The sequence below is a fragment of the Poecilia mexicana genome, unplaced genomic scaffold (assembly GCF_051168715.1).
Source record: "Poecilia mexicana isolate PSO_F unplaced genomic scaffold, ASM5116871v1 scaffold_2, whole genome shotgun sequence".
Classification (NCBI taxonomy): Eukaryota; Metazoa; Chordata; class Actinopteri; order Cyprinodontiformes; family Poeciliidae; genus Poecilia; species Poecilia mexicana.
The window spans coordinates 18,244,793-18,479,660 of record NW_028263371.1 but is presented as its reverse complement, the minus strand read 5'-3'; the positions used below and the strand labels follow the sequence as shown (position 1 = coordinate 18,479,660).

The window sequence follows — 234,868 nt, the reverse complement described above, 5'->3', positions numbered from 1 at the left end:
GAAAGAGAAAAAAAAAGCAAGACAGAAGTAAGAAGAGACGCAGCGTTTTTGAAAGGGCAAGCTAATATGCAGCCTTGGTAACTGTGAACAAAAATGAAGGTAGAACAGAAAAGATCAGAACAGAAGGTGTGAGTTTACTACATGCTGTGTCTCCAGTGGAGGACAAAATTAGAACTGAACACTGACCACTTCACATTCTTACCAAAACCTTTTCAGAAAAGCATACACACATCAAAACCTACCGAGTCCAAACGTCATTTCTCATCATGTCCATATAGGACACTTTCTGTCCGTCCTGTGGGGACGTGAAGCAGGCTAAAGCCCTGACGCTCGTCTTGCACCATGCAGCTCACAGTGCTGAGTCCCTTTCCTTCCTACATGCTGATTTGTTTGGTTCGTTGTATTGATGACCTGAATCAGCAGCGACAAACATGCGGTGCAGTCGGCTGGTGACGCCTCATCTGGCTTCACTCTTCACCTGAAAAGCCTCCTGACCGCCCAGCGGTCCAGACCACGACCCGTTCTGCCGCACGCGGATTGTTGGATTTCACACAGAGATCGATGAGAAACCTTTATCTTTTTTTTTTCTTTTTATTTGAAAGCACATTCCTATGGAGTTCCTAGTACTAAGCAGTTGTAGATGTTAATGTTTGAATACAAATAGGACTTAAAGACATGAAATGTAATCACTGTCTGTAGCATCAGAATTGTCTGAGGATTATTAATATGTCTCAAACAATAGGGACACCTTATTGTTCTTTGCATTTGGTGATCTGTGCTTTCAAACACTTTTTTCTTAGACCTGGTCTATAAACTCAGCCGGTTTTGTTGTTACCTGCAATGAAGAATTAGACTTTTGTGTTTTGAACACATGATGCAGATTCCTCCCAGATGTTTCTACGGTCACACTGCGCCTGGGTAATAGCTTCGTTTTTGTCACAGACCTGTGTGTTGTTCCTTCGACCTGTTCAGAGAAAAACCCTGCAGATGGCTTTAATTGTACTGCAGCACGATGATGCATGCATGCCAAAATAAACATTGGTTTATGACGAGGAAGGGGGTGAGGAGAACTGCAGTATGTCCAGGACACACACGCACACACACACACACACACACACGCAAACATGTCGCTGGCTCTCTCAGTGTTAGCAGCGCCGTACGAGGGGGATCCTGGGAGGCAGCTATTTTTAGCCCTGGTTTCATCATTCCTTCCTCTCCACTCTGCCTGCTGCTGGAGGCTGCTGCTGCATTCTAATGAAGACATCAAACAATGGCAGAAAAACACAGCACAGCGCACTCGCTTGCACACGAGCAGGGGAAATGCCCAGATGTCCACAGCGGGCTTCAAGTCAAACAGCTTCAGGTTAATTGTGACTGCGTTTCACTCCTCGGTTTTGTGCTTCAAGAGGACTTTATTTGTGGGATGTTACCTGGCAACACAGCCATGTCAAATGGCCTGAGGACCGGGGCGGTGAGCAGGTTTCACCGTTAGGCACGCTGTTCATGTGACTGGGCTCTGAGCTCATCAGCCTGTGATGTAGTGATGCTGCTTGGGAATGTTAACTGTCAGAGCCAGCCACTGTTTCTTCACTGGGTTGCCACAGCAGAGCAACAACCCCCTCCCCTTTACCCCGTCCCCCCCCCCAGATCCCAAACTGCCTCACGTTTAACTTCAGGGACAGGAAGGGCTCTGGGACAGATATGGACAAGTGGCAGTATTATGCATTTTCCAGAGACATTGTGACATTTTAATAAAGAATCAAGTAACTGTTACCTTCAGTTAAGGTAAAGGTCATTTTATTTATATAGCACGTTTTCAGCAACAAAGCAATACAAAGCGCTTTACAGGGTTTAAAAAGAAATACAAACAAAATAACAAACCAAAGGAAAGAGCAAAAGAAGAAAAAGCTAATAACCTGCTGTCAGTCCAGGTCTTTTGTTCAGCATTTCAACCTCCTCAGTGTTTAAGCCTCTCATTCTCACTCACTTCCTGCCGGATTCTAACATCATCTCCCGTCTTCCCCACGTTCTCCTCGTGCCTCCGTCTAGTTACTTTTCCCAGCATTTTCTGCTTTGTATTTCTGCTCTAGCTCCATCAATTTTTGTATGTTTTTGTTTTCTCATTTTTTTCCCCCCTGCATTTTGGTCCACCACCAACAAACTCACACTTCATGACACTAATACCTCTTTAAAAACTCCTGCTCCTTTGGAAACTCCACCTTCAGGAAGCTACTGCAACGTAACTCCTCTACTAACCTTTCAACAACGTTTTTAACAGCATTTCGATAATCCTTCCTGCCGGCAGCCGTCACCACCTACAACTCTTTGAAGAATTTGAATGTTACAACATTAAATTTCCCTTTGGGATCAATAAAGTGCTTTTGAATTGAATGAAAACAAAAGTCTTCCAGAGAGGGTTTGTCAGATTAAAATATCTTTTTGAAAATATCTACCTGTAAGCAGGTGCCAAACATACTTTTCATTAAACCCACAATTCTGTACTAAATCAGGATGCAACCAGGTGTGGCACCTGTCAAAATAACCCAGTGGTTGTATAAGTGACCTGTCAACAACCATTGGGGACAAAGACACAATGCACCTTAGTGCAGCCAGGCACTTGGAGCACATTGGATCTGAGCTTCTGTTCTTCATCTTGGTGGTCAGTGATGTCCAGGGAATCTGTCTTCCCTGAGATCCTGATCAGAAATGTGGAAATCCTCAGGAAATGAGGTTGGAACTAGAGAACGAATAAGCTGCCAGGTCATGTCGCTTCACTTTGTGTATATTTATGGAAGTCAGTCTGAGGAGCTATTCTCTTTAAAGGGGAATTGTCAAGGAGACAAAACGACTAAACAAGCTGATGAATGATATGCGGAGGTTCCCAAAGCGAGTGCTATTGATAGCAGTGGAAAACATACATATCTGGGACAAACTGGAATGTTTTCATTTCCTCAACCTTTCATCTCTGACCCTGGATCCCCTGTGGTTTTACGTAACTGGAGGCTTCAGAGTTGCTCAAGTGTTCCTAAAACATTACTCACATTCGCAGTACATGACTGTTACTGTATCTGTTCCTGGTGACATAAGCAGAACTCTGTGGTTTAGTTTTGGAGCTTAGTTGCGTCATCCTCTCCGAGCCTCCGGCGAGAGCATTTGACCTCACCAGAGGAAGACACACACAGTTAAACCTGCAGTGAAACCAGAAGACCCTCCATGCTTTCAGGATGAATCACAGCCGTCCTGCTGGATGGGGTCAGCAGATGCATGATCAGTTTTAGCTTGATTTCCCCATCAGTTTCAACCTTGTGGCCGATGTTCACAAACAAAGATCTTAATGCATGGAGTTTTTTTTTTTTTCCTGGCACGTGGAGAGTAGCCTCAGCTGCTTGGCGACAATTGAGTTCAGCAAGACAGGAGACCAGGCACAATTTCCATAGCAACCACGCTACCAACGGAGTTGTGAGAACTTATTTTGACCTCCTCTGGCCTCGTGTTCGTGATGTGGTTGTGGCACTGGTCACTGACGAACAAACGATAAATGCCTGCATGTCAAAGTTAAACAGCCACTACTTCAACTATGCTCCTGTCCTCGTAGCTGACGCTGCAGATTTCACAACGACAATAGCCTCGCTTGCAGTCAAATGTGAGGCCTTCTTAAAACTACAAGGGTTTTCTGACATCATGAGCTGCAGAAGTCCTTACTGACCTCACTGACCTCTGGGTTTTTTCTGTTTCCTGTCACGTTTCATGCAGCCCCTCTGTTCTCTGCCCCCTCCTGCCCCGTGGACTGCTTTCACCTGCAGTCCTGCTCATAGAAACACCTGTTCTGCACTCATTCAGAGTAACATCATCTGTTGTCAGCCTCTGGTGCTCTGTCACATGTCTTTGTTTCTAATCTGCCCTCTGACCTGATGCTTGTTCTGGTTCTGCACCTTGTTTCATGTTCCTGTGTACTCTGAATATTCTCTGGAGCCAGTTCGCCGTCTCTGTCTGCCTGCTTATCGATCTAGAGATTGTCCCACCGACTATTGAGTACTGGATTGTGAACACTTTTATCTGCTTTTTTCCATTGTTTCTCCAGATTCGTGTATTGGAGCAACTCGCACCGCTAGTGAGTATCCAAACTCTGTGACATCGTCCCTGGTTTGCATGTAGTCACCTTCTCCACACCTTCGTACCACTGAAACTATCCTCCTGTTCAGGTAACTCTACAAGGATACGAGACATTTTTTGGAAACCTTTTTTTTTTTTTTACCAGGTAATACTTACCTTTCTGTTTCAGGAACTTTCTCAGCAACTTGTCTGTTTTGCTGAGAAAGCAGTTGCAGAGAAGAAGCTGTCCATCATCTTGCACATTTTCTTTACTTTAAACTGTTTCTGGGATGTAGTATGAATTTTGCTGTTAAGGTTTAAGCTCTTCTAACTTTTTCCTCAGCTGTATTTTGCTATTTGTTTATTAAGTCAAACAATGTTAGGTCTTTTATGTGCATGTTAAGTCACTTTCCTTTTCCACAGATAAAATATGTGCAGTCATCAGCTGTATTTCCATTAATCATGAAATTGCACAAACTGGAATTAGGAAAATTAATTTATCTGATAAAAACACGCCAATTTAAAAAAAAACAAAACAAAACACTCATACTTTGATTAAAAGTTTTTGTGCTGGGATGAGGTGATGTTTCTCGAAATTAGTGTATTTTGCCAAACTGAAATGGAAACCCTTTTCTGGAATCACACGAGTCATGAATCATGTGATCAACAGAAGAATAAAAACCCTAACAACAAGAAGACGACAGGCGGATGATGGAGAGCTCTCACAGGCCACACACTTCATGCAAAGTTGTGTGTCATTCAGACGTGTTGAATCCATAAACCTTCTGTAAAATCGCAGAATACAATTTTTCCAATACATCTCCTCTCCCAGGTGTAAGGGGCTTCTTTCCCTGACACGCCGACGTCTCCTCTGATTGGCTGATAGATGACGAGCGCTACCACCATGATTGAATTATGAATATATCTCATGTAGCTGCCATGTTTGCTGTGACTTTGAAGGACGTATCTGGTGATCAGACGTGTTTGCATGTGTTTTTTTGTTTGTTTGTTTGTTTGTTTGATTGAAACACTGCAATTTTGAAATTGTAGTTCTTTGACATTAGCAGAATATAAAGACAAAGATTTGCGCACTTTTGCAATAGAAACAACATCAGCTAATGACAGATGAACATTTCCAAAGGACTAAATATTTACTAGGGTGTCCTAAATTTTCCAAGTCATATCATTTACATTCATGTACAAATGTGACCCTGAGTGTATTAGAGAAAATCCACAACGTCCTCAGATCTGCGCAGCTGCAAACATGCAGTTCTTGCCTTGAAAGATCATTGAAATTATTTACTGTTTAATTATTCCAGACTGGAAAATGAACGCTTCAAAAGCCCTAAATGTATCAGACAATGTGTCACATATTTACTTTTATACTTTCCTCTCAGGTGTAAGTGCAGTTTCAGTAAGACACAACTAGCAAGCCCAGTCCTCACACAGGGGAACCTGCAGATCTCCTACATGTGTTCAGGCCTTTAGTCAATGTGTTGAGAGGTGAAAAAAACAGATCACATTAGATTGTTATAAAGCCACATTGGGAACACAGACGTTAGCATCTTGCGCCAATCGCGTTGATAATTTATTTATTTTTGCTTATTGTTTAGGTGCCTCTGTCTTTTGAACGCGGTTCTATGAAGATGAATGCCAACGTGTCGTCGGTCGTCTCACTGCTGGGCAGAGATTCTGCTTCTCGTCACTGTGACACTGGGTTTAAATCTGAGCTCTCTTCTTGTTTGAATGTACGTGCATCTGATTTACGGGCTGTGACGATGAGCTCGCTTGCTCGGGGCAAATGACTCAGCCGAAGCTAAAGGGGAAGCTTGCTGTTTTTGTTTAACGTCACCAGGAAGATGAATGAGAGGGTTTCCACAGAGTTCAGCCGCTCAGACGCTTCCTCTTAATGAAGTCGAGGCTTCGCAGCGAATTAACAGGCCTGCTGCACAGATCAGCAAGGCTTGCCCAGATAGGTAAATAACACGCTGATCAAACCGTCCTGTTCATGACGTGTTCCACCGAGGAGTTTCTGTGGGGTTGGAAATAATCTGAAAAATGTCCTAAATCTGATTCCCTCAGTTTTAGGCCTTACTTGATTTACACGTCAGCGTTTTGAGGGTGGCAGTTAAAAAATGGATCACTCTCACTGTTTGTTGTTTTTTTTTTATTTGCAGCCAAACTTTTTAATGTTATTTAAAATAAAAATTAAAATGGGTTTCATGTACTTTTGTGCTTTTTTTTTTTTTTTTTGGTATTTATCTGTACCGTTGGTTATATGGATGGATTCTGTAATCAGCAAGACAAGACAAAGCTCCAGAGTTCAGACATTCGCCCTCCAACACAAACTCTCCTGTTCAGCTGCTTCTCAATAATAATAACTGGAATATTGTTCCTCATATTTGAAGATGGCATTTGCTTATTTCATAATTGGTTACTGTACTATTTTTTATGTCATGTAAAACACATTGAAGTGCTTCGTTGCAGAAATGTCCTGTATAAATAAACTAAATAGACAAAGGGCAACCTCCGATATCCATAATGTAAACGTGAATTATTTCATAACTTTCTTTGAAATGCCTTTTTTTTTTCAAATCCTCTTGTAGAACCAAGAAAGCAAGTCAATACAGACTATGATGATCGCCCTCTCTGGAGGCGCCAACACTTCAGCTCCCGGCATTTAACTATTTTTTTTTTTTTTTCCAAACTATGGAGTGTTAAAAAGCTTCGTTCTTTTTCCCCATCTGTCCTTTCAGAAGGTGAGAAAACGAGCTGTGTCGGTGTAAAAAGAAGTAAATGACCTGTCAGCAGCTGATCTTTGAGCTTTATGTGTAAGATTAGCAGATGTTGGTCACCCAGGCAGACTGGAGGGTCACCCAGAGGTCACGAGCTGCGTTTCCATTACAAATGTGTGCTCATCTTTGACCATATTCTGCTCACATTGAAGAAACACAGTTTAGCAGTTGTGGTGTTTCCATTAAATAAGAAATGACAAGAGACAAGCCGCTTATAGGTGGGAGCAGCTACATATGCAGCATTTTGGAGAAATGACGGCGAATGACACCATTCTTTACCAAAAACCATCATCATTCCTACCACTTCCTGTTGTCTTCTTCATCATTTCTGCCAGTAGTAACATCAGGCTGCTGATCACATGTGATGAGAAAAAGGCGTTTTTGTGAAATATATCTATTTCGAAACAGCCGATAAACCTCCTCATCTTAGCGCAGAAACTTTTGATTAAAAAATATGTTGCTTTTTTTTCTTAGAGCATGTTTATGTTAATTATTCTCGTAATTTCAATTTGTGCATTGTTTTTTATGGTTAGTGGAAACGCAGCCACTGCTGTGAAACACAAATGCCACAAACACACGTTTTCTGGAAAATCACTTTTTTTTTTTAAACTGATCTTTAACTGAGTCAGAAAACTTGTTTCCTTAAACATGCAGCGTGACAAAATGATGCATTTCTGTTTTCTGGGCAGCTTTCATTATGAGTTTGTAAGAAGAAGTTAAAATTAAGAGTGTTGCTTACCTTTGCATATCTGAGATAATCGGGGTAAATAATTTCTTCAAGGCACGAGAGACAGAAGAAAACTGTGGCTGGAGAGCAAGACATTAGTGAAAACAGTCTAATCAGAACCATCCATGCTGCGTCGTGAGAGGAAAGATGAACGAGCAATAAGCAAATTAGTGAGTCCCCAACTGAACGGTCATCTGATTAGTTTACCCCTTAAGCCTCATGTGATCTCTCTGGGTCTTTGTCTTTCATTTCCGCTGCTGGTCATCTGCTGGCAGTGAACACTGCATCCCCCCCCACAAAACTGGTGCTCGTAACGTGATTAGTATGCAAAGCTCAATGTGGAAGTTCAGATAACATATTACAGAGCAGCAGAAAATAAAAGCCTGCTGCACCGAAGACAACGGGAGGATCTACGTCCTCCTGTGTATGGAAAAGTCGATTTCGCTATAATACTTCACCGTTCATCGTCTGGCAGTGAGACACATTGAATCAAGAAGATTTAGAGTGAGGCTGAATGATTGCCTCAGGAGCTTGAGTTAGACTGGTAATAAAAATGTTCGCGTCTAATGTTCAAACTTCATTTAATCAGGAATTTATCTCAGAGCCAGTGGACGGCCTTTACTGCCGTGAAAATAATTGAAGCTGAGCCAGAAACTCTCTCCTCCCTGACTAATGGCCTGAGAGACGACCACTGCTGTGGACTTTATCCCTGCCCCTGATTCACAGAGCAAATACCTCCAAAGAACTGAAGTAGCGATGATGTCACGTCCTGTCTCAATCTGCCTATAGGTTCACCCAAATTAAGCACATTGGATTTGTGAGAAATAAATCTGTTTAACGTAAACCCGCCAATAAAAAACCCCAAAAAGACAATTATTTTTTTTCAAGCAGTTGTTTTTGCGTCAGCATGACGTGGTTTTTCGGCTGCATTGAACTGCAGTGGAAATGTGATCAACCACCGGATGTTACTACTGGCAGAAAACACAAAGAAGACGACAGGAAGTGGTGGGAGGATGACAGGAACACTGCGTGTTTTTAATGACTTATCATATGAACAAGTTCATTTACGTGGAATTTAATTACGTGTCATGCTTATGTAAATTTTGCTTTTCTGACATTAGCAGAATATTGAGAAAGTTTTGTGCACATTGGAATGTTTATTAAAAGCATTAAAGGGTTAACTCTCCTGACAGGCTGCTCAAGCTTTAATGTGTTATGTAGAAAACTGAAGTGTTAACATCTTCAGTCTGTGTTTCTGCATTCATAATCAATTGTATTTTGGTTCACAATTTTTAACATAACAGAAGATTATAAAAAGAGTTTTTAATAATGGATACTGCTGGTGTTTTATTATTTTTTTTTCTTTTAATGCAGCACTTTGGAGAAAACACTGCAAAACTGTCACAGCAACTATGGTTTAGCTTCTGCAGCATCACTCCAAAATTCACATAAAGTTGCAGCAACTCAAGAGACGCAGACATCTGTGGTCTCTTGCTTTAAGCAACCGGAGGGCAGAGGAGAGCAGGCCAAGCAGAGCCCAGTGTTCTAACCTTACACCATCGTTTACACTGCAAAATTAAATTAGAATTCCAGATATTTCATAAGTAAAGCCAGACACGCGTCTCAAAGAAGCAGATGCTGCCCACATGCAGGTTAGTAGCATTACCTTCATTCTTAAAAATCTTACTGGTCATGTGGGACAACACAAAATGTTCAATGCATGTTAAAAATGTAGAAAATAGTCCGAAAGCCTGGAAGACCTTCCCAAACACGGCGTCTTTACATTCCTACATGCTAATCTGGTTTAATCCTGATAAATGTAGTGAAACTATCCGGCCCTGCTTCCTGGAAAAGTTTCCTTTAGTTCACCTTCAAAATATTTAGCAAGACCATTTTTTTCCTTTTTTTTTTTTATGACAAAAAGTAAATTTCTTGAAATGTCACCGGACAATCGGTCCATATAATGGATTAGCTGTGGAAATGACCCACTCAGCAATGGTTAGAGTTAACTCTAAAGCTAAACCAGTGGCAAGAATGAATCTTGGATTAATACAAACTTTATCATTCCTATCTAAAGAAAGAAAATAAATAAACATGCTGTCATTAATGTAACATCATTTTGAGTAAATGTTAGGAGACAACATTAAGTGTTCATCACCTGGCGATCATGTCCTCATTTCTTCTTCTTCTCCTGAATTATTTGCTCCGTGGCATGGTGCTTCTGACTCGCCTCAGGAATAATAAGACTTGTTAGTTGCTGGTTTCCAGAATAGCTGTGTGTCAGCAGTCGTTAATTAAAAATGCTCCATTTTGGGCCACCTACCCCAGCAGCCGGCGAGAGAAACTACTCTGAATGAATTAGCACACCGAGCCCTGCTGTTTCACTGCCACTCATCAGGACTCACAAGGAGCTCTTAAAACAACATCTGCAGGTCTGGGTAAAGTTAGCATCGAAATGCATGTTTAAGGATCACACAAACACTCGTTGATAGCATTTGAGAATTTCGTTGCTCAGAAACCCCCCACCCCAAAAGAAACAAAAAAACAACACATGGCTGATCTGTGACTTGATTTAAAACGACTTTGTCCTCAGTTCCCCTGTCATCTGAAATTCTAATGTCATATCTCTGTGTCACAGACTTTCGTACGCAGCCACAGAGAGCACACAACTTCTGCTGTTTAACGGTCTTAACACCAGTGTGGCTGTTGTTCACACTCAGGCTCACAGGAAGTGGGTGAAAGTCACGACCATCTGCCTCTGTGCAGAGCAGCAGAGATTGCTGGACTGTTATTTCAGACAGCATGGCCTTGGAAAGGACCAGCAGAGCCTTCACTTTCACCAACATGGCCGACATGATATATTAGCCATTTATCTCTGGTGCGCTTCCAACTCTTTGAGGTTGGAAGGTGTTCGTTCGTTCGCTCCCTCCGCAGATTCTTTATTGGACTCAAGATGAAACTCTGGCTGAGTCACCCTAAAAATATTAACACTGTTTCCAGACAGAAGACAAAAAACGAAACTATAAACGGACAAGTCTGGAACTGGTCATAGAGGCAACAGGAACATTAGCTGCATTTCCATTGACCATAAAATTGGGCAAATTGAAATTAGGAGCATAAATTTGTTTAATGGAAACGCGCCAGATTGAAAAGAGCTGCATTGTTTAATCAAAACTTCTTGCGTCAGGATGAAGTGGTTTTTCAGCCGTAGTGAAGCTACTTGCAACACAAGTTCTGTCTGAGCAAACGCGCAAAAAATAACAGTCAGGAGTTGTAGCATTATTATTTTCCAATACAGTTGCTGAGCTTTAGCTCATTGATATATTTGCTAACCATCTTTGTTGTTGCCAATAGGGTGTAATGCTAACCAGCCAATAGTCAGATGTTGAAGTCTTTAGACTCCGCCCTCCTCATTTGCATAATGAGGGAGAAGTGCATAGTGGAAAGTAAAAGGAGGAGGAAAAGTAAAACAAGGAGACGAGGCAATGTAAGAGGAACAAACACTAGTACAAGGAAAAACTAAATATAGATATATTTCTGCTTCTATTTGGTCCTCCATATCCGACAGCAGCTAACTGTAAATCTAGTCATGCTGGCTGGTGCAATACCTCAAGGCAGCACATTTTAATGTGCAGGGTGTTTTGTTTAAACCATGTAGTAAAAGTGTTGACCGACATTACCAAGAAGCAAGAACCGAAAGGTCAGAAGTAGTTAGCACTTGCAGAGTGCAGAAAAATAAAAGCAACAGACATGAAACGGATCAAATATCAGCTCTGCAGCTCTGACCATTTTTGATGCATCCACAGGGAAGCTGCGCCTGTGGTAGTGTGAATATTTTAAACCAATTTTATGCATCTTCTTTTGATTAAAATTGAAATAACTGAAGTCAACCTTTTGAATAATATCAAAGGTAAACAGCGATGCTGGAGTCTTCATGACGGGAACTCTGGTCTTTTACACGGACATGATATTAAAATCCTCTACATGCAGCTTTCCAGTGGGACGCAGGCAGTTCTAATTCCTGTTTAGCTAACAATCTAACACAGCGACGTGGTTGGAAGCAACTTTTATCCTTCGTCTAAGCAAAAATGTTTCGGTTGCAATAGTTGCATGAAACAGGAGGACATGTTACCGACAGCTCTGATAGCAAACTGCTACGTCTCACATAGCAGAGGTACATCATCATGTAACAGCCGAATTCAAACCTACAGCCTTATGACGGTAAAACATCTGTTCTACCCACAGTCTGGACCACAGTCCACCCAGAATGGCTTTTGTTTTTCAACGTTTATTTTTAAGTTGATTTAAAAATCCTTTTCAGCTGTATTTTCTGCAAGTTCTGAAGTCGATGATATGTTGGGAGGTCACAAATGGTCACAGTGTGAAAGGTGATGTACAAACGGACACGCATGACTCGGGTGAAATCCATATCAGCAGTTAAAAGTGACCTGCTGTGTTAAAAATCATGGCTAAACAAAGTTGTGTCATGACTGGCGGTAATTGAGGCTGCAAATTCAGAGCGTGGCACCATGTCAATAAATTGATCGCTGTTGATTAACCTTTAACTCTGTTGCTCATGGGTGTCAGAGGCGCAGACTGGCTTTAAAGAGAATTGTTTTACTGCTGCAGCTAAAAAGCAGCTTCATAATTGTGACTGATGGAAATATTTATTGAAGTGAATCTATTCTTGGCAGCGTGGTCTTTCTGGAAAATATTGGTGAACTGTTTGAGCAAAGACAATGTATAAATTAATCTCTTGCTTTAATTCGATCTCAGCTGATGCATGGCGTGCATTAATTTAGCTATTTCAGGCAGATTTACGCACGTGGAGAAAAGTTCACAGTGTTTGGTGTCGGCTCATTCGAAGGATGCTTTCGTCCTCGGGATACGCAGAGAGATCAGTGTCCTATCAATGAGTCCCACTTGGGCTTTCTGTTGTAGCTATGCTGGATTTGAACGTAGCTCAGATCAGACAGTAGAGAAAGAAAAAGCAGAACAGAGTTAAAATCTGAGGATATTTTTTAAAAAATGATCCACTTTAACATATTAAAGGGGCAATATTATGTGTTTTTTCAGGCACAGAGAAAACTTTTTTTTAGCACAATCAAAACACTGTTATTTTCTGTTGTAATAAAAATCATATATATATATATATATATATATATATATATATGACTTAAAAGAAATTTGACTTTGTAATTTACTACCTTGAAATTGGGCCTCTATCTCTTTAAAAACCCTTTAACAAATTTTCCCAGCATTGATCCGAGAAGTAGCTCCTATAATGAGCTCACCAGATGTTCCACCAGGTCTTTGCTAATTGCTGCCGACTAGTCTGAAGGAGCTGAGTGGGGGAGTCGCAGGGGAGGACTGCGCTGTGAGGCAGAAACTTAGAATCTTGTAAGCTGCAGCTCCGAGGAGGAGCTGTGCCTTGAAGGCGGGGCTAGGTCCACCCAGGTATTTTACACAGCTTAATGGTTGCCAAGGGAGATTAAAGGATTTCTCAAATCAAGGCAACACTCCAGGTATGGTTTTGATGAGGGCATAAAAATTAAAACATGATGTAAAGCTCAAAAAGTCAATTTACCTACATTGGCAATTTAATGTGACAATACAGGAAATTAAGATTAAAAAATAAAATCTCGTCTCTCTCATAGAATAGACATGAAATGTGGATTTATGTAGCTGTGTGCAATAACTACAGCTAAAAACTACTTTGACTTGACTGAGGATAACATAATGTGTCAGTGAACTGAAACATCGAGTTAATACAATGGGGTTTAAATTTTGACGTGCCTGTTTTGTTGCTGTTTTGTTTTTTTGTTGTTTGTTTTTAATTAGATTTTATTTCTACAAAATAATTCCCTGCCTCCAGCCGTTTCATGTCGTCCTCACCTTGGTTCCTATTGTAACGGTGTTAAACCTAGCAACTTCTCCATGCCTATGATTTATCCTAAATTTCTCCCAGTGTGAGTCAGGGGTTGCATTTGCCTTCTCAGAAACGACTGGCACCACAGGAACCAAAGTCTGATGCCAAAGCCAGACGAAGGCAGGAAAACACGAACCCAACCCACTCCTTTTAGTCAATGAGTTGACAGCCTGGTCCCAGGCATGTGCTCCGGCCTGAAATGCTACCAAAGCTTCTGGAGAGCCTGACTGACTTCTCTCAGCCCCTTTGATTCACACACTGTGGAGGAGGTGTGGAACCAGATGAATGGTGCCTGAATGAGTGGGTGGGGCAGACGGGGAGGTGAATGACTCCTGCAGCATCATTTCCATGGCAAAAAAATTACTCATGTTTTATTCTCGACAAACGGCCAAAACATGCAGCCAAGAGGCGGGGGAGGGGAGGTGGGTAGGAAAAAGTTCTCCACTGTCGCCGTCGCATGGAGGCCAGTGTGTAAACGGAGAGCTGCATTAGTGGTTTCAACTGCCGGTGTGCACTCAGTGATGTGTGCACATTTTATCTCTCCACCTGCGTGGAGTCTCACAACAAAGACAAGGCACATCTAGAGGAAGTGAGCCAACCGTCAGTTGGGGGCAGATCCATTTGAAGTCGGCCGTCACGGTTAGAAGTTCTCCAAAAGTCAAACAAAGAACATTCTCGGTGTGATAGTTGCGCTGCGCTGCGCTGCGCTGCAGGTGTTCGCCTCATGGCCTTCGCAGTAACCAACGGTGAAGTCCGTTCCAAGCAGCAGCTGCTGCTGCTGCTGCTGCCGAGGACAGCAGTTCATGTCATCTCTGTCTGAGCCGGAGACACTTTGAGTCACGAGGTTTGATTTTAAAAGAAACAAAACCTGCTCAGGTGTGCAAACATTTAAAGGCACAGTTCCCTATTCGCGTTTCACGTCCGCGATCCCTTCCCTGACCAAACTGACCAAACTGTGTTCGCGTTGAACGTGTTGAGCGACTGGAGCTGCTTTTTTCCTATCAGCTCTCTACTCTGGATAGTAATGCAAAAAGTCAGATATGTATGACAGACAATTAACCGTCGTGGCCGCAGCACATTTACAAAGCAGCAAATTCTCAAAACAAACAAACAAAAAAAAAACAAAACAACTAACTATATTTGTATATCCAGACTCCAGGGCTGGTTAAAAAAAGCTCCCAGTATTTGATTCTCCTCAGGCTGAGCTGGATCTGCTGATCACAAACGAAACAACACTGGGCTGCTCACATCGCGCTCACCTGCATTTTAATTGAAGTTAAAGTCATTTCTCTTTACCGCCGCCTCCAAAGACCACTCTTTTCTTTCTGCCTATAGCTGATATTATATTAGCATCACGTCACATGACATCTGGTGTGCTGACGTCATCACAGCTGACATCCAACGGGCCGTGCGTTGCTGCGTCCCCAAATCCACGCTGCAGGGCTTAAGAGTTATCAGTGGATGTCAGGCTCTCTTTAGAAAAGAAATCGGGCTTCTTTTTCTTTCTTTCTTTCTTTCTTTCTTTCTTTCTTTCTTTCTTTCTTTCTTTTTCTTTCTTTTTTTTTTAAGAAAACAAACATTCTTAGCTGCTGTGGGGACAGAGGCAGCTTAAATGTTGATTTCCTGTTTGTGCCATGTTTGTTGTTCTTCTGTAAAGTTTCAGATCTTTGCTCGGTGGCTCCCACTGCTCACTGCTCCGCTTTGGTACAAACTTTGCTCGTGTGACGTGGAGAAGTAGAAACCTCCAGGCAGCAGAAAGAACCATGTGTGTGGACATCACTCAGACTCTTAAGACATCAGGAAACACACAGATGTGTCTTTAAAAAAAAAAAAAATGAAAGAGGGAGCGAAAACCGACTGGAGAAGCTGTGAGACAGCAGCAGACTGACATGTCTCTGCAGTGACATTCTGAGAGTTTGTGACCCAAAGTGCAGGATGTACTTTGTGTGGGTGTGAGTCAGACACACAGGAAGGTTACACTACAGCGAAAACCCGAAGAAAACAAAATGCACACATTTAAAAGGAAAGCAGAAAAGTAGACGTAGAATTCTGCCTGAAAATAGTTATTGCTTCCAGGTCTTCAGGGCAACTTCTGCCATCTTCCTGGATATTCGGTTAAATTAAATTAAAAAATATATATTTTATTAATCTTGAAGGGATATGTTGTAACTCGTATTTTTTCAGTTATTGGAGATGGTGATGGCTGTGGGCAGGACGGATCTCCTCTGGCCGTCTGTGTTACTGTGGTTCTGCAGAAACCTCTAACTAAAGACATTCTGTTTTCCCAAGACAGTCTCAAGAAGAGGATGGTCAGGGTTGTCCATAATTTGATGTAAGATCCTGCTTTTTTTTTTTTTGCATTATCATCTCCAGAGTTTCCACAGTCGTCACCAGAACAGAACCAGAACAGAACTGGCCTTCTTTATCAGGTTGTTGAGCCTTTATAAATGCCTGTATCTGATGCTGCTGCCCCAACAGACGACAGCAGCTACAGCATCTTGGTGATATGATAAGATCATTCAGGGTTTGTAAACCCTGAATGATCTCATCATCCTCAACAAGTCCAGTCTGCTCTGTTCCTTCTTATAGTTGCTTCACTGCTGCATCTCCAGTCCAGTCTGTTGTCCAGATGAACACCGAGGTATTTATATTCCTCGATCTCCTCCACTTCTTCTCCCATGATGGAAATATGCTTTGATCTAACTCTGTTTCTCCTGAAATCGACAATCATCTCCTTTGTTTTGTTCACATTTAAGATGAGATGATTGTTCCCTCCATGACACAAAGCGCTCCACCAGCTCTCTGTACTCAGCCTCTTGTTCATCTCTGATAAACCCGACAGCTGCAGAGTCATCTGAGTGTTTCTGTAGATGGCAGAAGTCAGACTTGTGCTGGACGTCTGAGGTGTAGAGAGAGAAAAGGAGTGATGAGAGTACAGAGCCCTGTGACGCTCCTGTGTTGCTGATCACCTGGTTAGACACTCAGTCCTTCAGTCTGCCATCTGTTTGTGAGACGCTCATAGATCCAGGTGACTGTCGGCCTCCACCTGTGTCTTCTGGAGTTCCTGACAAAGCAGATCAGGCTGAATTGTATTAAATGCTCTGGAGAAAACTTGGAAATTTCTGAGTTTCAAAAATAAAAGAAAAAAAGTGATTTCCAAGTTTGTTTGATGTTTCCCCACCCCAAGAACATTTCTGAGATTAATCTCAACATTTCTGAGTTGTTGTTTTTTTTCTGGTGGAAATTTTGTCTTCTGTTTTTTCTAGAATAGCTCTTATATGGCATCGTAAAACTCTAACTCAAAGGAGTGTTTCAGTGATTTTAGATTTGAAACTCTTTGAAATTCTGACTACATATGTAGAAATCAGAAATAATTCCCAGAATGTCTGCCTTATTTATTTCCTCTGTTAAAACCTGTTGGACTTTCATGTTTTCCTTCTGTTGAAAATCAAATAAATAAATCTTTATTTGCTTTTTGGTGGATGAGAGACAGAATTAGAGAAGCAAAGAAAAGCTTGCTGATCACTGAGAGAGCGAGAGAGAGAGAGAGAGAGAGAGACAGAGGGAAGAGAGCATGAGAGGAAACTGCATGCGAGAAAGCAGCAGCACACACACATACACACACCCGGAGCATTAACCATGCTCACGAGAATCTGAAAGAAAGACAGAGAAGTGAAGGAAGAAGGCAGAGGGAGGGGGGAAAGGCAGGTTTAATGAATTCAGGCGAGAGGGGAGGGATGGCGCGTCTGCTGAGGATCCAGTGGCCGCTGCTGCCGCTGCTTGTAGCTGAGCGTTTGCAGTGAGGGACGTCTCTGTGGCTCGCTGGGAACCAGACACCAGTCCTGCACAGCCACGACTCCACGTCTGTGAGCCACGGGCTGGAGGTCTGCCTGAGCCGGCGGGGCAGAGAGACCGGGGATGGTGGACGGTCTGGGCTGGGATCAGCAGAGCCCACAGGTAGGACAGACTCCTCTCTCTTTCTGTCTCTCTCTCTGGTTTCTCTCTCCGTCTGCGTGTGTGTCATCTGATGCTTGTTGCTGTTTCACTCTCGTCCGGTTTGGGCTTGCTTTGACGCATGCCACATGCTTATCTGAATTTCTCGCTCGTGCTTCTTAAACTTGCATTTTATGCTCCCTCACTGTGTCGCTTTGTGAAGTCGACGGGTTGCTGGCTGAGCCAAGCAGCATTTCAGCACATGACGGGATCAATACTGTAGTCTGATCAGCTGGTGTTTAATGAAAGCCGCAGACATCCCCTCCCTGGGTCAGGTCACACTTTTCCAGAGGGAAACACAAAGACATCCTTCAGTCAGAGCTCCCCACGTTGAGAGGAGGTTCATTATTAAGAAATGATCATTAACGAGTGCAGACCACACGATCAGTTCCGAACTCATTTCTGAACATTTTGCATCCAATTTATGCTAATTCTGACTCTATGTGTTTGGAGCAAGAGCTGCACAGCCTGACACCCTTTAATCCCAGCCTGCTTGGTTCAGAGCGACGGTTTAGTCGGAGACAGCTGATTAATTTCCTGTCACACACCTAATCACACCTCATAAAGCAGTCACCAAATGTCACGGTTGCTGTTTCCCTGGACGGAGCCCGCTCGGCTTGGATGGCGACCTGTGAGCCTGGAGAGGGCAGAGCTGAGCGAATCAGGGCGGGCGCAGGGTGGATGTGAGCAGCAGGGCGTGTTGGGAGGATCATTTAACTGCCCTCTGAAAATGTGGCTCACGTTCTGAGTGTCAGGATGGGACGCATGCGCCGATGTGCACTGCATGGGCCACGCACCTGCTTTAGGTGAGAGGACTGGACCAGAACACGCTGCTGGACCCCTCTGATGATGAGCCACCAATCAGGATGAGGCTCGAGTAAGGAAAAGCAGTCTGTCCGGATGAATACTCACTCCGCTTCCACAGGATGAAACATGCAAGGCTCTGTCAGAAGACCAGAAACTCGTTGACTACTGATCCACTCTCTAAGCAGAGATGGTTGCCTTCCGGGGCTGTTTGAGCCCGTGTGTATCGTATTCTGTGTGGATTCAGGACAAAAACTCCAGTTTGTTTTTGTTCTCGCTGTGATTCAAACAGAACCAACACACTTATTAAATGGCTGCACCCAACCACTATCCTGGAGGAACACAAATGGTTTTTACTGTCATCATTCAAGTGGCCAAGAAAACAAAACAAAACAAAAAAATTGCCAGGAAGTAAACTTAGTGTTTGTGTTGGGACAAAAAGCCCAAGGCAGGAGGGAAACCCAGTTTGGTCCCTTTACTCCCTCATCAAAAACCTACCTGGAGTTTTGCCTTAATTGTTTCATGCATGTTTGAGAAATCCTATAATCTCCCATGGCAACCATTCAAGCTGTGGAAAACGCCTGGGTGGACCTAGCCCCGCCTTCACAGCACAGTTCTTCATCAGAGCTGCAGCGTCCAAGCCTCCGCCTCACACGCCCCAAACCCCTCCCCCCCCCCCCACTCGGCTCCTTCAGACTAGCCAGCAGCAATTAGCAAACACCTGGTGGAGCATCTGCTGAGCTCATTACAGGAGCTACTTCTCAATGCAGCGCTGGTAAAATTTATGAAAGGGTTAATGGAGGAGTCATGTTGTCATGACTTCCTGGAGGTGGAGTGTCAGAAAGAGCAGGAGCTTTTAAAAAGACAGTGGCCCAATTTCAAGGCTTTGAATTAGGAAGTCAAATTTCTTTTAACCCACGTTTGATCTGTAGCAGTTTTGTAACACCTGAAGTTAACATGCAACACTGACAGCGATGTTTTTGGTGAAGATACGTCTGATTTTGATTTTAATCACAAGATGCCAGGTCAGGTGTCCAGGCAAAGAGTTTGGGTTAACATTCGTTTCACATGGCAAAGATAATTAATCATAGTCTTGTTATCTTAAAGGATTTAAAGCAAAGTACAATATGTGGACCCAAAAACACAGAGTGAGCATGGCGGACAGGCACTGTGCCTCCCAGAAGTATTCACACATTTTAAACATTTGTCCCTTTCCAGCACCAAGCCTCAGCACATTTTTATGTGACATAAAGGAGCACAGCTTTGGGACATGGAAGGAAAATATGAATTATTTTACAAACAAAAATCACATGGCATTGCAGGCAGTACTTTGTAAAAGCAGCTGTGATCACAGAGACAGCTGAGTGCAGCACAATGGCTCCACAGTGTGAAGCTTTAGAACAGAAATGTCATGTGATGATCTGATTACATTAATCTAAAAACAAAACTGCTGAAATAGTTTAATATCATCTATTTATAACACTATGTCACAATGTTAAATTATCGTACAGTGTATTATTATTGCTATTATAGTTGCTATCGGTAACCTTATTTTAATATACGTTTGGAACGTTTGTGTGAGCCTATGAGTATCAGACGCTGGTGGTACGCCTGAATATCCCCTCCGTGGGACAATAAAGGCTATTTATGTTCCGATTTGATTTCTATTTTTATGTCCATAAAAATAGAGAGAGAACACACCTCAGTCATTTCAGAGTTACTCTTTTCCAAATCAGCTGCTAACAGATTTTTTAATGAGTTTCAGGACCAGATAAAGGCTGAACTTCCTGTTCGGTGTCAAGTGGTGAGATTAAATCTAAAGTGAAAACACACAGAGACACAGTAATGTGTGATGAGCTGAGGTGCTCAGAATACACAAACACAGAATTGAAGGATTTTCTTCCTTTCCCTGCCTGCATGTTGGATCCGTTTCACACAGAGCTGGTCATTCTGCATGTGTCGCCGTCACACTGGGATTCGGACAAACCTCATGTCTGGACGGCAGATTAATAAAACTCTGGCTCATGAAAAATACCTCAATGTATTTGCATCACCTTCATAATTCTATTTCTCTGACTGTGCGAACATTGATCACTGGATCTCTGCTGTCAGAGAATGTTGATGCTGCTCATCCATTCAGTCTACAGAATATTTCTATAATTTTAGCAGAATGTTTTTAGCAACTCTTATTTGTCTTACTTCTTTCAGGAGATTGATTATATATATATATATATATATATATATATATATATATATATATATAGGATAGTACAGTGAAAAAAAAAATGGGATGTCTCTTGTCCAGAGAATTTGATTACCTCTCTCAGGACACACTGGAGGCGTTTCTATAGTAACAAATTGCTGGACTGGTTAGCTAGACAGAAGGATGCTAGCTACTAGCGTGGTCAACATATTGAAGTGGTTAAAAACAAACATACAGCAGTGAACATTAGCAGGAAAAAGAAGCAGTCTGTCTCAAGCGGAACACGTTCTGTATGTCCTCAATGGGCTGCCGTCTGTAAAGTTACACAGGAAGAAATGAACAGAAATGATCTGGTTTATTCAGCCTGTTGGGGAAAAAAATGTGGATGTTAATTTTTAAAAAAAATAATATTTTCATACATTTAGAAACATGAGCGTTCAAAACTAAATATTTCATTCACAGGCTAAATATTTAGTTAACACACTAAATATTTAACCTTCAAATTAAATATTTAGTAAAGAATCTAAATATTTAGCTCCTGACTGAAGGTTTACATCTGAGCTCGATATTTAGTTCCCAACAAAGATATTTATTTTCCAAACTTAACATTTACTTTTCATACTAAATATTTGGGTCAGACCTGAATAGTTGCAAGCTGAATATTTTTGCTCATATATATATATATTACTTTTAAAATTAAAAATTTAGTTTGCAAGTGAAATATTTAGCTTCCTGACTATATATTTAATATAAAAGTTAAGCCTTTAGTTTATAAACTAAATATTTATTTTTGGAAGTCTGATACTTATAAATGTGTCAATAACATGGTGAAACTATTTCACCCACATTTGGTTCTGTATGATAAATCATTGCTGTTCATTTTGTACTGTGTAACTTTAAAGCGACAGCCCGGAGTCCTGCTTCACTGACTACGTCCAGCACAGTTTGTCAAGCAGCTCATCTGCCAAAGGACACTGACACCGATTCTTCACTCCATCAAAAACTGTGAAAAAAACAACAAAAACTGATTCATATCACATGGAGCCAAAAATAAGCACAGGGAGGATCCATGGACAGCTGTGTGTTCACATGACGGATCCTAGCGCTTCCTGAAAATGTAGCAGAGTCTGTTCTCACAGGGACTCGTTTTGTGGAGACGCTGTGATGGAGATGACGTAAAAAACCAACAACACTTTAATCTTCAAACACATTTACATCTGCGGCGTTCAGTCTGCCCTGCCTCTGCTGCTGAACAGGCTTCGTCTTGTAGTTTAATAACATTCGGTTTACCTGAAGGTTTCTTCAGGTGGGCCTGACTCAGATCCTCCCAGCTGCCCTGAGCACAGACCGAGCTTTCTGTTGGCGGTAATGCTGCTCTAATGGAGCTTGATGACTGGTGGGGTGAAAAAGGAAACGGCAGAAGAACAGCAGAACGCTCTCAGCTCCGAACTCAAGCAGCGTTTTACGACCCAGCAGATGTGCTCAGAATAAAGTTGTTGTTTGAACACATTAAGCCTTGATGAGTCAGTAGCTCTAGTGAGGCTTTTAGCCCTCCAGTCTGAGGAGATATTAATTACATGAACCTTCTGTGTTGATGTCTGATGACGCCACTGAAGTTTGGCGTCACTATTTAATGCTGTGATGTTCAAGCTGAATGTTGCTTTTCTTAATGATCTGGAGCTGTAGAAAAGTTCTGCTCACATTTCAGCACAGACATCAGGTCTGAATGGACGGGATCCGGCTGACAGGATCCCGATCCCTCCACTCTGAACCGGATCACTGAGGGCTGGTGGCTGGATAAAATGATGCCAGAATAAGTCTGCTGAGAGGACTCTGTGATTCCAGTTTGGGACATTTAAAAGCTCGATTTGGTTGAAGAAAATTATACTGCATTTCCAGTTAACTCCTACAGCAATAAATAAATAAATAAATAAATCTCCTTCAAAATTATTTCGTTTTCAATCAATCAAGTATATTTGTATAGCACATTTCAGCATCAAAGCAGTTCAAGGTGCTTCACATCACAAATAACAAAGAATTACAAAGTTGTGAAGAAACAAATGAACAAAAGAGTCACATTTATGCAAATGTTATTTTAATTTTACTATTAATTTTACTTTTGAAAACAAGCAGCTCAGTAGCTGGTTAGCTAATAATGGTAAAAAGTAAAGCATCAGGAAACTTCAAGTATTCATAGAACAAGAAGAAAAAAAAGTTTTTATTTTTCTTGCTTCATTTCCTTCTCTGAGTCCATGTGTCCTTCTGTGCTCCACATGTGACTTTATTACACCTTATTAATGATAATAATAATTAAAAAAAAACAAGATTGCTATGGAAATATGATGTCACGTTTTTTTTTTTCTTCTTGTTTTATGTAAGCCATTAACCATCAACATTAGTTTGAGCTATTTGAATGGTAAAATCAAGAATTGATTTTGACTTCAAAGTGCAGCAGTGCTGCATTTAAAAAGAAAAAAAAACTGAATTGGTGTCAGATTGTTCTATTCAGTTTATGTGGAAACAAATTGATCAAAGAATTCAATTTACTTCAACAATAAAATACAAATGATCTATAAAGTTGACACATTTCTGTTAGAATACCAAGTTTTTATAATGCAAAAAAAAACAGTTTTAAATAATCTTTAAAAAAAAAAAAAAACATTCATTAATTTCAATTCAAGTTTATTCACAGTGTTGATTCACAATAAATCTTCAGCCATTCCATAAAGCAAATAAAACCAGTTTCTGTGCAGAAATATAAACTAGGGCTGCACCGATTGCACTTCTTTGGCCAATCGCCGATTACCGATCTTTAGAAGGCCTGACCTGCAGATTCCGATTTTGACCAATGCCAATTGTTTTTGTCTGAAATATTGCTAAATGTAGCGAGAGAGCCGATCACTGATCCCAAAATAAATCGGCCGGCTGATAAATTGGTACACCCCAAATATAATGTCAAGTCAGCTCATTCCAAACAGACAGACTCACAGTGAGCTACATTTGTTCTTAAACAAGTTCAGCTCATTATCTGTTGTTAAAAAGTTTCCCTTCCAGGAAACCCTTGCCGATTCCACCCCTCCTCCTGAATGAGCATGTGGAGATGGTGGAAAGTCACTTGAACTGACTCGTTATCTTTGCCACAGTCCCTTCTGCTGAGCATGTGTGCAGCTGCAGTGGGAGGGAAAACAGGAAGAAACTTTCAGCAGAAGCAGACTTGGTTGTCTGCCACAACAGGATTAGAGAACAAACCCAGACACATAAAACTGAACACCACTGACCCAGGAGAACTTTCCATCTCTCCTTTACTGCGTAGGACTGGTCTGCATTAGCAAAGACAAGAAGGGAAGATGGAGAGGCTCCAGTCGTGTCTTCTTGGGTTTATCCAGGAGAGAAATACAGCCCAGTAAAATCTACAGAATGAAACAGCACATACAGTTTGTCAAGGCGTATTATTATCTGTAGGAAAAGAAACACAACGTTATTGGTATCAATAGCTCAGCCGATTCTCCCTCCAGTCACAGCGGAGCAAAACAGCTGGGCCAGCTGCATCTCCTCTGGAGAGGAAAACAGAGTGAACATAAAGGAAATGGCAGCAATACGTTCAGATGAAGGACAATTAGAGTAGAAGGAAAAGGAGCAGGAACAGTTATCAGTGATCGGACATCAAGTTCAGCTAAAAGACAAACCAACCAGAGAAGGAAAAAGAGCCAAACAAAGCAGCAACCGCCCAGGCACAGGAATGGGTTTATTAGCATCCCATATTTTGACTTGGTACTGCTGGTTCTAGAGAGTTCTCCACATGGATCAGACTGCAGAACATCTCCTGAACACGGCCTTAACAAGGATTCACTTTTCCTCTCATTAACTCAGTCTTTTTTTTTTTTTACTTTGAATGCATGTTTAGACTCAGTGTGATGCTGACAAATAAATTCCTCCTGATATTTTTTAGGACACAATTGTGTCATCTTTGAAACAGTTCATAATTTCATCCAACGCCAATTCCCAGAAATACAGTAATCCCAGATTATGATGCTGCCCCTACCCTACTTTTGTCAAGGTCTTTATTTATTTATTTATTGCAAAAATATGAATGGATTTAAGGCCTAAAGTGTGTTTTCATCAGACCGTCATCCTTAAAGGCTTTGAAAGTTCTAAACAGTCGTGGATGTTTTCTCTAGCATGAGAGGCCAATGTTTCCATAATCCAGGCATCTAGTGAACTTTTGAACAATTTTGATTGCTTTTTTTCATTAGCTTTTGAGAAACAGTCAGGTTCTGTTGAGTCAGCGAAGACGTGCACGAAAAGACATGAGCAAAACCGAGAATCAAACCTTGCAGTGGAAGGAAAAAACAGATCTGAATGTCAAAGGACTAAAACCATCCAATTCTACTTTATTCTCCATCTCCTGAGTTTTTTTCAGATCAGATTTTCTCCGTGCGCCCGCCGTCCTCTGTTATTCCTGCTGTTTTCTAGTTTCTCTGTCATTTTCAAAGGCATCACCTCCCTCTGGATCCTGCTCCGTGACACCCACCGCAAGATTCTCGGTTTGAGCAGGAGGCATGTAAACGTCACACCGTCTGTCACTCTTCTTCTAATACAGTGGAATTAGTTGTTGTGGAGAGTCTGGCCTTTCCATCACCCCCCCCACCCCACTTGAATTTTACACACAATCACCCAGTTGCCATGACAGCCATTCCTTCCATAAATGCTCGTGGTATTTGTGAGTCTCCATCCTCGGTGGGGTGGAGAACAGAAGGCCTCGTGTGAGGCAGCAGAGTTAATCACAGGTCAATCGGCAGCGTTCTCATGGTCGGAGGGTTTCTGGTGCCGCTCAGCGTGGCGTCCGTCACACAACAGAGAGTTCCTTTGGATCTTCTTCTCCTTGTAAACTCCACGGTGTACACCTGCTGCAGGCGAATGGCTGGTGCAGGACCACAGGATGACTAATCGCTTCCATCAAGCGACAGGACGAGAAAACACCTGAGTAGTTATAGAGAAAGCATTTGGAGAGAAAAAAAATGTGTAAGTGGTTAACGAAGGAGTGAGCTAGTTGGTGCCACGAACCTAGATTAGCTCGCTGTGAGAGCCTACGTCCTCTGCCTACATCCCCCAGAATGCTGTGCGGTTCTGGATTGGGTTTCGGTGATTATTCTACTTATTGAATGTTGCATATTCTATCAGATCTATTATCTATTGATATTGATCATGTGTCTATCGCTATATATATTGTTATTGATTTATTATCCAGCCCTAGTGATCATTTAAATGTCTGCTAAAACACATTTTCCTTCTCAGGTCTGTGATTGACTCTGTTTGAGATACTTCATAGTTCTTAGAAATCTTCATTTACTTTCATTACTGTTTTACTCTGTTTGCTGTTTTATGACTGTTATTGTAATTGTTAAGCACTTTGATCAAGTGTTGTTGCTTTTAATGTCAATTCGACATCAGATTGTCGTCCTGTCGGGACTTTGGATGTAAAATATTCCCTCACTTTAAATGTATTTATCTGGCATATTCAAAGAAAAATAAAAGTCTAATTGACCAAATATGCAAATTTAGTTCATTTTCATCAAGATCTTGTGTGTTCTGTGGTCGGCACTGTGCAGTATGACATTACATGACTGTACTGGGCTGAAAACGGCCTGCTTAGCATAACCAAACGTGGTCAAAACAATCATAAAGAAGTTCTAACTGGGTTGTAAATTTAGAACCTGGTGGAGTCTAATCTGCTGAACTCAGTTAAAAGCCATTTGCTTCTTCTGGATTTTACAGGACAACAAAACACCTGAGTAGTCAGAGAAAGCATTTACAGAGAAAAAATATTTTTTTGCATTTATGTGCCTCACTTCAAATTTTATATCTAGGCAAAACCAAACCGTTGTTACACTTTGTTACACTCCCCTTGGCAACTGGAATGACTTCATCAATTTTTCTCGACTGTTGATTCCATAAGAGCATCAATAAATATGTGAAAGTTAAAAAATATGATTAAATATGATTACTGTGAGCAGTTAAGCTGTTAGAGCCCTACTTTGTTACCTGCTGGTGATCTGAAGAGGCCTTTTCAAAAACGGGTTGGTTCCTTTAAGAGCGGTATTTATGCTTCTTCAGCCTAAAAAGGAACTACATTTTTTTATTGCTACTTTTATCGTTTTCACAATAAATCCCATATAATATTGTGATAAAATTTTAAGATCACATCCACCGCCGTTATCCTAAGATGGATAACAACGTCTGACACGGAAATGGGATATTTTATTCATTCATATGGTAAGAAACCATTAAGAAAGCCAGAGTGAAAAGGTTCACTGTGGCTTCACACACATTAAGACCAGAAACAGGAAGATGCAAATCCATCCTGAAGTCGCCGCTGCAGGGCAGCAGGTGTGTCGCGTTTTTAAAGCCGTTGCCTCCATGTGACGGACGCGTGTGACGTGGTCATTATCACTGAAGCTTATTCAGCTTATCACACACTGAACAAAACCTAAGACATTTGGTTGAGGACAATAAGTGTGAAACTGGACATGAGTCATTCTTGTTTGATGGAAGGTTGCATGTGTGTGCTGCGTTGTTTGGTCTGGTCATAAGGTTTGCCATAATGTTTTCCAATCTGTATTTCTTCCTTTAACCTCAGTATATTTGCTGAGGGGCAGCAGCGCTTTCTCTTATTTGTGTAAAACAGAATATGTGAACTTCCCAATTATAAACACATGCATGCATTAGAGCTTCTGAGGCCCAGAGGCAGCCTGAGGTGTTTGGGCTGAAATGGGATCGGAGTGTTTCTGGAACAATCCAGCAGCTTCAGACTGACGTTTCTGAAACTGGATCGTTCTCTCGCAAACAGACCCATTAAAGACCAACCACCAAACACTGAATCACATCAGAAGCAGGCCGCTGCTGGAGTTGTTCAGCGCGCTCAGACACAGTCATAGCAGCATGTCTATATTTAGAATTGCTTGAGACTTGAAGATTATCCCTGTGGTGTAAGTGACTGATGTTTGACACAGGAAAACTGCAGCATGCTTCCATTTAATCATTCGGCTGCAAAGTCCTCCAGCTTCCTGCAGCAGATATCTGCATGCTTGTCCTGTTCTGAAGTCCTGCTGGGCCCATTCTGCTGCCAGCTGAAGCTTATAGCAGTTGATATAATAAGTTGTATTATTACCCAACAAGAGGAATATTAATACCACCTGAACGTTTTTTGTTTTTTTTTCTATTACAACCATAAACTTTAGTTAGCTTTATTGCTCGTTTATTGTCTAAATTGGTGTATGGCTGTATAGTGGAAAGAAAAAAAAAACTTGTTTTCAAACATTTTATGAAAAATAAGGAAAACACGAGTGCTGCACTTTTATAATAAATCTCAGGGCAAACATTTACCAAAACACAAGTGAACAAACCACATAATGAAGTCTACAAATAGCACAGAGATGAGGGAAAAAAAATATCCACAGAGCCCAGCATTTCAACATACACTGTAAGCCCCCACCCCCAAAATAAACAGGTGATCCAACTATAAAAAAATCGAGTTAATTTTTCATAGTAACAATCAGTAACTTGATTGTAATAAGTAATCAAGTTACGTTTATCTAAGTAAATATGTTGTCATGCTAAACAAACTTAAATAAAGTAAATTTGACAAATTCAGTTTGATTACATATAACAGTTACCTCAGTTTTTTTTTTTTTAAAGTTGCGGCTCCATTCTCTTTCTTCAGTGTAAAAGATGATGGCACAGCTGCAGACATGGCCACTAACAGACATGTTGGGGAAAAAAATTTAAAAAAGCAGCCAAGAAGCCCAGAGTGACTGGAGGAGCTGCAAACATCTGCTGCTCAGGTGGGCGTGTTCAAAAATTTGCAGAAGACTTTGTTGAAAACAAAACATACATACTTTTCTTTCAGCTTTGCAACTCTGCACTGAATGGGTATGGATAAAATACCAATTAACCACGCTTGTGGTTTTGCCTGGCGCTGTAGACGCATGACTTTCATGAAAGCTGGGTTCCTGTCTCTAACTGAAAGTCCAATTCCTCTTTCAGTCTTCTTTCTGTATGATCAGTATTTTCATTCAGCCGTGCAGCTTTCTGCAGCAGCCGGGCTGCGATGAACTAAGCTGTAATAAAGCAGTCCATAACCATCTCCCTGGTTCTGTCTGACTCAGGAGATTGTTCTTGATGCTGTCCCAAGAACCATGAAAACTGACCCAAAATCACCAAAAACTGACCCAAATCCGCTTTTTTTTTTTTTACTGGGCCAGAAATACATAAACTTTTATTGGCACAACGGCTTTTACAAGCATGGAGAACAAAGCAGACAGAGTGAATAAAATGTGACACAGAGGCATAAAAAAAAACATTCTCTTCCTCCCTGTCTCCTTCTCTCCTGGTTCCGTCGGGCTCTGGGAGTCAGAGTGGCTCGTTAAGCAGCACAGAGACAGCGCTTCCACTGGGTCCTGGTCACTTCCTGCTGGATCTTTATGATCAATTAAAGACAGAGGAATAGCTGTAGAGATGTGCATTTGTGTTTTTATCAGCACAGAGAGAAATGCTGAGCTAAAGTGGATTCAAAATATTAAAAAAAAGTTAGGCCCAATGCAAAGATCTTACATCTACACATCAGTAACATGTTTTAATGACTATTAAACTCACTAAAACCACAACAACATCCAACAAACTTGTCTGCTGTCCACGTTTAAATCCCATTGACAAAATATGATCAGTGTTTGTATGATCACAAGTCAGCTGGTATGTCGCTGTTCTGCAGTATCACAAAGTTGCATTTTCAAAACCCCTGAATTTACTTTCCTTCCGGCGGTGGATTTTAAAATTCCCAATGTAAGACGAAGTAGCAGAGTGACTCTGGCTGTGCTGACCGTGGACAAACACAGCCAACTTCTTCTCCCACGCTTACAAGAGTGATAAATGGGGCCCTTAATTAACTTCCAGTCATTAAAAGCATGGTCGCTGCGTTTCCATTAACCACAGAATTGCGCAAATTGAAAATGCGAAGATAAATTTGTATTAAATTTCGGCCGTATCAAAGTAGATGTAAATTGCAACGGTAACACTGTTATCTTATCACGCGAGCCTCATGAGCAGCAGCCCGACGTAACCACTGGTGAAAACGACAAGGAAGACGACAGGAAGTGGCAGGAGGACGAAGGTATAAAAAGTTGCGTCGTACTCCTGTGTTAAATCCATATCTCTCCTGTAAAACTGCCACTACGATTTTCCCAAATTCATAGCCGCTCCCAAGTCTAAAGGGCTTGTCACTCTAATGCCTGAATAAAATTTCAGCAGAGACATTTAAAAATGCCTCCACTGAAACTTTAGGACATCTTCGTTTTTCTCTCCTTGAGCAGTTTGTCCTGCAAATGCTAAACTGCTTCTGTTTTCACGTGTGACATGTAAGAGCTGCTCTGTCATCATTCTTTCACCCAAAAATGTAGCAGCGGTGTCTGTGTACTGTCAGAAAGCTTCAGCTGTTTCCCATCAGGCAGTCAGGATAAGAGCCTTATCCTTACAAACCACTGCTGCTCAGACAGGGACAGGTCAGTGGAGTGGAGGTAGAAGTACTCAGTAATGGCTGAATAATACACACACTCTGTTTACCTGCGCATTCCCTGCTCTACACCACTGGAAGCTGTGATTTTATAGGCTCATGAAGCCACTGCCGATGCAGAAGGCCAAAGGGCTTAAAAAGTCTGTTCCCTTGTTTCTCTAAAGCACTTGAGAGAAGACAGTAATGGTTATGTTCCTGTATGGATTAATTAATTAAAATCTAGACCTCTCATTGGGAGAGACCTTATTTATTATTAACATAATTACTTTTCTTCATGATCCTGTTTTTTCATGTCAACATTGACACCAATGTCGTAAAAACGACTATGTTCATTGATAGATACATTTCAATAGATTGACAATGGATGTATGTATGTATGTATGTATGTATGTATGTATGTATGTATGTATGTATGTATGTATGGATGGATGGATGGATGGATGGATGGATGGATGGATGGATGGATGGATGTGGGGTTTAAGTTCAGTGTTAGTCTGTTTTCTTGTTCTCTGATGCTCCCAAACATATTTCTTTGCATCATCTGATCATATCATCTTACACCAGATTGATCAGGGTGTTCCTCTGCTTCAGGCTAAATGTAAAGACAATGTAAGACTGCGGTGGAATATTTCCTTGAGCTCAGTATTTTGAACCAAGGTTCTTAAAGTCTCTTGAATCTTCCCTGAGGACCTTAAGTTTTGCTATTGTTCTAAGTATATGCTGCTCTTGGAAAAAGTTATTTTTTATGCTTGCAGTCAGAAACTGCCAGCTGCAGCCAACCACGATCACTAATGAGAAGTTAATTATGACTATTGGAGAGGAAAAATAAAGCTACATCATGTTTTTATCTCAGTTAATTTGACACGTGTGGGTAATGATCATCCGTTCCTACTACTTCTCCACCTTTTCAGTTTCACATTTTCGTCCTTCACTGCTTCTTGTTGTCCACGGCCTCAAGTAGAAAGTGAACTTCTACTTTCTGTAAACATATTTCAGAGAACTTCCTTATCACCTAATCCTTTTTTTACACTCCTGCTTGTTTTGCAACGCCAACTGAGAAGCAGCCACGTTGAAGCGAACATAACCGAAGCAATTCCCCGCTGCCTGGAAATCGCTCCCCGTGCTTTATACCTTCAGAGGAAACAGACGCAGCATAAATCTTTATCAGTGCACAGTAGTGATCTCTCTTGTTCACTCTGCTTCCCGTTGTGGTGAGCTGTGGTGACGTCACGGTTGCCCGGGCAACCCAGTGAGCAAAACAGAATCCCTGTCCTCTCAAAGGGGTGGCCCCAGTCGCTGGACGGGTGCGTGCCTCCTCTCTGACCGTCAGGCTCTCACCCAGTGTACGAACAGACCTTCCCTTTTGTTCTCTTTGCATGAGTACATCACTAAACATGTGCAGCCCATTAGTGCCTGTTTCCATGCAGCCCGGCAGCAAAGAGAGCAGCTGATGAAGGAGAGAGCACATGAAAGGGAGAAGTGGGACACTTTTTTCACGTTTAGAGCCTGCTTCACAGTAAAAAGGAGTGACTGGAGGTAACGTCTTCTGCTTTTGTTCTCTAGAATAAACACTGGAACAAAAAAAAACAAACAAACAAACAAAAAAAAAAACATGATCAGCTACGGGCAGGACATAAACCAGTCCAGGGAGACACGGGTCATGATTTCTAACTGGACTTTCAGATTAACTGAACTTGAGAAAATATTACAGCACTGATCATTTCCTTGTTACATATGAAAAGAAAAAAATAGCATATTTTATCCCAGTTAAGTTCGGCACAGTTGTCTGAATCAGGAGGGACGGTGATATCTCATAGATAATGCAGAACGATTGCATCACGGCTGCTCCTCATGACTCCACGTGCTAAATTATCAAAGAAAGGGAAGAAATGCTAGCAGGCCTACATCCCACTGCATCGCCTCCTCTTTCAATCTGAATGGGTTCACAGCTTCATGGCAGGACTGTCAAGTGATTTGGTTAGGCAAGTTATAAAGCAACATGTCATGGGAAATTAGCTGAGTTGTGTCTGAAAATAGCTGACCTGCACTGTCCTCACTTCACTTCAAGGAACTTGGGTGAGTTCATTGACCAGCTTTTAGACCAGAAAATGACCATATTTAGTCAAAAGACTTATAAATATAATTTAGAATAGGGGGGCCGGGGGGAGAATATGTATTCTTCTGTTGTGTAACAGAGTGAGCTGGAGTTTCTAGTGACACCTTTTGGACTTAAGGAGTTTTAGACTGAGCTTCTGTCTACAGCAATGTGGATCAGTTTGAAGTTTCCTGCTCCAGTTAGACCTTTTATTCATTCAGTGTTTGATGAGCAAACATGATACTTTCAAAACACAGTTTGTGTTGTGTGTGGACTGGGCTGACAGAGAGGAAAGTTCTTGCTTCCTGTGGTAGAAACTACAACAGTGGAGTCATATTTACGGGTTTTTCCTCGTCTTTCTTGTTCTGAGACAATGCAAGACTCAAGAGTTTGCGGTGAAACTTTAGCCTAGCACTGCTTTAGTCATGCTCAGGACCTTCCTCTATTGAATGTTGATGTTGTTAATAATATAGCAAGCAGATTTAGGCTGCTTTCCACATGGATCCCACAGAGCAATTGGATGCAAAACCAGAAGGAAACATATTGAATATTGGACTCACTCTGTGTTGGTGGATCAGTCTGACTTTTAACTGAAGTTCATGAGCAACCAATTCAATCAAGTTTCAATTAATTGATTCCTTCAAGTTTCAGGTGCCAAAACTCTGACTGGTGTAACTTCCTAATCTGTGGGAAGGCTGCACAAAGTGTTTTTTTGCAGCAATGACAAATAATAATTACCATGGTTGAAGTTTTGTCTTGGTGCTTTTTAAACAGCTTGTTCAAAGAAGCACATCCATAACTAGGAAAAGGGGACAGAATTTATTTTCTTGCATTTTGTTTGAATGTTCCAGAAGGTCAGTTGCTGGTAATTTACACACAATTTAAACACAATCAGGATCCCTGCTCTCAAAAGAGACCCTGATTTCTTATTAAACTTTTACAATATATTAAAGATAAAGAAAGAGCTTACATTTTTAATTGGACCTCAGCAGTTTTCATGTGCTCAATCAGTCCTTCAGTTGCCTTGCTGCAGTGTCAGAAAGGAGCTACGTCTGCTCTGTGATGCTAGCAGAAGAACAATGTTTTATTTGCATAATCTGCCTGACCAGAAGAGAGCGATGTTGAATGAAGCTAAGCTTAGTGCTAACACTTTTACACAGGACATTATTAAGCGATTCATCATTGTAGTGATTCATCTGAAAATGAAATCTGAATTAGCATAATGTTAAATAAGACGTTTTGCTAGCAGCCAGGGTTATTTGCTGCCTTCCCTGACAGCTCATGTCACTGACTGCCCTGACTTCACAACTCATTTTTATCACGTCAAAGAATTCTGGCACTAAACTCCTCCTCGTGTTTTATAGTTTAATAAAATGACTTGAAAGTGTTTATCATGACAGAAGGCTTGTAAGTCAGCTAAGACAGACCTCTTTAAAAAGGCAGGTCACTGTGCATTCATTGCATCCTTTTATGACACCGAGTGTGTCAGACTGAGGGCTGAAGATAATGAAGGTAGAAGCTGACAAAACGTCAGGCGCTGAATGTGCTCAATTCATGTGCAGGAATAATAAAACATGACCGGCAGCTCTGAGCGTAACAGACAAGCAGAATTGCTTGTAAAGTTTCTAAAGTAAAGTTTGAAAGCATTGAGTAGGGCTAGCACTCATACAATCAGTACATAATCGTTCGACCCAAAGAATGATATATATATATATATATATATATATATATATATATATAAAAGTGTCATCTGCATCTGCATGTCAACAGAAATCAAACTGGGGAACGGCAAACATGAAGAATTAATTATGCCTGCTCAGTCTAATCGCACACTTATATCTAATCACCAAGCAACTAATGCCCAACCTTTCTGTCCTGGGATTAATTAAGTGCCTAATGAGAACACATTAGGTCCTACAGGGTAGGCTGGACAAAGGGAGGCTTAGAAATATTTAGATGTATTTTGTTGAAACATTTAAATGATGAACCCTGTTGGTTCAGACATTGAGTTGTTAAAAATAAAAAAAATTAAAAAAATAAGAAACTGTTAAGTGCAACAGCAGGCGCTCCAGCCTCCAGACGTGTCGATCGCTGGAAGGTTTTGAGTGGATCAATAGGAGCCAAACTGAACGTCATCAGGAGGCTGAGACCAGCACGTCCTCTCCTCACGCGCTTATCAAAAAATATTCAGTAAGATCCAAAACGTCTGTCATTTTATTAAAGACTAAATAAAATAAAATAAAATTTAACAAAACGCGTTCGAATTAATGACCCAACAGAAATAATAATCTCAGTTATTATTGTTCAACAAGGGGTTGCGCAATTTTGTGAGTTTCGGTTCCATAAACAAACAAGCAAAAAATAAAAAAATAAAAATAAGTAGCTAAATAAAATAAAATGAAATGGCGACTCAAACACCGACTCTGACGTCACGAGCATGAACAGCAGTTTAAATTAGCCAATCAACCACGGCTGTGTTCAGACGAGGGATTATTAATAATCGCAAAAATAAATGTCAAGCCTGAAAACTTAATATCGTAACGGATTGAATGTTTGAATGTTTTACCAGTGATTCTTGAGAATAGGGACAAAATGGGTTTTAATTTTCCCATTTTTTAAAATTCTTTCTCAACCTTATCTATGCAAATATGACAAATAATGTTTTAGAAATGTAAAGATGCTAAGGTACCGGCTCCCAGTTGCAACATTTTTTTTTAAATTAAATTTTTAATCGACCTGACCCAGAACTTTGTCATCACCATCTGACAAAAATAAATATATTAGTGATATTTTTACCCATTTTACAGACAAATGCTTCTCAAGGAACAAAATAAATATTATTTAAAACAAAAAACAAAAAGTCCATCTGACGGAGTTGACACAGAACTGCAGGTGGTGACAAACTAGTGAGTAAAATGAAAAACTTGATACATGTGAAGTAATTTATGTAAAATGCATTCAAATGAATTAATTGCACAATTAAGTGAGATTTGACAATAATTTCACTGAAAGAATCACAAAAACTCTGATGGAGTTGACATCTGACGGAGTTGACAAAATACCAAACTACTTCAATTTATGTTATTCTGAAGGAGGTCATATTGTAGCTCATTAGGTCCATGAAATCTTTACATTATACCAAAATTAAGCTTTTATTTCGAAAAATTTCATAAAAGTTTTGTAAATGGTCAGATATGGAGTTGACACATCATGGTTGTGACAAGCAACTTAGGAATAAAACAGAAGAAAAACTAAAGAATAACATAAACTAACCAGAGCTAACTAGCCCTCTTAGCAAAGGAAGAGAAAAGACGACGTCATGGGGTCCTCAGAAGTTCTGGTGCCCCCCAATAATGCCTGATTTTTTTTTTTTACATTCTTTTCATGTCTGACGGTGTTGACAAAAACTAGGGACAAATTTCAACGGAGTTGGGAAATATCTAAAAATTATTTTTAATTCAATTTATCGATACTTTTAAAATTATTTATATGACTACTTATACTTAATTGTCTCATTATATAATTTTAGGATTTCTTGTTTTAGACTATTATAATGTGTTGATTTCTGCTCCTGGACAAGGGCTTTTACAGGCATCATCCACCGACTACAATGTTTAAAATAAAAAAAAAATATTCAGCAAACACCAGGAAAATATACATTGTTGTGCTCACATGACCCAAGTTAGTTTAGTCAGATATTTGAAAAAATAATATTTTATTCAAATTTTGTGCTTTATCCATAGGACCTGCTTTGTCCATATCCTCAAGAATCACTGTTACATTTTAACGTATCTCTGCTCAACTTGCGGGGATCAACAGGCGGTTGCCACGGCAACGCTTTAGAGAAGAGAGTGAAAAAGGTAGGAGTGGTTTTGAGTTGGTCACCTGTTCGAGTCGTTTAACTCGTGTTCACCTTTGTCATGGCGCACTGCAACCACTGTAATTTCTGAACTTTCCGTAAAGGACAAAAGTTGGACTAATTACCTCGTTCGTTTGCAAGTATTCGGCATTCAAACATCAAATTGGACGAATATATTTCATGAAGTATTTAACAAACAAATGGCTCCTGCTACCGCGGTAATTATGTGAGCTTAAATTAGTTGTCTGATATTTAAAAAATAATAGTTTTGGTGCTCTCTGGCATCCTGCTTTGAGCACAGAGACACAGAGATACTTTACTTTTCCTCTATCAAAAGTGCTATTGATTTTCGTCTCTTATTTAGTGGAAATATTGATGTTTCAAAATGAAAAGCTTTTTTCAACCTACAAAATGAGGAGCTGACATTCACAAAATAAATTACAGTTCAACATCTGGTTTGAGGTGATTCCTCTCGAACCTGTTGGATGAAAAATATCCCAACTTCAGAAGATGAGCTTTAACCTAACAGAGCTCTGAGGTTCCTCCCATCTGTCTGTAATTTGTCATATTGAGGTCATCAAACCAAATGTCAGATCTACCATAACTGACTGACAACTGCTGGCCTCAGGTTTGCAACCAGTTGCTGACTGAGAAACCAGTAACCTGCTCCCAGTGTCAGAATCTCACTGAGGAAAAAACTGGATTAGTTTTTCTATCCCTTTAATATTTCTGCTTTAGCTGATATATATTCCCATATAAAATAAGTCAATATATTTTTTATTACAAGTTTTATATCTTCGTGTCATGAGGTGTCATGAGGTAGATTTCAGCCAGCTGATGAGAGAAAACGTAGATCTTGTTCTCACAAAGTTTGGGCCCCTGTGCAACACTCATTTTTTTGTTAATTAGTGTTAATGTAGAGGCTGAGTTGACTTAGTGATGATGTTAGGATCTTTGGTTGTTTTGGTATTTTCATTGTTTCATTCTTGATCATTTTTTTATTTCTTAGTTTCAGCCATGTTTCTATTTTACTTTAATCAGTCCTTCCTTAGTGATTCTACTTTCATACGTTTGTTTCTTGTGCCTAATTATTCTTTGTTGCTCTATTTTAATTGTGTCGTAGGTCTAGTTGTTCTTTCATGTTAGATTTATTTCCTAGTCTCCTGTGTACTCTCCCTCACCCCCTGTGCCACTTTCTGCTCTCTCCCCTCACACCTGCAACCCGTTTCAAATCAGTCATCTGTTTCCTGTTCAGTATACTGACCAAACTCCCGCATATACATACAACTCATTCTCAGCTCCTCCTTGCTGGTTCCTCCCATCTAATCCTGTTTAATCCGGTCTAGCCCCTTGTTCCTGTTATTTTTGTTCTGCTCTGGCTCCTTGTGTTCTCCATGGTTGTTAGTGGTAAATTTTTGTCTTTTTCATTCTTCATTAAAACTTCAACATGTACTCTACATCCTAGCACTCACCATGACCGTTTATTATGGAATATAAGTTGTGATATAGAATAATTCAGTGTAGATTTCCAAAACAAGCTCTGTTAGGGAGGAGGAACATGGCTCAAGTTTGACTAGTTTAGGTTTTTAAACTTCTGATCTAAGAGTTTGAAATTATAGTCTGTTTATTCAGTTTGGTGCTGGTCAGCTTAATATGCGGCTGTGATCAGCTGCATATTAAAGTCAGCAATAATTTGTGTATGTTTTTCCTTGTGCTTCCAAATAGTTTGTGCTTGGTCACTCTCCTCCGCCAGACACACAAAATGTTGCCAGGGTCTAAAACCATTTCAGGTTCTCTGGTGTTTATGCTGCAGAGGCTGACGGCCAATCTGCAGCGTTAGCCACCTCCAACAAAACACGGCAACTAAGGAAGGACTTCCTTTCTTTCTTCAATATAAGAAACCCAATTACAACAAAGACACATTGTGTCAAGCTTGTAGTACTTACCTTTAAACCAGGGCTCATAGCCAGATGGAACGGCGCTTATTGAGAAAAATGAGATGTTTCACAGCCTAAATCCTAATTCTGTTACTTGATCTTGTGACCTTCAGTCCCATGAGGTGCATTCAGTCTCTTTTCTCATTACTTAGTTTAAAGGGGCAGTATTATGTAAAATCGACTTTCATGAGGCTTGCATCATATTATTCCCTCATGAAAAACATACCTGGAGTGTTGCCTTGATTCGTTCATGCATGTTTGAGAAATCTTCCAATCTCCCATGGCAACCACTCAGCTGTGCTGAACACCTGAGTGGATCTAGTTCCTCCTCAGAGCTGCAGTTTCCCCAGCTTCTGAGCTTCTGCCCCCGCAACTCCTCCACGCAGCTCCTTCAGACTAGCCAGCAGCAATTAGCAAACACCTGGTGGAACATCTGGTGAGCTAATCGTGGGAGCTACTTCTCAGTGCAATGCTGTTAAAAACGTTGTTAAAGGGTTAACAGAGGAGCTATGTTGTGTTGACTTCCTGAAGGTGGAGCTTCAGACAGAGCAGGAGCTTTTAAAGAGGCAGAGGCCCAATTTCTAGGCGTCAAATTTCTTTTAAGTTGTGTTTGATATTTACAATATTTTTATAACAACTGAAGGTAAAATAGTTACTAGATTGTGCAATAGAATGACAGTATGTACCTGAAAAATACATAATACTGCCCTGTGCCACATAAAAATAGTTTTAAATGTAACTGGAAAAAAAAAAACATGAAAACGGAGAAATAACTGAAGAGCCTTTAACAATATACTGTGTGTAAAATCATCTAGAACTGTTCAGGTATGTTTAATTTCTTTAAATGAAATGTGTTACATGTTCTCATCAGAAGGAATTGGACACATAAAGACTGAGCCTCCGTTTACATTACAAATTCTTGCACTGTATTTATTCCCTTCATTAAATTCACACAATTCTTTTCCTCTCTGCAATTCCAAATGTACTTCTTATTTGTTTGTTTTTTTCTTTTTGGTGACAATCTGCGCTCGGATCAGTTAGAGATAACATTTTTCCGACCATATTTGCCTCAGCTGAGACGTGTTTCTAAAAATAACGTGCTGTTATTCCCCTGGTGGATGCGACTTAGTCACCCATGCTTTTATCTCCTCCCACTTGGAACTGCTCGTACTTTGGCATCGGTCGAAACTCCTCCTACTTCCAATTAAGAGAGAAAACACCGGGCCCAGATGGGTCAGGGCGCTGAGGTCCATCCTGTCGGCCATCTTCTCTCTGGGAACCTGAGGCTCTCACAGGGGGCTGATGGCTTTGGACGTCAGCTCCTTCTATTAATTTGCAGATATTTTTGACTTATCACAGCAGCAGAAACAGAGGAAGAATTAATAACAGTCGTGACAAATCTCTTCTATTAACTTCCCAGTAAATGACTCCTGTGAGGGTGATGTGTGTGCAGCCAGTAAGATTGCGCAGTAACACTTGGGTTTTTCTCCTACTTTTACATGTTCTCAGAAGCAGCCCTGGTTATCTGCCTCTAATAGTTTGGTCTCTCACATTTAAATTCATCTTTTTCCTCTGTTTACTCCTGTATTTTGACTCTGTTTTTGCTGTAGTTGTCATTCTTCCTGCTCTATATTTTTGAAAGCTGCTGAAAAATTGGAGCAGCTGTTTTCTGATTACTTAATGAAAAACGAGCAAAAGGAAACTTAAAATTAAAAATAAACATATCAGAGACACAGGGAACCTAAAACACATAAAACACATTTTTTTCAACATGCTAACAAACACGACAAAGACAAGAAAGTGAGAGCAAGTGACGCACCCGTGCAAAAAAAGCACTTTTATTTTCTTTCGACACATTACTACACGTCCAGTGCTCCAGGAGTCACAGCCCCAATTATTATAATTCATATCTAGGATGTGTGAAGCACCTGTAACGAGACACCAAAGAGCTCTCAATGAACAAATGACAGGCAGCCTGAGGGCATCAAAGAGATGCAAAGTGGGATGCAAAACAACAAAACAACCGCAGGAAGATGTATTACAATGAAAATGAGATAAGAAGCGACTAAAATAGGACAGAGCTGTAATAAAGAGATTCAAAGATACCACAAAGATGAAAATCTCACTAGTAATGCAAATGCAAAACCACCAACTAAGGCGAGTGCAAATACTGAGACTGTCTGTGGTTACAGTATGATGAGGAGGTAGACTTTTACATCTCTGTCTACCATATGTCATGTGCATACAACAGTGTGCGCTTGTTTACGCTGTCATCAGAGTCCATCTGTAAATATGAAATATGTGGAAATGATAAGTTAGACACAATGCTTCATTGTTTGGTCTTTTATCTGTTCTCCTGTTTTTAGATCCTGTCCTCAGTTTGTTTTCCTCTCTTCATCGTCCACATCTATCTGAACTGGGATCAGCTTTTTACAGCCTTCTAGTCTGCTTTTGTCTCTTTCCTGTTTCCTTTTCTAAAATATGAGCAATCTTTACTAAGGAGTGTTTTCTTCATTCTTTTGTGGCCCCTGCTCCAGGTCGGCCCGGCTGGGAACCGTTTATCCTCTGAGCGATGAGGAGTAATTACACACCGATGAATCTGTGGACCTGCGCCTAACTGGACTTTATTATCTCAGCTGCAGTGATACAAGGAACCTGAAGCCAACATATTTTTTATTTTTTTTTTACATTTTGGTAATCGATGCCAACCTAAAAGGAGCGGACCTTCAGCTTCAACCCCCATCTGTCTTTTTGACCTCCTGTGAACTGTAAAACGGCAGGGATGATATCAGAGAACTTCTCATTTGTCTTTTTACCCAACTCGATACAAGGATAACCATCACCCCTCCACCCTCAGACCCATAAAGAGCTGCTGTGAGGAAGCATGGGAGAAATGAACTGGGAGTGTCTGAGCCCGGCAGAGTTCAGCCAGCTGCAGCAGTACACCGAGTGTAAGTCTCAGTCTACTCTTTGATTCATAAAAGCTGCAGGATGTCACTTTTACAAGAAAGATACATATTCGTTAAAACTGTCAGGCCGCACAGTTGCTGCAGTTACCTTGGTTGTTTCTGGTGAGCCCTCCCAGTGCTAACCAGCCTCGATTATAACCTGACTGTGGCTGGTTGTTTTTTGCTCAGGAGCGGCGTGTTTCTTCAGACAGCAACAGTAAGTCAGGGAGGAAATGGAGAACTTTTCACGAATCATCTGTCTCATATTATACTGTCACAACACGGTGACAGTTTTAACATAAAGGTTAAGACATTTTTTAAAATAAAAGTTACATACTGCAGCTTTAAAGAGATTTTATTTCACTGACTTTGATCATTTTTATCATTTAATGTATGTAATCTCATCACCTGTTCTAGTGTCCATGTTTCCCCACATGTAAGTGAAACGTGAAGAGATTATGACGCAGAACAGATTTGATTGGATAGTTTGTTTTTACAGTGAACTGGTAGAGTGAGAAACCCAGCAGTTTATTACTATTATTATTATTATTATTATTATTATTACTACTACTACCATTCAGCACTACTTTTTTGTTGTATCACATGTCATTAAACGTCTGCTTTTGTTTATGTATTTAAAACCTGTTTGAATTGATGCTCAGCCCTGAAAGTCACCACGCTGTTGATAAAAAAAAAAAAAAAAACTTCTTTCTTTCCTTCACTAATCTTAGATTTTCTGATTGGATGTGATTGCTGCACCTGTGTTGACATATGAATTAAGCCCTTTCAGGTTTTGATTACATCCAGGTATTTTGAATTGGAGCGTGCCTCAGGACACCGCTTATCAGCCTGCTGGATGAGTCTGTGGCTTTCACTGTCTATGCTGTCTGCAGCATTTGTTAGTCAAAGCAGCATCTGTCCATGTGCTGCTGTTGGATGATAGACAGAGTCACGCAAGCTTCCTGCTCAAGAAATACATTGTTGTGCGCAAATTGTAGCTTTGCAGACTCAAGAAAACAAAAATATTGGATTAGATGCCTTGGAGAAGTATTCATACAGGTTGAGCTTTTCCACATCTTGTCCAGTTACAACCTGAAACGTTAGTGTGTTTTATTAGGGTTTTTAATGTGACAGACCAACAAAAAGTACAGCATAACATTGAATTTGAAACAAAATGAGACAAAAAAATCTATAATTGTAATTAAAAATCTGAAAAGTGTAACACTAAAAAGTGCAGTCACAAAAAAAATCTGGTGATATCTGAACAGAACAGCTTCTACCACCTCTGATGTCTTATGGCTTTTTGTTAACAATGGCTTTCTTCTGGCCATTGTTTATTGTCTAGGTAGTTTCTGATGGGAATCAGTTTTGCTGTATTTTATTTTATAAGCTGCAGGATGTAACTTGTGTTTTTACATATTTGTTAACACTGTCTCTTTGTGGTAACAGTGTAGTACGAGACAGATAATCTGGGGAAAAATCGAGCTCTTCTGCCTTCTCCCTGTGCTAAGTACACCGATAAGTCAGAAACAACCAATCATAGCCAGGAGGAGAGTCTTCGTGCTGTCAATCAGCTTGTGTATGCACAACTCACTCACTCTCCCTTGCTAAGGCTAGTTAGCAGGGCCACTGATGATGGCAGATTAATAGCTTCCTGGAACGATAAATGGTTTCTCCGTGTACCATTATTGACAACACTAAGACCCTCCTGGCTCTCATCGGCTGTTTTTGACTGCAGATCGCAGCGGTAGATATATCAACACTTTTAATAAATAAGTAAAATAAATAAATAAATAAACATGTAACAAAAATAATAATATATATATTTTAATGACCTTACTGCAGCCAGAATGAGTGGAATTGAATAAATTTGCATGTTTAACTTCTCAGATTTGCAAACGGGTTTTTGTTTATATTATTATTTTACCATCGCATGTATAAAAACTACAAAATGTTGTATGAATGAAGGAAGGAACAAATTAAACCACAAAGACAGCAGAGTCCAAATACCCAGGTCTGGCAACATGTCTATATCTCAGGTTTTTGAAAATGCTGAACAGCTGCAGCTACCCAGATGAATGAGGAGAAGATAGCATGGCTCCTCTGATGTTCCATGTTCTAGATTTCTGTCGCCCTGGTGGTGGCAGAAAAGGCAGACTTTGCTTCCAGCGTGTAAAACGACAGCCAACTAGCAAAGATGCTTAGCTAGTTCTGGTTAGCTAGTTGGTTCTAATGGTGGATAATGGTCTGTTTGTGCTGTGTAATTGTTTGACACATGATCATAGGAGGAGATCATTATGGTTAATGTTCTGGACAGACGCTGTGTGTGTGTGTGTGACTGTAGGATTAGCATATAAAAGTGAGAGGGACACAATGTCCCCTCTGGCTAACCGGGGGGTGACTCAGCAGTTTGCCTCATCTGATGTTCCTGTTTATCAGGGGGACTCATTAAAGAGGATGCATCTTTACTCCGTTTTATTCAGAGACCACTCTGATTGAGATGATAAGCACTCCTCTGCCATGAAGAGAAAAATAATAATTAGCTTCTCTCTGCTCTCATCCTCAGACTCCACAAAGAACCTGAAGGATGTTCTGGAGGAGTTCCGCGAAGGAGGAGTTCTTTCCAAATACAATCCAGCACAGGTGGGTCTCCACAAGTTGTTGCTTCATTTTTTCCCATTCCGACACACAAAAATTGACATTTTACTGCAGAAAACGCAGTTCATTAAAATGCTCAGTCATCCATCCCATATTCAGTTGAAGACAAACCCTCAGAAGCAACTGTTGATGTCAGCAGATCAGCACTGATCTGCTGGACTCTAACTGGAAATCATACTGAGGAAAAAATATTGTCTCATTAGAGTCAGACTTTTTTTTTTGTAGATTGTCATTTTATAAAACAGAAGTTTTATCCTGTACAGTATGTGCATGTGTCTGCAAATATGGTGACCTACTGGTGACTCAAGCCAAAGCAATCATCAAATTATTGTTCCTTTGATCCGTTGACCTCTGGCCCACTCCAATGGATTAGTCTCACAGATAAAAGCTGCTTGACTTGACAGATACCTGGATGAGTCTGCAGCTCCTGGGCTCGAGGTCCGGCTTCTTGAAAGTTTTTGATTGGAGTGTTTTGGAGCAGGAATGCATCCAAAGGTTTTAGGAAAACAGCCTTCAAGGACTGGAGTTGTTGATGACTGGAATACACTCTTAGATCTGCTGTATCTGAATAAAAAAACTCATCAGAATTTGTTTCAATCTGTATGTGATTCATGTCTATTTCCTGTCAAAGCCTTCTCAACATTTCAGTTAAAACCAATAGTCTGACTTGAGATCTGGCACCATAGAGGTTAACTTTCTGAGACCCCACCACTACCTGGCACCACAGTAAGTGGCCTCCATGGGAGACTCAAAACAAAGAAGGAAGATTTTATAGTATCCTGGAGAGAACTGGGCGTGTCATTAGTTGAAAAGATTCATGTTTTAAAAATGATTTTGATCCAACAAGTGAACTATTTTAGATATCGCCCACTTCAATGTCAAAGAAACTCATCGAAGCACTGGATCACTTCCTGTGGACAAATAAAAACAGGACAAAGTTGTACGCCGCAACAGGGCTGGCTTTTCCAAATGTTGAATAGCATCACACTGCTTCTTTGCTAAAACCAATTATCTAAATTACATTCTAAGACAGGGGAAACTCCAAACTGAGTTGAAAATGAGCAAGCACTCCCAAGAAAGACTTTTATATCCCAAACAGGGGGGGGGGGGAATCCACAAAACCCACAATTACTATTTACCAGAGAAAGTTGGGGGTGGGCATCAAGCCTTACCAAAGTCTCCCCTCTGGAGTAATAAGTTAGTGAATGTGGGGCGAAAGACATTATACAGCACAACATACATTTACAGGATGATGAAGAAATGAGTCAAGCTGGTTGATAAATGAGGAATATTTGGTTCAAAATCTGCCCCATGTACAAAGGAAGAGGATGATTGAATTAGAAGGAAACTTTCATGGGGAGGTAGACATGACAGAGAGCTGGACTCTGTTGGTACCTTCAATGTAACCTGCACCTTTCTGCCGGAATATTAAAATCAATATTTTCTGTGTAAAGCTGCATACAAGGAAGAAACTGGGCATCCTGGAGAAGGAGACAGAAATTTAACTCCTGCTTGTGTCTTAATCTGAACCTGTTACTTTCTTCTCTTGTGCTGTTTGCTTTGTTTTCTTTTCTGACATATCAGAAATTTCCATTAAATAAGACGTGAAATTAAAATCACACGTGAATAAGCTTGTTCACGTGATAAGTCATTCAAAATTACAGCAGTAACAGATGTAAACAGTTACATGGTATATATTCATAATTCAGCCGTGGTGCTAGCGCTCGTCCTCTGTCAGCCAATCAGAGGAGACGTCGGCGTCTTATTCAGGCGTTACAGCAACAAGCCCCGCCTACTTGGGAGCGGCTACGTACGTGATGTTTTTTGGCATTTCAATAAAAACTTTTTACCGAAAGATGTGAGTTTTATTTTTAATTGGTGTGTTTCCATCAAGCAAATTTATTTTCAGAATTTCATTTGGCGCAATTCTATGGTTAAGGAAACGCAGTTAGTGAAGTAAAAGACTCGTTACTAGTTGGTGCAAATGCACCAATCAGACTTACCAGACCGTAAGCTTCGGGCGTGATTACTTTTTCCATTTAGGACGCGGTTGATCTGCATTAACGTTCATCACATAAGAACTGAAATAATCATTCAACACAGCTTGTTGCGATAAAAATGCAGAAACATGGCGGCGGCCTTCTAACTGCTCCCGTTGACTTTTTCACACCGAAAAGGTCTGTGCATCTGTGCCAAACTGAAACAGATTAAATGAAGCATGTAAATGCGTCGTAGCGACCCCCTGGGAAATATTTACAGACTGGCAGCCATGTGTAAAAGTCCACTCACACGGAAAAGGTTAGACCCAGACATAAACACATTTTCCAGAGGGACTACGTTTTCACAATTGCATCTGGGTACACTTAGGTTCTAAGACATCTAAGGTAGTTGTGAATGCGTGTGTGTGTGTGTTTGCGGTGGCATGCTGGAGTTATTTCTCTGAACCCACAGTGCTTCTTCATGATGGACAGCACATTACTGCCTCCTGGTTTGCTTGACCAAATAAGGAGAAAGCAGAGATATGAATAACGGCTGGCAGAGCGCTGCAGCTCATGGGGTCAGGTCAGCGGGAGGAGCATCATCACCACTGTGTGTCCTTCTGTGACGGGTGTCACTTACAGCTCGTCCTGAACTTGTTATGTAATAGAGATTTATGTAGGCGCGTGTAAAATGAAAGCAAGAAGTAGAAGTGAGGGTTACTCAGCATGTCATCTTTCACTGAAATCATGCAAATGATCTGTTCATCACCAGGTTATGAAATCATTTTTAATTTAACCTGAAGTATAAAAAACTTTCAACAGATTCCACTATGCACAATGTTGATGAACAACAGGGGAACTGTGTGTGGGAGAAACTAAGTACACCCCCGTGGCTGATTGTTGAACCATATTTAAGGGGCATTTCCAACTTTTCCTAAGATCATTTAACTCCCACTGGAGCTTTGAGGTCAAGGTGAGGTCTAGACTGGTGTGTTTGGGATCGTTTTTCTGTTCATGACAGGATTTTAGCCAAGCTTCTAACTTGGGCTGGACGATACGTCTGTGCAGCCCGATAATTGTTCGTTATTCAGTTACTTGTTTTAAATATCTAAAATACCAAACTGCAAAACTAGTGGCATGATGTATCCACAGTTTTCACTGCACACTGTAGTTTATTCTTCAGCAGTCATGAGGCATGGTGACCTTCCTTAGGTTTGGTGGCGTCATTGTGCAGACATCTTTGTGTAAAGGAAACAAATTGAAGTTCATCTTAATTTTTGTTGTCAGAGCATTCTCTAAATGTTTCTCAACACTTTGGATTAATATATGGCCTGCTTCCTTTTATTGTAGCAGCACATATATTAATATATTGCGATATTTACCAAGACTCTCTCAAATTCTTGATACTTAGCTTTCGAGCTAAGATTAAAAAAAAACATCTTTTTGTCTTAGATATTAAAAGTACAAGCATCACAACTGGAAAACAGTTGGAATTTCATTTCATGCTTTGCTGGTCATGATTTTTGTGGCTCTAACATTTTTTTTGTAGCCTTGAGTTTAGAGCATCACCATGACCATACACACCATCTCCGCCACACACACCATCACCAAATGGAAACTCATAGACAGTAGTGTGGTTGCCAGGATCAGCTGGTTAAGAATGCATCAGTCTACATGAGCTGTCCAAGTCAAGATGCAAATGTCCTCTTTTCATATCTATCAATCTTGGTTAAACATATCTACATTTAGATAGATATGCAACATCTAAAAGCTCAATTTAGAAATCTAAAAACCTTCCACTTTCATACTAAATATTATCCCAGACCTCTTACGCTAACATAAGTTTTGCCACAACGTTTTTCCAACCATAAAAAGCCGACTGTCATTTGCAGTGAATGTTTCACCCAGAATCAGCCATAGCCGTTCTAAATGCAGAGGAAGTGGCATGAAGCTGCCCTGTTTTCTGAGTGCAGTGTGTGATTGGCCTTTCCTGCATGCTCAGCACCACATGCATCGTCACTAAAACTGTCCGCACACACACCAAGTAGCTAACTCCCTTCTCTTGTTCTACTCACTCCTCCCCTCCCCTCCCTCCTGCTGCTCTCCACTGCTAAACAGATGCAAGATGTTCTGAACCAAGTAAGCTCTGTGCTCTCTGCATGTCGTGTTTTGTCTGTGTGGGCAGACTGCATGCACATCCTGTCCACTGACATGACATAGCCCTGTCTTACCCACCAGCGCCTGTCTCTGTAGATGGGGCCGTTCGTTGGGTTTGGTGCTATTGCCCATCTGCCCCCTGGACAGGAGGTTGTTCTCCACCTCAACTCAAATTACATTTTACTGTCTGTGTTATTTATTTATTTATTGTTTTATTTTTTTTCCACAGTAATAATCTTAAATCATACTTTTACCTCATCGAGGTGTCTGAACCAATCACGGGATGACAGCTTGAAGTGAAATCTCCACCACATGCTCTCCCTCATCATTGCCTCCTGTTGCTGGTGTGAGCTTTGTCCATCAGGTTAATTCAGCTAACGTCTCCTCCTCCTCTGTTCCCCTGCAGCCCATTGACTACGAGGGCTTCCAGCTCTTCATGGCCACCTACCTGGAGAACACCATTCCAGAGGAGCTGTGTCAGCATCTGTTCACCTCCTTCAAGAGCAAGACGGGGCGCTGCTCTCCGGACCACCCTCAGCCGGGAACCAGCTTAAAGGGTACGCTGACGTTTACGGACTGGTTTCCAGTCCGACCACTGGAAACCAGCTTGGTACTGTCTCCATGCTGCGTTTGTGTACACTTCTAGGCAAACCGTGAGCAGATCTGTCGGGACTTTTTCTTTGAACCCTGTCCTGTCCAGCAGTGTAACAATTAGAGTTGTTGTCTGAGTGCCAAGGAGAAACTGTTGAAAGCTCCACTTGATATCTGTTGGGATATGCACTGAATGACATTGTAATCTTTTTCAGACTGATAGATGTCAGTGATTTGGTTTTTCATCTGAAAAACAACATTTGGTGTTTGATTCTACAGTTCTGGGAGTAATCAGGGGAAGTGAATGTAGAGGAATTGAGCCAAAGAGACGTGATTAATCACAGGAGGTTAATCAATACAAGGGACACAGTCATATTTTTTTTACACCTGGGTGACGTCCTTTGGATAACGCTTAAAAATGAACTGCATTTTGCAATTGAGCACATTGTGTTTGCCTTTTAAAACTTGTCTGATGTTCTGAAGCATCTAAGTGTGACAAAAACAAAATTGTCTAAATAATGTGTATCATTTCTGCTCCCAAATGATTTATTGAACAGAAAGGGTTTGCAGTGCTTGGCTTAAGGTTTCACCCTCTCTCTCCATATTGGTAACTAGTTGTATGTCTGAGGTAAAGCATCGAGACTTTGTTTCCAGTAAGATCATCTCTGGAGTTATTGGTGCTGAGAAAGCAGAATTATTCCCTCCTGTTTGGGAACAGAGCCAACTGAAGTCCTAATAAATGTCCAGCTCAGCATGTTGACTCAGAGTCGGGGCTGCCAGCGAGAGGGAGATTCCTCCAAACCTGATGAGTTCAATTTATCCTCAAAAGCTCTTCTTCTGCTGCTTCCCCAGGCATGAGACCACACAGCGTGTCTTTAGATGTTATTTTTGTCGTCATAACCGCTGGCTGCAGTGTCGATTTCGATGCTGAATCTACATGTCAGCCTCATTTGGAAATGAGTCTCTTACTTTCACTGGGCTTACGTCGCCTCGTAGCTTCCCAAAAAAAATGTATATGTGCTATCTTATATTTAATCCTCTTAGACTTTGTCATGTCTTGTCACATTACAACAAAGATCAATATGCTTTGTTAGGATTTAATGTGATTGACAAAGTAGTGCATATTGGGGAAGTGGAAGGAACATGAAACGTGGTTTTCAAAAATGTTTACAAATGGAAAGGAAGTGGAGGGAAAAGGGATATTTTCTGCATCCTTTAACATATTTGTCCTCACAGCATGATGCTTCCACCACCTCTTTCACAGTGGAGTCCATGATTTTCTGCCTCATGTCTGATATTAATTCCTCCCAACCACAGCATTTACCACATAGGGCTCTCTGATTAGTTTAGCTGAGTGGCCACATCTTGATAGTTCCCATTTGTACTATCATCTTTCAACGTCTGGTTGTTGATCACCTGGATGTAGTTTCATAATTCCAATTTGCACAATTGTGTGGCCAATAGAAATGCAGCTGATGTGTTATGTTCCTGCCATTTCCACTAAAACACACGTGACGTTTGTGGTTGCAACAAGACAAAATGTGTAAAAGCTCAGATACTTTTGCAAGGCACTAAGGATGAGGAGTGACCTGTGTCTGTGGGTTTTTATCACCAAAAACGGATTAGTCACGGGCTCCGCAGTGACCGGGGCAGAAGCACATATGAGGACAGACATCTCAGCGCTCTGTGTGAACCGTCTGGCTCTGCGTTTCCACATGGGTGCTGCGTGGGCCCGGGCTCCAGTCTGCTGCTCCCTGCAGAGCGGCTGAGGACACAGATGGACTGCTGAATTAGAAACTAGTTCTGTTCAGAAAAATGTTTAGAAAAGTGAGAAACGTGGCTCTCGTCGTGCCCGTGTTAGGGTGGTAGTTAGGGTGGTAGTTAGGGTGGTAGTTATGGTCGTGTGTGAAGTTTCCAGCACACAAAATCTGAAGATCCAAATTTGGCTTGAATACTTTCATGTTTTCCCAGGAGGGTCAAATTGCAGGGAAGCCATTTATTTTCTTCTTTTTTTTTTTTGTTCAGTAAGTGTTCTGCACATCCTGCAGCAGCAGACCATTCTAATCTCTGCCTTTACGTGAAGCTTTCCTTTGGAGCCACGTTGTGATTTGGAACTAAAAATATCCACATACACCATGTTAGGAAAGGACTGAGCAAATGTTTTGTTGATTAAAGTATTTGTTCAGATCAAAACAAAGAAATATGGAGCTCAAAGTATATATATTATCACTAAAATAAGTTTTTGGGGGTTTTTTTGGCTAAAAATGATTTTTGGGGGGAAGAGGAGGAATCACCGCTTATTTATTTTTCTAAAGCTGTCTTAGGCACAAAAGAACTCACTGTTGTCAAAAATATATATATATTTTTAGGCCATTGATTTAGGAAAGTGACAATATGTCAGTTTTAGAAACAACAACAGCTCTAAATCCCCCTCCAGCTCCGAGCTGCTGTAGGAGCAGAAGGATCCCCGTCCCTTCAGAGGAAGTGACGTGAACACGGCATCAGATCTGACTGACCGTTCACGCTGATGTTAGGCTCATGAAAGGAATTTTGAAACTGACTTGAGCAGGTTTCTGCTGCTTCAGTATGAGTTCAGGCTCTCAGAGAAAAACACCTCAGAGTCAATGCTGACACCTGCTGGACGTCTTCTAGAAGTATATTTTCCTTCTTATATACAATTGGTTCTAGATCACACACACAAAAAAATGATGGACATGTTTTCGCATTGCTTTGTTTATTTTATTTTGCCTAATATCAAAACATTTTTCTATATTGCTGTTTTTCCTGATTATATTTTGCCTTTGTTTTGTTGAACTCCTGAGCAAGAGCGTCTCATTGTCTGCTACAAGTAAAATGAATCTAAAAGGATCATAAAAAAAAAAAAAAACATATAATGACGTTCTTTTTAATACCCATCTTTGAGGCAGCTGAGCAGCCCTTAAAAAAAAGAAAAAAAAAGAAAAAAAAAAAAAGCAGTACAAAATGGGGCTTTTATTTTGGTGAGCTCAGCCCAGCCTTTTAGAAACCCCTGCACTCTTTCCTGGCTGTTCGTCACATCTGCTGCTGTTTTTTTTCTTTCCTTGAACCAATGACTGACCACAGACGCCCGTTCCATTGATGCAGGCATCTCTATTCAGACTGAAGTGGCCTGTGCCCCCATTACAGGTACCACAACGGGCCACTGGCTTGTGTCGCCACGGTGACGCCGGCTTAACAGGATAAGAGTCCCGCTGGCTCCCTTGGTGGTTGTGTGTTCTTGTGTTTTTGTGAGCTCTTGGTACAGTGCCTTGCAAATGTATTTCTAGCCAGTGAACTGTTTGTCATGTTGTAGGGTTACAGCCTCACACCGTTTCGTTACATTTTTCCATGATAAACCAACACAAAGCAGTGCACGATTGTGAAATGGAAGAAACGTGTTAACTGGTTTTCAAAATGTTTTACACATAAAGCGTGACGCATGTTTTCAGATTCAGTCCCACTGAGTCGGTCATATGTAGAGCTTCGTTTTGGGGTTTGACTATCAGCCGTGCTCATTTGGACACTGGTCTTCTTTTCAGAATAGCAGAAACTTGGATAGATTGCCTGGTGAGCGTCTGTGAACAGAAAACTTTTTGCCACAGATTCACAGAGTGTGTTCAGCGTAGTCGTAAGGGTTTTGGTTTTCATGAAGGTCAAAGAGTTGATGCCATCATCTGCAAAATAAATCAATCAATAAATAAATAAATAAATAAATGTATTGTTTTTCATTTGAACAGCGAATAGTCTACACCGAATATCAAAGCCCGGACGTCCTAAATCATTCTTTCTGCCAGAAAGCCCAGATATTGTGAAGTACAGGACTGGTAGTTGTCATGTCGACAGGTTCTCTTGGCTGCTTCTCCTACAGATGCTGCTTGCTCTCCGATGTTCTGTAACAAACAGCCTCTGAGGCCTTCACGTGACTTTTGAAGATTTCTAAATGCATCGGATACACTCGGATTAAATTGGTCTTAAAGCATATGTACGTCATGATTAAAATTTTTATTTGTTGAAAGTTTAACAAAATATTTAAGATTTCCCTTCCATTTCACAATTATGCTCTTTATATTGGTCTATCACGTGTATTTAATTCAATTCTATATGTTTATATACCATCTATTAGACAAAATATGTTTCAAAGCATTTTATAAAGAAAACCAAAATCAAATTTACATACATGAAATCCATTCGGTGAACATTCAGCACATTTATTCCACTTTGATCCTAGTTATGAAACAACAGTTTGTTCGTCAGATTTGAAGATTTGAAGGAACCCAGCAGATTGCATTAGTCACTTAGTTTGCACCATTCACCTGTGACAGATAGCTGGTTGCATAGTGTTAGACTGTGCTTTAAAAAGAGAGAGCAGAGACACACACACACACACACACATGCACACACACACAAATAAACACTAATGCAGGAACCCAGGTGCACTTTCTATTTTAAAGAAAAAGTAAAGAGTTAATGACATAAATGTTCCTAAAGTAGTTTTATCTTGGACAGAAACAATGATGCATGTTGTCTGAAACAGCAGTAAAATCTATAGAAAGAGACCATGAATATTTTGGGAGCAATATCTCCACTGATGGGTCCCACCTGAGGAAGGGATCACAGGATATGTGAAATGTTAAAGAGGAAAAAACAACCTTAAGAAGTCTAATGGCAGATTATGCAGAATTTGAGAGTAGTAGGCGAAAGCAGAGGAAGGAAAAGTGGTGCATCATCATAGCCAAAGAAATTTGCCGCAGCGATGTGAGGGAATGGAGAACGGACCATGAATACTTTTGCAAGGCACTACGTTCTGCCTGTGGATCAGTGGGTGGCAGTGTATCAGTGATGCTGTGTAGGCCCTCTGGTCATGATCCAGTATTTTACCTGCTATTCATCAAGTCCCTCCCCCTCCCAGCTCTTGCTTCTTTCATTTTATTTTCCTAGCTGCCGTTGTGAAGTTCAATGTTAGTTTTTACTCCTCAGAACTAACCTGAAACCTGACCTCTTTTATATTTAATCTTATGACTGACCCAATCAGGGATGAACGGGAAGAGCATCCTGACTGCGATGGGCCTACACACTTCGGAGAACTCCACTACAAGGAGTGCAGCGGGCTCCGGAGCCTCTACGTCCTCCTCACAGCGCTCAGGTACAGCGGCCAACGCACCAGGGGGGCCCTATCGATCACCAGGCGCTCAGGTCAAACCTTCAGCCTCCACCAGCAACGCCCTGACCCCCAGCGCTGGTTCCTCCAAAAGTGCTGGAACCCCAAAACTTCAGTCAGGTGAGCATGACTACAAGGTGTTTCCTTTAGTCTGAAAATGTAGCATAAAACAGTTAGCTACACTGCTTTAATCCACAGGAACCTGAGAGACACTCTATTCTTAATTTACAGTGTTTAATATTGTCACCTTCTTAACATAATGGCCTATGTCATCTTTTGCCAAAAGTTCTGAGAGGGTGAGATGGTGGGATGCCGTCCGTCACTGCATCCGCAGCTTTGCATTGACATAAAGCTTAAATGACGACAAAACTCTTTGCGAGGACAATTTCATAAGCGACACGTCACTTCTTAGCATCATAAAATGGCAGCTGACTAACTTGACCTGTTGCATTCAGTAGCAGCCAGTCGTATTGCTGTGTGGCCTTTTCTGCCCCTTCCGGTCCTCTGAAAAGTGTCTTGTCAGCCCACTCTCCACAGCTCTGTTTCGTCTTTACGCTATGCAGAGCTCCCACCTCTCTAAAGCTGTCACACTAATGCCTGAATGTGTGATTTACTGCTACTCTCGCTCTGCGCGCCTCATTAATCGAAGCAGAGGGCCCGCGTAGTAGCGCAGACAGCGACGGATGCCTCGCGTGGCTTTGAAGGTTTGTGTTTTGCGCCAACAGAGAAGAGCAACTCTGAGAAGCAAGTTTCCCTGCTGAAAAGCCCGCTGTCTCAGGAAGGCTCCACGCAGACGTCCCCTCAGGTAGTCTTTCTCAAGGACATCGTCTGCTACCTTTCGCTGCTGGAAAGGGGGACGCCGGAGGACAAGCTGGAGTGTAAGTGGCAGTTCTCTTGCTATCTAAAACACGCCCACAAAATTCCAGCTCATCACTGACCACAGCTCAGTGGGCAGGAGCTCCTGATGAAGAGATGAAGCTCACATCTTAAAGAGTAGCCCAGGGTCCCAGTTCTGGAGAGGGCCCAATGATTTTCCTTTTTGGAAAAAATGTTTTGCGAACATTATCTTTTATATATAACTTATAGACCTAAATCATGTGAATTGTAATATTTTAGTATTTCTGTCAAAGCCAAATAAAGTGGACAGATGATTATTTAATAGAGGATATATTAAACGTACAATCAGTCACGTTCAATCATGTTTATTTGTAAAGTACTGTTCAGCAACAAGGCAGTTCAAAGTTTTTAACAGCCTAAAACACAAAAATACAAAGTCATAAAAACACCATACAGTCAACAATTGGGAAAACCAGCAACAAATGTTATTTTGATGAGTGACATCATCAAAATCAACAATACACATCAAATATGTTGGTCAATGTTTAATTTATTACGGTTCAAAAGCAGCTCTAAACAAGCTGGGTTTTAGTCTGCGTTTAAAGGAACTCAGTGTTTCAGCTGTTTTGCAGTTTTCTGTAAGTTTGTTCCAGATCTGTGGCACATAGAAGCTGAATGCTGCTTCTCCATGTCTGGTTCTGGTTCTGGTTCTGGGGATGTGGAGCGCTTTAGCGAGTTGAGAGCGCAGACAACAAGAGCGGATTTGTCTTCAAGTGTGTTTGATTGTATCTGTTTGTATTTTCAACAGGATTTAGGCTTTTTGTTAATGCGATTATGATTAGAAGTTTTGTCAGTCATATAATACTAAGGTAGGAGAAAAAAGATTCTGTTGGAAAAGTTTCTCTCCACAAAAATAAAGTTGGATTTGTTTGAAAACAGTGCAGTCAAACCAACAGAAATCGGACAGACAGACAGACGGACAGACAGGTAGATGTTAGATTTACATTCAAGCAACAAAAAAAGGTAATCTTTTAAATTTTTACAGGCAGTAATAATTGATTTTTCAGTATAATTAGACGTCTGAAGCTCAGTTCCTTCCTCCCCGGAGCCTCGGCTAACGCCTTCCTCATGGGGCCGGTCGCTGACGTGCTGAAGCCGCTTCTCCAGCAGGTCCCGACTTTTGTCTGAGGCCGTGTGATGGGGCTGATCTCTGCGCGCTGGTCCCTTGGACCTGCTGGAGAAGCGGCGCTCTCCACATCTTCAGAGTCCAAAGGAGAAAGCTCTGGTTTCTAACGGGGTCTCTGTTCTCGTTTTCCCCCAGTCATGTTCCGACTGTACGACACAGACGGCAACGGGCTCCTGGACAGCTCAGTGAGTGGATAATCTTCACCGTCTTTCTGCTCTGTGTCTGATGTGTGCGTGTGTGTGTGTGTGTGTGTCTGCCCCGAGCACCTTGCAGCTCTAGGAATAGAAACCTGAACACCATGTGAACTCTGAATGTTTACATAAGATCTTTCTTAATGGACCTGGCTGGTTTAATGCGAGCCGCTTGCTGAAGCGATCACATAGACGGAGGAAAATGTTACACGCTGCTATAAAACGATCCCAGCAGTGGCAGCGTACGCACTGAAACATGGAGACGAAGGTGAAGGTGCAGGTTTTCACGTGTTTCTGTTTGTCCAGGAGCTGGATCACATCATCAATCAGATGGTCCACGTGGCCGAGTATCTGGAGTGGGACTCAACAGAGCTGCGGCCGGTCAGTAAACACACACTTCACTGAGGCAGAACCAGGCTCTGTTTGTTTCTGATTACCAGCAGAAGCATCAGCTGACGCATTACAAGAAGGTATAGGCCCACATGAGCCTTATGATTGTAAAATATCATGATTTCTTGCACTAATATGATATTGATGCGAGCATTTAATAGTGACACGTATAACACAATCTAATTTATTTTAAAACTAAAAAGCAGCAAGTATTACATTCCTGCTTCTGAAACATTATTGCAAGTCCAACGATGTCTAGAGTGTTGACAGGAAGTTGTTTCAGATATTCATCACTATTGTTGCTGAATTTAGATCTATGTTATCTAGCCTGCACTCTGCTCTGCACTTTTAGAATCACTTTGAAAAAGAATTACCTTAAAGTCACTGTATGTAACTTTCATAAACAATATATATATATATATATATATATATATATATATATATATATATATATATATATATATATATATATATATATATATATATATATATATATATATATATATATATACATACATATATATACACTGCTCAAAAAAAATAAAGGGAACACTCAAATAACACATCCTAGATCTGAATGAATGAAATATTCTCATTGAATACTTTGTTCTGTACAAAGTTGAATGTGCTGACAACAAAATCACACAAAAATCATCAATGGAAATCAAATTTATTAACCAATGGAGGCCTGGATTTGGAGCCATACACAAAATTAAAGTGAAATGTTCCCTTTATTTTTTTGAGCAGTGTATATATATATATATATATATATATATATATATATATATATATATATATATATATATATATATATATATATATTTTTTTTTTTTTTCTTTTGCATAGTTGTTAAAATGGTCATTATCCTAGCATTATAACATCCATCCATCCATCCATGCTTGTTTCAGATCCTAAAGGAGATGATGAAGGAGATCGACCTTAACCGGGACGGCACGGTCACACTGGAGGAGTGGATTAGAGGAGGCCTCACCACCATCCCTTTACTTGTCCTGCTGGGCATGGACGCGGTACGTTCAATAAAAAAGACATAAAACAATACAACATTTACTACAGATTTATCAACCATTGTCAGCCTTTTGCCGTCTGGGATGTAAAACTTCTAAAACGAGTCAACAGTTTTGTCAGCGTCGATTCTCCCAGATTTGCGCTCTGCTAAATGAGAAGAAAATGTTGAAGTGATGACTTGCGTCCTGTTGGCTTTAGAGTCTCTGTTCATCTCGACCAGATGTTACATGATGGTGTTGAATGTCTGGAGAAGGAGCTGAAATGATTCTGTGTTCTGCTGTGATATGGCAGAACGTGCAGGAGGACGGGCAGCATGTTTGGCGTCTGAAGCACTTCAACAAACCAGCCTTCTGTAACTACTGCCACGCCATGCTGCTGGGCGTCCGCAAGCAGGGCCTCTGCTGCTCCAGTGAGCCTCCTCTCTCTCCCCGTCACTGTCTGTCTGCGTCTCCCGCTGCCTCTTATCTTCTTCCTCTCTTTATCTCCTCCTCCATCTTTATCTCCTTCACTTCCTCTAGCCAGCGTAATTCGAAGTATTTTATGCTTTGTGCCTAAATGCTTTTGACTCACTGTTGCTTTCAATTATGCGTCCTTGCAACCGTCATTAGAGAAGGATCAGCAATGTGATTATGTGTATTTTCATTATTGAGTTTCCCAGGCAGTGCCCCTAGGGCCTATGAATGCATGCACTCACTTACTGTCTGAACTGATTGCTAATGTGGTCAGCTGTAAACGAAATTACCTCCCAGCCATGTTGGATCTGTGTTTGTGAAGAGCGATCCCTGGTTAATGCAGCGGCTTCCTGTCGTCCTGCAGCATGCAAGTACACCGTACACGAACGCTGCGTGTCCAAAAACATCGCCGCCTGCATCAGCACCTACGCCAAGTCCCGCAAGCACACCAGTGTAAGTGCAAACACAATGTTCTGATGGTTCAACTCTGACCTCTTTCTCAAGGTCCTGGGTCGCAGACGTTTCTGAATCATGTTGTTTCTGGGACATTAAGTTCAACAGCGTTGCTGTCAGTTGTGGTTGATAGCATAGCCAGTAGCTGAATCTATACCAGTGTGGCCTGGCCACTGCCTTCCTATGCAATTCCACTCGATTCTTATCTCCTTTCAGTCCTCCATCTGGGATTTCTCCCATTGACTTGGATTATGTGTTGGCCACACTTCCAAATATTGAATGTTTTCGCCAGGCTAATGTAAGTGGGCATTGCCACCGAACACTGCCCCTTCAAGTGGTGTATAGGCCTATCACAATAAACAGTAAATCAATTGATCGCAAGATAAATTAAAACGAGTTCAATCATTTTCATTGGCATGATGTACCGTTTTTCTCTTTCTACCAAAAACTGGATGATAAAAGTCTTCAGTCTGGTGTTTTGGTCTCAACTTGTCCCTTTTTTTTTGAAGGGTTCGTAATTCATTAGTTTTTTTCTGTTGTTTATTTTGGATATTTTAAAACGTCTCCATTTCCAGTGTTAAACGTGCATTAAAATTTTAATTTTTAATCCAGTATTCTCTGGACTTTCTAAGTCTGCTCTTAATAATTTGTAAAAGTAATGAGTACTCCACAGTTTCTAAGTAATAATGAAAACTAAATGTTCCTGTTGTGGAAGAAGTTTTTCTGGATTCTAAGTTTGTTCTAATTCCTTTTCTGGATTGCAGTAACAGGAGTCTCTGCATAATAATCTAAATATCAATCTAAGAAGTATAATATTGGTCTAAATAGTGAGTACTCTACAGTTTCCAAAAAATAAGCTACTGAGTGACTAATAAACTAGAGTCTCTGGATTCCAAGTTTGTTCTAATTCTTTTTATGGGTTAAAAGTGAGTACACCACAGTTTCTAACAAGTAATAATCTAAAAAGTAACTGATAAGTAGGATGAACAGAAAACATTGGGTAGGATATGGCACATATAGCAAGACAAAAACATGCTGGCAAAGACGTTGAGGTCAGGGAGTGTTTGTTTGTCTGTAACTATGACGTGTTTGCAGATTAGCCCATGTCTCTCACAGCTTGTTCTCCCAAACAAGTCTCTGATAAAGGTGGAAATATCAAGAGCGAGTCCTTAAGAGTTCAGCCATAAGATTCCACGGGTGACTTTGGGAGGGGTGAGGAGATGGGAAGGAGCAGTTTGTCTACATAAACTCCAGGATATTTGAGGTAGATGCCAAGGCAATGGGGAACCAGATTCAGAATAACAAATTCTTATTAGATCGGGTAGACTTAAAATTTCTGTCTGGCCTAGAGTCTTTAACCGGCATGTCTCTTATAGTTCATCCCAATAATCCAAATTAGTTTGGCCGTTCCACTAAACCGAAACTAGCAACTTCTCCAAGATCGATTCCATCCCGTTGGTGAGTTTTAGAGTCCTCAGCTGAGCTGCAGTCTCAGCAAGACTCGCATTCAACCTGCATCTCTGTCCCTGAGTGTTCACTAGTTCGGCCAAATCCGTAACAAATTTGTCGATAAGCCAGGTATCCACAAGCTCCAAACAGCAGAAATCCTGTTATCATGAATAAATCCAGGGTGAATCCCACCGTGTATGTCCCCCCGCGGGACAAGAGGGCTCTCCTGTGCCCAGTCTTCTCGTTGAGAAAATTTAATCAATTGCATTAACAGACCGGTTGGCCAGATCCAGAATTTGTAGATTCAGAGGATGTGCAAAGAAAGGCTCCAAAAAAAGCAACAAAAAACAGAGCAAGCAGGGAGAGAATGGGAAGGGAGAGGAGCAGAGGAAAAAGCGTCTGCCTTCAACGAGAACTAGAGAGAAAATGTCTTCATCATCAGATGGGTAATTATAGCAGTACTTTGCCAAGTTTGGATTTATTGAAACTGTATAATATCAACTCAGCTTCCATACATAAACAGCTTCCACATGGTTCCAAAAATGCAGTGAGTCCTGAAATCATAAAATTTGCTCTAAAATAGCTTTCAACGAGTCGTCATGTGACTGCCTCTGCTCTCCTCCAGGTCATGCAGCATGTTTGGATAGAGGGGAACTCTCCGTCGAAGTGCGAGCGCTGTTTCAGGAACATCAAGGGCTACCAGACCCTGACGGGCCTGCACTGTGTCTGGTGTCAGGCCACGGTGAGTCGCCCACCATGCCGCACTTCAACCGCCACGTTCTACTCTAACACAGGCGTAAATAGATAAACAGGACCATGACCACTGCCCCCCAGAGGCAGATAGAAGCAACTACAGATGCAATGTAACAGAAATTAGTGGAACTTTTGGAGTATCGTTAACATTAAAGGTATGTGTGTAATACCAAAAGCAAAACTGCTTATTTAGAGTACGGAAAATGAGTTATCCACCTTTAACAATATCATACTTTATCGTGCTACCACCCCAAACAAACTGCCTCACATGATTACAAAGAAAATAAAATAACAAATGAGTAAAAATGATTACATTGCAGTGGAATCGTAAGGATTGAAACACAGGGGATATTTTATCATGTTGTTATTCATCAATCAAAGATGGCTCTAAACAAATGGGGTTTTGTCTTTAATTAGAAAAACTCCCTTGTTTCAGCAGTTTTGCAATTTTCTGGAAGTTTGTGTCAGAGCATAAAAACTGAACGATGTTTCTCCATGTTTGGTTCTGGGAATCCAGAGCAGACCAAACAGTCTACAGACTGATATAACGACAACAAGAGAAGACCCAGAGGCACACACAGGACAGTCTAAACTTTGACTAGGTCATTATAACATATGAATATGCCTTGATCTCATGGCTCTTATAGCAAGTATCATTACACCAACTACCACCATCTGTATTTCTTCCCTAAGAAATACAGAGTACTTCTTAAGTAAAACTCTGTATACAGAGTATTTCTGTATAGTGGAACCAGGATGCAATGACACATACTCTGTATACAGAGTATTTCTTAAGAAAGCAGTACAACAGGTATTGGTCATTTTCAGTTTATGTCAGGGAAAAAATAAATAAATACATACATACATATTGTTTATTGTCAATAAGGAAGGAAATACATTTTTAGTCAAAAATACTAAATATAATTGATAAAATTTTGCACATCACATGTTTCTTATACACCCCTTCAGTTAAAAAAAAAATTCTACGAGGAAAAAAAAAAACGCAAACCATGACATTTTAATCTAGAATTTGTTTCTGTATTTAACATGATAATAATAATAAAAACGGAGAGAAGTCCTTATGGTCAGACTTAGGAGATACCTGGGTCTCCATAGATTTTGCAGATTTTTGGTCTTTCTTCTTCTGTGTGCCCTGTATGGTTTGTAGCAAACTGCAAACAGCGCTACCCCTGCCATTCACTTAGCCGTGGTTCAAATTCAAATTTAAACTTGTTGGTTTCATGAGGAAAACTTCACTAATGTTCTTTAGTGGTGGTTTTTGGTACCAATATTGCCTAATAATTCAAATGAAGATAACGAGGAGTCTGCTTAACTAGTACTGGCAGAGTATTCTTAGCTCATTTGTACATTAATTAAACTGAAAAACTGCTGGAGAGAATTTAGTGCCGAGAGGAGAGTCCACTGAGCCGCAGCGCAGGACCGCGGCTCCACCATGATGTACAGCTGGATGATGTAACAGTGGCAGTAAATTCTGAGGAGCTCAGTTTATGAGCTATTTTCAGAAATAGAGACAGGGTAGCAGAGTCATTGAGCTCATCGTCATTTATAAATTGACTTTATTTAGCTATGTCTAAAACAAACATATGTAAAAAAAACAAAAAAAAAACACCTCCTCCCCTCACACACACGTAGTTAACTCTACCTTCACGTTTCATATGCGTCATTGCGTTCTGGTTCCACTAGGTGACACTGTTGTCTGTGATGTGATGTAAAAGTTTCGACCAAGCGATCCCGACACCTGCTCCTGCTTCAGCGTGGTGCGCAGAGCGTTTCCGTCGACCCTCCATGGCCGATAAACCGAGCAGCCATGCTGTCACTGTATGACTGAATGACTTAACGCAGAGTGTCAGATGGAAGACGCCTACAGTCCTTATGGTTCTCCTTCTCTTGTCCACTGCAGTACCATAACAAGTGTGCGTCTTCTATGAAGGCTGAGTGTGACGGAGGGACCCTGAAGGACCACATCCTGCTGCCATCATACATCTGTCCGGCGGTGCTGGTGAGAACCGTTCCGCCGTACATCATGAAAGGAGGGATAGAAAAACTTTAGTTGTTGCTGCAGAGCCAAACACGGTAAAATATGAGCATGTGTTTATCAGGGGCAGATTCTGGTTTCCTCATGAAAAGTAAATAAATAAATAAATATCTGAACTCAAGTCCAGAAGTCTAAAATAAATAAATAAATAAAATAATAATAAAACAAAAAACAAAACAACAACAACAACAAAAAAAACGTACGAACAGCCTAGAATAATGTGACTGTTTCATATTCTCTCCAGCGGGGGCGCTGTAAAACTAAATTTGCAATTTTGGTCTGTGGTGACTAATTCACAATTCAGGTCATGTTGTTTACCAAAAACAGAGAACAAATATTTGACAAATAGAAAATACTAATAAGAGTTCAAAACTCAGATGATACACTGAAGAAAGAGATCTGAGCTCCAACTTTTAAAAACATGTGGGTCAATTTGTTACATGTAATCAAGTTAGTCAGATTAAATTTATTTACATTTGTTTAACATGACAACTTAATGAACTCATATTTACTTGGATGAACTTGGTTTGATTACTTGTTACAAATTGACTTAATTTTTTAAGTTTGGACCTCCTGTTTTCAGTGTAGAGAAATCAGGAGAGTGTGAGGAGACACTCCAAGCTCCTTTCCAGCTCCCGTCACTATCTCCTACAGGACTTTCTTCCCAGTATAACTCTGATTAGATTAAAGGTCAAATCGGTCAAAGCATAAGCAAAATACGCTTAGTTGTAGCAAATTAGAGTATTTCTTTAAAGTTAGTTCAAAAATCCTTTTTTTTTTTTTTTCAGTTCAGAGTATCTAACTACTCTCGTACTTTAGACCAGTGTGGCCTTTCAGTACATTCATACAAACCAACGGGAAAGGAGTCATAGAAATTAAAATCAGCAGCATGGTCTGTGCCAGTCCGTTCAATGGTGTGAGTTCAAAGTGAATGCCTCAGCAGCGTTAAACAGCTGCAGTTATCACAACTTTCCTCAAACATCTCAGGATGAAACTTGTGACCACCTGCCTGCCATTTCACGCTGGCCGTTGACTCTATATCTGGACTCTGCTGTCAAACCTCCTCCATCCCCTCCAACAGCGACACATTGATTATATGCATGCTGTTTATCTCATCATTGGAGGTTTCATGCCTTAAATCACGACTCGGGCACCTGCTGACCCATTTACTATTTCCTCCTAAATTACTTGCTCTTCTGTTCTCCACAGGATCGTCATTCCACGGCGAAGCGCGGGGAGGGTGAGTACACTCCCAACACCAGCCCTGACGACGCCAGCAAGACATTTAAGTTCCCTCCTGTAGACAGACAGACACTGCAGGTACTGATCTTAACACTGGTGTGCAGCGCTTGGTTTAAGGCGGGTAGCAGGTTAAACAGCAGAGTGTGTGTTTCCTGCTTGCAGATCACCCCTCTCCCAGGAACACACCCCCTCCTGGTCCTGGTCAACCCTAAGAGTGGAGGGAGGCAGGGGGAGCGGTGAGTTTGACCTCATCGCCGGCGGCCATGTTTCCAAATCTAACGTGTCAGTTTATAGGTGACCACTGGCACAGTGCATAACGCTTTCACCACAAAAACACAAAATCTTACCAAGTCATCTTTGTCTAGTTTCTAGTACAAATATCTTATGGCACTTGAAATAAGACCAAACTAACTTACAAGCAACTTTTCAGGAAGATGTAGGAGATTGTTTCAAGCCAATAATTCCTTAATATAGATGAGAAAGCATTTGTTGCACTGGCAGATTACTGAACCTGTAACAAGGCATGTTTTCCATGTTATAAGTGAAATAATCTGCCGATGGAACTAATACTTTTTTATTCTTATTAAGGAATTATTGGCTTAAAACAATGTCCTGTATCTTGCTGAAAAATTGTCAGCTTGTTTTGTTTTATTTGAAGTGTACTAAGATATTTGCACTAGAAACTGAATCATAAATACTCGGTAAGATTTAGTGTTTTTGCAGTGTTGGATGTTTCTTCCATTTCTACTACTACCGTTACAATTATATTCAACAAAATTTGGCTAATTTGACAAAAAAAAGAAGAAGCCTGTAACGTAAATAATAACAATAAAGAATAATAAATAATAAATGTAATAAATAAAATAAAATAAATAAATAATGAATTTCATTAACTTAATTCCACCAAATTATGACAATGAAATAAAAATATGTACCATAAATAAATGACAAAAGCTCCACAAGTGGATTGTTAAAACATGTTAACATGTGAAATATGCAGCACACGTCCTGACAGAGAGAGGCTAGCTAATGGTTACCGTTTGAAGGAAAGTGTGGCTAATTGGTTTGAAATTTGATGGGGGTGGGGGGGTGCTCACTCTGTGGGCGGCTCACTCTGCCCACCCACAGAGTGAGCCGTGCCCCCGCCTCCCCCCCTGACTGGAAACTTTATTAGAATTTTTTATTTTTACGTCAGAGTGGCCAACTTTCTATTCTTCCTATCTTGATTTGATACAGTAGCGGCTCTGTTCCTCGCACTTTTTTCAGCCGTTACAACTATTCAATCCGCTATTAATGTGTCGTAGCGTGTTTTTCCGAGCCGTCTTTAAACACAACACGAGGGCTAAAATGCTCATGCCGGTTTTACCTGTGCGGCAGCGACAGAGACATGCTACTTGGCTATGAGGAGGAGAGCAACTTGTGCCTTTAGAAAGTATTTTCAGAGGTGAAATCAAGCCCAGCTGTTGTTTCACTTTAACAACATTTAAAAAAATATATCTAACAGGTTTCATGTTAGACCTTCCAGCTACGATTAGCCGTTTGGTTTCGCTTGCCAAGTTTGCCATTGCTTGTGCCTCAGATGGATCGATGTCGATGTATTTTGGTCCAGAAAGGTCATGAATCTGTGTGCTACAAGGTCACATCAAAGGTTTTCCTCCCAGACCGCGTCGCAGCCGCTCCGCCCTGCTGCGGCTCTGAATGCCGTCATTTAAAGGTGGAGTGCTGGAAATAAAGGCTTTTATTCTCGCGTCATTTGCCACATAGCTCCCAGCAATCACGACCAATCAGAACCTGCTGCTTTTCTTTCTAGCAGGCGTGTTGCCCGGCAACACACTTTTTCTTACTGTACAACGAGAAAGCCAATTATTCTCTATCAATGGGCAAATAAGAGTAAAAGAGATTTACCAGAACAACAGCTGTTCTATTATTATCTGTGAAATTTTCATGACATTTAAATAAGTGCTTGCCCTTTAGGAAAAAAAAATATGAACAGGAAATCTCAGAAAGAAAGAAAAAAAAAAGAAAACCTACAGAGCAACACACTGAATCATTTGTCACTGGGAGCAGACCATAATAAATAACGGCAGTTTAAGTCATAATAGTTTTCCTGGAAGAAAACCTTTCAGAGCCTGCAGAACACCTGAGAGAGGGGTCAAAGTTCACCTTCCAGCACTCGAATGAATGGCATCTAATTAATGAACTGACATTAATTACAGTCCAGTGCAGTGATACAGCAGGAGTGATAAACGTGTGGCACATTGTACAGCCTGCTGGGCTGGTGAAGGAGGAATGCTTCATTTACCTGAAGTGAAACAGGGAAACACAAATGAGGTTGGCAGCGTTCCGAGCGAAGCACCAGACTTATGAAACAATACCGTTTGGTCAAAAGAGACTAAAGTTACCTTCTGAATGTGTAGGATAATTTAATTAATCACCATGTCACTAACTTAAAAAGATAGATAAAATACTATTACTCTTAGCCTCTTCCCTATCCACCCTTTTTTTCTTCTTTTTCTTCTTTTTCTTCTCTCTGTTCTCGTTTGTATGGTTTTCTACATGTAAAAAAAAAAAGAAAGTCAGCGAAGTTGTGTAACTATGCAAGATGTACATGATGCTAATAACTTTGTGTGATCTCTTGATAAACAAGAAAAGACACCGTAGTTGAGGTGTTCAGTCGTAACGCACACCATCAGGTTTTGCTGGAAACTGAACAACTGTTATGTATAGTGGTGGAGGGGTGAAAAAAGTATTTTGTAAATTGGCTACTTAAGTATCGAGTAACAGAAGTCGTCATCAGATGGAGAAAATGTCACTTTAGTGCACAAATTCTGTTATTTTAGGGACTGTTGGTGAAATAATTCATACATTAAATAACAGTAAAATAAATTCAGGCAGAAGAACTTTTCAAATCTTTTTTTTTTCTTTCTAAATAAAACTTGTGAAACTAATACTATTCCACATGTGATGTGTGTGTGTGTGTGTGTAGGAACAGAGTATTGTACCTCCGGTGACATGTCATGTTTACTGTTTTATTGATCTGCTGCAAATGGAACGAACGGCTCAGCAGACAGAAAACAACGTTAGAGGAACAAAGCTGGTGTAGAAACATTTAGTGATATTAATATTAATTGAGTAAAAGTAAAAACTACTACTGCGATTACTCCTAAAAGTAATCAGCCCCCCTCCAGAAAGTTACCCAAGTAAACATAACTGAGTAAATGTAGCTAGTTACTACGCACTTCTGCTAAGCTATGAATGCATTAATGTCAGTCCTTCACTTCATCATTAAATCTACAATAAAATTCACTGCAGCATCTGATGGCAACGAAATGTTGCACGTCCAACAGTTCGCAAAATGCATCCAACCAGCTTCCTGTAACTGAATATTAACCCAGTCATTTACGTCTGAGCTGATATTTGTGTTCAGAAGTCTTAATCCACCTTCCTTCATGTTGTGGTTTTCTTCCAGTGTCTTCAGAAAGTTCCGGTACCTGCTGAACCCCCGACAGGTGTACACACTGGAGCACGGAGGCCCCATGAACGGGTGAGTCTGCTGCAGTCGACTTTACATTGCTGCCTGTTCATTGCTGGTTTATGTTTACTACAGCGTAGTAAGGCCATTGTGGATAGAAAAAAAAGGAGGAGTCGATTTAAACCTAACGATCTCAGAAATTTTGAGAATAATCTCAGAAGTTTTTCTAGAAAAAAAAAGTTCAACTTTTGAAATTCAGAAATTTCATACTTTTTTTTTCTAGCAAGTGTCTGAGATGAATGTCAAAGTCTCTGAGTTTTTTGGCTGAAATTTCTTTTTTACTTTTTGTTTTCTATTCACAGTGGCCTTACTGCGCCGTCGCAAACCTTTGCTTATAACTCAAATCTGCTGAAGGAACTGATTTTGCTGCCTTGTGGCTCAGATGTGTTTAACGCAAGCAAATCAAGAAATAACTAAAGTCAGCTTTCTAACAATTAGTAGGGAAAAAAGAAACAAAACTCCTTTTCATCTGAAGGTTATATTGTGTATCGAGTGAGACGCAGGAGGCGAGTGCTGAATCTCCAGTTCTGTTCCCTCCTCGCTCCGTCAGGTCAGACTAATCTGCAGTAGGTTGAAGCGGAACGCCGTGTTACCGCCGTCGGATAGATTTTTACCTCTTGGCGCGCACAGAGACGTGTGCATATGCGAGAGCGGAGCACATGGTGTACTTTGAAATGAATTGTGGTGCCGCTCCGCGTAGCAGAGAGGCTGTTAATGCTTCACCTTAAGGGTGTCTCTCTCAGTCACAATGAGCAGAGCTACTGCCCTCTGGAGCCTCGTGTATGAAGAACGGCCCGGTGACGCACGCAGCTCCCCAGGAGAAAGTGCTGGAATGATCCACGTGCCATCAGACATGAGGGCTGTGCTACTCTGATCGGTTATTGGAAGACTGTGAGTGGAATGTCACCGCGGTTCAAGAGAATTATAGTTAATCCGATGTAAGAAACGTATTATGTGGTCACTGAAAAGACATAAAAGACACTTTCAGGATATAAAAGCTTTGCCCGTCATCTGTCGTCATTAGTGAATTTTTAAATCAATGTGGGGTTATTGTTAGATGAGATCAACTAGCAGAGCCAAGATCTGGATGGAAATGATCTTAGAGTGAGGAAAGGCAGGATTCCTTTTCCCATCAAAACGATCTACAAAAACTCAACATCACTGGCGCAGGGCTGTCCAAAGTGTGGCGCGGGGGCCATTTGTGGCCCTTGAAATGGTTTTGCTCAGCCCCTGATCACAAGTCAAGAATGCAAAAAAAAAAAAATTTGGCCAACAAAATTCAAAAGAATTGGTAATGTAAGTGTTGCTGTTGGATCTGAAATTTGGTCAGTCAGACTTGAATTTAACAGTGTAGAATTCAGTTCTAAGCTGCAGCTTTAACCTGGAGTCTCTGTGGTTGTGCCATCGTCTGTAGAGCTGCTCTGCTTCTCCTGGGCATGCGTTCTGTCTTACTGGCCGCTCTCTAGCTGTTGTTACTGTACGAGGGTGAAGTGGTGCTCTGCAACACATAGAAATGGAAATGAGCTGTGCTGTGACAGAGAGCGCTAACCCGTCACCAGCTCAACCCTCCACAACTGTTACCATGGGTTCCCTAGCAACAGGCTCAGCAGACTCTGAGGTGAGAGTTGGCTCATTCTCAGTGATTTGTTTTGGGAGTGCAATTAGCTTTCTGGACTCAGTCGTTATTTTTAATGCTCATAAAATCAGTTTTGATTTTTGTTGACGCTAATGCATCTGGGATTAATAGCTTTCTGGATAGGCCTGTCACAATAGAGCGAGTTGATGCGATTAAACGACAACATTGTTGTCTTTGAGACCGTTTTCAAGTAACAAATTGCTAATGGCATAATAATGCAAGTTTGCTTTCTCGAAGACCAGTAAGCTTTAGTTTTGTAAAGAACACATCACGCTGGAACTGGAAGATGTTTGAAATATCCAAAATTAAACACAAACCACACAAATCCACAAACATAAACGCTAATGCATCTGGGATTATGCATTATAAAATCTTCGTAAACAAAGTTGCCCTTCAAAAAAAATCTTCTCATCCGAATGGAAGTTATGGAGCTCATTTTAACTTGACTGTCTCCTCCGCTCTGCTTCGCTCCAGGTTCTCTGCATGGCCTTGAGAGAGCGCTGTTTGCCTTATGTAGCATTCAGGCAACAGGAACAGCAACGCATGAACACACACAAAACTAAGCTTTTTATGTAAATCCTTAAATGCGACCAGTTGGACATTAAATTTGAACCGAGGGGATCGGTTGGATAACAGACTCATCATAAGGAGCTCATCCTGTCAGGGTAGTTTGGAAACTCCTGAGGTGTCATTGTTGCTGCTGCTTCAGGCTTCGACTGGGAGAAAAACAACAGTGTGTGGTTGCTACACCGCCCCGCTGCAGCTCTGTAAATGTGGCACTGTGTGTGTGTGTGTGTGTGTGTTTTTTTTTACCACGTCTTTCTGTCAGTAACCCTGCTGCTTTGGCAGCTTGCCTCAATTCACATGAATAAGGGCACTTATTCACTCTGCACACATGGCAGGACTCGGCTTCTGAATGCACTCCAACTTCCTGGGCCTCTCTGTAGGACTGAGCACCAAATCACTGCTAAGCTCCTGATAAACATATAGGCTGTTTAAATATGAATAGATGCTCACAGGTCGGACAAGATGAATAAGGGCTGAACATTCATTGGGAATCGTTGGGAACAGAGCATATATAGATGGAAACTTTGGATGTTTACGTACGCTGCAAAAATAATAATAAAAAAAAACCTAACTTTTTTTCACTTTGGATGTTCTATCAATCATTGGATGTTCGCCCTGGACAGGTCACCAGTCGACTGGCCCTTTTCACGCAGCACTCGACTCATTTCCACTCGCAACCTTCATGTGGTACGGGCCCTTTTCGGCTCCGACTTCTCTGGGGTCCCAAATTCTGACTGAGAACACGACGACAGAACACTGCTGGTCACTGATTGGTGGAGTCACTGGTTGGACCACAAGATGATGAAATTTAATCTAAAAAGTGACGATGTTCAACTCCAACAGGAATGTCACCATTTGATGTGCTGCACCAGAGTTAAGCTAATTCACATCTGATTCCCCTGACTCCACAAAAATGGATAGAAGAGAGAAAACACAACACGACAAGTCGCTTTCTAATCACAACACACACACACACGCACACACACACACACACACACACACACACACACACACACACACACAGTCATCTAGTTAATGTTCACATTCCTGAGTAGTTTTTAACAATATCTTAAAAACAAACAAAAATCTGAGAGCTGCAGCGCCTCAAGAAAAACTCTCACAGTAATGCGAGGCTGGCCAATATGACTGAAAACATGCCATGATGGAAGCATTTCTTATCAGCCAATATTGACAATTATTGATTCAGTTTTGGTGTCAAATATCCAAAGTGCTGCCAAATTAGAGACGTGACCTTCCCTCTTTTATCCACAAATCCCACCACAGTGATTTATTAAAATGCCACAATATAGATTCTTTAGATTATTTTCTTAAACTTTACTCAAATACAGACGTTTATGTACATTTTCTTAGTATTTAATCTTTTGAACAGGTTCCTTATGCCATCTATTTGCCTGCTATGACAGGTGATTTTTTGTTGTTTTTGTTTTGGTTTTGTGCACATTGAAAGCATTACGTCGTGGACTAAAAAAGATCTTAGAATCTCCTTAAGGTCAGATTTTTAGTTTGTCCTAATGTGTGAAATCTTAAACTGAAACAGGTGTGTTTTCTTTTTCCTTTTTTTTTTCTATAGATTTTTGTCCACCACCTTTAAGAGTGCTGAGCTAACTGTCATCATTTTACTCTCCACCTTTTATGTTGCTGACGTTTCTTTTTTGCTTCTAACCAGCCCGTCGTCTGTTTTTGCATGTGTAGTGTGGGTCTTTGTCTTTTACAAGGTCAAACGGCAAACAGACAAAGAATCTCAGCTTCAGGATGAGCCTGCTTTATGGGTTTAAAGTTCTGGTTTCAGTGCTAAATGCTCCTGTATGCAGGCTGGTGTAGCGCCACACCTCCCATCCCCAACCCGTTGCTGTGCACAGCCACTCAGCGCTTTGAGAGTTTCCCCACAGTCGTCTTACTCTGTTCAGATCAGAACGGTCTATTTAAAAAAAAGAAAAAAGAAAAAAAGAAAATTACACTAAATACTTGATCTACAGGCTTTAACCTATTTTTATTTTACATATAATAGTTATAACAGTGAATATGTATCATTTTTGCAGCAATAGGAACAGCTGTGGGGTTTGTCTTTTAAATGAAATAAATTACATCTTGTTATAAAGTTTTGCTTTAAACAAACTGTAACCCCTGATATGCGGTTTTGAGTTTAATAAAAATATTTTGGGTTTAGAAGTCGTTCTCACCGCTGACATTAATTTGCTTGAATTTCTATCAGGTTATTCCTCTTCACTTGTCACAACAGCACAACGGAAAACATCAGTGATTCCACTGAACCTGAAAAAGCTCAAAGTTAAATGAATATGAATTATTCTAAGCTGATGCAACAAACGTCATGAGTCCTTTAAGGCTTTCCTTCCTGCTGCGGTTCTGGACAGGACCGGCCGGCCGGACGCAGGGTCCGAAAGGGGCCTGTGGCCCTCTCAAAGCCGGCTGAATAAAGAAGGGAGAAAAGGAGGGAAGCTTCCGCCTGCAGCTGTATCCCCACACACATTAAGGGTCCCTGTGAAGGACACACACTCACACATCAGCCTTTCTTCATTAGATCATCCAGAGCTTAGAAATCCCTCAAGAAACACAATCAACGGATTATTGACCTGTAAACAGCTTTCCTAATCCATCTGGTGGTTAGAATTAGGGAACTTTCCCCTCCTGACTGTATGTTTGTGGACCACCTGTTTCCTGCATTCGCTTAATTCTCCTGGATCTCCTTTCCATCCAGGCTCAACTTTTTCCACGATGTCCCAGATTTCCGGGTGCTGGCCTGCGGAGGTGACGGTACAGTGGGCTGGATCCTCGACTGCATCGGTACTGAACATCTAACCTCTGGACTTAAGATGCCAATGTGTTTTGAGAGGAAACGTTCAGCATTAGGCCTCCTCTGAAGGCAATAATCTCATTTTTGCTGCTGGCATTACAGATGAGATTAAAATAGTTTTGCCACTGTGGAATAATAATCCATCAGGGCAGGAAGCTCCGTCAGTGTTTCGACCTTATCTTTGTGTGCTTTTAGCCTACATCGTTTTTACAGTCCTGGTCGATTCATGGAGGGGTGATTCAATTACAAAATAATTACTGTAACTTTAGTTGTTTTTTTTTAAAGGTTTTACTTTCATCACTCGCAACACAGTTTGACTTGTCTTCATCCTGGTTACAGATAAGGCTAATTTTACCAGATACCCTCCAGTGGCCATCCTCCCTCTGGGCACAGGAAATGACCTGGCACGATGTTTACACTGGGGAGGAGGTGAGAACTTCCTCAGACTCTGTCATTACTGTAATGTAGCGATATCTCCATGTTGGAGTTCGTTTTTAAGTCGTATTTGATATACACATCATTTTCATAACAACTGAAGGTAATGTAGTTACTTGATTGTGCTATAAAATGGCACCATGTGCTGGAAAACACATTACTGCCTCAAGTGCATTGTTTAATAACTAGAATCATTTCTGAATGTGGAACGAAATGGGTTCTTTGGTGAGTCCTTTGAGATGATGCATGCAGTAAATTGGTGTTATACTAAATAAACTGAACTGAATTCAGTCGTATCTACCAGGTTAGGTCTGTCACACACATACTGCACTGTTTTCTCCACTAAAAACTAGCTGCTTATCTTCACATGCTGCTCAGCCTGATCTGCCTTCAACCTTGAAAGCTGCTGAAAGATGATCCATTCAGCTGAGCTCCTCAGTCCCCTGGAACTGTGAAGCTTAATAACAACATTTTCATAAGGCTGAGTAAGAGCTGGGCTCATCTTCCCAGCAGCAACAATAAAGTAGTCACCACCAAGCTTTCATATTTTAACAAGGTCATGGTTCTGTGATTAATCAACACAAGGCAATGAATTTACAGTACAAGTGCTTTGTGTGTGTGTGAAGTTTTTAATTTAGCCATAACAGCTCCCACTTTCAACTTTTTCATTTCCTGGAATCGTGTTCTGAAGCCTTTCTAGAAACTGCTGTCAGTCTGGGAAATGTTTCCCTCATCAGGAACATCAGAAAAATAAGAACAAATATGTGCCCCCATACATAGTTCTTCCATTTTTACTTGTTTCAGATCATCTAGCAAATTCTGCAGCAATAAATCAATTCTACGTTAACCTGGGTTATTTAGGAGAAAATCCTTTCCTCAATGGCTTTGAAGAACAGATATTTACAGACACTGAATAGAAAGACTGTCTGAAGTAAACTCAGGCCAGACATTTCTTGTTTTAGCTTAGATAGAATTAACAAAATAATTTTTATTTGCTAAATGCTAGAAAACCTGGTGAGAGAAGTGATTGGTGCGATTGAAGTGTATGGACTGATGCGCACATATTTTGTCCTCTTTTATCAGTACCCCAGTAAGCTGGCAAAGGTGCCACTGTTTGGTCTTGTTCTTATTTATTTATTTATTTTTTACTCTATTATTTGTTTGCTTTTTGTTGTTTTTTTTGTCTGTCTTGGTTAATTATAAATAAATGTATATAAAAAAAGTTTTTGGATTTTTTTTTTTTTACTTGAACTCGAAAGTTTTCAGACATTGGTCAGTACTGTCTTTTTTGTTAATTTATGGCTTGGGTCAAACCTTTTAGGTTCTCACAATAGTTTGCTGAACTGACTGACTGATGTACTTGCATTGCCCAAATTTTTATTTTATTATTGTACAAGTGTTGCTTTTCTACCGGACTATCATTTAGTTGTGTTTTTCTTTCCCTTTCACCCTGTGTGGCTGTCCTGGCAGGCTATGAAGGCGGCAACCTGATGACAATCTTGAAGAACATTGAACACAGCACCAAGGTGGTACTGGACCGCTGGAACATCAACATCGTTCCTGATGACAAGGAGGAGAAGGGCGACCCCGTCCCTTACAGCATCATCAACAACTACTTCTCTGTGGGAGTGGTAAGGCAGATTTTAGTTCTGCTGCACATTTTCTGTTTGTGCCGTAATCATCCCATGTGTTCATACTTTAGTATGCTGGATAATAAGTTGATGTTTCTGAAAAGCATAAAAAGCAATGGTGATATTCTTGGCTGTGCAACAACACATAAACTAAGTTTCGAACGCAACTTTCTTTTCCTTTTCCAATTAGAAAAGTGAGATCAAATTCACACCCACTGATAACAAGTCAAGTAACCAACGAGTACAAAAAGATCAAGCCAAATTATCTGACATTTCTTTGGGAGAAAAAACTTCTAAAGTACTGGAGACCTGGATGTTCAGTGAGCCAGAGAAATCCAGGAAGTATTTAGAAACAATTCCTGCTGCTGTGTGCAGGTCAACATCAACTAGTCTGATATGAACCCGTGGCCTATTAAAAAAGGGTTATGTTAATAAGATATTGCACACTGGCATAATTGGTAAAAGTAAATAGACCTTCACAGATATTATTCTTACTTTAACAAAAGAAACTGATATAAATGGTTGCAGTTGCATTTGGAACTTGAATGTTTCAGTGTTTGCGTTTCTGTTGCAAAACCTGGAATTATGAAAACAAATTTACTTAATGGAAACAGCAATTTCAAAACAACTCACGTTTTTTGATAAAAAAAAAGATTTTGCGCTAGGATGAGGTGGCTTTTCAGCTGTATGTTTCGAAATTTTCAATTTTCAAATACTGCAAATGAAACACTTTTTTGCATCGCATGGTCAACAGCTGGAGGTTACTGGCAAAAACGACAAAGATGACAGGAAGTGGTAGGAGGACTTAGCGACTTAGCAGGTGAACAAACCTGCATTTATGTGTGATTTTAACTGAATTTGTTTTTTGATGGAAACAGCAATCGCAAAATTAATTTTTTTGCATGAGCAGAATATTGACAAAGTTTTGCTTGTAATGGAAATGCAGCTACTGAGTGCTGCTGGGAGCCATAATCTGGAAGAGTCAACATCGTTTCTACCAAAACCAGCAGCAGCCTGGGGCATGTTGTAAGCTGACTGAGAAAGGAGTCACAAAAAGAATGAAGAACTGTCCAAGAACCAAGGAGCAGTCTAAGAGAGCTTAAGAAAGACACAGCAGATGCTGTTCTTCCTCTGAAATGCAGTCAGCTGCTATGAACGCCAAGCACACTCACTGAACGTCCCTGGATGTTTCTCCAAAGCCCAACTGGACTGGTCAGAATGAGGAAAACTCTTCTGAACTCTGGAAAAGCTTCTGCAGTGATACGACACTTGGCTCAACAGAAATATGTTGTTGGAAACGCTGATTTGAACCCTGGCAAACGTCTCTGGATGCAGTTTGATCTTGTCGTGAAAACTTCAGTAAAAACTTTGTGAGACGGATGATTTGATCTGTGTGGACGCACACAATTAGTTGAATCGTCTGTTGGTTTCTGCTTCCTCTGGGGCATGTTTGATCCCTTAATTGGAGGAAAAGAGCCTGCTGCCAGGTGACAGTTGCTTAGCAACCATTTTATGCCGTCTTAGAGATGCTTTACTGGGGCCTCGGGGACATTTATGCAGGTGACAAACAAGGTGCTTATGAAGTTATCGCAGCACAGCTCTGCTCTTTTAGCCCCACTAGCTGCACAGGCCAGAGGAAGTGACTGGTTACGGTCTTGGTGGGTAGGTTCTAGGTTTTCTTAATCAAACATTTTTCCTTCTTTTGTCTTCATTACTCTTGGCTGTATTTAAGGTGTTGTCTCTGCTTTGTCAGTCAGTTTTCAGAGCTATACCTAACATCAAGTTCTGAAGTTCTGCTGTTCTTTAGCAAACAACATGCTGGACTGATCATTTAAGCTTTACATGCTGTAAGGGGTTTTTAGAGCCCCAGCTTTGGCGCGGTGGCACCTTTCATTCCTTGAGATGTGTCCAAACTGTTCACATGAGGTTCTCCTAAAAGCCTATCTGCTTTTAACATTTACATGCAGTAGAGAGTAACTCTGTCGATGTCTTCATTTAGTATAAATCTTAGGCTGCAGTTGGCTAAAGCGAAGGGGCGCAGTTGGCGGACGTCTACCAAATCACAACAGAACCTGAATTATTTACAAAGGAAATGGAATTAGGAGGCAATGCACCTTCAATGAAACACACTGTGAGAACAGCACATGTAAAGACTTATGCTGAAAAATATTTTTAAAAAATAAAAAACTTTGAAGGTCTTTGCTCACCTCTTTTCTAGGTTCCCCACCTCTTTGTAACCCCAGATCAGGCCCGGGGTTACAGTTCAACTCTTAAGCCCAAGATACAGATGCATCTCAACAAAATTAGATCATCATCAAGAAGTTCATGTGCTTCACCAATTCAGCAAAGTGAAACTCTTATAAGAGTTCACAGCATGCCCTTTGGTAGGTTGCACTTCGTGAGTCGTCGCAGAAAGTGACGTCTCTGCTGGGCTTCCAGGCCGTTTCTGTGTGAGGACCAGCTCAGCTTCAGAGCAAGGTTGATTCCTGTGAACCACAAGCGATCCACAGTGGACACCGTGTTGCTGAGAGTAGTGAGGAGACTCCAGGGTGGGGGGGTCGTTCTCCTGAAGTCCGACATCACGTCTGCAGTCTTGGGCAGGTTAATCCCCAAGAGGTTCTGACCACACAAGTGGACCAGCCAATCCACATGCTGTCTTGGTGCAGACTTGATGTTGTCATGGATCAGACCAATGACCAGTGGTGGACACCACTAGCTAAAAAGTTAGTTGCACTAAAACTGAATCACTATATCAGTATGATATTTAAGGCCGACTTTAAACCATGTTCATACCAACCACATGAGAAAACATGTTTCTACTTAGTATGTCGTCCTCAACAGAACCAGATTAGTGATGGATGCCTACCTGTACGGTTTGTGGAATTCCTGAAGTTACTGGCAATGACAACTGAGTAAACAGGAGGTTGACACGCACGCACGCACGCACGCACACACACACACACACACACACACACACACACACAGGTCTGCAAAGTTGCAGTCTTCTGTGTAGAGAGAGATGAGTTGGGAGAGAACACACCACTGGGGGGCGCTGGTTTGGATGGTTCTGGTGCCTGACCATTACCATTTCTGTTAAATGAGAAATGCAATTAAAATCATACGCGAATAAGCTTGTTCACGCGGTAAATCATTAGAAAACATACGACACTGTGATCCTCCAACTAGTTCCTGTTGTCGTCTTCTTTGTGGTTTGTGTCAGTGGCAACATCCTGTTGTTGATCATGTGACTTGTATAATGCAAATAAAATGTTTGCATTGCAGTTTTGCAAAATAAACCAATTTCCATATGGACAACAAAGCACCTCATCCTAGAGCCAAAGTTTTTTTGTTTTTTTTTTTTATCAAAAAAAAAACTATTTTTTATATATTTTTTTTAAATTAGCAGGCTTCCAGATGAATTTATTTTCAAAATGTCAAATTGTGCAATTATATGATCGATGGAAAGGCAGCTTTAGCACCACCAACTAAGAACTCAGGGAAGTAATCGTGAAAATGAGAAATTAACAAGAAATACCTTTTGATATTTATTAGTTATTGAACTTTAGAGGAAGTGACTGAGCGGTGGCAAACAGCAGAACAAACACCAAAACACGATGCGGAGTCGAGAGCGAGGCACTGCGGCTGGGTGGGACTGACGCTCATTTAGGTCTGTGTGTAACTCTAACCTTGTGTGGATTCGAGAAAAACTTTGTTTATGGAGAATCAGGATTGTTTAATATGACAAGTATTTCCTGTGTAGCCACGTTCTGACACAAAGGAGCTTATGTCATTGTGTGTGAGCATGTTTTGTTTCTACCCAAACCTGATCCAAGGAGCCGGGAGAAGCCGTGCAGTTTGATTTGGGTTTATTCTGACTCAGCCTCACAATCATCTTCCCACTAATCTGCTGCTTAAGCAGTCACAGTGATGTAGGCTCACACAAACAAACAACATATTTGTGTCCCAATTTTTTTATTTTTTATTTTAAATGATCTCAAAATAATGAGAACATGTGAAACAGGGACCAGAGCATTGCTGGATTGGGTCTGTTCAGAGGACAGTTTGACGTGAGGAAGTGCTGACTTGTGGGTTTAATGTAAAGGTTTTCTGCGCGAGGCTGCATGCCCACTTTGACTGTGCCGAACTTGGCGACAGATTGCTGACCCTCCAGGAGCCGCTGTGACAGATGGCTGAGAGTCTGTGTGCACACGGCACCTGAGCAAACCTGACTCTGACTCACATCGCTGATGGCGCCGTTACTAAGACCTCAAATCTGCTTCGCAAACCATACAAGGCCTGTGTTTCCTGCCGTCCCATCCCAGACCTTGCTGCTCGGGCTTTTGGTTGCCACAGCGACGGGAGGCTGGCAAGGCCGAATCTGAAAGCTTCCACAGTCATCTGTCCTTTATCTCGCTGACTTAATTGTGGATGACACAGTGTGGAGCATGTGGCCGGCTCAGCTGAACCACTCAGAGCTGTAAATCAGAAGGTGAAGTATTTTATTTCAACCTATGAATGCATCTTTCCAGAAAAAAAAAAAATCATTTTTTGGATCCTCCATATGTGACTTTCAAGTTTGTTACTACTTAGGAAAAAGCTTCAAGCTTCTCTAAACTTGCTTATGTCATCAATCATGGAGTTCATCTACTGTATTGGCAACCAGCACTGACTTTTCTAACTGGGGTTGCTTAGAGAGGTTATGAGTAGACAGGATCCAACCTTGTACACATCCTCCGTTAACAAGAACAGGTTCTTTGTTGGTGTAAGATGTGTTATCATAGTTAAAGTTGAAGGAATACACCCAGTCCATCAAACCAGATGATACTTACCGGGAATATGTGAACAAATTTAGAATTTAAAACATTTTGTTTGCTTGAAGAGGCAGTGTTATGTATTCACCAGGCACATAGTCATATATTAGCACAATCATGTAACTATGCTCCCTTCAGTGTTATAAAAATGCTGTCAAATGTGACTTAAAAGAAATTTTACTTCATAATTTAAACTCCTGCTCTTTCTGAAACTCCACCTTCAGGAAGTCATTACAACATGGCTCCTCTGTTAACCCTTTAACAACGTTTTTACCAGCATTACTCTGAGAAGTAGTTCAGAAAATGTGCAGTTCCACCAGGTGTTTGCTAGTTGCTTCTGGCTAGTCTGAAGGATCTGAATGGGGAAGGCTGCTCTGGGAAACAGAAGCTTGAAAGCTTGGAAACTGCAATTAAAACACCACTTCATGTTTTTACCTCAAATAAGACTTTCAAATATGCAACAGCATGTCAAGCTTATTTCACTCAAGTTCACATTCTTATAGTAACAACTAAGCTTTCTTTGATGGACAGCTGACAACTTACTGGACTACACTTCACAAAGACAGACCTCACTTTGTAGAGAAATTTTGGCACATTTCAATACCGCATCACCCCATGTTGAACAATAGACCCTGATTCAATACCATTCAAAAGTTCAATTCACAACTCGCATCACAACCTAGGTCAAGTTTTTTAACACCAAAAATATTTCTAAGCATCCAAATTCGTTTTTCTTGTAAGTGCAGGAAAAGTGCAGAAACCATATTTCAGCCAGCTGACCTGCAGCCGGTGGGAAGGGGCCATGATGCTCTACACTACATAGAGCAAAAAGGCTTTACATAATAAAACTGGTGGATTATGATTTTTTTAAAGGGGACCTATTATGCACAATTCACATCTTGCATGTTTTTGTACTTCCACTTGAGTTTCTAAACAGCGTAAGTGGTTAAAAAAATCCCCACTCAGCCTCATTTTGGAAATAAGTTAATGTTTTTTTTTTGGTACTGCTGTCACCTAGCAACCCGAGCTCCAGCACATTTGGTCAGCTGGTTTTACCACTGTATGGGCTGTACAGTGGCTGCAGGAAAAGATAAGAGTCTTGCCCTTGACTTACCATCAACAAACAACTTTCTGCAGTGTTGTTGGTGGTGCAGGAGGCTCCTCTTCTGCTTTTCAAACCTGTGCCATTGAATGATTGCAGACTAAAATGTCATTTTCTAGGAACTACTGGACTACAAAACATGTTCAGTAATAAACATGTTTTGTAGCCAATAGACCTGTTTAGGTTTTCCCCTAATTAGTTCCACTCAACACACTTGTATCACTTCCTAAACACTTTGACTTCACCTTTGGCCTGGAAACTATCTGAGAGGAGGAATCAGGGAGAAGGAAATGACACCATGTCAGCAGCTATGATAGATGGCACCTCATGTTTCAGAGAGGAAGCTGACCCCAGGCTGTCAGTGTGTTTATATATGCCTGTATGTCTCTGCTCCTTGCTGGATGTGTGATGCGCTATGCTGTGGGATCATTCCCAGTATTAATGACCAGTCTCTGCAGCCTTCCCTGACTTTGGCATGTTTGACTGGAGAACAGATATAAGGATGTTAGGTAGTCTGTTATTAACAGCAGTTTATGGAGTTTAGTACACATAAAAAGTCAGTGTTCCATATTCCAAACTGCAGAAACTGTACAGAGAGGTGTGCGTGTGTGTGCGTGTGTGTTTTTATGTGGTCCTGGCACCGACTGAAGGTCAGGGGAAGTATCAGTGACAGGAAGCCAGCTACTGCCAGGTTCAGGCCAGGTTACTGCCGTAATGAATGACCGTGCTGAGTGACACCTGGCTGGTTCTAAAGACATGAGGAGCAGCGTGCACATGCTTTGATGCACAACCTCACACACACATTAACACACAGCGAGAGAGGTGTTAAAAAGCAGAGAAAGCTGGCTGCAGCTCCTAAATATATTCCTATCAGGTAACTCTATATTATCAGGGACAGAGAGTGACCCCAATCTGTTTTTTTTCCCCCAGTCTTGGATGTTTGCCTCAGTTTTGGTCTTGTGTTAGTCTGGTTTCACAAACTGGGTCAAGGCTGGTGCAACACTATAGTTTTTGTCAAAATTGCAAAAACTTTACTCCCTTAACAATCCAAGACCAAGGCCTAGCTCAAGACCAAGACTGGTCCTCCATCCATGGTACATAGTGACATGCTCTTTTGCTGTTTATTAGCATTGATCTGGTTGCTTCATACTAGGATACAGTAGATTGCCAAAAGTATTTCCTCACCCATCCAAATGATTGGAATCAGGTGTTCCAGTCACTTCCATGGCCACAGGTGTATAAGATGAAGCACTTACACATGCAGACTGTTTGTACAAACGTTTGTGAAAAATGGGTCACTCTCAGGAGCTCGGTGAATTCCAGCGTGGAACTGTGATAGGATGCCACCTGTGCAACAAATCCGTAAAATTTCCTCGCTCCTGAATATTACATTGTCAACTGTCAGCTGTGTTATGAGAAAATGGAAGTGTTTGGGAACGACAGCAAATCATCCACAGAGTGGTAGGCCATTTAAACTGACAGAGCGAGGTCAGAAGATGCTAAAGCGCATAGTAAGAAGAGATTACCAACTTTCTGCAGGAGGTCACTATAGATCTCCAGACTTCATGTGATTAGCCCAGGAACAGTGTACAGAGGGTTTCATGAAATGGGTTTCCATGGTGACCAGCTGCATCCCAGCCATACATCACCAAATGCAAGACAAAGCATCGGATGCATTTGTTGTAAAGCACGCTGCCACTGGATTCTAGAGCAGTGGAGGCGCGTTCTCTGAAGTTACGAATTGCGCTTCTCCATCTGGCAATCTGATGGACGAGTCTGGGTTTGGCAGTTGCCAGGACAACTGTACTTGTCTGACTGCATTGTGCTTAGTGCCAAGTTTGGTGGAGGGTGGATTATGGTGTGGGGTTGTTTTTCAGGAGCTGGGCTTGGCCCCTTAGTTCCAGTGAACTTTGTGTGAACAGTTTGGAGCTGGCCCCTTCCTCTTCCAACATGACTGTGCATCAGAGCACAACTCAAAGTCCATAAAGACATGGATGACAGAGTCTGGAGTGGATGAACGTGACTGGCCTGCACAGAGTCCTGACCTCAACCCAATAGAACACCTTTGGGATGAATTAGAGGGGAGACTGATAGCTGGGCCTTCTCGTCCAACATCAGTATGTGACCTCTGGAAGAATGGTCAAAAATCCTCATAACCAGCCTTCAACTCTTCTGGGACAGCCTTCCCAGAAGAGCTGAAGCTTTTCTAGCTGCCAATGGTGGACCAACGTCATATTCAACCTTATGGATTAGGAATAGGATGTCATTTCAACTCATATGCGAATCAAGGCGAGAGAGTCAATAGTTTGGCAATATAGTGTATCTTTTGAATCCCTACTTTGGGAGTTTCACTAAGCTAGTGTGCATTTCCAGCCATCCGGCCTGCCCACTTATCTGGGGTTGGGGTAACAGTCTAAGAAAAGAGGCCCAGTCTTCCCTCTCCCGAGCCACTTTTCCCAGCTCCTCCGGGAGAATCCCAAGGCGTTCCCAGGCCAGCCGAGAAACATAGTCCCTCCAGTGTGTCCTGGATCTTCCCCGGGTCCTCCTCTAGGTGGGACATACCCAGAACACCTCACCAGGGAGGCGTCAGGAGGCATCCTGACCAGATTCCCAAGCCACCTCAACTGGCTCCTCTCGACATGAAGGAGCAGTGGTTCTACTTTGTGTCCCTCCCAGATCACCGAGTTTCTCACCCTATCTCTAAGGGACAGCCCAGACACCCTACGAAGAATACTCACTTTGGCCGCTTGTGTCTGCAGCCTTGTTTTTTCGGTCATGACCCAAAGTCATGACCATAGATGTGGGTAGGAACGTAGATCAACCGGCAAATCGATAGCTTTGCTTTTTGACTCAGCTTTCTCACCACATCAGACTGTTATTCTCTGTCTTAACTTTGTTTGCTGTATTGTTTTTATCCCTGCTTATTTTTATTAGCAGGGGAATCTGTACTGACACCCTGGCACCCTGCCTGCCTCTGCCGGTGTTTCACTTCTCTGCAACAAGAGGAATCAGAGTTGGCACAAGGCAGGTGGACGGGTGTGATGACACACATCTGTTTGTTCACGCTCACATTGGCGCTCTGCCTTGCTCTGATGCAAAGTGCTGAGATCTCACAGACATCGGATCTTAAAATAGAGCGTCATCTTCAGTTTAACTTGGACCAAATTTGATACTGGGTCCTGTGGCGAGAGTAGACATCACTGCAGGCTAACTTTAGGCACAGCTATCCATCTTAACACCTCACTATTCTCAGATCTCTTGCTTAGTTACTCAAGATTTCAGACACATCCAAACACCCTTTGATTAAAGGGATAGTGCTCACAAGCAGCAGAAGAAGGTTTTCTTTATATTTGGTCTGAAGAGATGGACGTATATGTGACGTTTAGGCAGAACCAGATGTTCTTGTTCATTGAGGGACATGAAGCAGTGACTCTGTGTGTTGCGGTGAAGTGGTCCCGCTCCATCACATGAGCCACATCCTGGAGTTACATCTGCATCAGCCTCATGATGTTGTCTGATATCCAGTGGATTTATAACTTATATTGAGTCCAGTGGTTGCTTATCAGTGAAAGGCAAATTACATCCTCAGGCCTGGGTGCAGCAAAAGCAGCTCTGGTCCAGCTCAGGGCCAATTAAGCCTGCTGGGTTCAGCTCACCCCATCCACTGTGAGCATGTCTGTGTCTCTGTTGCTTGACTTAGAAGATCACAGTGGATTCGGTTCTCTTCGCAATGAGTAAAGGTATCCTAGGACAACTGCTGAGTGACAACTCTTGTACTTTTTTTATGATTTTTTTTTTTTGGTTCATGCATTTTATTGCACCACTAGGAAATAACTCTTACGATGTATTCACACCCTCCCTGTTTAGTTCACTTTAATCAAACCCTAGTTTGTTTGTCTGGAAGGCCCGGTTTGTTTGTGGAGGTGTGAATGCACAATCTAGTTCTGATGCGGACCAATAGAGCAAACTATGGTTTTCCTACAACCCAAGGTCTGGGTTTGGTTAACATGAAGTCTGGTGAGGTTAGAAGGAATATGTGAACGCCAAGCGGACCGGAGACCGCTCCAAAAGTGGGAAGGGGACTATAGAGAAGTGCATTTTGGGTAAATACAACCAAAACAAACGCAAGAGTCTAAATATAGAGGTACAAATGGCTTGTTACCAAAGATAAATAGAAATCCTACAACCACTAAAATCTGACGCTACCCTGTAGTCGTTTATATTTTGTGAAGAAGGAAGTTGCACTCTTCTTTGGAGGTTTTCATGCCCTTTCCTTCAGTAGTTCTTGGTGCAGTGCCCCCACTGGTCAGGGGGGAACAGGTTTTTTAAAGGGCTTGGTTTGTTTGACACGGTGCAGTGTGAAAAATGAACTGCTAAAAATGTGACAAATGTTGCTGTTTTAGTCACTACTCAAACCAAGTGTACCGGACTATCAGGTGTGATAATCCAGTCAGATGTGAGTTTTCACACTCCCTAATTGATCTATGATCATTTAGGTTAGTTTTCACACCTGATAGTCTGTGTCATGTGGTAGATATCAGCCGACTGGTGAGAGAAAAAGTAGATCTTGGTCTCAAAAAGTTTGGGCACTCCTGATCCAACTATTGGACGTCATTAAGGCCTTTGAAGAACCAAGGCTGTATCAAAGGATAATGTTAATTGTTGAAGTAGTAGGAGACTGGAGGTGTTTTCTCTTTGTGAGGTCAGTCTGAGGCTGCTCTGGTGACTCATCAGGCTCACATTCACCCCGGCCCCAGAGGTCAGAGGTTAGATCCTATTTGAGCTGCATTCAGACCAACCTCTGACCTTTAGCTGCTGCTTCTAAAACTCTGTCATTGTCCACGTCTTAAACCCGTTAGGAGGAGTTCACCAGACCAATCATCTTCGATCAACTTTACAACAAAAATGCCACAATTTTTAGGGGTTTATTTATCTTTATGGTGAATAAAATCTCGATGGCTTCAAGAGGTTTTTCTGCTCAGCCTTGTTCCAAACATTTACTTATAAAACTGCCAGGAATTTTTCCAACTGGTTTATTTGTTATTTATTTGTGAACCACTAAGTGAAAATAACCAGAAACAGTTCTTAGTTTAAGTTCATGTTGATTAGATTAATTTGGTGCCTTTAATGATTTTTAAAATTTTCCGTAGCTGTGCCATTATACGACATATACGACGTTGATGTGAGTTTTCACATCAACATCAGAAGTGATGCTGCGGGATATTTCTCCACTCTTCTCGGGAGAATTGATAGAATTTATTTGTATTGTTTGGCAATGTCAAAACAATAAAATATTTTTCCAGCAAGCATTGTGTGCAGCACTCAAGACTTCTTGACTGAAAGTCTCTTAGTCCTATGTGTCCTGGATGATGGTTCAGTGTTTGTGTTTCTGTAGTTTAGTCCAGAATCATTTGATATTTGGGCCTTGACTTTTAATTTACTACTCCTACATAGCAACAATAGCAACTTTGAATTTGTCAGGGTTTATATGAGTTCCACAATCTAAGGTTATTGTGGAGTCTCATCAGGTTTTTCCCTTTTCAACTGCTGCAGAGTTTCTCCAAAATCTCAGCACAGTATGCAGCAGACACCAGGAATTCACTGAGGTTAAAGATCACAATCACCCATGAATAGCTTAAATCTACAAATACTTAAAACCCCTTCTAAAAAAAAAAAAGCTTAGAGCTGCCTACTTCATTAGTTTATACACCAAATATACCTTAATATACATTAATACACACAGTGGAAATGGTCTTAGCACGACCATAGAAGCTAACATCTTCTGTACCACTGCTCTTGATGGAACTACTAATTAATGGCAGGGATAATGAATGGGGCTCCTGGATTGGCTGCTTTGTGGCCATGCTGTTTGAGACGCCATCGGCACCAATAGCGTGTCGAGTTGCTGATGTTGTCTCCTCTGTTCTTCACACAGGATGCCTCCATCGCCCACCGCTTTCATATGATGAGAGAAAAACACCCTGAGAAGTTCAACAGCAGGTTAGTGGAGTCGATCTGGAGCATTGATGCAGGAGTCCAAACTGCTTTTCATTTAGTTTGGAGCACTGTGGAATGACGAGTTTCTGTCACTTTAACAGAAACTCGTCACTTCCTTTGTGTTGTCCAGGGTAAGGATGGCGTTTCTCAACTAAATATGAAATCAGGTTTCTGGTCTGGAAGTCTTGGGATGCAGAGTGAAATAAAGATGGACTGTAGCACAAATGACACAAGTTGGAGATTTGAGTCATCCTGATAGCACAGAAGTAGCTTTAAATGGCCATCAGTGAGAGCAAGTACATGGCAGTCTAATTAAAAGTTATATAATGTTCCAGGCTGCCTGAGGAAGGTCAGGACTGAGAGTCATAGTGATCCATATAGAGGATGTAAAGAAATATCTGAGGAAGGACGAGCTGCAGAACATACAGTCACCCTGCAACAATCTGTCACAGCAGCGGCTTCATCTGGCGGCTAAAGTCACACATTTATTGCTCTGGTGTTTCAGACTAAACTTAAAAGATATGAAACAAAATGCTGTCATTTCAGACTTCTTGTTAACTCATATTGGTTCCATTGAGGACCAATGACAAATGCTAGATTTCTATATTTGTTCTAAATATTTGATCACTCTTACATATTTCTATATGTAATTGTATTAATCAGGTGGTGTCAATTTAAACTAGCCCAGACGGGGTTTTTTTTATCCTATTTTTGTTTTCAGTTTTATATTACAGAAACATTTATCTTTGCATAAAGAAACGTTCTGTTCCTATTGGTCCACAAATAATTTTATTTTGGAAATATTTAAAGGAAGTCTAATGTAAGTAATCCCCTTACACTCCAACTGCTCACAGCGAGCATGAGTGCATAACTTCACTTCCTATTTTACATTTAAATAAGCAGGAAATCATATAATGGCTTGTGAAAGACACAGCAGGCCAGAACGCAGTGCGTGAAATAAGATATTGCTTGTGTTGATCATTCAACCCACTAATGTACAAAAAGAATATATTGTTTTTAGCCGTTTCCAGTAGTTTTTGTTTTCAAACATGTTTCCTCAGTTTTACTCCGCTAGCTTTCGTTAACTATAATAACCCTGGACAAATCACCTGTCCATCGCTAGGCAACATACAGACAAACAATCCTGCACCCACCACCGTACAAGGGCCAATTAGGGAACCTGTTAACCTTGCAGTCATGTTTCTGGACTGTGGGAGGCGCTAGAGTACCCAGAGAGAACCCACGCTTGCACAGGGAGAACAACATGCAAGCTTACATGTAGAAAGACCCAGGTTGGGATTTGAACCCAGGACCTTCCTGCTGCAGGGCAGCAGTACAATCCACATAGAAAGAACACAGATAGATTAATGTTAGAACAAGCTCAGTTCAGTGAGCACCAGCTCAGCAGTTTTGGGGCAGAAAGCTGTGGATTCGACCGTTTCTCCAGATGTGCTTCTGCTGACAGCAGCAGTTTACTCCAGTTCATCACCTTAACTCACTGGTTCCCAACCATCCCAGCTTCAGACCCACAGGATAGAAAGTAAGACAGTCATAACTCTGACTCTTGGAGAAACACTCAAGGATTTTTGCAGTCAGTAAAGAATCAGTGCGATGACAACACAGCCAGCATCAACAGCCAATAGACTGACCAACATGTTGCTTTAGCTTAGTTTCCAGAGCGGATTTAAAAAAAAAAAAAAAAAAAAACTTTTACAGCATTTCTAAAATACAGAAGCTTTCGTCTTTGTTGCTATGTAGCTTAATTTCTAAGGAAACCCCAAGACCCTAGACTTCCATATTCATGACCCCCCCAAGTGGGGCCTTGACCCCTGCTTTGGTAACTTCAGCTTTAACTGACCGCAGTTACAAAGCGCAGTCATTTTCCAACAGCAGAGTGAAATATCAGAGCTTGTTTTGAATGCCGGTGAGTCCCATAGGAGCCCGTTGTGTCCCATGTTGACATGCAAACAACATGGAACACAACGCATGCTGCTGTTAATTAGTCTGTGGAAATTAAAGGAGAAGAATGAGACAAGAGAATGAAGAAGAAAAGGAAAGATCCGTAGTTTCTTCTTTAACTCAGGGATGAAAGCATGATGTGTTCTCTGCTTGGATCCACTAAACGGTTTAAAGATGTGATAAGGAGAACCTGTCTTACTTAATACATGTAAGCCCACAGATTTAAGATGATAAGCTACAGAGCTCTTTCATTAATGAAACTGCTGCTAATGTTTACTAAACACACATTATTGACAGCGAGTTTCAGAAAACGGCACCAACCTCCTTCCGTACAGTGTTCTGTACAGTAAGCCAACACTGGCCCATTGTTCTGCCAATAGAACAGAGAGCTGACGGACAACTGTGACTGTTTTATTAAGACCCGACTGATGTTTTGGCTGGGAACGTTTCCCTCTGCTTTGACAGCGGTGTGAACTGAAACGAGTCAGTGTTCAGAAGGAGCAGCTCGTCCTCTGCGGGCGCACATGACAAATCACCTCTGACCCCTGAGAGAGGCCCACAGCTTCATGTAGCACTTAGCTTTATTGTCCTGGCCGTCACTCAGCGCTCCACGCTACCAGCATGTGGGCTCCTCACAGGCACTCTGCTGCTCTGCTTCTCACCCCCCTCCAGCGTCACCCCTTCCTCACCCCCGGGCCTGTTGGGACAGAAGGAGTGTGACTCCTCACACCCAGCCTGTGCAGAGAGCCACCGCACACTAATGACATGTCACATGGAGTCCAGGCTCTGTTTTATACAGCTTCTCATTTGTCTGACTGCAAGTGAATGCATCGGTTTTAATGGAGGAGGAGAACATAGCTTAATATTAAACTGCAGAAAAGTATTTATTCCCAGTTGTTAATCGAGTTTGATAATGTCTCATCAAGTTTTTATTTTCCATTACAGTCGTCTAATGCTCCCATCAAACTTTGGCGTATCTGTCTTGCGTTTCAGTGTCCTAGAAAAGCTTTGGTTGATAACGTCACCAAACACATCTGACACTAGCTGCATTTCCATTATGAATGTGTGCAAATCTGTGTGTTGTGCTAATGTGAGAAAAAAAAAAAAAAAAATCGCAATATCACATTTGCGATGTTTCCATTAAGTAAAAATGGAAGTACAATCCTACGAGTATAAACCTGTTAACGCAATACGTCATTCAAAATCATGGCAGCTTCGGTCGTCTTCTTCTAGCTGTTGATCACCTCATCTTAACGCAAAAAGCGTTTTGTCAAAAAACGTGTAATTGAATTTGTGTTTATTTTTGTAATTTGAATTTGGACAGTTTTACAGTTAATGAAAATGCAGCTACTGTAAGTCACCCCACATGAACATCAACTTAACCAGTTTTAGCCATTACTTTTGTATGTGTCCATTGATTAACTAAGTAACTAAATTAACAAAATATAGTTATGGACTAAAACCTGAACCTTCACATAAAGACAGCTACAAAGTCGGCCTTCTATCACCTGAGGAACATTTCCAATATTAAAGGATGAATGTCCCTAGAAAAATTCATCCGTGCGTTTCTCTTTAGTCATATTGATTACTGCAAGTGTCTTCACAAGTCTGCCTAAAAAGTCAGTCAACTGTAGATGATCCAGAACGCTGCTGCTGATGTTCTCACTAAAACCAGGAAAAATACATTAAGTTGTTGTTGTTGTATCAACCTTCTGGACCATTCAGGTCTGGTTCTGGTCTGCTCTGCATCCACAGAACCAGAACCAAACATACAGAGGCAACATTTAGTTTTTAAGTTCCTCTAATCTGGAACAAACTTTCAGAAACTGCAAAAATCCTGAAATCCTGAATTCCTCCATATCAAGGCTAAAAACCAGCTTGTTTAGAGCTGCCTTTGATTCGCAATAACTGCAACATAATGGATGCAGTTAACCGTTCCACCCATTCAGTCAGAAAGTCATCACAACATCACTAATCTATTAACAATTTAACATCATTTTTACCAGCATTTCAATGAGAAGTAGCTCCTATAACGAGCTCAGCAGATGTGCAGTTCCACCAGGTGTTTGCTGATGTTCTCACTAAAACCAGGAAAACAAAATATAGTTATGGACCAAAACCTGCTGCTGCTGGCTCTAATTGCTGCTGGCTATTCTGAAGGAGCTCTGTGAGGCGGGAGCTCAGAAGCTTGGAAGCTGCAACTCTCAGGAGATGTGCATTGAAGGTGGGGCGAGGTCCACCCAGGTGCTTTGAAGGTTGCTATGGAGATTAAAGGATTTCTCAAACATGCATAACAAAATTAAGCCAACACTCGAGGTTTAATTTTGAAGGTAACATGATGAATACCATTACAACATGATGTAAAGCTATGTTGATTGAATTTATTTGAGTGGTGTGATGGGAAGTTAAAGTCGAGACGTGTTTTTTTTTTTCTTTTCTGTCCATTAGAGCAACTGGATTTTCTGATTAACCGAATGTGAATTTAATTCCTGATCTTATCTCGTGTCACTTTGTGAAAAGGTTAGAAACTGAATATGAAACTCTGTGATGTTTGAAAGAGAAACAGGAGCGTGCAGACTTCCTCCCTCCCTGCACACGTTTAACCCCGTGCTGACGTAGCGCCCGACACAGACTCCTGCTGACGTCCAACATGGGGCAGAAATGTTAGCAGGCCTGACCCGGCAGAGCGGGTGGAGTGACCCGGCGCAGACCAGGTGCAGGACAAACACAGAGCAATGTGGAGCCGGCGTCTGGGCAGGAGGACAGACGTAATGTGTGTCTCCGTTCCATCAGGCTGTCAGTGTGTCTGCACAGCCAAGGCTCTGAGCGCAGTGTGTGGAAGACCGCCTTCCTGCACAGAAACCTGCCTGAACTCAAATGTGCGTAACATTTTGTCTAATGTTCGAAAAAAACAACTAAACTTTACAATGGCTGTGTTTCCATTAGATAAGAAATGCAATTAAAATCACACATGAATGAGTTTGTTCACATGAGAAGTCATTAAACATGCCTCACCATCATCCATCTATCACTTCCTGCTCTTTGTCGCCAGTGGCAACATGTTGATCATGTGACCTCCAAGCATTCTTGCCTTTGCAACCCAACACTGTTGGAGCAGTTGGACTTGAAAAGCAAACAAGCAGAAATGCAAAACAGCAATATTAAAAAACATAAACAACATAGACATCTCTGCTCTGACAGCAGTCATGGTCAATGGTCACATTTGTGATGTCGGTGCCGCATTATTTGTTGTAAACTCTTATGCGCTGACCTCTGAATCTCTGCTTTCCAATGTCCAAGGGCAAGTAAGGAAAATTCGCAAATCTCCACTTTGGTCAGAGTTTTTATTTTGCAGCATTTTTATTGATATTAACCAGAATTTACACGTGAATGAAAGGCCAAATTTGTCACATGAAGTGGGTTTGGTGATTAGCAAGCGTTGTGGTGGAAGCACAGGGTGAAGTAGAAGAAATGATTTAATGTGGTCAAAAATCCAGAAAAGCACTCGGACACAACAGAGAGGCAGGTGAGCGACAACACAGGTGGTTAAATACAGCTGGAACCAATAACGGTGAACAACACAAGGAGGGAAAATTAACCAAAATACAAACACTCAAATAAGATAATCACAAAATCTATTCAGTTTCATGTCTGACTAAGGCCTAAACTTTACCTGTTGCGTAATATAACAAAACTGAAAATGTTTCCTTCCCAGCAATGATTTCTTGTAAAATGTCCTTCATGGGAAGTTCTAAATAAATAAGACATTCTGTGTCTCTCTGTCTTTGTATCTTCATTGCTTCATACAAGGTCAGCTGCTGGTCTAGGTTGGATATGTTTCTGTTATATATTATTTTTTGTTTGTTTTTGTTTTGTTTGTTTTTTTAGAAGTACATACACAGAAATGGCGAATGATGAGCTGTTTATTTAATGACCGAAAGCGGCGGATTGGCGTGCCGACACTGCTGATGCTGGAAACACACGTGTTGCCATAACAGCCATGTATACTATGGGTGGCTCCACCTTGGAGGAGAGAACACAATCCTCAGAACACGATCACTTTCTACAAGTGTCGCACCAAACGCCTAACGCTTTGGGATTGTGATGTAAACATTTGTTTTGTGTAATATATAACCGCGACATCTTCAGCACAACTGTTCATTTTTCTGCCTCTAATTGCCCTCCTGTCTCTTTCACCTTAATGCCTCCCCAGAAAGCTGTGCTGCTGTCAAATTAGAGGATTAGAAGCATAGTTGAGATCACAATTAGGAACAGTTGTGATTCTCGGCGAGGCAAACTGCCTAACCTCATTAAGCCGCTTCCACTTGAGACCGTCTGTAAAAAATGCAATTAACTCATGTTTTTTCCCCGTCTCCTATGCACAGTGAATGCAACAGGGAGGCTTAAGCCATTCTGCCATCACTCCCATGTTTCTGAGCCAAAACTAATGCAAACCTGGGGCAATAAGGATCTTCAATAATCTTTCAAAAAAACACACCCAGTGAGAGGAATGATGCCTTAATCTCTCATTATGACCTTCCAGTGCAGAGCCCCTGGCTGTGGTTTGCCACTCAGTCCCAGAACACATTTGGTCTGTTAGGTTGCTCTGCAGTAATGCTTTGTTGTTGTGAAAACACTGTTCAGGTGCCTTAGCACAGCTTCATTAATCCCTTATAGGAGCTCTGACCTGATGACCTCTCTACCTTTTGGAACTCCCCCTCCCCCCTTTCGTGGCTGTTGTGAAATCGGGGTCAGTGATCAAGATTAATTCATACGGACATCAGGTTTAAGTTTACAAAAGGAAGCTTTTGCATTACATTGGAAACCAACCAACACTTGGCGTTACACCACAGACGAATGGAGAAACTGAGTCTTGCACGGAATAACAGATGAGTCATTTCAGGCTCATCCAGTTGAACATTTGAGATTAACACTTCTCCTGTGAGTGAACAACACAAACTCAGTACCTTGCAAGATTTAGTAAACATCTATTCTTTTCGCATATTCTACTTTAAACCGAAAACTTAGCTGTGTTTAGTGGTAAAGTGGACAGAAAATGTAACATTTTAACATTTTTTTTACAGATAATCTTTAAAAAGCAGAATTTATGTTTTAAGCTCTCTTGACTTTCTACTTAAAGTGTACGTACATGTTTTAAATTCGTAATTTGTATTTTTGTTCTCACTGAAGAGAATTAAAAATAAAGTCTTGTGACTTCTGTTTGACCTTTGGTAAATGCTAACATTGTTTATGTACCAGGAATCAGTGAGAGGTGATGATATGTCAGCTTTTGAGTCATTTCTCAGCGGGATATTTTCACCGTTACCTGAAATTACTGCCAAAGGATAAGAGGAGGAGAATGAGTACATTCTAGGAAATGGTAATTAGTCTTCATATAGTCACAGTTTTCAGGCAAGTAAGCAAGGAGAATGTTTGACATTACCTTTGAAGCAGTAGTGTCCTGTCAGTTTTTCTTTCCTAATACCAATCACAGCTATTTAAAAACAGACTTTTGTGAACATAAAGTTCAATCTGATGCTTTCTTGTCATTTTTATTACATAACACTGACATGCTCAAATCTCCAGTTTTGTATTTCTGGAGAGCAACGGACGTTTTGTCCACACAATTGCCAAAAAAACTCAACTTTTTGCTACTGCCTACGGGGTTTTGAACACGACTGGTTCGCTGAAGATCTAAACTACCAATAGCATCTGCCCTCTCTCTGTTGATACGACTTGTTGATCACTTGGTTCCTCTGTTTCCTCTGAGTCTGGTAGGAGTCCAGAGCCAGAGGAGCCTCTACTTTGTTTCAGCTCTGTAGAGGGGGGGGTCGACCCTCACTGGGCATTCTGAGCTGTCAGAAAACGTGAGATGACCCAGAACCGTGACGGGCGTCTCTGTGACAGCTGTATACCAAATAACATCAGGGTCACAAAGCTGCACATGCAGGCTGAGTCCGGACGGTGGTTCGTCTCCTAACGTTCTGTGTCTTTCCCTGACCTGCAGAATGAAGAACAAGCTGTGGTACTTTGAGTTTGGCACCACTGAGACCATATCCGCCACCTGCAAGAAGCTCAACGAATGCATAGAGTTGGAGGTGAGTCAGAGTTAATTCAGAGCATGAGCAGAGAAAAAGTGAAGAAAGAGTGTTTTAAATAATCTGGGCTTGGTTCAGAAGGCCTCACAGGGTCTTACGTTGCAGTCCCACCTACAGCTGTGGTTCTGTTCAGGACGGCCAGGCCAGGCTGATGTGATGGTTGGTTCATTCGCCAAAGGGGCGGGTCCTGAGATGAGTCATCTTCCTGACCTCTTCCTTGATGTCCATCACAATTTATTTTCACCTATCAAATTATAAATTGATTAAAATTATATTTTCATTTGCATTTAGCCCTGTCCTGCACAGCAGTCACTACAGTGGACAGCTGTCTAAAAACCATTTTCTTATGAATTTTTATGTTATAAATGCACAAAGACCACTGAAGTGGACACTAGTGAGTCATACAATACACTGCCAACTACTGGCCATCCACTGCAAGTGCAACCAAATTTTTGTTAAATCCAATATCACAGGCAGATAATAAAGCAACTCTTACAGTTAGAAAAAAATATTGTGACATCAAGTAACCCCTAGAAACTACTACTGCTGATGTATTTAGAAAAAAATTACAACTGATCACCTAGAAAGAAATTCTAGAAAAGCTTTCATTTTTTACCCTCCCATCTTTTTTATGCCTTAAGAAAATCTAAAATCCTGACATAAAGGATCACAATTCATGTCTGAAAGGGTTAATTTCCTTCTGGTTTAAACAATATTCAAACATCTGAACAGAGGATCCACATCATGCTGCCACACAGCAGTCAGACAAACACATGGGCGGAGACAAAAACATCCAACTACGACCAAGTAACTTAAATATAAACAGCGAAACGAAACAACTGCAGTTAAAGTTTGAGCGATTCACCTGCCGTGTCCTGAACACAGTCTCACCTCTTCCTCCTGGTCTACATGGAGCCGACTGTTCCTGTTCAGCTGTAGATGAAGTGAACTCACGGCTCAACAGCCTCATTTTTCCTGTCCTTGTTCATCTAAGAAGGCAGGATGCCATTTTGCCAATCTGTCACAGTAATTAGATCAACAATAACAGACAACAGACAAAATAATCATGTCAGCAGCACTGCGTCCTCTCTCATCCGCCTCCGAGGCAGTCTGGGTGTGCTTGTTGTTGCCTCTGACCCAGCTGGCACAGGTAGTCCATACGAACGCCATGCCACTCTATGTGCATGACTTGCCCTCACTTGCTGTATGAAACCTATTTGCTTCTTCCACCATTTCCTAACAAAGAGCTGCCACAGTTAGGCCCTGTTCAGCCTGATGAAGGTCAGAATCTGATAGAGGGCCTCGGTGCGAGGTTCCAATCGCGCAATTAAATAAACGTGGTCTTTTATTTTCTCTCCGAGCTGCCCACAGGGCAGATTTACGCTCAGAGGTCCTTGACATTTAATTATGCAGAATAATTTTCCCCCAGAACAGGAGCGTAGTGCGTCTACATGTGAAATCAGTTCAGGTTGCCAATCAGAGTGCGGCTCAAGCTGCTGGGGCTTGTTTGTGCTCTGTCTGGTATGATCTGACGCACAAGAACTCAGAGTTCCATGCTAGTTCAAGCCTGAACCTTCATACAGACTGGAGCTGAGTTTACACCACAAATGTGTGCAAAACTTTGTCAGGATTCAGCTAATGTTGAATAAACACCATTTCACAATTGCAGTGTTTCCATTAAAAGTGAAAGCTATTAAAATCACACGTGGATAAGTTTTGTTCACTTGATGGCATCCCATCGTCCTCCTACTACTGTGAAGAAAAAAAAAGGGTATCCATTACAGTTTTGCGAAATAAAACAATTTCGATACGGCCAAAAATACCCACCTCATCTTAGCACCAAAACTTATCAAAAACAAGTTGTTTTTTTTCCAAAATTGCTGTTTCCATTAAACACATTTATGTTTAAAATGTCAAAATGTGCAATTATACGGTTTATAAGGGTACAGAAAACACACCACCTTCACTATTTAAAATGAAAAATGATTACCCCTAACTCCAAGTAATGGAGTACATTTACTTGAACCCTAAGTAAGCCTTGTTTTTCAGTAAATTATCTTTCTAGGGTACAACTCTTAGATTGCACAGTTCTGGTGACATGGTTCAGGCACTGATGGACACAATGACAGCAAAAGGTTGAGGACAAGCTCCAGTTTATTGGGGACAGTTTAATCTAGGTCAGACAGGTACGGGTCAGGTCTGTGTGTTCAAGTCAGGCTGGTGGGGCGGTTCCAGTCCTCAGGGTCCGACAGACAGAGGGTCGAAGCCAGAGAATCTGAACCCAGGGGGGGGCAGGTCAGGATGGAGATGCGAAGCAGACAAGGAGGGCAGCCGGTCCAAGGAGAAAACAGACAGAGAGCCACAGACGCCCTGCAGGTGTTACAGTATTGGCTATCACGACAAGCTGACGGCGTGCAGGAGGAAGAGCTGACCTTATATGGCAGCAAGCTGCAGATGAAGGTAATGATGATCAGGTGTGAATGGTCACAGATCAGCAGCAGCAGCTGTGACATCTGGAGCGTTTCTGGCCCAATCTGATTCACATAAAGACCTCAGTGATTTGGGACTTTTTTGTTTCCAGTGGTGGACAGTAATGGAGTACATTTATTTGAATATGATACCTCAGTGCATTTTTGAGTATCTTTACTTGAGCATTTATTTTTTGGAGAATTTATGACTTATCACTCCACTACATTTCCAGGAAGCTTGTTGTTACTCGTTCCTTTTGTGTGAGCGTAGCTTTATTGTCCGCTGTTCCTGTTCTCCTTCACTGAAATGCAATTATCCACATGCTGTGCTCCGCACAAGAAGATGGACCAATCATAGTCACCGCTCACACCTGGGATTTGGAATGACATCATCCTCATTAAGTGTGGCAAGCTTCTTAGCTCGATGTTTGTAGACTTCTATGTTAAGCTTGGTATTAGTTATAGATAGATAGCGTTTCTTAAATCTAACTTGGTGAAAACTGTGGCATCCTGAACCAGTTCGAAAGCCGAAGCTAAAAGGGGCAACGGGTATTTGTTCTTGATGGTTTTTTGATTTAACCCCCGGTAATCAATACAGGGTTGCAGAGAACCGTCTTTCTTACTTACAAAGAAAAAACCTGATCCGAGTGGAAAAGAAGATGGTCGGATGATTCCTGCCGCCAGAGACTCGTTGATGTAATTCTCCACGGTCTCTCTTTCAAGTTTGGAAATATTATAAGGCCGACTATTAGGCAGTGGCGCTCCAGGGAGGAGGTCAATAGCACAGTCATAAGGGCAGTGTGGAGGGAGAGAAAGAGCACTAGATTTGCTAAACACCGGAGCCAAATCATGATAGTCTGGTGGAATGACAGAGAGATCTGAGGGTCTGCCTCCTGACGATTTGCCAGTGACTGACTTGGAGGAATGGCTGAACGGAGGCAGGAGCAATGGCAGGGAATGGACCAAGACTCCACTTGTTTCTTTGACCAGTTGATATGTGGATTGTGGAGTTGAAGCCAATCCAAACCCAGAACTACAGGTGAACTAGCAGCAGGAAAAACAAAAAATATCGTTTCCCTATGATTACCAGAAATCAAAAGGTCTAGGGGTCTGGTCTGGTGCGTTATGTGGGGTAATTGTTTACCATCCAACTCCGAAACTCTCAGGGAGTTAGTTAACGGATCGTTATTAGCTATAATTTAGACAAAGAATCAAAATGTAACTGCTTAGTACATTATGTTGTTTGCTGGCCACCAAATAAATGCATTAGAAGGATTTCCATTGTAGAATTTCTTTAAATCAGTTTTAGACTCTGGAGCTTTTTCTTCATCTATCACAGAATGGAAAAATAAGCCTTCAATTATGAAAACGAATCTGTCGTATTTCTGCCTCCACAGTGTGACGGGATCATCCTGGACCTCAGCAATATATCCTTAGAGGGCATAGCTATTCTGAATATTCCCAGCATGCACGGCGGCTCCAACCTGTGGGGTGAGTCGAAGAAGAGGAGGACCTACAACCGAATGAGCAAGAAGGTTGCGGACAAGACGCCTGGCAGCACCGTCACAGACCCTAAAGAGCTCAAGTTCTGCGTGCAGGGTGAGTCACTGAGGACGAAGTCCAACATGGCGGCTGGAGCTCACTTCACTCTAACTAATAGATTTCAGTTAGTTTGTGTTAAAAAACAACTTCACTCAATTCCATCTGCAAATAACCAACAATTATCACCAGCAAACGCTAAACTATTTATTGGTCGATTGAAACCAGTCAGAACTCAAAACACACCAACGCTAACATTCAGTCACAAAAGCAGAGCTTGACTCTGTGTGAAACCTCTTTTAATTTAATGGAAATATTCCTGCTGTCGGGTTTTGAATAAAAGTTTCTAAGCAATGAAGAAATCATGAGAAAATGCAGACATTTAGTCAGATGTAGAAGCTGGAATGTCAAGGTGATTAAAACAAAGGTGCTGAGCTGTTGCCAGGAAACTAAGATACAGGAACACCCCTCCTCTATAGGCCACATTCATCAGACAGCAGCCTCCTGGAACAGGAAGTGATGAAAGCCGATGTACATGAATCCATAAAGTGACCTCCAACGCTGCGTCTCACGCACGACAACGTCCTCAGTAAACAAACAGGGTCGGTTACATAAGAGGCTGTGTAAACAGAGACGCGTTTTCTGCTCTGCTGTTCAGACCTGACTGTGGAAAATCCAGCAGGAGATCCACTGAGTATTTCTAGCTGCCTTTGTAGCAGTAAGTACAGTAGCAACACACAGCACAGGAATAAAAACAACAAAAGCTTCCTGTTAATGGCAAGAACACATGCAGAATGAAAAAGGTGTAGGCAGAAGCATGTGTGTGTTTTTTTTTTATAAAAACAGAATCATTAAAAATCAAGACAGCAGTCTGACGAACTCTTCAAAGAAAACATAATTAAACCTTATGGTATTACTTTTAGACTTTTTTTTTTTTACATTAATAGACCAAAAAACACAGTTTTAACTTCAAGCTACAATTATTCCACACCTGAATCCCTCTAACAAAAGTACATTTATGTTTAATATTCATCCTGATCTTTCATTGTTTAAATAAACCCTTCTGTCTTAATGCATAGTTTGTTTCTTTAATTGCGAACCACTTCTGTATTCACCTTGGAAGTAGTTCATTATTGGCTTTGCACATAGTCGGTGCTGTTCTGAGCTCTACTAACTCATAACATTTTATGCAAAACTATGAAGTTTAGAGCTGACGGTCAGACTGCTAAAGAATCAAAGTATTCATCTGGAAACTGGAGGAGAGCACAGAGGCTGATCTGTCATGTTTTCTGCTTCGTCTCAGCAAAAGTATTAAAAAACATAACAATTCTAATATCAACAAAGGAAAATATTTTGTGTTATATTTGTTACTGCTTGCTTGGCACCAATAGCACGTGTCACCGCTATGTGCTGCAACCACAACAGGCGGATTTTACACCGCTGATTTAGAGCAAGCACAGCCTGTTTTCATGTGCATGTCTTGCACAATATGTCATAAACCGTCTTATAATCTGTGATTTTTAACCTTTTCATTGATTTTCACAGTTAAAAATGAAAGGCTGCTGCAGATCTGGTCAGTATAGAGAGCAGCTGAAACATCGGTCATAAACTTTGATACAGTTCAAAGCAGAGTGCTAACTTTATAAAGCAAGAGAGCAACTTTTTCTGTAAGATTTATGTCAGTGGGGGAAAAATAACTGGAATCTTATTAATAGTTCAATATTCATAAGATTGTTATGTGGGGTTCAACCACACATAACAGATGTATGTGTGGTTGTCTTGGTGTTGGTTTAGGCTAACTTAACCCGCTCCTCGCTCTATTTATCTCTACTTCTTGGTGATACACTGTTGGTTTCTTTAGTTGTGATTTCTGCTCCACAACCTGACAGTTGAATTTCCATAATCCTTCACTCAGCGTTGGCGGAGTGTGTGCGTGTGTGTGTGTGGTGGGGTTCTAAAACGGCGGCCGTCATTGCAGCTTTCAGTGGGAGTCTGCATTTGATGGCCACCAACAATGGAGAATAACCCTCTCCATGCTCGCACCAAGGATCTGTCACTGCATCTGCATTTCTGCCGACTGAACAGAACCTTGTTTCCATGGAGACGATAGCACGATGCCAAGGCAGAGCCCAGAGTAGAGGCAGTCTGAAAACAGTTTAGAGGAAGAGTGAACTTCATGAAATAACCTGTTTTTATTGATTGTTTTGTGCTCTTGCTTGAGTTCACTGTGGTGACGGCAGCTTTAAAGCAGAACAGCACAACAGAGAGTCTAGAGCAACATCTTCTGCTTTTAAAGTCAGATTTTTTCCTTGGACATCAGGGATTGTTCAACAAAATGTTGTGAAGCCAGTTTCTCCACTCTATCGAAATGGGTTTGGGAGATTACCTCACTAAAAATCCATTCATCCATCCAACCATCATTCATTCGCCCCTGGTCTATACTCACTGGTCCTTGTAGGGTCAGAGGGGAGCGAGGCGTCCAGCAGCCATTGGTTAGAAGGCAGGGTGCAGAGCAACACAAAGACACACGGACAAACAGCCAAGCATACGCTCCACTGAGACGCCAGTTAACCCAGCAGTCATGTTTTCAGACTGTGGGAGGAAGCAGGAGTACCCAGAGAGAACCAGCGCTTGAAAACTACATCCAGCTGGTGTTCAAACCCAGAAACGTTTTGTTGCAGGACAACAATGCTACCGACTGCACCATTAGTTAAATATCCAGTAGTGTGGACTGTTTACACAGACCTACCCTGGCTATAAACCTCACTATGACAGGAAGTGAAGTGTTTAACTGCCTTTCTAACTGAACAAAATAACAACTGACAGTAAAGATGCATCAAGAAAATCTTGCATTGGTCTAAAGTGCTTAAGTAGAAATCTGAATCTGCCTAAATCAGTTTTGACAGTTCAGTAATTAACCAAACTCTGAGGTTAGACATATTTTCTATGTTACACTTTTTGCATCACGAGTCATATGATGAAGAGGTGGATGTTACTACAGGCGGAAACAACAAAGAAGACGAGAAGAAGTCAAGTGGTCGGAGGATGACGGCTCGGCGTGTTTTTAATGACTTCTCACGTGAACGAACGTATTCACGTGTGATTTTAAGTTAACGGAAACACTGCAAAATTGTGTTTTTTCGACATTAGTGAAATATCAACAAAGCTTTGTGCACATTTGTAGTGGAAACGCAACTACGCTGACCAGTTGCACATGACGCCTCTGAACTGTGAAAAACTGGTGGAAAACCACAACCGTGAGGTGTAGCAATACTTTCTGCTGTTTCTTGGTTGTTATCTAAAACTAGAACTAAGCAGGGAAAACTGGCATTATTCAGATTTACTTCCCTGCGTATAAGTTTGTCTTGATTCTCCACAAACAGGATCAAGTAAGTGATTGTGTCAGTGATGGAATCTTTTCCGCTCCCTCGGTTTGAAAAGCCTCTCCTGGTAGTGGCGTCTTTTCGGAGTAAAGCGTGTGTGCAAGCGCTCCATATCCGTGCGTCCGCGTGCCGCCATGTTTATCGTATCGCTAACAGTTTATGGCAGCTGCTTTCTCTGGCACTATAAACTAAAGCTTTTATATCCATTTACTGCAGATAATGCAATCAGCTCGAGTCGCAGGAAGAGTGAAAGAAGCTCCAGGCTCTTGTGACCTCAGAGCCTCTCTGCTTTGGGTTTGTTCCACACTGAAGACAAAGAAAAGTCCAGCCTCAGCGTCTGTAGCATTATATTTATGTACATCCACCACGAGGCTTTCAAAGGAGCAGCAACGAGCTGAACCACAGCAGAGTTTCTGTATGGGTGTGTTTGCAGCGTTTCATGGAAGTTTGTGAGAGACGCAGCAACTCAGGGAATTTCTAAAAATATGATACATTTCTATGCTATTTCTCCAATCTTTGAAGGTTGCAGGGGACTAGAGCGACACACGTACGCACACCGTGTCCAGTAAGCTAACATGCATTTTGTATGATGGAAATGTGTGAATGCAACTGAGGGAAGTTGTAAACTCCACAAATAAAGGCCCCAACGAGGATTAAGCTAGAAAAATTAAACTATGATGCAAAGTTGTTGTTGTTTTTTTCTTACGTTTTTGATAGAGAAAATATTTTCATATCAACTGAAGGTGTAAATAATTTAAGTTTCATGCTCGACTAATCTGGAACAAACTTCCAGGAAACTGCAAAACGGCCGAAACGCTGAGTTCCTTCAAATCAAGGCTGAAAACCCCAGCTGCTTAGAGCTGCCTTTGAGTCATAATAACTGGAACATTTATTAATATATTTGATGTGTATTTGCTTAATAATGTTGATGATGGATTTTGAGAAAATAATGCTTATTGATGGTTCCATCATTGGTTTCTGTATTGTGTTTAAAGCTCACAGAACTGCTTTGCTGTTGAAATGGGCTTAACTTGACTGTGGTATAAGATGGGACTATGTGCCTGGAAAATAAATAATTCCTCTCCTTTAATCTAATTTCTGGCGATATTCTTGGTGTTCTGATCATCGTCTCCTCCCACCTCTGGAGTTACGACTAACAGGGTCACTCCATTTTTTTCACCTCGTGACTCTAGCCTGTGATGTGGTTGTGTCCGTACATGGTAAAAGCATCGTGGGCAGGAGGTGTTGTTGGGGTAGGCTCATTAGCCAGTGCTCAGGGCATGGCTGTGTCATGATTTTGTTCGTGCTGTAGAAGGCTCTTCAAAATTTCCTGCAATCAGGCCGTGCTCCGAGAGCTCAGCGGGTCTTCGTCCATGTAACAGGATGTCTTGCATACGGCCTCTGATCTGCTCACACTGGACGGTGCTAACAAATGCCTCATTGTGAGCAAACCTCCATGTGAAGAGTCGACTGAGGAACGAAGATGCTGACCAGAGTCAGCACAGCTGAACCTTTTCTGTTCATCCTTCTACTGGTGACGTTTTTAAAGGCTTAAAATTGATTTTAAGAAATCTTCTTTATAACCCATCCAAAGAAACAAAAACTTGGATATGAATACTGTTTGAAAAGCAATAGCGTTTTATTTCCTTGTTTAACTTGCTGTTGTGAACAGACGTGAGCCGTCACATTGTTTCACATCAGTTTCCTCCCATCTTTTTTTCCATCTTTACAATGCACAAGTATGTGCTAACTGATTCATTTTTTTTCTGCGCTCATTTATAGTTATTTATTGATTAATATACTATATGTGATTGCGTGATTGCTTGTTATTTATTTATTTATCTAGTCATTTTGAATTTATCAAAGTTTTACATATTTTGTATTTGTTACCTGAGATGAGTGTCTTTCAGCAAATAAGCAATTTCCCCTTGGGGATCAATAAAGTCTATTCTATTCTATTCTATTTCCCTCTGTCACATTTTCCAAGCTTACTTTGCTGCAGATGAAACTGGATGAGTTGCACAAAAATAAAATACATGAGACAACATCACACGAGCTGAATTTCCTTTGGCCGTGTAATTGCAAAATTTGACTACTTGAAAATAAATTTTATTAGTAGAAACACGTCAGTTAAAAAAAAAAGACTTTTAGGGTGTTTTTTATTTGTATCAAAAGTGTTTAATTTCACATCAACCAATGAATTATTTTTTTTAATCACGCAAGTCACATGATCAGCAACCAGCTGTCACTGCTAGTGCAAACTCAGTCATCATTGAGGATTGATGACTCGGCACTTTTTTTAATGACTTAAAGCATGAACTTTACTAACGTGTGATTTTAGATGTGTTTATTCGATAGAAACACCAAAATTGTGGGGATTTTTCCATATTAGCAGAATAGTGACAAAGTTTTGTGTCCATTTGTAATGGAAATACAGCTAATGTATAAAAGATCTTCAGTGAAAACAGATCAGCCACCATATTGGCATTAATCAAGTAACAGGCTTGAAGTTAATGCAGAGGGTTAGTAGATGTTGGCAAACCGGATGATGTTGTAATCAGCAGTCAGCTCCGCCTCTGCGTGTTTTTTTCATGGTGGGACACACACACACACACACACACACTCCTCCACTCTGTCTCCTCCATTTACCCCATTATTTATTGTAAGAGTTAACAATGTTAACATTCTTAGAGGATTATTTTAGCGAGCTTCCTTCTTCTCTTCAACCTGATGTTCATTTCTCTGGCATAAAAGGGTTCAATAGTTCATAGAATTGCTCATTCTAGATTCAGACATTACACACATCTTAAAGTTGTTTTTGTATTATTATTTTTCTTTGTTTTTTTTTTCAGTGCCAAGACATGCTCACACATTTGTCATAATGCAATCAAGCACTGACACAACTCTGATGCCAGTTCTGAAAAGAACTTCAGTCATTGTAACGTTAAGGAGGAGTCACTAAAAAAAACAAACTATTTCAGAAAATAACAACAGAACAAGTCACACAGGAAGTGTATTCAACCATATACTGTAGGTGAATACATAGGAAATATGAAATGTGATAGTTTTGGGAGTTAGTGAGAAGTTAGTTGTTTTCTCATTTCACTTTTTCTGTCTGTTTTTCAAACCTACTGAATCTCCTAGGAAGAACGGCAGAAAGATGGGATTCTTCAAGAATTTTTATTTTATTTTATTAATTTATTTATTTTGCTAATCTGACATGTTTCTTTACTGCTCTTCTCATCAGAAAAGTGTGCCCAGGTGCTGTCATGTTTTCTTTGATGATGGAGGTATACGTTGGCTGCATGAAGACTGGAAGCAGTTTGAGGCAAATTAGTTACAATAGTCCACAGGGACTTCTGCTGCTGAGCAGAAACGTCCAATGATCTGGTCTTCTAATGTGTCAGCAGAGTTTAGAGACGTCACAGAGTGTGCGTTTGCTGCGTGTGTTCGGAAAGCATTTTGAGTGAATTCATGGTGTCATGAGTAATCGGTAATCAACCCAGCGATCAAAGTTCTGGGGTCCGGTTCTGACAGCCTCGGTGGTGCTGGTGAAACGTGCCATCTCTGCGACATTCTGTCTTCTCTTGGTGACTCATTTCTTTTCTCTGTCTTCTCCGCCCTCACCTTGCCTTCTCTCGCTCCTCCCTCCCCGCTTGGCTCCACTAAGCCCCGCCCACTCTTCCTAGCAGCGCTCCCACCGAGACGCGCAATAAGGGAAAGCTATTTCAGTCGGGTTCCATCCAGAAGCCGTGTATTGTTTTCTCCCCACTCAACAGAAACAGCAGAACTATAATTACTCTGATCCTCCCACACCCGTGTGTGTGACCAGAAATAGTTGTATGTGGAGCTGCTGGCTGGATGGTGGGAAAGTGATACGGCCACTCAGTTACTGAGTTGACATCCTGTAAGAACGCCTGATCATTGCTGTTCACTTGGCTGTCGTTAGCTTAGGCATTTCTCAAAGACTCTTTTAACTTGACCATTTCTTTCTCTCCGATGTGGAAGAATTCTGCCACCGATGTGGGCTGAGGCATTTCATCTCCGCAGCAAGTGGCGCATTTGGTGTATTTCAGTCCTGGATCATAGTAACACAGTGTTCTCTGTCACATCGCCAAGTGCGCTCCCCTGTACCTTTCCCTCTGCCAGGGCTGGCAAGGTGAGCTGCAGCTCTCTCTGACCATCTGCTGGGACTCGGACCACCCTGAGACAATAACAGGCGGGAGGAGGAGGAGGACGGCTGTGGGTGGAGGAAGGATACACAAATATATCTGCTCATAATTATAGACTAACACCTCACGCTGAGGCACAATGAAAGCAGCATTGAGCTCTGAACTTGACTCAGCTTTCAGTTTCTAATTACAGGCCTTGTTTATAATAGCTCGTCACTCGGCTGAGCACCGAAAGGATGAGTTTAGTCTTAGTGTTTTCTAATTCAGCGAATCTCGTTGGAGTGGTGATTTGATCTTGCCTTACTGTACCGTCACTCTGCAATCTCTGGGATTAAAGATGAGACCTTACTGTACTTTGATCAGTTTCAAATGGAGGATGTGTAACTTATAAATATAAAAATACAGCTCTGGGTAAAATGAAGAGACCGCTGCACTGAATCCCATTGAAAACCTGATGGTTAAATATTGATTTCTGATCTCTTCCTGAGTTAAAACATTATTGTTATTTCTAAATGAATATGAACTTGTTCTCTTTGCATTATTTGAGGTCTGAAAGCGCTGCATCTTTTTTTTTTTTGTTATTTTGACTATTTCTCATTTTCTGCAAATATACAATTTTTGCTTGGGATTTTGGAGACATGGTGTCAGTAGTTCATAGAATAAATGAACAGTGTTCATTTTACTCAACATGTACCTTTAAAAAGTAAAATCTGAGAAACTGTTCATTTTAAATGGTCTCTTCACTTTTTCCAGAGATGCATATTTAAATGTTTTGTTTTTTTTTTGTTTGTTTTTTTTGGATATTTAATAAAACTATCATTATGTCATGACAGTAAGACATAATCGCAAAAAAATAAAAAATCAGGTCCTCTGACTTCTCCCAGCCTTCACTCAGTTGGAAACAACCAATCAGAGGAGGAGGAGGATCTTGTTCCTCTCAATCACTCTTGTCTCATCCTCTCCCCCTTTGCTCTTTGCTAAGCTACTGCTGGTTCACCACAACATAGCCTGCTACCAATGCTAAGGTTTGTTAGCTTGGCCACCAATAACAGCAGATAAACGTTTTTCCTTTAACAGTAAGTTGTTTTTCCAGTGTACAGGAGGTTGATTGACAGCGCTAAGCCCCTCCTCCTGTCTCTGATTGGCTGTTTTTGAAGAGGAGCGGTGCATTTTTGCAGATGGCAAAAGTGGCACTGTGAGGAGGTGGAGGAGCTTGATTATTATTTTATTTTTTTTTAAATGCAAAGGTTACATGCTGCAGCTTTAAATCCAGGAAATGCCATGTTTGATACTTTTTTTCTTGTGTAAGTAGAAGACAACAAACTTCAATTTAAGCTTTTGCACTGTAAAACTAGCTGGTCTGTAATTCACAATATTACTGATAGAACTTTCTCTGAGAAAGTAAAGACCCTCTAATCACATGCTTCATTCCTGATGCTGAATAACTAAAAATATTCTAAAATGAAAGATTTTTCAAGACACTGCTGCTTGCCTGATTCACTATAAAAAACACAATAGAACATCAACATAAAGTATCAAAGTCTAATGTAATGTACATGTGTACTTTTCAACGGTGTCTGCTCATAAACCATTTGGTCCAAAGGGAGTCGGGGAGGAGACGTATTGATCAGCTCCACAAGCCTCTTCAGCTGTAGCAGCTGCTCTACATGGAGCTCTGATCTGATGACTCACTTCAGTTATTTGCAGCTGGAATTTGATGCTTTTGGTTATGATCCATTCTGCTTCTGATTAGATGGGAATCAATGAGGGATTTATTTCTGATAGACCATTAAATCAAGGGGTTTCCCTGCATAACAATGTATTTATGCCTCCGCTGCTTCATCCTGGCATCACCCACAAACAAAATAGTGAGAAACTTACAGTCATTGGCTTGAGGAAGGGTCTAATCCATGACCAAGATGCAGCGCTTCTCCTTTATTCGATTGGGAACCAAGGTGTCAGATATGGAGGAGCTGCTGGAGCTTCTAATGCACGCTGGAGTTCAAAGAATTAAATGAAAGCACAAACAGAACTACATCATCTGCAAATAAGAATGGGATCATAAGGTGTTTTCCTTCGCTATGCCTTGAGATCCTGTGTCATAACTTGTCACATAGGACTAATAACAATTTGCAGCTCAAACCCAAACTAGAAGCAAACTTGACTTTGTGCTAAAAATGTGAACTCAGGTCGTTCAGACAGATGGTTGGTCGGTTAGGGAGTCAGGCGGTTGGTCAGATTGTTGGTTATGGGGAGGTCGGACCGTCGGTCAGTTGGTTGGACAGACGGTCGGTTGGTCAGATTGTTGGGCGGTCGATTAAAGAGACAGCCTGGTTAAACCTCCAAAAATGGAAAATTCCAATGAAGTGAGTTCTCAGTTATTTCCTGTACTCCTTTGTGTTCTGAACTGTGTGTAGACTTATTTCATCTTATGCCAGGTAACAGGTTTTGTTAATATGCTGATGTAAACCATATAATGAGTTTACATCAGCATACACCACAGCATGTCCTTTACTCAACAGTAAGAACAGTACACAACCTTAGAACCTGGTATTTCAGTTAAACTCCAGGATTTTGCATCAACACTTGGAGTTAGTGCTTACTAAACACTGGCTCCACTTGACACTTTGACCCTTTTTCTTTACCTGTAATCAATATGAAGGACATGTCTGGTTGTTGCGAGCATTGCATTTTTAAAAACCTGACTCCTCTCTTATAAAGGAAGAGGCATAGGTAACGCATAGTTACAAATCTTTTTCTGTTCTGTTTTCTATTTTTCTATAGAAAAATATAGAAACATTTCTATCCAAACCCGAAGAACATTAAAAGCAAATTCCTTTTTTTTTTTTTTTTTTTTTCAGTTTCTCAAAAGCTAAGTAAAAACCAGAAAGCATAACACTCTGTCACACCTTTGTGTTTCTACCTTTTCATTTAGCTTTAGTAAATAATGCTGCTGCATTTCCTACCAATGTGATCACCAGCCAAGCCTTGCTGCCACAGATGGCTGTTTCACATGTGGAAAATTTCTTCAGCAGGTTCCTTTCAACTCAGAGACTCCACTTATTATTGCTACAACAATAACCAAAGAACAACCTTAGTCCTGCTACATTGTGCAGAAGCTCCGTCTGCGCTGTGGATGATGACTTGACTGAATCATATCCAGCCTGACCTACTTTGTGACTCGGTCAAGGCAAGATTTTTTTTATTTTTTAGAAACATTCATACACAGAGTTAATTAAAGTGCTTTAAGGGCAAAATAAACACCTGATGTATGAAATATTCAAACAAGCCATCACCTGAGACGCATACAAAGAAGCGACATAAAATGTCAATTTTAAGCAAATAAAAAGCTAAAGCGTGACAGAAGTGACAAAGTGGTCTTCTGCCTGCATGGGGAAGCTGCAGTAAGCAGTAATGTTTTCAGTCCTGATTTAAAATAACCAGCAGTTTCTGTCTCATGATTCATGCTTTCCCTTATTTACTTCCTTCCCTAGGAATAGTGTGAAGGGAACTCTTCTAACCTAAGCGGTCTGCACAGTTCAGAGCCAAAGTGTACTTAGGCCCAGGCAATCAGGACATATTGGAATATTACCAACATTTGAGCAGTGCTATGATTTAAAGACTGGTGAGTTGGATCTATGTTTCAAGCGTTGGTAAGGGTGACAGGCTGGCTCATTCTTTACAGACCCATAAAGATACCATTACAATAACCCATCATACTGAGCATAAAGCCTCACCAGTTTTCTGTGTCTCATTCTGATCAGAAATCATTTATTCTAGAAATTCTTGTAAGGTGGTACTAAGTGGATTTAATGAAAGAACTTACTGACATCCTTGCTTTGCAGCTTTTAGAAACATCAGTGTTTGAGTTTCTAATGTCCAACCTCACATTTATGGGATCAAACACAATGACTTTTTGTTTCTCTGCCTTAAACTGGTTGGAATCTACATATTTTTGGACTCACTGACTCGGTGACTGTAGTGGACTAAGGTCAAGTCAGAAATATCAAGTTCTAAGATACATATCAGCATACATATCATAGGTGATGTTTCAGTGCTGCATAATCTGAGACAGTGGGAGAATCTAAATTTTTAATAAAAGCAGCCTGAGAATAGATCCTTGAGGTTCCCCACGTGTGATTTTTGTTTCTTCTGATTTAAAGAATATTTTCTGCCAAATGACACAAAGTAGTTCTGGACAGGCGAGATCTTTTAACAGAAAACACCCAAGACTCTCCATTCCCATCATTTCCCCTGGAGGTGTGTCGTCCAGCATTCCACATAGTTTCATCATGTGTCGTGGCCTCCACGTTTTGTTTCTATGGTGATATTGAGTAAGGTTCATTTTGTAAGGGAAGATGCTGCATTTGGTAACGAGACGATCCGAGTTTCTCCCTTCATTTCACCCGAGTTTTACTTTATTAGCCCACGATAAAAGCTCCATCTATTCCTGATCAGGGTGACGTGTATATCATCTGGTTTTCTAGATTTAGTTTACTTATTTATGTATTTATTTTCTTGGAAGGGTTGCATTTGTAACAGTGGCAACTATGAACAGTTTTGGCTCCTGATTCGATTCTGTGTGATTTCAGCTTCCTGCACAGCAGAGAAAATAAACCAGCGCAGCAGTAATAATTCTTGCTGCCCGCTGCTTGGCAAAAAGGGAAAAAAAAAAAAGTGCCATCCCATCCCAGAATGCACCATGACTGCTTTATGTAAGAGGCTGTTCTGTTCTATTCTTAGCTCCACCTCAGTGAGAAAGTTACAGCGCTGGCTGCCTGAGAGTCCAAAGCACAGAGATCTGATGAGGTGGGAACCATCGGCCTCACACGCAGGGACACGGCCAGGACGGCGTGCCCATTTATGGCGCTTGGAGGAAGTAGAGGTGTATAGGTGGGCGTGCGAGGGAGGGGGGATTTATGCTTCACTGTACAACAGGAACAGAAAATATAAATAGCTCTGCTTTACAGTCCTAAAAATAGCGTGTCACACTCATATTTTGCCTCGTTTGTCTTCTGACCTGTAAACTTTCTCAGACTGGCACAGAAAACAGGACAGAGCTCATCCATTGTCTCACCCCAGCTGCTGTCCCTCCGCCTCTACCCCTTCCCACCCCCCCCACACACACACACTGCCCGTCCTCATCCTTTTCTCTCCCACCGTCCACATTTGTCTTAATGGACGTCCAGTCCTATTAGAATTAGGTTCCCATAAAGCTCTGCAGAGACGTGGGGATGCGTGGCGCAGCAGCACGCAGCCCTCGCATGGCGCAGGTTAGCCAGCATTCAGTGGCGAAGTTTTCTAGGGAGATACAAGCTTTGTGGCGTAAACTGCGAAATGTAAAGAGCTTCGGATGAAGATCGTGCTGCCCGAGATGTAAAGGGATACAGAAATGTTATTACTCTCCACGCTTTGTAACGATGGAACGACACAAGTAGAGAGTCTAGACTGTCTGTAGGCACTGCTGGCTGAAAATCCCTCATCGGTCGGAACGACCAAGTCATGACATAAACCCTGTGGGTGTGTCATGTTTGGTGTGTAAAAACAGTGAGGTGTAGTCAGTTTACGCTGATGGATGCTGCAGGGCTGGTTCAGTGTGTTCTGTATGGACACATGTACCATAAACCTGCAGGATTTTCCTATATTTGTATATCATGAATGATGTTGAAATGATGATGTTTTCTTGTCAAGAACTAATTATGTCTTTGTCCAGAAATCAGAGCAGAACTTTTGAGCTGTTTTTCTTCATAACAGTTCGGGAGAAAACAGAAGTCGGTTTTTACAAAATCAGTGATTGATTGTTACAGAGACTGAGTGACAGAATGCCTGATCATATTTGGTGAAGTTCTAGACAGTTCCTCCAGGACGTCGCGATGCTTTTTTGAGATATTTGTGGCGTAGCAACTGATTTTGCATCACATATTGAAAAAAAATAAAATAAAATTGTGGTCAAAGTTGCACTTATTTTAAGCTTTATTTTTGCCACAACATGATCTTACAGACTTACAACTTTCCAAAAAAGACAGATGAATATATGTAATGTTTAAAACGAAATAACGTTTTTTTAATATCCCTCTACATATGAACTGTATATGGTATAAACAAAAATGTTTGCTGTTAAAAAAAAACAAACAAACAAAAGGCAAATGTTATAGCTTAGTGTCACACAAGCTAAATGTTGCAGAGTTGGCTTTCAAGAGAGGTCATGAAACAGGAAGGGGCCTAAGAGGATTGGTCAAAATTCAGCTGAGTTTCCATGATTGGTCAGAAAACAATGAAATGCAGGGAAACTTAAGGCGATTGGTCAGATTTGTGAAAAACGTTTGATGACTGGTGAGAATTGCAAGTCCACCTAAAATGTGTGAACGAAGAGGGAATTTGCGTTAATAGTTGCAGTCACAAGCTTCCTGGAGGGGCTGGATGATGCTACAGATGTTCTGCCCAGGTTCTTCTTACACATGAGATCTGGATCTCAATCGGGTTAACCAGGTTAAATATATGAAACATTAAAAATATTAAATATTAAGATATAATATTAAAAATTAAGAAAAAAATAAATAAATTAAAGAAAATAATGTCACAAGCAGTTACCAAAGCACCTGGAAATGGCAGTGAGTGAAGTTCATCATAGATATATTTGACTTGATTTACATTACCAGCACATTCCAGGCGATTCCTTCTGTTTATTAAGGCCGGATGGTTGAATTATGCAATACCGGAGAATGCAAAATGAAAACATTGCCAGTGGTGTTTTGAGTGAAATTCTCCACGGTGCCATATGTTTGCCTGGAAGTTGTTTAAATGTTCCTTTCGAGTATTCTAAGTGTTCCTGCGTCTTAGAGCAGGAAAGCTGTTTGCCACCTCCTCAGATCAGTATTTCCTGTTTTTGTCCAATTCCACGAGTTAATATCAGCACTTTGTGTTTAGTAACACTGGTTCTGTTTACACTGCTGCTCTGTTGTTGTTTACATTGAGGCAGAAAGAATCTTTATACAAATCAGAATATTTAATGTCCCGTTCTCTCATTACTTCAGTTAGGTTGATGTTGGATAGTTTTAGTTAAAGTCACATTTAAAGGTTTTAACATGTCATTCTTTTGAGAAAAAAAAATGTGTCTGGATAATTATGCTGTGCATTAAATATCCATCAATAAATAAAAATATTGTCCAAAAATATCATTTATTTTTCTCTGGGTGCTTTGATTTTCTTTCCAAGTTGAAAATATCAAATCTATGCTCTTATTTTTTAGTAATTTATTATGTTGTTTGGCCGTGCATCAGCGCTTCTTACTGCAAGACTCTGCAATGCATATTTGTGGCTGCAAATATGAGCCATAAACTGAGTTTCTATTAACCATATATTTGCACAATTTGTCATTCCAAAAATAAATTTGCTTAATGGAAACACGTCAATTTAGAAAAAAAAAACTTGTTTTTCGTTAAACAGTTCTGACCCTAAACCCTAGGATAAGGTGCTTTTTTTTGCTTTTGTTTTGTTTTTTCATCTGTAGCAAAATTAGTTTATTTCTCAAAACTGCAATGGAAACACTTTGTTTGCATCACACGACTCACATGGTCAACAACCAAATGTTGCCACTGGCACAAACCACAGAGAAGAAGATGACAGGAAGTAGTTTTAGGACCATGCACTCATGTTTTTTATGACTTATTGCGTGAACAGGCTTACTTTAGCTGCTTCTTATTTTAATGGAGACTGCACAATTGTGAATTTGTGTTGTTTTTTTTTTCAACATTAGCAGAATATCGGCAAAGTTTTGTTTGCATTTGTAATGGAAACACAGATAGTGAAGTTGCTTTGGCCTTTCATCTGTTGTTTGCTCTACTTAACTGTGCCTCTATGTTGGCCCTCAGGGATCAGGTTCAATTGAATTGAGCTGAATTGAATTGAGGCACTTTAGCCATCTAGGACCAGATTAGTAAGGTTAGCAGTGCAGCCCCTTAATTTACAGTGCAGTGCTGCTCGTTCCCCCTCCCACGCTTCACACCTACTAACAAACTCAGCTCTGAATCTCTCTTGGTGACTCAGAGGCATCAACACAGTAGATCATATTCAGCCTAATAAATGTGTCTTCTGTACTTCTTCTCTGTCCAGTGACCTCAAAGAATTGCTTGTTTGTGGTTTGTTTCCATCATACATCTCCGTATCCCAACAGGAAGCCATATATTTCTGTTACTACCAATCAATCAAGTTTATTTGTGTAGCACGTTTCAGCAACAAGGCAGTTCATGAACAATGATGCAAAATCTTCAAAAACATTACTGTTGCTTCCTGTTTTGATCAACTAACAGCTGTAATAATAAAAACATTTAGAACTCAGTTTTTTTAACCAATTAACTTACAGTAACCCTGTGATTAATCAGATTGAAAATAAATTGTAACCGTTTGAGAGCCCTACTGTCCATTTTTAAACACACAGGTTGAAATTAAAACTTTGACAGAAGTGCACCAGTGTTTCAGTTTTCATGCATAATCTCACAGACCACGAGTAAAACTCTTATCTGAAATATTAAAGAATTAAATGCTGCTCCAAAAATGGTTATTATTATTATCGCTTAACAAACTCATATTAGTTCAGTTTGGTGTATTTTCATTCATTCATTGAGTACAATCTGTGGCCACCATTTCATTGATGCAGACAATGTGCTAATGAAGTTAAATAAAGTTTTTGCAGTTATTTATGTTTCATAACCTTTTAACTGTGAATCAGTTTAAATCTCTGATGCTTGTCTGAGCAGCCGTAAGTGTTTTCTCTCGTTTACGTTGCCGTCCCAGTGAAATTCTTTTCATAGCATGACTCAGACTGGTCCTAAGTCTGGGGGGGCGGAGCCTTTTTAAGAAACAATTTCCTTTCCAGAGAAAAGCTTACAACTGCTTCCTGTTTGTGGACTGAAACAAAGCCAGCAGGGCCGAGCAAGCTCTGGCATGGTTGGAAAATTATTACCATTGTTCACACTGTAACAGAGCCGCACAGAGCCAGCGGTTCCAGTCCCAACAAGCTGCAGGGCTAGCTGCAGCTTGTCAGGGTAGCATGCGGTGCTGGGACCCTCGGGGGGGCTGAGAGACTCCTGGGTGATGATTCCACGCTCCTCATTCCACCTCTGCCTTGAAACAAAGAGCCTTTATTCAGAGAACAACCTCAGATCAAAAACAACGAATCAGTGATTCTTCTATTAGCTGTGAGCAATACTTGGAGAAGACTCATTCTAAAACCAGGATGGGAGGAACTCTTGTTATGAACTGATAAAAGAAAAATGCTGCTTTAAAGAAGCCATGCTAACATGATTAGGTCTGAAGGTCAGTCACAGAACATATGCCCAGAGCTACTCATTAAGGGATCAATGGCATCACACATTGGAAATGTTTATGGTACTTCCAGCAGTCAGTATGCAGATGATTTTTTTTTTGTTGAAGGAACGTAATGTGGTGTGCTCTGAACTGGAGGCCAACGTGATCACAGAATCTTCCCAGCACCATGTTCTGGTTTACTATGGGAGGGGTTATCCTATCAGTACACTTAGCAAACCTCTTTCTACTTTTATCATGGCAGCATTGATGTAGATTTTAGGGCAAACTGTCTTGCTTTCAAGACCAATAAATCCAATTTTCTGTTTGTCTTCCACTTTATCCACTTAGCATGGACTGCATCATCTGGATGGATTATCCAAACTCTTAACACGTTTCCTTCCAGGGCTGTCCTCTATTCAGCTCCATCTGTTTTACCATAAACTGTGATCAGCTTTTCTTTATAGCTCTGCACTTCTGATACAGATACCACGGGGGTCTCTGCTGCTTTTCCAAATAATCCTCTATTTGTATATTTAGGAGGATAGTAATGACTCGGTAGGTTTGCAGTTGCTCCATCCTCTCTCTTCAGACGATGGATTGAACAGACAAATATGTCATGTTCAGAGCTTGGGATGTTGTTTCAGAGCTAAACTCTGGTTTTTAAAGGGGCAGTGATACGTAAAATCAACTCTATTTTTTTTTTTTAGCTTTAAATCATGTTAATGTTATTCCCTCATCAAAAGCATATCCAGAGTGTTGCTTTGATTCTTTCATGCATGTTTCAGAAATCCTTTAATCTCCCCTGGCAACCAATCAGCTGTGCAAAATGCCTGGTAGAAACCAATCGACGCTTTCAAGGACAAAACTCCTCTCGGCTCTGCAGTTTTCAAGCTCCTGAGTCTCTTGCCTCCCACTCAGCTCCTTCAGACTAGCCAGCAGCAATTAGCAAACACCTGGTGGAACATCTGCTGAGCTCATTATAGGAGCTGCTTTTCCATACAACGATGTTAAATTCTGTGATGACATCCTGAAGGCGGAGCTTCAGATAGAACAGGGGTTTTTAAAGAGATAAGAGGCCCAAGGTAGGAAACTACAAAGTCAAATTTATTATAAGTCATTCTTGATGTACATCTAGAATTTATATAACTGAAGATACATAGCTACTTGATTGTGCTACAAACTGATTCTATGTGGCTGGAAAACACACTTTACTGCCCCTTCAACCTTCATAGAACAGCTGGATTAGTTGACTTCTATTGATTAATTGATTTCCAATTGATTTTACTAAGAGGTATCAGAATAAAGGTGCTTCAGCACTAATGTAGACAACTTTCTTTTACTTGTAAAGAAAACTTTTTAATCTTCCTTGTTGTTCGTCTTACTCTAAGGCCGTGTTGTCGTCTGAGACAGAGCATTCTTTCTGTGAAGGGCATTTGGGTTCAGAGTCTGGCGTCAAGTTTGGTGCCAAACCACATCGTTCATTCATCAGAACAAACTAAGTGATGGCAGGAAAGAAGAAAATGAAGAAGTAGAGGAAACCAAGGCATCTTGGTTTCTGTTGCCATGTGATCCGTTTGCCACGTCACTTAATTAGTGTGGCCGAGTCGCCGCCAACACTTTCTGCTGTCGCACCTCACAAATTATCACGCTGGCCGAGAGGACAAAACAGCTCTCTGATTTTCAGCCTGAAATTCATCCCGCAAAGAATCTGAAGGGGTTTCTGGGTCCGCGCAAAGTGGAGACGCTCAGAGATCACTTGTGAGTTGAGACGAACTGCAGAAGAGCTTAATCCTTGTGTCTGTAAACACGCTGAACAGAAACACAAAGCGGGATTGTCTTACACACATTAAAGTTTGAGTGCCAGACTGCTGTCCCGCTGTGGGCTCCTTTCAGCAGGAGAAAGTCAGATCCAGCCTGTCGTGGCATGTCAGGCGTTCTGCACACACACGGAGAAAGGGAAAGGAAGTTCAGGTGGAGGCAGCGTTATTCTCCCGTGCCTGAAGGCTTTACAGGTGAAATGTTGCTGAACCGCGTGGACTGTCCTGAGGGGATTGTGAACACAACAGATTGACTGTGTACTGTCATCAGAACACATCAAAGCCTGCACTACAAAACGGGATTAGTGGCCTAGAAAGTAACTTGAGGATTAGCTTTTCAGAGTCATGAAGGTGTTTTAGTCATCGCCCAAGCTGGGATCAGGACGGAGATCCACAATGATGGCGATGGAGATCTGTCCTTGCCACTGCTGTCAGATTGATCAACTCTAGCCTCACTGTTCTGCACTGAAAGATTGTTGTTGTTGATTCGGTTGTTGTATGTTTTTTTTTTCATGTGCATAACTGCTGACTGTGCAGTAGTCTTCAGGGCATTGAAGTTTAGCTGAATTGACCCGAAACAAGAATAATACATGTTAAAGTGAGATTGGATTGATGAGGGAATTGTGATGCTGGGGGTTTTATATCTGATCAGCGTAGGAGCTGATCGTTCCAACACAGGTCAGAGTCCCGGCATCTGAAGAAACTCTCCTGAAAAAAACAATTATGCCAAACACTAGTTCTGTCATGGGAGAAGAAGTGTGTGTGGTGGAGGTGTGTGTAAATAATTTGGTATTCAACAACAAAGAAGATGCTTGGAGATCCAATATTAACATCTGTACCAGTCCCGATGTTGAAGAATAAATTCTAGATCATAAGGATCGTCATTTCGATCCATTAGAGCAGATCTATTCAGTTTAGTTCTACGCTTTGTGCTCTGAGCAACGTCATGCTTTATCATTTATTTCACATTATTTAGAATTCCTAAATTTACTTTCTGAATGATATGAAAGACGGTTTTCTGCAGTTTATTTTTACACGTTTGACCAACTCAGCTTTTGTGTTTTGGTCAGTTTCACTTTCTTGCTGTTCTACTCCCAATTCCACAAATGAACTTTGACAAGAAAAAACATAGAGTATTAAGATTGTCACGTTGATGCTCGGGAGATGTTATCAGTGTTTTACCTCAGTATTGTCTTAACTGGACCTTACTCAGATCCCTCTTTTCTTTGGTAAATTTCTCTCTCTTTGTGTTTCTCTGCTGCCTTCCAGACTTCAGCGATCAGCTCTTGGAGGTGGTGGGCCTGGAGGGGGCAATAGAAATGGGGCAGATCTACACTGGGCTGAAGAGCGCGGGACACAGACTGGCTCAGTGCGCCAACGTCACCATCAGGTCAGCCGCCGCCGCCGTCCTGCCCCCAAACTGAAAGCCGCGCTCCGTCCAGCGGTCGGCTTCACTAGCCATTCTTTGTGTTCCACTTCAACCACACAGAACATAAAATACATACCTCCCCTGTACATGCAGAGTAAAAAATGAAAATAAAAAATGCATTCCTTTTGAGGGTTTGTGTGCGTTCATGTCTAAACAGTAGCGTCCTTCTAGCTGATGAATTATATATTGTAGCTGTGTGCTTTACAAAGCAAGCAGTGGGGACTTTGGACTGACAGGCTGAGGAAGAGTCTGTGCTCAGCTTCAAGTTCTGACGTCTGCAAATAGAATGGAAAACCACTGGTTACCCATTAGCTATAGTACCAATGGCAACCAGCGGAGTGCATGGTAATCACTGGCTATCAATGAACTGTCTTGAAGTAGTCATGGATAATTTAATGAGGAGGCTGAGGAACTTGATCTAGTCACAGATTATCTGTCTCACACGCTGACGGTTTTAACAAATATGTAAAAAACATTTTTTTTAATAAAAGTTACTGTACATACTGCAGCATGATGGCGTTTCATGCAGTGGCAGCAGAGTGATGGACAGTTTTTCTCTGTCTTTTGCAACAAACTAACAATTGACAAAACCTTAACAAACATTTAAAAGTTGACTGAAAGCAATTCTCATTGTTTCATAATATTCATAAGTAAAGTTTCTGATAAGGAGTTCAGAGTGGAGGAAGCAACACTGACCTACTTGAGATGCGTGTCCACTGTGTGTCAGCTAGTGTAACAAAGAGAGGACAGTGGTGAGGACATTGGTTAGGACAGTGGTGAGGACAGCGGTCTGTGTTACAGTGGATCTGAGGGACCTGGACTCTTGTTCAGTTTCCTGGACCAGAATTAAAAGCGTATTCATCCCAGCCGTTCTCCCACAGCGTGTTTCTCCAGTCACTGAGGCATGCACAAAAGTCTTAAACCAACTTTGGCTGTGTGAGTGTGTGAGTGCAGTGGGTTTGGGGAGTTTAAAGAGTGGGGGCCTGTCTGGGATCTGCCCTCGTGGGAACAAAGACAGCAGTGTCTGACCCTGACACTGGGACAGAGTTAACAGTCGTCCCTCTGGCCTCAGAGATGTGTGATATCTGACCTTCATGACCATCGCCCACCTTTACCAACCTCTGCTCCCCACACCGACTCCTCACCTGTCCTCCCTCTGCTGTGTTTCCAGGACTTCTCGGCGGCTGCCCATGCAGATCGATGGTGAGCCCTGGATGCAGCCTCCCTGCACGGTGAGAGGATCCATTTGTTTCCTCCAAAACACTTTCATTCACAAATTCCAACCGCACTGACCACCGCAGGTAGCCCCTTATCACGATTTACCAGTATGTAGTGAAATGGTTCAAAGGGCTTCTCTCAGCCATCTGTTCTACCACATCAAAAATATCAAAGGGAATACAGAGGGGCATCAAAACACATCTGTATGAAGCAGTCAAACATGTTAGGAGCACATTAGCAATGTAAACACATTCTTAGTTGGATTCAGGTAAAGACTTTGACGAAACATTTTCTTGTAGCTCTGATTCTGTCATTGTCCTGCTTTAACAACGATGGTCTGACCCTGAGTGCCAGCCCCCATCAGGCCGTCCACCAGCATTTCTCTTACTTTAAAGCTTGACAAGTTATCATGTCGCTGCAGATCAGACTCTCACTGCATTGTCTTTCAGACATTTAGAGGTCAACGATCTGAATTTCCTTCCACTTCACAGCTGTGCGCTACATTGTGCCAGTCTCTCACATAAAACCTCAAATAAAATACATTGGAATTTTGGGGTTGTAATGGACAAAAGGCATCAGGTTGAAGGAGTATGAATGAAGGAGAGGTCAGACCTTTCAGAGTTAACATAGCAAGCTAATATAGCAAGCTAACAGAAGACAATTAACATGGTAAGCTAAGCTAAGCTTGGTGTTGCTCTACTTTTGTCACGTCTGACTCTTTCATTCTGCCCATGCCAGGCTTTGACCTCCAACAATGTCATTCCTTCAAATCTCACAGCACATTATTCGTCTCACAAGGGGAAGTCAGTTAATTGTCACTGTGCAGCAAAGCCTCTCTCGTCGTTTTTTTTTTTTTTTGCTGTAAAATTCTAATAAAAGATGACTATCAGTCTAGTAAGCTTGTCAAACATAGTTCAAGCTACGTTTTTAAAGCAGATTCCATCATTTTTTTCTTTCTTTACTCCCTCAGGTCATCATCACGCACAAAAACCAGGTCCCCATGTTGATGGGCCCTCCCCAGAAGACCTCCTTCTTCACCTTCAAGAAACGCAATTTCAGCCGCGAGTAGGACTCGAACAGCCCGACTCAGAAACACACACACACTTAAACGTTACAACTTCCTGCTGCCAAAACAACAGCCGTGTTGCTGCCAGGTTGAAATAAATTTTTGTTCCTGAAGTTGCGCGGCCTATAAACATTTTATTATCGGAATGTACAGAGGTGACAAGGGACAGAACGGACAGAACTCCGTCACCCTGGAGTCCAAAAACACCCTCTCCCTCAGCCACTTGAAAACCCGAGTCTCACATCAGTACGACCCAGCCAGCTGAGTTCTGCTGCTCGGTCCAGACGGTCACGCGACTATCCGAAACACTACGACTGGGAGAGAGGAAGGGGGAGCATCCAGGTGAACAGAGTGAGATCCTGGTCCTGGTTGAAGAACCCGTATGAATAATGAAACAACGGCTGCTTGTAAGAGCGCTCGTCTCCGGATCTCCCCACAGACTCTCATCACGCCACAGCAAAGGAAAGGCCTCATTCATTATTCACCGATTGCGCTTGCAGATTGATGGCGTCGTGGTGTAACAGTGGCCTGAAAACGACGGAAGCATGCAGGGATTTAGTATGTGTAAGTATCACTGTCCTACAAAAAGAAAAACCCCTTAGAGCACTTTCCCTGGCTGTGTGGACGACCTGGCGGAGGCTCCCGGCACGGAAAACTTCCACTATTGCTGCGATATCAGTCTGGACTGAAAGTAGATCATAGAGACAATGTGGTTCAGTCTTGCTTTCTGTTAGAAAAGTGTTGCATGTGCTGTAACACTAAATTCCTGATTGCAGTAGAATCGGCTCCTGTGAGCAGCACAGCGCACACTTCCAGTGACGTCAAAAGCCCCGAGGGCTGCTGAAGCGCGGGCCACTTCTGACTTTTATTGATGTAGTTCAACATCGACAGGTCAAACAAACTTGTGTGTCTATTGCATGGAGGGTCTCTGTCACTAGCTGTGTTTCCATTGCAAATGTGAGAAAAACTTTTGTCACTATTAGGTTAATGATGGAGAAAAACAAATTGCAGTTGAGTTCTTTCCATTAAATAGGAAACGCAATTAAGATCACACCTGAATAAGTTTGTTCACGCGATAAGTTAAAAAACACGCCACGCCATCATCCTCCAGCTACTTCCTGCCATCTTCTTCTTTGTGGTTTTCACGAACGGCAACATCCTGTTGCTTGCAGTTTTGCAAAGTACAATAATTTAGAGACAGCCAAAGAAAAAAAAACCTCATTCATCCTAACAGCAAAACTATTTAGCCAAAAACAAGAGTTTTTTTTTTCAAAGTTGGTGTGTTTTCCATTAAGCGAGTTTATTTTTGAAATGCCAAATTATGTGGTCAATGGAAATGCAGCTATTGAGACTCGACCCTTAGTAGTTGAGTCAAACTTTGAGGGAGTGCTGCCAAACCTTCACTGAGGTACATCAGGAGTTAATGCCAGAAAAAAGAAAATTGCTTGAAATGAAAAACGTAGTAATATTAAAGCTTGGTTTGGTGTTCATAGCAAATGTATACTGTCCCAACAAAGTATATTAGAAGAGTATGTGCAGATAGAATATGTATATTTCTGGAAACTAGGTCTAGCCCACATATACTGTAAATGTACACATGAATGTCTTTTAATATATTGTTGAAATGTGGCAAATTTTGGCTCAGATCACCGTTCCACTGCTGCAGTCGCTCTCCAAAAGCACTTTTCCAGTCCGTCTAATCAGATCAAATGATATCATCATGGTGCAAAGAAAGTTCACTCCAGCTAAACTCTAAAAGTTGATCATACCAAAACGCATTTTTTTTGCCAGGTTGTAAAATGATTCAAATCTAACCTCGAGTCTGGAAAAAACACACACCAGGCTCCACACTGTGACTATTTATTAAATAAAGATGAAGCTAAAATGGTAACGATGTGCATAAAAAACTAAAAGCTTAGCAGTAACTGAGGAGGCGAAGTAGCAGTAAGGCAGCTGCCAAGCTCTCCAGAAGTGGAGGTCTTAGCAAATTTACACCAGATGCTCAGAGAAACAGCTAAATGAAAGCAAAGGACCTCCATATTAGATCACGCTGTTACCAGTTTGCATGGTGAACATTAAAGTTCGTGACAGGACAGATATACAGAGACTCAACAAGTATGGCTTTCACCGAAGGGCTGCAGAGAGAAAGAGTCGCACCCGAGTGAACCACAAAACTGACCATGAACCCCACAGCCAGAGGTCAGGTCTTCTGACAGCAGAAGTTCGAAACTGCTCCATCAACCTAACAACGACTCCAAAACAGCAGCAAATCCACAAAATAATGCCTGCATAGAGTCAAAGTTGCAATGGTCTAGTTCAGAGGTTCCCAAACTGTGGAGCGCGCCCCCTAGGGGGGGCGCCGTGTCATTACAGGGAGGGCTGGGGGGGCGCGGGAAGCTGTCTGGATGAAAAAAAAACCAAAACATGAACACTGTATGCGCTGGGTTTTTACCTTAGAATGGCCAACTCTCTGTTATTCCTATGTCAATTTGATACAGTAGAGGCTTCCACACTTCCCATATTTGTGTCCTCTGTCACTTTTATCAGCAGTTAAAACTGTTTAATCCGTTAACATGTTGTAACCTGTTTTTCCGAGCCGCCTTTAAACGCAACATGAGCACTACGACGCTCGCGCTGGGTTTACACCTGTGAAGGAGACCTGCTGCTGCTGTGGAGCTACATAGGTTTGTGTTAGAATCACGGCGGCAAACCAGCAAAACGCAAAGAACTTTTCACAGTTTTTCCCTCCAAACTAACCGACTGAGTTGAGTAAAGCTGTTGGATGCAGGTAATGTTAGCTAAAAGATGACTAGCTAACATCAATACAGAACCTTAAGCTTAACAAGTACCTTGTAGGCTACCGATGTTGGTGTCTATTTTCAGCTACATACATTCATTTTGTCCCCCAAAAATTCGATGCCACCCCACCCTCCCACACGTCGTTTCAACCAGACAGCCATTTCTAATCCATAGGGGGGGTGGGGGGGTGCAGAAAATGTTTGGAAACCACTGGTCTAGTTGAAGTCCACACCTCATTGAAATTCTGTGAGATTTCAAGTCATTCAGGAAATTCGAGGTATTTAATCCCGAAGTTTCCTCTTTTTTTCAGTTTTAGCTTCATCTTTGTTAAATAAACAATAACGTGGAAGTTGTGAGTATATTTAATATTTTGAGGTTCAATTGAAACCATTGAGGAATCAACATGGACAAACAGCACTGGTTCCCACAGGTGTGAACATTTACTTTAAAAAAAACCCCCCTGAAATAACCTATTTTTGCTAAATAGCTTATCTCGCTACTTTAAATTGCTAAAATAAGCTAAATGCATGCTAGCTGTTAGCCTTCCACTGCTCTGTTTGCAATGAGGATTTACTTTCTTCATTGCAAACTCACATGATACATTTGCCTCTACTTAGGAAACTACTGATGAAATTATGAACAGAACATCACTTAAAAAAATACAAATTAACCCTTTAATCTGCCATGACATTCATGTGATGTGAATTAGATGATGTGGAAAAGTGCTGCTGCTGCAGGGCAGAGGGAGACCGAGATGTTCTGACGGTCCAAACGGAGCTCCACTGCAGGGTTGGGCGTTCGATGCTGTCACACCCTGACTCCCTTTAACAGCCACTGAGTCCATGCTCAGGCCAGGCGCCATGGAAACCAGTCGGAGGCATCACTTCGGCTTCGTTTAGGAATCTGGGATGATGTCCATCAGTCAGAGACATCCATCTTAGCGGCCGGCTTTGATGCTGAAATGTTCCAGTATAACAACAGCATGTACAGAAAAGGAGCCTGGGTGCCAGCTGGACTCGGTGGTTACAGAGTGCATGTTTACAGTAACTGTACATTTACTGAGAGAATGGTTTTTCATGCCTATATTACAGAGTGTACATATTTGTTTATAATATTTTATCAGAAGTTAATTAAATCACTGCATGCCTGCTGAGACAAAGAGTGAACAAATCAGAGTGCGTGGATCCAACTGATCAGACATATCTCCATTTCTGCCCTGGGTTTATTTGTTGTGCTTTCCTTTTTTTTGTTCTAGCGTGGAGGATAAGTCCGAACAGAAAAAGGAGGGTGCCTCTAAAAAGTCTGCAGGTTAGGCCAATGGGCAGGCAACGTAGATGTCCACTCGAAGGCCGACTGGATGATTTTCCCCTGCATGTCACGACTCATATCTGTTTCTGTCCTTTGTAGCAATCAATTGCCTTAACAAATAAACTGATCCACTCTGTGCTAATGGTCTTTCACAGTCATGTTGATCCGAACAAATGAGGAGCAGATGAGGATACCTCATTTGATGCCAAATGAGGTATCGGTACCTGCATGGTTCGTTGTGTGGCATGCTAGCCCTTGTTTAGCAGACGAGGCTGTTCACCAGTGTGATGTAATCTGCTCTCATTAAACCGACAAAAGAATCAAACCTGTTTGCTTTATCTGTGCCGCAGCCTTCCAGAGGCGGGTTATCTCTAAAGATAAACCAGCAGCTTCAATAGAGACGGAGCTCTACTCTGTCTAAAGTGCTTAATGTTGACATTGGTCACAATCACAGGTTTCTGTGCATTCGTCATGCAGGTCACATTCATTCTAGGTTCTTAGTGATTCATTTCTCCAGGGCAGAGTGAATACGCAATGTACATTTAGGATCAGGTTTTCTCTGATCCACAGAGAGTCAGAACTGCTCTACCTGCAGGTTCAAAACAATTCATACAAGAACTCCTTGACCACACTTTCTGTCGCCTTTCTGGTGTAATTTTGGTTTGACATTTAAGCTTTCCTCTTGACAGAACCAGTTCGTGGTGCCCTGGCACGAACCCGATTTTTGAGTGTAGCCTTAAAATTTAGAAAAGTTGGGCTTGGGACCGTTCCAGAAGCTTAATACTGGCCCGCTTTGTCCCTTCCCCAAAGCTAGCTTAGAACAGTTAGCTGTGTCCAAGTCTCAGATTAAAGGAAATGTGGTTGGGCTGTTCAGGAACATGGAAGCAACACTGAAGTCCAAAGGTCCACGCCTGCTGGTGCTGTCCACACAAAGACAGTTTCACATCAACATGGACTGAGGCTGTTCACCCAGAAAACAGCTCCTGCTCCAGAAGCAGCAACTTTAAGCATGGCTGATGTTTTTATCCGCTCACATGGACAATGTGTGATACTTCATCCCATAAAGTGGATAGAATAATTGTAGAGGGCTTGTTCCAAATTATTTATCTTTGCTATAAATAAGCAACGAGATGGTTAAAACATGGAGACGGTTAGGAGACGGTTAGTTGTTTACGGGACACGAGTTGCCGTAAGCAACTTGTGTGCTGTTGGCTGTTTTATCCGACTGGATAAAATCTGATCCAGTTGTTTAAAACTTCAACAGAGTCCACGCCTCCAGCAAAGCTGTTTTTGCCGCTTTGTACCAGGCTAAGCATTGGCCTAGCCTGGTACAAAGCGGCAAAAATCATTTTGCCTATGATAGGAAACAAAATCCAGTCAATTGTGCCGAAGACACAGCTCAAATATCAAGCCAGAATTAGGACAACATAGGTATGATGTATTTTTTTAATTATTTATTTTTGACTAAATACAATTAGAAGAAGAAAGGTAACGTTCTTTGTCATGTTCATCATGCAGGTGGTCTTATGAAGCAGTCATGGAGCCATTACTCACCGTGTAAAGGCAATTTTCCAGACACTAGTGTCACATTATTTTTTTTTTCTCATTTTACAGCAGAAGTGCAAAAATTCATTACCACCAGTGCCCATCAATGGTGACATTTTTTGGTTTCATTATGTCGACTGTGGACGAGAGAAGGACCGACTGCAAGAACCCCATGTTCTGTATTCCCTGTAAAACGAACAGAATGCTGCTGGGGAGTCTCAGCCTTTCATCCATTCTCTCAAATCTCTTTCACCATCCAAAAAGTTGTACATGCTTCATATGGAGTAGAAGGTGACAAATGCATATTGTTGACTGTGAGCCAGTATAACAATATTGTGATAAAATGATTTTAATGTTCAACTATTACAGGATTATTAAGGATTACTATTAAGGATAAATAACACCTTTAAGCAAAAAACTAAGAAACTTTATGACAGTTGCACATTGTTAGAGATGAAGATTTCCTCCTCTTCACGTCAGACGATGGTAACAACTGGACCACAGCTCCGGTAGAATTTCAATCGGGCCAATCAGCGATCAATGACGATTTTCTGCACTGCCTGTGGTTGTAGTTTGGCAACCACAGGCAGCACAGATCGCACAGCAGTTAACAAGTGATTTAAGATAATAAAAAAAATGATTGTGTTTTTGGAAGACGGGGTTAATTTTTGTCAGTTAACATAACTTGACTGTTTGAAAAGAACAGGAGCTTCATTTTTGCTCTTAAGGCTAGATGGTTAGCTTGTAACAGTTTGCTTGGTCATGTTGGCTAAAGCTGTGTTTGCATTGGCCGTAAAATTGCGCAAATTAGAATTAGCAAAATAAATTTACTTTGTGGAAAAGCTTACTTTTTTTGATTAAATGTTTTATCAGGTGGGTTTGCAGCTGTATAAAAATTTGTATATTTTGCCAAATTGCAATGAAAATATATCATATGAGTCACATGACAAACAACCAGATGTTACTGTCAGAAAAGACAAATAAAAGGACAGGAAGAAGCAGTGGATGATGGTGTGATGTGTTTTTAATTACTTACCGCGTGAACACGGTAAGTAATTAACTGCTGGCGTAATTTTAATATGTTTCTTATTTAAAGGAAACAACGCAATTGCAAACTTGTGTTTTTTTGGCATTAGTGGAGTATTGTTAAACTTTTGGGCACACTTGTAACAGAAACGCAAGAACTGTTCCCAAATTTACCGGCCTTTCCAAATTGCAAAGAGAACAGCTGAAGTGAGTTTCATACAGTTTTTGGATTCTCCACCTTCTGAGATAAACGGAAAGTAGTGAATCAGCTACAGTCAAGTTTGAGGGATGAACGTAATAATTTGCTAAAATAAGGATAAACCCTCCACAGTATTTCTTTTATCTGATCAATTTGCATATTGTAAAATTAAAAATGAAGAAATGTGGGCACAGAGATAACAGTACAGCTCTGTAAAGTGGGTTAAAGCTGCACGCATTAACTGCTAGACCGCTCTCACTCATGCTGTGTCATTTCAGTATAGATTCAGAGAGAGCTCCTAGTTCAGAGCGCTGTGATCCACAGGGAATCATTAGAGTGACACCAGGATCAACTAAGAGCTGCTGCTGCTGCTTGTTTGAGTGAAATCATCAGAACAATGGAACCAGAACCAGACGCTTCATTTTAATCAGGAAGTCACCCTGCAGGTTCAGGGGAGACTGCCGTAGACAAAAGGACAGAGCATCACACGATCTGCTGCAGAAAAAGTGCGTCTGCGCAGCGTGACGCGTCTTTAGGGTCAGAGCGTCGGAGGGAGTCAAGGGCAGCTCTGCCCCCCAGCTATCCAGAAGCTGATCAAACTGAGAGGGCCTGGAGAATCAATATGTCCAGCCTCTGCAGTCTGGATCTGCCTCTGCACATTGTCACCCTCACTGAATGTTAACTGCTGGCATCTCAATGCACTTCAGAATCTGACGATGAACAGAAGGAGCTAATGTAATGTTTTTGTTCCTTTTTTTTCTTCTTCTTTTTTCTTTAATCACCTGAACTAAACAAACAGAATCCAATTGCAAGTTGATCGGCATCTTTTGGTTCCACTTAAGCTACGTTTGAACTCCAATTGATTTTGTTAAGAGTTCTTGAGAAGCAATCGTAGACAAAAAGCAACAAAAGATGTGCTCACTTTATGCCAGAGGAAAACAGATTTCTGCACGTTAAAATAAATCAGTGTCAACAATAGCAGTTCAAACACAATTTTGCAAACTTTTAAAACAGCATTACGACTACATCACTGTGTTAAAGCTGAATTATGCAACTGTTATAAAAAAAATTTTTTGTTGAATCTGTTACTATGTCATGACAGTTTAGTATGAGAAACAATCTGAAAAAAATTGTTTCTTTGCCTTCTCCCAGTGCTAAACAGAAATAACCACTCAGAGGCAGGAGGCGGGCCTTAGCGCTGTCAATCATCCGCCAGTTGGCGCTGTCTCGTATTAAGGTGTCACAACTTAGTGACAATTTCAGCAAATATACATAAAAAAGAAAACATCTGTAAAAGTGACAGTCAAGTTGCAGCTTTAGATGACCTTAGGCATTACCAGTCTAAGGTCCTGCTTAACCCGAGACTTTGACTAGACCGTCACACTTCTACCAACACAGCTGTGTAAGGTCACCCTTAACAAGAACTAGTTCTAAGCTCAGTTCAGTCAGACTAAAATGCTTGAACTAGTTTTTATGAATCCACCATATATTGTCCAATTGACATTGTTGATGTTATTGCTTTGCATTTGTAACCTACCATCCCTGACCTTACAGACATTAGTTGCTTTCTTGTATGAAGGGAAAATCAGTCTCAAATTCTGACTGAAAAGTCTGTAACTGCAGTCACTTTTGATCCTCCTGTTGTCACAATGAGTGCTGTTGAGAGCCAACATGCAGAGCCTAGGCCCACAGGAAGGGTTGAGAAAAGGAATATTTAATGGAATAGGGGGAAAAGGAAACCAGAATGAGAATAACAGGAGGCTCTGACCTTATGTGACTGAAACCCAGAAGGACAGGATACGGAGGAACTGAGGGGAAAGCAACACTGGAGCTCAAACACACAGAAATGAATGAAACACAAGCTGGGAGAAAAATAATCAAACTAAACTCAAGGTCCAACAGATCGCGACATTTCTTCCCATCCGACCAGCACAGATGGGATTTGGCGTGTTCTTTGTTTTTGTCATTTAGTTGATTTGCACAAGCAAAACCACACATTAGTACTGAATATCTGCCAGAAGCTGAAAGTCCAAACTGCGTTTGGAGAAGGTTCAGAAGCTCTAACCTTTTGATAATTCTACGTCCTTAAAAATCTACGTTTTGATCATAACATGGTGAAGCATAACGAGGCTGGTTTTTGTGCTTAAAGCCCTGATTCTGTTTAAGATCATATGCTGACAAAATATCTTCACTGAAGAGTGTGTCACTCCGACGCCTGACACACACCGACGTCTCCTCTGATTGGCTGACAGATGATGAGCTCTGGCACCGTGGCTAAATTGTGAAGAAATCACATGTAATTGTTTACATCTGTTGCTGCCATGATTTTTAATGACTTATCTCGTGAATAAAATCAACACGTGATTTTAATTGTCTTATTTAATGAAAACAATGCAAATGCAAAATTGTGTTTTTCAGCAGCAGCAGAACATAGAGAAAATCTGTACACATTTGTATTGGAAACGCAGCTATTGAGGGTTCTGGAAGGGGGTGTCTCCATCGGCCGTTGCCACCCCATTTTAAATGCATTTGACCCGGTGGAGCAATGCCTGGTCTTTCCACACCCACCTTCTCTGTACACCACCTGGGGTTGGAGGTCAGGAGGAGGAGGGGGTTCTCTGGAGGACCTCTGGATGTCTGGGCTCTGACCTCCTCCATGTCTGCCTTCCATCATCAGATCATCACACCCACTACTGAGCATTCCTATGGAGAAACCCTATATACACAAGCACGCTCACACAAGTACACACGCAAAGTGTTTACTCAGGTACGAGTTCAGGTATTAACACATTCTGCCTCTAAATGCATCTTGTATTAATTAGTACCGTGTGCGTTTCAGTGATGTTGTTATGCATGCCATGGTTTGTTTGTCGCTGTGGTTTCTCGTTTGTGTTTTTCTTTCCACAGGTGTAGAAGCAGATTCCAAGTGCGTTTCTGTGTAACCCGTGTATTTCCTTTATTTTCTGCCCCTGCAGTCAAGCACTGAGCGTCTAAAGTTGAACTAAAACCCTGAGCCTGATATTCCAAGATATGTCACTGACTTAAAACCCAACGTCTCAATGCAAATAAGGAACAACAGAAAATGTTGTTTTATTAGCTCCTGGTGTTTATCATTGTGGGCTTTTTTCCCCCTGATCTGAAGAATAGCAGTAATCTTCAGAACTGGCTGTAGCAGTCACTGAATTAGGTGTTGGACACAAAGAGAGAGAAAAAAGAGAGATGGTGAAAGAAAGCATTATTATCCAGCAGCCTTTGGCAAGGCTTCTTGGGTTTGGCTGCTGTGATGACAAGGCAGGAATTATCTCCCAAAGTGCTATTAATAGGATACGAGTAGCATCTTGTCCCTCAGTGAGCGCGTCCTGCGCCCAGAGGCCCTGCTTTTCTATTTTAACTCTTTCTGAAATGTGCATGTCTACAGATGCTTGCAAGCTGGGACAGGCTTGCCGAGATGCTCCGCGGCAAAATTCTCATCACTATACACTACACTGAGGCTGGAATGACGGTAAGATGAGATGCAAAACGCAAACGTACAAGTATGAATTCTGTGCAATGTTGTACAACAATGGTTTGACTACGAGTAACTATAAATAATGGCTTAGGGCAGCTGTTAATAAAACTAGTAACTTGCCTAGTTGGGGGATCACCTGATCATCTGAAAAATAATAAAGAACATTTAGATGCGGGGCTAACAGCTTGCAGAGTGTTGTTGACTGTGTCGTCCTCAGCCAAAAGCAATGCGGCCGTTAGCAGCTTGGAACGTGGGACATCCTCGTCTTCGATCTGGTTTCCACGGCATCAGCGCTGTTTGGCTGTTGTGGCCAGACTGAGTGAATCTCCGTTTCTCAATTCTTGAAACGAGCGTCAGTTTATAGTTGTCAGTCTCGGGGAACCTGTAATTCTAAGTTTCCTTCTGCAGCGTTCTTAATAAAACCAGGATCAAGGTTTATCCCTTTGACTGGGAACAAATACAGTTAGTAGATGAGCAGACAGTGATCTGTATATATCTTTGGATCTGTTCGTCTGATCTTCATGGAAAACTGTTTTTTTTTTCCACAAGTCAAGCAGGAGAAGAAGATGCTCTGATGAAACGGATTTTTGTATCTTATTGTCCAATTAATACAGCCAAATGACTTTGTATTGAATGACTTTAGCAGCATACAGTGAAACATTCTCTGGGTCTGCACTGATCTTGAGTAAAGTTTGTACCTTGCATAATCTTTTCAGAAACCGCTCTGAACTGGAGCTTAGTTCACATTTAAAACGAGAAGGGGTTAATCCAGCTTAAAGGGATCCAGGAAAGCAAAGTGGGACAGATACAAGCCAAACCCTACTGTTGTTCAACATTATGTAATGTTGTTTAAATCTCTGTAACTGCTCCATCTGCTGTGTTTGCTTTTCAAACTGTTTACTCATTTTTGAATATCTGAAATTGTTTAAGACGTGCACAGATGAAGGCTGCACTAAGGTTTAGGACCTGGTTGGTGTGTCTGCCGCGTTCTAACCTTGCTCTGCAAACTACCAGGATTAGCCTACATGGCTCCAAGATAACGCTCTTCACTGACCTGGCCGTTACGTCAGTGTCACACTAACCTACAGTAGCGGTCTTGGAAGGAACAAGATTCCTGGGCTTAAAAGCCGGCCTCGTCTTCACAACACACACTTTCACTGTCCAAACCACCCAGAGAGAAACGGAGAGCGGTATCTAAACAAACAGCATGTCAGCCGTCACACGTGGCCTATTTATTTAAGGAAAGCGTTAAGAACAGCAGCACAATGTGCCTCCATATGGCCACCCACCACATCCGCAGCACCAAACGCCAGCGGACCTGCAGGCTGTTGCTTTTGAGATAGTCTCACTGACTGAGATGTCCTCTGCTATTTATGCTCAGTCGAGAATGTCAGTGGATATTTCTGCCCCCTGTCCTTGTTTCAGCTGATGCTGAAAGACAACCTGCTTGCCGTAGGCCCAAGGCCTTTGGTTGACCACTGAGATTCTATGTGACAGCCACATATGTGTTTGTCTCTTCCTACTATTACTGCCTCAGCAGCACTCTCATAATCGCCACATCGTAGCTGCAGGGATTTACCAGGGATTATAGATTTCATACCAGCTGTTGGAGCCAACTGTGACATTCGCAGTCAGATAGAGTTTACATGAGGAGTTCCTAATATGATCAGGATGGTCACTCGTCCATGCACTCCAACCTTTGGATTCCAGCACCTGTCACCTGAAAATATGAGTCTGGTATTTCGGTTTTCCCTTTAAAAGCAAGTTCATAACATTTAAAAATATATCTGTATCTGACTGGACACTTCTACAAGAGTTAGTGACCTGATCAGCACATTTAAAGCCCAAATCAATACCTAAAGCGCTGTTTTAGGGTTCCCAAAGCAACTGTGCTTACAATGCATAAAGGCTTCTAAATTAAACCAGCAGTGCTAGGTAGAAAATAATGTTGTTTATAGGAAAAACATATCACCAACTCCATAAACTTTGAAAACTAAATAACACAAATTGCTCAAATAGTTTTTCAGATTTTGATTCATATAATTTATAGCATTTGTGTACATGTTATTTCTGGAAGAGTAAACTACTAAGTAGCTAAATATAAATTTGCATGCTTATGCCGAGTTAGTACAATTATGATCCAATTTGCCGATTGAGAGGACAGAAACCCAGGATGACGCTCGTGTTGTTCTGTAGATTTGACTCCCAGTACGTTTCCACTGCTGCTGGCCCTTTAACAAACACGTCTGGCAGCGATGATTGAAAAAAAAAATGTGAATGAAATCCAGCCATTCATAAAAATAGGACACTGCTGACTCGTGATTGGTCAAACTGCATCTCATGAATAAGTCATAAACCAGGGAGACGCTATTGGCTGCGTGTTTGACGGGCAGACTCGACCCACCAATCAGCGTGTACCGTTGCATGCCTCTCGAGCGCAGGGGGAAAGCGCCGGGCCATTACAGAAAAAGCTCAGTCAAGTTTTGTGAGTCGGAGGAGAAGCTTCAGTAAAGCAAGTGCGTAGACGGGTTGGCGGCTCTTCGACACGTTGTACTTTTATTTGGATATTTCTATTGCATTTTCTCGACATACAGGACGTTTAACATACAGGCGAAGGTAGGCTGCACTGTTTAATTTGAGAGAAGCGTGTTTTTTTTGTTTTTTTTTTTTAGCTTCGTAGTTTTTAGACAGCGGACAGACGCAACGCTTTGATTTGATTTACATGTACTTTGTTGTCGACTTGTAAAGGTACAGTTTATCGCAACGTGTTGTGTTTTAAATCTGGGTTTATATTTAATATTTTACCAATGTTTCTGTTCGTGTTTTGGCTTTGGATTATCTGTGCGGTTGGACGGCTGGTTGTGATTTTTTATTATTATTATTTTTTTATGAATGGATGGATCACCCCCCCCGCCCCCCCTCTCTCTCTCTCTCTGTAATTCCACACGGATCGAGTTTCACTTCATTGAAGAAAACAAGAGGGTTGGGTTGGGGGAAGGGCGGGGGACAGTAGGTGGTAGTGTGTGTGTGTGTCTCTCTGTGTGCGTGTGTGTGTGTGTGTGTGTCTCTGTGTGTGTTGGGTTGTGAGCAGAGTAAACTTCGGACCGCCACCGTCGGCTTAAACAGAAGTTTTACAGAAGAGGTGACTTTTTGTTGTGTTTTTTTTTTTTTTTAGCTGAATATTAGTTCTGTTGTGTCGCGTGAAGCTGCGACTGCTTTCGGGAGACTGTGGCGCACTTTTGATCTTCCTCAGGTTCGGTTTAAAGCGGATGCTAAAGACTAATTGTGCTGCTGAGGTTAGTGTCCGATTTATTTGAATAAAGGACTATATTTCATTGTTTTCGATTACTACTCTTGATCGGATCTAGTTTAAAAGTAGCGGTACTTTGGTCATACTAGATTCGCCGCAGAATACAGTTTTTTGTGAAAAGCTTACTCATATAAACCCGTGTTTAGACCACCGTACATGGGGTCCTGTTGGTGTTTAGTCGAGCCATGGAAGGATTCCTCAGATAAGCCCAGTGTAATTCATACCCCAAACACAGATGAGTAACGCTTTAATCTAACCAACATGCTTCTTGATAACGTAATAGTAACATTTTGAGTTGCTCAGCACCGACTTGAATCTAACTGAGGATGTCTGGAAGGTGCTAAAGATTGGGGGCAATGACAAGGAGGTCCCATCTCATCAACAAAGATACTCGTTCAATAAACACCAATCGACCTGTCTGTATTTGGTAAATTAGCCTGACAAATCTGCAAAACTTTTGTTCCATTAAACACTCACCTTGTATTTAAACCAGAGTAGTGCATAGGTGACGTATTTTTATGCATTGACTGAGAGATTTTCTAGCAGACTGTAAAGTGTTATGTCAGGATTATGTATGAAATTTAGCAATTGTGCTATTACATATTTAGATGATAGAAAGGATTTCTTCTCAGAAGGATAACAACTTAAAGACCAAACATTAAACAACATAGTTAAAAATCCAACAAAAACTTACTTAAGGAATTAACAGAAACTATTTGTTTAATATATCTGCAATATATTAAACTTGATCACTTACAGCATAACTGTTGGCCAGTGTGTTCATAGACTCATCTGACATCTGTCTCTTTTCTAGCAGGAGTCCATCTAAGGTGGACTAAATACCAAAAAGTCATTTCACATATCCAAAATAAAACTGAACCAAGAACTTGGTAAAATCAAATATTCCTGGTCTGAGTAGAGTGGAAGTATATTAGTTTCTGAATAGCCCCAAGCAAAACTGGACTAAATTCCTTAAAACTGTGAAATTGCCCTTTAATCATATCAGATAAACACATTCATTATAATACTAGTATATTTTATGTAATTCACTTCTAAAATACAGTAACAACAATTCTACATGTCTACAGAACATCTTCTGGTCCAGCCATGCTTCAGGATTTGATTTCCTAATTGACTCAATTTTTTTTTTCTTCCACATCCCCAGGAGTCAAACTAGTAAAGCAATATGCGGCTACAACTGAAGTTTTGTTCCGTGCGTAGTGCGAGGCCCTAACGTTCTTCTTGGCAGCTGTAATTGTTGCCCAGTGGCCATCCTTTATTCATCATCCATTACCAGGAGATAGAGGACTGAGTCACATCGCTGCGCTGGGTGAGGACGGGGCAGCGCTACAACCCGGCGAAGCTTGCAGTGCTGTGTGTTTAAGGCAGCCGGCCGGGGCTTCTGGTACGGCCAGGTGTAACACTGGCATCGTCACCCCATGACTTCCTCAAGCCTTTTCCAGGCGTTAATCAGCCCCCTGACCTGACTTTTTTTTTTTTTTTTTTTGGTCTGGAGCTTTGTGATGTAGCGCCCAGCCCACATTCTGCTGAGCTGGAAGCATCTCTAAGGGTTTTCACTAAAGATCCTGGAAGCTGATTACAGTGGAAAGGAGCTGCTGATTATATAAGCGCCTTGCATGTGTCCCTCTGTTTGCTGGTTAAACACAGAGCTGAAGGAAGAGGGTGGGTTTGTTGTAGCATCACAACAGAACGCAGCTCCATGTAATGAGGCGTCATTCTGCGTGGGCTGAGGTCGTACGTCAAGGTCAACCAGAGCGCAGAGGAGTTTTGGTACCCGGAGATTTGTTTCACCTTTCTTTGTTTGTTTTTTTTTTTTTTGTCCCAGCTTCAGCGAATCCACACGTGGCTGCCTCCGCCTCCCTCCCACATTGGAAGTGCCATCCCACAGATAGCATGGACAGATTCTACGACCAGCAGGTCCCATTCATGGTCCCACCCAGTGTAAGTGGACTTGCCTCGCTGCCAGCCTCTCACATCGGCCCCATTAGCTGATGGAAGTGGTGTCTGCTGCTGCTGGTCGTCATGGTTTCTGTTCATCTCTCTCAGAATTCTGCAGCAGACGACTCGCCCAACACCCGGCCACTGAACGACAGGAAGAGAAAGTTTGTGGACACAGAACTCGCCCAGGACACAGAAGGTGAGAGCTCTGGTCCCTTTTTTTTTTTTTTTTTTTTTTTTAATTTCTTTTTATGTCTGATGACTTCCAGTTAATGTCTTTCTCCCTTTGACTTCCAGAACTCTTTCAAGATCTCAGTCAGCTGCAGGAGATCTGGATCGCAGAAGGTAGGCTCACTCCTCTGGGCTGTGATTTAAAAAGTTCAGGCAGCCGTTTGGAACATTAAACTTTAACTGGGTTAGAATGTCCAACGTTTTTATTTCTCGAGCTGGCAAGCGGAACAAGAAGAGCAAAGTCCTTGAGAGGATAAAGGGCTGACTCAGACCGTCTTTGTCTCTTTCTTGCTTCACTTTTTTACGCAAATTAGTCACGAGTGTGTCTCCACTCCAGTGTGTGTGTGTGTGTGTGGTGTATTGACATTTGTGCCGTCTTCCTGTATCTCCACAGCCCAAGTGCCCGACGATGAGCAGTTTGTCCCAGATTTCCAGTCAGAGAGCTGTAAGTACCTGGGTCTGCATGCTCGGCTTCCAGCTCTGGATGTTTAGACTTCCTGGCCCCCGGCTCCCACCTTCTCCCCTCCGCCTCCTCCATTTTGAGTTTAATCAGCCGAGTGGCATGGGGCATCACATGAGCCAAGGTCCTAATCTGATTTCACACAGTTTCACACTCAGATCCCTCGGGTGCTGCTAGAATCCAGTGGTTGGAGCTGCTTTGGAGCAGTCCTCCTCGTCCCCCGGACTCCTGTTGCCCCTCCCCTCTACTAAAACCTGCTTTTTAGCAGCTTGTTGACACGTTTGAACCAGAACCAGTGGAGCTTCACTGGCCCTCCTCTGTCGCTCTGAGGCGTGGGAGGTGATGACAGGGTGTGGTTGTTCTGGTTAAACTAACCTCCAGCTTCACAGTCCTGTTTGTGTTTCTGTACAGCTGCTCTTCCAGGCTGTTTGTGCAGGTAGATTCACACTGTATATGCAGCCATCTGACCCCTATGGTTGCCACGGCATTATCCTCGAGCTTGTTTCATTGTAGAACTGCATTATGGGGTGCTGTTTGTGAAGTTACACAGTACAAAATGAGCAGCGATAGTTTGGTTTATTTAGTCAAATAGAAACAATGTGGGTGTCCATTTTTTTTTCAAAAGTCATATTTTCACCATGTTATTCATACATTTATAAAAATTACAAATAAAGTTCCAAACTAAACATTTAAATTAAATATACATTTTCCAAACTAGACATTTCATTTTAAACTAAATATTTAGTAAACAAACTAAATATTGTTTAGTTTGTTAACTAATCCAGTTGTTTCAACTGAAACAACTAGCTTGTTTCAGCTAAATATTTACAATGATAACTAAATATTAAGTTAGCAAGCTAAATATTGTCATTTGGAGTGAAGTTTTTGTTTGTTCATAAATATTTAGACTAACAGCTAAATGTTTAGTTTGGAAATTAAATATTTGGTTTGTGAATTCAACATATAGTTAATGGTTAAAATCTGACTTTGAAAAATGAACACCTACTTTTTTTTTTCTCTCTGACTAGTTAAATTAACCAAACTACTGCTGGTCATTCTTTATTGTGTAACTTTACAAACAGTGTCCCATAATGCATCCTGTCACAGGCTAAGTGTTTGCCATCTGTCAATACTAAACAGCCCCCCGTCTCTTGGCTGATATGTCCTTTGGAGTGAAGTTTGTTTGTCCACCATGCCTAATCTCCGGGTTACTTCCACCTCGGCGTGAGGCGCACACACAGGAGCTCACATGCTCACGTTGGCTCCACTCAGGTCCATCAGCCTGCTGGATAATTCATTCAGCTCCTGCAGCCGCGCTGCTCCAGGATCCAGTTTCTCTGTGGCTATTATGTGGCGCCCCGGAAACTGCAGCCGATCCACGGAGCGCTGCAGCCGGTGTCTAATGGTTACAGCACGACGACTAGCAAATCGTTCATGCTCTGATTCATGAGTGCTGCTATTGGCCAGCCCTAATGGGAATCAGATGGGAGCTCTGATGGTCGTTGCATGTTGAGCGCAGCTCCCGTCATGCTGCGGTGGAGCGTCAGCTGTGATTGGAGCAGATGATAAAGATAAAGACCCACTAAGTGTCTCTGTCAGTCAGGGAATCCAGACGCTGGCCATGCGTCCATTTAGCCGTCAGTCCCCAACGCGCTGCAGATAGCATCTGTTGATGGCTGGAGCTTATCTGATGCTCTCCATTGTCTCCTGTGCAGTGATGTTTCATGGGCCTCCGCCAACCAAGATCAAACGAGAGCTGACCTCCACCAAGGACCTGTCCCCCTGCCACCAGGACAGCAGTCCCATGCCCTACGGAGAGAAGTGCCTTTACAGCTACAGGTATGACCGACTCCGTCTGCAGAGCGCCCTGAATGTCATCCAATCAGCTCCTTCCTTCACCTCTTCACCTCTTCATCCACAGTGCCTGCAATGGAAAGCCAACCCCTGGATTCAAGCCATTGACCCCCCCCTCCACACCGGTCTCTCCCTGCCTCCCCACCAGCACGGCTCTAACGCAGACCCCACCTCCTCATTCCCACACAGCCAATCAGACCCCGGTGCCGGCGCAGCATGCACTACAGCAGCCCCCCAACCAGCAGGCCGTCCTTGGGCACAGTCCCCCCTTCGCTGTACCCTGCGTACCCCTCAGCCAGGATGCTAACAGCTTCGCACCTGAGCACAGGTGAGCCCCCCCCCCGCTCTGTACCCCACTGTGTCCTCACTGTCTCATTCCATGTCTTTGTGAATCGCCCTTCAACACAGATGTCCTCTCCTCTATGTTTAGGTTCCAGAGGCAGATGTCAGAGCCGTGCATACCTTATCCCCCATCTGAGAGCCAAAGCCACCCCCAGTTCCTGGCCACGCCCCCCAGCAACACCAGCCTGCCGCGTGACGGCCGCCCCCCCTACCACCGGCAAATGTCAGAGCCTCTGGTGGCGGTGCCTCCCCAGGGCTTCAAGCAGGAGCTCATCGACCCTCGGTACAGCGAGCAGGGCGTGCCCGCCATGGTGCCCCCCCGTCAGGCCGCGTTCCACCCCATGGCCATTAAACAGGAGCCTCGTGACTTCTGCTTCGACTCTGGTGAGCAGTAGTGCTCTGACTGCAGTCTTTGTGCAGTGGGGGGACTGGGTGAGGAATGTGCCTGGCCATGTTTGTTCTTGGCATCAACACATGACTGTGAGTTTTAACATGCAGTAGCGGCCTGGACACGCAGGTGCTGTTTGTCCCGCCACAGTCAGGTGTGCTGGTCAGGAGGAATATGTTTCCAACCAGGTTTCAGCAAGTCAAATTTAAGACTTCATAAGAAGTTTTTAATGCCACCTTGAAGACCAAAAGAACTATAAATACAGGGATTGTTTGGTGATCCTGCTGCATTACAGTCAAGCACAGCAAAAATTGTGACATTTTTGGGGTCTCATTGTGGGTCTTGGCAGCACCCTTATACTTCTCATTGTCATACTGCATCTATAGCCTTATCTATCCACCGCCTTAAGCCCTGTGGTGTCAAGGATAGAAGTTCTTTTGCGCAGCACGGACCCAGCTTCGCATGGTTGGCAACATGAGTGAGTCAGTGGCAAAAACAGACAAATAAATATGAGTTAAAAGTCGTCGACACACAGGAGGCGACGCCGCTGCCTCTCCATTCATTTCCTATGGAACTTGAATGATGAGGCCACAATCACGTGCTCTCTTACAGGCAAACGACTGATGACATTCAAGCAGGTGAAATGCTGAGCTCATACACATAGACGTGCACACGACAAGACACTAGAAAGTTGAAAAGAGTTCAAATTGTGGCTGTCGTCGGTGCTGCCTCCTGTGTGTTGGTTCTCACCCCAATGACAATAATTTTCACTTGTTGCTGTCATTTATCAGGCCCATCACCCATGATAGACACAAAGCCACAGATAAATGGTTATCTAGCGACATCATATTAGCCGCCAGTTACCAGTAGCCTCAGCCGTCTTGAGCAACAGAACGCAATGAAGATCTGCACACAACTCAAACTTTTGCCAGACAGAAAAGTCCCACAAGATAAAAAAAACTGCATGCAGTGTTTAAGATTAAACCGTCCTGTCATGACAAAATTTAAGCCTAACATGTGACCAACATACATTATTTTAATGTTATTATTGGCTTTTTAAGACCTTAATTTTAGCGTCATGAATTTAAGGTTTCTAGAACAGATCCAGGCTGGTGTCCTCAGAGGGACGGACGCCCTTCAGTTGATCGTTAGCATCAGGCCAAGTTCTCTTCTCTTTTGAAACGGCACATGAGGGGGCGCACGGTGCCAGTTCTTCTCCTTCTCGCAACAAACAATCCTGACAGAGAGGCATGGACGCAGCAAGAGTGACTGGCGGAGGATGGTTGGATCCGGACGCCCACCAGCCCAGCTGTTGTTCTGGCCCTGATGTATCTATCCCTCCCTCCTCTATGCTGAAGCTCAGAAACTTTTCTCTCACGCTGACTGATTTGTTCCGATTCGCTTTGTGCCGAGTGCCTGTGCTGCCCTGTGATGTAATGACGAATCCTCTTATGGCCTTTAAATACCCACGTCACTACAGCGCCGTAGCTCTGCATGGAGGGAGCACACGTCAAGCTCCTCAGCCAGGAGCCAGTTGTCCTTTCAGCATGAGCACAGCGGTCGAGGAAGTAATAGGAAAACTTCAAATTGATCACGAGTGGACAGGAAGTGGTCCTAAAGGCTGGAGGGGAAGCTTCCTGCCGAAAACATGCACGCACCCTTAAGAGGGAGAGGTCTCATGCTACTGATTGTCATTGAGACTTAAAACAGAAAGGATGCAGCTAATCCTATTGAACTTCACCAGTCAGAAGACATGTGAGGGCTGCTGTGTGCTCCATCTGCAGGTGGTCCTGCACAAACGAAGCCTGCTTCATCTGAGCCTTTAATCCCAGATTCTAAGCCTGCTCTCCTCTCTGTTTTGTTTCCAGAAGTGCCTAACTGCCAGTCGTCCTTTGGGAGAGCAGGAAGCTTCTACCAGAATCCCCATGACGGTGAGCAGAGCCCAGTTGTTGTCTGTGTGTGTCAGAAGTGTGTGTTACTTCTTGATGTCCTCTATGACCTTGAACCTGGTGGCTCATGGAGCTGCTGAGAGGGCGCCATCAGCAGCAACACACACATCAGCATTTGGCCCCGGCTCCTGGGAAGCTGCTGTATAAACTGCTTAGCAGGCAGCTAGCCTCTTCAGCCTGAATGTACACTCCATCTGACTCATGCTGCCTTGCCTCTTGGTTCATTTCAGGCTACTCATATGACAGAGATCCACAGCTGTACTTCGACGACACGTGTGTGGTTCCTGAAAGACTAGAAGGTAAAAATCTGCTCTGTTTTTCAACAAGCTGCTCAGGGATGAGACTGATTCTCAAAGTCATAAAAGAAGTCCTGTTCTGGGTTTGCTAGAAGCCGTTGGAGGAAGAAACTCGGATCAGACAAGGACAAACTCATTAGCATACACAGAAAAAGCTGCAGCATCACTACACATTGTTTTCACCAGACCATTGTGCTGGTGGCAGCGTCGGACTTTGATCTCTGATGGTTTAGATCAAATCAGAAATATGGGTTAGAGTGGTCCCTCTAACAGCACTAGCTTCTGGCCAGGGACTCCCTTTGGCAAACCACAGAGAAAACTACAAAATATGTAAAGAGACATCAACTTTTAGAATGTTTTTTCTTGCTTTTGCTGCCTCATACCTTCTGATTTTAATCAGTCAGGAGTTCCTCAGGGCTGATGGACGGTTCCTCTGGTCCCAATAACTACTCTACCCTGAGGGGAAAAGTTTCTTGAAGAATTTGACTGGCAGTCAATCAGATAAAAGAGCATGCCAAATAACATTTCAATGTATTATTTTTAACTTGTATATCACAATAACAATTGAAAAAAATATATTAATCTTGTGATTTAAAATTTATGATTAACAAATATAGATTAGATTTTTTTTCAAATTTTTTTCCCTCATCTTCCCTCCAGTTTTCAGTGTCCTACTCTCTGTTTAGTGTAAAGCAGAATTACAGACTATTGATTTGTAAATGAGTATTACTAGTAGAATGAAAATGATGAGAACAATGTTTGATTTCCCTCCACCTCAGAATAATGTTCTTCTTTGCGTTGGTCTCCATACCATCAGATGGAAGTGGTTGTAACTTGTTGGTTAGTGATGAACACGGCCCTGTGCATAATAACCAGCCAGTGCATTTTGTTGTCCATCTGGTAGGAATGTCTCACCAAACTGAGACGCAGAACATTTCTGATTCACACATGCCTTTTTTCTTCTTCTTCTTCCTTCTGCCTCCTCTTCTACTTCTCCTCTCCTTCGCTCTTTCCTCCGTTTGCAGGGAAAATAAAGCAGGAGCCGTCTGCTTACCGCGACGGCCCTCCCTACCAGCGCCGCGGCTCCCTGCAGCTCTGGCAGTTCCTTGTCACCCTGCTGGACGACCCTGCCAACGGACACTTCATTGCCTGGACCGGCCGCGGCATGGAGTTCAAACTCATCGAGCCTGAGGAGGTCGGTGCCTGCTTCCTGCCGCCATGTTTGCCCCTCTACCTGCAAACGCCCGATTCTTACGTGTGTGTGTCTGTGTGTGTCCCGGTGGTGTGTGTCAGGTGGCTCGTCGTTGGGGCATCCAGAAAAACAGACCCGCCATGAACTACGACAAGCTGAGCCGCTCGCTGCGCTACTACTACGAGAAGGGCATCATGCAGAAGGTAAAGGCACGTTCCTTTTTCTTCTCTCGCTGCTCCAGTTTTCCAATCTTCCCATCCTTGAGATTTCTGTAGAGATGCACTCATCCAATAGTAATTGAGCATTCAGCTTTTATGCACCACAAATCTGGAACAAACTCCCACCATATTGCAAAACTGCTTAAACACTTAGTGCCTTTAAATCTAGACTAATAAGACTGGAGTTGCTTTTGAAACACAATGGATTAAGAATTTAATGATGGCACTTTGACTAAATGTAATGTTTTAATTGTTGATTCTATGTTGCATGACTTTGTGTTTTTATCATGTAAAGCACTTTCAAATGCCTTGTTGCTGAAATGTGCTATACAAATAAAATTTGATGTATTGATCAATCGGTATCTGTATCGGTACTAATATTGAAAACAATATCTAGATCAGCTATCGTGTCAATGCGGCGATCCATAAAGGCGGATCTATTCAGTCTAATTCTATATTTTGTTTTCTGAGTGATGTCATGCTTTATTATTATTATTATTATTATTATTATTATTATTATTCAGAAATCCTAATTTGACTTTGTGAACCATTTGAAAGAATGTTTCTTGCAGTTTTTCTAAATATTTGACCAAGACAGTCAACCTGTTGTTGGTTTTTCAGATTCTTTATTATTTATTTTACTTTGGCTGTTCTACTCCTAACTGCACTGACTGAACAAATTAAAGCTGTGTTGCTTTTACATGTTTGAACAAGCTGTTGGTGTATTTGAGTGTGCCGTACTGGCACAGAGTTATCAAGTACATTTCTAATTCAATTAATTTATGTCTCTGTTTAAAAAAAGAAAAGTTTTAAGTCGATTCTGGACTGTCTTTCTGCATCGGATCAGCTGATACTAAGCCTAAGATATCTGTATCGGAAGTGAATAAAGTGGATGGGTGCATCCCTAGTTTCCTGCTAGAATCACATTTCTACTGAGGATTTTGGGTCTCTTTCTGCTCACACCCAACATGTGATCCTCCTCAGGTGGCGGGTGAGCGGTACGTCTACAAGTTTGTGTGCGATCCCGAGGCTTTGTTCTCCATGGCGTTCCCTGACAACCAGCGACCCAACCTGAAGGCAGACGTGGATGGCCTGCCGGGCCTGGAGGACGACACCATGCCCCTCACCCACTACGACGACGCCGCCCCCTACCTGCTGGAGGCCGGGGAGCAGTGCGCCGCCGCCCTGCCTTTCCCTGATGGCTACGGCTACTAGCCGGCTCGCACGTGTCCGGATGCACAACACACACGTACATGCAGACACTCCCAATGTTCCTCCTCATGCCAGCTCTGAAAAATCCACAGCTGGAACCTGCAGAGCTGCCTGGAGGGAATGACCTCTGCTCGACCTCTGCCCCCTGGAAAATCCCTCTGAGGCCTCCGGAAGCTCGGAGGAACCTGCGGCAGTGAGGGGAGGGAGAACTGGACTCTGTAGCTCCAGAACTCTGCACTGCAAGGCCAGGGCTGTCGTTGCCACGGAAACCGAACAGCGAAAAAGTCAAAGGCCACCATTTTGGAGTGGACTGACAGACCGCGGGAGTGGTTGTCCATCTGACTTTGTGACAATCTGTTTTCCTGGGAAGCAGCCAAATCATGAGCTCTGTCCTGTCTAGACTTGCCTTTCTGGGTTCCCTGTTTTCATGTCTCCACATTCGAAATCCAAGATCAGCGAAAGGGCTTGAATTCACTCAAAGACAAACACTCTGTAGATAGAAGAACACCGTTTAACACTCCGGCTGTTTTCCCGTCTGTCCGGGCCTCAGCGGGCCTCACCGCTCCACTCTGTAAATGTTCTTTACATCGATGTAAGAGATTTTAATATGCTGAACTCTGGTGTGTGTGTGTGTGGTTCACGCCATCACTGTGGGAACGTCTCATGTCCAATAAAGATGGTACCTTTCTTTCCCCTAATCTATCTGGGTGCTTGACGTGGTGGTCGTTCCTCTGATGCACCAGTATGGCAGGGGCATCAGGGCGCTGCATGCAAACACAACCCGGGGCGTGGCGGCACCGGCGTCCTCCGGGACCCCTCTGTGGACCTCCATCTTTCTGCTTGCTGGAACCACTCCATTGACATATCTCTTTACTGGATCTGGACAAAGACATTTGTTTATATGCTCTTTTTTTTCGGAATTCAGGCAAAGACAAACTTATATAAAGTATATATTTTTGCTATAAGGCTGCATTGGTTCTGATTTAAATGTGTAAGCTGTACAGTGCAGGCTATAATGATGTTACTACTACTGCTTTTGGGCTTCAGGTTGGAGGCTGAATGACAACGTGTTGTTTAGCTGTTAAAGCTACAACATGTAACTTTTACAAAAATATGTTTTGTTGTTTTTTTTTTGCATATTTGTTGAAACTGTCACTATAATTTAAGACAGATGTGAAAAGACTGATCTCCTCCACCCCTCCTGAGCTATTATTGCTGTCTGAAGAAATGCACCACTCCCAACCAAAATCAACCAATCAGAGCCTGGAGGAGCGCTGTTGATCATCCTTATCTACTTGCTGCTCAATCTGCTAATGGTGGAGAGATAACTTACCATTTATCTGCTGTCATCAGTAGCCATGCTAACTAGTCTTAGCATTCATGACAGGCTCTGTTGTGATAGTGTAGCAGAGCAAAGGGGGAGGGTGATTGACAGCGCTAAGACCCTCCTCCTGGCTCTGATTGGTTGTTTCTGACAAAACAGTATGTTTCTGTAGATGACAGCAAGCCCATAGGAAAAAGATTTTCTGTCCCATATTACCCTGTCACGACATGGTGATAGTTTTAACAAATATGTAAAAAAAAAAAAAAACAACATTATTTATAAAAGTTACATACTCCTGCTTTAAACTGTGAGAAAGTGGAAAAGGCCAGAAATCCACCAGAGGTGGATGATGATCTCATCAAAGGATCTGTGTTTGTACAGGCTCTCCCTTCATCCCCCCACCCCTCCCCCCCTCACAATGTGTTTCTTACACTGCTGAGTTTCTGATGATCTGTACTGGGTACAATTAAAGCTCCTTGATGCTTCACTGCCTGCAGAGCTGTTGTTTCGTCTTTTGACCCTCCTCCCCCTGCCAGCAGTCAGCTGACTGACTCCTCAGGTCTGACCTGCCTGATTTCTGGGTCACATGCCTCTCCTCACCACTGCTCATGCATTTCTGGGTAAATGATTATTCTTTGTGGAAGAGCAATGTCTGGTGAGCCAACTGCAGAGGATAAGTTCAGTTTCAAGCCCGGCTCACACAGCATCGGACCCTCAGAGGGGCAATAAGATCTTGTTTAGTTACTCTGATGCACTTTTATACCTTTTTTTTATCTCCACAAGCACCATAAAGCCAACAAAGAAGGGCCAAACATGTTTTGAAGCTAATGAAATATGAATGAGTTGAGGGAGAGCACAGAATAAGCTATAAATATTGAAGTATCAAAAGACAAGTGCGGGTGTAGAAGGAGGTTAAAGAGTAATCTGTTCTGATAGCAGCATCTTCAGAGGCTGAAGTTAGACGCTAACTTGAAAAGGGCAAAGATGGTTCACTAAACTTTCTTCCTTTCGCCAAAGGAAGCAACTCTTCTCTTGATTTTGAGTTAACAACCAAGTTATAACACTGCTGTTAACAATTGTGCTCAAGTAAGTCTAGCAATGAATGTTACTCTTCCTGAATAACATTCAGGAAAAAAAACAAACTTGCTTTCAAAAACACCTTTTAAATATTAAACTTTACAATTAATACTTAGAGCACGTAGTATTTCGGAACAAGGTAATGTAGTACCAGTGACAATATGTAGTGTTTACTGTGTTTTGTTGATCTGAAAGTGACCCAACAGGCTCAGCAGACAGAAAACATTAGAAAAGTCACATTTCAAAACAATCTGTAGCTTTGAGTCTCAGACATTTTGATTGAAATATGTTTGTTCTTTCTTAATTTAAGTTACTTGTATTGGAGAGAGTATCCATTAATTTTACTAGCATTAGCTCATCATAATATTTTGTAAAAAAAAAAAAAAAGTACATATTTTCCAAAAAGGCTAGTGAAGTTAATGATCTAGTAATCCGCCCACCTCTGGATTGAAGGCAGTGGTGTCAAACTCCAGTCCTCAAGATCCGGGGTTCTACAACGTTCTCTCTGCTTCGGCACTCCTGGCTCCAATATTAACTCGTTAGCAGAGCTCTGTAGAGTTGACTGCATATTGGTGAGGCAGTTTAGCCATTGACTTCAAGCCTGTAGCACAAGAGACACATCTAAAAATTGTAGGACTCTGGCTCTGGATGAATGCAGAAACCACTGGATTTAAGAGTGGTTCAACGACATCTCAACGACCACGATGTCCAGATTGTGGACAGAGACAACTAACTGATGGTATGAAAGAGGAGTGATGGAAGCCATCTTAGCTAAAAGATGGAAACCAATACTGAACCAAAGGGCTGTGTTTCCAACTTTCAAGCAAATCTTACCCTGTTTTGAAAATCATTTCAGAGAATTCACATAAGCAATCCCATCATGATTCAAGTGACCAAGGACACAGCACACTCCAGACAAAAGACCCAGTGAGCCAAGTGAGGGACAGGCAGGTTGCTGACTTGCATGTAGAAGATCACATCAGACCATTAAAAACATTTTTAAATGCAAAGTTAATTTAACACCTGCTTAAAGGCTATTTTCAAAAAGTGCATTTAATCTGACAAGTCTCATTGGAATCCACTATTCTGATTAAATATTTTTCAATTATCTTAACTCAAATTCTATACATTGATGGGAAGTGAGTCATCATATGATGTCATCATATTATTTTGATGCTAATTTAATTAAATGTCTGGGTGGATGTTGGAAGAAAAACAAAGCAGACTATAAAATATGGCAGCTGTAGCACAGGCGAGACTCAAGACTCTGAAGTAAATCTGAAAGTGATGAGAAATTATGGAGCCTTTTAAGGCAAAGTTGACCGAGATGGAAAATGTGGAAAAATGGCTGAATATGGGATTTCCAGTGGAATATAGCTAACTGGGATTGAGGGAAAATTTCTCATTTAGCCAAAATCTGAGTGCAGAAACCCAGTGTCACTTCTTCTTCTTCTTCTTCTTCTTCTCTTTCACAAACTGTGAAGAAGTGCGTTTGTGTGTTTGCGTGTGTATTTGTTGTAATGTGAACAGCAGCTGAGGGCCGAGGTGAGTCCTGTGGCCTTTCAGCAGCCATCTTGTGATGTTTGTTTCCCTCCGTCTCCCCTGAACTCCTGCCCTGCAGCTGCAGAGCCTGGCTTGTGGCACCGCTGCTGCTTCAGCTGGTGATGAAGTGAAGAGCATGATGACATCTGATAGGCTATCAAAGTGTGTTGACGGCCGCAGCACTCTGCCTGCTGATGAGTCAGTGCCTTATCAAACCACAGAGAGGAAAAGCCGAGCTGTGGGCTCCAGTAACGCCGCCTGGAAGGCATCGGCCATTGATTGAGAGAGCAGAGTGCCTTGGAATATTATGAAAGGCCTTTTAGTGCCCTCTGGGGAGCTGCCCTGCCCTCATATTGTGTGTTTGTGTGTGAGCACAGCTTCTGCCAGCACTCGCAACAAATATTTTATTAGAGCGTTTGTCCATCTGCTCTGAACACTGATGGCTGATGACTTCAGGTCCAGTTCAGACCCACCAGTAAGAGGCTGAGGTTCTAGTTATTGACATTGTCATTTTGCATATATATTGCATCATCATATAGTATTGGCGTTTGCTACTTTGTGCATCCATGTAACACCAGAAATACATTGGATTCTGATATGGACTAGTTCTCAGTAACGCTGCTCTCATTTACAATCAATCAGCTTTTATCTGCACAGCACATTTCAGCAGCAAGGCAGTTCAAAGTACATACAGTCAACAATTGTGTAACTGACATTGCATCATCGTGTCATCATCAAAACAATCGATACACATCAAATAAGCTGATCAATGTTCCACATCTACATAGGTGAGTTTTTAGGATTTTACAGAATTTTTGCCTCTAGAATGGGCAGTTATTGTCCAGTCAAAAAGGTTTGACATTTCTTAAATTGGTCTCCAAGTCCAGGCCTGGCAGAGCCTGTCAGTGCGTTATGGTGAGCAGAACACATCCTGGTTGAAGGTTTAGGTCTGCACATTATTAAAGGAAAGTAATCCAGCAGATAATCAATGCTGACACAGCGGAGAGCCACAAGTTTAACAGCACAGATTAAATCACGTGACCAGGAGAACCACTGATTTACCAACAAAGCGCGGAAGCGCCACAATAACTTGGTTTCACACATATCCTGCAGAAACACTGGGAGACTCACACACTCATTAACGGGAAGAGAACATCTGAACTCTCTCCAGCTGCTCTCTTCACACAATGTGAAGGACCCTAGTGAGGCCTGAACTCTGAGGCATCACCGAATTCTCACAAAAACACATGTACCACCCACATGATATCTCTATATTTCAAAATCTCCTCTCAGCACGGATTTGCAGTGGGTTGAACGAGGCTTCCCTCTAGTGGACATTTTTCATTCCTGCTCACATCTTAGTGCGACACTCATTTCTCAGGCTCAAGAATGACTGAACTCTAAATTCACCTGTGAAAACACTCAAAGGATTGGACAGTGTCGTTACTTAAGACAAAAAAACTGACTGTAAATAGAAAAAGAATTGGATAAAAGTTCATATCAGCTTTCAATAGCCTGTAGGAGCGCCTTTAGCAAAAATTGCTTCCCAACTGCTGCACAAAACATCTCTTGGTGACTGAGATGCCAAAGCCTCCTGTGCAGCTCAGAGGAAACACATTCCGGTCAGTTGCATCCAGAGACGACTTCTTTCAGTCATAAACTAAATTTTGTGACCAGGTGAGGGTGAGAACATAGATCGACCAGTAAATTGGGAGTCTCTCTTCACCTCTCCTCAGAGGTCACTTTGAAAATTATAGTCATGCTGGAAAGAAGAGGCATCCTACTTGGGATCCCCCCCGCAACCCCCCCACCACCGTCGCCTTGCTACGACATCCAGTCCTGCCCTGAATATTTCCTCAGGTTGACATGATGGATAGTTTAGGATAGGCCAAACAGAAACCCTCCGAGATTGGACAGCAGCAATTACATTTCTGATGTCATTGGTGGTGTTTTTCCTCTTCTGCATTGTGTTAACACCAGAGGTGGGCAGACAACCCGAAAAAATGTACTCAGGTTAGAGCATTAGTACTTCAACATATTTTTACCCAAGTAAAAAAGCAGCCATCCAAGAAATTACTGAAATAAGAAAAAAAAAGTATTTGGTGAAATACTTTTCGACTGACATTATGAAACATCGATCGTTTCAAAATTGAATCATCAGAAATTAAAATCAGACAGACCGAGACCGGCAAAAGAAACATTTTCCCAAATCAATATCTTTCAATATAAAACTTTTACAAAACCTGCAGGTGAGTGTCTGTGTCTGGTGATTTTTTGGTTGGAACAAGCTAACTCTTCATTAAGTTAAGTTACTCTCATAGGGTGGAGTATCCAGAAATTTTAGTCAATACTTAAGTAAAAGTAAAACATTTAGCATAGTAAAACTACACACTTTTCCCAAAAAAACTTATTGAAGTAAATGTAATTGAGTAAATGCAAGTAGTTACTACCAAAAGCCCTGCTTTAACACAATCAGTCACCAGCTGCAGCTGCGGCTTCTCCTCGCTGCTGATGAACACAAGCACGTGTAGGAGGTAAACTTTTATTTCTGTTGGATTCAGTGTTATCTGTATGATCAGTCACAGCAGCAGAGGACTGGCCCCTCAGCAGAGCATGGAGAGGTGCTGCAGTAGATGAACACGCTGTTCCACACTGGAGCAGAAGCTCTGTTTCTGAATGTGGTGGGTGCAGCGTGGGAGACGAGGACAAAGGCTGCTCTGATATGTTTTAACTCTTTGTGTTGGATTGCTCCAAACAAAAAGGTTCACAACAAAATGCAGATATCCCTTATGGTGGCTTGTGATTCTGACTCCTGGTTGAGCAAACAAGCAGTCTTGCTGGATCATCTACAAGGTCACATAATGCAACCAGTATTAAAACAGTGATTCTTGAGAATAGGGACAAAACAGGGATAAAGCACAAAATCTGAATAAAATATACACAAAATATATTTTTTTCAAATATCTGACTAAACTAAACTGGGTCATGTGAGCACAACAATGTATATTTTCCTGGTGTTTGCTGAATATTTTGTATTTTAAACAATGTGGTAGGTGGATGGTGTCTTTAAAATCCCTTGTCCTGGAGCAGAACTCAATGCATTATAATAGTTTAAAACAATTAAAAGAATACTAATATATTATGACAATTAAGTAGAAGTATTCAAATAAATAATTATAAAAGTATCAATAAATTTAATTAAAAATATTTTATATGTATTTTCCAACTCCATTGAAATTTGTGCCAAGTTTTTGTCAACACCGTGAGACATAAAAATAAAATTTAAAATCTGTGTCAACTCCGTCATGCACTGTTAACGCCATCAGATGGACTTTATGTTGGTTTTTGTTTTAAATAATATTTTTTTTTGTTTCTCGAGAAGCATTTATCTCTGAGTAAAACTGAGCAAAAATATCACTAATGGGGTCATTAAAGAATTATTTTATTTTTTATTTTTGTCAGATGGTGATGACAAAGTTCTGGGTCAAGTCCATTAAAAATGTAATTTTCAAAAAATGTTGCAACTGGGAACCTTAGCATCTTTACATTTTCAAAACATTATTTGTCATATTTGAATACATAAGCTTGAGGAATAATTTTAAAAATTTGGTGGAAACTTAAACCCATTTTCTCCCTATTCTCAAGAATCCCTGAAAAGCAAAAATTATGGACAAAAAATCCTTTTATTTATTCTGAACTTTAATCACACTGTTTATGAAATGCATCCTCGTTGCCATTTCTGGTATTTAGGTTATTTTCTCAAAAGGATCTCAAAACTTGACACCTAATATTCGTAGCCCCAACGCAACACAACCACACCTTTCGGGGAACAGACTACTCCGGCCTCTCCTCATTAACCCACAAGTAGGTCACGGTGTGGTCACGTGACCAACCTCGCTTTAGGTTCCAAGCTGACATTGAAGCTCCTGTCGGCTTAAACAACTATTTTTAATTTGTATTTATTTATTTATTTTTTTTTTTTTTTACAAAGACAAAACACTGGGTAACAAGAGTTAGCCTTTAGAGTTAAGGGGGAATTAACGCCAAATTGACTTCGTTTAATGATGCTGCGTTCCAAGAGAGACGCTGTGTGGAGCACGAGCCCCGCAGACCTGCATTTGTTGACGAACCATCCCTCGTCTGTGTGTCTGGCTGGTTGGCCCGGTCCACACGCCACGGTGTACTACGAGGAGCCTGTTCCCCGGTCAGTTTACAGGGTCGTGGACTGTCCCGCCGTGTTGGCGCCACCTCACTCGCTGACACAGTCTGTAACACCTCCATGCTACTTTTGGGAACATTCGAACGCAAGTAAGTTCCCTTAAAGTCACGAGGTGGGCTAAAAGTAGTTTGCTAATAACAGTGAGGCTGTAGAGGTCTGTAGTTTAGTTTGTGTCTTATTATCCAACTAAATGTGGTTTCTGCTTACACAGAGGAGAGCCGGAAGCTCCTGCTGCGCAGGTAAAGCTATATTGTTCTTCCCATGGTCATAAGGAAGAGACGTGAAGGTTTATTTCCCCTCTCGGCACAGGTCAATTCTAGAGTTGGTGAACGCTCATCACTACCTGGCTTTGACGGACACGGAGCTGCTGCGCTGGTATCTCAGTCTGTCGGCGGAGGACAGGAGCATCATACTGGGTATGGACCGGAAGCCCGTCCGGTGTGCCATTCCTCGTCAGAAGGGGATAGCGTAGCTTTTTCTGTCGGTTTAGAGGATTAGCAGAAAAAAAAAAAAACTATATTAAAACTAGAGAACAAACGACGTATTTTCTGGGTCGTGTTTGGATGTCTAAGTTTGGTCCCTCGAAGGTGCAGACTGTGACGCCAGACGTCGTCTGCATGTAAAGTCCATTCATACACCTGCTTGCAGAAAACAAATGATCAGTAATATGCAAAGGAAATCTGGAAAAGGTCCAACCATGAGTTGCTGGGGCCTCGCCTAGCAAAACTAGCAATGAGACAAAACACTGCAAATGTTAAGATGACAGTTGGTTTTGAATTAAATTTTTGCCAATCCCTTTCACATGTATCTCAATACAATACCATCTTCTGAAAACTGTTTACTGTACCAACAGAATTTACTAAAATATACTAGAACTACCAAAACTCTTCATACAACTAAGAATCACACACAACTATAGCATGTTTTCTTCAAAGTTTTCATCAGAAAGTTAACTGTCTTTGGAAATCTGTTACACCAATCTGAGCTCGGAATGAGACAGACATGAGAGTATATTTATATGAACAAGCACCTGTGATCCCGTTGAACACAATGTTCTATGTTCATGTTCACATGTTCTTAGAACATTGGATCGGGTTTTAAAGGTGCAGTATTGACTGGATTGGGTCATAGCTGCAGAGCTCTTTGTGTTCAAACAGAAAACCTTTGGTGTCCCTCAAGGTTCAGTCCTTGGCCCTCTCCTTATTTCATCGATCTGCTTTCTTTAGGGTCAGTTTTGAGAAACCTTGACATCTCTTTTCACTGTTATGCAGATGACTGTTAGATTTCACTCCATATGAAGCCTGTCTGCCCATGCTCCACCCAGCCTCTTCTGTGTGTTCCAATAGATTTTGTCTGATGTTTTTTTTGTTTTTCTTCTCCAGATGAGGGAGGCCTTCACTACTTCCTACAGAATCATCCTGGGTTGGAGCTTTCTCAGGGTTATGTTTATTTAAAGCGTAAGTTTGTGGATCTGTACAGCTGGTGAGAGCTTTGCCACCATCTAACCTTGCTCATTCTCTACAGCGAAACTTGGAAGTTGTGTCCAGTGCACAGTTACAGCCTCTCAGAACTTGTAAATCACATGGTGAAGCAGCAAATGAAGCTGTGGGCTCCAAGGAGGAGTTTAAGGTTAACAACAATTTGTGTTGAAACTTTGTTTTCAGGTTTTGCAGACCTGGATCACAGGACTTTAGATGTGGTAATGTGGCAGCAAGACAGTAAAGGCAGCATTCATATTTGAACTGATGATTGAGCTGATTGTGTAACGCAATGGTTCACAAACCCTGGTCCTCAGGAACCAATGCTCTGTTTTAGATGTATCTCTGTTCCAGCACATCTCATTTAATCAATCAATCAAATTTTATTTGTATAGCACATTTCAGCAGCGAGGCATTTCAAAGTGCTTTACATAATTAAAATGCAAATGACTTGACCTCCTCTGCAGCCATCATGTGCTGCAGAAGCCTGTTAATCACCCATTCATTAAGTCAAGTGTGCACCTAAAATATGTCGACCACAGTGTTCCAATATTTTGGTCGGAACATTGGGTGGGGATTAAAGGTGACTGATTTGGGTCATACCTGGAAGACAGAACTTTGTGTTTGTACAGAAAACATTAAGTCCATTTTGCCACTTCAAGGTTCAGTTTGTTCACTCCATCTTCTCCCCTTAGGGTCAGTTTTGTGAAATTGACTGTAAAGGCAGACTGGTATGACCCAAACCAGTCTGCTGCTGCACCTTTAAAGATCAGGGTTAGGAACCACTGGGGTAAGGTCAGCCAAAGGTTGGTGAGATTCCACTGAAGATGTAGGAACTACATCTCTATAGGTAGTTCCTATAGAACTACCTATAGTTCTATAGGAACTACCTATAGTGATCTGTGTGCATTACAGTGAAAAACTTTTACCACCTTCAGCAAGTAATATTAGAATTTAAGGGTGTACTCACCTCCACCACATCTGGTCTGATTTAAATGGACCAGTGTGTGTTTCCCCTGTTGGCCTGGATCTTTTGTGCAGAAAAACTCCCACAACTGTTTTTGATTTTGGTTGTAGTTTACCTGTCAGAAGGTTTATCCTTCAACTAACCAATCCCAGGTTCCCCCTCCCTCCACTACAGAAGCGTCTCTGCAGATGTTGAAGATGCTTGCAGGTGACACGAGGGAGAACTTACCCCAGACCAGCTTTTCTAACAATGTGACAAGATCTCAAAGTCAGCTGTGTGAGGAGACCCGTGACAACGCCGTGGTCCACCAGATGGGCTACAGCCTCCCCCTCACACACACACTGAACCAGCACAAGGTGAGTGGAGTGGAGTGAAGTGGAGCGGAGAGCAGGTTTTGCATGCCAAACAGCCAAAGTTAGTGGTCAGTCAGTGCAGGATGAGTTTTGTTTTGTAGGGTTCATCAGTGTCTCAGGCAAGCAACATGTACTTAGAAAGATCCAGAGATGGAAGAAAGCCTGAGGACTCGGCAGCAGGCAGCCAGAGGGCTTCCTCCACCATCCAGGCGCAGTGAGTACACATCACCACAGTTTCAGGAGTCACCACCGTGCCTCATAACGCCTTAAAAATAAAAATACTCCGGCATGGAGTGACAGCAGAAAATGAGTACAGTTGGGAAACTGTGGAGAAATCAGAAAGACTAAATATTAATGTTTATCAGATTGCTTCTTTTCCCCATCCTTTCAGCCCCAGTTTATCCTTAGTAGAAAGAAAAACTTTCCCAAAAAAAACCTTTGAAACTGAGAGTTAAAGGGGATGAGCTCAGACATATAGTCCGATTGCAATAGTGTTCTGTTTATTTGGGTTAAAGTAATTGTTTTGATTTTTTTCCCTGTGCTTCCATAATTGGTTCTTTTTATATAAACTGGAATCTTCTTTGGTAACTAATTGACAACAACAAAATATCTCTTGGTTAAAATGTTAAATTGAATGTTTCTGCTAATATATTGCGTCAATTTTGTATTTCGTCAATGGTTGTAAAAGTTCTTAAATTTAACTTACTGAAACTTTCAACAATCCTATTCCAGGCATGACTTTCAAAATGACCTGCTGTGATCATGTTAACCATGACATGTCCGTTTTATCCCATCAGTTCCTCTTTCTCTCACTTATTTTTTATGGCAATTTAACAACTTTTTAGATTAATTTAGATTGAAGCAATTTTTAAAGAAATTATTAAACCGATATATTTGTTTCTGCTGGTTTTCACAGAGAATGTGACGTTTTAATAAAAATGCAACCTCGTTTTTCAAGGCTATTGAAGATATGGTATAATTTCAGAGTAGGAGATGAATTCTGGCTGAACGGAGCCGTCACATGTTTTCATATTACAGTTCAGAGTGTCCAGTGGAAAACGGCGGTTCCTCACAGCAGCCAGCAGTGGACGCCACGAAGCTCACACAGTGTTCAGAGGGGGGCACCAGCCACACAGCGCAGATCCAGCAGGCTCCTCCTCCTGCAGGTCCTGCAGGAGAAAACATTGTGCTTGGTGGCAAGAAAACGGCAGCCAGTCACGTGGAGATCAGACTGAACAGCGAAGATGAAAGGAGTCAGTTCAACTTCCCCATCAAGGATGATAGGGGCATCCTGGTGTGCTTGGCAGGCAACGGTGTGACACTGCAGAATGCTGGGGCTTCGATCCAGCTGGGCGACCCTCCAGCAGCCAACAGGCCGACGAGCGCTGCAGAGAAGTTTACCTCCACTGCTCCCTGCGCACCCAGCTGTGACGCTGCAGTGAACACTGAGGTAGAGAGCTGCACAGCAAAGCAGACCCAAACTGAAGGACCAAACACATCCGAACATAACGTCATGACTGAGCTTCTTATGTCCGATCTGGACTACCTGGCTGACGTAAGGTTGGAACCTCGTGTTGGTTAGGACTGTTGTAGATGGTTTCTCACCTTCTCTATCCTTTCAGGAGTTGGTCAAACTCCAGATGATTCAAGGTCGCAAGGAGCCAAAGAAGAGCAAAAGGTAATGCGTAGGAGCAAGAACTGGTGGTCCCAAATGCCTATTGTGTGGTGTCAGAAAGGTGATGTGACACAGAAAACATGCTAAACCTGGTAGTTGTGGACCACCAACAGCAGACTGCCGGTGGTTTGCCTTTGGTCCACCGGCAGGCCACTGTGTTTTTTTCGTATCAAAGTGGATAGATCATGCTTTTAAATCCTTCCTTTTCACATGTAAATAATTAACTTTATGATCTATTTAAGGTAGAACTTAAACGCATTGGTCTGAAGTCCTTCTTGTTGTAGCTCCACAGACCCCTGTACCCTTGTAAGAGCAATTCGTTTTATATGGGGGGAATTTTTCTGCCATAATCCAAGAACACACATTTTCAGTATGAAAGCAGGATTTCATGTCTTTTGTTCTCAAAACGTTTAATACTTTTGCTTACATTTTTATTTTGAAAGCAGGGCTTCCTATCCATCTTCTCAAAACTTGTAATGCTTGTACTCAAAACTTCTCCTCGTGCTCAGACTTACTCTCTGCTCGGACTATCTGCTCTCTTTTGAAACGCCTTTTGGCACAGTCGCCTGGCAACCTCTCAGTCAATAAAATGAAAGTGTTGTACTGGGTGTGTTTGTTTCCTTCTAGCGGGTGTGCCTGTGTGGCTACTATCGATTGTAGCAACCTGTGCCACCCTCTGGATGTAGGGAGAAACATCAGCTTTCTGACACTAAACATCCGCCAGCAGTGTGCCGCTGATTACTAATAGCCTTCTGATCTTAGGCAGGAGTTTGTTCACCCAACCAATTCCCTACATCCAGTGTGTGGCACTGGATGTAAGTAGCTAAAATGCTAATGTCGGCTTAAATTATATTATTAGCCTGTGGGCTATTATTAGCATGTTGACACTACCAGTAGTATTTGTGCTATCACAAGCATGGAGCCTATGTCTTAAGCCAGTATCCCAACATGCTCTTTTCTCAACTGTTTTTTGCTAATTGCGTTGCCTTCATAATGGAAAAAGTCAACCCTAGCAATAGCGTACACTCGACATTGAGCCGCACATTTTGGTATATATGTATATATTATGGGGGTGAGGAAAACATGGAGACTGCTGATTATTAGGTGGAGAACAATAGGTTCCTCCTGCCAGGCGATGCTCTGCTCTCCTGTGCATTGCTATAGCAGGCCCCAGTTGATTCCCGTTACCCTGAATGTATTTTCCAGCCCTGGCAGTGTGTCGACTGCTCCTAGAATGGACTGCTGCTGTAAGCAGCGCGCCCAGCAAGCAGAGCTGACCCTGCTCACCCTGCACTATGAGCTGTGCAGGCAGCACGTCTGGAGGCTCTACTACACGTCCGCTGAGGGACACCTGTCCACGGCAATGTGAGGAACCCACAGGGCAATTAAACTCCCTTTGTTTGCACTAAGAGCTTTCTAGAAAAATCCATCACCTCTCTGCAGAGCTGAAGACCTGCCACCAAACGTTGTGAAGATCCTGCAGAAGTTGGTAACTGACTATAACCTGATGAAGCACCAGATCCTGACGGGGGTTCCTCTGGGGCAGCTGAGTCCTCTGTGTGTGGAGTCTGAGAAGATCACAGCAGGAGCATGTTACGTCCCTGAACAGGTGAGAGGTTACTCACAACCCCCAGGCAAGAGCCCAGATGTCTGGGCTTTGAGAACCTTCCACAGTCTGTCTCTGTCTTTGTTTAGATCCTTGGTGACCTGCAGGAAAAGACTCCTTGGTAAGTGGACACACATTGTTGGAGTTTCAGTTCAACAACCAGTGAGATGTTGCAAACTTAATTAGGAAGTCAGCTGAATTATTTCTTCATGGTTTGGGTAAAAAGGCCCTGTATGAGGCAGATGTTTGTACAAGGCCTCTTGTGTGGTGAGCTTCAGCTAATGATGTTCATGAAGGAAAAACTGCAGGTGATGATTTTCTGGTGAGCTTCTCAAAAACCCCTCGTCATGGAGACGGTTTAGTCTGGGGCTAAAGCGATGCATCAGATGACTTGTGATTAATTGATGACAGAAATAATCGTCAACTAGATTCCAATAAAAGGTCATTTGTTAAAAGAACACCATTATCAGAGCAGTAATTAGGCCAAAGCTGTATAAAAATATATATTTTTCATTAAAAACAAATGAAAGAAAAATGTATTCATCAGCACTAAATTCAGCAGAAAGAGCTGAGCTTTTCACATGTTGACGTTAGAAGGATTCGATCAAGTGTTTGCTATTTTTAAAATCAGATTAATCATCAGAATAACCAATAGAGTAATTGATTAATAAAATAATCATTAGTTGCAGCTTGGACTGCACAATAAAAGGCCACATCATCGTAATATGTGTGCAATATTTGCAATATTCATACACCGAGAGACGCAAAGACTGTATGGAGTGCAATACTTGTTGGCTAATATATTTAATACACCTCTCTGATGCCAAGTTTCACCCAGGGGACACAGAAGCATGTAGGAGCTGGAGACGGTGGAGGTCCTGACGGGGACAGACAGAGCTGCCAGGTGTGATCACAACCCCCAACACCACAATGTGCTCCATGCAACAGCAGCAGCTAACCTTAACTACCATCTGTTTCCCCTCCAGAAACCCAAACTGCTCCACAAGGAAGATGAAGAGGACAAGGGAGCTGCAGCTCTTGTACCCAAAGAGCGATTGGTTAAGCAAATGGGTGAGCAGAACCTTTACACGGCTGATGGAACCACAACTGTAGCTGAATGTTCTTATTCTGTTTTTGTGCCGCGTAGGCATTGAGGAGGTGAACTTTAGTGAGGCGTGGTACGACGCTGAGGAGGAGCTGCAGTTGCCAGCACCGGCAGTAGACACGGCCGACAGTAGGTCGTCAGCAGCTACTCAAAACATCATCCGGGTTTCATCAGTTTGAATTGTCTGTGTGTGTGTTGACAGATGCAGAATCAGTCAGTGGTGAGAGCAGCAGCTCAGTGCTGTATGTATCCAACCTGCCTGGTCATGTGACACAGGTCAGTTTAGTCACACGTGCTACTTGGTGCTCTAACATCAAATGAGGGAAAGTGGAAGATTTTGGTTAAATGATCATTTTGAAATCCAGTGAGTTGTACTTCGTTGTAATGGCCAGCAGAGGGCAGTACATGACTGATGAAGCTGATTAGAAATGACATCATGTAGCAGAGCTGGCAGCCTTAACGGTTTATAGCAGAAATATATGGAAATTTCTTCATAAATGTTCTAGTCATTATTGATACAAGCATCTTAATCACATTGGTAGAATGAAAAAAAATTTAATGAATAGCTAGAAGTCACCATTTCCTGTTATTCTGTATCACAAATGAAACAAACTGCTGCAATGTTCTGGATGAGCAGAACATCAGTTTCCCAAAAAGTTAGTGTTTCCGTCTCAATGTTGAAAGAACTAAAACATGTGAAGCATTAGCTGACAATAACTGCATTTCTATTGACCACATTTTGCCCAATGGAAACTCAGCAAATTTGAAAAACTCAGTTTTGGATGGAAAAACTTTTGGTGTAGGAGGATGAGGTTTGTTTTTGCTTTGTGTCTTAACAAAATTTGGTTTATTTCACAAAACTGCAATAGGACATGAACAGTAGTTCATAGTACCATGAACAACCAGATGTTACTACTGACATAAACCACAAAGAAGACGACAGGAAGTAGTGGGAGGCTCGTGGTCCAGTATGTTTTTATATTATCGCGTGAACAGACTCATTCACATTCACATTAATTGTTTTCCTTATTTAATGGGAACCCTGGAATTTTTTTGACATTAGCTGAGTATCGACTAAGTTTTGAGCACATTTGCCATGGAAATGCAGAAATGGGTTCACACATGAGCGATAGCGTAGCTATTTAAATATTAAGAATTGTCAAAGTAACAGCATTTATTTGGACTTTCTTGTTAATGTTGGAAAAACTAGTCATTGGGTGTCGCTTTAAGAAGCCAAAGATGGAGGTTGGCATCACTGTGACGTGGCTTAAAACAGAAGCTAAAAGAATCAGACCTGGCTAGAAGCATATTTTCAGTTTGTGATAATGCATACATTTTTGGGAGAAAGGTTTGCTCATCTGTTCTGCATGTAAAAACCCAGCCACATCATAGTTTTCACAAGTATTTGACTAAAAGAGCCTGAAACATGTTTCAGAGTGACTTGAGGCAGTTGTTTGAGAGTTTCCAACCATCAGAAGTCAGCATCTTCCCCTCAAAGAACGGCGTGAGGTGAGCTACTGTCGCTCATCGCTTTTCACTGGATCCGTTCAGCTCTCTGGAAGGTTCCAGTGTTTGCTCATGGAGGTTCTGTCTCTGGCCGGTGCTCTAGAGTTGCCATAGTGATGGTGGATGGCCCAGAGATGGCTAAAGCTGCAGTCGGAGAGCTCAATGGTCACAGACTGCACAGCCGTACCATGCACGTCAGGCACCTGAGTGGAGCCGCTGCTGGGGGCCACACACCTGGCTCCACTTTGGGGTCCACGGCCCCGCAGGATCCTGACACCAACTGGAGGCTCACTGAGAAAAAGGTGAGGTTCTGATTGATGGATCCTTCCTTTAAACTCCACTATGCACAATGCATGACGGATATTTTTCAAATAAAATAGCAAATCTAAGAATCCGAGTGTATTACTGAGCCTGTTGCCATGGGGACACTACCATGCTTCTGGGTCTACACACATCTGGAGAAGGCCAGATGTCCTCACTAGGACTGGTTTTATTTCCTGACTGCAATACTGAGATTTAGACTTTATTATTACACAAAGACACAAAAGTGAATTTGGTAACAAAATGTTGTTGCTTGGCTACCGGACTACACAGAAAAAAAAGTGTGATCATATATACATGTATACATACAAGTGTAACTAGTGCAGGCAAAAACAGCAATAAAAAAAACTAGAATAAATACTATACAAGTAATTGCTTAAAAGATGAGGCAATGATAAAAGTAAGATTGAACTGTTAAGATGTTCAGTAAAGATATTGCACTTGGCATTTTTAGGTAGTATGAGAGGATCATATTGAACAGATGGATCTACTGAGGATCACACCACAGGATTTATTAGAGCAACTAAACCTCACAGCAGCACACTCAGGGTTACTCACACAGCAGTCATGTTCAGGTTGCTTTGTTGCGCAGAGCATTATTAGTTCCTATGCAGAAATATACCAGCAGGTGGCAGTAATGGATATTCAGAGTTCTGGTCTGTTGCCATAAAATGAGACTCAGTTTAAAATGGTTCAAGGGGCAGCATTATGTAAAACTAACTTTTTTTTTTAGCTTTACATTATGTTATGTTATTCAAGAAACATACCTGCAGTGCTGCTTTGATTCTTCTGTGCATGTCTGACAAATCCTTTACATCAGTATGCAAACAGCGCTGCACACAAATACATTTAACAAGACATCCTATCATATTTAATGGAAATCGTGTCAATGCATTTTGTCCATGATGACGTTGAGTGTTTCACTTATTTGTTAAACCGGTTGTTCTCGTGTTGTTTAAACTGTAAACCTGACGAGGAGCCAAGCTGGATCACATATGCAGGCTCTCCTTTGCTCGTCTGTAGGTTGCTATGACAACCAGTGTAAAACGGTATTCATATCAGAAAGGGGTTTTTATGTAGATGAGAAAACGATCCACTTTGGCATGGAAGACTTCAGATCTGAATGATTTCCAGCAGAGAATCTATTCTTGTTTCTGCTTTCACTCAGAACCTTCAGCACTTTGCCTCTTTGTTACTGGTTTTTGTGTGACCAGAGTTCTGTTTTTATGTCTTGGATATGAAACCTGCACATTTTGTTCTCCAGCACCTTTCATTGGGTCTACAGGGACATTTGAATAAAGGTTCTACAGAGAGCTTGGCAAAACCAAGAATTCCCACATGGAATGGAGTATGGATGCATCGATCCGATATTAATATTTGTTTCGACTTTGATATAGGGGAAAAAAATGCTAGACTAGGTACTGATGACAATGTGCCTGATCCATAAGGGCAGTTCTATTAAGTCTAATTCTATGCTTTGTGCTCTGAGCAGCATCATGCTTTATTATTATTATCATTCAGAGCCCCTAATTGCATTTTCTTGGATCGGTATTGGCTAATACGAGACCTCGGATATCTGTATCGTATTGGAAGTGAAAAGTGGACCGGGGCATCCCTAGGATGGATAAAACAATTGGACTAGACATTCTGAAATATCTCGGGTTTTGTCAGTATTTCTAGCTCAGCTGTAAGATTATTGTGCCTTAAATTCACCTTCACCGTTCCGTCTGCCCAGCTGGTAAACCCAGCGGTCCTCAGCTCCAGCATCCAAACCAGGAAGGTGGTGAGCATCTTTCCCACCGCTAAGGGAACCTGCGTACCTCAGCACTTCGGCACCATGGGTGGCCTGGACGCGCTGATGGCCGAGCTCACCCAGCTCCACCCCCATGTCGACCGCCAGACAATCCTGGATGCTCTGCTGGAGCTGAAGACCACACACCAGGGGGTCCTGGCCAGCCTGCCCCTCAGCACCATCAGAGACATGACCTCTGACCTGCTGACCAAATCGCCTACTGCCACACAGAACTAAGTGGAAAAGACTGTGCACCTCAGTTCAAGTTGTTTATTTCCAAATTAGCAGCAATTCTCCATTTTTATTTGAAGTTTGTAAAGAAAAAAGATCTAAGATCATTCATGAGAAATGCTGCGTCTTCGTTTTCTGTTGGGTTGCTTTTCTTCAGCAGTTAACAGATGGATGTTAACTGCTGTTTAGATGTTTGTTCTTATAAAAAGCTCACCCATTGAACAGTATTCTGTCTGAACATTTTTTATTTACTTTTTGCTGGTTTGTTAGAGTATTTTTTTTAGACCAATAGACTTTGAATTATTTAAAACGTATGACCTAGAAAGGAAAAACCACAAAAAATGCCTAAAGGTCAGAAGTTTGATATATCAAAATAAAAGTATTGGTATCAGCGATACAGGCCCTGTATTTATCTGGTATTGGATTGATACTTATACCTGATATTGCAGTATTGAACAGCTGGTATGTTGAAGCAGGTTTATGAAACTACTGTAGCGTTCAGAACAATCAGGGAATTAGTTTTTTTGTTTTTACCATTTAACACAATGTTTGGTCCTTTGGATGTAGTTTAAGAATTATTTTTTCCTGGAATACAACATTCAAGTATATAATTTTCCTCTAGTTGGACATTTACTGCAACAAAAAGGATGAAAAGAAAGAGAAGTTTAACTTTTTTTATTCTGTCAGTACAGTTTTGGGTTAGATTTTAGTTCCCCCCCCCCCCAAGCAAACTGAACACTTTCAATGCAAAAATACTTTATTAATCCTAAATGGATGTTGTTGTAACTCATTAATTTAGATTCTTCAAAGACTTATTTGAAGATCGTGATGGCTGTTGGCAGGAAAGATCTCTTCTTGCTTCATGTTTCCAGTATGCTTTTTTCCGAGCTCCCGCGAATGCAGCGTCATCCCTAAGGCGGAGGAGGCGGAGATTCCAGCAGGGACGTAAACTGGACTGGAAGAGCGGATCATTAAAGTCCGGAGAGGAACACCGCGGTTGTTTTGAGATATTATTTTGGTGGACATCTGCTGATCTTGGATCGGCTCTGACGTCATCCCATCCTCGCTTTGCCGCTTATCTGAGCCTCGGCCGTGCCATGAAATCGTAAGGGACGTTTGGGAGCCGCTGTCACTTGTGTGGGTTTTGTCTGGAGGGGTCAGGTCGGGAAAGTGCAGAGGCGTCCAAGCAGAAATCTGAGCTGCAGGAGCGGATCGGAGGGACGGATCCCCCCGGAGCCAGAGCGCTGCCTGCCGGGAGGATGATCCGAGGAGACTCCGGCGACGCGGTCGAGATCCGCTGTGGTTTGCACAGATAACCGGAGCGGAGTCAAATGGGAGGTCTGATGGGAAACTAGACACGTCGGCGCGTGTTTTGGTGTGCGAGTGTGTGTGTGCTTGCGTGTGTATGTGTTGAGAAGAAAGCTAGAAATCTAGAAGCTGACTGGCGGCGCCGTGACACCATGTGGAGCCCGGGAAGAGCCGCTCTGTGCTGGATGCTGCTGGAGACGTTTCTGCGCTCTGCTGGAGGTAAGACTGGAGCCAACAGTAGGCAGCCAGTCTGTGCCCTGTAGAACCAAAACACACTTGCAACCCGAACTATTCAGAACCACGGCTGGGTTCAACTCAGAATTATTTACCTGAAACCCAGAATGTGTTGCTGATGGGATGAGGAGCGTGGAAGCGGATGATCAATTAGACTTTGGATTTATTTTTTTACTAAGCATGTCCGATTCTTCTGTCCTTCTCAGTAATCGGTCATTATCAATGGAACATTGTTTGCATAACCAGCCTTCCAGCAGATTGAAGTCTGAATTTCTAGACGTTATAACTTTAGTCAGAAGAAAGATGAAAATGACTTTTCTAGCACATGTCTATGTTCTTGGCACTTATTGTGGAGAAAATACACTAACAACTTCTGATGAGACAAATGTTGAATCTCTACCGCAGGATGCTGAAGAAGCTCCCATAATTCCCAACATATTTGTTCTAATTAATGTTTCCTGTCGGATGTAGAGGAACTGGAGGAATCGCATAATTCTGTGGAACATGTCAACCTCAACATGGCATGTGGTGCTGCTTGTCGTTAATTAGCTGGTTGATTGGAAATGTACAGGCGCTATGTAGAGTGGGATCAACACGGAAAATGAGAAAATGTCAAATTTAAAAAAAGATAAAGATTTGTGAAGCTTGTTGTTGTTCCAATAAATGGTTAACTCTAAAACAAAATGAGGCGCAGAGTTTGTAAGTAAATTAGATGAAGAAAGGATACAGGCAAACCATCATAATGAGCTTTATAAATGAAGCCAGGTTAATTTGGCTGAAGAGATGACCGATGTATATTACTGGTCAGTAGTTTGTAACGGTTAGGGAGATGATGCTTACGCTGCTGTAGGTCCACAGAAATGCTTGGCTGTCATGGGATTAGCATGTTTAATTTGTTTCATGTGACTTTTCGATAATTCGGCTTGAAACATACAGAGGTAGTTTGTTCTCTTGCTTCATGGATGTAGCTCTCTGCTCAGACATTATTCTGGGTAAGGAAATGTGTAAAGCAGCAAGTCCACATGACAAACGGAGGGGGATCTGCAGCAGCCATTACAGTCTCTCTCTGACTGGCTACAATGCAACGGGAGAAGAAAAACCTGCATAGTATAAGACTGATCACTGATTTAAAAAAAAAAAAAAATCAGTTCTGTGTCAGGCATAAATTCATAAACGCAACAGAAATAACTGATGTTGGGTTCAGTGATGATGATTTATTTATAAATCATTTTTCATACTACAAGCAAAGTGCTGTTTGAGCTTATGAGCAGCTAAGCACCAGGCAGGGATAATCCTAGTTTAGACTGTCAGAAAACCCTCATGATTAACATCTCCCCTACAAAATAAAACAAAAAACAAAAGACGCAACGAACATCCTCCTGGTGGATCCATATTTTTGCAATAAAACTGATTTAAAAACCCCATAACAGTGAGCATATATATGTCTCTGTTCTGAATGTATCTGGTAGGAATCCAGCTGCTGATCTTCTCTCCTCAGGTCTCAACATCTGTATGAGCGGCAGCGCCACGTCCTGTGAAGAATGCCTCCTGATCCACCCCAGCTGCGCCTGGTGCGCACAAGAGGTGAGTGACTGTCATCATGTAGACACCTGCTGGGTAATCTGCAGCACCAAGGCGCCTGCATTATGCAGGTTTTCTGCTTCAGTAAGCATCTTGTGTTCATGTATTGGCAAAAAATATGTTGACTAATCAGCAAATATCTTAAACTGTTATCACGAGACGCTGTTCTGCTGTTTACGTGAAACATTTTGTAACTAGTTGAGACATTTTTCCTGGTCACAGAGAACACAAAGTCGAGGTTAAACATAAAGTGTAGCTTGTGTAGATACGCATAAAGTGTAGCTTGTGTAGATACGCAAAATGAAAGCTTTATCTAGAAAACATGGTGCCACAGATATGTGCTGTGTTTTCTTTAGATATGCAAAGGCTAGCAGTGGTTATCTAAAACCAAAACCCTGAAGCACACAGCGTGCTTTAGGATTTAATCAAACAGAATGGAAGTGCTAGTCACTTCAGTGTCGATATAATCCGAAGTGCCTCCTAAGCAAATCAATAAACCAAAATAAAAAGGACCAGAGCACCTTTTTTTTTTTTTTTTTTTTTTTTTTTTGGATGAACCAGATTATTACAGGAGGCCACAACTATAGTCAGCAAATATTTAATAAAAATTTAATGAAAAACCAAAAATCCCCTCTTTAATCTTGTCTGAGTTTCTTGTCATAAAAATTGAAAACAAGTTTTGTTTTGATGTACAGAATAAAGGTTTTATGAAGCTGTGTTAGGAAGGAGTTTCTGTTCAGTCTTGAATTGTGTAGTTCTGGTTAGATCGGTGCACATATTTTGGATTTTGAACTTGAGATTAATGGATGCAATCTAAAGACTGTGTAAAAACAATAGCAGAGACAAAGCCCTTCAGTTTGGGTAGCAGAGGATCAGAAGCGGACCTCCGTGTTGTGAGCCAACCATGAGGCTGGGTAACGTTTCTCATGGCAACCGTTTGCTTTCTCTGGTTTTTGAAACTCTTCTGCAAAAATGCTGCCATACAAACAAATCAGTTTTTACATAAACAAGTGTTGTCAGCCACACTGAAAACAAGCCAATATTATTCCACATGGTCAACACGCATTGCACTTTTTCTTCCTTCAAAATAAGAGTCTCAAACATTGATACAGTAGAGTGTTGAGGTTAACTCTCTTTCCTGAAATAACCTAATTAATATTTCGGCTGAGTCATGATTTGTCATTTAGAAAAGCTGATGGTTGAGCTGCTCTGACCACCAGCGTGAGCTTTGCTGCGTCTGGTCTTGCAGGACTTCGGGAAGCGCCGCTCACTGACGTCGCGATGTGACCTCAAGCAAAACTTGCAGAAGCGGGGCTGCGAGCCGCGCTTCATCGAGTACCCCAGGAGTACGATCTCCATCCTGCAGAACTCGCCGCTGAGCACTAAAGGATCGGGACCGGCCCAGTACGACGTGGTGCAGATCATGCCCCAGAGGATCTCCCTCAGCCTGCGGCCAGGTAAGAACCGGCTGAATTCCAGGAAGCTGCGAGGCGTCCGTCCGTCTGTGGGTAATCACCAGCTGGCTCCGCCTCTGCAGGAGACCAGACGGCATTCAGCTTGCAGGTGCGGCAGGTGGAGGATTACCCGGTGGACCTCTACTACCTGATGGACCTCTCGCTGTCCATGAAAGACGACCTGGACACCATCCGTAACCTGGGCACCAAGCTGGCGGAGGAGATGGGGAAGCTGACCAGCAACTTCCGTCTGGGCTTCGGCTCCTTCGTGGATAAAAACATGTCGCCCTTCTCCTACACGGCCCCCAAGTACCAGGAGAACCCCTGCAACGGGTAGGAAGCACGACCACACTCAGGATTAGGGCTGGACAATAAATCAAGAGCTATGTTTATATCAGTAAGTGATACGTCTGATTGAATTTCCAATTATCTCACTCGACCCCGATCTAGAACCACACAGCATTCTGGGGGATGTAGGCAGAGAAAAGACTTTAGCCATTCTCACAGTGAGCAACTCACTCTTTGGTTACCTAGCAACAACCTGTTGAGTAACTTGCGCACCAGCACTTTCATGTTTTCCCACCGTGGGAAAACTTAATAAAGGTCAAAGGTCATGTCACCAGTTTGGCAGAATTTCAGATATTTAAAACAAACAAACAAAAAAAACTAATCAATAGTTATCAGTACTGATATTATCAATATTGTGATTTTTCAGCCATATCGTCAGGCCCTATTCACACTTTACTTGTGTTGGCCTAAAACTCAGCTGTTTGGTTTTATTTTGGCGAGTCTGCAGCAGACTGAAGTATCAGTCACACCTGTTTAACATGATTCATGTAGATTAATGTGCTGCAGCTGCTAGAATGAGGCAGAATGAAGGAGAACACTCTGCATGAGCTGCTGATGCAAACTCAGTAAAGAAAGGAGAGCAGATAGGTGGGGGGGGCACACAGTGTTTACCCCTGAGGTGAGACCACCATCACGCATCACTTGCCATCTAGGTTACATCCCGGCTCAGTTGAGTGTGTGGTGTGTTTGTGTGTGTGTGAATGACATTGTGCTGACCCCAGCTGCCTCCTGTCATTGCTGTGTGAGTGATATTTTTTTTTTTTTTTTTTTTGCATTTTGATCAGCTCAGGCCTCAGCACATCACTAATATGTAACATAACTGGTGGGTTCAGGCACGGTCAGGAAAAAACAGAAGCCTTGTGACTTTATACTTTACATTTAAAATATAATGCAGCAGCAAATAACACATGTTTGTCAATTTGGCATCGTCATATTTAGCTTAGAGTAATGGTAGGAAAGGCCCTTCAGTTACTGCATCAGAAATATAACAGTAAGTTATTTTTCTCTGCTTGTAAAATTTCTACAACTAGATTAAAAAAAAAAATTGGATCAGTGCAACTCTTACCTTTTGATACCTTTTATTAACTGATTTGGATAATAATCAGGTATATTATTATTTTGTTCTGAAGCCAAAAGCTTTGGGACTTAAAAGATAATATTTACTGCTTAGCGTGCTTTTACTGTTTAATTCCAGAGGCTGACGTTCTGTCCGCGTCTCCCTGTACAGATACAAGCTCTTCCCAAACTGCGTGCCCACCTTCGGTTTTCGCCACATCCTCTCTCTGACGGACAAAGTGGACCGTTTCAACGAGGAGGTGCAGAAGCAGATGGTGTCCAGGAACCGAGACGCTCCAGAGGGAGGCTTCGACGCCATCCTGCAGGCCGCCGTGTGCAAGGTGACGTCGCGCCACCTACCTTAATCTTACTTGAAATGCTCCCAGTGACGGTGCAAAGTTGTGTCGGACATGCAAAGTGCCACGGTTACAGGCAGGAAGCTGAATGTGGTGCAGCTGCTGGATCAGGAGGACGAGGCGCTCGCAGGCCCAGTCACATCCCGCCTTCCACCCCCACTTTAATTGTTTTCTAAGGGAAGAGAACGACTTGCCTTGTAATTACCAGGAGCTGCTGTCTTTCAAATAGTTGCTGCTTGAAGGTGGTACTCAATCTGAAGGTCCGATTTAGTCTCAGCACGGCTTCTAGGTGCAGATTGTTTTGCAGGAATACAGAGAAATTCCTCCAAATGGGGCAGGGGAAAGACTTCAAATGTAGTCACTGTCACTTCCCTGCAAAAACAGAAATAAAACATAAATGTTCTGCAGTCCTCAGCATATTTATATGTTGAGTTTTTTTTATTTTTTTTTTTATTTATGTTTGTCAGCATTTCTTTACGTCGCTCTGGGCTGTGGAATGTAAGCGCTGACATTAGCATTGGAAACGTTTGTGCTGCTGCTATGTGTTTAGCATTGACATGCTTGAATCGCATTGCTGATATGCTAACTCCTTTTAGCACAACTTGAACACAACAATAGTTTTCCAGCATCCCATCAGATTGATTTTTGGAATCAGAAATGAACCTCCAGTGAGCCGGCAGAATCTGTTTGCAGATGTCAGTTGTGCGGCAGACTCACAGGCGTACCAGATACGGGAATATAAAGGTTCCATGCGGAACCTTTGTGTGCAGAAAAAAAAAAACAATTACTCTAAAAATATAATTTTAAGCAGTTCTACCATAAAAACTGATCATGTAGAAGTTATAAATGCGCTCAGTGGTTGATGTTGCTGGTATTTTATTTTAAAACAAAGTCAAAAAGACTTTTTTCACCGTTTTTTTTTTTTTTTTTTTAAATCTAACTGCTGAAGACAATTTTCACTCTGTAACAACTTCTACAAACAAGAGTGTGTGTTAGCAGCTGACCTGCTTTGGCATATATATGGTGTGTTCAGTGACTTGAAAAAGATTGTTTTTTTTAGTTTCCATGTATCTGGTCGCCACACATCCACTTTCCAGCATATGTGCTACATTTAACCCTCATCTGCTTTGATTCCTCAGTGAGGCTTCGACTCCCTCAGGTTTGCTTCTTTATTTGCCAAACATTAGATTAAATTTAAATGTTTCTACTTCTGCAGCATTGTCGAGAAATACAAACGGCTGTGTTGGGATGTGTCACAGGATTAAAAATGTTTAACGTTTTTCGGTCAAACAATATTTTGATTCATAAAGTGCTGCTGTCATGTTCTGCGTATGAACAGAAATAATTACATATGTGGGAATAGTAGATGAGCCGCTTTGCTTTGACACAAACAGTGTTTGATGCACAGAGCAGAGTTTCTTCCCACAACAGTGTGTGTGTTGTTGGTGTTCAGAGGGTTCTGATCGGGCCGCCCACCGCTCTGAGAACTTTACATAGAGAACAAAAGAGCTACAAAAGGCTTCTCTCTGCTGATTGGGTGAAACGCTGTTTCTTTAGCACCATGATGCATTAGTCAGCAGTCTGTGAGCCCTGCCTGTTGTTTCCTGGTGATAATAGCCTGAACTGAGTCTTTTGTAGAAAGGTGTGTGTGTGTGTGTGTGTGTGTGTGTGGGGGTGTGTGTGTGGGTGTGTGTGCGTGTGCGCGGACTAGTGGTTCTCAGGCTTTCTAGAAAGAGGGAAGGTGTGACTGTCAGTGACCTTTTGGTAAACAAAACTAAACCAGAGAATACAATCCTAATCCTGAGTTGTTGTTTTTTTTTATATGTTCAGGCTTTGCTAACCTTTACTGATCAGCAATTCCTGTAGAAGTTCCAGTGACTGTAACAGTTCATCCTGCTTGACACCGGCAGGAGGAGATCGGCTGGAGGAAGGAGGCCTACCACCTGCTGGTGTTTGCCACGGACGACGTGCCGCACCTGGCTCTGGACGGCCGGCTGGGGGGGCTGGTCCAGCCTCACGACGGCCGCTGCCACCTCAACGACCACAATGAGTACAGCGCCTCCACCAAGATGGTGAGACAAACAAAAAGCCCCAGAACACCTCAGTGACCAAGAGAAACTTAAACACCATCTGAAATGTCTGGTTTTAAGCCTGTCTAAAACCAGAAGTTGATGACTTTATAATCCTTATGGTGGACTCCCAGTTTACCTGGTGTTAGGGGCCACAGTTACACACAAGCAGCTAAAATCTGCAAATACATGAGATTTCCTCTGAAAATACTTATTGCTGTCTATTTTAACGGTGAATCATCCTAGTTACTGAGGAGAAGGCAATTGATCTCGTTCTCTTGCTTTGTGAAGACATTTTGCCTCTCACTCAGAACGCTTCTTCAGTTCCAAATATGTATGGGACTTACAAGCTTGCTATCGTCATAGCGACCACGCTAACAGGGCCATTGAAGTCACTCATGATCTATTCAGATCAACATTTGGCTCCTTGTTGCTTGACGATCCAAACATGTCCCTGATGACGCCGTGTGAGTGGCTCTGATTCCGCCCTGCTGAACCGCCGCCGATGGAGACGAGCCAGGACTGCTGGGTAGGCGTTGGAATGATGAAATCTACCTCTGTTGGCCTGGTTGGCCGGAGAGGTCAACCAGAGTCACTTTCACATGGAATTGACCAAATGTTCTGTAAGCTTTTCACCACTTCTTCAAAGAAGAAACTTCCCTTGTTTCATTTTTTTTTTAAAAAGTCCAGGTGTCCCCCATGAGACATTAACCAAACAACAACGCAACTTCTTCAGATTTCAGCAGAAAGTCTCCTGCTGTCTGGAATCATCAAACCCTACCAAGAAAGGTGATGAGTCTGCCTCCGTCATGCTCTCCGTGACCCGTCTGCTGTTTGTCCTCTAATGTTCTCTAACAAACACCTGAAGGCAGAAACGGGACAGCTGGATTCATGCTTAGGTTGAACTTCCACATAGACGGACTCCGTTTCCCAGCTGGGTGACCTCTGTTCTGGCCGCAGCGTTTTGCTCCTGATCTGTTGGATTCTGCCTGTAAATCAGATCAGAGACACCAGAGCGTCCAGAGATAATGAACACATCACAGTGCGAGACGTAGGAGGGTGGAGCGGCGACAACATCTCCACATTGACGTTTATCCTGAGGTCAAAAGTTCACTGCGAGCTTCAGAGCGTTGTCTGATCTGAACTGTAATTCATTGGCAGCACATGTGGACCCAATACCCACAATGCCTCATGATTCTCCTTCTCTGCAGGACTATCCATCCCTGGCTCTGCTGGGAGAGAAGCTGGCTGAAAATAACATCTTCCTCATCTTCGCCGTGACCAAACGGCTCTACGTTATTTATAAGGTATGCTTCATCTCCCTGTAGGCGTCCACCAGCGTCTTTGTTCGCAGCGTTTTGACGCTTCTCTGATCTGGTTCTATTGATTTCATGTTTTCAGAATTTCACAGCTCTCATACCTGGAACCACAGTGGAGATCCTGGATCAGGACTCGAAGAACGTCATCCAGCTGATCATTGCCGCCTATAACGTGAGTGGAGCGAGCCCAGCTTCCTGTTTGTGTTTGTGTGGGTCTGCTCAGGACGCAGCCATCTGATAAGAGGAGGGGGAGGACGGCAGAAGCAGATCCTTCCTCATGAACCTCACTGTTCTGTTAACGGAGTCTGCAGACGACTCAACTACATGTTCCAAACGGGCAAAGAATGTTCTAGAAAAGTCAGACATTTATTTTCAGACAGCATGAATCTAATAAGATCTGTCTCACCAGCTGTTAAACCCCTCAGTATTCACCTGTCTGCTTCAAAGACATATAAACCTGATTGACATTCCATTCTTCAACAGATATGATGTTGGCTGCAGCTGTCAGATTGATTATTTTTTTTTTTTTTTAGACTTGTGAAGACACTGTCGCAGTAATCAATGCAGCTAAAGATAAATGCGTGGATGAGTTTCTCCAGATCGTTGTGGAACATTAATCCTCTAATCCTGAAGATGTTCTTCAGGTGATAGAAGGCCGACTTTGTAACTGTCTTTATGTGGCTCTGAAAGTTCAGGTCAGAGTCCATCACTACTCCCAGACTTCAGACCTGATCTCTAGTTTCTTGCTGTAATAACTGAAGCTGTGTGCTGACTCTAGATCATCCTTTTGACTTGGTTTTAGAATACCATCAACACTGAATTGACTGTATTGTTTGTTTCTGTTCAGCAGTAAGAGCTGTTTGAATGCAGGTGCTTTTTTGGTCATTGAATTAACAAAATATTACTTTAGCATCGCTTGATCATTTTGTAGCAGGTGATGGAGCTAAAAACACCAACGTGAAAAAAAATCAGTCCTTTCTGCTGGACTCGACCTCATACAGACCAGGGATGATCTGCTGATTATTTCATTGATTACCCGATTAATAATTGCAGAGCAAATGGTGCTTTTTTTTTTGTTTGTTTTTTTTATGCATAATATTTTTAACTAGATTTTTCATCTGAAATGCATATTAATTGTCCAGTTTTGGCTTACCTACCGCTGTGAGTGGGTGTTCTAAATTAGTTGACGATTATTTCAATAATCATTCATCACAATTAACTTTTTGAGCCCTAACCTGGATCTTGGTGTCGTGATGGTAGTGATGAGGTCTCAGCAGCAGGTCGGTTCCTCTGGCATGTGATCGGCCGTGTTGGTGATGAAATGAAGCGCTACGGCTCACGGGAGGAGCTGTAGGAACCCACGTGTCAGCAGGACACACACATACTGAAGCAGCGTCAGTGTGTGTGCGTGTCCTGTTGGACTCTGTATTAAATACCCCACTACCTCCAGTGTTTTTCTCTGAGTGCAGCATGTTCCTCTTCTTCCTGTCTGGGCTCTAAATTGAAGCCAGACTCTCATCTGATTGGGTCTTTATGAAACGCGTTTTCACGAAGCGGTGCGTGTGTGCAGCTTCGCCTCATGTTTTCCTGCGTGGGCGTGCAAAAAGTTCTCCTCAGCCGGGCACAAGCCGCCTTTAGTTTTGACCTCTGATGTGTGTCAGAAGCGGGTTCGGTGATCTTTGACACACGGCGGCATTAACATTCCAGCTGCCACGTTGTATCAAGCAGCCTGGGGTCAGCGGCTGCAGGCGGCGCTGCCTCGGCGCGACGGCGTCCAGGGTCAGAGCAGGGTCTCCACGTCTCCTCCGTGTGCGTGGGAATGCCTCTCATTTGTTCTGGGCACAGTTCAGCTGCAGCTGCATGCGGCTGTTTGCAACACTCCACTTGCAGACTGCATCCACGCGCAACTCTCATAGTTGTGGTCAAATTGAGTGTAAAAAAAACACATTCCTCATGTTTCTATTTCACTCTATTATTCACCCAGAGACACGCAGGCATGAAGCAGCAGGATGGGAGCCATGTTGTCAATGTTCCTCCACTTCCAGAACAGCTGCTCAAAGTCCTCTCCTGCTTTAGAAATCATCTTGGACAAAACAAACAACAAAAAAAAAAAAAAAAAAAGAAATCACATGTCAGTCCGCATCAACGATTATTGAGTAGTTTTTATATTGAATATCTGAATTACTGCCAAACTTCCGCCTTTTCTGTTTCCTCCTAAATTTTCTCTCAAACTCATTTCTCACTTCACTGCACACTGCCCTTTTTTTTTTTTTTTGAAGCACGTTTGAGGTTGTGCAAGTTGCTCAATAGGTTGTTGCTAGGTTACCAAAGAGTGAGTTAGTTGACGCCACCCACCTTGCCTGGCTCACTGTGAGCTGGTTGAGCCGTTCCTCTGCCTACATCTCCCAGAATGCTGTGTGGTTCTGGATCAGAGTTCAGTGAAATTATTGAATTCTGTCGGATGTATTATCTATTGATATTGATTACGTGTCTATCACAATATATTTTATTGATTTATTGCCCAGCCGTTAATCATCTATTTCTAACCTTTTTGTATCTGCAGAACATTCGGTCCAAAGTGGAGCTAACTGTGTCGGACCACCCCGAGGACATCAACCTGTCCTTCACCGCCACCTGCCAAGATGGGAAGCCGCTGCCAGGTTTCAGGAAGTGTGCAGACTTAAAGATTGGAGAAACGGTGAGTTCTTCTCCAAACCTCCCACTCGACCTCTAAATGTTTTATTACGCGGTGAGCCACAGAGAAACCTCTGAGATCTTCCAGCCTGGCAGTGCTTTCTGCTTTGGGGTTATGAAAACTTTATCAGTGGGTTCCTCTGGTCACCATTAATACCTAAACCACTCACACTGCAGCACAGTCCAAGAGAAATCTCCAGTTTCACGACCTGTATCTGATGAATGCTGCTGCATTTCTATTTTTAATTAAACATTGCATGCAGATTATAGCTTATTGTTTCCCAAATTACAGCTTTTGACTAGCAGATGACAGCTAACTGGCTGGCAGGCTACTGATTTGAGTGCATGACAGTATGGTGTGATTACAGCTGATTGGTGGCTGATGGTCTAATTTTTACTTTTACTTGAATGACACAATAAAGCTTTGAGGTGTAAAATTTCATTTGCAAATATTCTTTACAGTTTCTGTGTATTTAAAGAGACAACTTCCCTCTGATTCAGCTGGTTGTGCTGCTTCCAGACCTCTTTTGCACTACCTGTTTCTACTGAACAGGGGTTACCAATCATGTTATGCTACTAACAATGCTATGCTGGTAGGTTACTGTATTATGCTAGCAATTTGCTAACCTTGCTAGCAGGTTAATTACCACACTGTACTAGGAGGTTACTAACAGCACTATGCTAGCAGGGTACAAACCGTGCTAGCAGGTTACTAACTATGCTAGCAGGTCGCTAACTGCACTACGAGGCTAATTTGTACTAGCAGGTTAATAACTGTGCTGTGCTACCAGGTTATTATCCATGCTGTGCTACCAGTTTACTAAAAATGCTAGCAGGTTGCTAACCACACTAGGAGATTATTTTGCACTAGCATGTTACTACCCTCGCAGTGCTATTAGGTTATTAACCGCACTAGCAGGTTATTTCACACTAACAATTTCCTAAACACAATATGCTAGCCAGTTACTAACAGCGCTATGCTAGCGGGTTACTAACTGTGGTAAGAGGTTACTGCATGCAGGATTCACCCATCAGTTTCCAAACACCTGTTCTCAGCCAGGCTGATCCAACTGCATAGCATTCTGCTATGCTTTCCTGCTAACAATAACCTGAGCAAGCAGGTTATCTGATCAAACCTGTTAGATCTTATAGTCCTTTCCTGCTACACCAGGGCAGGAAGAGAAGGCTTTATGTTACTAAATGTAACACAATTTAACAGGAGAAGTGTGAAATAAAAGTCATCACAGTGAAAAAGGCTGATTAATTACATTAAAGTTTGCCTGAGTCAAGCCAGTCAGAAGACCTTGAGTGCTGTTCTCACAGAAACTTTGTCATCCACTAGAAATCTTTCTGAATGTTTTGGCTACATTGTTATCTTTTCTTCACCCTTCAAACTCGTACATTTGTTACTAAGCTAGCATTTCTAGATCTCTTGTATTTGCCTGTTGGAACATGCTCACTTTAACCACCTTTGTGGTTCTGATTTCAGTCTGAACCTTTCTTTAAACACGACAAATGACTTTCTGCATTCTTAGTAACAAACAACCTGCCACGCCTACCTGTTGAATGTTCCAGGAAAAACAAAAAGTATTTAATCTGCATTCAGGCTTTTGTCAAATGACTAAGTGTTGCCGTTTGTCAGCTCGGGCTCTATCTTGCAGTCATGGTATTACCAGAAACTGTTAAAAACTCTGCCTTTTCAGCTCGAGGTGTTTTTTTTTTGTTGTTTTTTTTAAACTGACAAGAAGTCACCAACATTAGCTGAAACTGATCAGTTTTCACCAGTTTTTGCTCCTGCGGCACATTTTCAAACCTAATGCCTGGTCCGATTTCAAGTAGTTAAGTTGTCAGTTCTTTTTCTTTCAGTCGATGGAGGGGATGTCCTTACGCTGTGGTAGTTATTTGATTCAACTCCTGTTTGCTGTAGCCATGCGGACTGTTGGCATAAATGTCATTTCTACCTGTGCTGAAGCCCTGTGATGGAGACCAGGGGTTCCATCCCATGTTGATTATTGATATTATGTTGTTTTCAGTTCAAATGTGTTTTGTATTAGTTCTTTATTTCAGTTACATGGTGACATTTGGTGAACATTCTTTTTGGGTAGGGAGACTGGCCATCTTTCCTGTTCAGAGAATGTGGGGGAAAATGTCAGTTTGTTTTGATTTAGATTAGTTCAATTTGAGTTAATTGAGTATTTGCCTTTCTGGGTGTGTCTCAGCAAGGTGGAGCAGAGAGGGAGACGAATGCTCCTGGAGCATACCAGCTTCCATTAGCAGGGGGAATACTCTGAGGATTTATATTTAGTTATATTTACTTTTGATTGACTTTAGGTTAGTTTAATTTTAATAATTTGCATGCATGTAAATATTTGTTGGATCATTTATTGTTTGTTAGTTTTGTGTAAGTAGTGTTTGTCTTTTCTTTTTGATCACCCCTTTACCTGGTGTCAGTGTTGGAACTTGCCTCAGGTATAAATGTCAGCTTCTTTGTTTCACTAAAAAAAAGGTGTTGGTGTAATGAAGACTTGGAGCTCCCAAATAAATCCACCTCAAAGACATTTGTTGCCTCATTTCCTTCTTTAACGCAGAGCCTCCGCCGGTCAAAGTGACAAGCCCCCATATTTAAACCTGTTGCTCTTGGTGTGAAACCATCATACACAGGAGCTTGTAGATGTTGAGATCTTTGCTCATAACGGAGACAAAGCATATCTCCTTGACTGTGTGGAACCTCTTTGTCATTCCTCCAAACCAGTTCACGGTACTGTTTATTTTACACCAAGGTTTTGGGGAAGGCCACACAATAAATCACATCACAATTTCCATTGTAATATTATGTTCACAAACAATATCATAGACCTGCTTTCGTGCTGTATTTGGTGGACTGTTCAGACTGAACTGTAATGCATTTACATTCTGCAGGACAATAATAGTCTCGGTCTGTTGAAGGCCCATTTGCTGAGATGCTAAGATGGAGTTTAGTAAGGAAATCATGTTGACGGGGAAAAGAGGGTGAAACGTATCTGTTAATTGCTATCAGTTGTTTGATTAAAATGATATGCATATGCAAATTGCATGCATGCATAAGGTTATGTTTAAGAGCTCATTAGGTTTCAACTGCAATAAAATACCAACTTAATACTTAGCATGGTGATTATGCCTCACTTATAACTGATGTCCTAAGTGCTGCAGTATTTATTCTTGATTAATAGTGATGGTTTGTCACTGTCAGGATGTCGGCTAAGTCGGAGTCTCTGATACAGGCGCGCCACCAGGGATGATTTATATCCCTGCTAGCACCCAGAACCACAGGGAATAATTGTCCAAACATGCAATGGCTCAATGACTCAACTAAAAAAAATGATGAACAAAAGTTGACAAGAAAAACAAATCGGAGCTAACCGAACCGATCTGCCCCAACATGCTGCCGCCGCTGTGAGCAGCTCATTCCTGCAGAATTGAACCAAATATAAATGTACTAATGAAAATATGTTTCTGTTGGCATTTCTTTGATTCGGTGGACTCGGGAATCAAAGAGTCCTGAGTCTCTGGTTCTGGTGAAACCAGAACCAGAACCAGAACATGGGGAAGCAGCATTCAGTTCTAATCTAATCTGGAACGAGCTTCCAGAAACGCCCAAACACCCGAGTTCCTTTAAATCTAGACTAAGCTGCTTCTGATTCATAACTGAGGATTTTGATCAATATATTTGCTTGGTGATTTTGATTATGGATTTTGATCGAATGTAATGTTTTGCTTATTTCATGATTTGTGACTGAATTATGTTTTATGGTGTAAAGCACTGAGAATACAAACTAACTTGACTTGACTTGAGTCTGCAGACAGGAGTTACGATATATCTAATGAACATCTAATGAAATGTTTCACTGGCTGTCGGAGGAGATTGATGTGCATCTGAAAGGCTTTCATGGTCACTTTTTATTCCGTTTGAGGCTGGGATGAGATTTGAATCCATTGTTGATGCTGAGAGGAGGGCCAGGCTCTAACATGCAGCCTCACAGTGAGGAATCCTCCTCTCTGTCCCTCCACTAGGATGCTTTATTTCGCTGGGCTGCTTTGGGATGGGAAAAGCTGGTGAATGAGCCCGGACGATTCAGCCTGGATGAATGGAGAGGGGCTCTCGGGTGATGTCTTTTATCCTGCTGGAGGCCAGTGTTCTCCCTGTTTTCTGAGGAAACGGGGGGCCGCCGCCTGCTGCTGCATTTCAATGGTGACCCATAGAAGCGGGCCGGACCGGGCCTGACCTGTGAGACCGCCCGGCATGAAGGGAATCAGAATGCTGGCCGGGCCGCTTCGCCCTGGCATCAGAAGTAGTAAACGGCTGCTTTTATTTCAATGCAGATGCTTTTTAGTCTAAGCAAATCTGCATCATTTGAGTTTAGTTGTGTGTTGCTTTGTTTGACCCAATTCTCTCGTTTTATAGCAGTTAATTGAATTTAGGGTAGTCATAAGGATTCCATCATTCGGTAAGATGTGTCCATGGTAACCCCCCACCCCCTTCCCCACACACACTCCCATCCCAACCCCTCTTCTTATATCACGAGTTTCTTTAACCCAACCACTTCCTGTTACTACTTCCACCTCCAGTCTCTCTTTCATTAAACCTCAGAGTAACTTGGATTTCATTCTGGTTCTTTCTATGGATCAAATCATTAAAACAAAACACACAGATGTTCTCGCTAAAGTCTCTCACTGCTGTGCCTAACCGTCTTCTTTCTTGCCCCCATCAGCGTGTCGCATCCTCTCAGTTCTCTCAATGAGCCACATGATTGTGTGGACCATTCTCCTCCTGACTCACATTTACAGTAAATTTAATTGTGAGCCTCGTTAGCTTGTTAAGCTTCCCGCGTTGGGGCAGAGGGGGTTTCTGTGTGTCATGTGACCAAGCCTCTTCCTGTCCTGATTCAGCTCCGATGGTTTGCTGCACCCCCCTCCCGCCGGAAACTGCCCTGAAATCCGCCTGGGCATTTAGATCCTGACATCAGAAAAGATAACGGAGCAATCAGTTACCTGCCTGTGTATAAATAAATAAGAGATTAGCCTAGAATCTGAGAGTTTTCATGGAAATGGCCGTCTTTGCTTAAAAGCGTCTGAGTAAAACTGGATTATTGAGAATTTTCTTAGTATGACAATTAATATTGAATTAGAGCAGCTGCTTCACAGACACAGTAGCTTCCATTAACCAGAGAATCGTGCAATTTAAAAAAAACATACAGGATGAGCTTCAAAGAATATTTTGTATCATTTATTATTGTGGAGGACTTTTGGTTCACTCTTCTTTGGAGTTGTCCTTGACCTAATTAGAAGTTAAGAAACATGTAACTAAGTAATGAAAGACAAATGCAGCTGAAAGTTACTGAAGAGACGCATCATTTACGGGACGGGATGCACAAATATGGAAATTTGAACGGATGAATAATATTGCTGTTATAGCCGATATTTATTGAAGTTTTACACATTTCTTCAACATTGTAAAATGTTAATCATCCCTCTTCTGTGGCTGTAGTTTGATTTTTTTTCATGTCATTTTGGCTTTAGATAAACCTTTAGGTAATGTTGCATTTCTCACAGAGACAAACTGAGGTGAACACAGCGAGGATAAAGGAGCTCCTGGTCTGTTCAGAACTTGTTCTGGCCTTTCCTCGTGCTGATGTCTCGTATTGTGAACCCACTGCTAGGAACCAGTGGGCTCCTGGCTTTGCATGGTCTGCAGCCGTCATCATTTATTTATTTTTTCCCACTTGTGAATAATCTTTCTCAAGGCAGAACGATGAACTCTAAACAGTTTGAAAATGGACTCTGATCAACAAACACCCCAAACTCCTGCTGTTATAGAGGTGCTCCCATGTTTATGTAGCCATGTGTTTGATCAGATCAGTGTTTTCTGCTCATTAGTCTGTATTTTGGCTTTTGTTTATTAAAAAAAACACGACTGCTATAATTTACCTCATCTTTAAGTCCTGGTAAACTGTAGATGTGTTTCATGCTCATTTAGTGACACCTAAGCTGGTCAAATGTTTTTTTTTTTTTTTTTTTTCTACAGTAACTTTCAAATTTTCCTCACCCACAAAAACAAAATAAAAGTAGAAACGGTCTTCCCTAAGAACATGTTCTGTCATATAGGACACACTCAGGTCTGTGGGATTTGTTTCCTGCTCTCTGCCACTTTTCTTGGCTTTGGAAATAAGAAACACTGAATATGTCTACTCAGATTCAGATTATAAGATGAATTGTTCGGTGTTGACAGACTGTAAGTAACCTGATGCCTGGTTGGTTTTTTTAAGTAAATCCATTTATTAGAAATTTTTTGAGTAGCATTATTAACTTTTGTCTGTTTAGACCCTTAAAGCAGAATGTTTCTGTATTTCCTCTTTCTCATTGCTCAGCAGGGTGTGTATAAATAGGCTCTGTGATACGGATACGAACACCCTTTAATTAGAGTTGGACTCTGCTGTTATCTCAGAACTCTGGTTTGGATCCAGAAGCGTCTCTGTGCTTCACTTTCATGACTGGAACCGTCTCTGGGATGGATGATGTTTGCTAAAAAACATTCTCAGGATTTCCTTCCTCAGTGTAATCAGATGGATGTTGGTTGTGTGTCCCAGAGTCACACCAACAGGCGGGGGGTCACACAGGGTTCACCTTAAGGCTGTGTAATAATATCGATTTTGCGATATATATCGATATTTTCTTTCCTAGAAAAAAAATCGATATTCATCCGCAAGTATCGTAACATCCAACTGTCACCTCCTCACTCACTGCTTGCTTCGCCGGGAGAGTGATTAGGTCATCAGGCTTAGAGTGATTCCTTCAGATGTTAAGTGTCAAGGTTAAAAAGGTATCAAACTATTCAGAGCAGGGTACTTGGTGCACTTTATTTACTTTACAAATGCATGTAAGCTACAGTTTGTACTGTTTCAATTAAAAGAAACATGTTTTCTCACCACTTCTTTGATTCATTTTGTCCAGCTGTCGACTTTAAGTCTGTGTCCATGTCCAACCAGAGCCACGTATTGTGTAGTTGGTGCTTTTAATCAGTTTTCAGTGAAATTAATTCAATCCAACTCTATAACAGTCACCAAAATCACTCTGGCCCTCTAAAATCTTTCAGAAAATTGCAAAGTGTATTGAATTGCATCGTTTCCTGAATATCACAATATATATCGTATCGTGAACAGAATATTGTGTATCGTATTGTGAGATTACTGTATCACTACAGACCTAGTTCACCCTCCCACCCCCACCCTTTTTTGCTTTTGGGGAAAGAAAGAGGAGCGCTGTGTGGCTTTTTGCGCTCTAATGACTGTTTGTCTTGTTGGCAGGTCTCCTTCGATGTGAGTGTGGAAGCTCGGAGCTGCCCGCCCCGCGGCACCGACCAGACCTTCACCATAAAGCCAGTGGGGTTTAAGGACCGCCTGGAGGTAGCTGTGAACTATCAGTGCGACTGCAGCTGCAGCCGGACGGCGCAGGTCAACAGCAGCCTCTGCAACTCCATCGGTACGGTCATCAAACACACATTACACCCTGGTCAGATCCAGCGACACTGAACATAAAACGTTTCTGTTGGACAGGGGTGGCAAGTGAAGGAATGAGAGATATGCTACTTAAAGGGGCAGTGTTATCTAACATCAACTTTTTTGAGCTTTTCATCATGTTATAATTTCATTCTCTCATCAAAAACACACCTTGTGTTGCCTTCAGTACCTTTTTATGCATGTGTGGGAAATCCTTCAATCTCCCATGGCAACTACTCAGCTGTGTGAAACACCTGGGTGGACCAAGCTCCACCTCAGCTCCACCTCAAACTGGAGGTTTGATGCTTCCTCCTCAGAGAACAGCCGTCCCCCACGGCTCCCCCACTGAGTAATGTAGTTGTTTTTCTTTCACGTGTGAAACCCTTTTGAAGTTTTCTACGATTATATTCCTACAAAATAATCTATTTTGTAAACATTTCATGCTTAGTTTAATGTTCTCAAAGTTTTTTGTGTGATTTTAGTGTTTTTTTCTGTTTTGGCCTGCGAGTGCTCTTAGGTTGATCATTTTACGAAACGTTTGGAGACTCCTGGGTTAGTATAATCTGTTGGGTGATTACAAAAAACCCCCAAATATGCTCAATTAAAAATAAATATATTTTTTACATGAAACCCCGATTACATAAACCAAGGCTTACTGCCGTTTCCCTTTTCTATAATTGGAACGGTGGGCTGGGATATTCACAGGAAGCTGCTGGAAACGTCTCATCCCTGCAACATGAAACAGAAAACTCAGAGGGCCTGAAAATGTGATGAGTCACTAAAACGAGCGGTTCCTCTGAACACAACGCCATCAAGATAACTGAGCCAGAACAGACTGAGCATCAGGACGATGAAGGTCACACAGCAGGTTGGAGCTCAGATCAGTCAGGCTGGATGAAATTGTGATGGCGGATAATTAGCAAAGATTTCTCAAAATTATATTAAAGGGGAACAATGTAAAGCTGCATTAAATATTTACATTAAAAGCCATAAAAGCTAATTGCGTTTATGAAAAAAAAGTCTTTAAGCTAGAAAATATAACACTTTTATTATTCTAACAGTTGAGCCCAAAATAATTTTCCTTTGATTCTGTTATGCAGAATCCATAATGGAGATCGGTTTAAGTTCACTTTTAGAGCTTTAAGGTCAACACTTTCCCCTAAATCTAACATTTTCTTGTCATGAGCGGACACAGCAGCTCTTCTTTTGTCTTTGACAGTTTGGATTTTTCTTTTCTTTCCATGTGTCACTTTGTTTCCACTTCAGAACATTTTCTCCTCTAAATCTGTACCTGTAACATCTTAACACTCCAACTTGACTAATACATGAATATGAACCTTCATTCAGCTAACAGTCTGTGGCAGACCATGGAAATGGACCCTCTCAGATACTTTCCATCTGATCTGACTCAGTTTCTTGTGTTTTGGAATAAAAACTGGGCAAAAAGTTCAGTTTGTAGATGTTTGCAGCAGGTAGAGACTTAAACCAAACGACACGCAGCTCTAACAGACTGAGTCAGTTCTTATTAGTGCTACAATTCAAACATTATTTGGAAAAACGTATGAAAATAAGCATAACAATTGGGCATTTTCTTGTGTTCTACCAAATAAAATCCCAATAAAATGCAATTTAAGTTTGAGGTTATAATGTGATAAACTGTCACATACCCAGCTGCTGCTGCGATGAGCTGATCAGTGTTCTCCACTTCATCCAGTAGAAGACGGGGATGTGAAGTAACCTTGTCTTTTTAATAAGAAAAACACTCAAAGCTGTTTCAGTTAATGGCCGCTTTGACGTGATTATGAAGAGATTCTCAGCTGAAATTCTGAGCTTTTCTTAAACTATTTTTAAACAGCTTTTTCTTCTTACACTTTACAACTTGGAGGAAAACCCAGTGACTGAGCGGGACTGATGGGTAACAAGGTCTGAGACTAATCAGGAATGTTCTGGTCTGAGGCAGAAACCTTGAAGATTAGGATGCCTCTCAAATAGAAGATAATGTCTAAGAAATAGTCCAGTTATCTGCAAAAAAATAAAAAATAAAAAATACTACAAAGATAAAGGTTTTTGCATTTAAGAAGTACTGCACTGAGTGCTGTGATGGAGTAGACCCTGACCAAAGCCTCCACCCTGCAGGCATGTACAACTGCGGGACCTGCCGGTGCGAGCCGGGCTACCTGGGCGCCCACTGCGAGTGCCAGGAGGGCGAGGCCAGCAGCATGTACCTCAGCGCCTGCCGGGAAGCCGAGGGCAAGCAGGTCTGCAGCGGCCGCGGAGAGTGCAGCTGCAACCAGTGCCTCTGCTACGAGTCCGAGTTCGGGAAGATCTACGGAAGCTTCTGCGAGTGCGACGACTTCTCCTGCGCCAGACACAAAGGCGTCCTCTGCTCAGGTAAGGAACGTCTTTTTTCCTTTTACCTTTCAGATCTGAGGCAGCAGAGCAGGTCTTCATGCTAACATCCCAGTTTATTTCAGGTCTCATAGCGGGGGCGTGCCGAAGTAGCTCCGCTATGTTGGTCCTGATTTGTTCTCTTTGTAGACTTTTGTTCATAATTTGCTTGGCTGAGTCGCTGCATGTTTGGACAATTTGGTGTGCAATTGGATGGATTTTTGTTACGATGTGAAACCGTGGCAACAGTTACTCATTGTTAATGAACTGTGGAGCTCGTTAGCGTTTCCAAAGTTCAAACAAGACCTGAACTGTGACCTGAAATCCCAGAGGGGTTGTAAAACGAGGCTTCATGGATACAGAGCAGAGAGAGGAGGAAGTTCAAACCATTTCCTCAACCAATCAGATCCCGTCTCCAGGTTCTCTGCCTGGCTTCCCAACCATACAGCAGGGGGTTTATGGAGGAGCACCAGAAGCAAATGAGCTGGATTAGCAGTTCATGCTAACAGCTGGTGGCGTCCCCAGGACATGTTACTGTGGGATATTGTCTGTACTGCCTTGTCACTCATCTGTTGGCATGTCGCTACAGTCATACAGCAACCGTCTTCAGATCTCTGCAGAACCTTCCGACCCACAGCATCACAATGTGATGATGTGTAACCGTGCAACACATCATAACAACCACTTTTTGAACTTTCTTTGCGGATGTGACTTGTGACATTTAATTTCCATTTGGGATAAATTAAGTGTTTTTGAGTTTAACTGAATTGAGGGTTTGGGTTCGTGGAGAAGTGTTGGTGAACTGAGCTGTGGCTCCTCAGCTTCCTGATAAACATCTAGCCCTTCCTCACTACTGTTTGTTTTTGAAACTTCTTCTGTCTGGTAGACATTCTGTGTGTGTGTGCGTGTGTGTGCGTGTGTGTGCGTGTGTGTGCGTGTGTGTGTGTGTGTGTGTGTGTGTTATTAGGCCAGCCTCCTCTTGATTCCACAACTTCTCGGTGTGAACTGAGGCTGTTACATTCAGGACTGCTTGCTTTGCAGCTGTAAAAACTCTGATGTTCAGTGGTTCACTGTTTTTCCCAAAGGACTTTTAGTAATTGTTAAATAGTTTTCAGCTGATATTTACTGAACCTTGTAAAACTCTTCAAGCTCCCTTTCCTGCATTTTGTCTCATTACAGCCAAACGGAGATCTATCAACACTCAGTGGCTCAAATATCAATTGGAAGGCAAATTTAAAACCGATTGGCGGTTTAGTAGTAAAAAATCTAAAACGTTCGTCCATTGCCACAGATTCTTAATTTGGTTTAGGCCTAGGCTTTGACTAGGCCATTCTAATAAAATGAGAATGCCCCAGTCATGGGCCTTTGATTATCCTTTGATGTGGATCATTCCATTGTAATGTTTGTTCACTAATGTTTTCTAACAAACCTCTGAGGCCAGAAAGGGACTGGCTGAGAACGCCTATAGCCAGAAAATGCATGCACTGATGCTAACCTGAAGATCTCGTCCTCTGATTGGCTGTCGTTGCTCATGCCCACAGAGCAGCACAAGTTGTGTGAAAAGGGCTGTTTGGCTCAGAGGATCTGTATGGGGACAGGCAAAGCCTTTTGTGCTCCCAGAACATCGGGTCCAAAACCGCGGTGAGAGACCTCCTGGCTCGTCTCCCCGCCAACGGCGGCTCCTGTCAAAGCACAGAGGGGCCTTTGTGGCAGCGGGGCCGGCACTGGCTGGATCCCAACGCCCAGTGCAGGCCTGTATCTGTCAGGCTGACCTAAGGGGACAGAGACAGTATCTGGGTTTTCATTACAAACGTGTGCAAAGCTTTGACGATGCTCTGCTAATGACGAAAAAACACATCGTAAATGCAGTGTTTGCATTAAATAAAAAGCAATTAAAATCACAAGTGAATAAATTTGTTCACGCGATAAGTTGTTAAAAATGAGGCACCATCATCTTCTTACCACTTTCTGTCTTCTTCTTCTTTTCCTCCAGTAACATCCAGTTGTTGATCACGTGAATTGTGTGTTGTGAACAAAGTGTTTCCATTGCAATTTTGTGAAATACAGTAATTTTGATGCCGTCAGAAAATGAACTCATCCTAGCTCCAAAACGATTTATCAAAAAACCTGTTTTTCAAAATGTTTGTGTTTCCATTAAGTGAATTAATTTCTGTAATGCCAATTTGCACAATTTTAGGGTAACTGAAAAAGCAGCTAAGGACAAACTCAACTTTTGATCAATTTTGCGACGCACTCATGATCCAAGGAAGCGCTTTGCTGCTGTATACATCCTGAAATGACTGACATAGCTTGAAAAAAAGTGTTGCGAAAAACACCAATTTTGATATGGCTGAAACACACCTCTACTTGGCACCAAAAACTTGTATTGAAAAACGCAAGTTTTTACAAAATTGACACTTTTCCTTTAAGTAAATATTTTCATAAGTCCAAATTGCACAATTTCATGGTAAATTTAAATGCAGCTATTAATTTAGACTAACTAGTTTGTTTCCAATGCAAATTTGTGCCAAAACTTTGTTGATGTTCTACTAATGTTGAAAAACCAGAATTTCTCAATTGTGGCGTTTCCATTAAATAAGGAACACAATTAAAATAGCATGTCAATAAGCTTGTTCACACAATAATGCACTAAAAAGCATACCGCACCATCATCCCCCAAATACTTCCTGTCACTTTCTTCTTTGTCTTTTCCACCAGTGGTAACATCCGGTTGCTGATCATATGATGTGCTAAGTGTTTCCATGCAGTTTTGTGAAATACTCATTTTGAAAATCCATCTCATCCTTTTGCCAAAACATATCACAAAAATGTGTTTTTTTATTATTATTGGCATGTTTCCCTTACGCAAATTTATTTTCCTAATTCTGAATTGCACAATTTGATGGTTAGTAGAAACACACTACAGATGCAGACGGACTGTTTCTTCCAATCAGCCATTAAACATTTAGAGTCCTGTACCTTCTCTGTCCTCACTCTGTGCAGCTCAGTGACTCCCTCTACACCCACTGCGTCATCTTGTTCATTTTAGCGGAACTTCCCTGTCTAAACCGCACTGTAAAACTAATTCAGTAAAACTATTAAAGTGTGAGTAAAGCCCTTCACCTTGCAGGAATCTCTCATAAACTGGATTGGATCCACCTGGATGGGATCTGCTGCTCAGTCGGAGTCTGTGTGGGAACATTTGCTGCTTGGTGAAGAACCTGAAGCTCCTGGAGCTGATGTTGGCAAACAGCTTCTCCTCTGTAGAACCCTGACTCAGAGGTCAGAGGTCAAGTTTTAGAATATCATTAGAGATGAACCGATCAGAACACTGTGGCTGATTTTTGTTCTCTGTGTTTTTCAAGCTTTGACTTTAACTTTGGTTTAGTTATGAATAACTATTAAGTGCCAAAGATAATAATTTAACGGGGTTTGGAGGTGTTATGAGAAATCGACTTTTTTCAGCTTTCCATCATGTTTCCATCATGTTAGAATATTATTCCCTCATCAAAAACATACCTGGAATGCTGCTTTGATTCTTCTATGCATGTTTGAGGGATCCTTGAGCTTCTTAAAGAGACAGAGGCCCAATTTCAAGGTGCTAAATTACAGAGTCAATTTTCAGTCCGTTATTGCTCATAAAAACATGTCTGACAAAGCTCAGGTATTAAGTTCAGTAGATGGATTTGATTTCAGCACTGACACTCTCACACAGCATGACTGCACATTTATACAGAATAATGACAACTCCTCTCCAGCATATGAGTTTATTAACAAAAATAAATCTTTATTTTATCTGTAGTTTTTTTTCATGATGATATTTTTCAGTAGAACTTGGTTTGTGGAAATGACTTTCCTGGATTCGATGATAACCTCTTTTAGCCATCAATTGGAACCTGGAAAAATAAATAGAAGTATTTTTTTTTTTGAGTGTAATAAGCCTTTTGAGCTGAAAAAGAAAAGACTTTGAACACTTTACACAATCTCCTAAACCAAAGTCCTTTTTGTCACCACAAAGTTTACTAAACAAGTTGGTGTCACTGCCAGAACTTTCAGCCATAAAAGTAGAGGGACTCTGACTCTGACATCCCATGACAGCCAAAACCACTGGAGCCCACAGAGCCGCACCGGGGCTCCACGACTTCTTCTGTTCTTTGGAATCATGTGGTAGCATAAAAGCTAAGCTGCTCACCTCAAGAGGATTGAAGTCTTTGTTTTCAGATGATCCACTGTGACATCTTAACTATGACTGAGCAGACGGGAATCTGTTGGCGTTTTTATCAGTCCCTGATAACGAACAAACAGGAAGTTTTTGACTGGTTAGTGTGTTAGCTGGCCTAAATGATGCCCTGCATCGTTCATGGATGACTCACCTTCTGTCACATCAGATTAGAGTCGACTCAACCACCTCGCCTTAATCCTAAACACCCTTCAGAACCATGTTCCGGGGTTTGGTGTCCCTGAAGTGTTAGTCACTGTCTTTATTTAGTTACCAGTGAAACAAATATGGACAAATGGCAACCACAGCTTGTCGAGAGAAGTTCGCTTACCCGACGTGGAGGATTCGTGACCCGTTTTTATTTACAGTATTGCTTCATTTCGTGTTTGACCCAGTTTGGGTCAAGTTTCAGACGTCACCCAGATGGTCTCGCATTTGATTCCAGAGCATTTTAGTGTACAGTGGATCTCATGTTGACTTGATGGCCTGCAGGATTTGGTATAGGGAGATTACAGAAACTATTCTACTTTGATCACATCTGTCTGTAGACCATCGTTCCAGAGGTCTTGTGGTTCACCCAGATGAGACTTTGCCAACCTAGTTTGTGTTGTTGTATTGTGTTTAGAGAAAAGAGACTTCTACCTGGCAACTCATCTGAATAAGCCAAACTTTTTGAGTCGTTTTTCCTTTAGTCATATCATGGGCATTTAACATTGACCATGCTAAGGCACGCAGAGTCCAGGATGGAGCTCCTGTCTCTGTTCTGGAGTTAATTTCCTTGTCTGCTCACTCTGCTTTGGGTCTATCTTTGTATAATAAATGACAGTGTGGAATGACAGTGTGTTGGTGCTCTGGCTTTATGGAAAGTGCTTGTTTTCATTTACAGCAGAAAGTTAATATTTCTCTTAAAGCGCTAAGATCTAAACTTTGATTCTTTCTGCAGTGGAAGAAATCATTCCAGATGATTCCATTGGTTTCTCTACGTATCAGTTATCCTTATAGGAGGAAAAAATCATACTGCACGGCGAATATGATGTGTAGTGACACTATAAAGGGAGATTGAGACGCATTTCGAACTACAGGCGGATGTTCTGTAAAGTGATGTTCTCAGGATTAATGCTTGTCGCTGAGCGTTTGCTACCTTTTACCCTCTGTTACAAAACCTGTGTGTGTGTGTGGGTGTGTGAGCGTGTGCATGCATGCGTGTCAGCCAAGCAGAAATGTGTGGTACAGCAGTCGGCTACATTCTCTTCTTGTGCCACGCAAGCAACTTTCCCTACTTGAACGACTTCCAGTCCTGTTTGTTGTGTTTACTCTGAATGAAAAACACCTTTAACTCTGACACAAAACACCTACTGGAAACATTAGGTATTACAGTAAACCTGCAATCTTTTGTCTTTAAGAAAAAAAAAAAATCTGATTTCCCCGATGCTGTAAAACCAATTAATGAATCATCAGTTCTCATTAACATTCCTCTCTTTGCAGTTGTTTACTCTCTGTTGTTATCTGACTCATGCCCCACCTCTGGAATCAGTAAATCTGGACATCCGAGTCCTCATGTCCCGCTGACCCACATCTCCTCCACAGCTGCTTCCAAATAATGATCTAAAAGCTCCGTGGCCGCCTGTTGCCAGAAATAGCATGTCTCTACTTTGCAGATCTACGCGAACCCCTCTTTTACCTCATAAATAAATCTGATGTTCCAGAGCTGTGTGCACATAATCACATGTGTGTGTCCCTACAGGGTAAATGGGAACATGTGTGTTTATTCATGTTCGTGCAGAGGATAGCTTAGGCTGTGCTTCACGCTAAAGAAAACAGTCCAGTCCTAACTGGGAATGTTTTGTTGGCTAAAGACTAGAATTGAACTTTTCTTCACTCTGGGTTTCAGAGAGTCCAGGAAGGAGTCGGGCCTTCAGGCTCCATGTTCACCTGAGTCAGCTTCTGAGATCTTTGGTTCTGTGAGGAGATCTGTGGTTCTCCTCACTGTGATGGAAGTCCTGCAACATTTAGAGGAGAGGTTAACATCAACAGTCAACTCAGTCATCACCATGGATTCCACCAAGTAGGGGTCATTCTGCAGTAAACGGCACTCAGGACTTACAAGGAGAGTCAGAGCTAGAGATGCGTCAACCAGAGATTTGTGGCCAATTTCTGATGGCAGATTTTGTAAAACTCTAAACCATCATTCCAATTTTAGCAAATACTTATATATAACTGCCTAAAGAAAATAATTTCTGAAAACTAGTCAAATTTTACAAAGTAGTCTGTTGTATCATTAAAAATCTACATACCCCGAGAATAGCTAAAGTCCATAAATACCTTGGACCCCTCTAAAAACACTTAGAACTCCCTATTTTGATAGTTCAAATTTACCTAATATACATATATATACATATACACCTATGATGGAAGCAATCTTAGCTCTTCAGCAGAAGCCAACATCCTCACTCATAGGGGAACAGCCAATCGGCACCAAGGAAATTGAATGACACTCCTTGATTGACTGCTATGCAAATGACAATCATAGCATGTCTATTACCATTGCACCTAGATATCCAGCTTCCCAAGCTGCTTGTTCTTTCAAATACAGATTAGATATGAAAAATCTGCAAATGGGTAAATTTTCCATCAATAATTTGGAATTATGCTCCATTAAAAAAGCTGTGATCTATACTGATATTAATGAGTATGCCCACTAAGAGTAAAACTGGCTGGCAAACCACATCCACCGCTGGTATACTGCTCAGTGGAAACAAGGGATTTGTGCCAGTCTCTTCCTCACACAGACACTGAGAATATCGGTTTCCACCCATCAGTAACGGCTTCTGCACTGAAGAATGTTGATCATGCATGTTACTGATCAGAAAGACGTCAGCTTTTTTTTGCTAATCGGCCAATCACCAGTCAAGGCACCAGGTAAACATTGAGAGATTGAGTGTTTACTGTCTGTAACGAGTTAGCCCTCCGCATTTTACCGTGAATTTTGACAACACATCATTTTTACATTAGACAGTTATGTGCACTGGTGTCCGCTTTACAACAGGGATTCTTTAGTTTCGCTGACGGTGTGACGCAAAAACAGATGGACGTGAAGATTTACATCATAGCATTTGCTGCATAGCTCAGGCAGTTCCAGTCAGAAGCTGCTGACACCACTGATGTGTCTGTTTAGATAATCAAGTGAGTTCTGGATCTGTGTTGGTTCCATTTGAGGAATAGAACAGGAACTGGAGAGAGGGGAAGGAAAGCCTTTCCATGACAGTCCACAGATGTTTTCAGAGCTGCCTGTGAAGTCCACAGTTCAGTCTTATGGAGGCCCCCAGAGGCTGGAGCCTGAGCACCTGATGGACATCATCACACTCTGACATCCTCCTGCCGTTATCTGTGGGCTGGAAAGAATTCCAGCTGTTTCCTTGATGTTCAGTCCAAACTAACTACGTCTCCATTGCAAAAATTCCATTACACAATTTCACCATTAATTAATTCCGTTAACTCAGAAATACAATTAAAGTCGCACATCGATGAGATTGTCTTACGCGATAAATTCGTCCTCCTACCACTTCCTGTCTTCTTTGTTCCGGTAGTAACATAAGGTTTTTGATCACGTGACTCGAGTGATGCAAAAACGTGTTTCTTTACAGTTTTGTGAAATGCAATAAAACTACCTCATCCAAAAACCTTTTATTGACAAACGTGAGTTTTCTCAAAAGCAGAGTATTTTCATCGAGCAAATTTAATTTTGTGAGCCACATGTGCACAATCACATGGTCAATGCAAATGCAGCATTATGCTGTAGTCCCAACGTCTCGTTAATGAGAAAATCAATGAAGACAAATGTCTGAATCCAGGATATGAAATCAGCTGGGAAGGTTAGAGATTCACTGGTCGTAATTTCTTTGACCTACCAATTCTGATTTTAGCCAATTCCAATTTCTTCTCTTCAACCCTTCCAATGTTGACTAGAAAAACATTGAATGAACAGTTTGGAGAACAGATTTAACGTTGAGTCACAAAGTGAGGGACAAAACCCAATCAGTGCTGGTCGGAATGAATTCTGATGTCCAAACCCAGGCTGCCAGGGTTTTTTTTCCCCCTTTCTTTCCACCTTCAGCGGCCATGCCCAGATTCAGACACTGAGCAGCAGCTCTGAGGCCAACATCAACAACACTGAGCTCAGGGGAACCGAGACGCATCGGGGATTAATATGTCCCAGAACAGGAAGTCACTGTTTTTTCTATCCTACGATCAGAACGTTTTTTGTTTTTTTTACTTCCACATAATCCAAACTGTAAATAACTTTATAAAGAAGAGAATAGAAACTCTGCACAGAGGCTTCTTGCTTATGTGTGCTGAGTATTTAGTTTGAACTTCAGAGATGTGAGCAGCTCCAGTGGGATGAGAGCTCGGCTCCAGGTGCAGCTGTTGGTCAGAATGGGCTTGGTATGCTGCTTGGTTGTTGTTGATGTTGTTGGCATCACCCAAGCTCATAGGAAGAGTTTATGATCTCCTCTGGCTTTATGGGTCTGCAGTTTATAAACCTGCAGAATATAGAGCTATTTATAGTTTTGGCTAACGGTTTCCTTATCCAAAACGGTGCTTGAAAGTTTTGTGCACACAGAGCCTGGCAGTACGTTTGGTCCTGTTTTTTGTGCGTTTGTTTATGTACGATCACAGCACCTATTAGTGAGATTTTATGCGATAGACCGTAAATCAATACTTTATAGAACCACAACCCATTGCCGAAGCTGCAAGACTAGAGGTATGTCTGTTTTCTCTCCATCTCTATCTATCGCTCACTCTATCCATCTAGATCTATCACACCATTTATCTCTATTTAAATTGTTTTTTTTGTTTTTTTTAAATTAAGGTGTTGGGGGCCACACAAAATCCTTCAAGGCCCTCAAATGACCCTTGTTGGCCGTTTCTCTGAATAGAAATGCCTGGCACACCTTTCAGGTTTTCATTCAAACCACACTTTGTATCCTGCGATTGTGCACTACTTTGTCTCCCAACGACACATGGCGGTCTGTGGCTGGAATGCAGCAAACGCTTGAATCCTTTTGAATTCTCTGTAACTTTCCACTGCGCCGTTTGGTTGGGACCTTTGGAGGTAAGGAAATAACCAGCTCCAGGTTTTGGCTGCGTTGTTGTGTTTCTGGTGAGTAATGTCGGCGACAGTCCGGGCATGCTGTGATTCAGACGCTGAGCACAAAGCCGAGGTAAACACAGTTTTCGTGCCTGCCAGCTATGTGCCGTTATTGCAATCCGAACCTGCCTGCTGCCGCTCAGGTGCTCTGCCGCCTGCAGCTGCTGAAGGAAGAAAGGAGGGAAGGAAGCCCTCAGCTGCAGAGTATCGGTTCCTCCGTTCTGATCATGAACTCGGTTTGGCTCGGCTGGAGGGGCAGAGCTTGTTTCGGCCTGTCGATTTTTACCAACCTACATTTTTACAGCTGCTTCACCCTCACAGAGGCTCATAAAGTAACACAAAGACGGACGTCTAGCGTTGTTCTAGCAGTCCTGTAAACAGGGACACGTCTTCCACAGACATGGAACATAAAGTTACTGTTTAAAAGAATAATTAAAAGTTTAATTGGACTATTTGTTTTGGAGTGGTTGTGGTTGCAAACACGACAGGGTTTTGCTATCACTGTGGTTTTCAGATAACAGCGTTCCTTTTAGCAACTGAAGGAAAGAGTGATGGTCTGTAGAGGCTTAATAAAAGCTTAGTGTGTGATTGTGTGGGAAATGAGATGTTGTAAGGCTGATCTTGTTAATAACTGATTTCATCCAGTTGGTCTAATGTCAGGTTTGAACTTTTGCCAGCTTGTAACTGACGACCATTGATGCTGCTGTGACTTTCTGACGTATATTCATGCAAAACAAGGAGAGGTCTCATTGATCAGGATGTTTTGCTGAACAGGCCAGTTGATCCCTCACTGATCCACTTCTGTAGGACCTAATTAGTCCCTCCCAGCTGGTTCTTTGGCCCACATTTCTGCACAACCTTGCTTCAGGTCATTGACGTTTCCAGCAACAGCTTCATGATGCGGCAGAGGTCTGGATGTTGGGTCTTTTCAACTCCACCATTGTTTGTTCAGCTTTCCTAACGTTGCTCCCATTATTTATATTTCCCAACTTTCTATTCCGCTTTGCGCAGAAATGTGCCTCAGCTGGTGCCTTCTGTCTCTTAGTGTGTAAGAGCATCAGATAATTATTTGCCATGGAAAAGTTTTGATTAACTCTTTTCATTTGCTTCTCTGATACTTTGCAGTTATCAATACATTTTAAAAATGATTAAATGCAGCGAGTGTGCAGCTTAGTGATGCAAATCACACTATTTTATGTGACTGATGTTCTAAACAAGCGTATTACAATTTATAAATGCCGCTCTTCAGAAACATGCCCCTTTATCAGGTCCCCCGTCAAATACAGAAGTGTGATTGGCATCACTAAAAGCACACAACCTCTAACCCATTTAACCATGTCTTCAAATGTATTAGTAATTACTTTCATTGAACAAACAGTGGAGTAAATAGTAAAAATAACAATGCCGATAATATGGACAGTTTGGGGGGGATTAAATGTCGATATTTGGAATTTATCGTGATGGCAAATAAACAAATCTAAGAAATGTATCATGATAAATGTTGTTTATCTGGTTTTCTAACTGTCCTGATGTGACCCTGCTATATTCACTGTGCTAACTGAGGCCTGCAGTGCATGCTGGGAAACATTTCATAGATTGACAATGACTGGCTCCAAGTTGTTGGAACACTGCAACACAAAACACTCTGCTAGATCTGATTGGAGCAGTAAGGACAGACACAGTCTGGTTCCTGATATATAAATAACATAAGGGTGTATTTTTTCCTGAGTTTGCCCTTTTTAAGATATGTTGACTTGTGTTTTTTTTTTTTTGAAGAACAGCTAGATCTGGGTGTTGGTCATCATCCAGACTGCATGTTGCTTTCCCACAGGAAGTTCTCTGTTCCCTAAGTGAAGGTTTCACTTCTCCAAGCTTTTCTTTTTCACTATCAGTTTCAGTAGTGAAGTGTGACAGCGAGCCTCCTCTACGGCTCTGATACAGATGCATCAGTCAGTTTTGAATTCTTATTTATGTGTTTGTCCATTTGTTTTTAGGTCATTTCTGAAAATCTCTGCTTTATGTGTAGTTCTGATCTTCTGCTAATTTTTAAGATCATTTCCAGAACAGAAAGAGACCAGAGTTGGTTTCTAGACAGACTCTTCAGAATGAAAACCGTTGTCGGTGTATTGCTTGTGAAGATGGATAAACAGACATGTCTGTGATAATATTGGTTTTTTGTGTGTTTCCTCTGATTTCTTTTGTATGGATATTGATGGAAGAAAATGTTAACATGTTGTATTCATTTAGTTTCCCGTCTGTGGTCATCAAATTGTAGGACTTCTTTCTTTGACAGCAAAACACCACAGACTGTCGCTTACATTCTCGACGCTTTGTGTTCAGTTTAATAGAATGAAGAGTTTTAACATTTTTATTTAGCATTGTGTTACTTCTGCTTGAATCTCATTCTATTTCTTAAATTTATACTTCCTTAGAAATGTATTTTTCAATCTACTCTATTTATTTTTGTCTCTTTCCAGTTCTTATATTTCAGATATGTACTTAAATTGAGGAGATCACATAATATTCTCATTTTGATTCCCATCAGATTTTTAAGTGTTGGACTTGAAAGTAGGGTGGGCTTTGTCGTATTGTTTTTCATTTATTGCGATAAATTTCTTTTTATGATAAGAATGTTGATTTATTGTCGTCATGATAAATTCCAATTAATGTTTAAATCCCCCAAAACTGTTGGGATTATTAGTTCTCCTCTGTTTATTCAATGCAATTGTCAATACATTTAAATTGATTTGGAAAATTTGATTAAATGCAGTTACTGTGTGCCGTTTAGAAATCCTACTTCTTCATAAGACTGTTGTCCTAAAGATGCACATTAAAAATGTTTTTCAGGATCAGTATTTGAGCGTGAGGGGTTATGACTGCTGTGCCGGGCAGTCACAGCGACGCCATTAAATAAAACAAAAAATAAATAGTTCTCATCACTTTTATTATTCCCACGTTATTACCACAAAATATTGTGATAAAACTTGAAGTCTGTATCGCCCAGCCAGACTTGAAAGCCAAAGGTCAAGTCAGTGAAGCTGAAGTGGTTAATAAGTTAAAATATAATATAAATATGTTGTCCTTGAAATTAGACTTGAAGTCTCCTTTCTATCTTTTCTTTCTTTTTAAATCTATGCGCCTCGGCGCCAGAGACGGGCCGACAGCGGGAACGCCGCATGTCTCCGTCCTGTCAGAGCAGAATATTTTCTATCCGTTTGTCCCTGAAGGAAGATCAGTGATCATTCCTCCTTAATGAGACAAAATCGGAGCCACATTATGTCAACTTGGCGGGGTGTTTTTCTTAAGTCCCGTCTGCGAGCGGTTTATGGAAAAAGCGTCTGTTTTTCAGCTGCACTCTGGCTGTCATCTGTCCAGGCTGGCGCAGTTCCTCGCCTGCTCTCGCTGTCATGCCAGCGTCTCGTTCTGGTGCGTAGCTGAAACATTTCTGTGTGACTTGGCCACAAATGTGTAGGAATCTCTCCCAGTCCCCAGAGGATTGTGCCAAATGTTTCTCTCTCTGACCCTTCAGCATTTCAAAATGCTGTCTTTTAAAGAGGAAATGGTCGTCATTCCACACTGCAGCCTGGGAGCCGTGATGGGAGCAGCTTTAACAGAACTTTCTTTGCGTGTTTTTTCCATTTCGACCCGAAGTGAGACGAAGATTTAGAGGCTGGTCTAAGCCCTTGTCTGAGCTGTAATCTCCTCCCGCAGCTCGCTGTGTAATTTAGTGTTTTATGGAGATATTGTTGTTCTGTCAGGCTGTCATTTCAGGGCCTCCTGCCACAGTATGAGCTGCCTGTCAGCGTCAGGGAGGGGCAGCCGGGTCCGTTTGTTTAGCTGGTCTGCTCTGAAATTAATGTGCATGGCTCTCTGTCATTTGACATTTTTGCTTTGTTTAAATGAAGTGAGACAGAAACACACCACACATCCTGTATGAGCCTATTAATGTCCTGAATGCTGCTCATGATGTGGGAAGTCCAAGTACATTTTAGAAAGCGTCAGCTTTTGTTTGTCGGGAGGACCAGAATACGTGCAGTGAATTAAATAAATGAACAAGATGGTGAGTATTTGGAGGCATCATTGAACTGAGAAGTTGCACCTGAACTCATAGTGGAGTTGAAAAGGAGGCTTGAAGGATGCAGAGCAGGACCAATCAGGAGGAAAGAGGAAGTTCAAACCATCTCTTCCATCAAACATAGGATCATATCCCCTCGGCTTTCTAACCAAACAGCCACACAGAGATTTAAAGCAGCAGTTTGTTACTTTTTATGGCAAATGTTTTTTACGCATTTGTTTAAACCTTCACTATATTGTGACGGCACAACATGAGTCAATCTGTGACGAGAACGATCTCCTCCACCTCGTTGCTGAGCCACTTTTATCATCTGAAACCAACCAATCAGAGCCAGGAAGAGTGAAGGAGAAACGGCGAAGCCAACAGAAGACGGAGTTTCAGTAAAGCTTGGACTCATCAGTCTCCTGGGTACTTCAGTGGTACGATCCGTGCTGGGACATTTCCCAACCTGCACCTGTTGAACTAAAGACTGGAGATAAGATTGGGCCCAAATGAGGAAACATTAAAAATACTCAGAGTGAACAGTAGGAAGTAAATTTTGACAAGCTAGGCTCTGTTTTTCTCCTGCCTACTGGTGTATCAGTATAACTTCATGTTTGTTCTAGAATATTTCATTTTGGCTTTTCTCTGTGTGTTTAGGAAGTGCTGTTGTGATACACAGTATTGAAGCCTACTTGACAAACTAGTTTTAACTTGCTAATGAGCAAAATGAAAATGGGTTTTGTCAGTGGACCAGAGATTTTAGTGAAATTTAATACAGGCGGTATCACAAGTTCTAAAGTATTCTGTGTTGTGAAGCACCAGTTTAAATTAGCTGGAGGTTTTCCTCACATTTTTAACACTGTCGGTAGTAATTACTTGGTTAAATAAAACTTTCATGGAGTAAAAAAAACATGACATGTCTAAAAAAAAATATTGCTATTTACTTGCTGGATAGAGCTTCATTATGTAACTTTTATTAAAAACATGTTTTTCATATGAAGTATCGCCATGTCGTGACAGATAATTTGCGAAAAAATCAAGCTTATCATAAACCAATATCTTAATCTGATCTGGTTTTACCGTCACATGCCTGCTCAACAGAAACAGTTTCCTGTGTGGATGAAATTTTCCTCATTCACATTGAAATATCGATTTGAGGAATGTTTCCTCTGGGAATTAATGAGCAACCTGTGAACTTCAACACGAGGCAGAGGTGTGCAGAAATGTGACATTTTTTGGCAGATGGACCTCTGGTCATATTTTCTACCTTATTCCAACAGTTTTACTCCAACATGCAGAATGTTCCACAGGAAAGCCTCCCCGGAGACGGACCGCTTCCCTCTTCCTGTTCTCTCCGTAACGTTTTGAGTCACCCTGGCGAACGCTACAACACCACAAGCATTTCAAAAATCCACTGCAGCTTTTCCTAAGAGCAGGACAGAGGGCCAAGATTCTGAGTGGAACTGGAGAAGTTGGAGGTTACTGCCTTGAGTTTTCTTTCTGCACACACACACACAGCGATTAGAGCTCCCCTGCAGGACGTGTGAACTCTTCTCATCTGCAGTGGGAACCAAACGACCCAACATCCAGACGCTGTGCTAGCTGCCACATCACATCAGACGCTCTGCATTCCTGATGAGGGTTACTCAGTTCAGCATGATGACCTAAAACTTTGTAGACCAGATAAAGACATTTTTGCACATCCACTCTTCACCCTGTTGGTGCACATGTTTTCTTCAGTTGTGCACAAGTTTGACATCTAGGAGAACCCCTTTTCTGCAACTAAAGTGACTTAACAGCTCATTTCCCTTTTTACATAAGCTCCAAATATTTGCATAAGCCTGTGCAAATGTGCTTTTGAAACCCATGCTGCGTCTTGGCAACAAATATGCATTCCCAGGCTGCAGCAAGAAAACATGAACTGGATTCTGGTCCCATAACTGTAAGTTTTTACGCTGGCAGTGCGACTTACTATGCAGACTGTAAGTCAGTTCACAGCTACCTGATAACTCGGCAGGAGGGATGCCAGCCACACACTAAGTAAGGATTACTGCTGTCTTTGGTGTTGGAGCTGTTCTGGAACCCCACAGCACTGCAGAGTTTCTCCCATGCAGGTGTGCAGCTTTCTAATGCTGCTTCCTGTCAGCTGCAGTTTACAGCATCGCATCAGAAGGACATTAAACCACACAGAGGGTATAAAGGCAGTTTTGTAAGGTTTTGAACTCTCCAACCCAGGGATGGGCAATAAATTGACCTCAATTAATTAAAAAGATCAAACTTTTGCAAAATCTGAACTGTTTTATTGATGATGATTGATGATGGTGATGTCAGCCCACCCAAACCTTACACTGTAAAAACACAAAATCCTACAAAGTAATTTTGGTCGAGCTTCTAGTCAAATATATTGATACACTGGAAACTTTTCATCAATATGTAGGAGTTTAAGTAAATAATTTCTTAATATTGATTTAAAAGAGTTTCCTTAGGCAGATTATTTCACTTTTAATGTGGAATAATCTGCCAATGGAACAAATACATTTTCATCAATATTAAGAAATTATTGCAGCTCCTATATTTCAACAAGCTTCTATATCTTGCTGAAAAGCTACTTATAACTTTCCAGTTATAAGAAAATACTTTCAGTAGTTTTCTTATTTCAAATGCATTAATTTATTTGTACTAGAAACTAGACTGAAAATACTTGGTAAGATTTTGTTTTTTGCAGTGTACTATTTTGTTTGACAAGTATGTTTTACAGATTCTAGCAGATTTTTGATTTTTAAGTGCAGAAATATCCTTGCTTTTTCTAAAAACAAAGTTTTATGACGGAAATTTGCTCAGTTTTCTTCATCTGCAATGGGCCTGATACGCTGCCATACAAACTGGTGTGATTCGTGGATGCAAATAATACTTTGTGACATTCAAAGTTGATATGTTTGAAAAAACACAAAATCTATCAAAAATTTAGATTTTTTTATTTTTTTTAAAATTGCATTATTTTCGTTAATCAAATGTATTTTTGGAAATGCAGAAGGCTTTTGTTACAGGAGATTCTTCTGGTTTTCCGAAAAGTGAGCAATAAGCATTTACCTCCTTGCCAAGTGGCAGCCATGCTGGTCAGTGACTGAACGACCTGACGGAACAATGGTGAATTGCAGAACATCTCTGTGTTAATTAACACTTAACAGAAGAGCTGGACACGGAGCCTGAGGTCTGTGAAAGCGGCTGGATGCCGATCACCTCCCCCACACGTCTAATAAGCACCACAGTGTTTATGGACTGCAGGGCTGCTAGCAGCTAGCCTCGACTTGTCCATGTGAAAGCAGCTGAATTTGCACTCCTTTCATCCTCTTTGCACTTAGAGGCGTAAAACCTCATCAACCCTCTGAGTGCCCAAACAGTCATTTAAGGACACATTCCCAGTACTGGTGCCGTTAGTCAGCCACATGCTGCTCATCGTGGCAGCCTCTGAGCAAAGACTGGGAGTGGTGCAGCAGACTGCCAAGCTAGAAAATAACACAATAATGGGCCCACGCTCAGTTTTTCCTCCTGAAATGTGCACCGCTTTAAAGTTTTGGTGTAAAACTAAAGTTACGGCATGTCTGAGATTCCAGACAAAGTGTTGCTTAACGCTGACCACTCAGCTGATGATCAGACACAATACTTCCTCCTGACACCAAGGAGTCCCTGACCTCTCTGAGGAGACGTTTGTTTTTCCTCCTCGCTGCCCTGCAGCTGCGCACGGTGACTAAATGTTCTCGACTTTTAGGAAGATTCTTGGGCAGAGGCAGCAGCCACTCCTAAACTGTGATTTAATTCACTAGTGATCCACGTCCTCCATAGGCGGCACTCCTCTGTTGGGTCATCCTTCCATGTCCAGTGTATTTCTAAGTTCAGGATGTGGAACCTTCTGGGACTTTACTTTGGAAAAAGGTGTGTTTACTAATAGAGACTGATGGAAATCTGTTTACACCAGAATGAGAATGACTTCTTGAAGAGTCAGTTTTATGGAAAATGTACCCCCCCCCCCCTTTTTTTTTCTTTTTAAGCTTTACATCATGTTCTAATCCTGGAGTGTTGCCTCAATTCGTCCATGCATGTTTGAGAAATCCTTCAGTCTCCTTTAGATGGAACACGTATCGTTGGAACAAGTTTGAAAGAGCCCATCAGGCGAATAAAAGCCCACCTGTTGGTGGTGTTTAATGGAAAAATAACAGGGCGTTGCCCTTCACCCCCATATCCAACAACCAACCACCACAGGCATCCAGCTGGACCTCAGCACTGGGAGACATGTTGAAGTAAAATCTCTCCAATGAAATAAAGGAAATAAGCAAGCGAAAAAAGCATGAAGACTGCACCCTTGTTTAGATGCAGATATTATATTATGTCTTTTATTCAGCTGGAACAAAAGCTGTTTTAGCTTTCTCCTGATCGTTATCAATGTCATCAGCTGACAGTGTTTGTCATATAAGCCAATGAGACGCTTTTTATTCCATGGTAACGGAAAATAAGTTAAGCCAACAAATACTTCTAACTTGACTACAAAGCTCTTTTTGCACAACTTTCAGGTGTTTGGTGAACAGGTCTCCAGTGTTTGTGGAAAGCATGGCAGACGTGCCTTCTTTGACGCTTCCCTGTCCGACTGTCCTGCTGCTTCCGTGTCGTTCCAGGTCACGGAGAGTGTCACTGCGGGGAGTGCAAATGCCACGCCGGCTTCGTGGGCGACAACTGTAACTGCTCCACAGAGACGTCGCTCTGCTTCTCGGACGACGGGAAGATGTGCAGCGGGCGAGGGAGCTGCGTGTGCGGCCGCTGTCAGTGCACCGAGCCGGGGGCGTTTGGAGAGACCTGTGAGAAATGCCCCACCTGCCCCGACGCCTGTGGCACCAAAAGGTGGAGCACACACACACACACACAAACAAAATACACTCTCGGTATACTGCTGTGACGTCAGGGACTAGTTTGATCAACAGGCAACAGGAGTGAAATATTGATTGCAAAGAGTCCATCTGAACTAATTAAGGTCATATTTAACCCTGCAGAAAGCGCAGGCAGGATTTTCCACAGTTTTTGCACTAAACTGCCAGTTACTGAAAGTTGAAATAGCTTTGAACAAAAGCCCTCTCTCATCACACATTTTCCCCAGAGCAGGTTTAGCAAATGAACATAATTTAGAGGAATTAGAATTATAATAAAAAAAAATTCAAAGAGGAAAATAACTGATTTAACTTCAGAGACAAGAAAAATGTTCCTTTTTACTCAGAGAATATAAACATTTTTGTTTTATCTGAATGTTAATTTCATATGCATTTGGTCATTAATATTTGTTTAGTGATGAAATAATAAGTCAGCAGTTTTATGTGGGGCCAAGATGATCCATTAGTGAGATATTTTCTGGGTTAGTAAATTTGGGCTCATTGCTGTGATGAGTTTTGATCTGTGAACTTTGACCTCCCCCCTTCTTTGCTCCAGGGAGTGTATTGAGTGTCGGCTTTTCAACTCGGGGAGACTCGCTGACAACGAGACCTGCCAGCGCTTGTGCAAGGATAAAATCATAACTGTGGAGAGCCTCGGTGGGTAAATACACACAATGTATTGACTTCCATTCATTTTAGTACCTGGATTTATGCCTAACCCAGATGTTTCCCCTAACTATTACTAACCATTATTAGCATATTCATAACCTTAACCAAAACCTTTGAACCCAAAGAAAAAAGAAAAAAAGAGAGAACCAGGAAAATGTCTTCATGCTCCACAAATGACCTCCCTTTGTTGGTGAAGGAAAATGGTTATTATAGTCCTCTATATGTAGAGGACTATAACAACACACACACACCTTCTAGGGCCTTGACACACCCCAGAGATGGCAAACGTTTCCCAGAAAACAGTCACCACCGCCGCTACTGCTAGCATTGATCTAAGAGCAACATTTGGTGCGACACAAACTCTGAAGTTGAACGTTTGGTAGATTTTGAACACAGCGGTCAATCACCAATCTGACGTACTAAAGGCGTCGCCATGGAGAGGAATACAGTTGAGAAGAAGGAGAAAAGAAGTAGAGCATGGAGCCAAACTGGAACAGAGAGCCATGTACAGCATGACCACTTCTAACACTATCGCTAAAATAAACATCTGGCAGGTTGCTTTGGCTCACTGACCGTCACCGAGACGAAACTGACCAGGAAATTCCAAACAGTCTGTAAGTGTGTTAAACCACACCTTTCCCACACAAGAGTGAGAATGTCCTGGTTAAGATAAGGTAGAAATCCCTGATAAGCAAATCAAGCCCTGTTACTGTGACTTTGAACTGTTGAAAGACTCGCAGTTGACTGCTTAACGTGAGGCTCAGCGATAGCAACGTGTTTTTCATTCTCAGGCGCCATTATGAGCTCAGCTGGCCGTCCATCCCCTCTCACTCCTAAAGCAAAGAACATACAACTGTGCCTGTTGCCACAACTCCACTGATTTAGTTTGGCTCTGCTTACAAATTTAAGCATAAATACGGTCGGCACTTAGAGGAAATCTGCATATTGTTGTCCGAGTAGCAGCTTATTCCACTTATGAGTAAGCTTAAGGGTACTATAGTCCCCCAGGATGCATCTTGATCAGGTGTCCTAATGTTGGCCGACTCCTTTCAGTGCAGAGGAGTTTCTAGTTCCTGGTGGATGATGGAGCTCCTCACTCTTAAATCTGACCAACTGTATCTGGGATCTGGAGTGTTCCAGGGGATTGTTGAGCTCTGTATTCACCACAACAGGCCAGAACAACGCCCAGACTCCAACAAACAATGCTCCAGTCCATCTACGCATCTCTCAGTCTTGCAGATTTTTGCCCAGTCACGGTTTGCCCTTGCTGCTCCAAAACCAGTATGGTGACAACTAAATGCTGATTGTTGGGATCTACAGCCAGTGGGTGACATCACTGCAGCTGCTTCCACCGTTTACCGTCTGTGGTTGCTAACTAATTTCCAGCAGACTTTTAGTGGTTCAGCCTCTAAGTTTAGCTATCGTTGGTCTTTTACTGAGATATTTTTATCCCCAACATCTATGTAGCTGTGCCGTGAGCTCTTAGATTCATACGATAATAATATGATCACAATGAATAAAATCAGAACTGACTGTAATCTGAAGAAGCCTAAGACGAGAGTAACTCGATTCTCAAACGTCCCGGTGACCACCCGGTGTTTGCTGGTTTCTAAAAATGGAAAAACAAGATTCACCTCTTGAAAGGTTTTCACAGCCTTTGCCAAGTACCTTGTTGAAGCACATTTGGCAGTGATTGTTAGTCTGTTGCGTATTTGAATGGAGGCAAGTGTTTAGTATGCTTAGTACTAAGCACTGTGACATTTATAGCCTGAGCTAATTTGCAGTGCGTGTCACCAGATGGACTTTTAACCACACAGATGTATGACTGTAGCAACAGAGTAAGAAGTCATACATTACCTCATCCTAAAACTACACAGTAAAACAATAAAACAAGAGAGCAGAACGAGAGGCAAAACCAGCAGGAAATTATCATGGCTGGCTGTAACCATGGCTACAAGCCTGCTTCCTTTTAAGATGCTCTTTCCTCATGTGAGGAGCTCCACATGTTGATGGCTTTCACAGCCTCAACACGTCTTCAGGATGCTTCTAGAAGCCTGTCACGGCCTTTGATTAGGCCTTTTCTCTTCTCCCAAGCTCAGTCACATGAACAGCACCAGAAGCAATTGTAGCTCTTCCCAGAGATGATCTGTTCTATTTAAGTCCAGGTTTTGGCTAGGCCACTCAGGGATATTCTCTGAAGCTTCATCTCATTGGCTTAATCTGAGGGTCACAGCATTCCTAAAGAAACTTTATACATCTGGTTTCAGACATTTTACCTACTGTGCAGACTGGTTGTGCACTTTCTGCTACAAAGATGCATCCTCACAGCATGATGAGCCACCACCATGCTTTACAATGAGGGATGTTGTTCACCAGGTGACTATTTCCTGTTTCCTGTCCAGCCATGAAGCTTGGAGTTAAGTTCATAATGTTGTATTTTGGTTTCACCAGAAAACTTGTCTTTTTCTGCTCAGTCTTCAAGATGTTTCAGGAAAGTTTGGCCATGTTAGCATGAAGCTAGAACTGGTGGCGTACGTTAGCGAAAATCAACCGTTCAGCTCGTTCTCTTAACTTGAAAAGGGAAAACTTGGATTCCTGGTCATCTTGGGATTCTGAGGAAAACATCCACAAGTACTGCTGGCTTTCTGGAATTGGAGTAGAGATCTGTGAATTTGGTGGAGATCCAAGTTTAAAAAACAAAAGTTTATCACTTTTTTCCCTCCTAACTTTGAAATATTCCTCTGACTCAGTAATTATTCTCTGTCTTTGGAAGTGTTCAGTCCATACAACTCTATAATAGTTGGAAATCACCTTTAAACATGCCACAGATATAGTGTGAGTGTTGCTCAGAGGTAAGAACAAACCTTTGCCAGTGCTGCTTTAGGAGGATAAAGTGATCTGTGGTGTGTAATCAAGAGGAAGGGTCACTAACCCGAAGCAAACCTTAGAGAAAGAAGATCCAAACAAACCCAGTGACCCGGTCATCTGGGTTTGTTTGCAGAGAAGTCTTCAGGAATTCTCTGCAGTTCCTCTTTGTTAAAGTGAGATGGTTTTGGTCATGACGGTTCTGTCCAACTAGAGAGCTGACTGATGAACCCATGTGAGTAAAATGTTGAGGTGCACGGTTAGGATTTCACCCACCACTCTCACACTTCAGACTCTGGCCTACTCTGATTTTAAAGTTATTCATCCACACTTTTGTTTTGTTCATTTAAAGACAGGAAACATTGACAATAAAGGCTAAAATGTCGTTTTTAAGGGCGTAACAAGATCTTGTGATATTAAAAGGCTGCTGTATGTCTCGTCTCACAAAGCTCCATCAGCCTGAGCTGCTGTTATAAACCCCGGATTAGAAGAGGAGCGCTTTACAACCTGCACTCCATGGCTAATGAAATAAGAAAGCAAGGAGCTCTGGACTTGTCCTGCTGTTTCACAGTCGACAGGCTGGCTAGCAAAACGCAGTTACATAAACACCAAAGCAGCATTCAGAAGTGTTTAGAAAGTGTTTATTTGGAGCAGTTTTGATTACTTGTTATAGAAAACATATTGTGACACAGAGACAGAAGAAATGTGATTTTTAAGCACCGTGAGAACAACATGGTCAGCTAGCTGTTAGCCACTAATGTCGCTAAATTGGCTATTTAACTTTTAGCTTGAGGAATCTGGTGAAACATACAAACATATTAAACTGATTAATCTTGAACATGGACACTGCAGAAAATATTAACTACTAAATCTGGTTAGAGATTCTGTATAATGTGGTTTGGAATTTATTAAACTTTTACCATTTTTATTTGTAATTTGGAAAAAAAAATTGTTAAAAACTCACCTGGTCTGACTCTCATGCACCCAAACGTCTCATGAACTGGTTGTATTTTTACACCTTAAGTCCAACACATTAGTTTAGAAGCAGCTTCTTCATTTTTACACCAAAGTTTATGCTATAAAACTTTATTTTAAGATTTTCAGTAACTCTCCAATCACCTGTCAGAGCTGATCAACAAGAAGTCTCTCAGCTGATTGGTCTGTTACTGTTTAGTTGGTTTGTTATACTTGAGCATGAAATGATATATTCAGGATAAAATATTTATTTACCCTACTTGTGACAGAGATCTCAGAAGAGTGAAGTAAGTCTTCAGTCATGGTTGTTTTATTTTTGGCAGGCCTGATGAAGAGTTACCACACATAACCAAATAATATTTTCCTGTTATAATTCCACATGAGTCTCTCTTTAGTTGATGTGGCTCAGGCTAAAATGAAATGTTTTCTGCAGACGTCAGCCTTTCCCAGGCCTTAAATATCTCCAGCTTTTATCTGATGTGAGATCTCCCCTTTATGTTCCTGTATCCACTTATTAGCATTAACCAGTATTTTCAGCTTTGATGATCAGAATGTTCAGGTATCCTGGGATCATGGGCTTACTGGTAAAGTCATAGTCATCTAATGAATCTCACAAAGCCTGTTATTTTCTAAATAGTTAGATCTCAGTTACATCAGTCTGCATTCAAAGTAGGGCTGTTGTAAAAGAAAATTTTAGTAATCAAGTACTCTATAAAATATTTTTACGATTACCCGAGGAATCGGATCTTTCTCTCTCTCTCCACTCTCTCTCTCTGCCATTCCCATCTTTTGCTCCAAAACCGTGACGACGACAGAAAAACTGTCATAGTCCAACTATCGCACTACAAAGTTCAACAATCCTTATTTGTCGCCCAAACCCTGACAGAACGCCACACAATTCAACACCAAGCTGCCAGCACTTCAAAACAACTCGTAGGCGGAAGTAAGAGCGCTGCCCACCACAAATGCGGAACACACTGCGCTACATAATAAAACATAAATTAACGAAGCTTCGAGTCAGATAAATTTTCCTCGAGGACTTTTAATAATCGAGATACTCGAATCATTGGAGGAATCGTTTCAGCCCTGATTCAAAGACATCACTACTCTCATCCAGACCCAAAGAAGCCAATCCAAATTAGCAATGCAGACTCTACCAAGCAGCCTTTCATAAACTCCCCATCAGAGAGTAACTTACCATATCTTGCAGTTTTGTGGGATGTTACAAATCTGTTCCTAACTGGGGAAAAGTGGAGCTTTGTAAAACATCCTTGTTGCTTTCTCAGTTTAGCTAGCAAGTCCTGGTACACGTGTGTCGGCTCTGAATCAGTCAAATTGTTGCATGTTTACTCTTTGTAAATTGTTATCCTTAAACGCCGCTGTAAGTTCTCCACACAGGAAGCACACAGCTTTTCCATCAGTTTTAGTAAAAAAATATTTAAAAGTCTATATTTAGGTAAAAACTCCACAGCAGTTTGTCTTTTCTTAAAGGGACAGTATTATGTAAAATCAGCTTTTTTGAATTTTACATCATGTTATAATGTTGTTCCCTCATCAAAAGTGTTGCCTTGATTAAGAAATCCTTCAATCTCCATGGCAACCAGTCAGCTGTACAAAATGCCTGAATGAACCAATCTCCACCTTGGAGATGCAGCTTTAGAGCATCCACCTCACACAAAAACCCTCCTCCCTCTGCTGAACTCATTATAGGAGCTACTTCTCAGAGCAACGCTGGTAAAAACGTTGTTAAAGGACTAGAGGAGCCATGTTGTGATGACTTTATAAAGGCGGAGCTTCAGAAAGAGCAGGAGCTTCTTAAAGACACGGAGGCCCAATTTCAAGTTCAATTTGCTTTAAGTTATATTTAACATATACAACATTTTTATAACAACTGAAGGTAACATAGTTACTTTATTGTGCTATAAAATGACACCATGTGCCTGCAAAATATTAATACTGCCCCTTTAATGTTAGCTGACATATTCAGATACTAAAAGCTAATGTATTTGAATGCCCCTTTGCTACAGGGGTTATGTGCACTGGTAACGTTGGTAAAGCAGTAGTTGTATTGTGTAGGTGCTACACAAAGTAGCACCTACACAATAAGTAATGAGATTTACTCTTCTACTACAAACTCAGACGGGCCTGTCCAAGGTCGTCAGCGGGCCATGAATATGGATTGAACACTCTTAGCTGTTCAAAGCCTGGCCTATCTATTACATCATGAACAAGAGTGTCAGGCGTCCCAGTGCAGCCCCTCTTATCAGGTTAAAAGGTTTCATTCATTCACACTCGGATCCTCCACAGACCTCATCAGTCACCTGTATCCACCCACTGTGCAAACACACCTGCGGCCTGAACCCAGCCAGAGCAGAGTGGAGCTGTCTGATGTCCCTGGAGCTGCCTTGTCCTTCCATTCTTCCCAGCGGCGGCTGGATGTGTAGGGGAACGTGTCAATGATCCCACGTTGGTTTGTGAGCTGGAGGGGCTCGGCTGCGTGCCGTTCAGAAACATTCCACTGCGACCCGGCATGGCCCCGCTTCCAAGTCTGACGTGTCTCTTTGCATTCCCCGCTACTCCAGCCATCTGAGCGGCCCTAATGGACTCCACATGTACGCTCCGGATACTTTGTGCATGAGATAGAAGAGGAGGGCCGGAGGAAAGGAGGGAGGAGGAATGGCCTCACCCTCCCTCGTGAGGTTTGGGGGATAGACTGACTGAAAACAAGGGCATCCACAAAGTGAGCGCTGCCAACAGGGAATGACGACTTTGTTTGGCAAAGCTGTGACCTCACACACCACCAGGCAGCGTTCAAGAATCCTCCTTCTCCTTTATTCAACACTAAAGGTTTAAAGAAAATCATAATTCCTAGTCCTGGGAAGTCTGAATGGATTCAAAAATCTATTTAATGCGTTTAATTTGTATGTCTATGTCTCTACTATTTGTGAGTGCACTTCGTATTGCTTTTCACATCCACTGGGCCACCAGAGAGGGCCGTCTCACCTGCTGTTTGTATATTTTTAATCTTTTTTTTGTCATTGAAGAAAAAGCTGTGGGTGCAGCTATGAAACCTAAATACTGCTTATAGAAGTTAAAGAATTGTATCCACTATTTTTGTTTAAATATAAACTGATGGGATTTGGATGGAATGAAGTAAATGTTGCGTTTGATTACACTGTTCTTTCCTCTTGTCGGTCACATCATTTAATCAGACTCTCCAGACAGTTTAAATAGAACAACTGCTTTCTGAATTTAAATTTGTTTCTGAATTACATCATTGCCCAAAAATTGGAACTGAATCGCTAGACTGACAGATTTTCATGTCTCATGTCCGCAAAGCAGCAAAACAAACCAGAAACCTGCTTCTACTAACATTTCCCATGAATGAGCCTCTTTTTTTTCCCCGGCTCTTTTTACTTTGACCTCGATGTTTTCAATTGACTTAATTTCCTCTCTTTGACGAGTGAAACTCCTGTTCCTATCTTCCATTGCTGTGCAGAAAACGAGGACCCTGCAGCGGTGCTGTGTGTGTATAAGACGGAGAACGACTGTGTGATGAAGTTCACGTACCTGGAGCACGCCAGCGGACGCTCCATCCTCACCGCGCTCCAGGAGCCGGGTCGGTTTACACTTCGGTCAACGAAAACTGAATGAGTTCTGTTTTGGGTTTTCTGTTCCTCTTAAGTGTTTCAGATCAACACTTAGGATGAGACTGAAATTACCTGGGTGAATATGGATCAGGATTTTATTTCTTAAGGGATGAAAAGTTTAGGGTATTAGGATTAGGGCCACTTACAGGGAAAAAAAATGAATAATTGAGACTTTTTTTTTCCAGTCCTACAGTTGAAACCAGATATTTACATACATCAAATAAAATGTTTCGTTTATTTACATATGCCAATTTTTTTTTTCTCACTGATGGCTGTTAAATCAGACCAAACTTCTCTTGTTTCAGGTCAGCAAATAGAAATAATTTAGGTAAATCTAACTGACCTAAAACAAAAAAAGAAATTTGATCTGATTTAACTTCAGACGGTGAGAACAAACTTTTTTTTTTTTTTTTTTTTTTGGTGTAAACATCTGGTTTTAACAGCCCTTTTTACCCAAGACTGTGTCAATAAAGGCAGCCGAATGAAAACTAATCTTTGTTTTAGCTGAATTTATATGTAACTTACGTAAATAATGCATTATATGTTTATAAAACATAATTTCTGGAAGTGTTCCTTCCATCTGGACGCCTGCAGGGATGATGTGGACGGCTGTGGTTGAATGTTACACAGAACAGAGATGCAACAGTTCATCTGGTGATCCTGAGTTCACACTGAAACCGAAACGGAGATCTGAGAACGATCATCTGAACCTGGGCTGCAGTTCAGCACATTGTAACACATTTACTCAGAGCCAGGATACGGTGCCAGCAGTTATTTTACAAATAACTTAAAAATGAAGTCATTTGATGAAAGCAACAATTTTTAAATGATCTTCTTTAAATGAGCAAATCCAATCAAAGAAGACATCTTAAAATAGTTCATCTTTGATTTTAACCTGAGTTTAGGAGTGGAGAACTGATGCTGCTTCAGGTCAGGTTGAAACTCAGAGTTTCTTCTAAAAAAAAAAAAAAACAAAAAAAAAAAAGCTGTGCCAGCAGTTAAATCTGTTTCCATGGTGATGTATTCAGATTTTTCAGCCCATCATGAATCTAAACCTGACATCTTGTCTTTCTTTGTAACCTGTTTGACTGGACGACTCCTGGCACAGAGTGTGGAGGTGGTCCGTCTGCCTTAACGGTCCTACTGGCTGTGGTGGGCACCATCTTACTGGTGGGAGTGGTTCTGCTGGCCACCTGGAAGCTGGTCATCACCATACACGACCGGAGAGAGTTTGCTCGCTTCCAGAGCGCTCGGGTCCGCGCCCGGTACCTCATGGTAAGGAAGACGTCTCTGGTCTTTTGTACCAGAGTTAGCTTTAGCTAGCTCCACATGGTAGCCAAACAGTGCCTACCATGTGGATGTTCATGTCCCAGTTACAGTAGAGTTGACATCCTGAACTCAGTGCAGCTTGTTTAAAGCTGCAGTATGTAACTTTTACAGATCTGATAAAACTGTCACCATGTTGTGACAGTTTATGAGACAATCAGTGTAAGAAAACTGTTTATCCTCTGTCATTAGTAGCCATGCTAACTAGCCTTAGCGTTCATGGCAAGCTATGTTGTAGTGAACCAGCTGTAATGTAGCAGAGAGAAAGGAGGAGTGTGAGTAGCATGTATACAAAGATAATTGACAGCACTAAAACCCTCCCACTGGCTCTGATTGGTTGTTTCTGATTGGTGTATTTCTGCAGTTAGCACTGGGAGAAGGCCGAGGAGTTTGGATTTCTTCACAGATTCTCATATTATCCTGTCACATCATAATGATGATTTTATTTACTTTTATTTCTATGCAGGAATCGTATTTATTGATCTTTCTTTGTACTTGGTGTATTGTACTATTTGTTACTTTTATAAATTTTTTTTTTTTTCAGGCGTCCAACCCTCTGTACAAGGACCCCATCACCACTCACTTTGCAGAAATGGAAACGTTCGAGAAGTCTTTTAACGGCGGGGTCCACTGATCCCTCTGCACGGGGCACGGCAGGACCGGTCCAACACACAGACCCCTGAATGATGGAGGACAGAAGACTGAACACACCCTCCCTTCTTCCCTCTGCTCTCCACCCGTCCACGCTGCTGACAAACGATTCAAACGAACCCAGAAGACGTTGAGTCTGTCGTATTTCTGTTCCTGAGGAGATTCAAAAGGACAATTAAACTCAGAGCGTGGAGCAGACTCAAACTGTGGATGTGCAGCTTACACAAGATAAACTCCTAACCACGTAGAGCAGCATTTACTGAACAGGATATTGGCTTATATTTCCATATTTTCAGAAATACTAAAGACATATTTGAGAAATGAGCTCTTCACTCAGCAGGACTCTGATTTGCAGCATATTACTGGCTTTTATTTCTACAGAAGGTTGTAATGATCATTTGATACTACTAATATTTACTAAGCAACAGATGTCTTACCTTTATTTTGCACATATGGTGTTAAAGTGTCTAATTCTGTAAAGATGTGTTTGGGTTGATCACATGATGCAGTTGCACTCTCCTCTGTTAATCTGAATAGCAGGGCATTAACAAACTAACGCCTGGACATGACCAGACTGCACTCGTGTCACTCTGTGTTGTCGATGGGAACCAAACTGCCACACCTCGAGTTCAAAGAGAAGCTCCGATCAGAATTTAGGTCCCGGTTTTTATAAAGCTTGACCTGCCGACATCAGTTTGACTGATTCTGGGTTCCCTTTAAGAACTGCAAACACCTGGATGGTGCTAGCCATTCACTAGTTGGAGTGAAAAGTGAAACCAAAGCACCGTTGCTGTGCTCCACTCAGCCTTCCCGTTACTTACCGACGTCTTGTTCTGTTTCAATACATCCTATAAAACGTCTCGATGCCTCTTCTGACTTTAGTTTGAGCTTTCTTCGTTCAGTAAAGGACCCTGTATGGTCAATCTGAAGTCGACCTGTCGACTCGCGGTCACGTAGTTTCAAAGCGTTCTTTTTCGAGCACACCCTTCAAAGTCCACAAGCCGCTCCGAGCCAAGTGAAGCCCCTCCCACTGTAGGATGGTGAACACAGCGATCATGTCAGAGAGGATTGACTATTACAAGTTCACAAGTTCTGAAAAAATAATGACTGATGAGCTGCAGTATCTTCATGTCGCATGTTAATGGGAAGAAAAGAAAGATGGGACATTCACCCATGGTTAACGTACTTCCTCAAAGCCTCGGACAATTGCTCCTCAAAACGATCCATCCTGCTCTCTGGCTGAAAAAGCAGCTTCTGGAAGAGCTCCTGCAGAGTGCGGTGAAAGTTTGCCAGGGGGTTGTGACAAGGAGGGGTGGACGACACGAGACTGAGAACAAAATGAAGCTATTATTGTCACACAACGGCGATAACGAGACCTATTGGCCCAACCACACAGAGCCTTTAAGAACAAGCAGAGAGTGTTCTCCTTATGGCGACCTGGAAGTCTTTGCTTCTAGTGTCTTTACAGATGGCGGGGAAAATATGGGATTTTTGAAATTCTAATGTCAGGTTAGCCTGACGATTCTGGTCACCAGATGAACACTTGGTGCAACTTTAGGTCAGAGCAACCTTTTTGTGGTTACCAAAAGCTCTATTATTTTTAAAAGTTGAGTCATTCCCAGTTGATTAAGCCGCTCTTCTTTCAGTCCTGTTGTTACCCGTCTACTTGGAAGCTAGGGAAGGTTTGGATTCTCTCGTGAATTATTGACACAAATTGCAATCAAGACCTTTTGCAGAATGATATTAGCAAATTACAGTGGACAGAGTGCCTAGAAAATGGTTTGCTTCGAGTCTTGAATGCGCTTCTCTTGTCTCCAATTGATCGTCCTACATAGTCCTTCTGCTTACAGATTGTGTGCGAGTCAGAACTTGCACATACTGACAGGATAAAGCCTTTACTTTGCCGAGGGAATCCTCTATAGCAACAGTAGCCAAATGACTCACAGTGAGAAACACGGCCAAGAAAACAAATTAGTTGCCTAGTTAATCTAAAAGGAATGCTTTAATTTGGTTGTAATTGGGTCACCATGTAGACCAGCACCAGCCCATGTTAATGATTTAGTATCTAAGCAGCTGAAATGACTAAACTGAATGCAACAAGGTGTAAATGGTTCCAATATAAGTTGACTTGTCATATTACAGGAAACCAGTGAGTGGAGGTATTGCTGTTGAAACATATTTGACAGTAATACCAGCACCATTAGGTTTGGTACGGGGCACAGTTGGAAAAGTTATGGATTCAACACAATAGAATGATACAACATTTTATGAACTGCGATTCTGTGAGAGCTCTGGAGGAGCCATCTGCACATTGTCCAAGAAAAAAAACAAAAAAAACAAACCATCATCCTCTCACCACTTCCTGTTTGTCGTTTTTGCCAGAAGTTGCATGAGATTGTTGATCACGTGACCACAGCCCAAAAAAACCCACCTGATTCGACTCTAAAAACGTGAGTTTTTTTCTGAAATTTCCTTGAATTTACTTTTGTAATTTCAATTTGTGAAATTTTCTGGTTAATGGAAGCACAGCTAGAGGTTGTCACTGATTTGCTGTTTAAACCTGTTGACAGTTGTTGATTTGTACTTTTTGGATAGAAGAAGATTAATATGTACTTAATTGGTTGAATAGATCCAGATGTTTATGATTTTGGGGGGAATGGGGGGATAAAGACGAGCTTTGTTTGCAGTCCTGAATGCAGAGGTGACTCGATGTTTGAACCATTATGTTGTCTATTGCTATGCTGTCAGCTGTTATATGAATACCACGCTTCCTCCTTTTAGTAAATGTATTTCCAGTAAAGAAATGACATATCACCAGCCTTTTGCATGATAAAGGTTGTGGTGATGTTGCTGAACTTGTACAACTAGCTGGGTGTCGTTAGCTGTGTTTCCATTACAAACATGCACAAAACCATTTCCATAATATGCTAATGCTGAAACACATTTAAAATCAAGTGTGAAAATTCATTAGAAAACACCCAGCACCATCCTCTCCCTGCCACATCCTGTCGTCTTCTTTGACGTTTCTGCCAGTAGTAACGTCCCGCTGTTAATCATGTGACTCGTGCCAAATGAGAAAAGTGTTCCCATTGCAGTTTCACATCTATATGGCCAAAAAACAACCTCACCATAGCTAAACATTTTTAACTAAAAAGTTTTTTCAAAATTCCCATATCTCCATTAAGCAAATGTATTTTCATAATTCCAATTTGCACAATTATACGTTCAATGGAAACACAGCTGTTGTGTGGGAGGGGGCTTGTAAATATTACTTGAGAGTGCCAAATGGATGGCTGTGTGTTTTTACTAAGAGTTTGTCTCCTGGAACGGAAATGTTCTTCCTGCAGGGTCCTTGAAGACATGTCCACACTCCATGTTGATGTAACAATAAACGGCTCAGTTCAAACACTTGTTTGTCTTCCGGTTCACATGTTAGAGATATGAGCTTCCTTTTCCTCACACTTCATATTTAAATATTTAATATTTAGTAAAATGCATATGGGTTTATGGTTGTAATGTGATAAAATGTGAAGGATCTTAATTCATTCAATTAAGTCCAAAATTATTTCCACCCCTGGCAGATTTAGTCAAAAATTATCTTCAGTCGATTGAAATGAGAGGCTGAATTTGAAACCCTGCGCCAGAGGAGGGCGGCTTTAATCGTCCATCTAGACAGTGATGTGCTGATGAGGAAGAGGAGGAGGAGGAGGAGTGACGGCCAGTTCAGAAAGAGTCGACCGAGGCGGAAAGCGGTTTGGCAGTGGGAAATTTGTTGGAAGTCAATAACTGCAGCACAGAGCAGAATCTGACCTCATTAACACCATCGACATTTTTAATGATCTGTCAGCGCAGAGCTTAGGGGAAGGACACGACACCGACTCTAGACAAAGCTGCTAACAATATGGAGCACAGAGGAGGTTGTCATTATTCGTCTCCATGCATTTAATTTTTCTCGAAGCTTTTTCAATTGTAATCAATTCCCTCTTTAGTTCCCATTTAAATCATGAGCTCAAACACAAACTGTCTTTTAAATAATGTAGATGAGCTGTTGCAGCCTGGGGCTTGATCTAAATAGATCACAGACATCAGTGGTTCCTGGAGCCTTTTATTAATGAAACACAATTTATTGTAAACTACTTTGAGTTATTATTGCCTTTTCCTTTATCAGGATGACCTGTGTTCTTTCTACAAAGGGTAGTAGAAACAACACACACACTCTACTGAATCTTGTTTCCTCCTCTGTGTGTGTGTGTGTGCGCATGCGCTCATGTGTGTGTGTGTGAGTTATTGCAATGTTCTGCCAGCTGACATCACACGCCCGGTTTCCTGTCTTGCTTGCTAAAATATTTTTCTTTATTTTTCACTTCCTTTTTTTTATTGGAAAACTTCCCTCGGCCTGTTTTCTCCTCAGCACCTCTCACCCTGCCGAGACGAGAGGAGTGAGAGAGCAAAAACGCCCTCTCAGAATATTAAAGTTTTACATAATAGCAAACGGAGAAATAAGTCAGTAAAAATGTAAATTTTAACGAAACAAAGCACACTTGAAATATTAATATGTAATGCCTCTAAAAAGTCAAAATCATGAATACAAGAATTAACTCAACTGCATGAAAATCTACAACAGATCCAAGGATGCTATGAGTTTAAAAAGGATTTCACAGTCGATTCAGAATCAAATGGTCAAATACTGAATCATAAATAATTATCAGCCCCATTAAAGCAGGAGTTTGTCAGTTTGCTGCTGCAATGATCACTGTTCATTAGTGCCAAAGAGGAAACGCATCAGCAAATATCACTGACGATATGGCAAGGGTCACAAGGCTGTTTCCAAACAACCAGACATCCATTATTGCGAAACATTATTTACAAGAGGAAACGGAAACAGGAGTGTGTGCCCCTGCAAACCAAGGTTATCATAGTTAACTAAAACTATCTGAATTAGACAAGAAATTAGACGGTTACAAGGAAATGAAACTAAATTCAGAACTATTAACTGTGTTTCAAACTGCAAGTCACCTGCTACTGTCAGTCATGGTGGTGGAAGGACGGTGATTTGGACTGGTGTTACAGCTACGTAACCCTTGACCTTTCAGTCATTGTAGTTATCCATAATGACTGAGGTCATCTGTGTGCTTGCTAAAAACTTTCAGGACCTGCTACAGAGCAGCTAATGCTTATTGTTCTCTGATGGGTAAAACGTCAGAGATGACCACCTTTCAGCAAAACCAAAGCTGTCTTCTTCTTCTTCTGGTCTCAGTCTCAAATCAGCAAGCAAGTCACCAAACTGCCAAGGTGCTGTAGCCCAGATCATTACCCTTTCACCTCCGTGCTTCATAGTCAGCCTGAGATGACTGGGCTGAATCTTTGTCTTTGCTTCACACTTGGACAAGCTGCTGGCCAATTTGTCCAAACATGTTTACCACAAAAATCCTGTTCCAGGATCTGGTCCAATGGTCTGTTTTTCTAGCTAATTAGATTCAACGGGTTCTTACCTGAAACAACCTGGTAAATACAAGAGTCACCAGTGAGACAAGAAAGTGCAGCTTTGGTGTTCAAATTTAACAAAGGAAACAATGCTCCATCTTGGTAAACCTAATGGGGTTTTCTCTGTTCATTGGGAATGAGGAGTTACCCACAATTATTACAGAGAAATGCACAGCATTCTACTTTTTTTTTCTCTTTAACTAATGAATACAAAGTAATAATGATGCTAACTGAAGTGCTCACTTTTTCTCTTGGAGTTCTTGCGGCTCAGGTCAGATCTAGCACAAAGCTCAGTGAACCGTTTGAAGCAGCACTCTCAGCTGCTGTCCACCTGATCTGAGGTCCGGTCCCTCCCAGCCCACACGGTTCCACACAGGCCGTGTGTTTATTTAAGCCACCGGGAAGCTGTGCTGTTTGAACTGTGCCAGAAGCAGCACTGCTGTGGGGAATGGAAGAGAGGTGAGCTCTGATTGGTCGGTGGGAACCTCTTCAAAAGCTCAGTCTGCCAGCTGCTTGTTGCAGACGTCTGAGTTTAATCTTTGAGTTTGAGCTCTGCTTGTTTGCAAATCCAAATTACTAAACTTCAGTTATACGTGATTGATTTTTAGGTTGGCCAATTAAACTACTCCCCCTCTCCCAGATTTGACTAAATCTGTATGTATAATATCTAATGTATAATATCAGCCAAAATAATACAAATGATCATTCAAAGAACAAATCATACACTAGATCAACAGTAAATGCATAAATACTTCCAACCTTAAAAAGTTTGTTAGGGCTTTCTGTTTTATTTTTGACATGTTTATATATTTTATGAATTCATTGTTCAGTGGTCATTAATGCATCAGACACAGACCTGCAGCCCAGGGCCGGATCTAGATGGGGGCCAACGTCAAACCAAATAAGTTATACTAAATAAATGTCTTATGTTAATACTCGGGGGTGATTTTTTTTAACCTTCACAATTTTACTTTAACAATGAATTAAAAATTATAGTGCTGAACTTTTAGCTGCTGTATGGAGATAAGATCACACTTTCCATCTGCCAAGGATCTGCAAACTGAATCTTTGGAGACACAACTGGCTCTTTGGGTCACTTAATATATCAAATGATGAAATATTGCTCCGTTTTTTTATTTGTTTGTATCATTCTTTTTCCAAGTGTTGCCATGAAGAAACACTGACTATCCTGGCCCCTGTGGTGAATTTGGTCTAGAACCAGCCTCCAAACCTAACTCCTTATTTATATAAATATTTTGGTAATACTCTGTAAAATATCAGAATGTTCACATAACTTTTATATTTTTAGTTGTTTGAGGACACATTTTGAATATTAAATCAAGTGTTTTGATCAGTTACTCAGTGGTTTACCAAATACTATTAACACTTGCTTAATTAAACGTATTTAAAGTATACTACTCTGATTGGAGTACAGTTTGGGGGCACTCTAACCGACCTCTATGCATGAGTTGTTGCTCTATGGATCACTTTTTAAAGACAAAAAACACTGTCATAAAATAATGTCTATTACTGCAGCGGACATCCCGCCACATGGGAGTAGGATGACACGATGTGGTGGCCGTCCTTTAGTTTGATTTCTGAAAGGTGGCAACCCTAGTTAGGTGTGTACTGGTAAGGTTTAAGGTCTGAGTCAGGGTTAGGCTAAAAAGATGAATGGAAGTCAATGCAAAGTTCCTGTGAAGATATAAAGACGTACTATGTGTTGGTACGTGTGTGTTTCAGTAACTTTGAAAGACGCTCCAACATGTGGGGTGGCCACTTCTGGCAGTAACGTTATAGCCTCCACTATTCAGTCATCTGCTGCCCCCTAGTGGCTGTGGAGGGCGCTTAAGGCATAAGTAGGATTTCTAATGTTTTTGATTGCTCACTGGGAAACTATAGTATTGGTGCTGCTCTCCACTATGTTTGTGTTTCCTGTCAGGTCATTACTGTAAATAGGAACATTTACTGTAGGAAAAACATGAGACACTTTAAGATCAGCCTCACCTCTGTCAGACTGCCCCAGGGCAGCTGTGGCTACAAACCAGCAGCTTGCCACCATCGGTGTGTGAATAGGAATAACTGGATGTAGTGTGAAACACCTTGGAGACCTCTGAACCTGATAAAGTTCTAAACAAGTTCAGCTGATTTAACATTTACTTGATTGTGATATAAAAACGAACTATGATCATGGAAAATGCATAATAGCACCTCCTTAACAAATAATTGGCAAAGCATGATCTCTGCTGGAGAACTGGAGATGGAGCTATCAGTGTAGCTTCTTGGATCGGCTGGATTATGTTAGCTAAACATCCTCACACCACCCCACCTTCCTCTTGTCCAGCTTGAAGCTTTGGACCAGTTACTGGTCCACCCATGAGACCATCCATCTGGTCCATCTTGAGTCACTTTATTTCATAAATCAAACCTTTGAAAAACTGTGTCTTTTGACACTTCAGGTAATGTCCGGGTCAGCAACTGAACCGGACATTACACCAACATGGTATTTTAGCAGTAGCTAATACTAAAGCACGAAACCAACTTGTTATTTAGCAACATCTAATGCTAAAGTACTAAACCAATCCAGCATTTAGCAACAACTAAATAACATCTTTAATTAGTTTCACATCTTTCTGTTGTATTTCTTGGTATAATGTATCAGCATTCTGATGGACAGTCACTTGGTCTTTTTGATGTACATCATCTCTAGTTAGCTGACCATTTTAGTCTTCTTTTAGATACAATCTTTTGTAAGTCTTGAGTCCTGCAAGTGGGAAATAGTAGTAGTAAAGAAAGAACGTTTATTTCATAGTATTGTTAATTTAGAAAACCAATAAGACTTCTTCTTCATTCCATCAGATGAGGTAACCATCAATTTAAATAAAGCAACAGAGTGACATCAGTGAAGAGGAACGGCGGGAAAGCTGTGGGTATGGTTCTGTGGGCCGGCCGACGGATCAAAAGCAACATATTGTAACTGGAATCCACCAGCTGTTACTGAAGCATCAGAGAGGAACTTCAGGGTCATCACGTTTCCTGAAACACAGCAGAGACCGGTCTGATCAACGCTTTGAAACTTCTGCCAGTCAAATCTGCACTTAATGAAATGGAACTTAGCGTTTCTAATTTGCTTTGGGGGACCTGAAATGATTGTTTATCTATATCTTCTCCTGCAATACAGCGGTGGCCATGTCGTCCGCGGGAAATTTCTGAGTTTGAAAAGTCAAAACTTTGCTAGAAGAAAACTCAAATTTTGAGATTGATCTCAGAAATTTTCTAGAAAAATAACTTGGGGAATCAAGGTTTCTCTATAAAGTTTCTGATATTAATCTAAAACATTCATAAGAATTTAGGCATTTTGGCGGAAATTTACCTTGTAATTTTTTGTATATATAATGGCCCTAGTATGCGGTCGTAGAGATTTTAATGTCAAAGGAAACTAGGTAATTTTTGTTTGCTTATTTCCTGTTTCTACAACTCTAGAGGGAGCCCTAGAGCAAAGAACAAACCTGCAAGACTGACAATCCAGTGAGGCGCATGAAACAGTTCTAAGTTGTGCCATATGAGGAAAATAAGGAAAGGGTTTTTGGAAAATATTTAAAATTGTAATATCATTAAACAAACAACTTAGACAAACATGTGTTGAGTTCTAATAGCCACCCAACATTTTAATCAAATAGAAAAACTACATTTAGGTTATCAATCATTCAAATTTTATTCATGTATATATATATATATATATATATATATATATATATATATATATATATATATATATATATATGTGTCATTCAATTGAGAAGAATTCAACTATAATTGTCACGATTTTGTTTGTTTAATGAGAAAAACATAACGGAAATGAACCAGCAGTTACACAAATACTTCAGTTTAACCAGAGTTCAAACTGTTTCTGTCACATATAAATGATAATGATGGCAGCTCACCTGTGCTGATGATGTCATCCGGTAAATTGTCACCACAGAATCTGGAGAAGGGTATAAGAAAAATGATAAAAGTAAAGACAGGAATGCCACTGTAGGACAAGAATTTATGTTTTTTGTATGTAATATCTGAATATTGTGGCGAGCATTTGTGTTCAAACTACCTTTCATTGGCAGATCACTTCAATAACAAGACATTTTTCCCTTGTTCGAAGTGAAAAAACCTGCCAGTGGAACTTGTACTTTGAAGGAATATTATTGACTTAAAATAAGCTCCCATGTCTTGCTGAAAAGTTATGTGTAAGTTAGTTTTGTCTTATTTCAACTCTACCAAGATGTTTGCACCACAGACCAAAAATACTTGGTTTTGGCATTGTTATGTTTGTTCCCGTTTCCACACAGGTTAACCCATAAACTGCTGAAGCACTGCTCAGACTGACACCCACCTCCCAGCGAAGCCAGACACATCGTCGTAGCTGTCGTACACCTCCAGGTAATCTGCCAGGCAGGACGTGTCTTCCTCCACGTCCAGCTCCAGGAAGTGAAGGCGAATCCTCTGACCCAGACGCACCCGGATGTGCCAGTAGCAGATCAGCTCGTCCTGGTATTCCTCAGGGAAACCGGGCGACTGAATGATCTTCTGCTGCTCAGTCAGAACGCCGCCACACTCCTTGGCTGTCGGGAACATGGGAGACACGATGAAACTAGTACTAAAGACTACTATCTTTAGTAGTTTCGCTGCAAATAGGATCTTTAGCTATGTAGCTTTTGCCTGAGAAAGTTAATCACATTTCCTGTGATAAACTTGTACACACTTGTGTTGGGACTGTTTCTTTGCAATGCAGAGAAATATTCTTGGTTTCTGAGAAGTGATTGCTTCCTGGACTCTGTTTAAGTTTAAAATCTTATCTAACAATTGCTAACGTTTGTGAAGTATGTAGTGCGCCACTTAGATGCTATGAATTAAGCTTACCAGATATTACCTGCACTGTGAACAACCATTCTCCATTGTAAAGAGATATGTTGATTCAACATATGGAAGTATGGTCAACACATACTAAGCTTTTTTCACTTTCATTGCTGCCATTGCTAAAACGACAGGCAGACTACAATTCTAAAACAGAGCAGAAAATTGACATCATTGTTCACAACTTCTTCTGTTCGCTGATTGGCCTGGTTGAATTTCTACTGGATGAATCCAAGTGAATGGAAGAAAGCCCCGACTGCCTGTGAAGTGAGATTTGAATTGAGGTCAGGAAATGCACTTCAGGTGAGAATCACAGCTGCAATTGCTGAGTTTCACCACTAGAGAGCGCCATCGATTAAGCAGAATGAATGCAGATCTAGTGTGGTAGGGCCAAGTGAGTTTTATTCAGTTATTTATTTATTTTGCACTTAGTTTTACTGAGACATTATGTCATTTCCACATTTTGAATAGCCTTAAAAAGCCAAGCTTCTTTAAGAAATTATTCAAACAATCTGCAAGATTTGGGGAATTTAAGAAAAAATTGTCTCATGTCAAATTTTTGATGTATTTTTCTTCAGTCTTGATTAAACTGAAGTATTTTTGCTCATTTGAAAACTTCTTCACCTTTAAAAATGATAATTGTACTCTGTTGAGACAAGCTCTGGACTTTTCTGAAAATCAACAAATGCTTAAATTTGTAAATAGATTGCAATTTCAAAGATCATTTCAGTGACTTTTTTTTTTTTTAGTTCGAAAGCTTTCAGGGAAAAAAAATTGAAAAAGATCAGAGCAACACAGAAAACCTGAAGACCTGAGCAGCAGCCATGTCCAAGCAGGGCCTTCAGTCAGCAGGTAAGGAGTAAAAAACTTGTTTTATCTAAATATAATTTTAGTTACTAAAATTCCTATGAACTTCTGTAACTTCCTATAAAAAGAGTTTACAGTTATTTTTAATGTAAAAATTCTCTTTTCATATTTGAGAAGAGTTTCTAAGAACATTTAATTAGTACTTTGTGGTTATATGCTCTGTGTGAACTGTAAATATCATATGACACAGAAGTCTGTTTTATTTCATCAACAGCCATTATTCTGAGCAGGATGGTAAGGCATGTCTCCATGACAACAACTACGTGAAAGCTGGTTATAAAAAGACTTGCCAGGAAAAGTTTTTTATGTTCTGCACAAACACGCATACATTTTTTTAAAAAATAACAAACTATTTTATCCCTAATATAGTTTTACATTTATTTAGAGAAATGTGTTTATGTGAGTGAAATTCACAAAAAAAAAATCATCTGAAATAAGTAACATTAGCATTTATTGGAAAGTTGCAAAATATGAATGTTTTTGCTGAACATAATGGTTCTGTAACGGTATTTATGAATATCCAAATATAAATATCAAATACCCATGTGCAAGTGTCATGTTCATTAATAGCATTTGTAGTGCTATTTGTAATATAGAGTAAAGAAAGGAAATCAAAATGTAACAGGTGAAAAAATAAAGTATACATGAGATTCCTTGGTAGAATCCAGAATCATTTTCTGCTCCATTAAATATAACCACACCAGAAATTATTCCCTGTGGTCCTTCAAAGGTAAATTCATTCTTATTAAAGGTATTTTCTTTACCGCTATGCATATACTTTTATCATGTTTCATTAATTACACTTGCATGTATTAATAATGATCGTATCTTTCTGGAGTGTGCCATTATTTCCTAGTTCATCCTCCAAGTGTCGCCAATCAGCCAACAACTATAAAAACCTCCATTGTTTTGGACTTGGCTGTGGAAACGTCCACGCTGCCCAACATGTGTGAAAAAGAGCCAACTCTGCTGCACATCATCAGCAGCGATCGTTGCAAACCAAAGGAAAAGCAATTTCTTGCTGTCGGCCATGTTGGTAGCATCACTGGTTTTAGGTTTGTTTCATCGTGTCAGGGGATTGATGGCTACATTGTCAGTGATCGGTCCATGAAAACCTGTTTTATATCAATTTGTGTGAATATAAACCTGAACCGAGATTCTGAGAATTTGCTACAAGCGCTTATTGAATCTGACTGGGTGAATACAAGCTTCTGTAATCACTGACGGTTTGGCTTGCGTCCTGTTTGTGGGTGTGGAGGCTTTAAAAATGCTTATGTGTGACTTCCAGTCAGGACTTGCTCAGCTGCCGCTCTGGCATCTTATCCAGCTGCATTTTTTCCTCCTTTGCTGGTTTAGTCTTGGTCTGAACCACCATCACTCATCGGTGGGAGTCAGTTTGTGGTTTTGAGTCAGGATATTCTTTTTCGTGTTGTCTTTATCATTTCCTTTGCGTCTGACTTGCGTCTAGAGTGATGACAACTTCCTGTGGTGACTCTGCTTATGACGTAGAAGTTTCCGTCACTGAGACTCTGTTTGAAGTTGCTCAGGTAGCAAGAGCATTAACATCCCTAAATCTCCCCCATTCATCTTTAAACATACAGTATGTAACTTTTATATTTATATATATATATATATATATATATATATAAATAAGATTTTTATATAAAGCTGTCAGTTTGTTATGACAGTATGAAGCGGATAGATCAAGATCACAATCATGTTCTTCTGGCATCTCCCAGCAATAACTGCAGAGACACACTGCCCCGTCAGAAACAACCAATCAGAGCCAGGAGGAGTGCTGTTAATCATGCTTGTGTATCCGCTGCTCACACCCTTGCTCTCTACTATTCTGCAGCCTACAGAGCCTGCCATGAATTGTCATGTTAGCTAGCATAGCCACCAGGTTTACTGGAACGGTAAAGTGTTTCTCTGCCATTACCACACTGAGTTTCCTATTCAGCTTAATCAATTAATTTCAGTTCTAACCCAAATAGAAAATATTTTTTAATACATATCATTCAACTAAAATACAATTAAGAATCTATGGTGCTACTTTAAAATGAATGTTGACAGATGGCTTTCCACAAAATAGCGTGTACATGAGCAGGATTGACAGCGCTAAGCCCCTCCTCCTGGCTCTGATTGGTTGTTTTTGGTCTGGAGCTGTGGATTTCTTCAGACAGCAGTAGCAGCTCAGGGTGGATGTGGAGGAGATCGATGTTTTCATAGACGATCTGTCTCATATTATAATGTCACGCCATTGAAACTGTTTTGAAAAATACGTATGAAAACATTTTTTAGAAATGTTACACACTGCAGCTTTGAGGCAGATTTGCACTAAAATGCAATCCATATGTTGATGTCAAAATTAGCTTCATGTGAAAGAGAAACACTGTGTTTCTTTTTCCTCAAGCTAAACGTTTACAGCCTCAGCATGCAGGATGCCTTCCTGGAACATTTGTGCTTTAGGTTATTAAGATGTTGTTCTAATGAGCAACTCATTAGAACAACATTTATTTATCCCTGCAGTGCAGCAACAACACAATTGGGCTGTCAACCTTAATGGAACCATCGTGTTGTGCTCAGCTTGTCCTGATAACTTCACCCATCTCTTCACCTTCCACATGATGAAGCAGGAGGAAATAATAGAGGGTTTTTTTTTCCTTTACAAAGTCTGAAAGTTTGTGTTGTGCAATCGTCAGATGTGCTGAGTCAGAACTTTGCAGATGCACATTTCGTAGTAGTTGCAGCTGCAGATGTTTTTGGGTTTACGTTTCCAACACCTTCACACACCTAGGAGTAATTTCTGGTGGAAGTTTGGAAAGGTTTCTGTTTCCAGATTGACTTTGTTTCAGTAATTTTGATGCTCTGATTCTTTACAACATCTCTTTATAGATGCTGTTTAAAAAAATGCTTAACCTTGAAATGCCATCAACACGTGTTGATGGCATTTCAAACGTCAGCATCACACTCACGAATGAGTTTGGCTTCAATGGATTTCAAATCCATTTTAGAGCCTAACATTGGGTTTTAAAAATACACATAGTTAAAAAACGTCTTTTTAGCTACTCTTAAAAAAAAAAAAAGAAAAAAGTCTCCTTTCAACATTGTTAAAATCAGGATTAAAGTAAAGGCTTTACTCACAGTTTGGGTTGTAGCAGTAAACATCCCATTTCTCACTCTTGTTCAGCCTGTATCCGTAGTCGACGATGCCGACTCTTCCAAAGCCGCAGTTGGTCCCGGCCTTGACGATGGGATAGCCGACACGTCCTCTGTCGAACCAGCCGGCGGCACACACATGGAAACCTGCAAACGAGAAGAAACGCCGTGTTCTGTTCAGCAGCACCACTGGTCACACACTCAGAGCTGACCGTCCAGAGCTTTCTGTCAGAACCTCCAGCAACACGGCCCAGTTTGACAAACAGTTTGTGAAAGTCTTTTGGAGAGCATCTGAAGATTTATTTGTTCTTCTTTATGGAGGGGGTTTAGATAACAATCAGTAATCAGCTATAAAACTGACCTCCTGCAAGGTTGCCTTGGAAACCTTGAACTGTAGCCACTGATAAGCAGGAAACCAGAGGATTTTACCTGCACTCTGAAAAGCTGCTGGTTTTTGTTAACCCAGCTTTATGTCACAGCCAGGATTTGATCCTCAGACCTTTTTGCTCTAAGAAAAACAGTCCTACACCTAAAATAGACGTTTTTTTATCCTCTGTATATTGCATTTCTCTAATACACATGTATTATATACTACAACTCTTACCAATATCACACAGTCACACAGCTCTTCATAGCTTCAGTGACAGAACATGTGCAGCTGTAAGTAAGTAACGCTCCAGCATCACCTTCGATCATGTTAGCCAACACTCTTATTGTCACTGATGAACTAACTCCATCGGACATAAAGTCATATTCAATCAATTAGAATACACGTCCTTTAAATATAACAACCTCTAAGCCTGTTTTAAACAAGCTTTACATTAATATTTGTGTTTTTAAAAGTAGTTTTTGATCGGTCTGATGTAATATTCTAATTTTAAGTTGTTTTCCCTATATGTAAGCTGAAAATCAACATGATCAACAGAAGCAACACAAACATTCATCTGGGTTTAAACTATACAATGTTTCATTTAGTCAAAAAGTTCCAGAAATAAATTGACTTTTCAGCCGTGTGAATTTTACACCTTTCATCCCAACATACACACACCACTGAAAGAGCACCATGGAGGTACATGGTGTTTCATGCAGAATGATTGATTTCATCATGTCTGAACCAATATGCGATATCAATATGAGGGCATCAAGTGACTTGCAGGATTCATTTCACTATATTATGTTTAGAAAATAAAAATCAGAAGCTGAGGTTCAGGCCTTTTGCAAGAATCAGAGAAATAAACCACCAAGTGTCTGGTGCATTTCTTGTTAAAACTATTCTACCTTTGACCCAATGCTGCAACCCATGTGTTTGGATTAAGAAGTTTTAACCCAGCAATTTCTAGAGTGAACCTAAAACCATCTTAACAGGCTTTTACAGTTTATTTGAGACCTTTTAATTTCAGCCTGGGCCCAGGAACTCTGCTGCACTCTTGGAAAGACACTGCTTCCCATTAACCTTTAACCTCCCCCTGTGAGCTAAAAGCATTCCAGCGGTTAAGGGACGTGTTGCGTCACTACTGTTCCTCCATCTGATGCCTTTTAAAGAGCAGAGAGAGAATACACACCACCAGGAAAAATCAGGTTGTTGTTTTTACAGCAGAGGAGCCTGGTTTGCCTTAAAAAACACCAAAATGCAGGCGCCGATCTGTGAGTTTGTGTTGTGCTTATGAGTGAAAGGCTGCAGACCTATTTGTCGCGCTGCCTCCAGTTGATCATAGGTGGCCAACGTCCCTCCCTCGTATTTGCAGACAGCCTTGGCCTCTTTGTACGTCAGCTGATACCTCCCTTTGCGTGACTCCCGGTGGTAGACCCCAGCTGCTTGTTCTGTCAAAGAGAAACACGGCTTCTGTCTGGGCATTTACATTAATCATGTAAAAAAAAAAAACCCTGCTGATGAGTCTGAGCCAAACCAGTTAGTACAATGAAACACATACAAGAGCTCATTTTCCAAAGAGTCGCTCTCATGAAGTGAAGCGTGTGGGAAAGTCAGCAGTGTTTAGAGAAACTCTTTTTTTTTTTTCTGAGGAAAACAAACTACTTTGATTGATGTAATAGTTGTGAAAGAAGGTTTCAGCTGGGAAGTTCCTTTACTCGGGATTGTGAGAGGTACGAGGTGAAGTCATTTCCATGCATTCACAGGCCTCTTGCAGCACAGCCAGGCTATAACACACTGATTGGCACAAACTGCTGGACTCCTTCATGCTCCATTAAAGCCTCACAATGAGCCTTTAAATGAGAATAGCTTTAGCTGTATTCACAAAAGCAGAACATTTCTACAAAAATATGAAAGTAACTGTTAAAAAAAACAACAATTAACAAGAGTAATATCACTGATGGTGAGATCTGTCTGATCGGTTTAATTAAATTCTCCACCTCATCACTGAAGATGAATAATTTCCAGGCTGCTCTGTCAAACAGATATTTAGACGTCATTGTCAGGATGTGTTAGTTATATTTACCAAGCCATATTGAGTTATGAAATATTCCATTTCTGAAGCCCCACGACTGTGCCTCTTTCAGCAGTAAGACGAGAGTCCAGAGCAGAGCCCAGCGGTGCATCCTGAGGCTGACGGTGTGCAGCTGCTGTGTGCAGATGTTCTCTGCCGTTCTGTCCCCTGCTGCTCCGCAGCCGCTGCCTTTTATACACACTCCTTCCTCCCAGGGGAGGTGGCAAATATCCAGCAGAGTGAAATAATTAAACCCAGCCAGGGTTCTTCATAGCCACCCTGTTTGGCTGTTGATGATTTATTTATTTATTTATAATTTTTTTTGTTTACCTATATAAAGTTTATCGCTTTTACTTCTGTTTTAGGGGAAGTGCTGTGGGGGGGCGGGGGGGCGGGGGGGGTATACGAGGTAATCCTCAAACTCCTAAAGTGTGACACATTAAAAATGACTCCTGCTGTTGCAAATCAAACTGAAACCTGTCCGTCCTCAGTTCAACTCACCGTGTTTTGTAAATCATGTGCATAAAGAACGCTTTTTTTTTTTTTAACATGAAATGTTTTCACATATTTACATAGATGAAACACTTTGTCTTCAGGATATGATGAAGTATTTAAAAAAAATTAAACAACCATTTGCTCATGTAAGAAAGCATTAAGAACCACAAAGCTGATTACACGGATGAATGTATTACCCACTGAGGTGATTAATATCTTCTAGGAGCAGGAAACTATAAGAGTATGAAAACCTGAATTAACATCTGATGGTCACTAATACATTTTGCTTATCAGTTTGTACTGAATATGTTAATATGTTAATGTAGAGTGGTAAGCGACTGGCTGGACCTGAGAAAAACTATACATTTTTATTTTGTTTTTTTCATGTTAAGAAATAAGTTATGACTTTTGCGCAACAATCTCTTTTCAATTGTTTGCCGACTCATTGTTGTTGGTTATGAGCACTCAGTTTGTCATCCACAAGCTTGGTGGACGGCAGAGCAGTGGAACGTGTAGAGTAGGGGACTGAGCACACAGCTTTGAGGAACCCCTGTGTTGACGCACATGGTGTTGGAGGTATGCTCTCTAACAGGTTTTCCTGCAGGACTTCCCTGTATTTAACTCCATCAACCCTCCCATCATCTCTGCCAATCTTCTTGTTTCTTCTGAAGAAATGCATCCTGACAGCCTGATGCTGCCACCACCATGTTTCACCACATGGATGCTGTGGTCTTGCAGACTGACGTTGCAGAAGGTGACGCGTGGTTGCCACCACACTTCAGGTTCTTCTGCCAAAAGCCAAAATCTTCAAGGGACCAGAGAATGATGTGGGAGTTTTTCCAAGCTACATTTGTTGAGCTGCCTGTTTCTATTAAATGTTAAATCCAGGGATGCACAATATTATCGGCATCGGCCGATATTATCTGTTAAGTGTAATATCGTACTTTGACCATTCCATCAAAATAACTCACCAGTATAAAAGCTGTTTTTATTTTTCTGAAAACCAGTGAAAATGATGCCTGCACACAGCATGTTAAATTTGCGATGTTCGAGTGTTGTCACTGCCTTAGAATAAATTTGACATTAAACATAAGTTGAAAGTGTTACGTCAGCCTCCTTTCTAGCATTTGCATTTGGTAGCAGGCTATATTGACAAAGATAATGCTGTGTTTTAATTACACAGTAGAGAAAGCCACACAGTTTCAGTAAGTAGGATATAGGAAACAAATATCGGTATTGGTATCAGTTATCAGCCAAATGAGTTTTAGTATATTGGCATATTGGATATCGACCAAAAATCCAATATCGTGCATCCCTAGATAAATGTGATGCTAATCTTTAACTCACAACAACTTTGCAAGCATGAATGAAGCATACAGAATGACTAATAGTTAGGACAAAGAAAACCAACATGTTGCTCATCACAACAGGCTCCTAATTTGGGGGTAATAGCATTGGTTCCAATAAACTCCAGGGAACAAAGGGTTTTAAATTGTGTTTCTGTAAAGAACAGTGCCAGATGTGATTCAGCCCCCCTGCATAGTTTGTCAGTTTACCAGACCATCGGGGAGCGCAGCATGTAACTCTGAACGTGGAGCTCTCCAGATGGTCTACGTCTCCCACATCCCCAGTTCCAAGGTAAATATACTGAGAAAGAACAGGCACCAAGCTTTTATGGTGGTTAGAAACAAAAATGTCTTCATCCTTAATTTGAATCATTATTACAACTTTTTGAGATTTTTTTTTTAAATCTCTAATTATAATTCTTTTCTCTATTGAACAATAAGCAACAAAAAACATTAGAGCAAATGTTATAATAGAATTTGCTTTAAAAACAAAAATCCATCCATTTGCAAATGATTACCTTATTGTCAGAAATTGTTTTGGTTTTTTTGCTGTTACTGCAAAAAATTAAAAACATGAAGTTTTTTTCAGGTTCACAGTGAACGGGTTCAGCGATGGAACTAAAAAGCTGCACGTCAGCTGTCACATGTAATATTTCTCTGAGGGAGAGCACAGACAGACATGCAGAGGGCCGGGTGGTAAACGGCTCTGAATTGGTTCCAGATTGGAGGGGAAGTGAACTGGGCTTTCTTAACTCTATGAGAACCTCACCCAAAGAAACCCACGCATGGAAAGTCCGTCTCAGACGCCGTCATTGTGACATACTGGATATTAAAACTCCTTTTAAATGGAGGATTCATCATCGTTTCCATGTGTCCAATAAGAAAACGAAGGCTGTGGTGGGAGATTTTACTACAAGGCTACATCTACTGTTCATGTTATAATGAACTCTAACCAAATGAACCTGTTTGGAATACACACAAAAGGTTGGATGTTGTTTTCCTGCAGCAGCATGGGAGCCAGACCGTCTCTCTCTTGTTTTAGATCCCTTATCCTTTGTATAAAACCCATGTGTTGACTCTGCCTCGGAGCTGCTTCATTATTTACTGTTTTATAAGCTCTCTGTATTGTGCACAAAATACAGATAAACCTGTTTGAGTGATTTTTTTAGTGATTTATCAGCCATATACTGACATCATCTGTTCTGAAGCTAATAAATGTGATGGAAAGGTTAAAGTTGAACCAAAAATATTTCTTGAAAAAGCATCAAAATGTTGGCAGAACCTATTTTAATTGTTTAAATCAACCAGAGAAAAGTGGATCCAGTCAAATATAGAGAGATGTTAGTTTTTTGTATAAGCATTTATTTCTTTTATGTTTGATCCAAATCAAGTTTACTTTCATAGCACATTTTAGAAATAAGGCAGTTCAAATAAAAAGTCATAAAAGCAACAATCACCAACTGAGAAACCAGTAACAAACATTACATTTTACATTTTGAGGTCCATCATCCATATCATCAACACACATTATGTATTTGATGTTTGACGATTTTGGTTTGATGATTAAAACCCCAAAATTCTGAGATATACCCAACAAGAGAACTGTGGACCAACTGGAAAGCATGCATGTCCTGAACATTAAATGAACTCAGATCTGACTGGGACTCCTTTTGCGTGAACTACTGCATCAGTGCGGCATGGCCTGGAGAGCATTAGCCTGCAGTTCTGCTGAGGAAGCCCAGGTTGCTTTGGTAGCAGCTTTCAGTTCTCCTCCTGGTTAACCGGTGACGCCGTGGTCATCTCAGCAGGTATTGG

At 41.5% G+C, this 234,868-nt stretch overlaps 5 protein-coding genes and 1 long non-coding RNA gene across 9 annotated transcripts; 5 read left to right on the top strand and 1 right to left on the bottom strand.

The window, feature by feature from the left end:
• Nucleotides 1–17,036: 17,036 nt before the first annotated feature.
• Nucleotides 17,037–124,974, top strand: dgkg (diacylglycerol kinase, gamma). The gene is made up of 25 exons (XM_088012334.1): nt 17,037–17,500; nt 40,537–40,950; nt 43,514–43,590; nt 48,148–48,298; nt 53,383–53,628; nt 54,234–54,386; nt 55,667–55,716; nt 56,029–56,103; nt 57,021–57,140; nt 57,430–57,547; nt 57,955–58,043; nt 60,118–60,234; nt 62,167–62,265; nt 63,511–63,621; nt 63,706–63,779; nt 67,013–67,087; nt 72,016–72,101; nt 72,451–72,540; nt 74,017–74,177; nt 86,026–86,090; nt 94,054–94,144; nt 98,010–98,211; nt 118,099–118,219; nt 119,430–119,490; nt 120,447–124,974. The coding sequence occupies exons 2-25, from the start codon at nt 40,884–40,886 to the stop codon at nt 120,543–120,545; spliced, it is 2,598 nt and encodes an 865-aa protein (XP_087868460.1). The 5' UTR covers nt 17,037–17,500; nt 40,537–40,883; the 3' UTR covers nt 120,546–124,974.
• LOC148160530 (uncharacterized) lies at nt 103,897–107,158 on the top strand. Its single transcript, XR_015765245.1, has 2 exons — nt 103,897–105,441; nt 105,543–107,158. It is a non-coding gene; the product is annotated as an uncharacterized LOC148160530 (long non-coding RNA).
• Nucleotides 124,975–133,373: 8,399 nt separating the features above from the next.
• Nucleotides 133,374–146,158, top strand: etv5a (ETS variant transcription factor 5a). 4 transcript variants are annotated; one of them, XM_014989775.2, is made up of 13 exons: nt 133,374–133,543; nt 136,084–136,199; nt 136,305–136,395; nt 136,494–136,541; nt 136,822–136,872; nt 138,603–138,726; nt 138,809–139,069; nt 139,172–139,467; nt 141,340–141,402; nt 141,651–141,719; nt 142,742–142,911; nt 143,010–143,117; nt 144,111–146,158. In XM_014989775.2, exons 2-13 carry the CDS (start codon nt 136,152–136,154, stop codon nt 144,339–144,341), a joined length of 1,560 nt encoding a protein of 519 aa, XP_014845261.2. In that variant the 5' UTR covers nt 133,374–133,543; nt 136,084–136,151; the 3' UTR covers nt 144,342–146,158. The 4 variants fall into 4 exon arrangements, with proteins under 4 accessions (XP_014845261.2, XP_014845264.2, XP_014845262.2 ...); XM_014989778.2 differs by having other exon boundaries at nt 133,381–133,543; nt 143,010–143,111; XM_014989776.2 differs by lacking the exon at nt 133,374–133,543 and adding an exon at nt 133,575–134,069.
• Nucleotides 146,159–152,071: 5,913 nt separating this feature from the next.
• On the top strand, nt 152,072–163,761 carry rbm44 (RNA binding motif protein 44). Its single transcript, XM_088012338.1, has 18 exons — nt 152,072–152,589; nt 152,712–152,739; nt 152,810–152,916; nt 153,883–153,957; nt 155,120–155,301; nt 155,400–155,512; nt 156,337–156,853; nt 156,921–156,976; nt 158,180–158,338; nt 158,417–158,582; nt 158,669–158,700; nt 159,408–159,483; nt 159,566–159,650; nt 159,727–159,813; nt 159,887–159,960; nt 161,120–161,193; nt 161,294–161,492; nt 163,247–163,761. The coding sequence occupies exons 1-18, from the start codon at nt 152,343–152,345 to the stop codon at nt 163,538–163,540; spliced, it is 2,571 nt and encodes an 856-aa protein (XP_087868464.1). The 5' UTR covers nt 152,072–152,342; the 3' UTR covers nt 163,541–163,761.
• A 684-nt stretch (nt 163,762–164,445) lies between these two features.
• On the top strand, nt 164,446–217,756 carry itgb5 (integrin, beta 5). The gene is made up of 16 exons (XM_014989771.2): nt 164,446–165,061; nt 166,575–166,660; nt 167,907–168,114; nt 168,195–168,444; nt 169,688–169,856; nt 171,782–171,943; nt 173,152–173,247; nt 173,342–173,431; nt 175,823–175,957; nt 183,294–183,468; nt 185,622–185,876; nt 203,969–204,191; nt 204,771–204,871; nt 212,223–212,342; nt 213,482–213,648; nt 214,244–217,756. The coding sequence occupies exons 1-16, from the start codon at nt 164,995–164,997 to the stop codon at nt 214,331–214,333; spliced, it is 2,394 nt and encodes a 797-aa protein (XP_014845257.1). The 5' UTR covers nt 164,446–164,994; the 3' UTR covers nt 214,334–217,756.
• Nucleotides 217,757–222,423: 4,667 nt separating this feature from the next.
• tnfaip6 (tumor necrosis factor, alpha-induced protein 6) lies at nt 222,424–231,396 on the bottom strand. The gene is made up of 6 exons (XM_014989766.2): nt 231,225–231,396; nt 230,452–230,589; nt 228,754–228,915; nt 224,222–224,450; nt 223,779–223,819; nt 222,424–222,870 (listed from the first exon to the last, which is right to left on the bottom strand). Exons 1-6 carry the CDS (start codon nt 231,322–231,324, stop codon nt 222,734–222,736), a joined length of 807 nt encoding a protein of 268 aa, XP_014845252.1. The 5' UTR covers nt 231,325–231,396; the 3' UTR covers nt 222,424–222,733.
• Nucleotides 231,397–234,868: the final 3,472 nt, after the last annotated feature.

Coding starts and splice junctions, on each gene's coding strand:
- itgb5 (XM_014989771.2), top strand. CDS start 164,995: ATGTGGAGCCCGGGAAGAGCCGCTCTGTGCTGGATGCTGCTGGAGACG. Junction 171,944..173,151: donor ACAGCGCCTCCACCAAGATG/GTGAGACAAACA, acceptor CCTTCTCTGCAG/GACTATCCATCCCTGGCTCT. Junction 183,469..185,621: donor CAGCCTCTGCAACTCCATCG/GTACGGTCATCA, acceptor TCCACCCTGCAG/GCATGTACAACTGCGGGACC.
- tnfaip6 (XM_014989766.2), bottom strand. CDS start 231,324: ATGCACCGCTGGGCTCTGCTCTGGACTCTCGTCTTACTGCTGAAAGAG. Junction 230,590..231,224: donor TCATAACTCAATATGGCTTG/GTAAATATAACT, acceptor TCTCTTTGACAG/AACAAGCAGCTGGGGTCTAC. Junction 224,451..228,753: donor TTACTGCTACAACCCAAACT/GTGAGTAAAGCC, acceptor TGTTCCCGACAG/CCAAGGAGTGTGGCGGCGTT.
- etv5a (XM_014989775.2), top strand. CDS start 136,152: ATGGACAGATTCTACGACCAGCAGGTCCCATTCATGGTCCCACCCAGT. Junction 138,727..138,808: donor AAGTGCCTTTACAGCTACAG/GTATGACCGACT, acceptor CTTCATCCACAG/TGCCTGCAATGGAAAGCCAA. Junction 141,720..142,741: donor GGTTCCTGAAAGACTAGAAG/GTAAAAATCTGC, acceptor CTCCGTTTGCAG/GGAAAATAAAGCAGGAGCCG.
- dgkg (XM_088012334.1), top strand. CDS start 40,884: ATGGGAGAAATGAACTGGGAGTGTCTGAGCCCGGCAGAGTTCAGCCAG. Junction 57,548..57,954: donor GCAGGGCCTCTGCTGCTCCA/GTGAGCCTCCTC, acceptor GTCGTCCTGCAG/CATGCAAGTACACCGTACAC. Junction 63,780..67,012: donor GGAGGGAGGCAGGGGGAGCG/GTGAGTTTGACC, acceptor GTTTTCTTCCAG/TGTCTTCAGAAAGTTCCGGT.
- rbm44 (XM_088012338.1), top strand. CDS start 152,343: ATGATGCTGCGTTCCAAGAGAGACGCTGTGTGGAGCACGAGCCCCGCA. Junction 152,590..152,711: donor TTGGGAACATTCGAACGCAA/GTAAGTTCCCTT, acceptor CTGCTTACACAG/AGGAGAGCCGGAAGCTCCTG. Junction 155,513..156,336: donor TCCTCCACCATCCAGGCGCA/GTGAGTACACAT, acceptor TTCATATTACAG/TTCAGAGTGTCCAGTGGAAA.